The sequence below is a fragment of the Polistes fuscatus genome, unplaced genomic scaffold (assembly GCF_010416935.1).
Source record: "Polistes fuscatus isolate 324 unplaced genomic scaffold, CU_Pfus_HIC Scaffold22, whole genome shotgun sequence".
In the NCBI taxonomy this organism is placed as follows: domain Eukaryota; kingdom Metazoa; phylum Arthropoda; class Insecta; order Hymenoptera; family Vespidae; genus Polistes; species Polistes fuscatus.
This window is the reverse complement of record NW_025113099.1, coordinates 1,776,394-1,979,269: the sequence shown is the minus strand read 5'-3', so window position 1 is coordinate 1,979,269 and position 202,876 is coordinate 1,776,394. Positions and strand designations below refer to the sequence as shown.

The 202,876-nt window shown below is 29.4% G+C and overlaps 31 protein-coding genes and 4 long non-coding RNA genes across 55 annotated transcripts in view; 18 read left to right on the top strand and 17 right to left on the bottom strand.

Annotated features, from left to right (window-relative positions):
• The first annotated feature begins 2,922 nt into the window (after positions 1-2,922).
• On the top strand, positions 2,923-8,991 carry LOC122518057 (MATH and LRR domain-containing protein PFE0570w). 2 transcript variants are annotated; one of them, XM_043636729.1, is made up of 14 exons: positions 2,923-3,021; positions 3,244-3,356; positions 3,614-3,711; positions 3,795-3,927; positions 4,104-4,239; positions 4,331-4,555; positions 4,806-5,164; positions 5,239-5,367; positions 5,602-6,713; positions 6,831-7,184; positions 7,406-7,552; positions 7,677-7,865; positions 7,940-8,085; positions 8,165-8,991. In XM_043636729.1, the coding sequence occupies exons 2-14, from the start codon at positions 3,261-3,263 to the stop codon at positions 8,293-8,295; spliced, it is 3,255 nt and encodes a 1,084-aa protein (XP_043492664.1). In that variant the 5' UTR covers positions 2,923-3,021; positions 3,244-3,260; the 3' UTR covers positions 8,296-8,991. The 2 variants fall into 2 exon arrangements, with proteins under 2 accessions (XP_043492664.1, XP_043492665.1); XM_043636730.1 differs by lacking the exon at positions 7,406-7,552.
• A 1,504-nt stretch (positions 8,992-10,495) lies between these two features.
• Positions 10,496-20,372, bottom strand: LOC122517912 (cilia- and flagella-associated protein 47-like). The gene is made up of 30 exons (XM_043636530.1): positions 20,283-20,372; positions 19,936-20,157; positions 19,567-19,844; positions 19,321-19,458; positions 19,013-19,238; positions 18,753-18,850; positions 18,529-18,677; positions 18,390-18,449; positions 18,007-18,327; positions 17,791-17,949; positions 17,539-17,693; positions 17,086-17,466; positions 16,638-17,020; positions 16,188-16,572; positions 15,842-16,127; positions 15,394-15,749; positions 14,846-15,360; positions 14,460-14,772; positions 14,093-14,379; positions 13,633-13,825; positions 13,458-13,557; positions 13,062-13,267; positions 12,760-12,983; positions 12,330-12,681; positions 12,100-12,239; positions 11,779-11,897; positions 11,504-11,700; positions 11,182-11,407; positions 10,930-11,094; positions 10,496-10,834 (listed from the first exon to the last, which is right to left on the bottom strand). Exons 1-30 carry the CDS (start codon positions 20,370-20,372, stop codon positions 10,686-10,688), a joined length of 6,873 nt encoding a protein of 2,290 aa, XP_043492465.1. The 3' UTR covers positions 10,496-10,685.
• A 290-nt stretch (positions 20,373-20,662) lies between these two features.
• Positions 20,663-23,351, bottom strand: LOC122517911 (modular serine protease-like). Its single transcript, XM_043636528.1, has 9 exons — positions 23,269-23,351; positions 22,957-23,153; positions 22,664-22,883; positions 22,474-22,593; positions 22,065-22,393; positions 21,742-22,002; positions 21,238-21,669; positions 20,849-21,150; positions 20,663-20,767 (listed from the first exon to the last, which is right to left on the bottom strand). The coding sequence occupies exons 2-9, from the start codon at positions 23,138-23,140 to the stop codon at positions 20,663-20,665; spliced, it is 1,953 nt and encodes a 650-aa protein (XP_043492463.1). The 5' UTR covers positions 23,141-23,153; positions 23,269-23,351.
• Positions 23,352-24,050: 699 nt separating this feature from the next.
• LOC122517910 (transferrin-like) lies at positions 24,051-27,968 on the top strand. Its single transcript, XM_043636527.1, has 10 exons — positions 24,051-24,069; positions 24,272-24,445; positions 25,176-25,409; positions 25,516-25,803; positions 25,885-26,045; positions 26,169-26,284; positions 26,384-26,788; positions 26,876-27,351; positions 27,451-27,572; positions 27,651-27,968. Exons 1-10 carry the CDS (start codon positions 24,051-24,053, stop codon positions 27,966-27,968), a joined length of 2,313 nt encoding a protein of 770 aa, XP_043492462.1.
• LOC122518056 (dihydroorotate dehydrogenase (quinone), mitochondrial) lies at positions 27,461-29,820 on the bottom strand. The gene is made up of 3 exons (XM_043636728.1): positions 29,716-29,820; positions 29,169-29,634; positions 27,461-29,075 (listed from the first exon to the last, which is right to left on the bottom strand). The coding sequence occupies exons 2-3, from the start codon at positions 29,518-29,520 to the stop codon at positions 28,252-28,254; spliced, it is 1,176 nt and encodes a 391-aa protein (XP_043492663.1). The 5' UTR covers positions 29,521-29,634; positions 29,716-29,820; the 3' UTR covers positions 27,461-28,251.
• A 253-nt stretch (positions 29,821-30,073) lies between these two features.
• Positions 30,074-39,030, top strand: LOC122518055 (anaphase-promoting complex subunit 1). Of its 2 annotated transcripts, XM_043636726.1 has the most exons (21): positions 30,074-30,316; positions 30,796-30,939; positions 31,159-31,476; positions 31,561-31,640; positions 31,716-31,828; positions 32,056-32,325; positions 32,406-32,811; positions 32,999-33,188; positions 33,295-33,697; positions 33,766-34,749; positions 34,844-35,097; positions 35,178-35,436; positions 35,517-36,020; positions 36,098-36,302; positions 36,398-36,718; positions 36,804-37,032; positions 37,122-37,327; positions 37,411-37,750; positions 37,828-38,476; positions 38,584-38,712; positions 38,797-39,030. In XM_043636726.1, the coding sequence occupies exons 1-21, from the start codon at positions 30,293-30,295 to the stop codon at positions 38,880-38,882; spliced, it is 6,114 nt and encodes a 2,037-aa protein (XP_043492661.1). In that variant the 5' UTR covers positions 30,074-30,292; the 3' UTR covers positions 38,883-39,030. The 2 variants fall into 2 exon arrangements, with proteins under 2 accessions (XP_043492661.1, XP_043492662.1); XM_043636727.1 differs by lacking the exons at positions 30,074-30,316; positions 30,796-30,939; positions 31,159-31,476 and having other exon boundaries at positions 31,568-31,640; positions 31,730-31,828.
• Positions 39,031-39,876: 846 nt separating this feature from the next.
• Positions 39,877-44,192, top strand: LOC122517970 (regulator of nonsense transcripts 3B). Of its 4 annotated transcripts, none has more exons than XM_043636605.1 (8): positions 39,877-40,398; positions 40,625-41,039; positions 41,137-41,288; positions 41,538-42,089; positions 42,594-42,963; positions 43,057-43,245; positions 43,342-43,631; positions 43,703-44,192. In XM_043636605.1, the coding sequence occupies exons 1-8, from the start codon at positions 40,282-40,284 to the stop codon at positions 43,913-43,915; spliced, it is 2,298 nt and encodes a 765-aa protein (XP_043492540.1). In that variant the 5' UTR covers positions 39,877-40,281; the 3' UTR covers positions 43,916-44,192. The 4 variants fall into 4 exon arrangements, 3 of the variants coding, with proteins under 3 accessions (XP_043492540.1, XP_043492539.1, XP_043492541.1); XR_006303949.1 differs by having other exon boundaries at positions 39,878-40,398; positions 42,594-43,245; positions 43,703-44,008; positions 44,121-44,192; XM_043636604.1 differs by having other exon boundaries at positions 39,878-40,398; positions 42,594-43,245.
• A 533-nt stretch (positions 44,193-44,725) lies between these two features.
• Positions 44,726-45,093, bottom strand: LOC122517969. The gene is made up of 2 exons (XR_006303948.1): positions 45,005-45,093; positions 44,726-44,902 (listed from the first exon to the last, which is right to left on the bottom strand). It is a non-coding gene; the product is annotated as an uncharacterized LOC122517969 (long non-coding RNA).
• A 115-nt stretch (positions 45,094-45,208) lies between these two features.
• LOC122517952 (condensin complex subunit 1) lies at positions 45,209-51,419 on the bottom strand. Of its 3 annotated transcripts, XM_043636587.1 has the most exons (21): positions 51,221-51,419; positions 51,003-51,137; positions 50,754-50,929; positions 50,456-50,595; positions 50,299-50,380; positions 50,162-50,224; positions 49,859-50,092; positions 49,433-49,765; positions 49,115-49,325; positions 48,721-49,025; positions 48,250-48,642; positions 47,939-48,183; positions 47,733-47,853; positions 47,309-47,650; positions 47,104-47,228; positions 46,741-46,995; positions 46,381-46,653; positions 46,130-46,272; positions 45,800-46,051; positions 45,568-45,669; positions 45,209-45,503 (listed from the first exon to the last, which is right to left on the bottom strand). In XM_043636587.1, exons 1-21 carry the CDS (start codon positions 51,333-51,335, stop codon positions 45,256-45,258), a joined length of 4,293 nt encoding a protein of 1,430 aa, XP_043492522.1. In that variant the 5' UTR covers positions 51,336-51,419; the 3' UTR covers positions 45,209-45,255. The 3 variants fall into 3 exon arrangements, with proteins under 3 accessions (XP_043492522.1, XP_043492523.1, XP_043492524.1); XM_043636588.1 differs by lacking the exon at positions 51,003-51,137; XM_043636589.1 differs by lacking the exons at positions 50,299-50,380; positions 50,456-50,595; positions 50,754-50,929; positions 51,003-51,137; positions 51,221-51,419 and having other exon boundaries at positions 49,859-50,088; positions 50,162-50,183.
• Positions 51,420-51,576: 157 nt separating this feature from the next.
• On the top strand, positions 51,577-56,342 carry LOC122517955 (WD repeat-containing protein WRAP73-like). 2 transcript variants are annotated; one of them, XM_043636591.1, is made up of 7 exons: positions 51,577-51,858; positions 51,935-52,117; positions 52,250-52,429; positions 55,257-55,526; positions 55,618-55,774; positions 55,840-56,049; positions 56,127-56,342. In XM_043636591.1, exons 1-7 carry the CDS (start codon positions 51,694-51,696, stop codon positions 56,330-56,332), a joined length of 1,371 nt encoding a protein of 456 aa, XP_043492526.1. In that variant the 5' UTR covers positions 51,577-51,693; the 3' UTR covers positions 56,333-56,342. The 2 variants fall into 2 exon arrangements, with proteins under 2 accessions (XP_043492526.1, XP_043492527.1); XM_043636592.1 differs by having other exon boundaries at positions 51,730-51,858; positions 52,044-52,117.
• Positions 52,447-55,116, bottom strand: LOC122517954 (probable elongator complex protein 2). The gene is made up of 2 exons (XM_043636590.1): positions 53,696-55,116; positions 52,447-53,602 (listed from the first exon to the last, which is right to left on the bottom strand). Exons 1-2 carry the CDS (start codon positions 54,883-54,885, stop codon positions 52,450-52,452), a joined length of 2,343 nt encoding a protein of 780 aa, XP_043492525.1. The 5' UTR covers positions 54,886-55,116; the 3' UTR covers positions 52,447-52,449.
• A 41-nt stretch (positions 56,343-56,383) lies between the features above and the next one.
• LOC122517956 (general transcription factor IIF subunit 2) lies at positions 56,384-58,615 on the top strand. The gene is made up of 6 exons (XM_043636594.1): positions 56,384-57,175; positions 57,267-57,418; positions 57,580-57,669; positions 57,756-57,880; positions 57,951-58,094; positions 58,191-58,615. The coding sequence occupies exons 1-6, from the start codon at positions 57,027-57,029 to the stop codon at positions 58,350-58,352; spliced, it is 822 nt and encodes a 273-aa protein (XP_043492529.1). The 5' UTR covers positions 56,384-57,026; the 3' UTR covers positions 58,353-58,615.
• A 33-nt stretch (positions 58,616-58,648) lies between these two features.
• LOC122517951 (major facilitator superfamily domain-containing protein 8) lies at positions 58,649-62,527 on the top strand. Of its 2 annotated transcripts, none has more exons than XM_043636585.1 (9): positions 58,649-59,216; positions 59,695-59,845; positions 59,932-60,175; positions 60,400-60,488; positions 60,597-60,816; positions 60,908-61,007; positions 61,119-61,253; positions 61,323-61,432; positions 61,538-62,527. In XM_043636585.1, exons 1-9 carry the CDS (start codon positions 59,167-59,169, stop codon positions 62,047-62,049), a joined length of 1,611 nt encoding a protein of 536 aa, XP_043492520.1. In that variant the 5' UTR covers positions 58,649-59,166; the 3' UTR covers positions 62,050-62,527. The 2 variants fall into 2 exon arrangements, with proteins under 2 accessions (XP_043492520.1, XP_043492521.1); XM_043636586.1 differs by lacking the exon at positions 58,649-59,216 and adding an exon at positions 59,568-59,601.
• Positions 62,528-63,420: 893 nt separating this feature from the next.
• LOC122517931 (zinc finger C4H2 domain-containing protein) lies at positions 63,421-65,160 on the bottom strand. 3 transcript variants are annotated; one of them, XM_043636554.1, is made up of 5 exons: positions 64,796-65,160; positions 64,458-64,629; positions 64,159-64,340; positions 63,795-64,019; positions 63,421-63,681 (listed from the first exon to the last, which is right to left on the bottom strand). In XM_043636554.1, the coding sequence occupies exons 1-5, from the start codon at positions 64,852-64,854 to the stop codon at positions 63,552-63,554; spliced, it is 768 nt and encodes a 255-aa protein (XP_043492489.1). In that variant the 5' UTR covers positions 64,855-65,160; the 3' UTR covers positions 63,421-63,551. The 3 variants fall into 3 exon arrangements, with proteins under 3 accessions (XP_043492489.1, XP_043492491.1, XP_043492490.1); XM_043636556.1 differs by having other exon boundaries at positions 63,795-64,004; XM_043636555.1 differs by having other exon boundaries at positions 63,431-63,681; positions 63,804-64,019; positions 64,796-65,152.
• Positions 65,161-65,645: 485 nt separating this feature from the next.
• Positions 65,646-66,793, top strand: LOC122517930 (NADH dehydrogenase [ubiquinone] 1 alpha subcomplex subunit 8). Its single transcript, XM_043636553.1, has 3 exons — positions 65,646-66,011; positions 66,237-66,412; positions 66,482-66,793. Exons 1-3 carry the CDS (start codon positions 65,883-65,885, stop codon positions 66,696-66,698), a joined length of 522 nt encoding a protein of 173 aa, XP_043492488.1. The 5' UTR covers positions 65,646-65,882; the 3' UTR covers positions 66,699-66,793.
• A 432-nt stretch (positions 66,794-67,225) lies between these two features.
• LOC122517929 (alpha-1,3-mannosyl-glycoprotein 2-beta-N-acetylglucosaminyltransferase) lies at positions 67,226-70,900 on the bottom strand. Its single transcript, XM_043636552.1, has 11 exons — positions 70,526-70,900; positions 70,175-70,304; positions 69,834-69,936; positions 69,606-69,751; positions 69,265-69,489; positions 69,018-69,156; positions 68,703-68,931; positions 68,364-68,468; positions 68,174-68,264; positions 67,890-68,060; positions 67,226-67,818 (listed from the first exon to the last, which is right to left on the bottom strand). The coding sequence occupies exons 2-11, from the start codon at positions 70,277-70,279 to the stop codon at positions 67,705-67,707; spliced, it is 1,428 nt and encodes a 475-aa protein (XP_043492487.1). The 5' UTR covers positions 70,280-70,304; positions 70,526-70,900; the 3' UTR covers positions 67,226-67,704.
• A 138-nt stretch (positions 70,901-71,038) lies between these two features.
• On the top strand, positions 71,039-75,828 carry LOC122517925 (WD repeat-containing protein 6). Its single transcript, XM_043636547.1, has 13 exons — positions 71,039-71,265; positions 71,358-71,535; positions 71,609-71,782; positions 71,854-72,001; positions 72,120-72,353; positions 72,421-72,832; positions 72,934-73,086; positions 73,161-73,567; positions 73,636-73,824; positions 73,889-74,403; positions 74,496-74,935; positions 75,015-75,177; positions 75,511-75,828. The coding sequence occupies exons 1-13, from the start codon at positions 71,199-71,201 to the stop codon at positions 75,515-75,517; spliced, it is 3,087 nt and encodes a 1,028-aa protein (XP_043492482.1). The 5' UTR covers positions 71,039-71,198; the 3' UTR covers positions 75,518-75,828.
• LOC122517927 (trafficking protein particle complex subunit 5) lies at positions 75,754-76,678 on the top strand. Its single transcript, XM_043636550.1, has 3 exons — positions 75,754-75,929; positions 76,002-76,311; positions 76,388-76,678. The coding sequence occupies exons 1-3, from the start codon at positions 75,763-75,765 to the stop codon at positions 76,484-76,486; spliced, it is 576 nt and encodes a 191-aa protein (XP_043492485.1). The 5' UTR covers positions 75,754-75,762; the 3' UTR covers positions 76,487-76,678.
• LOC122517928 (NADH dehydrogenase [ubiquinone] 1 beta subcomplex subunit 4) lies at positions 76,496-77,443 on the bottom strand. Its single transcript, XM_043636551.1, has 3 exons — positions 77,251-77,443; positions 76,797-76,940; positions 76,496-76,732 (listed from the first exon to the last, which is right to left on the bottom strand). The coding sequence occupies exons 1-3, from the start codon at positions 77,380-77,382 to the stop codon at positions 76,664-76,666; spliced, it is 345 nt and encodes a 114-aa protein (XP_043492486.1). The 5' UTR covers positions 77,383-77,443; the 3' UTR covers positions 76,496-76,663.
• Positions 77,444-78,261: 818 nt separating this feature from the next.
• On the top strand, positions 78,262-80,788 carry LOC122517926 (cathepsin L). The gene is made up of 7 exons (XM_043636549.1): positions 78,262-78,483; positions 79,238-79,351; positions 79,431-79,583; positions 79,665-79,868; positions 79,969-80,174; positions 80,252-80,403; positions 80,487-80,788. The coding sequence occupies exons 2-7, from the start codon at positions 79,256-79,258 to the stop codon at positions 80,693-80,695; spliced, it is 1,020 nt and encodes a 339-aa protein (XP_043492484.1). The 5' UTR covers positions 78,262-78,483; positions 79,238-79,255; the 3' UTR covers positions 80,696-80,788.
• Positions 80,789-81,056: 268 nt separating this feature from the next.
• Positions 81,057-85,451, top strand: LOC122518007 (codanin-1). Of its 3 annotated transcripts, none has more exons than XM_043636653.1 (10): positions 81,057-81,995; positions 82,066-82,198; positions 82,265-82,336; positions 82,451-82,611; positions 82,684-83,283; positions 83,339-83,578; positions 83,673-84,035; positions 84,122-84,287; positions 84,359-84,627; positions 84,707-85,451. In XM_043636653.1, exons 1-10 carry the CDS (start codon positions 81,714-81,716, stop codon positions 84,851-84,853), a joined length of 2,433 nt encoding a protein of 810 aa, XP_043492588.1. In that variant the 5' UTR covers positions 81,057-81,713; the 3' UTR covers positions 84,854-85,451. The 3 variants fall into 3 exon arrangements, with proteins under 3 accessions (XP_043492588.1, XP_043492589.1, XP_043492587.1); XM_043636654.1 differs by having other exon boundaries at positions 82,066-82,336; positions 82,684-82,808; positions 82,887-83,283; XM_043636652.1 differs by having other exon boundaries at positions 82,066-82,336.
• Positions 85,452-85,766: 315 nt separating this feature from the next.
• Positions 85,767-145,109, top strand: LOC122517949 (cadherin EGF LAG seven-pass G-type receptor 1-like). The gene is made up of 9 exons (XM_043636583.1): positions 85,767-85,811; positions 86,084-86,272; positions 91,335-91,546; positions 117,708-117,813; positions 138,092-138,351; positions 141,150-141,251; positions 141,354-141,540; positions 143,551-143,634; positions 144,909-145,109. Exons 3-9 carry the CDS (start codon positions 91,362-91,364, stop codon positions 144,963-144,965), a joined length of 981 nt encoding a protein of 326 aa, XP_043492518.1. The 5' UTR covers positions 85,767-85,811; positions 86,084-86,272; positions 91,335-91,361; the 3' UTR covers positions 144,966-145,109.
• Positions 145,110-155,257: 10,148 nt separating this feature from the next.
• LOC122518032 lies at positions 155,258-155,524 on the bottom strand. Its single transcript, XR_006303964.1, has 2 exons — positions 155,491-155,524; positions 155,258-155,315 (listed from the first exon to the last, which is right to left on the bottom strand). It is a non-coding gene; the product is annotated as an uncharacterized LOC122518032 (long non-coding RNA).
• An 11,722-nt stretch (positions 155,525-167,246) lies between these two features.
• On the bottom strand, positions 167,247-169,882 carry LOC122518029 (serine/arginine-rich splicing factor 11-like). 3 transcript variants are annotated; one of them, XM_043636679.1, is made up of 4 exons: positions 169,695-169,882; positions 168,774-168,881; positions 167,690-168,296; positions 167,247-167,413 (listed from the first exon to the last, which is right to left on the bottom strand). In XM_043636679.1, exons 1-3 carry the CDS (start codon positions 169,749-169,751, stop codon positions 167,721-167,723), a joined length of 741 nt encoding a protein of 246 aa, XP_043492614.1. In that variant the 5' UTR covers positions 169,752-169,882; the 3' UTR covers positions 167,247-167,413; positions 167,690-167,720. The 3 variants fall into 3 exon arrangements, with proteins under 3 accessions (XP_043492614.1, XP_043492612.1, XP_043492613.1); XM_043636677.1 differs by lacking the exon at positions 169,695-169,882 and adding an exon at positions 169,145-169,297; XM_043636678.1 differs by lacking the exon at positions 169,695-169,882 and adding an exon at positions 169,145-169,297 and having other exon boundaries at positions 167,247-167,410.
• A 98-nt stretch (positions 169,883-169,980) lies between these two features.
• On the bottom strand, positions 169,981-172,387 carry LOC122518028 (cleavage stimulation factor subunit 1). The gene is made up of 4 exons (XM_043636676.1): positions 172,254-172,387; positions 171,131-172,034; positions 170,940-171,033; positions 169,981-170,811 (listed from the first exon to the last, which is right to left on the bottom strand). Exons 1-4 carry the CDS (start codon positions 172,322-172,324, stop codon positions 170,567-170,569), a joined length of 1,314 nt encoding a protein of 437 aa, XP_043492611.1. The 5' UTR covers positions 172,325-172,387; the 3' UTR covers positions 169,981-170,566.
• Positions 172,388-172,489: 102 nt separating this feature from the next.
• LOC122518031 (ribonuclease P protein subunit p20) lies at positions 172,490-173,338 on the top strand. The gene is made up of 3 exons (XM_043636680.1): positions 172,490-172,768; positions 172,954-173,122; positions 173,200-173,338. The coding sequence occupies exons 1-3, from the start codon at positions 172,598-172,600 to the stop codon at positions 173,325-173,327; spliced, it is 468 nt and encodes a 155-aa protein (XP_043492615.1). The 5' UTR covers positions 172,490-172,597; the 3' UTR covers positions 173,328-173,338.
• A 38-nt stretch (positions 173,339-173,376) lies between these two features.
• On the top strand, positions 173,377-173,930 carry LOC122518027 (transmembrane protein 203). The gene has a single exon (XM_043636675.1). It carries the CDS (start codon positions 173,435-173,437, stop codon positions 173,846-173,848), a length of 414 nt encoding a protein of 137 aa, XP_043492610.1. The 5' UTR covers positions 173,377-173,434; the 3' UTR covers positions 173,849-173,930.
• Positions 173,931-174,228: 298 nt separating this feature from the next.
• On the bottom strand, positions 174,229-174,763 carry LOC122518026. Its single transcript, XR_006303963.1, has 2 exons — positions 174,495-174,763; positions 174,229-174,316 (listed from the first exon to the last, which is right to left on the bottom strand). It is a non-coding gene; the product is annotated as an uncharacterized LOC122518026 (long non-coding RNA).
• On the top strand, positions 174,688-180,030 carry LOC122518025. Of its 2 annotated transcripts, none has more exons than XM_043636674.1 (9): positions 174,688-175,024; positions 175,377-175,590; positions 175,689-175,899; positions 176,016-176,280; positions 176,342-176,497; positions 176,594-177,142; positions 177,211-177,626; positions 177,698-177,905; positions 177,983-180,030. In XM_043636674.1, the coding sequence occupies exons 1-9, from the start codon at positions 174,997-174,999 to the stop codon at positions 178,210-178,212; spliced, it is 2,277 nt and encodes a 758-aa protein (XP_043492609.1). In that variant the 5' UTR covers positions 174,688-174,996; the 3' UTR covers positions 178,213-180,030. The 2 variants fall into 2 exon arrangements, with proteins under 2 accessions (XP_043492609.1, XP_043492608.1); XM_043636673.1 differs by having other exon boundaries at positions 176,567-177,142.
• Positions 180,031-181,999: 1,969 nt separating this feature from the next.
• Positions 182,000-187,153, bottom strand: LOC122518023 (protein shuttle craft). Of its 3 annotated transcripts, none has more exons than XM_043636668.1 (11): positions 187,031-187,153; positions 185,743-186,512; positions 185,125-185,667; positions 184,866-185,039; positions 184,390-184,779; positions 184,016-184,297; positions 183,636-183,926; positions 183,069-183,532; positions 182,451-182,981; positions 182,254-182,360; positions 182,000-182,165 (listed from the first exon to the last, which is right to left on the bottom strand). In XM_043636668.1, the coding sequence occupies exons 2-11, from the start codon at positions 186,482-186,484 to the stop codon at positions 182,048-182,050; spliced, it is 3,642 nt and encodes a 1,213-aa protein (XP_043492603.1). In that variant the 5' UTR covers positions 186,485-186,512; positions 187,031-187,153; the 3' UTR covers positions 182,000-182,047. The 3 variants fall into 3 exon arrangements, with proteins under 3 accessions (XP_043492603.1, XP_043492605.1, XP_043492604.1); XM_043636670.1 differs by having other exon boundaries at positions 185,743-186,347; XM_043636669.1 differs by lacking the exon at positions 187,031-187,153 and having other exon boundaries at positions 185,743-186,069; positions 186,175-187,024.
• Positions 187,154-187,286: 133 nt separating this feature from the next.
• Positions 187,287-188,375, top strand: LOC122518024 (V-type proton ATPase subunit F). Its single transcript, XM_043636672.1, has 5 exons — positions 187,287-187,451; positions 187,567-187,648; positions 187,770-187,852; positions 187,957-188,079; positions 188,158-188,375. The coding sequence occupies exons 1-5, from the start codon at positions 187,398-187,400 to the stop codon at positions 188,185-188,187; spliced, it is 372 nt and encodes a 123-aa protein (XP_043492607.1). The 5' UTR covers positions 187,287-187,397; the 3' UTR covers positions 188,188-188,375.
• Positions 188,376-189,065: 690 nt separating this feature from the next.
• On the bottom strand, positions 189,066-190,099 carry LOC122518021 (protein THEM6-like). The gene is made up of 3 exons (XM_043636667.1): positions 189,816-190,099; positions 189,449-189,663; positions 189,066-189,357 (listed from the first exon to the last, which is right to left on the bottom strand). Exons 1-3 carry the CDS (start codon positions 189,952-189,954, stop codon positions 189,121-189,123), a joined length of 591 nt encoding a protein of 196 aa, XP_043492602.1. The 5' UTR covers positions 189,955-190,099; the 3' UTR covers positions 189,066-189,120.
• On the top strand, positions 189,856-190,263 carry LOC122518022. Its single transcript, XR_006303962.1, has 2 exons — positions 189,856-189,945; positions 190,035-190,263. It is a non-coding gene; the product is annotated as an uncharacterized LOC122518022 (long non-coding RNA).
• A 3,008-nt stretch (positions 190,264-193,271) lies between these two features.
• On the bottom strand, positions 193,272-196,315 carry LOC122517909 (protein THEM6-like). The gene is made up of 4 exons (XM_043636526.1): positions 196,159-196,315; positions 195,077-195,291; positions 194,207-194,392; positions 193,272-193,439 (listed from the first exon to the last, which is right to left on the bottom strand). Exons 1-4 carry the CDS (start codon positions 196,313-196,315, stop codon positions 193,272-193,274), a joined length of 726 nt encoding a protein of 241 aa, XP_043492461.1.
• A 270-nt stretch (positions 196,316-196,585) lies between these two features.
• Positions 196,586-202,876, bottom strand: part of LOC122518020 (probable tyrosyl-DNA phosphodiesterase) — a 6,866-nt gene continuing 575 nt past the window's right edge. The window contains exons 3-7 of one of the 3 annotated variants that reach the window (XM_043636664.1): positions 201,524-202,583; positions 200,889-201,431; positions 200,615-200,816; positions 200,369-200,529; positions 196,586-196,782 (exon numbers count right to left, since the gene is read on the bottom strand). In XM_043636664.1, coding sequence (XP_043492599.1) covers positions 200,398-200,529; positions 200,615-200,816; positions 200,889-201,431; positions 201,524-202,583 — 1,937 coding nt within the window. In that variant the 3' untranslated portion in view covers positions 196,586-196,782; positions 200,369-200,397. Of the gene's footprint in view, positions 196,783-199,601; positions 200,032-200,062; positions 200,530-200,614; positions 200,817-200,888; positions 201,432-201,523; positions 202,584-202,876 lie in introns of those variants that run through there. The other 2 variants (XM_043636665.1, XM_043636666.1) reach the window with 2 other exon arrangements.

Here is a 202,876-nt window from a genome sequence, read left to right as displayed (position 1 = left end):
TAAAAGGAAAATATTTCGGATTTTGTAAGAAAAAAATTAACAATAAGATCATAAATTAAATGGACAAAACCTAATTTATCCTATAAAATTTTCTAGGGAAATACAATTCATATAAAGATATAAAAGAATGGCAATTCTTTGAGAAAAAGGAGAAAGAAAAAGAAAAACTGATTGAAAACAGATGCTACGGATGTTATAAAGAAATCAAAATTCTTTTTCTTTAAACATGATTTTATTCATTGAATAGAAGTAAAAAGAAATATAATAAATCCGATTCTTTCCTCTTCGTTACCTTCTTTTCTATGAAAAAGGCTACATAGCAAGAAACAAAAATCTATGGAATAAAATCGTCGTTATTGTTTTTCAAAAAAAGGAAAGAATGCTAAAGTAAACACCGTAAAGAAAAATACTTTTTTGTTGAAAATAATGAATGGTGAAAGTTAAGAAACGGAAACAGAAGTATCTTGTAGAAAATAAATGCAAAGATATTATTTTTTTTATAATTTTTCACGTGTCCACAATGACAGAAAAAATAAAATAAATTATTGGTAAAAAAATAAGTTCTAATATTCAACAACAAATACGTATTTAATGATAAAATAAAAAATAGGAGGAATGGTGGGGGTTAAGAAACGGAAACGGAAGTATCTTGTAGAAAATAAATGCAAAGATATTATTTTTTTTATAATTTTTCACGTGTTAACAATGGCAGAAAAAATTAAATAAATTATTGGTGAAAAAATAATTTCTAACATTCAACAACAAATACGTATTTAATGATAAAATAAAAAATAGGAGGAATGGTGGGGGTTAAGAAACGGAAACGGAAGTACTTGTAGAAAATAAATGCAAAGATATTATTTTTTTAATAATTTTTCACGTGTCAACAATGGCAGAAAAAATTAAATAAATTATTGGTGAAAAAATAATTTCTAATATTTAACAACAAATACGTATTTAATGATAAAATAAAAAATAGGAGGAATGGTGGGGGTTAAGAAACTGAAACGGAAACGGAAGTACTTGTAGAAAATAAATGCAAAGATATTATTTTTTTATAATTTTTCACGTGTCCACAATGACAGAAAAAATAAAATAAATTATTGGTGAAAAAATAATTTCTAATATTCAACAACAAATACGTATTTAATGATAAAATAAAAAATAAAAGGAATTGTGGGGGTTAAGAAACTGAAACGGAAACGAAAGTTCTTGTAGAAAATAAATGCAAAGATATTATTTTTTTTATAATTTTTCACGTGTCCACAATGACAGAAAAAATTAAATAAATTATTGGTGAAAAAATAATTTCTAATATTCAACAACAAATACGTATTTAATGATAAAATAAAAAATAAGAGGAATGGTGGGGGTTCAGAAACTGAAACGGAAACGAAAGTTCTTGTAGAAAATAAATGCAAAGATATTATTTTTTTTATAATTTTTCACGTGTCCACAATGACAGAAAAAATTAAATAAATTATTGGTGAAAAAATAATTTCTAATATTCAACAATTAATAGACTTTTAACGATAAAATAAAAAAAAAGTGGGGGAAGCTTGGAACATGCACAGTGAAGTTCTAACTTCGTGAATTGTTGGAGGGGAATGTATGGGATTTGAAATTAAAAAAAGTGGGGATAAATGGTTATAAATTCTAATGGACAAACCCGCGGACTTTCAGTCTAGAAGCTCAGTTCAGGTGTGAAAGACATAGTCGCTCATTAGCTCTACAAGTATAATAAGCAGTATACATTCAGTTAAGATAGAAGAAGAAAAGTTAGTTGGAAAAAGTTTAGAATTGTTAAAGTCAAAGTTATAGTGAAACTTATAAAACCTATATTAGTAACGTGCATTCTATATCATTCTAAACTTTGTAATTAATCTTGAAGGCGCGAAAGCATAGCGCATGCGCAGTAAAGAAAAGAATAGTGTTGAATTTTAAAGAACAATTTATCAGAATTAGTTAAAGTCGGGATAAAACTTATAAAATCGTGTTTTAAAGATTCGAAACAGTTTATATAACAGTTTACAACTCAGTGAACAGTGAATCATACAGTTCGAATCATATAATACAACAATAATTCTACACTTCAAAGGGTAAGTTATATCATACTTCTTGAATCAAAGTTTTTGTTCTTAAATGCGGTGTGTGTTAAACGGGTTGTCGTTACGTGAACACGTTTTATTTATACCGAGAATTCCAGGCTAAATATGTAGGCGCTAAGCTTAAATGCGGGTGAACAGTGTCTGTTGGCAAACATCGGTGCTTTTCGTATTCTCTCTTCGGCACATGCCGCGCTTCTTAATTTTCTATATTTTTCTGTATTATTGATATAACAACTTGTCTATTAATCAAATCATCGTTCGTTACTTATTTCTACGCTAAAAAAAGTTCATTCTTAACTTCATTAGTTCTTACATTTAAAATATATTACAAGATATAGAAAAAGTACAGAGATGTGACGCGCGTATTTTAAATTACAGGAAAAATACTTTCATTTTTACATATATATATTTTTTCGTTCGGTTAACGCTAAAATGAATTATTTTTTTCTCTTATCTATAAAGCACATGGCATATACACACATAGATTCAAACGTTATTTAGTATACAATCATAAAGTATTCCCTCCATTAATAAATCCACGTGTATATGTGTGTGTATGTGTGTGTGCGTCTGATGAGTGAAAGAGAGAGAGAGAGAGAGAGAGAGAGATAGCAAATTAAAATCTTACGCGGTCATTCATTTACAAATGTTTGTTTATATGCATAGGATGCATCTGTCATTAGTTACTCGCAAATGCGTTGTCAAATTGTTTAAATAATAAAATGTTTCGTTTCCCTCGTTAATACAAGCATGTGTCAATAGCCTCACGAAACGTGCGCGAAGATGCACGATTCCACGCGGAATTAGCCGGAAGGGTACGGTACCGCGTGTCCAGTCGACGTGCGGCATTCGTCATGATTTTAATAGTTTCTACCGCGAAAATGGATATCATAATAAGATCGTATAATTATCGGTAAATTGATGTTTGCATGCAACTTTTTGTTAAACACATATCTCGAGAGTTTAAAGAGATTTTTTGTGGTGGCCGTGCGCGCATTACTCGTGTATGGCGCGTTGCATCGGAATTGTGACATAACCTCAAAATGAGCGCGTGGTCAGCCAGTAATAGCGCGCACGGCCTTTTTACATTACTATGTCAAATACTCGTGTCAATACTTTGTGTTTATTATTTTAGATTGTGATTACGGTTTTATGACTAAACGCCCTTTCTCTTGCATCATGGAAAATAATTGCATTGATCAAGAAGATTTTAATCTATTCTCAAGCTTGGAAATACCTACCGAACAGGTAATAATTACAACTATTTCTTCGCAATGTTTTTTTTTCATTATTTTCATTAATAAAGAATATGACATGTGAATTAAATAATACTCTCTGATATATTGGTCAGTAAAGAATTGTTTTCCTGATAAATCAAATCATTGATAATATTTAATGTTTATATTTATATATACGATGTTTACATATGTTAATATTTTTCACGTGTTCTATTCCTTTATTAATAATGATAATGCTTAAGCTTTAACATTATTATTGTATTGCAGGATGATGTAACTGAAGATTTTTTTTCTAATATCATCAGTAATAATTCTGAAATCCCGTCCCAACTTATTTCCAATGATATGTGGAATCTATTTGAAGAGTAAGTTGTAATAATATCTCTGTGCTTATTATTAACTCGATTGTTTCAAAGAAATATTTTCAATGTGATATTTTTTTTTATAGCTCTCCATTAAATGATTTATATGTAACAGATAACATTATGCCAAATAATGAGTTAAACTCTAATGAAATTAGTAATAAAGAAGATTATATCAAAACGATTAACGATTGGGATGAACACCTTGAATCATTGACCGTAAGTATTTTACTAAGAATTCTTTTGAACTAATTCATTGATACGCTAACTAATTATACTTTAATCTTATCGATTGGAAATATTCTAAAATTTACTACATTTCACAATTTTTTTCTGTTAAATATATTATTGAATTCTTTGTATATTAATTTGTTAATATAAAATTATTTTGAAAGGATATGGATTATGATATGAACAACATAGCCAAACATACTACTCTACTAAACACGAGTAGTTCTACTAATTTGAATTGTCCGGAAGAAACTAATGTTGAACTCATATCAAATATGAAAATCAAAATCAAAGGTGCAGGTATGTCTTCGCTGTTAATTTTTGTATTTCCTAGCATAAATATATTTAAAATATCTTTTTTCTATAATTAATATAATTAATGTTTAAACAGGCATCGCTGATTATAAAACTAACTGCTTAAAGAATAGTAATAGTACAAATTCTCAAGAGGATTTTAATACGGAAAAGAAAATCCGAAAAAGGAATAAGACTACCAAAACTATTACCACAAAGCAGAGAAAAATAAAAAGGATAGCAGAAATTATGCACGAAGAAAAACAAAAAGAAGAGACTGAGCCTTGCATTGATATTGTAACAGTGCCTGAAGAAACACCAAGTATGATAATCTACAATAATTATTAAATTTACCATAATCGATGACAATGACTAAATTTAAATATAAAATTCAAATTCTTCGTTTAAAGTTATTGACTGTTTATTATCGGTTCTATTTATTATCTTCAATTATACAAAATATCAATTTTGTTAAACGTTAGTCATTTGTCTATGTGTTATGGTATAAATCTTAACTGTAATAAATAAATTTCAAATTTAATATAATAATATGTTTACTTTTCAATTTATAGTGTTAGAAGCTGGCGATGTCAACAGTTTATTTGAACAATTTGAAGCATCTGAAATTTTATCTGTGAACACGTTGAGTCACAATAAAATTTCTGCGCAATCTAATCAAATTATAAAAGCTCAACCGTTCGCAGTAAGACCATCTACAGAACCAATTTCACCGGTCCTTTCAAGGCACCCAAATTTGTCTGTGTTTAAGAGAAGGAAGAATTCACCTATTCAACCCAAGAACACAAACTCGCCAGTCCCTTCAGGAAACGTAAATTCACCTGTTCACCAAAAGAAACAAAATTTATTATCATCGAATTTAATAAAAGACATCAATGATCCAGCATCTAAAGAAGTGATTGACAGGATAAAGGTAATTATAAGACTTATATAAGTATTTAGTAGTTGTTAGCTACAATATACTTAGTCTTATTTACTTTACTAAAGGCCCTCAACAAAGAAACAAAAAAAGGAATATCTGTGATACCTGCGATGCCAAACATTCGTAAAGGACGAAGTAACGGCAGTCGCACGCAAGGTGCTAATGGAGCCCTATCAAAGAACAAATCTGTTAAGGTAATTAGAAATTTATTTGAACACGTTCTGTACCATATATATCATTAGTAGTACAAAAAGCATATTTATTTATTGCTTCTAAGTAAATAGTTTGATACAAGACGTGTTATAATAATAAAGCTCTTAACAAAAATCACATAAACAAATGACATTCAGAAAAAATAAACAATCTTTATGTTAATATGAATTCAAAAATATTTACATTATATGTAATTTAAACACAAATTTGTTTAGGTGACAAATAAGATTAAAAATAAAACAGTCGACGGTGGATCAGTACAATTGGACCATGATTATTGCAGTAATTCCAATTCCACCATTAATGATTCGGACAATAGTGTTAATGAAAAGAAGGCTAGTGATAACAGTGACAAAACTCTTAGTGCGAACAATAAATCTAAGAAATTAAATCGTTCTTCTACAGTGAAAAATAGGACATCAGTTACACAAGCTAAAAGCTTTACTGACAGTGAAAAAGTTAATGTACATAAAAACTCTATCAAGGACAATAGCTTAGAATCAGCTAAAAACATTAATAATAGTGACAAACCCTCATCATGCAATAGCAATAGTATTAATACAGTTGGAAACCAAGTGAGTAAGCAGACACAAGAGCTCCCCAAAAATCCTCCACCAATCACCGAGATGAAAATCCAATCCGCAATAGTTGCCAAAATTCTGAGATCAAAAAATAAAGGATTAAACAACACAAAATCAATACAAGATAATAAACAAATGATCTCAGTATTAAAAAAACCACCGACAGTACAACCAACAATACAACCAATCACCACTAATAATAATGAAAGCATAGTCACAACCACCAATAGTTCAAATAATATCATACAAAATATCATCATTGAAAATACTCCAGAGATCCCGAAAAAGGTAGAAACCAAACAGCCTCCTCGCCGAAAATTAAATTTAGCTGAATACAGAAATAGAAGAGGAAATACAACCATCACCACAAAATTGCCCGTTGAACCACTAACAATAGTAAATATATATACAGCATCCACATCCACAGAACCATTTGCAGACCAGTTAGGAAATGAACTTTGGTGCGAAAGAGAATGTTTACCAAAGAAGACACCAGAAACAGATTTAAATAGACCAAAACCACCCACCAGAGACATGCAGACACAGACATATGAAACTGTATTTAATTATGCTAAAAAATGTTTCATAGATTTTGATAAAGAAAATGATTTTCATATTGAATCTTTGGTGGGTGTTGATAACAAAAACAAAACTCCTACCACATCTCCAATAGTTATCGACGTGGAAACTGATGTCCCTACCAAATCATTGGTAGATGTTAATAAGAAAAATGAAGAAAGACCAAGGTAAATATCAAATAAAAAATAAATATTTAAAACAATCAATTATACTAATTGCATTATTGAGTAACAATTAAAATATTTAACACTATTGTAAATTGATAAAATTTTAATGATTTACAGCAGAAAACGCACACTAGCAATAGAAGAACAACTAGCCAAGAAAACACGCAAGGTTGATTCAGGTTCAAGTTCATCTAGAAGCCGGTCCCACAGTAGAAGCAGAAGTAACAGCCATAGTTGCAGTCCAAACCATAACAAACATCAAAGAGACAGAAGCAAAAACAGATCAACCAGACATATCTGCAATAAGAGAAATAATCACCGCCCTAGTTCAATCAGTTCAAACGTCAGCTGCACATCACAATCCCTTTCGGACATCAGATCCAATTCTAGATCGAGACAATCATTTTCACGGTCCGAATCATCAAGATCAAGATCCACCTCGATGTCCGATCACTATTCACCTTGCTCAAGGTAAATGAATTTTAATAACGTAAAAAAAAACATATATTTGATCAATAAAATCGATGAACTATTTGGTTTTCGGGTACTCTACATTTTTAAGTTTTTTGTTTTTTTAAAGTAAAACAACAATATCGTGCATTAAAAAAAATTCCGAATTTATATGTAAAGTAATAATAGAATTTTTGGCCTAAATTCATATAAAATTCATTAACGAATCGAAAATATTGTAGATTATCCCCTAATTCAAGTGACGGAAACAGGGAATGGCCCCATGAACATCGGTCCCTAAAAAGAAACTTCACCAAAGTCAGTAGAAACGATGATAGATATAAGGGACCTCCGTCAAAAAATTCTCACAAAAATAAATATTGGAGAAGGTAATTTTTTTTTACATATTTTGTACATAGTAGCATAATGCATCGAATTTATCAATCTATATATATAAATAAAAATCCCTGATAAAATATATGTTATATTTATTTTTTATTAAATTATTTCTAGATCGTCATCAGATAACTATCAAAGATCTCATAGCCGGTATTCCGAAGAAAAGTCCAATGAATATCGGGAAAATGTCATTTATGCTGGGTGGTTGGAAAGTGGGGTAACAAGAACAAGTCTATATCAAAGATTTAGACGCTTTGGCCCCATTACAAGGATAACGATACATGTCCGTGAGCATCCACCATGGTAAATAATTTTACATTCATTTTTACTTCAAATATAAATGCAAATGAATTCCATTAAAATGAAATCATTTACAGGGATCATTATGGTTTTATAACATTCGAATATAAACATCATGCATTCGAAGCTCTGGAGCATGCAAACGATGATCCCAATTTACCCAGATATGATTTAAATTTCGGCCATAGAAGGGACTTTTGCGAAATTCCATATGAAGATCTTGGTAAGAACACATATACAAATGTAATAATTAATATGCAACTGTTTCATATGAGTATGATTAACACAAACGTTATTTACAGATCACTACCACGACGATGACGAAAATAAGGAAGAAAAAAAATTAAATATGTCAAAATATAAAGAAGAAGAAGAAACATTTGATAGCCTTCTGAAAGAAGCACAAGCTATCATAGGAAAAAGAAAAGCTTGACATATGTACTTCCGGTTAGTTATAATTTTTAATTTATAAGAATAGAATAAGAAAATAAATATAGTAAATTTCCGTATAATGCGAATTCATACAACACGTAACATTTTAACTAAATTATACGGAAATTTACTGTACTGTAAATAATATTAGTAACACATAACGAGACTACAATCTTCTAAAGCAAAACGTATTTTGCACAAGTTCAAATCTATTGGTTTGAGTAAAAAATTCATTCACATTTTCTCACAATAATATTAAGTTTTATTATTTTAATATCGGATTTACCTAAACAATGGTATATTAGAGGATTACTGAAAAGTTTTGTCCGCTTTTCCAAGCCAAATATCCGAAGTTTTTTCTATTTTCTGCATTCTCCGACGTTGACAGAAAAAAGTCTTACTATATAATGGTCCTAATAACGTCAACGATCAGAGATACGCGATACAAATCGAGACGGCATTATCGCACAAAACTTTCCAATAAACCTAATATATATCATTTTATTATATAAATTATAATGAGAGAATGCGAGCGAAATTTTTACTCAACCTGATCAAACGAATTGTATATAAATGTTTAATTGAAAAAAAATATTTCCGATTGTGGTCAAAACTGATGATAAATAGTGAAATAATTATTTATCTTAAATTCATTTGTATATTAGATTCTTTTGTATATTAAATTGTATTTTATAGTTTTTTTGACGACAAATAACAAAAATAATTTATTGATTATATATTATTAAGATAATTGACTACGAAGATATGAAATATTTAAAATACACGAACTATTTGTAAAGTCATACATTGACTACATTAACTGGCAGCTTATGAAGCCCCCACTTGTAGATTAATATGTTAATAGAATTGTGAAAATAAGCCCGTTGCATATACCGCGTGATAATCTTCTAATATTTGTATATTCTATAATGGGAAGTTGTAGTTCCTATTTTTCTTGACTTCCTCAGCGTGGTTATAATTTATGAAATTTTTTGAAAGCCAGTTAAATAATTAAACGAAAAAAATAAATCATTAATTATGCGTTAAAAATAAATGCCAAATAATAATTGTAAGATAAGAAACAACTGGATTTTTGTTCATTTTAGTAATAACACTTTGTAATATATATTTATGATATTTTGGCATTTATCTCTAACGCATTAATTTATTAGTTAGGCTTTTCCAACGACCAATGATGCGCAATAGATATTTAAAAACAAAAGGTCGTAAAGAAACTTATCATGTTTCGCGAGATTTTTTATAGTATTTATCATTGTATATACATTAACGACGTATACAAAGTTTTATAACGAACTTTGTTTGAAATAATAATATTAGATATATAAGAAATCGATAATTATTCGATAATTTGAATTCTTTTCGATAACAATTACGTAAAATGTGATATTACGAAGATTAAACGATTTGTCTGAATATTGTTATCGATATCTTTTACCACCGTGTTAATCTTATGAAACAATTGTATACATTTTGATGTTCGTGTTCATAAGCATTTTATTATCTTTTCTTACTCGACTCAAATTTGAAGAATATTGCACGGCATGTTCACGTGCGAAAAGAAAAAAGAAATAAAGACGAAATTTTATACTGATAGTGGTCCCTTTTCTAATTATTAAGATTCTACAGACTGTAATTATTTAAAAGTATATTATCGGAAGAGAAAATAGGTTCATTTTCTGATAATATTGCGAATACGATGCGCATACGTTGCGCAAACGTTAGACAAAAATTTAGACTAATACTGTGTATAGGAAGAAATAAAATTTAGGACAATTAAATCAATTGTAATAATCGTGTGACGTCGAGATCGATACTCCGTCAATGAGATTTTAAAAAACAGAAAAATATCTGATGTTCCAACGTTAGAACATCAATATTAATGAGCATCCTAATTGTTGCATACAAAAGGCTAATGTTTGTTCGCAAATGAATATTATTATATAATTTGAAGAGCTCTCTCTCTCTAAAATTGCGTGAAAGATTTTTTTTCTTTATACTTGAATAATTCTTTTATGAAAAATAGTATGATGATATATTTTTTATTTTCTCTTCTTTCAATCTATTTGTTTTTTTTTCGTATTTTAGCCAATTCATATAAATTATAAACATGTAAATATACATTTTAATAACGAAAATTTATATGTTGTATTATATGTAACAATAATTTTTTATGCGGACAAACATACATACATTAAAAAAAATCATCATCAAAATGACATGTCGTTAATTCATTCCTGTCTCCTTGCATTCGTAATAATGTTAAAGTAAAGATACTTCACTGATTTCTTTTACGAAAAGATTTTTAGCGATAAAATCAATTGATATATAATCAATAACTAACAATATTAATTGTATTTATATATAATGTACTCACTCATCAACATGCAAAAAACTGACTGCATAAAGTCGCAATTCTTGACCATCTTCAGAAGTCAAAGATAAAGTAGTCTCATATACTTGTGAATCAGTTGGTAAAAGATGAACGGTCATTGGAACGTATTGATTTGCTAATCTAACATCTGCGTGCATGAAAAATCAATCCCTTAACATTTACAATATTTAAAATAAATAAAAAAAAAGGAGAAACAGTATAAGATTAAGCGAGTATACTTGCCATTTATAGTAAATGTCTTTGGTAGTGTCAGAAGAAAATCACTTTGTTCAGGTGCAGAAACAGAATACGTAACTTTTGCATTAAATATATGCACGAATTCTAAATCCGTGTTATCAACGTTATGACCCATGAGCCAGTGTATTAATCTCAATCCAATATACGTATCTAATAATTAATATTTCATTTATCTTAGTCATAATATAATATTTTCATTGAATTAATGAAAATTAGAACTTTAGTTTTGTTGTTTACTTAAATATCGAGACCAGAACACACGTTCTTTATCGTCTAATGTTTTTTGAAACATATGACTTATGCAGTTCCAAAGTTCATTATTCCGAGATGGTATAAGAATTTCAACATTACAAGGACAATCCTCATTCGATCCTAAACCATCGGTGCAAGTACACTCTTTGTTTTCGTTATTCCATCGTACCACAATACTATCGATAAACGTTGATTGATATCGTGAATTTATCTACATTATTATATTATAATAATAATACATTAATAAATTGTTATAAGTATGCTACATATAATTAAGATATTTTTAAATAATAATTTAAATATTAACTTGAATAATAAAATCACCCGTTTTCGATTGGCAAAGAAGCCAAAATTTTGTCGAAGTAGGTGTCATGCACGCAACGGTGATTCCTAAATTTGCCTCAGTTACGTCTTCGTCAACCGTGATACTTTTTTGATTCAAAAATAATCTTCTTGGTACTTTCCTTGTTCGTAATTCTGACCATTTAATCATTTTTAAATTCGCTAAATGAACAAAATTCATTCATTTAGTTTCAGGTTGAGATATTTTTTGGTGTATACAATTTGTATGCATTTTATTACATGGCTTGTTTGGTTTTTCTTCGATCATCCATATTTCGTATTCAGCTGCATTTGTATAGGGTATTTTAATAGTTAAAATAGTATTGAAAATTTGATACAGTTTACTACGTATAAATAAGCTAAAAATTGACAACAATGCTATTAAATAAATTGAATATTATTTATATATATATATCATCACGTGTATATACCTTTGGTGTTTTGTATTTTTTTACCATGAAAACATATTTTCACTTGTACACCGTCGTGTGCATTAATACGAATACGCGATTGTGTTTGCACTAACGAGAAGAAATTATTTTTGTTGGCATTTGGTAATACGAAGGCAAATTTTCGAACAAATGAGTGACTAACATTAACATTTGCACACTGTTAGGATGAACAATTTGAGATGGGGTGATCACAAAGCCAAGCCTAATTGTTGTCCAACTGGTTACCAAACAAGTTGCATTGTGAAATGCCTTTTTATTTTTATAGATAAAAAATGAATGATTAATAATCGTAAAAAAGAATTTTGATGTGTTGTTTATAATTTGAATTATGGTTTTTACCTCTTCGATATTTTTCGGATTGATGTATAAATTAGAAAAACATTCCTCGATTAGAAAGGCACAATAAGCACCGGTAACTGCGATTAATATTATACCATCGGACAAAATGATATCAAAATTATCGATATTTCTTTCCTGCAAAATATTATTTTCCTTTGACGAATTTAAAGTAATTTTCTTATCAGTCAACCAATCCTGAATCCTTTGTTCTTCGTAATGATGATACAACCAAGATAACAATAATACTTCTTCATCCGAACGATCACTAATTACTTTTCTACGTTCTTGCATCAAATTTATAACGTTTTCGATCAATTTCAACGGATCGTGTAAATTTGTCACTCTTCGAAAACTAAAAAGAAAAGAAAAAAAAGAACATAAAAAAATTCATAATAAACATTTAATTTAGAAAAATTCTTTCTGTCCAAACCTCCCATTGGATGAAACGGATTCTCGATGAATTGTTGATCGTCTCGAAGATGTTTCTGAGTATAACGTTAATTTTCTTATCAATTCGTCCTTGTTATGGTGATTTAATTTCAAACATTTGTACGTTTGCAAAATTAAATCCAACCAACACTGTTTACTTCTCGATTCGAATAACGACTTTGATAATTTTTTTAATTCATAACAACCCATTTTATTTTTCCTTAACTATTTTTATACACGTATGAAATATATATTTAATTTAATTTAATTATTAAAATGCTTTTATATGAATTATGAACTTACAGAAAATTGCGTGGAATCGATGAAAGTAACATAATCGTTATAATTCAAAAGAAAATACGGTGACACGTGAGCCAAGCATGCACCTTGTTCGAGTAAAAAATTGAGTATTCCTTCATATTGTCGAAGAATAAAATCAATTCTTAAAATATCATCCTGGGGTAATGATGATCTAATTTCATTGAAAGGATACATTTTTTTCATTGATATTTAATATATTATAACGATGAAAAATAAATGAGATAATTAGCTTACAATTTTTCAATATAATTATAAATAGTTGATCCTGTTAAAAGTTCTAACACATCAACGAATGATTTACCCTATGAACGACTCTCCTTTTTAATATTATTACGTGTTATTTTTGTTTGATTAATAATCGAAAAGTTGCTGTTATACCATCGGTAATATCGCATAAAGTTATATTTAAAAATATTTGTGTACAACCATTGTTCAGCTGATTGTAACACTGTATTGCATATGTTCCTTCATAATTACACTGTAATTAAACATTAATATTACATTACATATGTAGATAATTATAAATAGTTGATCCTGTTAAAAGTTCTAACACATCAACGAATGATTTACCGTATGAACGACTCTCCTTTTTAATATTATTACGTGTTATTTTTGTTTGATTAATAATCGAAACAGTTGCTGTTATACCATCGGTAATATTCGCATAAAAGTTATATTTAAAAATATTTGTGTACAACCATTGTTCAGCTGATTGTAACACTGTATGCATATGTTCTTCATAATTACTGTAATTAAACATTTAATATTACAATTACATATGTATATATATTATATATATTTAATATAAATAAAATATTTATATTAATATTAAATTAAATAAATTAAAATATTAAATTAAATAAATATTTAACATGGATGAAAATATCGGAATAAACGAGTAATATCAACTAACATTTTGAAAAATCTAAATATAAATATGATAAATACATTTGTATTTGTGATATTAAATAACATTTAATCATAATATAAATAATATTAATATTGTTACTTGCCTCATCGTTCCATTATCCATTGGAAAATAAGGATACATAATTCTACTGGAAATTCTACGATCATTGGTAGATACATCGATAGAAAAATCAGATAAATCTAACTGAGATCGAATTTGTTTATCGTTCTGAATATTTTCATTATCATCTGCATCATCTATCTCATTATTATCATGTATTCTTTCACTAACTTTCGATATCCTTGGTTTTAAAATGGATTTTAATTTATTTTTTATTTCCGATGATTCTTGATAAGAAATTCTTCGTGATTTAACGATAGAATCTTTTTCCTGATATATCGAAATAAAGAAAATAATGAGAATTTCAATGAAAAGAATTTAAATATAAAATTATTTCAAAATTATTATACTTGTCTTTGAGAATACAAAGCTTGCTGATTATTATTATTATTAGAATCATCTTCTTCCGTTTCATTTTCAATAATCGAAAATCTTATCTCCGTGAAAGGCACTGATATCTCATTTTCATAAATCATTTTTTTATTACAATAATCGAATGATGTTCGCAAATAAGCATGAGTAGTCAACAAATGATTATCCGCAGCAGCGTAAACAATGACAGAACATACAACGAGACTTTCTTTAGTATGAAATTCGATCTTTGAACAAAATGATACCAGTGTACTACTTTTAAAAGAAACTATGACATCCAATTCGATGTATCTTCAAATTGAAAATCATTATTATTGTTTTATCGTATAAAAATACGTTGTATATGAATTATAATAATACTCACGATGTTGCAGGAATAATATTACCGTTTGGGAATTTAATATTTAACATATCATTTTTAAAATGACCAGTGCATTTGTCGGGTGGTAATATTTTGCACAAAATATTCGTCGTATTTTCGAAATATTGTGCTTTTAATCGAAAACTTTCTTCGATTGGAGTATTGAAAGGTACAGGTAAAAGATAAATTTCAGATACATCAGGTTCTATAAATTCTTTTGCGTTTACACCATTAATGTTAATTGTATTAAACAATAAATCTTCCGAATCTCTTCGTATAAAAATAAAAGTTTCGAGTTTAAAAGTTCCACGACAAATCGGTTTAAATTCGATTGAGAAAACAGTTTGTTCTCGTGGAAGTAGCAAACATGTGATTGATGTTGACGTTATCGTTGGTTTGATGCCACGAGACCAATTTATACGAAAAGGACAATCTTCTACGATAAAATTATCAGTTTTAATAATCACTGTAACTTCTTTCAACTTGTCAGGATTGTCGATTTTAAGTTCGTCTATCACCTGTGAAAATAATTTCGATAATAGAAACTAAACAATTTGAATTGACAATTGTTTATTCAAACTCACGTTATCGGTGGCAACATCAAAAACAAATTGAAATTTATTGAAAGATACGGCACGTCCAGCGACCGTGAAATCAATCGAAATTACAGGTAATTTTAATGGTAATTCGAGGAACTTTATTTCTTTAACATTCTTGTAAAATTCTTTTTGCGATTCCATGTATTCCGATGGTGCGAAAGTTTTCGGATCTGTTTCTAAAACTGGCCCAAGTAAATCGTTTATAACAATTGGAAGATAAATAACGTAACTTGCCTTATCCAATGGTTGAAAATATAAATAAAAATTAACAGTTGATCTCGGTGGTATTAAAACGCTCGTATTTTCTTCTACTAATATCCAAAAAATATAATCAAATATTAAATCAGATATACATATGGCAAAGAATTTGTTTAAACGAGAAAAAATAATTTATACGCACTTGTGATATCGTTCTTCTTGTTTGGAATGAAAATAACGTTAAATTGAGGATACTCTTGCAAAGCAAATTGCAATTTTAAAATAGTTGTACCAATATTACTGACCGTTATCAGATGACTCTGAAATGAATCTACGATTACGCGACGTTGTTCTATGAAATTTGGTGTAAATTTTAATCGTGGAAATGGCACTCGTCCTATAACTTTCCATTGCAATTTCAAACGTTTTTCAACGATTACAGAAATTGTGACGGTAAAATCAATGCATACGTCGAACTTCAAAGTTGCCTGTAAAATATTTTATTAAATGTAATATAAATTATTTTTCTTTTTTAAATGTATATAAACCTCTAATATTGCAATTCCACGTGGTGGTATAATTCCATTCAATCGATCAATTTCGCAACCACGTATTAAAGATGTACAATCGATTTCATAAAATACTTCTGTAAATTCTAAATTGTGAAGAATACCGTGCACTTTAGTTGGCAAATTCAAAGATAAATCCCCTAAATTCGTACGGTCGTTTACAAAAGTAACTTTTGGAATTGGGGATAAGAAATTGCATCGCAATCTTGAGAAAGTTCCACTTTCGCATTTTATAATCATCTCGGCAGAGGATGATTTTAATGGGTCAGCTTTGTAAGAAATAAATGTATTTAAAATACTGTTACCCCGTATGGTACCATACTTTGGTTCTATAGAAAAACAAGAAACTTCTGGTATTTTCCATCTGTAGGAAAACAACAAATTCTATTATTTAATCATATTTTGTAATTATGTTAACAGAATACTGACTTGTAACGCGTCGAAGCATCCAATTTATTTTTAATTTGAATAATTGACCACTGTGGTCGATACGATTCATCGTTCAAATAATTTGTACCGATCAAAACGTCTCGTTTGTCGATTAACAAATTTTTATGTACGATTTCAGCGATCACGTTGATTTCGAACGAATGATTGTCGTTGATATTGTAATTAATAAAGTTATTAAATTTTCCCATAGGATTGCCGTAAAATTCAACGATCTTCGTCGTAATCTTATCGGGTTGTAAAATAATTGTATCCCCATCGGGAAATCGAATATTTTTCGACATACTTTGAAATTGAATTTTGATAGAAAATTCGTTTCTATTGGAAGCAATTAATTGTCGATAACTAAACGTTTTCCATGCAACCTAAAACAATAGACACGCATTTAACAATATTTATATTTTATTGAAAATCTTATTCATTTAATTACCAATCCAAAATTGATCGTTGCAGGGTGAACATAAACATTGTATATTTGTAATGGCGACAATTTTATGAAAATTTCGTTACGTATTTCTGAATTCAACTTCTTATCGTAGAATTCTTTGCAATGTAATAACAATGGTAATTCTTGATATTTTTTAGGAACTCGCGTTAGTTGAGATATGATGTCATTTTCGTTATCTTCATCGGAAAACAATTCCGCCACCGATGTTTCTAGCATTTTCTTGCGTGATAATTGAGACATGTGAAGATAATCAGCCCAATTTAAACGATGTTTGTTTATGGTATTTGCTTGTTTGGCAGTGAAAGTTTCAGAATGAATAGGATCAATCGAATAACGTGGTTTACCAGTAAATATAGTTTTTACCTATATTAGAAAAATCGTAGAAAATATTTGATTGTTTAAATAAAATTAATGTGTAATAATAATTGGACATACAGGTGATCCTCTGTAAGGTCTCAAAGATTTTTGCGTGTCATTCGGATAAGCATTTTCAACGAATAACATTTCCTGTCGTGGTTTCTTTACATCCGAGCCGAAAGTAGCACGATTCGTCATAAATTCAACTTCGTGAGTTATCATTGGAGTTATCCCTGTGAAAAACAAGAAAAAAAGAAAAAAGAATATCTCTTCTCTAAATATCACTAAACAGAAAATATGGTTCAACGACAATTGTTGGTAAAAGATTACCTGTAACGAACTGAGTCATCGGTGTTCTACTCTTGAAAATAACATTCAAGTTACATATCACGTGAAAAATACCTATTTTTACTTTCGTCGGATAGTTCGATAAGATAGAATCTTCGGAATCCACGGTGGCATTGATCGAAATTACGAATGTTGGTCCGACTATCGAATTTGAAGAAAAATTAATAAAAATAATTAATTATGCTAATACAGATCTACCATTTTCTCGAGCTTGAACCTTAACAAGCACTTCGATGGAACCTTCAGGTTTCAATTTAGCAGATTTTGGAATATATTTAACTGCAGGCATTGGCTGACATTCAAACGATACTGATTCAATTTTAGATGAATTTGAGATGCGAATAACACGTTGAGATATTTCGCCAACGTACAAATCACCGAAATACAAACTGTCCGGTTGTAAATTAAGTTTAATTACTTCCATTTTCCCATAAAGACAAATTCTGACAAAATTATCGATTGGTCTAATTGTTGAATTACTGGAGCTTAAGGACGATGATTGATCCCAAAATGTTTCTTCTAAAATAAAATGTTTTATCATGAATAACGATAAAATAAATTTAAATCTAAATAAATCTTACGCATATGAACTTTTCCAGATGTGGATTCATCGATCATAGTTTTCTTTATGGGATCAATGACTGAAAAAAAAAATCAATGACTCGATACTAAACGTTTTTTCATTTAATTCGAAATATTTGACGAGAATAAAAAGTTCACCGGAAATATTGATGGCTTCCGTATGGATTTTGATTATTCTAATTAAAGCCATAAAATCATTATATTGATTTTCAAATTGTTGATATCCCAGATTTGATTGTCTGTGTAACATTTCTTGAATTTTAATTAATCTCATCGTTGGGCAGAAACTAAATATTCACACACACGATTAAATATTAATATCGAGTGTCAAATTTCATTTGAAAATATCCTACGACACTCACCCAATTTCAAAAATGATGCTTTCGAATGAATCCATACGTCCCTCGTATGGATTTATTTCGAAAGCACCATAAACTGGAAACTTCTTGTGATCGATTTTCTAAATAAATGAATGAATTAATTAATTTATCAAAAAAGAAAAAAAGAGAAAAAAAAACAGAAAATAACTCGTGACTTTTTTTAAAGGATCCCTTGACAACATTTTTCCACGAAACATTGTATTACATTATACTTAATTACCCGAATATTATTCTCCAATTACCCGAATTGGCTTCAATTCGTTATTAACTTCGCCAAGAACAACGTAATTGCAGGCACGAGATGAGATATTCCTTAAAACAAACGTATTGTACTTGCGTGTTTTTTCTGCCGTAGGTGGAAAATCTATAATAGTGAAATCTTCAGTTGTATTTCTATGATAAATCATTAAACGATGAACTATAACATCGGCCTTCAATGATACTCGAATGTTCGGAGTTGATTTAATCCTAAGATTCAAATAATCAATACACATTAATACGTTTGAAAATAATCGTGGAAATCCCATAAGATATTTTGTTCAATATTTACCAAAATTCGTTACAAAATGTACCCTCCTTTAATCCTGTTATACTAACTTCCAAATTGACTGTTCTATTAGGACGAATTATACCCCTAAATGGTTTTACTGTTATGTCAAGATTATTTTGACCTAAATCTATGGAAAACCTATGTGTGTATGAGTATTTAATTAAATAATTAAATATATTTTTTTTACTTCTTTTTTTTATCTTTCTTTCATAATCGTTGTATTTCATATTTTTAAGAATAAATCACCTGGTGGTTTTCCCACCTTCGTTAAAAATCGTTATAATTTTTGGTTCAGAAGTATAACCCACATCGATGATACCAAAATCAATTGACATCGGTTTAATACTAATACGTTCTGTTTTCAATGAACAAATGACACAATAATCAAGAACTTTGTCATTAATTTCAATTGGAATTATTGCACGTAATAACGCTGGTCTTTTAAATGAATATATTACAGAACTTGTAAAACTTAATCCAGGACTCAACATTATTCCTGTTCTTTTTGTCTTTACTTGAAAAGCCTATAGACAACAAAAAAATAAAATAAATTAATGAGATAGGATTTTAAATATTACTTTCAAATAAATAATAATAAAATTGATTGTTAAACACCATAGAATTTGGTTCCCGTATTCTAATAAATGCTGGTCTAGTTCCACAATTTCTAATAACAATTTTTTTAACAAATGGAAGTCCTTCCCTAGCATCGTTAAATTCGATAAAATTTGGGCTAATGTGAACGTCATCGTACTGACTAATCGGTATCACCTCCACTATTGTTGGAATTGATCTAATTTCTGCATTTTCTGGCATCAAGACAACCGAACTTCGCATCTGTAATATTACATTATACATTTCCCATAACATCATTTGATCTATTATTAAATACAATATTTTTCATTGATATTTAAATATTATATAGAACATTATTTTGTTAAATTTGTAAGAAAATATATTACAACGTGACTTCGTCTAACATTCATAGTACTTTCTTCGCGTTTATTATTATCGTTACCATTCTCGCCAAGATTTATAAAATTAGACGCCATACTGATCAATCCTATTTCATAAATAAAATAATAAAAATGTATAATAAAAGGTGATTAAAAAAATCGTGTCTGATAATCATAACCGAGATATTCCTAAACTGTCAAGATTTTCATTTTTTTACATAAACGTACAGATAATAAACACGTGAGCGTTATAAATTGCCATGTAATATGAATATATAATATAAATATATTCCATGAATAATATATTTTTCATAATATGTTCGATACTTGAGATAAAATATAATGCAAAAATATAATTAGCCAATAGATCTACTAATTATTATCTATTAAATAATAATATCATCTTGATTAGGTTGTCGATTGATATCAGGTGACCCAGTAATCGGAATTTTGTCGATAATATTACGAATCCAATCTCCATAAAGTGATACCTAAAATATAATGAGAAAAAATATAAATTAGATGAAAAATGAAATAAAATATATTAATATAATTGATAGAAATAAAATGACTTTGGTAAAAATGGTATAAGAATGTGGATCGCAAAAACTAGTTCCCAATCGTCGAGGACTTATCGAAACGACACCATGCACTTCCCAAATCATGGTATTGGGTCGACGCAATATAAAACCTCCACCACTGTCACCGTTACATACACCTGTTCCATTTGCCCAACCAGCACAAAAGGAAGTATACGTAACATATTTTTTAAAATCCCTGTGATGAGATTCGCGACACTTTTCATTGGAAATAACTTTCATCGAAGTCATCCTTAAAGTTGAACTATAAGTATCGTTTTCCGTAATTCCCATACCTAAATAAAAGAAAATTAAATATAAAACGATTGAAATTATTTCATTTTAAAATATTTAAAAATATTTATCAATGAAATATTTCTTACCAGCGACAAATCCACTTTCACCATTTTTCCAAGCCTCAACGAGAGTTACATCGGATTGAAAATCAACGCAAACTGGTCTAACAACGTTGTTTATCTTAACTGGCATTTTTAAGATGAGAAGTGCAATGTCAGAAGCATAATTTCCTTCGTGATCTTGATACGAATTTTGAATCTCGATTTTATCGATGTCGAATATTTGAACGTTTTCTTCCAACGTTTCGTTCAACGTATTTGAAAGTATTCCAAAAGCAACTCGTATAGTTTCGGGAAATGTTTTCCACACGCAATGGCCGGCAGTTAATACGACACGTTCGCTGATCAAAGTACCACCGCAAAAAAATTTCCATTGACCGTTTTCGTACGAAAAAAGTGTGGCATGCCAAGGTACATATTCCTCGCTTTTCACTTCCCAACCGTTTACTATAAGTGTTGCTGTAAACAAGAAATACAATTAATCTTTTTTAAATAATTAGAATTAACGTATACCCACAACAATTGACCAACTTAAAGATTCGCGTATTCCACAAACGGGAACACAACTTAATGCTGCTTGGCTCCAAGTACCATCGTGAAGACAAATTATTCTCGTTGATCCTGTTAGACGTTCGTAAAACATAGGACACTCGAAAAAAGCGTTTGTTCCTATAGGCATGGGTTTTTCGCAAGAAACCCAACCCTTGCGCGATCCCCATTTAGATTCGCATCTTTTTATGGCTCCATTGGCTTCGAAAATCGGTGGGCAAGTTATACCCAACGTATTGTTACCTTTAAATATCATGAAACATTGAATGTAACGCGTAATCAAATCAATTTCATGTCATACTTACTAACAGAACAAATTGGAATCGAGGGTAACCAACGATTATTTTGACAATAGACGCTAGTGGAACCTTCCAACCATTCGCCAACGTCACAGGTGTAATCCAAACGAGTAAATTCGGGAACAACCTCGCCAGGTCGACATCGTGAACAACCTCTTATCTTATAATGAATACCTGGCTTTGCGCCAGGAAGTCGACATGCACCTAAGGGCAAAACTCTACCGCAAACTTCTTCATCCTCGTCGCTCCAATCATGGCAATCTGGTCGCAAATTGCAAGTGAATTTGATGGGAATGCAAGCGCCATAAGAACAACGATAACTATCCTCGCCACATCTAAATACATTTGGAGAGATAGATTTATTTATTAATCTTTTATTTAACGAATATTCCAATAAAAATCATTTTTCTCGTACTCCTGTTTCATGCACATTTCAGGATTTTCATCGGAAGCATCTCTGCAATTGCGAATACCGTCACAGATTTTATTTATCGGCACGCATTGTCTCTCGTTATCGCATGCAAATTCATTTTGTCTGAAAAAATATATTCAATTAATATAATATACGAGTAATTTATATTATAGATTATTTAAAAATGATCTACCTGCATTCATCACGTCGAAAACATTCAATCCCAGTGCAATTAATCGAACTGCACATCGACGTATCTTCGTCGCTACCGTCAAAACAATCTTTTATACCATCGCAAAGAACTTCTTGATAAACGCAACCCCCATAAGAACATCGATACGTATAATCAGGACAAGAATATTCTCGACACATAGAAATGTCCTCGTCACTTTTATCCGAACAATCAACGTGTCCTGTTTCCAAAGAATTGAATTCAATTATTATGAAATTTTTCTGAACGATTAATTTTATTCGAGCTTTATTTACCATTACAAATATCTGCAATGGGAATGCATTCTAAACGAGGGCTTGAACATTGGTATTCTCTGTCGGAACATGTTTCATTCGACAAATAATTGCAACGAATTTCGTCACTTCCGTCGATGCAATTTTGTATTCCATTGCATCGAGACGTACGATTTATGCAAGCTCCATAAGCGCATCTAAACATGTTCGAAGGACAACTACGAAAATATATTTTAATATTAAATATACAATTTATTTTTATATTAAAATATATTTTTTAATTCAATTAAAAAAGTTATTTTACGAAGTATAAAATAAATACAAATATTTTACAGTGTGTGTCGACACAATTTGTTCGTTTCATCGGAAGAATCTGGACACTGAATTGAACCATCGCAAACATTGATCAAAGGTATTTGACTACCATCGGTACAAATGAACGTACTTCTTGTTGAATTTAATGAAATTTCTTCGCTCAAAACGAAATTATTCATTTTTCCTAGAATGAAAATTATTTATAAAAATGATAAGAAAATAATCGAGTATTAAACTTACCCCATAAGAGGATGGCTAATATTAATGCTACGAACATAATTTTATCCAACAACTTATCGTTGTACAAATATTGTATCAAGATGCATCTCGTTCTTTATATAATCTTTGCGTCAAAGAATCGATTATATTCAAACAATAGTTAGTTGATAATATTCAGATTTGTAAAAGGGAAAAAATTATTCTTTTTCAATCTCAGAATCTTAAGAATACCTCATGAATATTATCTGAATATACTCTATTATGTTCAATTTTTAAGCATAGGTACAATGCGAATAACGTTTATTATTTCCTGAGAAGATATTAAAAAAAAAAAAAAGAAAACCATTTGTATTATTGAGTTTTAAAAGATAACAAATATATAAAAGCCATAAAACCGCTTACGATTACAACGCGTGAATTTAAGGAAAATTGACGTAATTTAAAGGAAAGATTTATATTTCACTTAAAAAATCTAAAAATATTAAATCAACCAAAGAAACGTTTGTCTCTTTCAACGAAAATCCGCGTCATCCGATAAGATGTATATTTACTTCATCGATTCACCATACAAATATTTCAAAATGTCTTCAACGTTAGATCGTATTAGCACAAAATTAATAGTTAAGCAACATTTGAAAATATCGGATTAAATGAAATAAATAAAATATAACGCGAAATGTAGCATCGTTATTTAGATTTCTTTTTGATTTACACATTTTGTCCTGTGTGGTAAAAGTTGAACGAACCAGAACGAAGAAACCGTATAACAAACCGCAAATTTTGGTCATGTTCATATGTTCAGGGCGTGAGAGTGGTCGTTATCAGGGCTTCGTTATCAAGGCTTGGTTTGAAGAACCAAGAAGAGGTGCGCCTAGTTACGTTGCCTATCGTAAAAACGATACGATTTTCGCAGTTTACATTCAACTGTCGTCCTGTACTTCGAACATTCACGATGAAGTCGGCTTACCTGTTCCTCGTGATTAGTTTCGTTACGTGTACCAACGCAAAATGTAAGTTCATTTATTCTATAATAAAATACCTAAACGTCAAATTTATATATATTTCATATTTAAATACAAATTACAGGAAAAGAACTAATTTCAAAAAAAAACAAATATTCATTTTAAAAACGTGATAATATTAATTGTATCATTATAATCTTCGTTTTATAATTACGATTTATTTCTACTTTTTAAAAGATCGGTAATTTGACGATAACAAGCAAGACCAAAAGAAATTGTAATTTGTTAATTAAAATGATCAAAAGAATCTATAAATGAATATCATTGAAATTGAAAAAGTAATATATATTATTAACAGATTATATAAGCTAAATGAAATATGATAAATAATCCTAACTACTTTATAACTATTGATCACGAAGGTACATTCGTCATATCTCACGTAAGATAAATAGATCAAGAGAAATCGGGGCGAAGCTTATCTCAATGCCATTGCGATAAAGTTCTACGAATCAATGACGATACACATAGACCATCGAAATTCAATTTTTTCTACTTTTTTTTTTCTATAAATCATTCTATAATCTTATTATATCGAGGTTTATTTATACTATTATTAAGAATCGTTGTAAAAATATTATCAGATCATAGGAAAGAAGTATAATCAAGTAGAAGAATCGTTTGAAAAATTTCTGTGTATGTGATAACACTGATAAATTTAATATTATTCTATTTTTTCGTTAGATAAATTGTGTACGACAACACAATCAATCAGCGAATCTTGTCAAAGCATAGAAAGAGGTGATAGTGAAGTTGAATGCCTTCACGTAAGTGACAGTGCCGAATGTGCAATACGTTTAGCAAACGGCCAAGCAGATTTCGGTTTGTTCGATACCGATGCGTTATTATTGTCCTGTCAATTCTATTGCGATGAAATTGTACCGATCTTTGAATTGAGACACAAAGACAAAACTCAGCGTAAGTAGTTCACCTCTAACAATAATAATCAAAAACAAAAAATCAACTGATACAAACTACGACAAATTTTTATTTCTAATCTACTTTGTTTTTTTTCTTTTTTTAGAGTCGTTTAAATTTAAATCCGTGGCCGTAGTACCTTCGAACTTTTCCATTGAATCTGGAAAACGTTTTGAAAATTTAAAGAACGGAGGTCTTTGTCATCCTGGTTTCACTGAAAATCAATTGTGGAACGATTTCATTTTGAAATATTTTGAAAGAAACACGTATGTACCTGAGTGCCGAGAAAATTTAACTTCGATAGAAAATGAATTACAAGATATTAGGTCGTTCTTTGGTAAAGCCTGCAGACCGGGTAATTGGGTGGCTGATCCTAACATTAGCGATACTCTCAGTAAGTTGAAAAATACATTCGATTGTTTTCTTTCTGTTAAATATTAAATTGTACATTCATTTTTGTAATTCTATTCTACAGAGAAAAAATATCCTGAACTTTGCGAGTTATGCGACGATAAAATTGCCTGCAACTATAAAAATGTAGATAAACATGGTCACATTGGTGCTTTGGATTGTTTAACATCGGGACAAGGAAAAGTAGCATACGTAGCACTAGAATACGTTCATCAATACTTCAAGGTCTATTATTAATATTAAATATATTTTTTAACTTGTGCTGATAAGTACGAAGAAATGTAAATATTATTTAACAACGTCAGGGCTATTAGAATTACAAAATAATGAATGATATGTGTGTTACAGGAAAATCAAAAGAGTCAGTACCAATTTCTATGTCCCGATGGATCACTTCAAAATTTAAATAACAGTAATCCTTGTGCGTGGATCAAACAACCATGGGGTGCAATTGTTACTAGAAAGTATGTATGATAATTGATGCCGTAATAATAATCATAAATCATAATGATTAGATATAATATAGATATAATTTTATTGAAATAATAATTTATCGATTGCAGAGAACTAGTAAATGATCTTACAAACAAATTAAAGAAATGGTTAAATCCAGTCACATATGCTGCTGAAAACTGGTCGCAATCTTTAAAAAGAATTATAGAAGAAGACAGTACAGTCACGAATCTTACAAAGCCTATATCCTTATACAATTACTTAGCTGAAGGAAGAAAAGAAGTGGATCTTTCGAAAGTACCAACTTGTGAAGAATTTACTATTCGTTGGTGCACCATAGACCCTCTTGAGAAAACAAAATGTGAATGGATTGCGAAACAAGCGATAGCTCTTGGTATCGAGCCGAGAATTGTTTGTTTGCAAGCCAACTCAACGTTCCAATGTATGCGTGACATTGCTAATAAAAAAGCCGATATTACTACTATAGACTCAAATTATGGTTACCTAGCACGACAGTAAGTTATTTGAAAAACCTATTAAAAAAACAAGTTATTAATAAAGATAATAATAGTCTAATATATGAAATTCTTTTACTTTACTAGATTATACAATTTAGGACCAATCCTTTATGCTGAAACCAACACACTGATCAGGAAGGATAGTATGATTATGGCTGTTCTTCGGAAATCCGAAGATGGCAACTACCCCATAAAGAATTTTAATCAATTAAAGGGTCATAGAGCTTGTTTCCCTGAATATGGCGGAATTGCTTGGTTGAGTTTAATTAAAGTTGCTCGAGTGAATCATATTATTTCGTCAGTCTCTTGCAAATATTCTGGTCTTCTCAGTAATTTACTCGCGGGCGCTTGTACGCCTGGTATAAACGACGATAATCACGGATCCAATGCCGTCTCCAAAAATATTGAAAATAAGCTTTGTTCCATTTGTCCGAAAACAAACGGCACTATTGACTGCACGGCGAGTAATGAAAATCGTTATTATGGTGATAAAGGTGCTCTAACGTGTTTAACGGAAGAATTCGGTGACATAGCTTTCGTTGAAATCGGAAATATAAAACGTAAGTGTGGTATACACTTTTCAATTTAATCTTAATTAACTATTTAAATAACATTATTTTTTTTCTTTTCTTTCATACGTGATATTTATGGAACTGAAGAAGAGGAAAGTGATGTCGACAAATATCAAATTTTATGTAGAAATGGTAGTTTGGCTACAAAACCAGGATTAAATTTGGATAAACCAGAGCTTTGTGCTTTATCAGCAACCATCAATAGCGGGGTAAATAATTCGTTTTCTTTTACAATATCGAAAACAAAAACGCATTGAATTATATAAAAATCTGTTTTGTTTTCTTAGGTAATCGCTCGAAGAAACGATACAGAGATACAACGATTAAATGCTGTTTTAGCCTTATTAAAACTTGAAGATCGGTTGAAATATCGCCCTTCTTCCTGGAGAGTACTCCATATTTATGGAAAATTTAATAACACCGATGATCTTCTCTTTAAAAGCTCAACTTTTGGTTTAGTACATACGACATCAACGCTCGAATCAATATTATCTTATAAAGAACTTTTTGATCACGTCGATGAATGTTCATCAGCTGGATTACTAATGTTTTCAAATGTTACTCTATTTTCATTAGTTTTAATATCCATTTATTCGATGATATAAGGCTAAGAATATTAAATTATAAATTATAAGTACACATAATTTAAACGTGTATGGTTTGATACACGTTCTATATTTTTTTTATAACAATTATAAAAGTGACAATAAATAGTACCTATCAATTTTTATTTCCACGATACTGTAGATTTGCATAATTAACAATAACAATTTACAAATTAATTATAATAATCTGTACAAATCAGTTTATCCATCTTGTACAATCAATGTATGAAACATATTTTTAAACTTATCAAATTAATACATTCATTACAAATTGTCTTTATAATTAGCTAATCTTTATATCTTTACCAACTGCTTCATTTATAGAAGAAAAACCATCTTTTTTAAGTATATCATTTAATTCTTGTTTTATTTTACTAACTATCGATGGACCATTATATATATACGACGTATATAACTGAATCAAAGATGCTCCAGCTCTTATTTTATGGTATGCATCTTCCCCAGTGAAAACTCCTCCTACTCCAATAATTGGAATTTTACCACGAGTACGTTGATACATTTCTGATATCATTTTGGTAGAAATGTCCGTTAGAGGTGCACCACTGAGTCCACCGCTTTCTTTTTTATTTTCATTTATTAAATAATTACGCGAAATTGTCGTATTACATAAAATCAAACCATCGACTTTGCTTTTATTAAGCAAAACAATATCTGCTATATCTTGTCGTTCTGTTTCCGACAAATCCGGTGCTAATTTCAAAAGTAACGGTTGCTTGCTACCTATTCTCTGTCTCGTTTCATTAATCTTAATAAGTAAATTTTCTAATTTTTCTTTACTTTGCAACGATCTAAGTCCTGGCGTATTAGGACTGGATATATTAATAACAAAGTAATCAGCAACATCTGCAAATTTCTTAATACCATCTATATAATCTTGCTCTGCACTTTCAGAATCCTTATTTTTGCCTAAATTAATACCGATGATGCCAACAAAATCATTGTCTTCTCTAAGCTTTTTAATACGCTCCCATACTTTGTCATGGCCATCGCTATTGAAACCATAACGATTAATAATTGCATTATCCTCTAATAATCTGAATACTCTAGGTTTAGGATTCCCTGATTGTGGCACAGGTGTTATAGATCCTTCAATAAATAATAAAATAAAAAATATAAAAATGATTACAATGCATAATACATATAATAATATTATAATAATATTATTAATCATTTTCTTACCTATTTCTACAAAACTAAAACCTATTTTATGCAATCCTTCGATGGCTTCTCCTTGCTTATCAAAACCAGCAGCCATACCAATAGGATTTTTAAATACTATATCCCAAATACATGTTCTAAGGGAAACAGGATCATTGAATTTTTCTTTACGAACAAATCCCCATTTTAATGTTTTTATTGCTATATTATGAGCAATTTCAGGATCTATTCGTTGAACCAAAGGAATCGCTATTTCTTTATAAAATTTTTCATTCCCTTGATAAATACTTATTCCACTAAACAAAGCTGCAGCCGAACTTGTGATAAATATAAGAGATTTTACTTTGGCCTTGCTATTCAATCTTTGTGCCATATTTAATTTTACACTCTTTTAGGTTAGGCTCTGTAGCTTAAATGATTGTAAATATATATAGTGATATTTTTGTGCTCATAACCTTTCTGTACTTTTTGCACCCTCGAGATTCCCCTAAACACCGAAGAAAAATAGTTACAATGATACCATCTTTGCAATATCAAAATAATAACCTATAACATCATTTCAAATTACAGTTTTAAATAGTCCCGATCAATGTAGATTAATCATATTTAATTACACCCTTATAAACAAGATAATGTTATTTATACTATTATACCGAGTAATTTGTTATCTAAAATTAAAATATATTATAACATTTCATACAATAACATAATTTATCAATTAAAGTTCTATGCAAGAAAATGCATTATTTGTTCCTTCTTTAAGAGTTTAATTTTAAAAACTTATTTTATACTAATATTTAGTAAGATATTATATTAATTTATGTGAGCATTGAAATTAATTTTATATAAAAATAATAGTAATATTTAAAATAATTAATAATTAAAAATTCACTATTTTTTAACACAAAATGCACTTAATCAAAAGAAGACAATGTCGATATTAGCGCACCTATGAATACAAGATGTAACTAAAATCTTTATTTCTTTTTTTTATAAAAATTTGGCGTCCCTGCTTCGAATTGTCGAAAGATTCTATATTCAACATTATTTACATTATTTTGAAACGTTTGTAAAGAAAACCGTTACTTGTGTTTATTTTCCTTCTTCATATATATTTAGCAAATCTGGATGAAAGCAGGGAAACAATGATTGCCGCCTCAGATCCGGTGGTATGTAATTCTTTTTTGTATTTATTATATAATACAATTATTATGATTTATAGGGGTACTTTGTTTGCTCTAAAATAAAGTAATAATAATCAAAAGATTTAATGTAATAATAGTAATATATATCTTTATTCACTTTCACTGCAACTTAATTTACAATCTCCTAATAGCAATTTTCAACTGTTTTAATCTGTCATTCTTTTCATTCTCCCACATACTAATAAAAAACTACAATAGTTTTAAAAATGTTATGTTTATGTGATAAAAATTGTAGGCAAGCATATGCCACTTTCCCACCTTCTTTTCAAGGCTGAAAGGCAAGGAAATAAAGATATATAGTACATTCATTAATAACAATTTCTTTAAAATGAAAGCATTTACTATATTTTTATATTATTATATTTTATATAAGTTCATTCGCATAAATTTTATATACATGCATTAAAAATCACATGTTTAATATATGTTTCTTTATTTTTTAGGAATATATTCCTGGTGGACGTCAAATTTATTCAAAACATCCTGGGTCAGTAATAAATCAACAGTTATTGAATAATTCGACTTCACCAGGAGAAAGTATTTTATTAGAGAAACTCAGTCAAGTTAATATATCAGAAAAAAATTTTGTAAGTTATCGTTGTTGTATACGGTATCTGAGGTTTGTCCAGCCGAATAGTGTCAACATATTCCAAGCACAAAAGTAAGAAAAAAATGTTATAAATAAGTCATTTAAGTTATTAAAATATGCTGACACTATTTGACCAGAAAAATCTTAGACACTCTATATTATTTTTATCAATTTTGTATATAAATATATGTTAACTTAATAAAGTATAAATATATAGAAAGAGTTCTGGTCAATACGTAATAATGATACATGTGGCGAAGAAGAATTATATTGCTCTGGGAAAGTTGCAATTCATTGCAAGGGTGATCAATCCACTCGCGTTCTTGAGACTTCATATACTTGTGAAACTGACATAAAGCATGCACTATGGTGTACTTTTTGTACAAGTATATCAGATCATTTATCGAAAGGAAAAGATCAAAATAATGAAGAACAGTTAGGCGAAACAATAAGATGCATTTGTTTACTTGATTCCTATACTCTAAAAGTTTTTACTGAAAGTGGTGAAAATTATGTGTCCAGTTTACAATTTCAGGTAGAATCCTTATTTTTAACATTATAGTTCATGTTTTTAAATACTAGTATTATTATTAATAATATATAAATTTGAATGGTTTAGGTTTCTGCTGTTTGGCCAACAAAGTATGGTATTTTACTTGAAAAAGCACAAATTTCTAAACCAAATATTTCTGAATTAAGGTATTTAATGATTTGTGTGAAATTAATATTTATACAATATTACAATAGCAGAATTTTTCTTTTTATACTTTTTAGGTGTACGTCATTAGAGGCATGTAAATATCCAATGCAATTTGATGCTAATTTACCAGTAGCATTTTCGCTCATGCATCCTTTAGATGAAATTTGTCCATTAATTATTAAGCATGGTAAGATTATCTTTATTATCATATTTTATAATGTGAACTTTAACTCATTGGCTTATTCATTGAAATATTAATTTTGAGCATGAATTTAAATAAACAGGTTTTTACAAAAGAATTAATAAATCTATATCTAAAATAAAAATATAAAGATATTATTATACGCCAATGGGTTAACGAAGAATACTTAAATAAATAATTATTTTGAAACATATTTATTGAAATACTCACAGGAAATATAACATATATGTCTGAATCAAATCAGCAGATTGTTTTTACTAGTTCTGAACCATCATTGGCTGTAATTTATGATGAAAAAACTGGATTACATTCTGTGTATAAAATACGAAAAGCTTTAATAGAAGAGTGTCAGATGGTTTGTAAAAACAATGAAACAACACAAAGTATATTTAATCTTTCAATGAGTGCATCGCCATTAAATTTTGGTAGCAATGTGTCAGCTACTAAAAGTTTTTCTAATAAAAGTCATATAAATATGTTTGGTAAGTTATTTTCAATATATTTCCTTTCATTTCATTTTTATATATCTGATAAAAAAATACAATACAGTTTAATTGTTTAGGTATAGTTAATCCACATTTAAGTAATGTTGGAGGTGGATATGGTTTACCAAATAGTCCTTTTGGATCTCGTTGTACATCTTATACAACAACAGGTTCTTGTGGTCAATCACCTTCGCAAGTACAGCAACAACACTCACGTTCTCAAAGTCCAATGGCTACCATTTCACGTTGTCAATCTCCAACGCATTCAGGATTCTCTCCGTTATTTGGAATACCTAATACAATTATAAATCATCATTCACGATTACATCAAATGGTTATGGGATCAACTCTAAATCTTTCACAACGAAGTCCTGTTTGTAATGGCAGCAATATTCAGCTTCAAGATGCTATTACTACGAGCAAACCATTATATCCCGAAATTTGTCTTGATCATGTGTGGACAGAAAATGTGGGAGTTCCAAAGTAAGCAGAAATTATTATAGTTTCCTATTATATATTCCTCTCTCTATCCTCTCTAGTTTCCATTCCTTATTCCAGACTTTTTTTGTGTCTTCAATTTCTTTGGGTTTTTTCCAGAAAGTAAGTTATATTAAAATATACATTTATCGATTATTATAATATTTTAACGTATTACAATTTTATTTTAAAGGGATATACAACCAGGACGAGCATCCAAAGTTCTTTTAACATCTGATTTCGTTGGTCAAAGTTATTTGGGATATTTAGTACCTACCAGATCGCAATTCTTTTTAGTTCGTTTAGAAAAAACTAACAAACAACAACAAGTCATTTTTGGAATGGTTACAAGTATAATAGCAAAAGATGCAGTTAGTTTGCCTGTTAGTTCCTCCCGTATATTTTTGTAATTATTGTTATTAAAATGCTATGAGAGAGAGAGAGAGAAAGAGAGAAGCATGTAATAATATTTTATAATTTTATTTCCAGAGTTTACATATGATAGCAATTATTGATATGTCCAACAGTATAGTATTGTATTCAGGTACAACATGTGTTGGAAAGTTACATGTATCAAGTATTCTTCCGAATCTTACATGTAAATATTTCGTCTCAAATATTAATCACAAACTCAGTTCTCCATTTCCACGAAGAAGTTCTTTGATTTCACAAAATTGTGGAAATTCTCATGAAATCAGATTCGAAGAAGCTGTACATCTTTTAAGTCCAGTCGGTGGAACCTGCGCACAACCACCAATTTTGTTGGAAAATTCTGTACTAGATTTAAATCTTGTTGGTTTGAAAGATGCAGTGAGCAACAAAATTACTTTAGAGTATGGTAATAAAAGTTATTTTCGAATAACTCTACCAACTTGTAGTACATCTCCGTTAGGTTAGTATATTTTTATTAAATATTGTATAGTAATTAACAAACAAATAATATATTAAATTTATTTACAGTTACCAAATGTTTAAAAACATTACGTAGCGTATTACAAAAGGACCTTGCAATGCAATTATTAGTAAAATGGTATGGAGCTCGGAATGCTCCAGGTCCGCAAGATTTTTCTCCGGTCCAAGAGTGGCATCTTTTTTTAGTAGTTTTATTTACTTTATTGGGATACGACGTAGATAAATTACAATTAATACAAAACAATGAAAAAGAACAATTTACCGAACGAAACAGTCCAATGGTTGTTCCAAAAAAGCAAAAGACCAGTGATAGTGGATCTAACGATGATTGGGCATACGTAATAAATTCTATTAAATCAAAAAATTCACAAAACTTTATTTCTGACGTACTGGGGCTGACAAAATTTTCTAATACGCATGACGCTTTATCTTCCAAAAATAGTGAACTGAAGATCTCAGGAAGGATTAATTATCAAGCAATTTTATTTCCATATCTTCCTCTTATTTTGTTCTCATTGCACTTATTATACGAAGAATTAAAATTAGATTGTGTGATGTCAGAAAGTTTACCATTACTTGCTCAGTTATTGTATCAACTAAGCACAGACTTAAAATTCGATACTTATGCTCATCATTACTTTCTTGATTTTCCAAAGTTGCATTACTTAAAGAAAACAGTATCTCAAATCAGTGATATAGATTTACAGAAAATAACAACACCAAATTATATCAGCTTAAAACCACCGGATATATTCAAAACGTTAAATAATTTATTAATTGGTACAAATATAGAACCATTTCCATATTTATATCATGTAAATCCTCGAGCAAAAAATATAGTATATTTAACTACGCTGATAGCAAATGAAAACAAAAATGACAAACTAGAAATAGATAAACTCGTGAAATTGATAATACCAGCTGGAAGTCGTATAGATTTTCAAGAGAGCAAAAATAAATTTGACAGAGATATACCACAAAAATTACAACCATCGACAATAGAAAACATTGTGCTATTATATCATGAAATGGGTATGCTATTATCAATGCATATTTTTTTTATTTTGTAGTTATGTATATTATTAATGAATAATATATTTAATAAAACAATATAAAATTATCTTAGGTATGAAAAAAGAGGATCTCGAAATTTTACCACCAGGAGTATCTTTAATATTAAAAGATGTTATGCACAGATGTAGAGAACGTCCACCGTCTAATTGGCCAGCAAAGGTCTATGAATTAGTAGATCGTCAAGATTTGGCTGCATTAGGTACACATTTAAATTCATTACATATGAACGATTCTAATGATAACAATGGAAAGAACTATCTTACTAAAGATGTGGATCAAGATGATGGAATGGAATTTGATGACAATGTAATAAATATACATATGTCATTTATTTTTACAATAACATTTTACTACTAACGAATGTCTAATAAAATTCATGCTTCTAGATATTGAAACTAAGATTTAATAAGGATCACAGAGTGGCTGAAGTACGACGATTGCTTAATTCGTCGAAACCCGTGAGAATAGCAATAATACAACGACCAGATGTGAGTGATCACGAATTTATAGAAGAACAAGAAAGACATTTGCATGCTCTATGCACAAGAACAATGGCCCTTCCTGTGGCTAGAGGCATGTTTACGCTCAGGACTTCAACTCCTATAATTACTGAGCAATTGCCAATTCCTCGGCTTTGTTTAACAGGTATAAAGTAAAATCATCATCTCAAAAGCATCTTATATTTGTAGATATATACAGTATTAATATATTTTTTGTATAAATAGGTAAAGCACCACCTCGTGGAACTACGGTAGAATTGGCTCACATAGATGTGCCACCAAACATGAATTTGTGGCCTTTGTTTCATAATGGTGTGGCTGCTGGTCTTCGTATTCACCCTAATGCATCAAATATTGATTCGACTTGGATCGTATACAATAAACAACAACAAGGTGAATTTGGTATCGAACATTCAGGATTTTTAATGGCACTTGGTTTGAATGGTCATTTAAAAAACCTAGCACCGTTTAGTATGTACGAATATCTTGTTGAATGTCACGAAGCTACTAGTGTTGGACTTTTACTTGGATTATCTGCAACCTATCGAGCTACAATGGACGTGTCCATGACAAAATTATTATCGTTACATGTTGAAACGTTACTACCACCAACGAGCATAGAATTGAATGTTCCACAAAATGTTCAAGTAGCAGCATTAATGGGAGTTGGTTTAGTATATCAAGGAACTGCTCACAGACATATATCGCACGCATTATTATCAGAAATCGGTAATTATATTAACACCTTGAACGAGTAAATAACATTGATAAAAATGCAACGATATTCATTATTTTACTTTAATTAGGAAGACCACCTGGTCCAGAAATGAAAAATTGTGTCGATCGAGAATCATATTCATTAACAGCAGGATTGGCATTAGGATTAGTTGTACTTGGGTGTGGTGGTGCAGCCGATCTTGCTAGTATACCTGATACTTTACATTATTACATGGTTGGTGGGCACGTACGACCTTTTACTGGAGCACAAAAGGATAAATACAAATCGCCTAGGTGTTTAGAATTCTTATTAATATAGAATTTAATTACAAAGTTACATTTTATTTGTGATATTTTTAACTAAAAATTGTTATTTATAACATTTGTAGTTATCAAATACGTGAAGGAGATTCTATCAATATTGATGTAACAAGCCCTGGTGCAACATTAGCTTTAGGTCTTATGTACTTCAATACAGGAAATCGAGCAGTAGCTGAATGGATGCAAGCACCAGATACACAATACTTACTTGATTTTGTGAGGCCAGATTTTTTGCTATTAAGAATATTGGCTAAATCATTAATTTTGTGGAACGAAATTCAACCAACTAAAACATGGATTTCTAGTCATGTTCCTAATATTGTTTATAAATATAGATTACAAAAGCCTACGCCGGGGATTACTCAAAATGTGGACTTAGAAACTATGAAGTTAGTTATCTCAATTTTGTATAAAATAAATTTAATAATATTTGTAAATAATGTTTTATTAAATTAATTTCTAATTTATTTTCAGTCAAGCGTATTGTAACATTATAGCAGGAGCTTGTATGGCTTTAGGACTAAAATATGCAGGAACTGCAAACAAAAATGCATTTAGAACTTTATATAATTATGCTCAAATGTTTACAGCATTGTCTCACAAAACAATAGCTGAATTAGCAGGAAAATCTACCATAGAGACATGTTTAAACGTCATTTTACTTTCAACTGCTGTTGTCATGGCAGGAACAGGTGATTTAGAGGTCAATTTAAAAATCTTTTTAAGTAAATAAATTTGAGGTCTTGGATATGTTTATAATGAAATTATTGATGCATTTTAATGATATTACAGATTATGAGAATATGTAGACACGTGAGAACACGAGTAGGACCTACTAGTAGTGTTGTTACGTATGGTTCTCATTTGGCAACACATATGGCTCTTGGTCTTCTTTTCCTTGGTGGTGGTAGATATACTCTTTCAAATAATCCTAGTGCTATAGCTGCTCTTGTGATCTCTCTTTTTCCAAAATTTCCAACACATAGTAATGATAACAGGTTAATATCATAATTTATTATTAAATTAACATATATATATTTGTGTGTATCATAGATAAAACTTTTATATTTCTTTATTACAGATATCATTTGCAAGCTTTGCGACATTTATATGTTCTAGCTGTTGAACCACGTATAATTTTACCAAGAGACATAGACAGTGGACAATACTGTTATGCTACGGTACAATTAACATTTATTAATGATTGTGAAGCTCAAGGATACGAAGTAGTTCTTCAAGCTCCATGTTTGCTCCCACAGTTGAGTAGTTTACAAAAAATTGAATTAAAAGACACCCGATACTGGGAAATCGTATTTGAAAAAAATTATAATTGGCAACAACTTGAAGATATGTTGAAGAGAAGTGATTCTTTAAGTGTTAAGCAACGAGCTGGATGTTTATCGTATATAGAAGATCCCCATGTAAATATATTTTAAATGAAAAATTAATAACTTATTATTTGTTTATGTTACTTCATTTTGATATTTATCAATTGCAGGGTTTCAGAAGTTTAATAGCACAAACGTTAACAACAGAAAAAGTTTTTGCCTGGACTATACGACCGGAATATATAACATCATTTACGAACGATAAAACAGTATTAAATATAGTGAAATATTTTATGCAAGTATTTAAAAAAGAAAAAAGAAATTACGAAGGAAACGCGAAAGTTATATTAAGTGGAAATACAAGTAAAGGAAAACGCGATTATTTTTCTAAAAGTGTAAATAATATTAATTCAACAATAAGCAGTAATTGGACAGATCAATCAGAACATTCCCAAGAAGGGATGGAAATCACAGAAATATCATCTCTATTAAAAGATATTAATTATGTTCCCGAAACTGAAGAAACTTCTTACGGAATTACACAATTTGAACAATACTTTTTACAAGCATTTGCGGTAATCGTTTACGAATGTGTTATTAAAGATAAAGTTGGACTTTTACCGTCATGGGTAAGCATGGTTAAGAACATGGAGATTTTAGAAAAACAACCAAACAGTTTCTCTATATGGCAAATAAAACTTTTATCATCATTAATGTTACACAAATTGGCCTCAAAAGAATCAAATCCACTTCTTAGCTCGGAGACTATATTTTCTATTAAACAAAAAGTATCGCTTATTTTAGATGGATGGGAAAATGGTAATATTTGTAATCATTATGAATTTACTTTGATTACGATATTTCGTAACGATTATTATATTTTATTTATAAAATTTTTAACTATTATACTTTTTATATAATTGCAGAATTAATACCCGTAATAAAACATTATTTAACGACGGGAGTCATCGAATGTGATCTAAAAACATTATCAAAAATGAGCACGTATTTTATCTTTTATGATGTACCTTATTATACGGATAAGAAAATATTTCGTGAGTGCATAATACTTTATTACACGTATGCATAATTTATCTTTTATTTATATTAATATGATTAAATTATATAACTTCTTTCAGAGAGACTATTTCAACAAGAAGAAATAATGTCTGCAATATCAAGCGTAACATTGTACAAGTTGTATAAAATCTTTAAAGCTAATTAATATTAGTTTTATTAAAAAAATATATTAACAATTGTTATAACGTATTACTTATATCAAAGTACAAGTAGTATTTTGATATGTACGCGCGTGTGTATGTGTATACGTTAAAGTAAAACTAAGAAAGACAAATTAAATAAGTAAATCTATATTTATAGAATTTTATATTTATAAAAAAAGATTCATTTAGTTATATCTTACTATTATTATTATTTTTATTTTCAATTTTTTCATAATTAGATAAGCGTTCTCACACACGCACACATCTATTGTCGTTATACATACGTGTATGTAATATTTTATTATTAATCATCTAATTTATCACACAAATAAAGTATCATTGATATATTATTATACTATTTCTTTTTCTTCCTCTTTTTATTAGGACTTTGTCCTGTTATAATAACTTTTTTTAATGCTATTTCTTGAATCGATTTATTGTTTTTATCAAGTCACCCTCATTATACTATTTAATTTTATAAATGTATAAGCTTGGAAAAGATTCCTTAATGATTAGATTATAATTTTTCTTAAAAATATATTGTACATACATAAACTTTAACATTTCACTTAAATATGAATGACTATGAAGACGATTATTTAATTCAAACGGTGAGCAAGTAAGCTACTCGACTGAGCCACTATAGTGGCTCATGGACCTGGAAAAAATAATCGCAAAAGCCACTTTAGTGGCAGGCCGGCTAAGGGCGATATCGGTAATTGCAGTGCTCTACCTTTATCTTACCCACCGTCGGTAACGGTAAATATCGACAGTCGGTAATTGCAGTTTTCTACTTTTACAGCATCGACCCTCGGTAATAATAGTTTTCTACTTTGAAAATATCGACCATCAGTAATTGCAGTTTCTACTTTAATAATATTGACTATCGGTAACCCTAATATAAAGTATTACCGACGTAGAGTAAAATAAATTAAAAATCACATTGTTCACCTCATTCACTTAATTATTTGAACATGCTATAATTCAATTAATAATTCATTGATATTTGAATACTTATAAAGTTGTGTTAAATAAATTTCTATACAAGGGAATATATTAAGCATAAACTATGTCTTATATAGATCATCGCGTTTTTAATCTACCCCTAACAACTACAACCACTATTTTGCCTCCCCTTCTTATCGTTTGATATTTTTCATTGTTTCTCTCGATCCAATAGCAGGAAATACTTCCGAACTCTTTAATCCACTCGGTCGTAGTTTTCAAAGTTTATGGTGGTACTAAAGAAGCAAGATGGCTGTGAAAGAATTGTAAACTGTATCGTGTATTTTAAATGTTTCAAAGAAAATTTTATATTCGGGATATATTATAGATTAAAGTAACACGAATAATTATTAATAATACTTGATCTTTCACAAATTTGATAAATATCGAAGCAAAATGACTGAAGAAACGCAGCAACCTGAAACACCCGTGCAAAACGAAGCACAGGCTAGTTCTCCGGATGTTGGTAAACTTAGAGATAACAAGAAAGAAAAATGCCGACCTATGACTAAGGTATTCATTAAAAACTACTATTATCTATAAATAATTAATCTTTGTTAGTTTAATGATTTAAAGTTTAATGTTCACATGTAAAAATTGTTTATTATAATTCATTTCTATTCTTGAATTTGTCTTTTAAGTAAAGTTATAAACATCACATTTTTTATTGCTTTTAAATGCTTATTTATAATTTGTAATATTATCACTTAATATTGCAAAATACAATTTTATTATTTAGGTGATTCTACGTCGACTTCCACCAACAATGACTTCAGATCAGTTAATGGAACAAATTTCTCCGTTAGCTGAACATGATTATTTTCATTTTGTCAAAGCCGATATGTCGCTTGGTCAATATGCATTTTCCCGTGCTTATATTAATTTCATGGATCAACAAGATATATTTACCTTCAAAGAAAAGTTTGATAATTATGTATTCGTCGACTCAAAAGGTGCAGAGTATCCAGCCGTAGTAGAATTTTCACCATTTCAAAGATTACCAAAGAAAAGAGTTGGGAAAAAAAAAGATTTGAAATGTGGTACCATAGAATCAGATTCATATTATATAAGTTTCTTAGAAAGTCGTAAAAATCAGGAAGCTGATTCAACTAACGCTCAACCAAAAACAGAATATTCTTATCAACCAGCGGACAGTGAGTTAAAGACTCGATTATAGTTTAATTAAATGGATTAGTTTTTTTAAATCATGAATCTTTCGTTTGATTTATTTTTTCATTATTTTTTTTGTAGATACATTAAAAAAAGTTACAACGACACCTCTTCTGGAGTACTTAAAACAACGTAAACAAGAAAAACAACGTCTCAGAGATGAGAAACGTGAAGAAAGAAGAAGACGGGAATTGGAAAGACGGAGAATTAAAGACGATCCAATTATATCTAAGGTGAATTTAGATTTTCTCTTTCTTCTTATATTATAAACTTGCAAAATTATGTACTATTGTTGGTTAATCGAAGACAAATACAGTATAGAATATTATGTACTTGATTGCATAATATTTTAATTAAAAATAGTCATGATATTATTACATTAAATATTATTTTATATCATAAATTTTCCATATTTTGTTACAATTATTTATTAATTCTATATCCTTTACTGTATTTGCTGATTTTAACCTTCCCCTTCGCAGCCTGTATATAATGTTGAAGATGTCTGCTCCAAGTATTGCTTCATCGCAACTGTATCGTGTACAAACTTAGAAGCCATTCATTTTGAAAACCAAATTATAAATGAAAACAAAGTATTTTCAATGGAAGAAAACAGTAATGACCCAATTTTAAACGGTAGATTGAAAATCGATAATAAATTGCATGCTTACAAAGAATTGAATTGCTGCAATAAATTTGCTAATTCATATATCAAATCTAATAAAAATAATTTATCGCTTGTAAAGAAATATATAAGAAATAATACTAAACACAACAAATTCAACAACACTTACGATTTGCGTAAAGAAAATTATGCGCAAAATAATTCTGAATTGAATAAAGAGAAGCGCATTTATCATTGGTGCAACACTAAAAATAATTTCATAGATAACAAGCATAAATTTAAAACCGGTCAATGTATTGGAAGAAATGAATATTTTTCAATGTTTTCGGAAACACAATTTAGAAACATCCATAATATGTGGAAATTGCATACAACTAATGATACATTCAATTCGAGGAATCATAATGCGGTACATAATTATGATAAATCTTATAATTATAAAACTTGTAGAATAAGTTTACCTGGATCACGAAAAAATTCATGAATTTATATAAACTACAAATGAACGGTTAAGAAGAATATAATTGTATCACCATATAATCGTACCCCTTACATAAAGCATCCATTTATGGAGAGTAAATTTTCTTTCTTGTAAGACAGTTTTAATTTGTGATCTTTTGTAAGCTTATAGACTGTGCTTTTAATGTGACAAATTTATATTTTAATTATAAATGATTTATTGTTATTTCATTTTTATATAATAAATTTTTCTAACAAATTCATATTTTCAAGATTTTTGAGATTTGTGTTGTTTTATTCTTATATTAATCATAATTAATAATTATAATATAACTGACCTTATAATTAAAATTAGCAATACAATATAGATGAATATAATCTTACATTATTAAAATTCAAGATAATCTTTTATATATATATATATATATGTATATATATATACAATTTATTTTAGGTACTTAAGAATCCTGACTTGGACAAAGACACGAACAAGGATAATAAAGAAAATAAGGATGATAGGGATAAAGTATCACCAAAGGATTTAAAAAATCGCAATAAAAGGGATGAAAAATTGCGTGAAAAAATACCGCGTGATAGAGATCTGAAACCTTTAACAAAAGGATATAGAGAAAGAATGGACGATCGAAATAAAGATAGAGATATAAAACATCAAAGACGACATGACGATAAAAAACTTTATGGAAGACGAGATGACAGAGACTTATTCAAAGAAGACAAAAAAAATGATATTCGAGATAATAAAAATTATGAAATTAGAGAGGATTTCAAAGAATCTAAAGAACGAAGGATTGAAGAAAAAAAAGGTAAAAGTTATGAAAAAATGAGACTTGAAAAAAAAAGATTAGCCGAAAATAAACGAAATAATACGGATCCTAATACCGATAATGTCATAACAGTTACATGCATAATGAAAGAAAACCAGAATATAACTCAAGAATCTACCGAAGAGGGATTAATTTCTTCTACTTCCAAAGGTGTAATGGAATTTGTAAATGAAAAAAATGATGGAAAAAATAATGAAAATATAAAATTAATTGAAAATGAACAGGATATTGAATTTGTATCTGATCAAACTAAGGATACTGGTATTTATAATTATTTTTTTTAAATTTTCATAACTATTATTAAAAATGATTACTCTTATTTAATATTTAATCTTAATGATATTAAATAATCTATAGAAACTAGTATTCGGACTGAAAAAGATGCAACTGAAAAGTCAAGATCTATTGAACACATTAACCGAGAAACTGGTATTGATACTGAATCTGAAGAAATAAAAGAATCTAAGGTTGTGAAAAGACGTAGTTCTTTAGAAAGTGGTGGTGAAGGAGGTACCGGAGACAATAATTGCTTGAGACGCCATAAATCATTAGATGGCGATGGACAAAGTAATTTACAAAAATCCGAAATTGAAGATAAGGAAAAAGATAAAAAGGATCCACGATTAGAACGTAGAATTCGAAATAAGGTATTTTCTATGTATTATAATCAGAAAACCTCTTTGTTGAGGTTGTTTGATTATAGATTTTACTATTTTAGGATCGCCCTGCTATGGAAATTTATAGACCAGGTATGGGGAAATTTAGTAAACAACGCTTAGAACGGGAAAAATCAAATAATGACGATCGAGCTTCCCTTTCACAAAGTCCAACTCCAAATACTACAACTTCCACTGTTTCTAAAACTGCTAAATCTGGATCAGAAGTTCGTTCTATGACATTTAAGCGTAGTGTTAGCCGTGATATTTCATAACGTGTACTGATGAGTCATATTTACCAATATGTACGATCTATATTGTAAACAAAAAAATAGCATATATTTTACAAATACTAGCCCCACATTAAGGTAATATCATGTTTCTTAATTCCATACATTATTTTCCTTCATCTTATTACATTGTTTCATACTTGTATATTATATTTCATGATATCAAATGCAAAAATTATTTATTTCACAGGTTGCTTTTAATATTGTTTCTCAGGAATTTTAAGTCATTTAATAATGTAGATCTCTAATTTAAGTCGTGTAATACAGGGTATTCAAAGTTTATTCATCCCATACGCTAATGGAATTCTATTTCAAAGTTATATCGTTTTCTCTTTTGTTTCGTTAACTTTACAAATATTATTAAAAAGTAATCAGTAAATGCTATATTTACAATTATAAGAAAAAATTTCAATAAAGACAAAATAAGCTAAAGTTAAATCGTTAAAAAATATTTACATTTGTTTTTCTTGACAAATTCAATTGAATACTTATATTGTATGTATTACCAAAAAATATAGAAGTATACACAAGTTAAGAAGTCTCCTTTTGTATCTACCCAGTTCCATTTTTGTTATTATTGGAACCACTAGTGGGCGATAGTAGGTACTTAAAATAATGACGGAAGAATGCAGTATTCTTTGATAGTATATATAATATAGTGTTATATTGTAATAGAATTTTAAATAAAATTATATTTAATTTTTAGTGGATAAACATGTGTGTCCCTTCAAAAATGCATTTAAAAATATATTTTAAAAAGTAGTCATTTAAGGCGTTCGAATAAAATCTCAAAGGTTTGTTGTTAAATCTAACGATTTAAAATACCCGTGTATGTGTAAGAAGACTGCATTCATAAAATGCAGGGTATGTCGAAAACAATTATATTTCGTGTGTATGTACGATAAATATCTTCATTTTTATGCAATTATTTTAACGCTCCTGAGTAGTGATGACTTCGTGGATAAAATTCTCCTGTAACGTAAAAAGAGTGCATTAGTGCATTATAATAATTGTTAATTAATCAATGCAAGTGTCTATTGTTGTTTAAAAGATCGGAGTATATGTTCTATGTACCTTCTCCTTCGAAATCCATCGTTGAAATGAGACTTTGTCATCTATAAAAGTACTTTTATTAAATGTTGTTTACATAAATTTCCGAACGTTGCGCATGTGTATAAAGGAAATTATTTTAAATATATAAATAAAATTTAAGTATTACTTTTTATTATGTCTGTATCTATATACATATAGAAAATTAATGTTATATAGTATTTTTTATTTTTAATATAATATTTATTCCTATTTTTTATGATGTATTTGTATCATCATTTACGTAAACGTAATGATCGGGTTGAAGAACCTTGTACTGTCATTTGTGAAGGTGTTCTCGCTGGTGTTCTTACTGGTGTTTTTGCTGGTGTTTTTGCTGGTGTTTTTGCTGATGTTTTTGCTGGTGTTTTTGCTGGTGTTTTAGCTGACATTTCTGTTTTACTATTTTTATTTCTTTTTGGTAATGGAGGTGACAATGAATCCGAGTCCATAACTTTTTGATTACTTCTTACTCTCGTATTACCTAATGACAGAGAAATATTAGAAAATAATAGTATTCAATAATTTAATGAAATTATTAAACTTACGTTTATTTGGCGTAGGTTTTGACTGGACATCTTCATCATCCGATTCTGAACTGGTATCCGAATTATCTTCGGAGAAATGAGTTTTCTTCTTAATAGATCTTGCTGCAATGTACACAATTTATTTAAATATATTGCACAAAATGTTTAATATTATATACTATAATACTATTCTTTTTTCTAATAGGTGATAAATCTAAATCAGTATCAGAATAATTTTTTTCCTCGTCGTTACCTTTTAGTTTTCCTTTATGAGAATTTCGTTTCGTTGATGTTGTCGGTGGTGGCATCAAAAAATTATCACTTGATGCAATGTTCTCAGACCCCTCTATTAGCTCTTTTATTTTATTTTCTAATTCCGCACTTGCAGCTTTGGTATCAGATTTCTTTTTCGTTTGATCTATTATACCTTGAAGTGTTTTCAACACCGGTTTGTGATGAATTTTGTCTTTTAAAAGAGGTAAACTTTCAATCAAACTTTGTAAACCTGAAATAAATACAGAAACATATTATACATATAATGCTGTTTTTTTAAATATTACTGTAAACATATATATACAATTACCTTTTACACTAAATTGTAAGACTGAAAGGCAGTAAGACAGATCACGCCATTGTCTTTCCGTAATAGCAAGTTTGAATCTGGCACAAATTTTGTCTACTATTGTATCAATTTGTTTTTTATGCTGTACTAAACCCAGAATATAACTGTAATTTAAGGAGAAACAAAAAATAGAGTTTAAATTTATATATTTAAATAGAGTTTTTATCCAGAATATTTTCTTAGATACCCTGTATATAAATTACGATACTTACCCAAGAATTTCTTGAAAACGATCTTCGCTAAGATTTATTTGTGGATCAGATAATCGCGATAATATGTCAGGAATCGCATTATAAAGAGCATAATCCCTTTGTGAAAGCTCTTTGAAAAATGTTTTAGTATCTTGTTGAATTTGAAGATCTTCATCTATAATACAAAGGGCTAATTGTGATACTTGACCCTTAACACGTACCATCTGTTTCATTATGAGATTAGATAGTACTTGAACACAAATACTACGTACATGTCTATTTCCATCTTGAAGTCTATAAATAAATAATTATTTTCACTTGCACTTTAACTGACGAATAGAACTAATTTGACAAAATTCAATTATAAATTAGAAGAATTACCTGGCGTATATGTGTTTCGTCCATGGTTCTACTTGATTGGGAAATCTAATTGTAAGATCACTTAAGCCAATAAGAACATTAGCTCGGATTCCTGGATAAGGTGAACGTTCCAATATCGTAACCAATAATTGAAGATACGTTTCACAAAACACTGAACTAACTGTCATCATTTTGCACAAAGCTAAAGTACCCGCTGCTTGTAAGTTTTCATTACGATATTTTTCAGGGTGTTGACATACGTCTAATACAATGGGCCTATAAACAAATCATTGTTATATTATTAACAATTTGTGTTATTATTATAAAATGTATGTACATATTGATAATTATATCCAAGTATAACATAAGAACAAGCATACATACACAAATTTAGTAAGTAATCCATTACCAGTTACTATTTCAGATTCTAAAGCAGCATTTATAAATTCAGCATCTGCATCATCTGCCGCACCTTCCAAAGCATCTTCTCCGTTATCCTCTCGTAAATTCTAAGAAATATTTTTTCTTATTCAATGAAAATATAATTAAAAGAGAATATAAGTATTCATAGGAAGTAAATGTATCAAACCTCTTTATTACGCAAACCTCTACTGCTGTTGCTACTACTAAGTACAGATGTAACACTTTCGTACATTAATTCGTGTGTGTGTGTGCGGCATTTAGAATTGCTTTTATTTAAATTATTATTTCTTTTTAAATCTCTAAGATTATTTCTTCGTTTTAATTCTTTGTATATTTCTGTATCTAAGTGCACCATTTCTCTGATAGCTATATGTCCAACTATATGCAACAAATTTGATAATGCAATGGAAGATAGAACTATTGAGTTATCATCTGCTGCATTAAATTGTTCAGCTTTTAAAATATCCAATAGAAAATTCTTTATCAAATGATGAGGTTGATTTGCCAACTTAAATCATAAAATATATTTTTAACAATCTAATCTAAATAACAAAGAAATAATTATGCAAATATAAAAAATAGATACTTACTTTATATATCACATTAATTGCATCGGTGGCAAAAGAAATATAGCCTGTTTTCTTCGGATTAAAAATATTCTCTCTCAATAATGTAATAATCACTGTGAACATTTCGTGATTATTTTGATACCTGAGCGTGAAATGAATTTTAATTATAAAAAGATCTTATTTTAAATACTGCATTTATAAAAGAAATATTTGATGATTTTTTTTACCTAGCAGGAATAGTCTCAATATTTGCATTCTCCTGTTTGATTTTATTTAAAGTTCTACAAGTATCTCGAGCCAAAAGAAGATCACCCTCTTCCCTAGGTCTTAATCCAATTTTAACTAATACATCTAAATTTTCAACTATAACTTTACTCTCGATCTCACCTATCATCATTATTAATATTAAAGCAGCTCTGCTCTCTATCAAAGTTGTATCAGGGAACTTCATAGAAAATATTTCCCATAATACCTATTTAATAAACAGCACATAAATACAAAAGCTATCTTCTTAAAAATCTTCTTTTATATGACGTACCTGCAATGTTTCTTCATTTATTTCTTCATCAATATACCATATTTTAATCAATTCTTCCAACGCTGTACCCTGTCCAGGTTGAAGTTTTGTCACTAAATTAATTAAAGACTTTACACGAGTAATAGCTATTTGTCTAGATGATTTTTGAGGTTCACTGTTATGAAGATATACTTTTTTATAAACTGAAGCTAAATTGAGGCGTACTGATTGATCATTGTGAAATACTTGGAACAATGCTTTACACATTGTAGCTGAAGCTCCTGTTACTCCAAATTGACAAGCTGTGCCAAATAATGCGCATGCTTCAATAGCATCGCTAGATGTTGTAGAAAAAAGTAATACTTCTACTGCAGGTAATGCATCTTTTAATTTTCTTGCAAATTCTAAAGAATCCTTTAACAGACAATTATATAATAATTAATCTCGCTAATTATTATTTTAGCAATAATGATAAAGATTCTAATTTCTTACCTCTAAATAATTTACAAGACGTTTTTGCGTTTTAATCTCTTCCCTTAGTTTCTTTTGTTTTTGTGACATGTTGTCCTCATTTTTCTTATCTTCCGATTCCATGAAAATTTTTAATAAAAAAGCAAATAAACATTCTTCCTTTGCCTCGAAAGAAAGTTTTTCTATTTCAGGAGTATCTTGCAATTTGTTACAAATTGTCCATAAATACGAAACAGCGTCAGAAACTTGTTCGTTTAACATTAATTTTCTTATTTTTTCAAACGCTAAGTTTGAATCAATATCATCGTTTGTTTTTTCTTCTTTGTCTGCAAGATAATACATACAATTCTTAAATTCTATAATCTATAATTAAGATCAAATATATATTTGAATAAGATATATGTAAAATATTTACCATCATTATTTTCATCATTATCTTTATCATTATCATTATTATGGCTTTCTATAATTTTCTTTATAGATTTCTTTATATCTGGAAGTAAAGTGTTCCATAGTTCTAGTCTTGCACTGTCCCCACGTTCGCTATCATTGGCAAATAGTACCTGCAATTCTTTTAATTTTATTTTTTCTTTTTCCGCCGATGTAAACAATTTTTGTTCCTCTAACTGTAATATAAAAATATTTCAAATAAATCCATTCAGTTGTACATGTACTATTATCTATATTGTATTCTAATAAAATAATTTAAATTATAGATCTACATATAACTGACCTTAGCAGCAAAGGGATTTCCTTCAAGTAATGTTCTTAATAATTGTAATGCGTGTTTACGAACGTTAGCACTTTTATCTTTTAATCGTGATATACAAGCACTCAATAGTTTTCCTTGTATTGCTAAAGGTATAGCTCCTTCTTTACTTAAATTTTGCCAAACATTGAGTACTTTAGATCTTACGTACGCATTGCAATCCAATAAATGCTCAAATAAGCAATGAAGACATTCATCTCGTTGTTCTTTTTGTTTTTGATCAAGATCATCATTTGTCAATACTTTTAAGACCACCGTACCTATGATTCCAATGGCACAATTCCTCATAACATAATACTATAAATTATAATTAAATTTCAACAATTAATAAACAATATCAATTAAAGATATTATATTTGAAACTAATTTGCTATTTATTCAAAATATTACCTCATTTGCAAGATATTCTAATATATCATCCATGACTGGTAACATGATATCAGGTTTCGAATTAGTAATATTTTCCAAAAATGTAGATACATTGCGACATTCTACTTCTGCTGGTTCAGATTGATTAATCTCTTTTATTACTTGTTTTATAAGACCATTACATCCACACTTAACATCCATATGTACAACACCATTGGCCATAAAAGCTGGCAGTGTATCGCACAATTTGACTAACTATCATATTTATTTATTATTTAGATATCTAATCAATTATTTAAATTAATAAATAAAAAATATACGTACTTGAACAATTCTTGCGATACAAATTATACCATGGTTGTACTTTTTAACAAGAGTTCCCAAAATCTGTTTAAAAATAACAAGATATCAGCTTCTATAATCATGTACATATGTAATAACATAAAATATGAAAATCATACCTCAAAAATAGTTTCTCTGATATATTTTTGTTTAGCATCCTTATAATGTTCTAATACATTGTAACATATTTGTGATATTACTCTAAAAATATATATATAGAAAATTACTTTTTTGCGATAACTTGTTATTTATTCTGATGGTTCTTCTTAAACTTACGTTACAAATGAATCTTCAACAATTGAATGGTTCCAAATTTTTTGTAATGGCAATTGAACCCATCGATATATAAACTCTAATATTTTGTCTTGATCATCATTCCACTTATCCTCTTCATCAGTTTTTGTATTCTTTTTACGCTATATGAATAAAACAGAACATGATAATGTTGCTTTGATTTTCCTATTATAAATTGAAAAAAGCGCTATTGTACTGCTTGGGTCTTTACGACAAGATTTTTTCAAGAAGCCAAAGGACTTAAACAATTAATATATGCATGGATAAATAAAATCCTTACGTGAGTTTGCACATTTTGTGAATTTTTAATCAATCGTTCATTAATCTGACAAATTAATTGGGAAACTAAATAAGCAAACATTTTATTGATGCATAAAAGCTTTAGTCTTTCCTCTTTCTCTATTTCTTCATCTTTATCGAAAATTGTTTCCATATCCACTACCAATAATTGTATTCCTATTAAAATAAAATGTATATATGTATATTATAAATAAAAATGAACATTATTTCGAAATACACGATTGCAAACCTTTGAAGATTCTTTTGAAAGAAAGTAAAAGTAATTGCACTTCTATTTTAGAGCCATGAACCAAAACAGCAAAAAATGTATCAAAACAATTTAAAATAAAACTTGCTCCATCTTTTTGCAAAGCAACTCTACTCTCTAAAAAGATAACAAAATATATTTATTAAATCTATTCAATTTGTTAATCAAATTTATAATATATTTTATAAACAATGAATTACCTTCCACAGCTTTAATTACCATACCAGGTGGAAGTATTTTCTTAACATAATATTGTTGAGCTTGTGATATTAATAGTTCATCCTTGTTTAAAGGAATTATAAAATCTTTAATCATATTTACATTTATTTGATTACTTAAATAGTTTGTAATAAACAGTGAGAATATAACTAAGACAAAAATCACTAATAATATTCTTTCAAACTACAGTTAGAATTTTAGTTTGCTATTTATAACAGTCACTTTTTAAATTCACTGCTGACAATACACGAAAACAAAACAATTATATTTTATGTCATATAATATTAACCTATAAATGATTCAATATCTAAATGTACCATATTTATTAATAGGAATTATTTATTATAGTAAATATTATTTAATCGTATTTAATTAACATTAATAAAAAGTATATTTTTATTAAAACGTTGGTCTAACTGAGTCACCATTGACCGCATCAAATGAAAATAACGCGATGTCATTTAAAACGGAAGACAAAATATTACGTGTTAATAATCAATTATGTTATTTTTCAATGAATGGAAAATATTTAGCTATTGCATTTCAAGTTAATTTAATTATAAAAGACGTTAAAACATGGAATGTTTTTCGGTCATTCGTTTTCTCAGATATAATAGAGGTTAGTTTGAATAAACGAATTGTTGGAAATGTTTTTTTCTCTTATTTTAAATGTACGTTATTTTTTTTAATTTTAGTACATAGAATGGGCTCCAAATAGTGAATATATTTTATGTGCTAATATAACAAAAGCTGCTGTTCAAGTTTATTCATTGAATTATCCACAATGGAAATTTAAATTTACAGAAGGCAGTGCTGGCTTAGAAAGCATTACTTGGTCACCAAATAGTAAGCATCTTCTCACCTTATCAGAATTCAATGTATGTCTGATGCTTCTTTTAATTTTTACTATTTTTTATAATATATCGAGCTTTAAATTTTTAATTGCTTTGTGTTATATTATATATACTTCATTGTATTATCATATGTCAAGTACTTATTCTTTGGTTTAGATTCAGATATCTATATGGTCGTTAGAAGATAACAGCGTATTACATATTCCAAATTTGAAATCATCTGTATTTAATAAATTAATGTTCAGTCCGAATAATGATCGATTAGCCGTAATAGTAACAGACAATGGTCATGAAACAGTAGACATTTATAAAACTTCTCATTGGAAGATAAGCAGGGTGAGTAAAGAATTATATTTTTAATAGAACTGTAAATCTTTATTTTGTAAAATATCAATATTGTAAATTTTAACTGTATTATCAGATCCACAACTTGCCAATTGTAATTTATTATTCTGTGTATTATCTTGAGGCCTAAATGCAAGTTTTCTCACAGTTAAATGATGAGCTTGTGCAAGATTGTACATCATACATTTCTCATACAGAACATGTTCTGCATTTAATATAAACTTATAGATGTCAATTTGACCTGCTTCAAAGCCAACAGCTAGGATGTAATATTCTCCTATTTTTGATGGAGCAAAAGAAAGTGCTGTAATTGATTGACTGAGTATAACAGAACTCAATGGTACAATAGGTTTATTTTCTTTTACGGTCTCGTCCCATATACCAATCTTACCATCTCGTGATCCAGTTGAAAAATATAGAGAATCATGTGACCACGCGCAACACCAAATAATACGAGAATGAAGATTATCTCGTTTCGAACTACACGCAACTAGATTATATAAATTGTCATTGCATTCAAATAACGACCATCTTCTATCTCGGGATACAGACAACAAATATTTACCATTTGGTGAAAACGAAAGCTGTGTAACGGTCAATTGATGAGCTGATAGTTTTTGAATTTGCGACCACTCTTTTGTGTCCCATAATATTATACTGGAATGTTCGAGTGAAGTTGATCTACATGCTGTAGCTAACAATAATCCGTCATATCTAGCAGCCATGGCAAATATTTCATATCCATGTCCATATAATTTCTGTAATTCTGGCCAAAGTGTCTCTTGCATTAATTCTTCCTCTGTTAATGGATTGTAATCTTCGTTCTTCAAACAGTCTTCATTTCTTTTAACTTCTGTATCAAATATTGCTTTATTTGTTAATCCAAGTGCTGGTACGTTAGCACCTTCGGCTACCATATTTTGAAAGTCATCTGTATCTGCAATCTGTGCCAAACATTTTTTGAAATTTGACGGTGCCATAAAAATGCGTACCACTTTTTCTTCTGCACCTGAAGCAAATGTATAAGGTTTTAATATTGCTAAACATGCCATATTATATCCATGCACTTGTGGACGACCAATCTCATGCCACAGTTCTGTTGAACCATCTTTATATGGTGCATGGATTCGTGTTGTTTGATCTGTACTAGTACTGATGAGAAACCTGTAACATCGATAAAGATATTTTTATATCTTACATTATAAAAATTACGAAGATTTTTTCATATTACATGAAGACATTTTCTATAGTACAAACCTTCCTTTTGGGTCCCAAGAAAGGTCTACCACTTCTCCAAAATGTCCATTAGGTGCATATCTTGGAATCCAATTTTCTGCCTCGGCAGAATATTGCCATATATGAAAGGATCCATGAAAACTATGTGCCAATATATTTAATCCATCTGGACTAAACTTGCACGTATAAAAACCCAAAGAATTTCCACCGACTTCGCCAACTCTTACAGTTTCACACCATATTCCAGTAGTAGGATCTGGTTCCCATATAATCATTGATTTGTCCAAAGAACATGATAACAATTTAGCTGAATTATGATTGACATTATCTTTCTTTATCACCGAATACCAATGTACATCATATATCCAGCCTTCATGACCACTAAGAACAGATTCCAAAGTAGTATTATATTTAATTCCATTAACTTCAAATAATTGTTTTTTTTGCTCAAGTATATCTTTGCTTGATTTTTCTTCCTTGTCTACAGAAATTTTCCATAAACGTATAGTGGCATCTTGTGAACCAGTTGCTATTAAAAGATTTCCTTCTATGTCATCTATAATATCTATACATCTAATCCAATCTTCGTGTCCGAGTAAAATTTGAGCCTTTTCAAAATTCAAATCTGTCGTTCTTAAATTTGGAGTAAATAATTGAATTGAAAAATCTTCTAAAGCTACCATCAGTAGAGGATAATTATTATGTGGTAAAAATGACATGGAAGATTCTATAGGTAATTTTCTTCCAAATGTTAATGTTTGGAAACATGTGGTATTGTTGTCACCGTCCCTTAGCCATAATTTCAAGTCTCCCGTACTTGAACCGGTACAAATCAATAATTTATTATAATTTATATCACTGGATGCATCATCAAGGTATAAATAATTACAAAAAGTAACAATTTCACCCACATTTAAAATAGAAGTAGATATAAAAGAACATTCTATTTTACTCCAAATAATTGCAGTACCATCAGATGAACATGATAATATTTCTGTTTCTGGATCTCCGTTTCTAAATTTAATCCATTTCACTGTATTAACTCGATTTTTGTGACCATAAAGTGTTTGCAAGACTATACCAATTTTTAATATTCCTGGATTATATATTGCCACTGCATTGCATGCTGCATAACAAATTAATTTATTTCTTCCCCAATCAACTGAATGTGGAACACGATTGCAAGCGCAAGATATATAGCAGGTTGTCATTGTTTATAAATATTTGGAAGGGATAAACATGAAAATATTTACTGCTATTATAATTAATAAATTGTATATAAACTTTAGTAGAAATAATTTAAGGTTATGAGACCAAGTTTAAAAGTCAATAGGAACAATATTGTAGATAAATTATTCCCTTGGAAATATATCCCTAGGAAACTTATGAAACTTTTAGATTGGGTGAAATAATGATTTTTCACTAGCATTTAAATTTAAATATATGATAGATTTCTATTTATTTTCTTTAGTATTATTATTATGAATACTATTATTATAAGATTGCATAAGTTAATATATATTTAATTTATTAATTAAAAATAAATATAATATTGATAAAAAGATGTGAAATATATTTTTAGAAACTTATATGTGAACGTTTGAACAGTATCAGTGGCATTAGTTGGTCTCCAAACAATGATCTATTATGTATTTGGTGTTCATTAAGCGATGAATCAAAGTTAATTATATATTCTACTCTTAAAGAAAAAAATATTGGTATTTTTTTTCCATTAAAAAATAAAAATATTTCTGATATAGTAAACGACAAAGTAAGAGAATTGAAAGGAATTGAAAATGTAAAGTGGAGTACTAGTGGTCAATTATTAGCAGTTATTGGATTTAATGAAATGGTAATATATATATAATAAATTTTATACTATCTTTGGATTAAACATTTCTTATAAAAATTGTATTCACAATATAATTTTGCTTGGTAAATAGATTGTTGTTCTCAATCATGTAACATGGGATCCAATTTTACAATTATATTTGGAGCCCGTCATTTCTGAAAATAATTACTTAAATAAGGTTTATAAAGAATGTATCATTCATTCTAAACATTCTGTTAAACCTTCAGTCTTATGTAGTAAACATACATGTAAGTAATTTATACTTTGTATATTATATTTTCTAAAAAATTGAAGTTAATAAGTATTCTTTTAGTGGAAGAAGAAAATGACCGACCATTGAATATTAAAATTGGTAAAATTCATAATAGTAATCAAATTTCAATTGCCAAAATTGATATTTTAGAATATAGCTCATGTGGTAGATATTTAGCTATAAAACATCAATTATATCCCAGTACATTATGGATATGGGATTTAACTGCAGATTATATTGATTATTTATTACTTCAAAATAATATTACAGGTATGAAATTATTAAAACTATTTTAATCAGTGATGAAAATTTTGAATGATCAAGAATATTATGTCTCATATTTGTAGCCATAAAGTGGAATCCAGTACATACTCATTTATTAGTTTTCTGTGAGTGTGCATATATATTTGAATGGACACCAGATAAAGCAACATGTTCACCCACACCAAACAGTATAACAGCGTTAAATGCTCATTGGCATTATAATGGCAAACAATTTATATTATATGGATATAATAAAGTAGCTATTTGTCAAATGGAAAATAAAGTTTAATATATATATATATATATATGTATGTACAATTATTCTTGTTATATAATAATGTTTATACAATTTGTTAAAATATTTATTTTATATGATAAAACTACTTATTAAAATTAATTTTTAATTATATCCAAATTCAAATTAGGCGCCACTACAGCTACGACGAAATATTTGACAGATGACGCTGTTGTTGCATTACGAATTTATAATTGTGTATTATGTTTCTACCATATGTTTCTACCATATGGTTCTGTATACGAATACACAAATTTGCTTCCCCTGTCATTTACTGTGTAATAAATTGTGAAGGTGAAAAAGCATAGATGCTACAAATGCAAGTTTATTTTTTAAAATTTAATTGTTAAACTGAAATACTTTTTGTTAATTTTTTATCACAGTTATACTACGCAATTTTATCTTTAGTAAAATTATATATTAAAGTATTATTTACAAAAAGAAAATAAATAGGTATATGTACAAGTTAAGGTGTATGAAACTCTCCTTAATCTTTTACAATATTATAAATTTTGTATTATAATTTTACTTGCATTTTAATATCACACCTCCACAATTGTAAGATTATTGTGAGATATCTGTAAAAAGTTAAACAGATTTCTTGTTTTTTATAAAGAGATATACATTTCTTAATACTTTTGTATTATACAATTATTTATTACGTTTTAAAAAAGTATCCAAAGAAATCATGTCTGCTAATAGTCCACATACAGAAAAAGAATTAGATTTGAGTAATGCAGGACGAGGTGTGTGGCTTGTTAAAGTTCCAAAATATATAGCAAATAAATGGGAAAAAGCACCCGGTAACATAGAAGTTGGAAAACTAAAAATAACCAAGTAAGATTATATAAGATTAATTCAAATAATACACGTTATTTTATATATTTTTTTAAATGATTAATTAATAAACTTATATTTTATATATTAGGAATCCTGGTCAAAAAGCAGAAGTGTCTCTTCGATTATCAGAAGCTGTCTTAGCTTTAAAAGAACCAGGTGAAGAAGATATCCCAAAACAACATAGACTTGATGTTACAACAGTAACTCGACAAATGTTAGGAGTTTTTTCTCATGTTACACGTAAGTATTTTAAATATAATATTATTTTGATCAACTTTATACCACAGATCAATATAGCAAGGTTTTAAATCAAAAGTTTAATATAAATGTAAATAATTTCCGAATAACTCGGTAACTTTGATGAAGACATTTTAATATAATTTATTTTGTTTATACCATAGCATCGGTTACATCAGACACTATTGTTCCTGAAAGTGAAAAACTTTATATGGAAGGAAGGATAGTGCAAAAATTAGAATGTCGTCCATATGGTATGTTTTATATATACAGAATAGTAATAAATAATAAGTATATATGTGTTATATCGTTTATTTAATTTATTTGTATTATTTTTCAGCCGACAATTGTTATATGAAATTAAAATTAGAAAGTATAAAGAAGGCATCCGTACCACAAAGGCAAGTTCAACAATTAGATAGGGTAGTGCAAAATTTCAAACCTGTCTCCGATCACAAACATAATGTAAGTATTATTTATTTATTGGAGTTTTAATTATGTATAGTATTGTGGCAAAATATGATTTATTTTATAGATTCAATATGCTGAAAAGAAGAAAGCGGAAGGAAAGAAAATGCGAGATAATAAAGATGCAGTCCTTGATATGCTCTTTGCAGCATTCGAAAAACACCAGTATTATAATATTAGAGATCTTGTTAAAATTACAAACCAACCAATTGTAAGTTATAAGATCAGTCGATAATTCTACAAATCTAAAAGATCGTAATGTAATTAACATATTATATTTGATCGTTTTGTTTTATATGAATTGCAGGTATATTTAAAAGAAATTCTTAATGAAGTATGCAACTATAACTTAAAAAATCCTCATAGAAACATGTGGGAATTAAAACCAGAATATCGACATTATAAAGAAGAAGAAGAGAAGTCAGCTGAAAATGATGCTAAAAAAGCTAATGAATCTGATGACGATTGAGAATAATAGTACCTGTATATATGCATGAATATAATATTATTTTTAAAACATTATTATTACTAGGATTTCAAATATAATAAAATATTTATTTTTTTAAATAAATTGAGGCGTTAACAAAGACTGATAAATTAAGATTCAATCATCCTTCGTCTTTGATTAGCACGTTTAATACAAACTAAATAATTGGCAGTCGATTTCTAAAATTCCAAATTGTTATTTTTGTGATAATAATAAATACAATAATGTTATATCATATTACGAAATAAATTGTTAATAAAATGTAAAATATATCAATTTACTACAAAAATGAATATAAAGTATTACAGTAATTATAAAAGAAAAACAAAAAACGATATAATGAATGGACATTTTGACAAAATAATATAATTGCAAAATCTTTTTAATATTGCATTTTTATCAAATGGTGTTAATTATATTTCATGATTTCTTATCTAAATAAACCTTTATATTTACTATTATAATGAAGGAATTCATTATGATTGAAATGTATATTATTTATATGTAAATATGAGTTCCCTAGTTTTTCACTATACACATAACTTCGACAAGTTAAGACAATTTTAAGTAGATACTACAATTTATTATCAATGCATTTTCATGACCTTCCTCCGATAAGTGCATAAGACAATAATGCGTTCAAATTTTTTTTCATGACATTTAATTTATTAATATTCATGTTCATCGACGTACGATCAAATTAAATATTTGATAAGAAAATTTTTGATAAACAAAAAACAATTGTGCAATGTGTGTGCAAGTAAATATGTCAACTTAACCTCTGAAACTTTTTTTAATGAAATTTAATCGAAGGTTTACAAATTCTATTTATACAACAGCACAAAAGTAAGATTAAACAATCTATTATAAAGCTTTAATACATATATTAAGTTAAATGATCTCCATTTTGTTCAAATTTATAAATATAAACTGATATAAATAGCTAAAACAGTGCTACATCTCACGATTACCTTTGTTTGATCATGTTATCTTATTTGGAATTGTGTTCAAAGATACAATTTTTTTGTTATTCGCATAGTAACATCTAATCTATTTGTACGTTATGCAAGTTTTCCTTTTATCAGTTAACTAATATAATAATTAATACAGTTGTTAGAATTAAACTTGATTTACCTCTAATATTTTGTTTTTTAGGAAATCACAAATACTTTTTTAAAGAAATATTTACATATTTTTTAATGGACTGGCTCAAGAAAATATATACCAAAAAGTATTATTTCAATTAACAATATAAAAATATATCTAAGTTTGTTAATATATTAACCTTAATTTTTTAATACAAATATTTGATTCATTTTTTCAGACAACCCATTAATACTATTAGAGATGACTTAGAAACAATCAAGGAACAGAAAGAACGATGGAGAAGTATTCACGTAATTTATTTCACTATGTTTCTTATGTCTCTTGGATTTAGTATAATTCTAACCGGAGTCTGGCCATATTTAGATAAGGTATATTTAATAAAATATGATACAATGATAAAAAATGATACAATTAAACATAAATCTATATTGATTACTTTAAACTTTTATTACAGTTAGATAGTACAGCAGGAAAAGAATATATGGGATATGTAGTAGCGGCTAATCCCTTAGGTCAAATGTTATTTTCCCCGTTACTTGGTTGGTGGGGTAACAAAAGAGGATCTGTAAGACTGCCACTGTTAGTTACATTACTCCTTTTTATCTATGCATCTGTAATGTACAGTGTCCTAGAAATTTTACCAGGTGATAGAAAGGCTCTTATGGCTAGTGCAAGATTCCTCGTTGGAGTTAGTTCTGGTTAATGAATTTTCAACTATTTAATTATCAATTATCTATCTATTTTGTGTCATATATTAATACACTTGAATTAAAATATGTAATGAACAACGAAAGAATAGGATTGCAATGTATTAAAATTCTGTTTGTATATATTACTTTCATTATTTTAATTCAAGTCGTAGCAACAAGTACAAACGTTAATAGGTTTTTAATTAATTTTGTTTTTTTTATGTTATTTTCAGCTAATATCGCGGTAGCTAGATCATATTTATCAGCAGCTACAAAACTCGCTGAAAGAACTAAGGCGGTTTCAATGATTACACTTGCACAGGTGATATTCTTGTATAGCACACAAGCGCACGCATGCTAAATAATTCTTTTTATTTCTAAGTATAATAATATTTATGCAATGGAGACTTATTATCTATTAAAATTTTAGGTTTTAGGATTTATAGTAGGACCTGGCTTACAAGCTGCTGTTACTCCTCTTGGTGATAAAACTATGTATTTTGTAGGTTTACCTTTAAATATGTATACAATGACTGGTTGGATAAACGTTATTATGGGAATTATTAATTTCATTTTATTTTTACCATGGAATTTTAAAGAGCATAAAATTGCTATCAGAGAAGCTATGCGCAATGGTGGAAAAACTACTGGTACTAAAAACAGTATTAATTCTTTACTTTTTTCAAATTTTTATTTGCCTGTTTATTCATTCTTATTATTAAATATTATTTTATATTGCAGAAAAAGAAACATGGAAAGCAATAAAGCCTGATTATTTAGCAGCTTGGACATTAATTTGTGCTTTTTTTGTTTTGGTTTTTAATTTTGTCCTCTTAGAAACGTAAGAAAATATTTATGATCTTCGCAGATATATATTTAATTATTTAAATCTTTATTATTTATATATATTTATATTTATATCTATATTTATATTTATATTTGTATTATTCAGATTAGGTACTCCTCTTACGATGGATCAATTTGCTTGGTCTAAAACTGAATCTTTATATTATTTGGGATTGTTAATGAGTATTGGTGGTGTAATAGCATGTATTACATTTGCAATGATTGGACCTATTTGTAAAAAGTAAATTAATATTTTACAATATAAAATATACATAAATTTATTTCTAATATAAACTACTTTTTTTTGCAGAATTTCTGAAAGAAAATTAATGTTATGGGGTGGTTTTCTATTCATGGTTATTGGAAGATTATTTTGTATTCCATGGGGACCTGACCCTCCAAAAATAGCTGACTTTGGAGGTAATTTTTAATTAAATATATTAATTATTATTATTATTATTATTAATAATAATTTCAAATTATATCTTATATAACTTCTAAAAATTATTTAATATTTTTTTTTAGTCTTTAACAATATTACTATGGATGAAAACGGTACAGAAATATTAGGATGCCATAATACTCAAGAATGGTGCAAATATACTCCGCAATTAACTATAACCCAATTTATTATCGGATATAGTTTCACTAGTGTAGGCTATCCTATAGGAGTTACATTAATACAAACAATATTTAGTAAAATTCTTGGTCCACGACCACAAGGTGTTTGGATGGGATTAATGACAGGTGCCGGCTGTGCTTCTAGGGTTTTAGGACCAGTATTTGTTAGTGTGATTTACACACGTTTTGGAACATATCATACTTTTGGTGTTACTGGACTAATGTTAATAGCTTCGATGGTATGGTTACAGATAGTTAATAAACGTTTAATACCACCAATTATAATTAATAAAAATAACGTAGGAGAAGAACAAAAACAAGATATTATAATACCTTTAGTTCAAGTTAAATCTGATAACGAGGAAATAAATCAAATAAATAAATCTAATACTGGTATAAATTATGACAAAACGTAAATATTCTTATGAGAAAGTTGGAATTTAACTTTTGATATCATATTATTATACATAATAATAATATATGAATACTATTCATTTTATTTATATTTACTTTCTCATTTAAAAAAAAACATTAGAAAATAAAATTGATATTCGAGTCTTCGATAGCATCAACAAACATTTTACTTGCATTCTATTATATGAATGAAAATTCAACTATCGTCACAAATTACAAGTAAATAATGATATTACTATAAATGATATTACTATAACGTAAACGATGCAATAAATTTTGATGCCTATTTACATTTTTTTATTACATGATAGAGTTTATAGAAAAAAAAATATATATATATATATATATACATATATAATAAATATGAAAGACTATCTGTATATAACCATAGATATAATTTTTCAAAGCTTATGAACTAATCTCTCTTTGTATACTTTGTCTCTCATTTTAGAAATATTTAAATCGAGCATTATTACCAAATTATCTAATTATATTATAGTATTCTATAACTGATGATACAAGCGAGCAGGGAATGATTTTACATGAAAAACTAAGTCGAAAACGTAGAATGAAATTTGTTTATATAAAACTTTGTTTTTAAGAAAAATCATTTTGAAATATTGTTGAGTATATTCTTGCCAAAAAATTAAATTTTAATGTACTTATATTAACTCTAATGTGATACGTGAATATACAATTCAATTTTGATAAAAACTAGAAAAAGATATAACTTTATATATATATACAAATTATAATAATTAATATTATTTTTAATGGCAATGCACAATTTATACGAAAAATAATTTGTTATATATATATATTACAAGATAATATTGTTGATGTTGAAATATATTATTTACATGGGACATATTGCATTATTATAAGATATATACCGTGTACAAATTTTTATTGTGAAAAAAATAATTTTTACATGAATAATATTTTTAGAAAAATTCGTTTATATTATATATAAAAATTATTCATTAAAGAGAATAAAACTTGTTATATATATATATAGAGACATATATATAAAAGTAATACATTATTTTAAATAAAAAAAATGATTGAACAAAATGAAAACGTGATTAGTTACTCCTATTTTTTCTATTGTGTGCAATAGTGTTTATATTAATGTAATGTTTCAAATACAAAAAGTATATTTTTGTTACATTTTATTACATTTAGAGATTCCTTCCAAAATGAAAAACTTTATAAATTAATATATATATAAATAATTAAATAATACTTTTTTAATTCCTTCATTATTTAATTTATATAATTATAAGATTTTATATATCTATTGGTTTTTTAACAATATTATAAAATGAACATTAGAATATTATCAAATATTTTCAAACAAATTTCGATATCAATGACAATTGATTTCGAGATCAAATAAAATTATATTAATCATATCAGATTTCTGACACTTTCTAATCCATTTATTTATAAAGTAAAAAATTAAAGCACACATGCATTTTATAAATAAAATATACAACTATAATTAATCTTTCTTCTTTGGTTTTTTCGGATTACGTGATCGAGATTTAGCTTTACAAAGAGGACAGATCGGTGCATTTCTATGAATTTGTTGATGACATGAAAGACATGACTTCATTGGTGGTGGTTGTTGCCTAAAATAAAGTCGCAGTAAATATAATGATTAAAAATTAAATTAATTACACTGTGTAAATGTAAACGTGTGTATATATATGTAAATATATTATAGATTAAATTGGAGATATACCAGTGGTACCTGAATGTTGGAGCAGGTGGGCCAGGAGCAGGGGGCAATGGTCTAGGCTCTGGCTTACTAGGTCCTTGAAGAGGCTGAGGAGCAAGAAAGGAAGCTGAACCACCTGGATGCCCAGGATGATGTAAACTGTGTGGAGGTAATAAATCTTCGCCGCGAACTTCTACTCTCCATTCTGCTTTTTGCATCGGTCTTTCAAAGTAACTGGAAATAAACCGTCTGCACGATAAAAAATTTAATTTATCTAATTGACTCCGGACAACACAAATGTTTAAAAATTGATTAATATTACCTATATATGTGCGAACACATATCAATTATTATTCTTATCATCGATAAATAACAAAACTATACTTACTCAGGAGAAATAAGATCCGACTCTGTTTCATATAATTCTGGTAATCTTTCTAAACCTAATACTTCTCTACGCATTCTATCGATATCATGTTTTAATGGTTGATAATTACTATTATGTATAAGTTTGGCAGTTTCCCGTGATCTGTTTCTTGCTTTTTCTGCTTGGTGTATCACTGATTCCATCTACGATAATATGATATATATTTGATGGTTTAGAATGTATTATAAAAATATTTATCTTTTATAAAAGATTAGTTACAATTTTTCAAGAACTTCTACAATAATTCTTTTTTTTTTTACCACATTAATGTCTGCGTGTATTTGGCGCAATTCTTCAACATGTGCCATTTTTTCTTGCATAAGTAAATCCATTTCTTGTTTATATTCTAATAAACATTTTTCTTCGTGCTCTGTTTGTTCGACTTCTTGCAAGATTCTTTGCTTTAGTTTTTCTAGTTGTACAGTTTTAGCTCTAAGAGTTTAAACAATTTATATATATATATATATGTATATATATAAATAATTAAGTAATACAGAAATTTATATATCAAAGCATATTCTATTTGCATTTTCTTGTTTGTTGATTATCACATAGTTAAAAAGAAATAAGAAATATATAAATATAGAAAAGTTCAAACCTGATTTCTTTAAGAGCCTCCAGTTTAGCAAAAATAACAGTGGTATCAGAAACTGACATTGTAAAAGTTAACAATAAGTTCTTATTTGTTATAATGGGCGTACACGAATTTACACTAATGCCTCCCCTTTGTCACAAATAACATATATGGCAGGAGATTGTAAAAAAAAAAAAAGGAATTTTATTCAAGACAAACAATAGTATTTCGATTTAATAATAAATTATATTAGGCCATTTAAAAACTATATATTAATTCTAAATTAACATAATTATATAGACATATATATATATATATATATAGAACAATAATACAAATTAAAAAGAATTCTTTAAAGGAAGGATCGGTTTCATGTTGTTTATAGCTTATTACAGTTTACTAGAGATTTAAACGTTCAGATGGCACTGTAGTACAAAATAACGCTTATTATGCTAAAATTATTCAGAAAAAACAAGGAGTACCAATCACGTATATGTATTTTCACATATTCAGGAAAAAAATTAATTCTTTTTGATATGCAGTTTTGTTAAGATTTTAAAATATAATAATAATTCTATATATAAATTTTTACCCATATTCTTAATATTATTCTTTGGATTATTTAACTTTTACTATCTTTTTATTACTATATATTAAACTTAAATAATATTTCCTTCCTATGTCTTTATTCTATTCTTTTTTAAAACTTATTATTTAATACCAAAATGAGATATTAATATTTTGTCCATGTCACACATATATAATATATATATATATATAATGTTTTCTTTTATTGTAATTATTAATAAAAATGATTTTGTTATCAACAATCATATTTACAGAAAGTTAAATACATTGAATGAGTTAGATGTACTTTCAACTCTCAATTAATATGTTTTTGGTTCATAAGGAATAGACTTCAATGCATGTAGTAGTAAAGTTATTAAGTATATATTATATGTTGAAACTAAGAAGTGACATTAAATTTCAAAAGCTAGGAAGCATACATTTGCTTCTCAACACTTTGACAATAATTTATTAAAGATCGTATACACGTAAAATATTATCAACACGGAATCGTTGATAAAGAAACGAAAATTATTAATAAAAGATGGTTGTTACAGAAAAAGTTAAATTACCCGATGATTCTGAGTTGACTACTCAAGAATTAAATGTCCCATATCCTGTCTTACAAGCAGCTGCTTTTTACGTGGGTAAAAAGTGTGAATGGGAAAGAAATGTAAGTGATTTTTTAATTATTGTTCGTATTATACTTATAATGTTAAAAGTTATGTAACATTTTTTACCTTTGATAACCTCAAAAAATTATTTTTCCTTTGAACTAAATCAACATGGAAGGAAAAATATTGAAATTAAAAATATCATTTTTATTTAAAAAATGATTTGAAGAAAGATTTTGTAAAATTTTATCCCTGTTAACAATAATTTTTGGTTTCTTGTTTAGGAATTTATGTTATGCAAAGAAGAAGAAAAAGATGCAAGAGTTTGTTTAAAAGAAGGTAAAGCTTTAACGGCTTGTGGTATGGACTTTTTTAAAAAACTCAAGAAACATTGCAGAGAAGATTTTGAACAATATGTTACTTGTTTAGAAAGATCATCAGGAACGATGGAGTTTTCTGAGTAAGAAGTTTGTTAAATTATAAGCATAAAAAAAGTTATACGTGATTAAAAATAACTGTTCTATCATAGGTGTCGAAAAACTCAAGCAGTTGTCGATAAATGCATACTGGATAATCTCAATATTGAACGACCTTCTTTTGGATACTTTTGCGAAACTAAAATACATGATTCTCAAAGACCGAAACCAATATACAAGCCTACTGAATTTCCAAATGCACTACCACCATTGCCGGAAGGAAAACCTGAATATCCTGCTAAATTTGGTAACAGGTCCTACTTTTCTTAAATTATTTATTATTCAGTAAAGTCAACATTTTAGAAGTTGTATTAATCCTATTTAACATTACATAGCATTACAATAATATACAATTGTTATTTGTACATTGTTGTATTATTATATGAAAACTTTAGTAGACGAATAAATTTCATTAAATGAAGAAATTTTATTCATTTAATATATATAAAAGAAAACAATAAAAGCATATATTATTTGTAAAGTTTATTTTTCAAATAATATATAGTAAAATTAAACTTCGACTAGACATTAACATAATAATTAACAAAAAATTATTTTATACATTATACTTTTTATTATATATATATATATAATAAAAAATTAAATATTATATATAATAAAAAATTAAATTATATATATATATATATTATTATTATTATATATATATATAAAGTTATAACCCTCTTGTAAAGATTTTGAATATATTAACACCAATAATAGAAATTTGAATCAATATAAATTACCCTTCTTTCTATTTTATCTTTCGACGTCCTAAGTAATATAAGCATAAGAAGTTATAAAGAAAAAACAACACCTGTATTTTATTGTAAATAGAAATTAAATTATGTCGGCCTGTACACATGGCATAAATGCATAAAACTTGTTGCCGATAAAAGAAATATCCACATAATTGATATTTAAGATACAATACAATTGTATTTACAATGTACATATAGTTAGAGTTAATTAATTTATATATGTACATATAAACGCGGTGGGTATGACGTTTGAGGCACTCAGCATTTCTCTTTCTCTAAATTTAACTAGTTTTTTTCATCATAAAGCATCATGAAATGAACAGTAGTTTCAGACTTCATAAGAGAAACGATGTGCACGTAATGGAAGCTCTGCTCTTGCTGTTTATTTAATAAGTATTTGGTATTATAGACTTATTTTTAATCCCTTGTTACTCATATGTTCATTCAGTCTATTAAATGATAAGGATAGATCCTTATGATATTTGTAGAATCTACAAATCATAATGATCTATTATGTGTTAGCTCCATGTAATATCATAACCACTCCAATTTGTAGCTGGTGCCAAATGAACTCTTCTACCATTGTAGAAAAATGTAACAACACCTCGATATCCAGTTCTTGGTACACCACTCTGAAATATTCAGAGTAAATTAAAACGTAATTCTCAACAGTAATTCATCATATAACTTTTTTTCTTATTACCTTAAAATCATCCATTAAACCAAGCATTTTTGCGGTATTTTTATACGAGAGTCGTGTGTAATACAATATTCTAACAGGACTTGGTGTTGTTGCGTGTCCACTTTTTAATTCTGAATAAGTAATTACCTTAGAGTGGTGTACTTCATTCATAAAAGATACATCATAATTATCCTAGAAAAGATAATAATTTTATAAAATTTTATAAACTTAATCCTTACTCCAATGTATTATTCATTGTTTATCGAAGGAAAAAATAAGTCTGTTTATAATAAATTATTTCTTACTTTCAGCAAGTAGGTTAAATTCATCTTCGTAAAAGGCACAGGTTTTTCGTTCAGCTTGATAAATTTCAAATGTTTTTCAAAGAATAATCCACTATAAAATTAAAACATTTGAAAATATGAATACGTAGAAAATTATTATAAAATAATAATTGCTATTTCTTGAATGTAAGGAGAAAAATAATTAACGTACTTGCTAACTCCAATTTTTCCAAAAGTTCTTGTTCTTGATATTTCAGGCCGAATGCAAGCTCTATTTTTCCGTTGTTCTGGTTGTCTTATCCAGTCATCCCAATACCTGTAATATAAATGAAATGTAGTTTACAAAAATAATTCTGACATTTACATGCTAATGAACATATCTCTAATCTAATCGAATATTTTTTCTATTTCGAAATTTGTTCTAATTTGTTCTATGTACGTTATGTATTTAGAAAAAAGATCTTATTTTCTATTTACTTATATATAAACAGTTTGGAAGAAAAAGTTGATCGATAACGAGGAGTACTATCAACAAGCATATTTTGCTTACGATTTGGGCCATTTAGGTGCAAGCTCTTGCCATAACTGGCGAGTTAACATCCAGCCTAAACCAGGAAAAAAATCTGTCCTATATAGTAAGTGTGGTGCATGCTCATCCACCAGACCAGATTTACCATTATCGTTCCATGCCGAGACACACCATAAGGAACGATCAGATACTAGCAGAGGATAAGTACCCAAAAAGTACTCAAAAAAATCAGGAGCTATGTCCAAATCATCTAAACATTTGTTAATGTAGATTAAGACACCCTATACACACATTTTTTATTTATATTTATATATAAATATTAAACGGAAAGTGTACCTTCTACCACAATTGCCGTTTCATATCCGAGCTCAAAAAATACTTGATTTAACGCCCATCCATAATGGCGTGCAATTTTAAAATATCCTTTGAATTTCTTCTCTTTAGGAGGAATGTCTATATCTGATTGGTCAGGTTGCTGAAAAAAAAGAAAGAATTAAAAATTATATACCAGTTATACAGTATTTTCATAATAATAAAATATTTTTGTATATAACTATGATATAAAAATTATAAAAAACTGTACCCGAATGTGCAGTATTTTATCACCATATTTAGCAATAACTTCTGCGGTTTGCTCGTGTTCGCAATCTTGTGACACGACAATTGGAAATTGCAGTGCACTAGGTCTTAATCTTATCAATTGATCCAAACATCTTTGAACTGTAATGCGATTGCATGAAAAGACTAGTACAGCTATTATTGGATCTCCGTTAGGCAAAGATTTTTTTGATTTCATTATTTCTTCTGTCTGTAAGACAAAAATACAATTAAGTTAATATAAGAAGATTAAATATTATTTAAAAAACAAATAAAACTTAATTATCAGACGTAAGGATAAGGATCTATCACATGTTGTACAAAGACCTTTGTAGAATGTTGAAAATCCTTAGAATCTGTCCGTTTCTCTGTATCAACATTTTTTTCAAAGACTTTAACATTGATTTCATGTAATTGATTAATATTTGGAATGGTTATTTCTGGACGAACGATAGACAATTTTTCTTTTAACTCTGAAAAAAGAAAAAGAAATAAATTATATCCAAATATTAAGAATTAAATGTTAACGTAAGTTAGATTGTTCTATGTACTTACTTTTACGACTTTCCTCAAGATTTTGAAAAAATTCATTGTTTATTGCAATTTGATGTTTTAGTCTTTCTTCTAATTTGGTAATTTGTTTTGAAACTTTATATTGCTATTAACAAATAATATTATTATTAATTTCATACATAAAAATCCAATGTTTTACATTTTTATATCAATTGAATCATTTCTCTTATGAATAAGAGTTGTAAATGTAAATTTATATCAATTAATCTATTGCTATTAATTTTTCTTTATAATAGTTCTTATTACATCAAATTATTCATTATTATAAAATACATAAATGATCGAATTACAAAAAGAGATACAACAATAAATAAATAAATTACCTTTCCTTGATCCTTGCCTGATGGTTGATCAAGAAATAAGAAATATGTAATCACACCCCATAAGACAAGAGATCCAAAAATAATACCAACTGACCTGTTCCGCATGGCAGAACTAGAAATGTCACCTCAACTGCAATAAATATTTTTGATAAAGTAAACAATTACTAATTAAAATAAGAAAATTAAGATAATATGACATTATTTTTTTTGGTCATTATTGTAACTCCAATAAATTTATCAATCGCATATGATAACTCCATATTTTTCTAATATTTCATTTAATAGTAAGCAATAAATTAATTTTTAAAAAATGCATATAAAACATATTAAATATAATTATAGGTTACTTACCATTCTTTTACCGAAGGACCTTTCTACGATCCCTTAAATAATCATGTATTAATTGAATTGAAGTAATGTAATCATATTCGGTGTGGTGCATTGATACAATTTTTAATTTAATTTAATTATTTTATATAACTATGACAAATCTTCCAGGAGTAATGTACAAAATTTAGTTAGATAAACTTGACACGACTGTCAACGCAACGTCACGCGTACCGATAATCTTATATGCAATAGCAAAAAAAAAGATTTGTTTAGTGCGATTATCGATTGATTACGTTAAAATCGATTTCAGTCATTTCGAGTTTGCAATGTTTATCTATTGATATATATCGATTTACTAATCGACTTTTTAAATGTCGAAAATTCGCGTGTGTTTAGATGCTTCATTTATATATACATTTTTCGGAATATTTTTTGATATGTTTATTAAATTGTTAGTTATAAAAATAATGTGTATTTAAAGTACAATTTTCATTTGAAGAATTATTAATTCTTTTTACTAAATAATACATTTAATGTGTTAATGGTAGTTGATTATTATCTTGACGTTAAAGTTCTGATTGTAATTAAATATACAGTTTTAAATTATTTTTTAAATAATTTGAATAATTGTTAAGAAATTATAAAAACATAAATTACTATACCTTTAAGGAAATGATATCATTTTCTCTTTAAAATGATTTCAAAATTGTTATCTACCGATGTACTTGCTATACATTCTATGGACGATTATATATTTGTAGGTTAGTTAACATCAAACATCAATTTTTTTTAAACTTCTTTTTTTAGATTTTTTTAAAAAGATACACGAATTTCATTAGAATATTATTTACAGGTATAGGATGTATTTTACATATTTTCAAAAAACGTGATGTTTATGAATTAGAGTATAAGTTGAATTTTCATTCAAATAATATACATGGCATTGTTAAAGCATCTAATAATTGTATAATTTTATTTGGTGCCAAATGTTTGTGTATCTATGATATTGATAAAGTTAAAAATACAATATTGTAAGTATTTATACATTGTTTTTATATTTTTACATTTTTTATGTTTTCAAAATTATGATGATTTATTTTCCAGGATGAAGCAAAATGTTGAAACAATTTGGTTTAATGATTGGATAATAGCTGTTAAATGCTTGACTATTAATACACGAATATTATTAATTATTTTATTTGCACATAATAACGTATACGTATATGATATTTCTAATAAACAATATCAGCAGACATGGTGTGAGGAAAAATGTATACTGTATCCTTAATATTACCTATTAAATTTAACTACGAAGCAGTTCGAAACATTTTTTCTTAATTTATGCATAGCTACGGTGGATCTATATCAGGTGAAACGATTAAGGATTTGATTATATTTAGTGGAACTGTATTTCAGGAGATATTAATATGGAAATTAGACTATGCAACTGATCATAATAAAAATGCAAAAGTGTTGCATCGTTTAATTGGACACAAAGTTAGTATACGAATATATTAATATTCATATAAATGTATTATATAAATTATATCAAGATTTATATATTTATAATAACGATCAATATTTTTCTTATAATAATCCTTAGTAAATTTTTCAGGGAGTAATTTTTTCTGTTATTTATGATCCCAGCACATCTTTTATCTGCTCTACGTCTGATGACAGAACAGTTAGATTATGGAAAGTTATAGAAAACATATCAAATTCTTTGGCTTGTAAAAATGATATCGATTGGAAAAATGTTGAAGTCAAATTAGTAAAAACAATGTATGGTCATGCTGCCAGAGTTTGGAGAGCAATTATCAGAAATGGCATTCTTTTTACTATAGGTGAGGTAAGTGCGTTCATTTAAATGATACAAGGAAAAATATAAATATTAATATGATTATTATATATTGTAGGATTCGTTGATATGTATTTGGTCATTAAATGGCCAATTATTAAATAAATTATTTGCGCATCATGGAGCACCGATATGGAGTATTAATATTTCAGAAGATAATAAAACTATATTTACGGGTGGTGCTGATGGAGCAGTACACATGTGGCCATTTATAAGTGCTCCGAACAATAATTTACAAATAATATCATCATTTAAAACATCTCACATTCCTAAATATGTATCTTATTTAAACAGTGGAACTTTATTAATATTTCACGAAGGAGGCATGTTAGCATGTTATGACGACGCATTGCATCTTAGAGAATCTTTGTATTTAGAAAGATATAGTTCTTATTGCATAATGCAAGTTTCCTCGTGTAGATGCTATATTAGCTTTGCATCAAAGAATGGATATATAACAATATACACAGGTACATGTTTGTATTTATATTTGTCTAACAACAATATAAATTAAATTTTATTATTATTCACATATGTTCATACTTTTATATTATTATTATATTTGTTTTAGAAATAGACAAGGAAAACAAAAAATACTTGCATCAGATATTAGAAGAAAAAGTAATGGAATCAAAAATATTCTCTTTGCAATGGTTGAAGAATGATAGAATGCTAGTTTGTGGAGAAAATGGTTCTTTACGAATACTTGCCATTACACCTAACAGTACGTATACTAAATAAATATTGGTTTATGTAAAAACTATTATAGTTTATGTTAAATACAATTTTGTTTAACAGATGAACTATATATTCATAGTGAATATACACTACCTCATTCTCGAGAATGTTGGATAACAGCAGCCATAATTTATCAAAATTTACTTGTTTGTGGAGATAGAGCAGGAAGTCTTCATATTTTTGAAATGTACGATCAGTCTTTAAACAAAACAAATTTAAACAAAAATATCAGTGAACCAATACAAACTATTTATAAAGTTCACGGAAAAATAGGTGTTCAACTATGTGCTGTATTGAAAAAAAAATTGATAACAGCAGGACGAAATGGCGTAATAAGATTTTATGATATTTTTATGATCGACAATAAAAGCTTCTTACGTACTTTGTATTGCATAAAAATGCCAATGGATTGGATTAGTAATATATTAAATATTGGTGATGATGTTCTTATAACTGGATTTAAAGAAGTATATAATTATGTCTAATTTTATATAAAAAAAGAATACGTACAATAAATTAAAAGAAATTTTTGCAGGTTGAATTTATAATATACAGTTTGCATCATCAAAGAATAGCAGTAAAATATTCTTGTGGAGGTGGACACAGATCTGTGGATTGTCTGGTATTAAATGAAAATATTAAATTTGCATATATTAGAAATAAGCAAATTTATTTATCCAGTCATCATTTAAATTCTCTCTTTTTATCTACACCTACTATACTGGTATGTATTAAAAATACAGTATAAGAATCATAATTTATATTACAACACTTTTGTATTATTTCAGAATGGTTCTCATGTCAAAGAAATTTACAATGTACAACCAATAATGAACTTGATCGATCAGAAACTTTATATATCTGGAGGTGAAGATTGCAAACTTCGTCTTACACATATTTATAAACCAGAATTAAAAAAAGAAGACTATACATTTCAAACATTAAGTATCATGGATGGACATATTTCAAGTATAAAATCTATAGCTATTTTCAATTTAGAAAAGACAGAATTGACTAGCACATATTTAATTTTCTCATGCGGTGGCAGAGCTCAAATAAAATGTTGGCAAATGGATATTAGATGGGATGATGATGTGTTATCCAACGAAAGTGTTTCTTGCGTTGATCTAAATTCTCACATGTTATTTGGCCAAGATCAGAACCGTAGAAAACAATGGCAAAAAACAAAACAATCTTTTGCTATTGAACCTGAAACCCGTTATATGGATATTAAAGTTTATTATCCTTCTTTGAAATCCAATTACATATTTTTACTTATAGCCTGTGCTGATGGATATTTAAGGTGACGTATACATAACGATAAAAATGTTCTATTTTATTACATAATACATTTATGATTATTTTATTTACTAATTTCTATTTTTATTTTTGTAGGATATTCATTTATAACATTTCTACAAAAGATATCCATCCTATATTATATACTAAATGTACCACTCGTTGCATTTTAAAAGTTCATGTCTTAGAATTTAAAAATATTATAATTATAATGACAATGTCAACTGATGGTATTGTACGTTATTTTAATTTTACTGACATTTTTTTGGAAGCATTTAAAAATATGATCTCAGGTAATTCTAATCTACAAAACATTGACATAATACCTTTCGCAATAATGCAGTTACATCAATCAGGAATAAATAGTTATGATTTGCAAACTATAACTGAAGATGAGTATCTTCTAGTTACCGGAGGTGATGACAATCTCCTCTGTCTTGTTTTATTTCAAATTTGTATTTTAAAAGACGCAACTGTTTCTGTAGAAATACTGTCGAAACACAACATTTCGTCTGTACATTACGCACAAATTACAGGTCTGTAAAATGCAATTAGTATAATATTGCATTACATAAAAATATAGTACAATAGTATCATAATTTACTTTATTTACAGGTGTTAAGTTAGCAAATAACAAAATATTCAGTGTTGGTATAGATCAACAAGTTGTTATACATACTTACTCCTATAATAATAATAAAATATTAGCCGAATTATTGTCTACTGAATTTACATCTGTATCAGATGTACAAGGAATGGTATTATCAACTTCTATAAAGTAAGATTTATATTTTAAAAAATTTTTTATAAGTATTTCTAACAAAATTATAATTTAGTTTTAAAATAACAATATTATTTCAGGTCTAACGATATATTTTTATGTATATATGGAAATGGCTTTGAATTTTTATCTGTTTAAAATGATTCAAAATTTATATACATTTTGCAATATACATATACCCTAAAAAAATGTACAATTGTAATATAATATAAATATAAAATTTATTTTTAAATATATAAATTAACTTTTGTACATTCAAATATAATGTTACAAAAATTTCTAAAGAAATATTATAATTATTTATAATTATTGAATGTATGTTTTTTACAGGTTTTAATTAAAAAATATTTAGCAATTGTCAAAAATAGAAAGAATTCTTTTTTTGTATGTAAATTTTTGGTATTTCATATGAGGTATATACATGAGCGCTTACTTGACATCAAACGTAAGGTTTATGAACTAGCCTTAATGAATTGTTTTGGAACTACTGTCAGATCGTTAATAATTGCAAGATAATTGTCATATATTCATAAGAATATATTTATGACTAAGTAAATTTTGGAAAAGTAAAATTTAATAAGAATGTCAAGTATTACAATTTCTGCAGTCCGGCCACGAACAAGTATTCTTGATAGATCATTGAGCAAAGGAAAAGGAGAGGTTAGCTTAAGTTGCTTTGCTCTTTTATTTTCAGAACTTGTACAATATTGTCAAAATCGAGTTTATACTGTACCAGAATTACAAAATAAGTAAGTTATCATTGTATGATTTTTATTTTCTAAGTAAACGTACAATTGAATTATTTGAATTTAAACAATTAGGTTAGCTGAAATAGGTGCAGAGATTGGACACAGAGTTACTGATCTTCTTGTTGTAAGAGAAAAAGGTGGGAAACGTGAAATTAAACTTTTAAATATATTATTGTTTATTAAAAGTACATTGTGGAAGTCATTATTTGGTCGTGAAGCTGATAAGTTAGAACATGCTAACGATGATGAACGGACATATTATATTATTGAAAAAGAAGCTTTGGTAAATAAATTTATATCTGTTCCAAAAGATAAAGGAAGCTTAAATTGTGCATCTTTTATAGCTGGAATAGTAGAAGCTGTTCTTTGTGATTGTGGTTTTGTAAGTATAATATTAACAAGTATATTTTTTAAAATGATATACATAAATAAAGATACTTATTTTTTTTTCATTGCAGCCAGCAAAAGTTACTGCTCATTGGCATAAGGGAACAACTTACATGGTAAAATTTGATGATGCAGTTATAGCGCGTGATAAACAACTTGAAGATCGATAATAAGATAGATTATTTATACGATTCATTTTATTTTAATGTAATATGATATAATAATTACAGTAAACAGGTAAACATGTAAACATTATAGTTTCAATTATTTTATACGTACAATATTACATTTTTATTTTTATTGTAATATTGTTCTACTGAACTGTATTACCTAAAAAGGCATTTTCTTTATTGGAATTTAAACATTCTATCTTGGTACGATATTTGACCTGTACGATAAATGTTTTCCTTAGAAGCCTAGAAATAATAAGTCAAGTTGTGTAAAAAGAAGAAATATGGATTAATAACATTTAATACGTACCCTAGATGTTTTTAAAATCATTGCAGTACCCCATATCAAACCTCCTGTCGTAACAAACATTAGCAAGGTATTAAAAAGAGTTGGTTTAAAAATATATTCTAGTTGTACTCTTGTAGCATAAAATCTTTGCCATCCTCTATCTAACTGTAATTAAATATATTTATTCCATAATATTAATCATAAATATAGGTACATTTCATTAAATAAATAATTATTTAATTTTTGTTCTAGGAAATTATACTGAATAATCATTATAGAATATTATATAATACTTTTAATATGTTTAAGTAATAATAATAATAATAATAATGCAAGTATGAAATGAAAATAAAATGATGCTATATATATGTATCTTTTAAAATCATCTATCGTAACTAAACGTTTTAATAATTATTTAAATACTTTTAAAAGTTAAATATTTTATAGGTTAGGTTAACCCATTGGAATTACGTACAATCGGATCAACTCGTCGAGGATCTTGCAATTCTCTTAAATATTCGTTTCTTAATTCTAAACGTCTGGCATGTCTCCATTCTTTAATTTCACGTTCTTCTGGAGAAATGTCGAACACTTTGTTTCCAGACATGACCTTCTCCCGTGTACTTTTTTTTCGAGGATATATTCAAGTAAAACTTATATATAGTATGGTAACGATATATCCAGGGTTAATGGAGTTAAGATAGATTCGACTGATTGTGAAATATCATTTGTTTTCAAAACATTAAATTCACTAAGTTAAATACAATTATAAATAAAATAGTCAAAAAGTATAGATTATTGTTTATACACATATTTATTATTTTTATAAAACATTATCTATTTGTAAATTTTATTTATCTTCTATGATTGTGTTTAAATACAAATATAATAAGTTAATATCTTTACGAATAAATAATAAAAATATGAAAAAGAAAAACAATAGATGAGTGCATACGTCAGTTGGTTTCAATCATGTGATTTAATTGCGTCAATTTCTAGATGAATATAAAGATTTAAAAGATGAATGTAATTTTTATTCTTATTGATAGTTATTCCCTCATCAATATTACGTCATACAAAAGTACTTATAATGTTTATTGGAATTTTTGTCGATTATTAATATAATTGAAACACAACAAACTATAAAAAAATAAACAATAGCATATATATATATATATGTATATATTCATATAGATAAATATTTGACAAATCAAATAAATAATGTAAATTAATTAACAAGATATACAAAATGATTTTAGTTACTTTTTTGTTTCATTTAATAGGGATTATGAATCATACATATGTGTATAAAATAAATAATAATTTTAAAGAAATCTGCTCTCTAACATCAAATTGACATTTGAAATATAGAGAATTATATATATATATATATATATAATATATGTTATTTAATGTTTCAGTATTATCTAAGTCACATGAGGAAAAGCAATGGTAAAAAGAATTCTCGAGCGTATATTTCAACAGATATCGTGTAATATGATGCGTAAAATATTTCTAAGCAAAAGATAAAATCATCACATGTACTGTTGAACAAAGTAACATGAGGACAAAAAGCAAATGAATCACGTGACGTAGGGGAGGGTTCGATATAATAACAACGTTGCGCCTTTCTTTTTCTTCATAAGCATTGAAATATTCAACGAGAACGTATCGTTTTAAATTCTTAGTGATTCTTTGTGTCATTGTGGTAAGTTATTTTAATTATGTATTGTATAGATATATGATATGTGTATAATCGTACACGGTCATCGTTCAAATGTGAATCATACTAAGTGTTCAATTTGACTATATCGTATGACTCATTAATATATTTTATGCAAGATAACAAATTCCAATATTTTGTGTTTACGTTATTACTAATTTTATATTTTAATAGTGGCTTTCTTTTCTTATATTGAGATCTGTTGCTTCTCAAATTGTTTCCTTTTTCTTTTTTGTTTTGTTTGGAGTTACATGTAATTGTCCGTTAATTTTTGTTTTCTTTGTTTTATCGTATCAAATTAATATCGTATTGACGCATATAATTAATGTTTAATAATTAAACATGATTTTTTATAATTAATCGCATTATTATATAATTATTAGAGTTTATATTTTTGTGTACTAATCTATTAAAGAAACAAAACAAAATGGATGACGCAAAACTTTCATATCTTGAATGATTTGCGATGTGTTTTGTTTTCTGGGTCTTCTTTTACTTTTTTTTTTTAACTTTAACTCGATAATTCTTACTTAGTTAATTTTCTTCGTAAATCGAGTTGATTATTTTAATTTGAAGAATTTTATTTATTTCGTTATATAAGTTTAGGAAATAGATGGAAGAATTATGAATAAATCGTTTCTTCGTATGATTTAATGACTACAAGCATAATTTTACCATTGAACAAGTCAATTATTTTTATAACATTAATTATAATTAATTTTACATTTTGTATTTTCAGTTGAATTAATATACAAGCATGAAGATATTACTGATTTTCCTAATTTCGACAGTATTTACTGTTCAAGCTATCTCATTTTTTGATCTTATCTTAGAAGAATGGACAACGTTTAAGGTAATTATAAACAAATTGAAGTTTATCTTTTTATTGTCTTTATTAAAAATGTTTTAACATGAAATTTGATCTTCGATAGCTTGAACACAAAAAAAATTATGAAACTAATTCTGAGGAAAAAGTCAGAATGAAGATATTCATGGATAACAAACATAAGATTGCGTTACACAATCGTAAATTTGAATTAGGTGAAGTTTCTTACAAATTAAAAATAAATAAGTTTGGTGATATGGTGAGTAATGAAAATTATTCAATTAAAGCATAAATTGTGTGATGTATTACATTTTTAATATTTAATATTTTTATTTTATAGCTTCATTTCGAGTACATAGAATTATTGAATGGTTTTAACAAATCAATAAATCATCAATTAAGAGCACAAAGAAAACCTCTTGGTGCTACATACATTGAACCAGCTAATGTTGAATTACCTCATTTTGTTGATTGGAGAGAAAAAGGTGCAGTTACTCCTGTTAAAGATCAAAAAGCTTGTGGTTCATGTTGGGCATTTTCATCGGTATTTATTTATGTTTTAAACAAATTAATTAATATTTGAAGTAATATTTTTATAATAAAAAGATCACTTCAGATATTAATTAATAATACAATTCTTATAGACAGGAGCATTAGAAGGACAAAATTTTAGAAAAACTGGTAATTTGGTGTCCTTAAGTGAACAGAACTTGATCGATTGTTCTGGAAAATATGGTAATAATGGATGCAGAGGTGGTCTTATGGATCAAGCATTCCAATATATTAAAGATAATCATGGCATTGATACAGAACAAAGTTATCCTTATGAAGCAGAAAATGATAAGTGCAGGTAAGTAATATATTTTTTGTTATGAATGGAACAAATTTTTAGATTAGAATATATATGTATTATTTTGATTTTTATAGGTACAGTCCACGTAACAGTGGTGCCGTTGATGTTGGATTTATTGATATTCCAGAAGGAGACGAACAGAAGTTAAAATCTGCCGTTGCAACTATTGGACCAATATCCATCGCTATTGACGCTTCTCACCAATCCTTCCAATTTTATTCTGAAGGTTTAGCATGTTTTTATATTTTCCTATATTTTCTTAGATCATTTACTTTTATGATTTAATTTTTTTTGGCTTATTAAATTTAGGAGTTTATTACGAACCTGATTGTTCCGATACACAGTTGGATCATGGAGTACTTATAGTAGGATATGGAACTGATGATAATGGAGGAGATTATTGGTTAGTGAAAAATAGTTGGGACACAACTTGGGGTGATAAAGGATACATTAAAATGGCAAGAAATAAGAATAATCATTGCGGTGTGGCTTCAAGTGCCAGTTATCCGCTTGTTTAAAAACAAAAAGTACATTATGAAGTTAGTGTTGCTGGGAATCAAGTCTTCATGACAAATGTAAATAATTAAAAACAAAAACTATTGAAACTAAAATATAATTTTAGTGTTTAATGTACGTTTGTATTTGGAATTTGCATATTATTACTATTGTTTTTAATTTATATTTGAGTTATCTTTTTTTTTATATACATGCGAATAAAAGAATGTATACTTGAAATTTAATTTTGAAAGGGTTATATAATATTAAGAAGGTTATACTTGGAATTGAAAATTCTAATAAATTATGCATACATATATGCTTACATAAATAATTATTTTTATTGAATTAAAATATGTGTAAACTATATATTTTATATTAATGTATATATGCGTATATGTGTGTTTATTTGTAATAAACATGTAAGCATGTAATGCAATAGAAATAATATTTAGAATAACCGTTTGAAGTTTTGAGATGTTTTTATGTAGCTTATTTTTTTTTTAGCGTATATTTATTTGTTTAAAAGTACAGTTTTGAAATTCGTATCGGTTCCATTATTGTTTTTAATTGCATCTTATTGTCATCAGATGGTGCTAGTGTCGCTCGTTTTTATGTCATAGGTCAATTCTTTCATTCTCGTTGTAAACAAGAAACTAAATGTCTGACGATACACGTTGAAATTTGACAAAGAATCAATATGTCATGTTTATATCGATAAAAATGAATATGAATGATCAAGACAGTAAATATAATAATATATAATCTATGTTACACTCTATGATATATATTTAAATGTATTTACATTTTATTTTATACATGAAATTGTACCATATGTTTAGTGAATATAACCTATAAAAGGTGGGAGAAAAATATAGGAGAGAGAATAAATAAATATGTTTATAAATGTGTTAACTTAAATTAAAGAGTGAAGAATATAATCGTGTAATTATTGTAAAATGTTTCTTTGTGTAGACGTAGGAAATGTTATATACAGTTGAAAGGATTTGTTTATGATTATTTTTGTAAACATTCAACGCAATGGGAGAAGTGAATGTATGCTTTCAAATAGACACTGACAATCGTGAACATTTTTCATCTGCAATTGCATTTCAAACTTTTCGAAAGCAAAGAGACACGTTTTATGAAATTTTGAGGATATGGGAACAAAATCATTTGGTACCAGGATGGGCTTTTCAGGTAGCTTTGGCAGGAAAGATTCGATCTGTGCTCACACTGCATAGTGATGCTACGAATTATTCTCACTTTGCAAGATTATTTAAATCTCAACTTCTCATCTCTTGTATACAAAAAGGCCAACAAGTAAGTTAATTATATATTTCAAATTATTATAATTTATGTATATTGTAAACAACAAACTTTTTGTTTTCAGGATGAAATTCTTGACGACGATAATATTCTGAAAACATTAAAACACATTGATCCACAAAAATTGACACAGCTTAGAAAAAGATTGATTACTCCTTTATCATCTCAGAATGATGTTCGCGTTCCATCTTTTCCTGGTACTCAAGAATTTTTTAGAGATTTCATACTGTACGCATTTAATCCAATATTTTATACACATTTAGAAAATTGTTTAGTACATGAAATTATAGAGTTGAACAAGACTCAGTTTACTAGCAGCGAAATAGAAGATTCAGGTATTTTTTATATGCATAAATTAATATAAATAAATTCGATAACTTTTAAAAATAAATTTATTATTTTATTTATGGCACCGAATTAATTTCTATACCTTTTTATTTGTATTTTAGAAACTATAGTGGATGAGCAAACGAAACGTACTTTCATAACTTGTCTAGCAAGTTTAAGACTACTTGCTAAAATGTTAGGATTACTCATATCTTTACCTTATAAATTAGAATCGTGCACTAATAAAGAAATAATAACAGCACAAATTGAAATAAGAAATAATGTAAGTAATAAATTTAATATTAATTAATTATAAGTATAAATATGAAATATTACAATAACTTAATATCCGTAGGTTGTACCATCGTTAAATTTACAATCTTGCCTTCAGAATGCAATTATGGAAGGAAAAATGTCTTTGAGTATTCCTTGGATAGTAAAGTACCTAGCAATGATGGATATAGTGTCTCTTCGATTAACGTATTACAAACCAGTCTTAGAATTACTGTATTATATCTATAGGAGCGTCAATACTTATGATTTTGCTTCTTCCGACAGTGTTATGTCTCAAAAAACAGCAATTTTACTTAAATCTACGTTGAAATGGTTTTTCGAGTTACCAAATTTTCCTAAAGATTTTTGCTTTACTTGGCAAGAAATATATGAAACGAAAGAATTAAAAACACAACGGCGATTTGATAAAATATTAGCACAAGCGTATGAAATATTGTCTGTGGAATCTGTTGATTCTATTACACCTGATAAATATTGTTTAGATAAATTAGATATAATAGATGATGGAGTTCTTGGTAAATGTTGTCCTATAATTGACTTAAAACTACAAACTGTGTCAAAGAAAAATGTAAAACATAATACGCGAGGTCCAAACAAACATATAACACCAATATCTAGTCAACTTCATAAATTTGGGGCCAATAGTAGGAGACATTTAGAGGTAATTCAGATTAAATATTCTAACTTGAGTATTATTATTACAATTTTTAATATAGTTGCAGTTAGAAGAAGCTTTCTTTCATGGTCAACCAGCTTCAACTCGGAAAACAGTTGATTTTGTCTTCGAAAGAGTTGCGTCAACTTGTGTTAAACATATTTGTAATACTTTACTGGCATCCGCGAGAGAAACGAATTTAGATGTTTTTAGAGAAATTATGAAAAAAAAGTACAAAGGAAAACATAAAGAAACGCATCCTATAACAAACGGTAATAATACAGAGATTAACGAATTAAAGGTGAATTTTTTTTTGTTTTCTTTACTTCGCATGATTTAAATCGTATTGTTACATAATTTTTTATTTTAAATCATTTTTCTACTCTCTATTTTAGTCGTTATTGACAAAGGAAATGTCTATGTTGGCTAGTACTGCTTCAAAAGATTTGAAAATACAGTGTGATAGAAGTATTCCACAATTCTGCGAAAGTCGAATTGTGAAATCTATTGAATCACTTTTAGCAGAAGATTCTTTAGTGCCTGTTAAAGAAATGTGTATAAAAATAGCTTACAGAGTGGCAATGGAACGTATAAATCAATGGATACAGTCTCACATTGTTGGTGGTTCATTGTTTCATAAAGACATGGATTTAGAAATTAATAGGTTTATTAGAAATAATAATACTTTCACTATAACCCAAGAGAAAGTCCATAATTCAGCTGCACCCAATCCGAGCGATGTTATACATGAACTTAGAGTATGTTTTGTTTATATTTTTTTTTCATTTTTTAATAATTTAATATGCAAAGTAGTAGATTAACAATGTTTTATTTCTTTTTTTAGTTACAAATATGGGACATTATGGATAATAATAGGAAAAATGTAACTCTAACTTCTGTGACAACAATATTGAATAAATTGTATCAAATTTTGAACGAAAGAGCTGATCTGGTTCTAGGACCGGAAAAAATCTTGTATTTATTGAGCGTTGATTTTTCCTTGTTTTTAAGTAAGATTAAAATGATTAATAATGTTAAAAGTATAATATAATGTTCTTTAATATGTTATGTTTATTTTTAGTTGCACATAGAATGGATCTATTTACACAGGATATTCAAGACCTGATAATTAAGATATGGACTATAGATAATTTTAAGATATTTGAAGCGGATACTCCTATGTTAAGATTGTTGAGCCCAAGGAACGTTATGTTACTTGCACAACCTGAAACTGATGGAACATGGTTGATATGTGGACAATTTTTAAGAAGATTATTGGAGGAAAGTGTCCTTGATATTGAATTTCTGAGCGATCAGTACGTGGCATTATTTAGGCACGATTGGCCTGTAGTAAGTTTACAAATTTTCTATATGAATTTTATTTAAAATTCTTCCTATTTAATTATATAATATCATGTGTTCGTTACAGCCTATATTAAAACATTTATCAAAGTGCCTTTACGAAAGTATTGCGGGTTATAAGTCGACTGATGAGAAAACAGAAAAAATTAGATATTTGCTTGGGTGGATAGCAGAGACCTGTCGTGAAATAGAAATTGGAGATGATTTCTTATAGATTAATTTTTTTTCAATATATATTCTATTGATATATTTTAAATTCTTAGCCTGTTAAGAAATTCTGTAAATTATAGGAATTTTATAAATGTATATTGTTTATTGTCATGACAACAGGAAGAAATTTATGTTTCTACTGTTTATTCTTATTTTCATGAGAGGAATACTTCTCATTTTGTATCTACACTTGTAAACAAATTTACGAAGTATGTTGTAAATCAATTTATTCGGAAATTCATTCTATTTAAAATGGGGCTGTATATTATTGCACCATTATCTATTTTATGAGAAAAACTGTGCTACGTATTTTAAAATAAAAATGTTATATTTTTCTTTTACATCTTCTATTTTATTCTATTATAAATTTGCACGAGTTGGCAAATAATAAGACTGATGACAAAATCGAAAATATTATGAAAATAGTATTGTTAGTAAATTGTGACAATTTTTTGAGAAATAATAGGAAAAAAATAATAGGAATTCACTAATATATTTCATAATTTTGGCGGGATGATGAAAACTAGATACAGACTGTAGATAGCGCCACTATCGCGGAGGTCCCGCTCGAATTAAAAAATATAAATAAAACTTCTAAAATAGATATTTTTTTTCAAATGAATTTTATTATTTTATCATAACTTCAATCATAAAAATTCATTTATAAATATTTTAAAACTATCATGCGCATTTTAAAGAGCAAAAGGGACTGCATCACAACTGCCGCCTGGTGGATATAAATAAACTACAATCATCATTTTTTTCAGTATGCCAAACATCAGAAACCATTCCTATTCCGATCCCGGGGTGTATTATTGGCGGTAACCGGCTTGAACGTGATTGGTTGGAACATGCACGCCATGTCAGTACGGTGAGCAAAGTAGGAACGAAAAGTGGCGGTCAGTCGTGAACCGCGCGTCGTACGGATCGGAAGTAGACAGTTAACTCTTAATTAATTTACTGTAATGTATCATCTTTTCGATTGATAATATAAAATATCATTGACATATTAGATCAAAATAAACAACGATATTTGATAACGATACGGGACTCGTATACGATAAATAAAATAAAATAATTTATAAAAATGACATTTATCAAGACATTTTGTGACAAATAGAATAACAGTAGAATTTAAATGAGTTTGATAGAAACAATTGAATTAGGGTGCATTTTGATTACTTTTCATTTACGAAAGGGTGATTATTCGTAATATTTTTTTTCTTTTCACAAGAGGGATAGATATACGCGTTTGAAGGTTCCAATATGATGTGCGCGCAATAAACTCAAGCGGTTCAACAACACGTGCTCGCACGTACACGTGGACTTATCGAAATGTGAGAGAAAAGAGGAGAGGATAAGAGGAAGTCGATTGTTGTTGGGTGCTGTCGATGCAACGTCAAACATTTGTGATCATCGTTAGGTATGCGAGAGAAAGAGAAATGACTAAACATAAAACGAGACGAAAGTCCAAGTCTATGTATTCCCTTTAATTGGAAATAGTGGGATAGTAAAAAAAAAAAAAAAAAACAAGCTAGAACAAAAATCAATCCGATGCTTTTCATATCGAAATAACATGGCAGTACTTTCGTATCGATTTATATTTATATTTTTTTTTTTTAATTATTCTTTGCACTCGAACAGGGGGGGTGGGTTTTTGTTATTTAAATAATACGATTACATAGACAATTGTTTCTTAGTTAAATTTAATTTGCAATTTTTGAGAAAGATAAATAAATTTATCAACAATTTCTTTCGATTATTATAATATTTTTGACGAATTTGACTAATTATTCGTATTTAAATAAAAATGGCGGCGTGTTATTAAAGCCCTAAAACTTGTAGATAAATTTCAAATAGCCTAACTACGGAGACAGGAAACACTTCTGCAAAAGTTTTAACATCGTTTGACATTACGTACAAAATATAAATTTGAAGTTTTATTATATTTTGCATTGACGAATGTTTCGTTAATATTTATTGGAGGAAAGTATTTCGTAGGGAAGTTTTAAGATTTAAGCGAGTACATATTTACTTACTTAAGTAAGTAAGTAAGTAAGTTTATACTAAGTAAACTGGTTGATGATATAATTTAATGTAACTTCCTTGAATGAGATGTTCGGAGGAAGCTTTTTATTTCCTTTCAAACAAGCGCCAGGCGAGTTTAACGAGCTTGAAAAAAAGAAAACAACGCAAACAATTTTCAAATCGATTTTAATGTTTGTCGATTGATCGAAGTTTTGCATTAGGTGAATGAAAGGGAAAAATAAAAAAAAAAAAAAAAAAAGGAAAGAGAGAAAGAGAGAGAGAGAGAGAGAAAAAGAAAAGAAGGGGGTAGAAAAGGCGGGAAAAGGAAAAAGGAAGAGTGCATCGTTCCGAACTGCGCGTTCTCGTGAATTGAACTGGAAGCCAAACACTGTTAGGGTTACAAAAGTGTAAACGATTATCGAATTGGTGTGTGACGACAAAAAAAAATGTTAAAGCGAGTTAGGGTTACGTATACACATACACACCCCCATACATACACACATACACGTATGTATTTAAGTATGTAAATAGAAGTGTAAATGTGCTGAACGAAACGACGCTTATCTTTCAAATACCTTTTTCCCCCCTCCCTTTTGCAGATTCTCGAAGTTGCTTATCTAGGATATCGTTGATTTACCACATCTTATCCTTTAATAACATTTATCTTATCTTAAAAGTACAAAAATAATACAAATTTTTAATTACATTTGGGAGGCAACAAAATATATATTTTTGGTGGTCTGAAAATCGCAAAGAAAAATTGGTGCTTGTAGTTTAAAAAAGTTTTCTTTTTTTTTTTCTTTTTTTTTGAGAATATAAAAATGTCTCTCGTGTCTCGTAAATATGTTTTTCTCTTCTTACTTTGTTTTATATATATTAGTTGTTGGTCCTTCGATGATTCTTTGTTAAAATTACAACAGAAAGGCATAATATGTTTTTCATCCATTTTTCTATCCAACTTTTATTTTTTTTTTCACCCCGAAGATATAATTTCCCTTTAACGGACCAGTTTTCTTTAGTGGAATTTTATTGCAAGGGGGGAGAGAGAAAGAGAGAGAGAGAGAGCCATTCAATTTTAGATTTCGTTTGTACGCATTGGATTTTTTGGCATCGAACCAACTTATTTCTTAGCGAACAATTTCTAAGGGAATGTTTATTTCGAAAATTGCAATCAAATCTCTACTTTCCGTACCTCGTTTGACGTTGTTTCTTTTGTATTTTTTCGCGTGTTTTCACATTTACGACAGTAAGTAGTTTGAAAATAAGTTTCTCGTACGGTTTCGTTAGTTTCACGTGACATTATTTGTCTCACGTATTTAGTTAGCATCACGTATAAGATCGAGAAAGTTATCTGCCACGGTTTTTATTCTCCACATTATTGACGAAAAAAAGGAAAAAATATCTTTTCAAGATAATCAAATAGAAAGATAGCTACAAAATGATAATATTTTTTTCCACGAAATATCAACTTTCACGAAGAATCGTGAAATATATGCAGTATGATTCCTGATGGAAAACTTCTTCTACCCCAACGCAAACCATATCTCAAGTTTTAAACAGCTTTTGCAACATTTTCTCAATGGTTCGGTGCAACCAATTTTGAATTTTTCTTTTCAACGCGTATATATAAATATCATTACGATAATAATTCCAACGAGTTATGCCACTTTACAAACTTATCGTTTTACTCCTATGACAATATAAACTTGACAAGAGTTAACAATCCTATTTTACAACATTTCCAAATAATACAAAATAATCTTTGACGATGTATTTTCATGTTTCCTTTTAAACTACTTAAATACACGTTGAATACATTTCTATGCAATTGTGTAACAATCGCGTAAATGAGCGTCAACAAAACGTAAGATTTGATTGTTAAAATGAACGAATACCTTCCGAGCCAATGTATTAATGTTAATTACTCTTTTATAATTATTTAATTAAACTTTCCCATTTCTGAGAATGGCCTCTTACCGAGCTAAAGATTAAAGTACATTTCATTAAATTATATTCTTATCCGACACGAGTACTTGCTTGCTTCCTTGCTTTTACTTTTTTTTATGCTCAGTCTCTCACCTTTCCTTCCACCCCCACCCCTGTCACCTTGAAACAAAATGAAAACGCGTGGTTCTTTTTATTTCTTTTTTTTTTTTTCTTATCATCAAATATATTTAAAATAAGAACAAATGATTATTGTCGCGAATCAAGCACGTGGAATGTAAATTTAACACGTGAATTATTATTATGGGACAAAAATCCCCAAAGAAATTGCTTTTCGTTATTCGATCTGTGGTTTCTTTGGAAAATAAGGCTAATCCAAGCATTGTCATATTCAATTACTCGTTTTCTTAACCTACATTTCGCAAATATTACCGGTTGACCCCCCCCCCCACCACAACCCCCTCCTCTATTCTTAGTTTTTTCTTTTTCTTTTTTTCTTTTTTTTAACGAAAAGAGGTCAAAACTCTTCCCTTTGGATTTATTTCCATTGGATAGTCAAGCGCAAATTTACATTGAAACGTATTCTTCGAAAGAATAATGTTTAGTTTTTATTTCCCTATCGTAATTAAGTTTCAAAGTTGTAATAGAAGAATAATTGATACTAAGTAAATAACTTACGATAAGTCTTTTAATTTTTTTCTCAACTATTTTATTACAACGTTTCAAATCTAAGAGATTGAATGATATAAGATATAAATAATTAATAATATTATTTATATAATTTATATTTTTAATAATAATAATTATTTATAATATAATATATTTTTATTTAATTATTTTATAAGAGTACATGTGAAGAAAAAAGAAGACAACTTCACGCCGTATACTTGAAATCGCTTTGCCGCGCGTCGTAAATACCGACAAACTTCATGGTGTCGTTTTTTCGTGTCGCTCGGAACAAAATCACTCCCCATTACATTTTCCCCAATGCGCCAAAGAAGTATAACTTCAAAAGTATTACATTTCCTATCTAAGAAACACAAGTAAATATTTTCACTATTCCTCCGTTTCACTGTTTTTCTCTGTTTTTCTCTGTTTTTGTCTGTATGTTTAAGTAACCGATATGTATCAGTTAGTAGGTAGCGTTAGAAAAGCATAGAATATGGTTCTGGAAAAGCAATAACGTAAAAGAGAAATGTTAGTCCGCGTACTTTAGTTTCTAACAGAAGTTTAGCAAGCTCGCTTGTTGATGCTCGTAAATTTCGATTAGCGGTAAAAGCAATTAGGTCGGTACCATCTTCCTTGGTACACGATGATGTCTATATAAATGCACCGCAGTATTCGCTATTTTCTCATATTTTCAGCTACGTCAGCGTACGCTGTGGATTCCTCCTAGAAAATGGAACTAAAGGAAGCGTTATATCGATTTCCTTCCTTCCTTTTTCAAATACATGTCTATATGTATATGGTATACCTATACTTATATACTTATTTCTAATGTCTACAAGTTAAAGTATACGTATATCGAACATATCAATTTTTTTTAATCGAATAACTAGTTAGCAACGAACATATGGGACCCATAATTATGAAAGTGGTCTAAGTGAAAATTACAAAAAAAAAAAATCAGTTTATTAATTATCTCACAGCACGTTAGTTTTAAATTATCAATTTTTTTTTTAATCGAATAATTAGTTAGCAACGAACATATGGGACCCATAATTATGAAAGTAGTCTAAGTGAAAATTACAAAAAAAAATCAGTTTATTAGTTTTTTTCAGCACGTTAGTTTTAAATTATTCATTTTTTTTTAATCGAATAACTAGCTAGCAACGAACATATGTGATCCATAATTATGAAAGTGGTCTAAGTGAAAATTACAAAAAAAAAAGAAATCAGTTTATTAGTTTTTTTCAGCACGTTAGTTTTAAATTATCAATTTTTAAGTTATCGATTTTTTTTGTAATCGAATAATTAGCTAGCAACGAACATATGTGACCCATAATTATGAAAGTGGTCTAAGTGAAAATTACAAAAAAAAAAATCAGTTTATTAATTATTTCACAGCACGTTAGTTTTAAATTATCAATTTTTTTTTTAATCGAATAATTAGTTAGCAACGAACATATGTGACCCATAATTATGAAAGTGGTCTAAGTGAAAATTACAAAAAAAAAAATCAGTTTATTAGTTTTTTTCAGCACGTTAGTTTTAAATTATCAATTTTAAGTTATCGATTTTTTTTTAATCGAATAATTAGTTAGCAACGAACATATGTGACCCATAATTATGAAAGTGGTCTAAGTGAAAATTAAAAAAAAAAATCAGTTTATTAATTATTTCACAGCACGTTAGTTTTAAATTATCAATTTTTTTAATGGAATATCATTTTCATACATTGCACGCATTATACGTTTGAAATTATTAAGTATGAAAATAATGAAAATATGATTAATGATAAACGTGGAACAGTTTTTTCAATGAGATATTTTTCTTTTTTTTTTTCTTTTCAGGGATACAAAAACAAACACCGATACAAAATGGAGAATCTTTACACCGGTGCAATTCATGGATTTCATCAACCCAACGGTGGTGGCATGATAGCGAATGGTTTTTCCACGGGAATTGCAAGTTCCTTCGATCAGGATGGTGTCTTGAGTCTAATCGTCGTTCTAGGAGGAAGTCTTTCTTTGGTTGCACTCGTTTTTGCATTCATAACTTACAGGTAAGCGTTTGAACACTATCATTCCATTACTATTACTATGTAAATGAATCTCTTATAAAAATCGTGAAACTAAACTAACAATTAACGAATTAATTGCTTTGTTTATTTACTCAACTTTATATTCTACATTAGTTTTTATCTTTAAATCATATATCTCGAACAATTATAATTAATTCTTAGAAATTTCTCATAAAACATTTGGATTCTACGATTAAAATGATTGATGAATAAGACGAAGAAGATTTTCCAGAATAAAAAATGAATTTTTATTAATGTTATTCTTCAATTTTCAAATAAAACGACAGGATTTTTGTATGTACGCGTGTGTGTGTGTGTTTTAAATCTTATTTTATCTTCCTAAAGGGTAAACATTATCGATGAAGTAAACTTCATTTCATTTCATTTCATTTCCTTTCTTATTTTCTTTTAACTTTTTATTTTTTTCTATCTTATTCGAAATTGAATTTAGTTCACATTGGCTTTGTGGTGGTTGCTCGCTTTAGCACCTCGTCGTCGTCGTCGTCGACTGCGTTAAACAGCAAAAGAAGTAACGTCGAGTGCAAACCAGCTTCATGATCGAGTACCTATTGCGGAAATTGGTGGAAATAGAGAACCGCACCCTCTGTTCTTTTCCGATCGATCATCATCACTTTCAGTACAACGCGTTTCTCTTCTCTTTCGAATGAGAAATAAAAATTGAACGACCAATTTCTTTTTCCAAATGTGCCGAGTGCAACCGGCAGGATGCACCCTCTTCCACCCCCCTCCCTCCCTGCCTGTTGTTGATTTTTTTCAATACAAACAATTCGCATATCATTATTTTATATATATTATTATATTATTATTATTTTATATCAAATTATTATTATTATTTATATCAAATAATAATAATAATTATTATTATTATTATTTATTATCAAATTATTATTTTATATATCAAATAATTATTATTATTATTATTATTATTTATTATCAAATTATTATTTATATATATCAAATAATTATTATTATTATTATTATTATTATTATTTATTATCAAATTATTATTTTATATATCAAATATATATTATTATTATTATTATTATTTATTATCAAATTATTTTATATATAATAATATTATTATTATTTATTATCAAATTATTATTTATATATCAAATAAATATTACAAATGTAAATCCTGTATACGTGTGTATGCTTGAAGTATAACGAAATTATAGTTTTTTAAATAAGATAACATAAATCGCGATAATAATCATCGTTCGATGGTGACACGTTTTTAATTCGAACGATATTCAATTTTCGATTAAAACATTTTCTAAGATTGTATATTAGTTTTGCGTGCATGAATATATCTAATTGTTATTTATTTAATTATATATTATTACATTAACGTGTAATCATTTATTTAATTATTATTTTAATATTAACAAATATTAAATATTTAACAATTATTTTAATTGTTTAATCACACTTATCGTTAATATTTTCAATCGATGATATTTAAACTCGCGAATGTTTTTTCATCATCATCATCATCATCATTATTATTATTATTATTATTATTTTTCTGGTCTTTAAAAAAAAAAACGTGATAGTAGTTGCAAATATCACGTTAACGTTTTAACAAAAAGTTCGAAGTAGGTGAATGGTATTGTCGAATAATACCAGTCTTGATTTTGCACCGAATTTCTAAACGAGGTCGCACATAATTCATAACAGTAAGTTGTCCCATACACTTTCTTGACCTCACTGAGAAGATAAGCCCGAAAATTAATGCATTCATCGTACATTTGCCATTCGTATATAATATTCCTATATAATATTCGTACATTTGCATTGGTTTTATTATCTTGATTGTTGCGTTAATTAATTCGTCATATTATTAAACATTAGTAGAATTATTTATATTCCTAGCTTTAAACAGAAATTAAATGACTCTACACTTTACATAATCATAATAATAATATTAATTATAATAATAATAATAATAATAATAATAATTAATTGAATGTAGGTTACGATTACGCGTGTATTTTGGCACGTGCAGAATAAACCTATTGGAATAAATAAATATGTATGCAATATTTTAATTTCATTAGGGTATTATTTTTAATTAGTTTAAAATCGTTTTGCGAAATTTTTATCGTTAATATCAGCGTGTCGTTTGCACATATTTACATCTGCACATTTTTCCAGCATCATTTTTTCAATAATACAATACTTCGCATTATTATAATAAATATACAATGTCGTATAAATTAATGATTTAATTAATAATCAGCATGTTATTGAAATATATATCTCTGAGACAATGATAAGTTAATTAATTCTCGTATCATTAAGTTAAATTAATTAGTATTAACGTAGAACATACGATTCCAGTAATCTCGAATTCAGAATATTTAACGAATGTTAAATGAAAATTGTGTAAATTGAAATCATTGTTTAAATAATATAATCGTATTTTCAATGAACCAATCGTCAAGAGTGAAAATTATGATTTAATTGGACAATTAACGAGATTTCATTTAATTATTCGTTTGTTTTTTCTTTCAAAAATGATTGCTTTAGAAATAATGAAAAATATTATGGGAAATTTACTTATATGGTGCACGTTACACGAAACACTTTCCAACGCGTTTCGTTAATATGAAAAAGGGTGAAAGTGCAACAACGTGCATGTCGATAGTATTATGTGTGCAAGGCTTGCATAGCACCACCTCCCCCCCCCCATCCAAGTGCAACGACATTTTGGCAGTTAATTGCATTACAGCCACCACTGTCACTTAAATGTAGTAGTAATTCATGGGGGTAGTGCAATTGCATCTTGATTCTCTTTCATAATAACTCATAGTTGAATCACTCTATTGTATCGATCTAATATATTGGCAAATTTATTAGCCTAATTAATAATCTATTCGAAACGTTGGAAGCATCTGCTTCTTCTTCTGTTCTCTCATTTTCGTGTCCCTCATTTTTCTTTTATAAAAATAAACTTTTTATATACGTTGAAATATTACCTTGGAAAAGTTTCTTGAAATTTTTTTTTTTATTTTTTTAATACATTTTATACAAACAATTATTTTTGTTATATACGACGTAGAGAAATTTTCAGGCAATCGATTAATAAAAATCACTACGACTCAATTAATTAATCCTGTTAACTAATTCTTATAATCGATCGGTCAAATTAATGAAGAGAATTAAAAAGAAAAAATAAATTCATTTATTATCAGAAAAGGACAGAACGGAATTCAATGAAATCAAATTAAAAATGTTATTAATTTTATGTGAAAATATAAAAAAAAGAAAAAAACTTTGGTTGAAAATATTATAATTATTATTCTTAAAATTACGAATAACTTTTTGCTCAATTTGATGATGATTATGAGCATGAATATGCATGATGAATACGTAACACACACACACACACATATTTCTGTTCAAAATCAACACGTACTTTTCGTACAATTCGATAGTTTTGGAAGGAAACAATCTCTAGAACGTTGAGAATACTAATTATATGTATTATTCGCAAACATTGTTCACTCTTAGTCAGATTCCATATTATATTCGATCAATACTTCGTTGATACTGTTGTCAGAAATACGATTAAATTAATTGATCATTCGTGTAACGCAGTTAATCCGGGCTCGTGATCGAACTTACCAATTATTTCATTGAATTCTACCTAAACTCTCGATTTGAATTTTGCTTTAATTATAGTTAATGTTATATTTAAATCTGTCTATCGATTTATATATATGAAACGTCAAATTGGTGTAACGTAAACTAAACCAAATGTGCTTAATTTATTTTCTTCGAGTCAATTCAATCCCCTCAAATTACCAAATAATATTTGACGAATTTTTGTATTAACACGATCATTTATTTTTATTTTTTTTTTTTGTTCAATTTTCGTCTACGTAATTTTTGACTCATTTTGCAGCAAAGTATTCATTTCTTTTTATTCGATGTGTTTTTTTGTTCTTTTTCTTTTGCACTTAACGCGCTTCTCGTAGTAAAAACCACGAAAAGCGATGGAGAGTAATGGCTTTAAAAACCCCCATGGGTGTGAGTTGGGGAGGATGTTGAGGAAGAAGAGGACTGGTAAAGGATATGGGGGTTGTCTTTTTCGAAAGGAAAATAATTCAGAAAGAAAAGAACCGAGGAAAAGGATTTCCGTCATTCGTAAGCAGCTTATAGGAGTGATGGTGCTGCGTCGACATTTTGATGGCTTTTAAAGTACACGAGACATTGCAAACGACCGATAAACGTTTCGAGATACATCGAATAAAAGTATATTTATTATTTCAAAATGTTAACTGAATAAAATGATAGACGGGGAAATTTTGACGCGTCCAATACTTAAGATTAATCAACTTCGTAAATTTCTACTTCTACTTCTTCTTCTTCTACTTCTACTTTCTTTTCATTTTATTTGATTTTATTTGATTTTATTTTCATCCCTTTTCTTTTTTATTTTTACAAGAGAAAGTCATTAGATCCGAGCTCTTACCTTTTCCACGGTTTCTTTCGACGAAGAATAGCGACTTTTTAAAAGTAAAGAGTACTGTTGCACTACTACTCTATTCTTTTAATCTACTTTATTTCAGTTAGATAAAAACATAGCTTTTTATTTACTAAATTTCGATATCAAAATTTATCGTTTTATTTCATTATAATTTATATTATAGTGTATCACATTTGTCTAGTATACAACGAATATTTTAACGATGATATGAAAAACGTATCTTTGTTTATTATTTGGAAAATAATTATTTTATAATAAATATCGAAACAAATCGAATAGGAATGAATAATCAGGGATATAATTATGATCGATCGGTTAATTTAGTTTAATTCAGTTAAATAAAAACATACCTTTATTTACTAAATTTCGATATAAAAATCTATCGTTTTATTTAATTATAATTTATATTATAGTGTATCACACATTTTTCTAGTATACAACGAATATTTTAACGATGATATAAAAAACGTTATAATATTATTTATACGTATTATTTAAATATTATTAAAATATATATTAATAATAATTAAATATTATTAATAATATATATATATATTAATTAAATATTATTTATTTGTAAAATAAATATTTTCTAATAAATATCGATGAGAAGAAAATTATATTCGTTATATCGAAACAAATCGAATAGGAATGAATAATCAAGGGATATAATTATGATCGATCGGTCAACTTTAAAGAAGAACAAAAAGTTATAGCTATATAGTAGAATCTCGTTAGAAAATTATATATCCATCACGTATAATCAATGCGTATCAACGATAAGCGTATTGGGTCATCCCATGATTCCAACGAACCAACCAATTGGGAGTTGCAAGATTAATGTACGAGATGGATGTATTCAATCATACCCGCGCATGTCTTTTGCAAGATACTCTTCTCGTTTATAGCTTCATAACGTAAATTTAACTGGATATCTAATAATTTCTTACAAACAAAAATCTAACGATAAGAACTACGAATTCAATCAAATTTTTTATAATTTGTACTTTATTTTATAGGATTATAAATTTAATTTTTAAATTATAATTTCTTATAAATAAAAATCTAACGATAAGAACAACGAAATAAATCAAATTTTTATTAAAAATATAATAAATATTATTTGTAAAAATATATAAATATTTATTATATATATATATATATATAGAAATTATTATATTATTTTAAATAATATAATAAATTATTATTTGTACTTTATTTTATAGGATTATAACGTAAATTTAACTGGATATCAAATAATTTCTTACAAATAAAAATCTAACGATAAGAACAACGAAATAAATCAAATTTTTATTAAAAATATATAAATATTTATTATATATATATATAAAAAGTATTATATTATTTTAAATAATATAATAAATTATTATTTGTACTTTATTTTATAGGATTATAACGTAAATTTAACTGAATATCAAATAATTTCTTACAAATAAAAATCTAACGATAAGAACAACGAAATAAATCAAATTTTTAATAATTTGTAGGTTAGAAATGGTCGAGTAGGAATAACAACAACAACAACAACAAGAGAATTGTTTTTATCGAAAATTGATTAACGGAAAATCACGTTATTCCGACGTGGCCGATTTTCTTATCCTCTATTTCTATCCTCTTCTGATATACTACGTGAAAGGATCTAATCTGCGCGACAGACAAGGCTTACTTCCAGACCTGGTGAGAGTAATTTCAAGAGGCTTTACTTGATCTCCGTGGTCACGTCGTCTGAGCCAAGTGTATCGGTTCATTTTATTTCAACCGTATTTTCTCTATTATCTTGTCATATTCTTTTTAATTAGATGACACAGAACAATTAGAAAGGTATTAAAGTTGTAACACGAGTATACCTGTACTGCAATCTACGTATAAAAATCGGCCAAAACTTTCCAATCAATAATATGTAAATTATCCTAAAGAAAACCACACAGAATGCTAATAGTCTCGAGGATAGTTTTTTACGAGAGTTTTTTTTCTCCTCTTCAAATTGCACTTTTCATAATATATTCCGTGTTATCCTTATTAATGAATTTTTTTCGAGTGTTTATAATTGAATATTTTCCGATACTTCTTGCAAAGAGATTATAATCAAATAGTCATTTCCAAACTTCGCGTTCGTGGTTGGGTAAGTTTATAGAAAATATTTCATATTTAATATTATACAAAAAAATATTAGATTAGCATGGAAGTTAGTGTCGATAAAAAAAAATTCAATATTTTTAATTGGACACGTACTAATAATTATTTAGGCAATCCAATATACAGACACACGAATACGTCAGATATCTTTGAGCGTGTTAAAGAGGAATCATGAGAGAGATGGGAAACGTGGAGGGGGTGGGGGTAGGTGAGGGGGTGTGAGTTTAACAGAGAGGGTGTTGGCAGCCTAGGTTATAGGACGAGATTGCTATACCATCGCACGTATCTAAGCCGCTTATAAACCCTTCGTGCTTTCTGACCGTTCTCGAAAGGAAACGTTCGTCCTGGGTTATTTCGTGTCGTCGCAAGTGGCCTCGTTAAAATGTATCGCCATAACGCTTTTAGAGTTGCCACGGAAATATTATATGATGTTTGGATATCGCAGTAACCATCAACCACAAGATTTCGTCAAACGAAACTTTCCCCTCGTCATCTGATTTCTCGTCTAATAATTTCGGTTGATGTATACCCATAAACGAATGACGATCATCATGGGGGAAGAAAAAAATATCTTTCTGGATTATATCGCGAAGAATTTCATATTTTTTTTTCATTTATTTTTGTACCTTTCTTTGTAATTGTTAGAAAAAAAGAAAGTGTCGTAAAAGTCAGTAAGAAGTGTACAACCAAATGGAATAGAAGAGAACTTTCCCGAGAGAGATACGAAAGAAGGAGAGGAAATGGAGAGAACCCCACGTGCAATCTTTTCTGCAGAAAAACTAATACATTCTTTCATGGTTTTTGCTAGGTTGTATATATGCATGTAGGTATATTTAAGTATGTGTATTTACGTGGATGACATAGTTAGTAATTTCTCGAGGGAGGAGGAAGATGAGGAGGAGAAAAAGGATACATACGAGTGTTATCACTGTTTTATCATTTTTCTTTTACGATTTTTGTCTTGGATTCTTTGGAATCATCTGGTAGCAAAGTTTAAGGACAGTGGTTTGGGTGATTGAACAGACGTTAAAGGAAGTCCGACAAGGAAGGAATTGGCGAGAGCAGAGTGAGCGTTTAAGAGGATCTTTAAGACTTCCTCTTCTGCCTTTGATTTCCCAAAGGGGTCTATCGATGGTACACCGATTCAACGTTCTCCGAGATCGATACCTCTCGCATTTCGGTAGTATGTGACACACTCTATGAAGACGTCCAACTACGATGCACCGTTGGGAGCACTTTGTGCGAGCCATAAAGCGACGCCCGATTGAATTAGCTTCTCCGTGTCTAGGCTTTAGAAAGATCACTTGGTTGCTACTCTCAACCCTTCATTCCTTCCTTCCTTCCTTCATTCCTCTCTCTCTATCTCTTTTTCTCTCGTGTCTACCTTGACGACGATTTTTGATTTCGTCAAACTTTGAAAATTGATGACACAAATTCTAGCCTATTTTATTTCTAAATGTACAACGTTATATATTTGTTATATTTTTTTTTTTCTAAATTACACGCTTGATCTTTTCTTTCATCGACGATTTTGGATCCCATCGAACTTTCCTAAATGCTATATTTATTTTATTATCAAACTCATGTATGTAGGATTCGAGAAAAAATTGGGTCGTTGGAACTGACTGCACCGGGACTCGAACCCGGATTTTTTGCTTTCGACTGCTTCTTTAATCATTGAGCGGCTGCCTTTAACCACTGAGCTATCCAGGGCCCACCGTCCAATCTCCTCACAAACGCCTATTTAAATTTAGCTTGGAGATGCTCGCATCCCACATGTATTATTATTTATTTTGTCAATTATTTCATAATTCGGATATTCTTCCAAATTTTGATATTTTTTCTTTTTTCCTCCCGGGGGAATAAAAAGGGGATGATTATTTTTCAACGATCGATTATGATTTATTATATTCATTTATTTCTTACGTCTTTTTCTTTATTTTCCAAATAACACGTTAGCATTCATATTTTCATATTACGCTTATATTCATGGAGTATTCCATTATGGATACGAGATGTCACGACTCAGAAACGTGGATTTAATATCTAGAGAAGTTCTTGGATACTATCATTCATATATATATGCATTTCTGTGCATGTATATGCAGCTACCGGGACGTTTATGGACAATGGACTTTGGCACTATGCCGTGAAAATTGAGTGTAGATTGTAGACGAGACGAAATGCGAATCGCATATTGCTGCACTTCGCGAACTTTGTAACCAAGCATGCACTTTTTTTATTTTCTCTTTCTCTCCTTCATTGTCAGTTATTTTGAAAACGAGTACAAAGTCAAATAAACTTTTATGAGCTTTTATTGGCTGACTTTTTCGATGGGTTAAACAATACGCGTTAGTAAATTTAACGTGCACCGCGTAATTGCATGCACTCAAAAATGCATCGACTGTTGTAATGAACATTTTACGAACGTTTACATTTGCTCAATGGATTCGGATTGATGAATGTACATTTAAAAATGAGTCGCAAAGAAAAAAAATGGTAAAATTTTTACGTTTTTCTTTTGAATGTTGTTCTTATATTCCGTTGTTGAGAAAATCGTGTCGAAAATTCTATGAAATACGCGAACATTGAATCATCTTCGTAATAACTTATCGATTATAAACATTTTCTTTTCATTATTTCTTTCGTATAGTTTGTTTTTATGAGTTTCCGTTCAAGAATGCAACATCAGCAACCGAGTATTATAGACAACGATTTATAAATCATCGCTGAGATTATTTTAGTTTGATTCCTTCTATAATTATCATCAATCTAGTGGTAGTAGAAGGTATTTAAATTTAGCATTTTCAACAGATGATTTTCTTGAAAATAGGACTCACAAATTTAGATATTTTCGCATGATTTTGTTCGATTTATTTTTACGTGCAGAATCAATCAAAATTTAACAAAAAGAATACGTTCTGTGAGAGATATTAATACTACTATAATCAAATCTATTGAAATTAAATCAAATAATTTGTTGAAATTATTTTTATTACGAAGAAACAATTCCTAAGGAAAAAAAAAAAAAATTCAAACAGATATATTACGATATATTTTACAATATAAATAATTGTAATAGAAAAAATATATTTTGTTGAATTATGTGCACACATATATGCATTTATGGGTGTGTATTAAAAGAAAAGGTATTAGAATGATGATGATGATGATGTTGTTGTTCTAACAGCACTTGATATCCCTTTCTTTTTCTTTCTCATTTCGAATCAATAGGTTTAGCTCTATAAAACAAATCGATGTCGTAAAAATGGTGGCAGCATTCGTGCCAGTTCCCATTGTTTTAAAACAAACAAAAGGAATGAACCGGACTGACCTGATTTAATCGGAATTTGACGAGCTTCATCGGCTCGTTAAAATACTTTTCTAATGCAATTGATATATGCATGAAAGAGAGGATCACGATAAAAAGGAACATACATCGAGTAGGAACATCATGCATATTCTTTCAAGAGGGTTCAAATCTTCAAGATATTCGATATCGTTCTAGATATGTAATACATCCAACAAGAAGAAGAAGAAGAAGAAGAAGGAAAAGAAAAATAATAAGAAATGTGTTACCTTTCAAGCATCTCGATGCAGTAGACTTCATTTTAAATTCGGTGATATGAACGTACTAGAAATAGGAAAGTACTATCTAGCTTTTATTCGAAACTTCGTGGAAGATAGTGTGGGATGCGAGCACCTCCAAGCCAAACATTTAAGTAGGCGTTCGTGAGGAGATTGGACGGTGGGCCCTGGATAGCTCAATTGGTTAAAGAGCAGCAGTCGCCCCGGAAAGCGGAAGACCCGGGTTCGAGTCCCGGTCCAGTCTGTCCAACGGCCCAATTTTTTCACCAATCCTACATTTTGGGGGCTCAGCCGGGATGGAGGTTTGCTTCGTGTCACACTTCTACGGCCGGCCAATAATTAGGGAAAAATAATTAATTGAACATCTATCAAAGAGAGGTTAGGCCGACATCTTACGTATAGTGGCGACGTGAACGGTTGGCTGGGGAACTAGGCAAGACGGCCTTTGGACAGCAATGCGTTCAGGACTAGAGACGTAAGACGTGTAGTAAGAGGTCTACGACGAAGAAGGATAGATGGTTCAGGGAAGAGGTTTTCCAATGACGAACATTCGGGGTCGAATGTAGTTGCGGGGGGGTAGAATGTGGGATGCGAGCACCTCCAAGCCAAACACTTAAGTAGGCGTTCGTGAGGAGATTGGACGGTGGGTCCTGGATAGCTCAATTGGTTAAAGAGCAATCAATCTCTCTGAAATTGAAAGATCCGGGTTCGAATCCCGGTCCTCCAGTCAGTCCAACGGCCCAATTTTTTCACCAATCCTACAATAGTGTTACAGACACATCGATAATTTTACAAATATCGTTGAACACGTATATACCAGAATCATGTCTGATCCACATAACAACTCCTCCTCCTCCTCCTTCTCATAGTTGTTCAACTGGTAACTTCTTGTCAGTAACTTAGTTCTCATAATAATTACTACATCATCCTAGGAAGTTTCCCCCATACACAATGAGACAGGGAATGAATAAATCTAACTTCTCTCTTGTTGTAGGATTGCTTAACAGATTTAAGTAATCGTTGCATTTACGTACTCAATTTTGTCAAATTTCCTAGCGATATATTCGTTCGTGAAAAGTGTTTTAAATATGCATCTCATTGTCGTAGAATATTTTGTTAATTCAATACCAATGCAAATCCTTTCTCCACGAGTTCAAGTGTTCGACTGTTCAATTTCATTTTCGTAATAATTATTACATCATTTTGAGTAGTTTCTCGTACGATGCGACAGGGAAGGAATAGATTTATCTTTCTTATTGTTTTAGGTATTCCTTAAATGATTCGAATAATTTGGATAATCATACGTGCAGAAAATTTCTTGTCTCAAAATATTTGTTTCGTGAAAAATATGTAAAATAAATCATCTTAAAAAATGTGTTGCAAAATTATCTTTTGTTTTTACGAATATTTTTTCGTGAAAAATATCAAACGCGATTAGTTGCGAATAAACCTATTGCAAAAATCCCTAATGTTCGTTCGTATTTTCGCGTGTCCCTTTCGCGAAATGAATATCGTGCGAGTAAAACTAATCTTATTCGTTATCTATGTACTTGTACGGTTAAATCGATGAAAGGCCAAGGACGAATGATATCACGTTGTCCCCTTGAAACTACTCTGCTGTGTTCTTTAAATCTGCAATTAACATTCCCATTGTCGTGTTACATCGTTGTCCTAAATCCTCATCGCGCACAATACAAATGTTTTATCGTATCGACTAATCGACATAGTTACGTTTAAATCGTAAGATTTATCGAGTTGATGATGATCGAACAAGGATCCCGTAATAGCAAACGATAAGACAACATTAGCGTAGAATTGATAACATTGAAATATGGTTGAAATGATTCGAAATGTTTGCATAAGACTTACAACGTCGAAAAGAAATATTTTCGAAATGGTTCTCGTTGATTATAATGATCGTTATCGTGAACGCGTGTATCACGCGTCAAATCAAAATCCTTAAATGGAAAAGAAAAAAAAAAGAAAAAAAAAAAAACTGGGTCATCGTTTTACGTCGTTCATAATTTTAGTCAAACTTTTACCTTTCCTAATGCTTGCTTGCTTTTTTTTTGATATATAAATTTAAAAAAAATTAATAAATTAATAAAATTAAATTTTTATCAATAAATTAATAAAAAATTAAAGATTGATAGATTAAACAATCATCCAGGAAGATGATTCGCGAGATAAACACGTTTATTATTGAGCTTATTTAACACGGATAAAATAAAACGTGAGAAATATAAGAAAATTACGAGTGGATAAAGATAATCGTGTATTCACGATCGATCCCTTTCATCTACCGTACGTGTTCTGCATTATGCTGACTTAGGGGCTGCAGTAGTCTTTTACTATGCAAATGTTGAAAGACCTGGTCCGAGTTAGCGAAGACGGGGATTCATTTCCGAATCTCTTAAAAGGAATGTTCGAAATGTTCAAATCAACAAAACCTTTCATTTCGTACATCCCCTTCCCTCCCCCCCTCCCTCCCACTTCTTCCTACCAGCATCTATATTTACTTTGAAGAACGTTTATAAGAAATTTTATTCGAACGTGCAAATGTGGAATTAGAGATTTGAAATAAAATGTAAAAAGGAATAAAAAGAGAGAGAAAACTTTGAACACATTTGTTTACAATGTAAAAATCTTAAAAAGTATTAAAGGATAACACCATTTATATATATGTGAACACATATATATATATACACCATAAGTTTGATTTTAAGATATACTTTTATAATGGATTTATAAAATCGATTTGGAACGTTTGTCGTATAATTTTCTTTCTTTCCATCGTGAATTTGGAACACAGGGAGTTTGTCAGTTTTCTTTTGTGTGTCTCTGTGTATATATGTATGTGTGTGTGTGTGCCATCATATTGAACGAGGTCGTCTTGAAAGGTTCGCATCGTATTTTCCGAATCTCCTCTTCGGTTTAAAACGGCTACGAAGTTTTGATGAAAGGAAAGCTCGATAGGAAAGTTACATGGTCGGTAGTAGGACGATGGTTTTATGCAGATCGTAATCCTTACTTGAGAGAAAATCGATCAGGAATATACTACTTTCGTCTATAATAATCAAGATGGTATACCCCGTGAAAAGTCTTACGAGCTATAATGGTTTTTTTTTCTTAAAACAAATAACAAACTAAAATATGTGTGTTCTGTGGGTACATTTTGTTAGAAAGTTTTGATTTTTCTTCCCCAATGGTAACGTGTAATTAATTTTCAATAAAAAAGAAAAAAAAGGATAAGAGAATATTGAATGTGAATTTGTGTGTGAATTTGTTTGTTTGTTTGTTCAAACATTGACAGGAATTATGGATTGTTACATAACCAGAATAAATATTCAAAGATAAAGATAATATAAATATAATATTGATATAAATGTGTGAAAAATAATATAAATATATAAATAAATTAATTAATTAAAATATAAAAAGGATGCGTAATAATAAAGATATAAATATAAATAAAATAAAAAAGAATATGCATACAAATAAATATAAATAAAAAGACTATAATTGAGCCGTTTATTTTGAAAGTGGCCTAACTCCATTCTTGGTAAGAAAACGCATATTATTCACTTAATAATTGCCATTATTTTAATAGGAACTGTAAATTGAACACCTTTAGATACACTTAAGTCAACATAACTCATTGTTATTCTTTACGTTATATATTTTGAATTGCATTGAAACGCAAACCTTTAAATATCTCAATTTAAGGTTATATGGAGTTAGGCCACTTTCAAAATAAACGGCTCAATTATATAAATAAATGAAGATTTTTATATTATATTATAATATTCATTCATTATTTTATTATTTTATTATTTTATTATTATTATATTATATTAATAAAATGAATGAAGATTTTTAAGATTAAATCAAAGTACATTTCTTCTTCCGTTTTCTATATCGTTGACCAATAGATTACAATTATTCAACGATACATCATGTGTATATACATTTCTAAGTGACTTGTTTTCTCGATCGATCTAAACTTCTACTAAGATTTCAACTGGCATGCACTTGAAATGAACCAATTCGATATCTCGTTCCGTTCGACTGAAATGTTAAGCTGACTAATTCCTGACCTAATTAATCGCGGATCCACGAATCCATTGTAAAGTTCTACAATAACATTATCGAACATTTACACTAACATTTCAAAAATGTTTATCGTTGACTTCGAATACTTACACACACACACACACATACACACATATACACACGATACACACTTAAGAAACAACTTTGATTTCGTATTATTTTTGTTATTTTCGAGAAATATACAAAAATAAAATAAAATTATTTTCCGTTCCACATAAAGTGTAGACTAATGCGGTTGGGGGGGGAGGAGGAGGAGGAGGAGGAGGAGGGGAAAAAAGTAAAGATGAGAAATCTCGAAAAGCAACTAAATCGTATCCACTTTCATTGTCTCAGATTTAGAAGAATTTCATTTCTGGAGATCCACGAGATTGAATCTAGGAACGAGGAGGAGGAGGAGGAGGGGGAGGGGGAGGAGGAGTGGCCAATAAACAACAAATGGGATTAAGTACTCGAGCTAGGATTGAAAAGCAAAAAAAAAGTAAACAAGAGTGAAAGATGGAAAAAAATAAGGAATAAAACTTGCCGTGTCAACGAGAGAGAGAGAGAGAGAGAGAGAGAATAATCATATCGTTTAATTAGATTCTTTATGACGTAGACGACCACCTCAAGGAAAATGAAATAATTGTCAATAAAAAAAGCTCGTGATTTCTTCGTTGCGTACTTGAAAAATTCGTGATAAGAATAAGTCAAAAATACGAACCTTTGCTGCGTTAGTGTGTGGAAAGATTAATCGAATCAAAAAAACTTCTTCAACTTCTTTCTTTTTTACTTTTACTACTTGAAATAAAAAATTGCGAATCGATATTCAATGGGTTCTCGTAAATCAGCAAGGAGTTGAGTGAGTATGGGTGAACAGATAAAGTTTAATATCGTGAGTTCACTTACTTATTACATTAGTGAGGTCACTCGTACTGGGAATTGCAAAATAATATTTCAACATATGTATGCATTTCTCGTACATATATATATAGTTATGTATAATATAATACATTAAACAAGAGGCGAATACGAGAAGAGAATTTCGCGTTGATGTTAAATATTCTCCGTTAATGTTTAAAGTCTTTATCATCTCTCTCTCTCTCTCTCTCTCTCTCTCTCAACGAAAATTTTCCCCATCTGACTGGTGTTCCAACACTTCGTACGGTAGCCTTTAACGTTAATTCTATGCAAATATTATCTGCTTCGCGAAGTGTTGCCAAGAGAGAGAATCTAGAGTAACAACTTTCCAAATGGTACAAAGAAACATGTTAATATCTAAAACGAGGACAAATTTCGGTGTTGGTTAAAGACAAATTATATTTATAAAGAAAATTCTATTAAACGTTTATACTTAATTCTTTTTACGTTCTAAGGTAAGATAAAAATTAAGTGGAATATGAACAAATGAATAATTACATGTCCAATGAAAAATCTTATTTTTTTACGTATATAAACGTATAGGATGTTTCTAAATACGTAGACCTAACTTCAGAGATGGTTTTCGTATGCCAAAATAAGAAATACAAATCTTTTTTTTTAATTTTAATTATTTTTCTATTATACGCGTATTTTGTTATTTGATTTTAATAGATATTTAATTGTATATTTAAAAAATATAAGAAATAATTATTATAAAGAAATGATTAATAATATTTTTGCATTTTGATATGTTCATTTTCTACATTTATGCACGCAATTCGTACAAATTGGTGTTCATTATATTCTCAACATAGAACTCACATCGTTTAATTACCGTTTTACATCTGGCGAAACACAAACGAGGGGTTGATGTTCAAGTTCTGGAGTAACTGTTCTATCAACTCTGTTATATTACAACTGTTACAAATCTTGTGGTTTCTATGTAAAAGGTTACTGCGGAAAGGAACTTTAATTTCACCCTGTATATACTCGAAATATCACGCTTGGCTCGTGTCGAGTCTTTCAACAATTCGAAAGAAAAGAAATGAACGAGTGAAATTAATACGCTTCCTGTACGTAATTACCTGTAGTATATATACACATATACACACACACACACACACATAAATATATATATTTATTTTTTTACGGATGCATTAACACTGTGAATTTTATTTTATTTTATTTTATTTTGTTCAGCATTTCGTTTTTCGCGTCGCAAAACAAAAACGTTCATAAAACTTGCCCCCTAGCAAGTTTATTTCGATCGTAACACTTAACGTCACAATACACGATTTGGAACTTGATAAATTTAAAGAGGCTTGCGAATGTGTAGGTATATTCATACTTATGCACTTGTGTAAGTGTACGTGCACGCGAGTACGATATTTAAATAATAATTTCATCGATGTACGTGTACATGTGTAACGTACAATTATTATTCGCCATTATATTAAACTTGACGAACCAGATTGTATATTCGTTCGATAATAATAATAAATAATAAATAATAAATAATGATAATGAGAGATAATAATAATAATGATGATGATAATGATGATGATTTTTATTATTTGTAAAATTCGACTGATATGAGAGAATATTGCACAATGATTTTTAATAAGTGAATCAAACAAGATTAATTAAATATATATGTGTGTGTGTATGTATATATAGGTGTGGATAAATACTACGTTGATCATTTAATCGTTATTTTGATGAATAAATGTGAAATTTTTAACAATCGTTCGTTTATATAACGTGTGTCACGAATTAAACGCGATTGAATGAAGTAAAAGTCAGAGATTATTACAATTAACGCTCGTTAGATTTGATTCAATCGTAACACGGTCATCGAACACGACTGAAGTTGTAATTTTCGATGAAGAAATAACAGGTAAAACATAGTTTCACAAATTTCATGGTAAATATAATACATTCTCAAAATATTCTTGTGTCAATACTCGCCAAGTTTTATCTTCGTTTCGTTTCCGATCCGAGTCTCGTCTTCGTAATCGTGGTTGTAAAGCAAACGGTGAAAAAAAGAAAAAAAAAAAACAGAAAATTAACATGAATTGAATCGGTGAATCGTTAAATTTCGTGGTCTCATATTCGTGGTCCTTATTTTTATTCCTCGACGTGGAAATATTCAATTCGCCGACGTTAACTTTAACTCACTTTCGTTTATTTTTACTTTCCTATTTTTGTTAAAAAAAGAAAAAACAGAAAAAGAAAAAAAAGAAATCGTTTGCTCTTGGGAAAAATCTGGGAAGTCGAACTTCGACGATAAAATACGAAGAGTTTCGTCTCGCATGTTAGCCGGCAAGTCGCGATAAGGGTTGAAAATTCTTCTTGCAACGGAGAAGAAGATAACGAGAAATGTTTTTTTCATCGAATAAAATTCGATATCTATTTGTTTTTTTTTCTTACTTTTTTCCTCAACATTTTTTAATTTCTTTTACGGAAATTACTGATGAGAGAGAGAGAGATAGAGAGTACACATACACGCGTACGTGCATACACGTATACGTGTACGGAAAACAGCATTAAGTGGAATTCGAACTAACGATTTCAGGGGGTGGGAATGGGTGGGAATTAGCAGGAACCCGTGCTAATTTGCCACCGAGAGTGGAATTTATTTCCGCCTGACCTCTTTCCTTCTTTATAGAATTTTTTTTTCCTTTTTTTTTCTTTTTTTATTTTCCGATTAATTCACTCTCTTGAGCGTAACGTATCGCTCGGTCGAATTAGTTTTTTTCTTTTTATTTTATATTTTTATTTCATTTTATATTTTATATTTTATTTTCTTCAATTTCAATCTTATCTCTAATTAAATTTATCACCTCTTGCATTGAAAGAACGTAAACGATTTCGTAATCCAGAGAGAGAGAGATAGAAACGGAGTTGGATATTTTTATTACTTATTACAAAATTTCAATTTTAATTTTCGATCTTACGTAAATGAAAATAAGAAAAATAAGTTTGTATTTTTTTTTTTGTTTAATCAAATACTCTTTCAAGATACAATTGATTTATTCGCGCATCAAGAGTAACTAGGTCCGTTTCGTGTAATCATTTATCTTCCATTCAATTCCACGAGTGATTCGATCGTTTATTCATAGCATTTACGAAAAGTGATTTCCATTGACTGGCTAGATAATTAACGAGCTATATGATTCATCAGATAAATAAATACTGATATATATTTACAAAAGAGTAAAACATTAAATAAATACGTCATTTAATTACGAACATGTTGCAAAAGTACATTCAACCCTCTCGTATTTCGATACTCGATGCAAAACACGGTCCAAAAAAGAAAAGATTGCGAGAATTTAACAAAAGGTTTTTCGTAAAATAGAAAATGGTATTTTTTCAATTTTAATTATTTCGATGTTTCGTCGAAACAACAACAGGAAACTAATTAACCAAAAATTTATAGAAGAGTTGAGGGAACGTACTCGTACAAACATATCGCGTGAAAGTTCATTTGGTTTGAGAAAAAAATGTTTTTCGAATAAAATCCCAATCCAATATTTGTTAACAAACCCTTCCATCTCGTCATTGAAAAGTTTCAGGATTTCATTGTTGATTGTCAAACAAAAGATAGAAAGAGCTTCTTCGATCTTATGTTCTTTTTGTATTATTGTCGCACTTTCATCGTAGGAAACCACTTGTGGCTCGGTGTTCGTATTACGCACAACCCTTTTTTGATTTATTACAGGACGAGTAACAAAATGTTGAGGTTCCTCTTTTCTTTTTATTTTTTATATTCCTCATTATTATTTTTATTCTCGCGTACTTCCATTTTCTTATTCCACGTATTCTACTTTTGAAAAAAATATATTTTCTCGCGAGAGTATTACGCGTGCGAATAAAACAATTGAGCCGTTTATTTTGAAAGTGGCCTAACTCCATATAACCTTAAATTGAGATATTTAAAGGTTTGCGTTTCAATGCAATTCAAAATATACGTAAAGAATAACAATGAGTTATATTGACTTAAGTGTATCTAAAGGTGTTCAATTTACAGTTCCTATTAAAATAATGGCAATTATTAAGTGAATAATATGCGTTTTCTTAACAAGAATGGAGTTAGGCCACTTTCAAAATTAACAACCAGATTCGTTATAAAATTTGAAGGAACCGAAGTCCATTCAACATAATTTAAGATGCTTCAAATTGCGAAAAACAATACTTATTTTATTTTACATATCTTTATAACACTTTAAAAACATAAATTATGCGATTCAAAATATTTTTTACAAACATAAATTACAAAACAATTTTCTACTCATCTACATTTTGTGTATGTGAAAGGGATTTAAAGAAATCATGATGTTACGGTGGTATATTTCGTAATAAGTCAATTATGTCCTTGAATTTTGCGGTTGTAATTTGTCTTATATTTTTATACAGTGGTGTCAATACAATATTTTCGAACTTTCTTGGTCTACCCCGACGTGCTATTAAATTCAGGACTTTCAAATTTTCGTTCTCATTCGTTGATGTCTTATAGAAAATCTTATTCATTTTTGACAAAACGCATCCAACATATTTTTAACCAGTTTATTGGTTCTCCGTTAGAATTCTTGACCCTTTTAAAAATTGCGTCTTCTAATAATTTTGTTCATACAAAATCTTCTTGTCTCATTTCATGTACAATAAAGTTATTACCTTTCCGACACTTTTTGATAATATTGTAATACTCTCGGGGGACAAACAGTAAATTATTTTTTTTTAATGCCATTTCTACCACACCAAAATCTCTACTCCTAATGGAGTTAGGCCACTTTCAAAATAAACGGTTCAGTGATTCAACTAACTCTGAAAACTTATGTGTCCAGAATGACCGTATTTACTCGGAATATAAAAAATCTTAAATGCTTTATTGATAGATAATTAGAAGCTGTACATGTTACCGTGGGTAGCCGGAAAAAAATGAAAAATGGAGTTAGGCCACTTTCAAAATAAACGGCTCAATTATTATTATTATCATCAAATATATTTCCATGGATAGAATTATAAACGACGAGTCATTATCGTCGTAATAAAAGTTTCACGTAAGATCGTTTGAAATAGTTCAGTACCAGCGTTAATTAATAAATCGTAATAGTTAGAACTAAGCCCGGGAGTTGCGGTCGAAGCCTAACAAAGTTGCACTGGAAAGCGGAAAGATTAATTTGAAAAGCCGCTATAGTGTGTACAGTAGTATTATACTAACTTGTACGTAGTATTGTACATACGCCGAGGCCATTACTCATACTCAAACGTTTCTACGAGAATGAATAATTCAGAAGGGGAATGAAAATCACACGGTCGAATTTTAGATGGTTTCTTGACGCTCGTTATTCTCGCTATTGCAACTTCGTTCCTTCCTTCCTATCTTTTCTTTCTATTTTTTTTTTATCACTTCTCTTTGATAAGTCAAATCTCATTGATTGTCGAATAAAACTTGGGGACAAAGAATCGAAACAGGAAGACATTGTTAAAAGATATCGACGTATTTCTCATTAATTTGTAAAATAATTCACCTGCCCCCCCCTCCCCCGATCAAATCTAATTGTAAGTAGTTCAATTTCGAAGAAAGCTACGGTGAAGAGGAGGAGGGGGTGGGGGTGGGAGGGAGGGAGGTTGAAAATGAAGAAGCATCAATTACACGTAAAACCTTCTTCGACTTCTGTTCCAGCCCATAAAACATTGTATAAATCTAAAAAGCTTTTGAAATTCAAGTCCTCAAAGTAACATACTTTTTTATCATCCATTCCTGCTATACAATGTTGTAACTTTATGAAGCGGACATCCTTTACCTATCACTTTTCTTTCCTTTTTCTTTTGCTTCCTTTCCTTTTTTCCCCTTCTTTGATTCCTTTGAAAAAGGTAATTTCGTCGAACTATTCGTAAAGAGTGTGGGTGGATGGTGGGGGAGAGAGGAGAAATTTATACGTTGCTTCGTGATAAAGTTTCTTTTGGAGAGATAATTATTTGATTAATATCTTTACAAAAAAAAAGAAAAAAAAAATGCTATAAGAGAATAATTTAATTATATAAATTTATGCACAGCGCATTCAGTAATCTTTTTTTTAATTTGCGATCGATAAATCATGAAGACGAAATTTAATGAATATCATAAATAACAAATTCGAGATTAATTAATCAGTATCTCTGTATTATCGAACTCGTAATATCCCGCATTAAACTCGTCCGATAACAATTATACAGTTGGCTTTCTTCAAATGATAATGAAATCAAAACCCTGGGATTAAAAAAGCTTTCTCTTTCCATCCAACCATTTTCTCTCTCTCTCTCTTTTTCTATCTTTTTCTCTCTGTATAGATTTCTTTTTTCATTACTCATATTTGCAATGCAAATGTCAATTTTATTAAAAAAAAAAGAAAAAAAACATTTGATTGTAAAACTGTACTACGATCGACCTACGGTTTATTTTAACGTGAACGTCTCGATGCACATTAATTTTAATGGTACTCGTAACAATTTTACAAAGAATCGAAATAATTCTTATAATATATAATATATAATAATTAATATAATATTATATATAATATTATATTAAATATTATAATAATATAATAATTAATATAATATTAATATATAATATATAATAATTAATATAAACATGTGGGATGCGAGCACCTCCAGGCCAAACACTTAAGTAGGCGTTCGTGAGGAGATTGGACGGTGGGCCCTGGATAGCTCAATTGGTTAAAGAGCAATCAATCTCTCTGAAATTGAAAGATCCGGGTTCGAATCCCGGTCCTCCAGTCAGTCCAACGGCCCAATTTTTTTCACGAATCCTACAAATATATAATATATAATAATTTATATATTATTATATAATAATATATAATATATAAATATATATAATATATAATAATTCGACTGAGTGATCATTTAAATAATAATAATAATAATAATAATAATAATGATACGAGGTTGTGTGTCGTTTAGTTGTCTGCACATTTCACCTATGCAGAAATTTGCAATCACTTTTCGGAAAAGCTTTTTTCAGGGGAAGTGAACAAAAAATCGATTCGGTGATATAAATTTATGGGACACGTTTGAAACGTAACTTTTCAATATGCGTGTGTGGTTTTTGATAAAAAAAGGAAGAGAAAAAGAGAGACACAAAAAGAGAGAGAGAAAGAACACATTGATCTTAACGTTACTAAAAAAAGATCGTTAAAGAAACTAATGACAAGAATCAAACTATTTTTACGATGATGGGAGTAACAGCTTTTCAGACGTTAAAGGAAATTTATGGTGATGTCAATCTTCTATTTGCGAGAATGGGAGGGACTGAGGGAAGAAACGAGGAATACAGAGGAAAAGAAATCGAAATAAAAGTCGAGAAAGCGTTGAACTGAAAAACTTTTGATATTCTAGGAGGATTTGAAAACGTCACCTGCGTTGTTTTTGATACTTCTGCCACTTAATTTTAGATTTTCATTCGATTAGAATATCAAGATTTCCGATAAGAAAATGACTTTTCTTATCTGCAGTCTGTTCTTTTCATGTTTCTTACATTTTTATTTTTCTTTCTTAGTGTTTAAATATCGCAGAAATGTAGGTACTACTGGTTGTGTAACACGCTCGAGATATGACTCTCGGAAATTTTCTACAGGCTGTAAAAAGGAAAAAGGAAACAGAAAAAAAGAAGAAAAAATAAAAGGAAAGAGTGTTACGTAAACGTGCTTTTTAGAATGAAAATGAACGAGTAGTTACGTTGAAAAGTAATTGTACGTAATGTGTGATGTTATAATTTGTTTCTTTTTCTTTTTTTTCTGTTTTTTTTTTTCATGATTTATTAAACGTTATCTCAAAGTACGAATAGATAAATTAAATTGCAATATTTCCTTTGGTAACAGCAGCTGCAGGAATAGAAACCAGCAGTAAGGTTTTAACGTTATCTAAAATACCCAGTTACATCTAACTAATTACACTTTTCGACCGAAGTAAAAGGTAATATCGTAAATTTCGAAGGCCGCTCGTTTTACCACGAAGCAAACGAAACACGATATTAGTTATGCTATTAGAAATACATAGTTTTTTCTATTTTAATTTTTTTTTTACATCTGTATTCGTGACACAAATTTATCAACTGAAGATGATTAATTTTCTTTATTGTTTCTTTTTTTTTTTTTGTTGGAATTCTCGTAGTTACTTCGAACGAATAACTTCGCGTTTAAAAATTCGACGTGTTTTCGTTTCGTGTTGCTTTCGTAGACTATTGGAAAATGAAATGAAACGAAATGAAATGAAATAAAACAAAATATCAAACTTTTCATCCGAATGGAAAGAATAACAGTTACGATACTATCGGCCAAATTTCGTTTAACTCGAGTACTTACTTTTTCCCTTCTTTGACCTTTCCTTCCTCCCTCCCTCCCTCCCTCCTCTTTATCTCCCTTCTATCATTGAATGTATTTTTTTACCGAATGAATTATTCACCAGCTAAACGGAATGAAAAGTCATGGCTACTACTTCGTTGAGGGTCAATCTTTCGGAAAAGAGGGAATTAAAGTTTTTCCTTTTTTTTTTACTTGCCGAACGAAAAAAAATTATTTACGATTCTAGATATTATAATTGTTCTTCCATATAATACCTTGTTAATTATAATCATTCGAATATTTCGTAGAATATTTCATTGATATAAAAAAAAGAAAAAAGAAAAAACGAGCGCAATTATTTTACCATGCAATTTGAATTACGTTTGAAAGAAAAATTCGCAAAATAATAAAATATATTACACTTCGTTTATTTAATTGAGATCTCTATTATTTGCGTATAATTTTATTTAAAAGCATATAATGATAATAATAATAATAATTAAAATGAATCTACGAAATTACATATCCACGATCCTACCCCATTCTCATTTATATTCGATTCGCGAATTTTTTTCTCCGGGTAAATAAAAGAATTTCATTAAATGAGAGAAAAAAAAAATTAATATATAAAAAGGAAAAAGAAAAAAAAGAAAAGGAACGGAATATACGATCGATTATGAAATACCACAAATACGTGAAAAAACGAGCACGATACTGAATATGAATTCTCGATCGATATCGTCACACAACATTCTGACACGTCGGATAATGCGAAAATTCGTAATTAAAGATTCACAGAAGGGAAAAATACTACGCGGGGTTAGTTATGCGAATGCGTAATGGAATATTTCTTATGGTTTGGAAGTTTTACGATATTCTTCGATAGTCGAAATAATAATAAAAATAATGTAGGATTGGTGAAAAAATTGGGCCGTTGAAACTGACTGCACCGGGACTCGAACCCGGATTTTTTGCTTTTGACTGCTTCTTTAACCATTGAGCGACTGCCTTTAACCATTGAGCTATCCAGGGCCCACCGTCCAATCTCCTCACGAACGCCTACTTAAGTGTTTGGCTTCGAGGTGCTCTCATCCCACAATAATAATAATAATAATAATAATGCGATAAAGAATTTTCAACTCGTAGAAAAATATCATGGGATATCGAAGGAAAAAGAATTTCTATTCTCCGAAAGTACCATCGATTGCATTATAATGCAATGCGTTCAGAATTGTGTAACACGTTGTGCGTTTCTGTTGCATAAGTGTGTTTAAAAATCTTACAAAGAAAGTATGGAAGTTTTTCTTTTCCCTTTCTCTTTCTCTTTGTCTATTTTTTCTGATTTTCCTTGTTTACAAGCTGTTCTTTTTTTTTCCTTTTAAAGATAGAAAGAAAGAAAGAAAGAAAGAAAGAAAGAGAGAAAGAGAGTTAAGTGATTTAGTCCCGTTCCTTTTCTTTTCTTCCTGCATCTCGAAGGACTTATTCGTCCTCAAGTTTTCTACGAGTCTGCTAACTACTAGGACTCCTATACTTTTACGAGCGTCTATCTACTACCACGTCTGTTAGAGGTAAATTTAAACTCGAACCGTTTTCCTTTAAAACCAACGTTACTTCTTTCAAATCTAATCCCACAACACGCAAAAACTATACTGCTCTTTCAATTTTCAAGTCAGATACAACAACAAATTTTCGTCTCTTTTCGTTTGAACTTTGTCTTTTTTTCTTCTTTTATCATGTATCTGTAAATCATCAATCCTTCCTATCATTTTTATTTCTCTTTTTTTAATTCATTCGTTCGTTTCGTTCGTTCAGTTCGTACGCGAACGTATGTCGGTTTTATTTTTCTTTTTTCTTTTTTTTGGTAAATATGCAAACCTAGCGTAACATCGATATCGGCTAGAATTACATTTGGTTGTTTTGCACGCTAACAAAACGCTTGTATACTTTTTCGAACGATTAAAAATTAAAACGTTTGAAAGGGATCTTTTTATTTTTATTTATTTATTTATTTATTTATTTTCTCCTCTTCCTCTTCTTTTTTTTCTTTCATTTCAACAACCACATATATAAATCGTCAGTTCGTCGTATTTACCGTCAAACCTTTGACGAAATAAAAGTGTAAATCAAATTATTCGAAGGTATCGATATACATCGATATATGTTCAATCGAAATAGAGAAATAAATAGAAAAAAAAAGAGATAGTAAGAAAAAAAAATACTGCACGAGATATGCGGCAGGGATTTAATAAAATATAAATCTTCTTCGTTATGGGGGAGAAGGGGGTAGAAATTTACGTGTCCCAACGATGACAATCGATTTATATTCGTACGAACATTCTCTCTCTCTCTCACTCTCTCTTTCTATTCAGAATTGAGTGCACAATCTCCATTTCGTATTTTTTTTCTCTCCTTCTCTCTTTCTTTTTTTTTTTTTTTATGGTAACATCGTCGATATTGAGAAAATAAATGTTCAAAGGAACACAGGAACACATTTTTCATTATCCTTGTATTCTTCTTGTTTCAGTCTGTTCTCCGATCTGAGAAGTTTGGCAGGTACCACTCTCATGAATCTCTTAGCAGCCCTTTTCATGGTTCAACTCCTCTTCATCGTTGGCGTTGGGGGTGTTCAGGTAAGATTCTACATCGACCGGTACTTGTTTTCTACCAATAAAAATAGAAGAACCCTCTTCATCTGTTAGATGAACCACTTCCTTCTCTATCTGCCATCTCTCTCTCTCTCTCTTATTTTTTTTTGTACCCTTTGCGATCAACGGTACTTGGAACCAATCGAAGACAAGAAATATATTTGATCGATCGTTCAAACCAGACCATCAACATTCAACCCTCACACAGTTTCACACACACACACACACACACTTCCTTATCTATTTCCTCTTGATTCGTATTTCTCGTAAATTAAAATTCTCTTTTTCCAATCCTTTTTAAATATAGGAGTGCGTACAAATTGCAGGTAAATTGATGCGTTACACGACAACTCGATGCATTTTTAAATGATTTCAATATACGAAACATTGTTTAATTATTTAAAATTTATAATTTGAAGGACGACTAATTTTCATGGAATCGTTCAATTGTTTAGCTCTTAATTGTACGAGTCGATTAAGGATGATTTGTCGGTACAATCGGAAACAAAAGTTAATGACATTTTCATCAAATCCATATCTCTTAATACCGTAAATTCACGGTACAGTCACAAACAAAAGTTATTTTACAATTTTCACTTAAATTGAGATTTTTATCTTAATATTATTAAAATGATCACTAAATTTCATTCTTTTAGAAACTTTATATCAAAATTTCAATTATAACAAGAAAAAATAGTTGGTTTAAATCATCTATTTCAACAGATATTAAGAGATATGGATTTGATGAAAATGTCATTAACTTTTGTTTCCGATTGTATCGACAAATCATCCTTAATCATTATTCCAAATTACGCGATCATATTTTATTTCTTGATTTTAATAACTGTAAAAGAAGACAAGAAAAATTAAGTTTCTCGTTGATCAAATTAAACGATTATAACAAATCATATAATCAAATTCATGAATTCAATGAAAAAAAAAAGAATAAAATATGAAATTTGACGATTATAATTGTCACAAGTATCGGAAACGGTTTATAATTCATTTTAACTTTGATCTTTGGTACATCGTTTGAATCTTTTGAGGGAATAGTCAAGTGTCGAATATATTACCTTACATTTATTTGAGTAAAAAATAAAAAAAAAAAAGAGAGAAAACAAAAGGGAAAGAAAGAAGATAAAAAACAGAAAGAGAGAGAGAGAGAGATGCTACATCGTTGACATTCGTTGTAAACCGCGAAAAGAGCAGGAAATGTTTTCCCAATCCCTTTGAGATGATGCTCTCCGACGGACGTTGAAAGCAGGAAGGGAGTAAAGAAAAGCAATGAGAAAAAACGTAGAATGGAAAAGTGGTTGGAAATACGAGACCGTTGCTACGTGCTCGTTCGTGAAAAGTTCCGTACAGAGAATCTAGTATATATATGCGTGTATACCTACAAGCACGTAGAAAGCTAGAAAAATGGAAGGTGAGAGGGGGTGGGAGGGGGTGGGGGAGGAAGGGGATTGTCATAAGCTTTAAATAGTATTACGTCGCGAATTCGAAATGTTGTAACTTATTTTTTCCCGCAAAATACCTTTTGCAATTTCAATCAACAACTCTCCGAAGCAACATTCATTCTCCTCCTATTATTCATTCTAAAAAACAATTAATTAAAAAAAAATTCACCCCCCCAAAACGAAGAATGTCTTCTCTTACGTTAGAATACATAAATGAATTCGTAAAATAAAATCTATCATGTCACCTTTCGTTAAATATTGAATAATATTTGATGGTTTGCAAAAAGGTTACTTCGAAGTGAATAGTAACAATGGTACAATGTATAACATGGTTTCCTTTTTCCTATTATTTGAACACGTATATGTACTTTAAGTGACTCGTGACATTATTTCTCAACGAAAGCAAGAAGAAGGGTGGATTCGTTAAATAATTCAGAAGATCAACGACACCTAGGGGGGTTGTTTTCTTTTTGCGAATTTAAACCATCGCCGACATTTTATGTTAATATATGATTATTATTATAATATCGAGTCAAGTAAAAAAATGTTTATTTTATTAAATGCATCTCGAGTACTACTGGCCGTATTTTTCTCGTCTCTTTTAACTCGTATTTATCGCTGTAATATTTAAAAGAAATAATCTTTTTCAGTAGTAATGGAATATTCATTGAACTTACATAACAAATCCAGTATTTCTTATTACCACACTTCCGAAATGACTACGAGACTCGTACAGTACGTTCCATTTGTGTCTCTCATTTGGATTAGCAGCAGCAGCGTCGAGGACTCGACACTTAATTAACGCTGCAAACGTATTCCGTGAAAATAGCTGAAGAAGATTTCAAAGAAAAGAAATATTATTCCTCGAGAGAGAGAGAGAGAGAAAGAAGAAAAGGAAAATAGAGAAACTATTCTTTGGAATTTGGTAGAAAATTAAACCACCATCACCGTCACTGCCATTGCTAAACCCCCCTCCCGCCCCTTCATATCTATTCCTTTCTTTTCTTTTTTTCTTCACATCGTGGAACGCAAGGAACGTGAACGAACATTCCTGAGATCGTCGAGACTACCAGAGACGCGTTAGAAATATGTTAGGAAATCGAGAAGGCGACGATAGAAAGTTTTTTTCCAAATCGAAATGAACGTGCGGAACGAGTCGGTGGTGGGTGGTGTACGTTCCGCTTCGTATATTTTTAAAAGAACACAATTTTTATCTGAGAAAAATAAAATCAAAAATAAAATCAAGAAAATATGTTGGAAAGATATCAAAAAGAATAATATGAAGAAGAAGAAGAAGAAAAGCAACGAACTTCAGCCAGGTAAAATGAACTTTGAACAAAACCTTTGTAAAGTATAAAAGGAATAATAGTACGCGTTGCATAACTGCAATGAATTCAACGTCATATGCATGCACGTATTCTTTTTGACGACGACGACGACGACGACGACGAGGATGATGATGAAAACAAAAAAGAATATTTACATCATTAGTAAAACCAGTACGGTGTTCTTCGGGATGGAGGTGTTGTACTTGAAACGGATGTCACCTGCTTCCGACTTATCCTCTCTCTCTCTCTCTCTCTGTCTCTCTTGGTTTCACTCTGAACACCTAGCAGTGTAATTAAGGCACTGTTTCGTATGTTGTAAGGAAGGTTCTACTCGCGTGTATGCACGGTGACACGTTGAAGAGCACTTAACACATCCACATCCAGGATTTCATGATTTCGTGTTGTAAACGTGACGTACGACCTTTAAAGGGATTCCACTGCATGGAAAACGAACTTTCCGTTTGCTCGATTTTTTGTGTATTCCCTTGTTGAAGTTATACTTCTTTTGGCGCGTTGGGGAAAATGTAATGGGGAGTGATTTTGTTCCGAGCGACACGAAAAATCGACACCGTGAAGTTTGTCGGTATTTACGACGCGCGGCAAAACGATTTCAAGTATACGGCGTGAAGTTGTCTTCTCTTCTTCTTCCCCCCTTTTTTTCTCAAGCAGGTCGCCCAATCAAATATTAATCGTACGCAGCGCCGCTTTACTTAAATGATCGAAGCGAGAACTAATGCTGTAACCGCGCCATGACAGTTGACGCATAAAATAATTCGATATATCTCTGTATATTTAGTGTGGACTGATATCTATATTATGATATTTTATTATTCTTTCTAATATATAATACATCGATAATAAATTTAAATTAATAATAATAATAATAAATTATTTTTTGTTAAGTTATTTTTGAGGTTATTGAGGTTATGTTCGTTTTGGTACAGCAAAGAAGTATAACTTCTTACGTGCGTACATAAGTACACACGCCAGTTTTTTTTTCGTATTCTCTTGTTTTTATTTTTTTAACAAAAAACCACCCCACGCGTTTGTTTCGCAACTCTCCCCCGTCGCGTTATTATTGCGAGTCTTGCGTGTGGTTTTTTTTTTTCTCTTTCATTCTACATTTCTCTCTTTTACTTTCATTCGTTCTCTTTACCTCGTGTTTTTCTCAAACACGATCAAAACGTCGCGAGTATAATAAAACCGTTCCGAAAGGACGGAATAATTACTGTGTGCGAAATGTCGAGAAGAAAATGAAAAGTAAATGAAAAAAGAAGAAATGAAACGTTGGATAAGCATACGTACGAAAGAATAGGGGCAAGGTCAAAGAAATGTTTACGATAATAAGTTAATTAATATATAACAATTGTAACAATAATTTTTTTCTCCCCACTCCCCTTGAAAAATTTGACCACCTTTTAAAATTAATCACGTGTTTATTATACGAGAGAGAATAAAAGAAATAAAAATAAGAAATTAAAGAAATGATTTCAGACGATATGAAAATAATACATTTGTCCATTAAACAAGAACGTTTATATATACAGTGATCCAATTGTTTCGGAAAAATTTGTCTCCTGTTTTAAAATCAACCATACGTGTGCTACATACAATCAAGTAAAACGTTTCCAACAAGGGCTTGCGTTTTGTACAATGGTGAATCAGATAAAAAGCTCGAGAGATCACCGTCGGTGGCACGTTTATTGTCCAGGTAACACATTCATCGTATAAAGTGATACATTTCTCGCATGGTACAACAAAACGAATGAACGAATGAACGAATAAAATAGAGAAATAGAGAGAGAGAAAGAGAGAGAGAGAAAGAGAGACAGAGATATTTATTATGAGTGTTGCAGTGTATGAAACAATAGAAACCTGGTAGTCGTCGAGTAAATCTTTTAACCGAAAACGTCGAAAGTGTCTACCGGCCGGTAACTTTGACTCCGTTCTTACTACTTCGCAGTGATACCATTATTTTCTACGAAAGAAACACTGAAATGAAAAGATAGGAGGGGATAGGTATGGATAAGGATGGGTGGAAAAGAGAGAAAATAAATTTAACTCGGCAAAACTTTTCGTATTTTCCTAGCGTAGATTTCTTTCCAACACCCTGTGCACACCATCGAGTTTCTTTTTCAGAGAGATAGTAGAGAAACTCTAGAAAAGAAGAGTAACAGAGAGAGAGACAGGGAGAGGGAGTAAAAAAAAAGGTAAAAGAAATGTGGTGAAAAGTAAAGAAAGAAAAGAAGAATGAAGGATAACGCCTACGTTCGATTCCTCGCGAATACGAAAAATCTTCGAGAACAAAGGATATTTGCGAACTTTGCAAAAGAATATTTTTGTCATTGTCGTCCCACATGGAAAATGTGTCGTTAAAAAGACTAAACGTTTATCGAGAAAATCTACTTTTGATCTTACGTTAGTTCAATAATTCATAGTTAAAATATTTCTTTTGTTACAGACCCGTTTTTCGCGATAAAGATATTCAAAATTAAATATATATTATAATAATAATTGTTTTTTGAAGTTATACTTCTTTCGGCGCGTTGGGGAAAATGTAATGGGGAGTGATTTTGTTCCGAGCGACACGAAAAATCGACACCATGAAGTTTGTCGGTATTTACGACGCGCGGCAAAGCGATTTCAAGTATACGGCATGAAGTTGTCTTCTTTTCTTCTTCCCCCCTTTTTTTCTCGAGCGGGTCACCCATCCAAATACTAATCGTACTGAGCGCTGCTTTACTTAAGGATGATTTGTCGGTACAATCGGAAACAAAAGTTAATGACATTTTCATCAAATCCATATCTCTTAATATCTGTTGAAATAGATGATTTAAACCAACTATTTTTTTGTTTATAATTGAAATTTTGATATAAAGTTTCTAAAAGAATGAAATTTAGTGATCATTTTAATAATATTAACATAAAATCTCAATTTAAGTGAAAATTGTAAAATAACTTTGTTTGTGACTGTACCGTGAATTTAACTTTAAAAAATAAAAACTTTAATTTTTTTGTTACTGATCATCGACACAAATTTTTCCAAAAATTAAAGTAAAAAATTAGGAGACAAATAAAAAAAAATTAAATAGAAAATAAATTTTCTATTTAATTGAATTTTATTCAATTAATAAAATAAATGTTCTCAATACGCAACTATTAATTTTATATAATATATAATATATAAAATAATAATTTAAAATAATTATTCATTATGCATACGTATGTAAGCCGCCCTTTGAAACCGAAAAGAATTGAAACAATGGGGAAAAAATGTAAATGAAAATTCGTCGAAATAATGAAAGGATTAAACGGAACAATTTGGATTTGACGATTAACGAAATTGTCGAACTGTCAAGGTTTCTCTTTGTGGGTTCGTATGTTTGGCTGACGTGCGCATACGTGTTTGTATTAATTGCAAGTCCCTTTCTAGTCCCTTTCTCCCTTTCGAATACGCCAATAGGAGACTCACTGAGTATACACCGTATGTCTCAAATTCAGCGTATACTTCAGATCAAATACCACGTGAGCTTTGGAATGTGATATATTACGGTTGGCATTAAGCTCAACGCGTTTCACGTCCTTGTATTATGGTTTACTGAGGTGGAACGGGCCGAGTAATGGGCAAGTACTTCGTCGTGAAGCGATGTGGAAAACGTTTCCCGTTACTCCAAACCGCGAAAATACTTATCGAGGATTCAGCCGCGACTGATTTACGATTGAGATTATTCTCTTTCGATTATGAACGCTTCTACGATTTTATTTATTCGGACGTGCATCATCCAATACGAATAAATAGTGCGTGAGAACAACAACAACAACAACAAACCATATATTTTCCAAATATAATTTCATATCGATATTATATTTCAAATATAAAATGCGAAAGATGAATTTCGTTCGAATAGAAACGTTGGATATTGTAATTTCCCAAAAAAGATGCCTGAATACTCCCCACCAGCCCATATATTTCTGGTTTAATTAACTTCATTCACGAAATATGAACAAAATTTGTTTGACTTTTCGCATTTAAAATAAGAAGAAACTTTATTCTAGACTCGTAGTTAAATTTCATCATAGAGAAAAGTTTTCTTGTTAAATTTGACACGCATGATATCATTGATTTTGTATTATTTTACTGAATACTGAATTTATTCCGTATTAGTAACGTTTTCGTATATTACTCTGATTGTCAGTAAAATCATTGTCATAAAGTTAAAACAAATTAATCGTTCCCGTGAAATTGATTAAATAAGAAAATAAAATAAACTTTAGTACGAATCGTATTCCGATGAAATTTATATTTCTATAAATCTGTAGTAGTGTCTTACTGTATATACAATTATCACGATCTTTGACAATCACGCTAGTATATATCACTCGTCCGTCAAAGTCTTCTCGATTGATGGAACGCGTACGTTTGCGTCCTGGAACGTGAGATATTTGGTACGAAATGTAATACACGGAATTTAATTGGTTTGCTTGAAATACGATGGACAATACTACGACCAACGTGTATTGTATTGTACACAACGTTGAACAAAATTAACTGCTGTCAAGAAATTTTATCATCCAAGTTGGGTTGGGTAATGTAATATATTATACAGGTGATCGGTATAATATGCGATAAAATATAATAAAAAATTAAAAAGAAGAACAAAAAAAAGGGGACGAACTAAAAAGAAAGATTCACTCTCGATAAATCCTTTTTTTTGTGGATTCAAAGTTACGAGTTATTTTCCGCATCCGAGTATGAACGAACGAACGAAAGGAATGAAAGATATCGTGAATATTTGTAAACTTTCATTATCTTCACTTTTTGTTTAAAAACGATGTCATCATTCTTTACGATTTAAGCGACGTAAATCTCACGATATGGAAATGGATTCTTTGTCATTCGAAGAAAAATCCTAACAACCCTGGGCTGATGTTGTCGTCTTATCATTCCAACAATCGGATGATCCTTGAACGAAGTAAGAAAAGAAAGAAGAAGAAAGAAAAAAGTTGAGAGAAAATGGTGCGAAGGCATCGATCAGCACGAGTAGATAAAGTTGAACTTTGGTACGTGTGTTTGTCGGTGACACACCAAAAGCAAGAATCTCGATGGAACTTTTGCTGAAAACGGGTTGCAGAAAAAAAAAAAAGAAACTGAGAGAAAAAAGAAAGTAGACAAATCTAAGAAGAAACGGGTTTATAAAAATGAAATCAAAATAATGCTCGTCCGAGAGATTTGTCTAAACGTTAAAAAATAAATACTGGAAGAATAGGAAAGGAATAAAACGATGAAATCGATAAATGAGATCGATTTAATCGTCTTACGAGACCAAAGCATCAAAAGTTTCCTAAGATGATCGCGAACTTACGTACACAAATCATCTTCGTATTTTCTTTCGAGATAAAATTCGAGAAAATAAGAAAACAAATTACACATTACAACTTGATCTTTATAACGATCTTCTTCGATGGTATAATTTTGATCACGAAAACAGTATAAATATACTATACCACCAACGAGTAATTCAATTTGCAACATTCCCAAAGAGATTTACCACGAATATAAAAGTTATTTTAAACAACTAATTATTATTTTCTTGAACTATAGTCCTAGGAAAACTTTCAAACATTCCAAATGTATCGATAAATGGTTGGGAAAAAAAAATCAGAATAAAAGTAGCAAAGAAAGGAGCAAAATAACGTTTCGTTTTATTTCGTTTAGTTTTGTTTGATTTTGTTATGTTTTGTTTTTCTTTAAAATAACGAGAATATCGAACAAAATTATATTTTAACAACCCTTGTAACTTTTATCATCGGCATATACGAAATCAAAGCGAGTTTCACATTGATATTGCGCACGCGTGTGTGCGCACATCACATGTATAACTTCGATAGGATGTATATGTGATGCAGAAAAGAGAAACAGAGATGCATATACGCCGCAAAAAGAGAGAAAGAGTGGGATAGAGTGGGGGGAGGGGGGTAGAGGTAGAGGTGGAGGTAGAGGTAGAAGTTAGTGGGAGGGACAGAGTGTAATACAGGAAAATGCATCTTCCCGGTATTGCAGCGAGCTGGACGTATAGCCTTGTTATTCGAACCACGCTCTCTTTATCGATCACATTCCACTTTGTTGGCAGGATTTTTAACAATAAAGGCTCACCTATAGTGCCGCAATTTCATGATTAATGCAACGATGGCTTCTTGCGAAATATTTATTCTACGTAGGAGACCATTTTGATACGTATACCTCGATACAATATGATTATTTATTAATAAATTATTATTAAAAAATATAATTTTGCTTCTTTTTTTTTTTTATTCAACGATGTATATTGTTGGTCTCTTAGTTTTCATTGATATAATGTTTTTTTTTTTTAAATATAAATATCTCGGTTTAATGATTTGTCCTCGTTAGGATAAAACGTTTGGATATATCGTATAATTAAAATAAGGAAAAAAAAATTGAAAATCGTTTTACCTAGAAAGAAGAAAAAATAAAAAAAAAAAAAATACGATAAGTGGGTACGCCGCATTGCAGTATAGTTCTCAAAGTCAACAAGCTCGCGGCTTAAAATTCGCATCTCGAATGCCTAAACTCGTGCTTTTTCTATCGTTGTTCAGCAAACGGACGCGAACGGTGACCGAAACAGGTAGTGATACGTGCCGCAAACAGATCTTTTCATGCTGTGTTCGAATTCGTCCAGTACGTTTAATCTTTCTCTCTTTCTATCTTTTATTTTTTTTTTCTCTTTTTTTTTTTTTTTCATCCAATCTTCATGTATAAAAGATCCAAGCAGGATTTAAGAAATTTTGCAAAGTCACGTAGAGACCACACATAGAAGATTTATCTCTTTCGTTATCTTTATTCGAGCGAATCGCGTGACTTTTAAAACTGAAACGAGTAATCCCGAGGAATTATCTAATCTTATAAAAAAAAACAATATTTAAACGAAAAATTGAAATAAAATTGATGAAAATAGGGAACGAAAATGTAAAGAAAAATATCATCGATATTAGCGTTATATTTCATCCACGTTACGTTAATAGGAAGAATAGAAAATAAAAAAGCCAAAAAGAAAAAAAAACTGAATTATTAGGAAGATCATTATAGTTTCTAGAACGACTTTCGATAGTATTCATTTTACGACTACGTTAACAGGATTTTCGTTAACGGGAAAGATCAGAGAAATTCTCTCCTACCGGCCGATAATCGCATAACGAAGTTTAATTAACGCTTATATCCCATTTGCATCGTTTCATATCCTATACTCGATCATTATTTTAATATATGCGTACGTGTCACGATCCTAATAACGTTCCTTCGGAACACATTTTTAATCATTTCAAAGTTACACTTCTTTATTTTTGTATCTTTCTGTTAACCGATCTATCCGATCTTCTTTCTTTCTCTTTTTTATTCCGTTTTATCGCATCCTTCTTCAATGTCTTTCCTTTTTTTTTTTTCTTTCAATCCTTTTCCTATTTCTTCCTTTCTTATCTTATTATCCCTTCATTCCCTCAATTTCTTTATAGGTTTCAATTTTTTTTCTATCTCTCTCTCTCCTTTCTTCTATCATTTTTCTTTTTGAAGTTACACTTCTTTTGGCGCGTTTGGGAAAATGTAATGGGGAGTGATTTTGTTCCGAGCGACACGAAAAAACGACACCGTGAAGTTTGTCGGTATTTACGACGCGCGGCAAAACGATTTCAAGTTTACTGCATGAAGTTGTCTCTTCTTCTTTTTTTTTTTAAGCGGGTCACCCATCCGAATACTAATCGTACTCAACGCTGCTTGACTTAAATGATCGAGCGGGAACCAATGCTATCACAGCGCCATGACTGTTGACGTATAAAATAATTCGACATATCTCCTTTATATTTAGTGTGGACTGATATCTATATTATGATATTTTATTATTCTTTCTAATATATATAATATATCGATAATAAATTTAAATTAATAATAATAATAATAAATTTTTTGTTGTTAAGTTATTTTTGAGGTTATTGAGGTTATGTTCGTTTTGATACGGCAAAGAAGTATAACTTCTTACGTGTGTACATAATTTTTATTTTGTATTCTTTCTTATATATGTAATATATCGATCGATTGAAAATATGTTTCCTTTCTTTTTTGTTAAAGTTATTTTTGAGGTTATTGAGGTTATGTTTGTTTTGATACGGCAAAGAAGTATAACTTCTTACGTGCGTACATATTTTTTATTTTGTATTCTTTCTTATATATGTAATATATCGATCGATTGAAAATATGTTTCCTTTCTTTTTTTTTGTAAAGTTATTTTTGAGGTTATTGAGGTTATGTTCGTTTTGGTGCGCAAAAGAAGTATAACTTCTTACTTGCGTACATAAGTACACACACCAGTTTTTTTATGTCTTTCCTATACTTAAATACTGACTACTTACGTGATCGACCTGCTTCAGATCGTGCGAACAACGTGTTCCTCGATAATCGACCGATAATGCAGATTAATTAATACGTGCATACCGTAACTCGAGTGCACATCATCGCACACGCACATTGCTTTTAACACTCGAGTTAATTATACTACGTTGGAAGAGCTCTCTTTATGAAACAATATTTGAAATGAACGTGTTAAAATAGTAAAGTTACGTATCGATTGTCTTATTCGTTCTACTATGTAAATTTCTACAACAATTGTTTTCAATGGAGGTGTATTCTTCGTTCGTTCACGTGGAAATATAATAAAATCAAAAAAAGTATTCTACCATATTCGTTCTCCTCGATCTTCATTGAATTTTGATAACATTTTTTTGAAAGAAAAAGAAAAAAAAAACAGCCTCACTCTACCACCTTCCACTCCCATACTATATTTAGGATTTTGTGTTGGTTCGAAAAGTTAAAAAAAAAAAAAAAAGAACTACATCAATATTCCAATGGAAATGTTTGAAGTTACAAGCGGAGATCTTGAGAATTTCAAATTTCCTACTAAATCGAGATAAAATAAAGTAATTTCATGTCTGCATAAAATTGCTACCCTCGTATTAAACTTTATAGTATATTATATACATGTATATATATATATACATGTATATATATACATATATATATGTATATATGTATGTATTTACGATTTCAACACGAAGAATCACAACCCCTTCTGTTCGATTTATGCACATATGTATATGTGTGTATGTGTATATGTGTTCTAGAATTTCTTTCCGAGTTTTTCCTTATTGCTAGGCGAGTTGTGCATGAAATATATTCGCGTGTCGAATCACATAACTCGTGTAATATAAAAACGATCTAGAAAAATCATTTTCAGATCAAGATATTTTTCACGAATAAAGACAAAATTGTAAATCAAAAGTCTCGAGTTTTTTTATAAACGAATATCATATTATTTTAAAATACTTGAAAATATTTATACCATAAAATGAGAGTCACGAAAGTATTCTTCGAAATGTTCTTAATAAGATTAAAATCGATTAAAAAAAGTTTAATAATTCTAAAAAATAACTTTCGCGATTTCTCATCAGAAGAAAATGATTTTAATAAATGTTGCATTCGAAAAGGAAATAACAATTAATTCTAATTAACAGTGGGGCTGTACAATACATATATATACATCGTGTTTATGGCAAATATTTATTAACGTATCTGAAAATAATATTCTTAGAACTGTGTAAAGAGAAATAAGAGGAAACTAGCACTATCTGAACGTCATATCGGTATTCATTAAAATCGGTTGAGAGAGCTTTTCACGATAATTGCTTTTAAGAACGATCAGTTAAAATAGAATCACCTGTTGTAGGTGGTTAGTTATAGATTTTATATATATATATATACATTGAAAGTAAATGTGTGCTATATGTAAACTTCAACTGATGCACATGATGCACCTATGTATATAGAAATATGACGACCAAATAGATTTCCACATATTGCAGTTCAATTACGAGGTAGAAGATGTGGTCAATTCATTTCCCGAACTAAAACAAACTCGAATGACATGAATAAGATAATCTTACGAATTGAACTACCTTTATATCTTTCGTAAAAAGCTAGATTGAAAGTGGATGTAATCAAGAAACTGAAGAAGAGAGACGTCCCATCGACAAGAGAAGTGAGATCGACCCCTTCTATGTATGTGTGAACGTTCTTCTTCTTCTTCTTCTTCATCTTCATCTTTTTTTTTGCTTTCTCTCTCTCTCTCTTTCATTTATATCTTTTCTCTTACTTGAAAGCAGTTCGAGCAAGTAGAAAATTTCTATCACCCAGGCAGTCCTTGTTCCGAAAACAAAAGGGGATTAGACTTTTGTCTTGGTAGAAAATGAAGCTCCTTTATTTTCAAAAACGAGAGAAATATAGAGAGAAGACATCCTTGATATAGGTTCGGATATTATTTATGACTTTTGGTCGATTGTAATAACCAGTCTAAGACAAAAGAAAATAAATCACAGTGCAAACTTTCAATAGGAATCTCGGAATAGATGAAAAGGTTCGTTTCTCAATTAATGTTCTCTTACAGGTTTGGATAATGAAGGAACTTTCAAATCACTTTGTAAATTATCTTACAAAGTAAGCTATTGAATACCACTGATATCTCACCCATTCCTCCACTCCCCTCCTCCTCTTCCTTATTTGATTATTCTTTCAGCGCAATGTGACGAAAAAACATTTATTATAAAGATTTATCCTTGAGTTAATCTTTGAAAGAGGATGCTAAGCAATTATTATTTATTAAAGTTGAGAGACATTAGTGAAGTTTACTCGTGCAAAGGAGAGAAAGGATTCGAGTGGATGGAATACTTGAAAAATATAAGTCACGAGTAATCTAGTACTTTCTTTTTTTTTTCTCTCTCTCTCTCTCTCTCTATTTCTCTTTGTCTCTCTGTTCTACATGCAAAAGTCATTCGATAAAGTGCTGGAAAGTACTCGAAAGCGAGCTCGGTACTTCGATAAATCAAGACTTTAGCGTCGTTGTTGAAGTTTCATGGATTTAAGTCTATACTACTTACACGATAAAAGAAAGAAAGAAAGAGGAAGAGAGAAAGGAAGAAAACGCGAAGCATTAAAGAGAATTTTTAAGATAAATTGATCCATTGCAATTTTGTTCGCGTGCATTCACGATAAATAAAGTAAACGTACACAGAAGTGTATCTGAGTATGTATATTAACTGTAAAATTTGGAAACGATACAAAGCCGTCTGAAATATTGTTTGCTCTTTCTCCTGACTCTTGCATTATTATTATTATTATTATTAAAATTCGTAAAATATTGGAGTACTTATATTATTAAACGGAATTTTTAATATAAGTTAATCCATTGCAATTTCATTCTATATATACACACACAGAGAAAATATAACAATAAAGTTTCGTTTTCGTAATACAATGCTGTGCTATTCGCGATATTATTTTCTTTCTTTCTCTTTCTATCTTGCGCACACATTTTTTATATTATCTGCACGATATTTATCGGAAGAACAGGAAGAGAGTCGAGAATTATAAAATTGAAATTAGAGGTTAGCTCGTGATCGGTAATTCGATTTATTCCTTTTATATTTCACGTAATATCCGGTCATATATACTCATAGCGAGTGTAATATCTGGAAGAAGGTAATATGGTTCAACCAAACCGATGCCAGATAATCCAACGAGATTATCCAGCGTTGAAAAGTCTATCGAAGATATAACTGAAAGAAGGTGATCCCTATTTCTGTATTACTTTTCTTCTATCTTCTGAAAGAGGGAAAGGGCCACGTTAGTTTCGATAGAAAGGCGGACCACGTACGTTTCTCTTCTCGTACTTTTCACTACGATTTCAACGAGATCGTACTGAAGTATCTCAAAAGGAAAGTTTAACTCCGAACTACCCATCATCCTGTTCTACCAAATGGATTAATCCGAGAAACGAAATTTCTATGTCGAAACTGTAAAATGTCCTCCATCGACGATTAAACAAACTTTCCAATGGGAATCATTATAATGGATAGCGAAGTATGAGAAAAATGTGATAAAGAGTTCACAGTGGTTTAGTATGTAACCCGTGAGAATACGAATTACGAGAGTTATTTTCTCGAATCGATAGTAAGAGAGAGAGAGAGAGAGAGAGAAGTCACGTAGGAAAAAAGGATTCAAGGTTTTTGCCATCTTCAAACTTACTTTCCCCCTTTGCTTTTCAAATGTGAAAGCATTAAAGCAGGTTTGAACTTTTGGGGTCTCCTTCTAGTAGCAGTATGATTCTCACAGAATTCACAGAATTCGGCATCTACTTACAAGCTTATCGAACATTTTCTACATACTTACTCGCATAGCATGTAAATAACTTTCCACGATATACGACTATCCTTCACTGAGGAAATCAAATCGAGATCACTGTCTCTTTGGAATTTATTAAACTGCACGTATGAGGACTGGCAAAGTTATTATTTTATTCTTTATAGGATTAACACCATCTTGCAACTCGGAAAAGCTTGCATGAAGAGAAAATTTGTTATTTAACGCTACTTGAATGTTGGATCAAACGATACATTTTCTTTTTTATGCTAGCTAGCTAGCTTTTCCGAGTTGCAAGCTGGTGCAATGCAACCAACCTTTCAAGAGAAATTCCCGGAGCCAAGTGCACTCGCAATTCTATTTCGCAATTCTATTTCACTCGATCAATTAGTAACCGCATGCGTGTCATTACGACGCTTTATTAATTGAAGTTGCGTGGGTAGAGTACGCTCCTTTAAATCATTCTCGTTTTCCATCTCGACAACACATACGTCACCCTTCTATTATATATGAGCAAAAGACACGCATTTGTAATAAAAAGGGGTTGCCAACTTTTGAGAAAACTAACGAAAAGGTACGAACTGAAGTTTTGAAACGCAAAATAGATCTTTCGAATCGTTGAATTATTCGCATTTCAATTACGTTCTCGTTAATACACGAGTATAATTTAATTATTCAATTAAATTAAATAAAAATACCCGTTTTGCTAAATCATATATATTATATATACCTATTCTTTTATTTTACAAAAATATTCCAGCTAAAAAACGCCAAAATTCCGAATTTATTTTCATACGATGGATCCGACGACGAAAAGTTTCTTGCTACTGGTCCATACAGATAAGGATGTAAACTCGTCGCGAAGAAGAAAAAAAAGAAAAAGAAATAAAAAAGACTGTTTTATATTCCTTTGAAACGACACGGACGATTAAACGAGCCTGCCACACAGAAAAATGACACTTCGATTCAGCCACGCGAATTTTTACGACGTGGGCGAGAAAACGTCTTGTTAGATTTTATGTCTCGCTGCTTTTTTTTTTTTTCTTTTTTTGTCTCGGAATAAAAAAAAAAAAAAAAAGGAAAAAGCTCTACGCGAAATGGATCGTCGTTCTGAAGCTTTAAGAACAAAAAATGTAAACCAGCATCCCTTTTCTGATTCATTCTCTTCCTTTTCCTCTCTCTCTTTCTCTTACTCTTCATCTCTCTGACATTCTCATCTTTATTACAGCCTCGTAATTGCATCTCGGTGAAGTTTATAGCCCGACTAGAAGGCACTTTCCTCTTCGCAAAAAAATAGACGAAGATGCTACGACCCTGAAAGCTACAGCCCTTCAGTTCCCACGAGTTAGTCGCGAGAATATCTGCCATATGCTTTTTTCTTTCTTTCTTTTCTTTTTCTTCTTTTTTATTTATAAACGTAAAATCTAAATTGTAATAATTTTGAAAATTGACGTCTGCCATTGGATACGATAATTTATGATAGATTTTTATATTATAAAACGTAAAATCTAAATTGTAATAATTTTGAAAATTGACGCTTGCGATTGGATACGATAATTTATAATAGATTTTTATATTTACAACTGTTATTCTATTTTCGTACGTAATTATTCCCTCCTCGAGACTGAGGAAAAAATATTGTACATCGCACTACCCTCCCTTTTTTAGGATAATTCTCATTTTCTCAAATTAAAATTGGTCCTGGTTGATAATGTTATCGTCGAGAAAATAGCTACGATTAATAAGACGAACACTCGAAAAGCCTTTGCTATTCGGTAAGTTCTAAAACGTGTGACGTAAACTATTTCGAGAATGAGCGTCTTGTGCTCGTAAATCATCCTCCTCAATATAACCGTAACTCCTCAGACCTTGCTTCCTTATCCTTCTTTGCTATATCTTATATACCATAATCGTATCTTTCTGATGTTTCAAATGTTTTAAAAAGAAGCTTTATTAAAGCTTGGAAATATAATAAACAATTGTTTTCACGTATCATTTGTATATACCCCGGTATACGGCTTTCAAATGGGCAGTTTATATTTTTATTTGAAAATATTTCATGATATTAATTGTACGAGAAATTTTCTATCAAAAAATAAGAATTTTATAATATGATTTTACATTATTTTACCGTAAATGTATAAAGAAAAGAAAAAAGAAACATATAAGTGAGTTTTTCATTCGTTTAGATTTAGAATTTAAATCACTTTTGTAATTATCGAAGGAAGCTTATATAAATTTGATGAATAATCGATAACAATCACGCGTCCTTGATATTTATGATGTAACCTGACGGAACATATTGAAACGTTAATGTTAGGGAAGTAATAATTACGTCAATTATATACTACGGTATAGAATCGTTATTATCGTCGAAGTACTTCATGATTGAAGTAACAAGCATATATTCTGTGTGAAGTTTAGGATCGTTATATCCTTCATTGATGTTTCGTCCTTCGATTCGTTGAACATTGAATATACATTCTCTAACTAAATTGTCAACGACTAACAAAGACCACGTCGTTATTACTATTTTTCATTATTTTTTAAATAATTGTACAATAAATTGAGAAACAGAGAGATAAACAGAGATAACAAGTTTTTCGTATTAATACGAATTATACATGACAACGTTCATCATATTCACAGAAATAATTCAGTGCTTATCGATCGAATTCCCTGTATTAAGCTGTACATCAATTAATAGCTTCAAACAATAGCTCTTCGATTCGCCCGAATTATCTCAAGTATAATACCATCCCTTATAAATGGAAATCCATTATTATTTTTCAAAACAATATTATCGATATAATGATCTATTTAATTTTCTTGTTTTTTGAGGTTATACTTCTTTTGGCGCGTTTGGGAAAATGTAATGGGCAGTGATTTTGTTCCGAGCGACACGAAAAATCGACACCATGAAGTTGTCGTCTTTTCTCTTCTTCTTCCCCTTTTTTTTCACAAGCGGGTCACCCATCCAAGTACTAATCGTACTCAGCGCTGCTTTACTTAAATATTTGAGCGGGAATTAGTGCTATCACAGCGCCATGACAGTTGACGCGTGAAGTAATTCAATATATCTCTCTTATATTTAATCTGGACTGATATCTATATTTTGATATTTTCTTTTTCTTTTTTTTATTCTTTCTTATATATATATATATATAATAATAATAATTATTTTTTTAAAGTTATTTTTTTTCTTTGAAGTTTTTTTTGAAGTTATTTTTGAGGTTATTGAGGTTATGTTCATTTTGTTACGGCAAAGAAGTATAACTTCTTACGTGCGTACATAAGTACGCACACCAGCTTTTTTTCTTTGCGTTTGTCTTTTAAATCGATCAGATTATAAACAACGTGAAAGAAGGATTGAATACACAAAAGTTTTCAAGCTCATTTCAAATGTAATATCATCGAAATCGAAAATGAATGGGGGAACGTTGTTCTCCTCTTCCGTTAAATGTATTGTGGTCAATAACGTTTCCTCATAAAAATCGAAAAAGAATGAGAGAGAGAAAGAGAAGAAAGAGAAGGATGAAAAGAAAAGAATTCTATGAGAATCGTCGTCTATCCTTTTTAAAAATTTAATTAGCGAAACTTGGTTGAAATTTTCGAGTACCTTTATGATATATAACGAGAGTAAAAAAGTAAATAAAGAGATAGGATCTTTTATGTGTTATATATGATCAATTATATGAATTAGTCGGAAAAATCTTCAAGATTTAACCCACCCACTTTATCTTTCATCTTGGAAAAATTTAATTGACGAAAGTTAGTCTTTGATAAAAGTAAGATTTCAAGTATAACTTTATATGCACGTGTTCATCTTCCTTTGATTTTCTTTCTCTCTCTTTTTTCTTTCATTGTCACATTTCATTGTCACTTTAAACGAAAATTACAAGCGTATCTGCGAAATACTTACGCGTCTTTTTTAATTATTTTTTATACGAAGGAAGAAAGAAAGACAAACATTGCACGGTTTAGAGTCTTAATCAACCTTGATACACGATTCTTCAGAGTTTAAATAAATTCTCGTAACCGCTTATCTCGTTCATTGTAAATTTCTTACGAATACATACACGCATACACACCTACACGCATAAATTTACATTTACACGCAAATAAACGTAGCTTGTAAGTATATAAGGAATTTTAATTAATCTCAAGCCTTTACGAATTTCACCTTACGAAACGAACGAAGAAGTTAATAAATCCAACGTTATTACTTTCCAAATATAAATGGAGAGAAAAAGAATAGAAAAGTTTCTTCATTAAAAATAAAATCAAATGAAAAAAAGAAGTAATAATACAACTACGATATTTTATATATATATTAAGTACCATAGAAATTATTATAAAAATTCGATGAAACAGGTGTTCTTACTTTTTTTTAATATAATAATAAAATTATTTGAAAATATATTTTCTATACAAAAAAAAACAAAGAAAAATAAAACTATCGTGGATTTAAATCGGTAATAAAATGAGAAGAGTTTTTAAAGAGAAAACAATTACATCATCGGGTGGGAGGGAAACGCAAAGAAAGAGACCGGAACAGAAATATGGAGCTCGTAAGAGAGAAATAAAACGGGCGAGAAACACAGCAGTAACCGGGCCGAATAAATAGTTAATCATAAATCACATGCTTTCGTATCACGTACCAGATGGGCCTTGATACATTTTTCGAAGCACGAGCGCGTCGTTAGGATGAGTTCTTAGATGGGGTTGAAACGAAGGAACGAAGAAGGAGGGATGTACGCAATACTACGAGGGATGCGAAAGTAGCATCACTTTGTACGGTCCCAAGGATTCTCTCTCGTCGTTTCGAGTTCGTGTAAAGAAAAAAAAAGAAAAAGAAAGAAAAATCTAAAAGATTTTTATCTCTCACCCTCTCCCTTTTTTCCCCCTTTTATATTTTTTTTTTATGGACGACGAATTTTCTCCGATAACGAATACACAAAAAGTTTAGGACAAAAATAAAATAGGATAAAAGAGAGGAATAAACCGTTGTACGCGAATATCGACTCGTTGATCACGTTTGTTAAATCTATTTCGACAAAAACAAAACAAAAAAATATGAAATAAAAAAAAAGAAACAAAATACGTAGAAAAAATCTTTTTGGAAAAGGGATAGCAGAGAGAGAGAGAGAGAGAGAGAGATAGAAAAATAGAAAAAGAAACGATTAAAAGTAAATCGATGCGACACTTTAATCGGCTTTTAGGATTCGGAGCTTTGCATTTCTCTGGGATTGAGCCTTCAATATCTGAGGGTATCGGTGGTTTGTTGGTTAGCTGCGATGTGCCATCATCTGTATGCCACAGTGGCCTCAATACCTCGCCGTGACGATCCACCAACCTATCTCAAATATAGCGTCTTCGCCTGGGGCGCACCCCTCATCACTCTTGCCGTGGCTACCCTTGTGCAGAGTCGAGAAAGCAACGATTTCTGGAACGTCGTAGATCTTACGCCGTTCAACTGCTGGTAAGAAAAACTACTTCTCCCTTTCTCTTTCCTTTTGCTACCTTAAGGGGTTATACGCAGTTAGGATTTTCAAAAAATCGATTATTTTTTTTTTTTTGCATTTTCGGAATGTTCATATATTTAAGTATATTCTCTGAAAATTTCAAATCGATCCGACAAATATTCTTCACTTCGTGTAAGCTGCAAACAACAATTTTTAACTATGTGTAAACGTCTCTTTGAAACTTTAAACGCGTTTTTCTCAAAACGGTATTTTCAAAGTCGGTGATCTCGATTTTTCAAAAACGGTTTAACCGATCGGTTTCGAATTTTTACACAATCTTCTTAGATATATTCCTCGGGTATTAAGTATAAGGAATAATTTCTAAAAAAATTTATTACTATTTTTTTGTAACAATTTAGAGCGAAAATTTTAGTCAAAGACAACAACTTTTTTTTCAAATAGACGCCATTTTGTCAAAAATCAAAATTTTTATTATTCCTTGGTTTTAATACCTGCACTAATCTATCCTTTAAAAGAATCCACCATATTTTTTAATTTCTATAATCCAAACCGCCAAAATGGAGATCACCGCCAAACGTCTTTTTTTAGAGGACGTTCAAGAAATCATCTACAGGAGCGGTGCAGATTAATATTTTTACATAATCGACGCGCTATTGTATTCTCAAAAGTTGCCTCTATTTGAATTACCATCACTTTTGTTTGAGAAATAAAAACTGTTTCTAGAAAAAATTCCTGAAAATACGTCTTTTTCGAGCCTCGCAACTGCGTATAACCCCTTCATAAATTTCCCGATCAAATCTAAAGATAATTTTATATCCTTGTCTTGCTTCGTTTCGTTTCGTTTCGTTTTATGGTGTAACACACGAATAAAAGCGAGAAAAATCATTGAAGTATTTACCCGAGGTTTTCTTATTCTTTCCTCCCCCCTCCCCCCTCCCCCTCCCCCCTCTCCCACGAGACCATTCTTTTCATTCTTTCATTCGTCTTTTCATCAACGAGACCGGAGCTCCATAAAGACCTTTAGATCATTTTACCACTTCCTCTTCCACAAGCACTCAACGTTCCTTCTTTCTTTCTTTCTTTCTTCTTGAATCGCGGAGATGGAAGACACGAAAGGGCGATAAGGGTTGATTTCAGAGTACCCAAGGGCTGACCGACAAAAAAAAAGAAAAGGAGGAGTATTACACGAAAGTCCTTTCTTTTTTGAGGGAAGAAAAACATTAGAGTGAGATTCGATACATCGTATTTTCGTATCATATTCAGTGAATTAAGTTACGGTAAAAAGAAAAAGAAAAAGAAATTCGTTAAAATCTTTTTTCGAAAGAAAAGGAGAACAAAATACTGCTGGTCTGACCAATTTAATTCGTTTCTACTACATGGATTGAGGATACGTGTATAAATAAGTAGTAGTAGTAGTAGTAGTAGAGGAAAAAAACAGGTCAGACCCAAGTAGGGGACAAGCAAACTGAAAACACGAACAGACCACAATCTTATTTAACTTCAACCACTGCAAAAAGTTAGACGTCATCCTTGTCTTTGTTTTCTTCTTCTTCTTCTTCTTTTTCGTATCATTTTATTCCTTCTATTTTATTTTCCGTCTTCTTTCATAAACGTAAATAATTTATGCGACGAATAAGATAATATACAGCTTTCACTAAGGAAAAAATTTACTTTATAATTATCTCATTCTATTCACGCACACATCTTTCAATAATACTTTAATACTAATATATTTTCTATACATTTTTGAATTTTCTAATCTCAATTAAACTTATTGATTACTTGTCTAATAACTGCACACAGAATCCTACTTTTTTATCTAACTTAAGTAGTACGAGTCAAGCTCTCATATATGGTCAGACATTTGTAAGTAGTACGAACAAGACCCTTATATGATCAAACATTTTTAAATAATAGAAACACAGGTATCCTTAGATGGTCAAGTTTTAAATAATTAAAGTTAGATCCGGCACATATGGTCGGATATTTTTACTAGCCGACTGCACACAGAATCCTACTATTTTCCCTAACTTAAGTAGTACGAGTCAAGCTCTCATATATGGTCAGACATTTGTAAGTAGTACGAACAAGATCCTTATATGATCAAACACTTTTAAATAATAGAAACACAGGTATCCTTAGATGGTCAAGTTTTAAATAATTAAAGTTAGATCCGGCACATATGGTCGGATATTTTTACTAGCCGACTGCACACAGAATCCTACTATTTTCCCTAACTTAAGTAGTACGAGTCAAGCTTTCATATATGGTCAGACATTTGTAAGTAGTACGAACAAGACCCTTATATGATCAAACATTTTTAAATAATAGAAACACAGGTATCCTTAGATGGTCAAGTTTTAAATAATTAAAGTTAGATCCGGTACATATGGTCAGATATTTTTACTAGCCGACTGCACACAGAATCCTACTATTTTCCCTAACTTAAGTAGTACGAGTCAAGCTCTCATATATGGTCAGACATTTGTAAGTAGTACGAACAAGACCCTTATATGATCAAACATTTTTAAATAATAGAATCACAAGTATCCTTAGATGGTCAAGTTTTAAATAATTAAAGTTAGATCCGGCACATATGGTCAGATATTTTTACTAGCCGATTCTTTTCAAGCGAACTTACTTTTATTTATAAAAAAAAAAAAAAGTATATAGAAAAGTTTCTTTTTTGTTGAGATTAACGTTAGAATTAATTTATACAAAAGCTTTAGTTCTCTCTCTCTCTCTATTTCTTTCTCTCTTTTTTGTTTTGATATAATTTATATTCAATATTCAGGTTTCTTGGAACTAACGCAACGGTCTACGCCTACGGATTACCAATCGTCCTGCTTCTCCTGGTCTCCGGATATTACCTCGTGAAAGCCGCGATCGTATCGAGGTATTGAAAGCTTCGTGAGTGAGCAAGCGAGAGCCTGTGTAACTCGCTTACTACTCATTGAATAGAACAGGATCAATATTAATCGATATCGAACTTGCGCAGGTACACGTGTAGCATGCAATTGGAAATCAAGCAACGCGAGAAAATGAAGAGGAGGCGCACGTTGCAACTGATGCTATTCCTAAAGGTTTGCCTGATAGTTGGTCTTGTGGCAGCTTGTGGTGTGGCTTCCAGAGTTTGGAAAATGCCATTTTTGTGGGCCATCTTTTGCACCGGTCATTCGCTTCAAGTAAAACTTTCGTTCGAATATTAATACGTATTATTTAATATTATATTTTAATATTATTTCTACCAAGCGTTGTCAAAAGATATTTTTCAAAATTGAACTTCATATTATTCACTTAAGTTTCATTATTTCTCCGTGATTAATTTTTTGACCTTTTTTTTGTACAATAGTTGTTAAATTAATTCAACGATATCATTTTTCTTCAACTACTTTTGAATCTAAAAAGACACCTCTTGGTCGAAATAGTGTTAAAATAATCACTTGATTTTCTTTACTTTATTTATTATCCTTTTCCTTTTCTATTCACCTATCCTTTCTTTCGATTCGTTTTCCATCTTTTTGTTCATTTTTTCTTTTCCTTCTTATCCGAAATCTGTCTCGAAATTTTATTCTTATCTCGCATCTACGCGTTACGAAAAATTCTTCGTCATTTATTGAAACGAAAAGAATAGAAAGTAGAACGTATCGCTCGCGGTTATATTTTTGCATGCAAACGAACCCACTTTATACGATCCCTTTTTTAAAGGGACTTTAACAAAAGTTAGAACGATGTTAGTATCTGAGAACGATTTCACGATACAATTATTTATTTATTTTGTTGTTGTTTCTTTATCGTATTCTTATTAAATCGATTAAATTTCTTATTCGAGTTTTTTCTGCATTCGTAAAAAAAAAAAAATCGATTATATTTTGCAAATTTTTCAAGAAAAATTCAATCGTACGGTGTTATAGCATTTGAAAAAGTACAGCAAGCACGATTCCCTATCCGTCAAAAGATAAATTGAAACTCGGCCATAAGAGAAAATTCAGAATTCTTCTTCTTCTTCTTCCTTCGTTTCTTTTTTCTTTCTTTTTCTCGTAAACTTTTCTCGTACTCGGAGTACGTTTTTTATTCGTTGACGTTCGATAATCTCGCGACCGAATCGCGAATAACTCTCGTGAACGTCGGATTTCTTTATTCCCGAAGAAAAAGAAAAGAAAAAAGACAAAAGACAAAAAGAAAAGATAGAAAGAAGAAAACTTAGTCCTAGTTAATTCGATCGAACGGGCAATAATCGTCATAGTTAAAGAAATTTACGATTTAAGGGGTTATACGCAGTTGCGAGGCTCGAAAAAGACGTATTTTCATGAATTTTTTCTAGAAACAATTTTTATTTCTCAAACAAGAGTGATGGTAATTCAAATAGAGCCAACTTTTGAGAATACAATAGCGCGTCGATTATGTAAAAATATTAATCTGCACCGCACCTGTAGATGATTTCCTGAACGTCCTCTAAAAAAAGACGTTTGGCGGTGATCTTCATTTTGGCGGTTTGGATTATTGAAATTAAAAAATATGGTGGATTATTTTAAAGGATAGATTAATGCAGGTATTAAAACCAAGGAATAATAAAAATTTTGATTTTTGACAAAATGGCGTCTATTTGAAAAAAAGTTGTTGTTTTTGACTAAAATTTTCGCTCTAAATTGTTACAAAAAAATAGTAATAAATTTTTTTAAAAATTATTCCTTATACTTAATACCTGATGAATATATCTAAGAAGATTGTGTAAAAATTCGAAACCGATCGGTTAAGCCGTTTTTGAAAAATCGAGATCACCGGCTTTGAAAATACCGTTTTGAGAAAAACGCGTTTAAAGTTTCAAAGAGACGTTTACACATAGTTAAAAATTGTTGTTTGCAGCTAACATGAAGTGAAGAATATTTGTCGGATCGATTTGAAATTTTCAGAGAATATACTTAAATATATGTACATTCCGAAAATGAAAAAAAAAAAAATCGATTTTTTTTTAAATTCTAACTGCGTATAACCCCTTAATGAAAATACGATGACGATATAATCAAATCTATAGAATTGACGCGAGTAAAATTCTTTCCACGTATTATTTCCTAAATATCGAATATTTTCCACGTTTTCGTTTTCTCCCTCCCCCCGTTTATTTTTATTTATATTTTTATTTATTTGACGAAATACATTTTTATCTCGTCGCTCTTCTAATTCGTACTTTTCAGGGTCTCTCCGTGGCACTGTCGGTCGCATGCAATTGCAGAGTGCTCAAAGTCTACGCGAGAAAATCGCATCCTCAACCGCAGCAGGTAAAATGGGGACAAAAAAAAACAAAAAAAAAAAACAAAAAAAAAAAAAAAAGAACCGACAACAACAACAAAAATAAATAACACGACTCTTTTACTTCGTCGATGAATATTCTTCGTTGTTTCTGCTAACGATGGGAATGTGTCAGGTCGAATCGATCGAATGCGTTGTTTTTTTTTTTTTTTCGTTTGAACGAGAAAAAAGGAACAAAAACGTATGACGATATTTTTTGTTGTTGTCAAAGACGAAAATGAAAAGGGTAAAGGGGTGGGTGGGTGGGGGGGGTGTTATGTAAAAAAGATGTGACAATTATTTTCGTTATCCTACGAGGAAAAATCATTTCGATAATAAGGTAAAAGCCCCCTCGGTTGGCCAGGCCCCCTCTATTGGCCACTTTATGCCACAACAGTGATTATAAATTATATGCTGATGTGCACATGGTGACAGTTTTTTAAAAAAAAAATTCTAATTTTAAATATCATTGAAAGTAATTCGGATTATTTTAAAAATATATTTAAAAACGAAAAAAAATAAAGTTGTGCAAGACTTCTGTTTTTGGATGGTTTCTTGTTAAGTAAGGTAAGGATACTGTGATTTTTATTAACCTATATTTCATTTTTGACAATAGCAACCAAAATATTTTTTTTTTCTGCAATTAACATAGCTTAAAATTATTATAGAAATTGAAAATTAAGTGATTTTTAATTATTCTCCATTAAAATATGGTGGCCAAGCATGGAGACAGTATTATTGCCTCTGTTTTTATCATTAGCCAACTTATGGCTATTCGCTTTGAGGTTATATATATTTGTACATAAAGTATTCAACTAGTTTTTTTAATACTAATGAGTAATTAATTTCTTTGTACACGAGTTTTGAATTATTCAATTTTGATTTATTTAATAAATTAGTTATTAATTAATTATTTATATTTTAAATAGGAAACATGGCCAAATGAGGGGACATGCGTGGCCAAAAGAGGGAGAAAGTTGGCTAAAAATAGGGATATTGCAAATCTATGTTTTTTTTAATTTATTATTAAAATATTTATGAATAATTTGTCTTTTCTTTATTTTTATTCAAAGCTGAAAGCTCAAGCTTACAGGTTAAACCATTAGTTTAGATGTAAGTTATTTTATTGAATGAATATCATTTTTCTAAAAAGGAAAACGGCTTAACTGGCCAACCGAGGGGGCTTTTACCTTATTACGTGTATGTGTACGAGAAATAATGTTTCTTGTTCGGCCAGCTGACTAAAGAATCTTTAAATTTACAGATCACCAAATCGAGTAGTAGCATGCAGCTGCTAGCACCTGCACCTGATCCGGTCTAGATAGAATTCTACTAGTAGGTTCCAATCTAGACTGTCTCATTTTAACAACGGATGGAAGAAAAAGAAAGAAGAAGAAGAAGAAGAAGAGAGAGAGAGTGAGAGAGTGTGAGAGATAGTATCAAGTGAAGAACATACTTTACAAAAGGAGGAAGGAGAAAAGGAAGTTACGAAGATAGATCGTGTCGTCCACGCATCGTTGCTATTTTTACATGAAAGATTAGTTCACGGTTCACTTACGAGTTCGTTACCCTGACCTTCCACGTATCGATGATTTAACTAACATAAAAAGGGTGACGAAGAATTATTATATAGGCCAGAATATCGACAATTGTTTATAACTCGGTCAAATCTTTCCAAATGACTGCTTCATTCTTTCTTTCTATCTATCTCTCTCTCTCTCTCTCTGATTTTTTTTCAGATCGCAACATCTAGTCGAAGATAACGAAACGATCTCGCGTTTCTTATACCAAAGTATTTTCAAAAAGTGGACGATTGGAAGGAAAATAAAAATAAATAAATAGATGAATTCTTAATGTTTCCAATAAAATAACGAATTTTTCGTACGATTGTAAAGAGCGGGAACGACAAGTATTAGAAATCTCGATCCTTCAGGCTGAACAACATATCATCCTTTAAATATCATAAGTTAAAATATTTGATTTAATTATTTATTTGTATTTGTTATTATACGATTTGTTCTAAACCAAAGAATCGCTTGAATATCGTGGGTTTTACCGAGGAAAAGAAATCTGTATCGAATACCGATATCGATTGGAATCGAAGGGTACAAGTATCGAGTTATGCATCGAACGTTCTAAACAGACTGATATCCAGCGATTCCTTGGTGATTGGTCTTGCGGTCGACGTTCTGTTTGCGGGAGATGCAATTAACACTCTCTCTGTAACGAGAAATCTACGCGAGATCGCATTAATGCGTTGTAACAACAACAACTACAATAATAATAATAATTAAAAATAATAATAATATTAATAATAATAATAATAATCACGCACCAGCGTAGTCTTATAATCGCATATATAATCAATAATATATACAAACATAAATATATGAAATAAATATTTTGAAATCTTTTTAATGTACCGAGATTATTCAAAAATTAATCCGTTTCGATCGACCAATAGGAGTTGTTCACCCGTTCAATTAAAAAATTCATGCAAATAAGGTAAAGGATAATAATAATAAAAAAAGAAAAGAAAAAAGAAGATACGAAAAACTCGCATCGGCTAAGAGACGACTACACGTTCTCTTCCTAACAATAAAAAGAAGAAAAGTGGCGATGATGGTAGAAGAGGTCGAAGGCTTAGTGCCTTTCGAACGAGTCGACTATCCGTGTCATTTCCCTTCGTCCCGTGACCATCCCTGACGTTTAATTATCGGAAACGAGCACCGCGCAACGACGAGGCGACGCAACCAAGTGCATCCATTTCATTTGGTCCACTTTGTTGCACCGCCAACTCGCGGTAGTTCGACGGTATACCCCTTCCCTTCCCTTCCCTTTCTTTAACAAATTATTCCCCCTTTTTCTACTTTCACATTCATATCTATTATATTGTCTACGAATTCTATGAGAATTTCTTTTTAAAATAAAGAAAAACAAAATTGTTATATTAAATATAAATATAGGTTATTAGATCAAATTATTTATAATTGACCGCAAGTGTTATTTAATTAGATATCATTTAATCTTTGGTTGCAATGTTAAATCCAACAACGAAAGCAAGTAAGTCCGACCTTCGGTTAGTCGATGCCAGGATGTCTGGAGCCACCAAACCTCGACCCATCTTTCTGACATATAAAACAATTTTATTTTTCCTTAACAACCTATAACGACAAAAATAAAATGCATATTTACCTAGATGATGAATGATTATGATTGATTTTAGATATTAATTTTGTTTTTTTTTTGTCGTCTTTATGTATTCCTCCTACGATTGAAAATATATCGATTTTCATACAGCATTATATTTTACGATTACCAGCCCTTTTATAAACGCAGATATAACTGAAACTAGCGTACGTGACAGCACATTCGAAAACTTCTCGCGTCACTTTCAGAGCTTATTAATAACACGGCTGATCTCGCACCAGGGGTGAAAATCACTTCGTCAGCTTGACTTAGTGAGAGATTAAATTCGAACGTATATATGTACGTACGTAGGAACGTCGTTAAAGCTTGAATTAAAACCTATTTACCGCATGTTTATAAGGGCTGATAACGTAGCATAGAACGCTTAAACGGAAACGCCAGGGAATATGATTGAAATCGTGTTTGTGTACGTTAAACATGTCTGCTACGAAACGAGAACGGAAAAACGATAAATACCTCATATTTCTACAGATCATTTGTTGAACAAATACAATAGTATATATCAAACGAAACTAAAATTTATAGAAACGTAATTATATTCTAAAAGAAAATCTTACGATTTATTTAAATTTCAATGCGATTCATTTCGTTGCTTAATTATCGGACATTTTAATATACCATTGATAAATCGTGTACATTGATTTTGTTATTTTTATTTAAATATTTTACTCCATTCGACACAGGTAAGTCCTGCAAATATTTTACTAATTTTACTTATCGTTTGATTTTCTTTTTGAATAATTTATAAATCATTTTTTTTTCATTTTCTTATTATTAAAAAACATGAGGTATAACGTACATTCAACACTATCGAAAAAGGATCTTGTAATTTCATTAACTAGGTGTTAAGGTTCAAAACTAATTTTTTTAATATACTAGGTTTTTATGTAAACATCGAAAATTATAGCGAGTACAGTACGAAAATATTTGTTCAGTTTCCGTGACTAAAATTCATCATTGAGTTCAAGCTCAAGAGAGAGAGAGAAAGAGAGAGAAATGTGTTGAACCTCAGAAAAATATAGGTCATTGTTTTCCAAAACTCCTACAACGACGATTTTTGTTTTTTTATATACTTTTTCATTTCGAAAACAACGCATATATAATAGTTAAAATAACCTAACTTCGATCCTCTATCAGTTATAATTATCAACTACTTACTAATAAATAGTTTTCGTTCAAAAAATAATAAAAATAAAATACATACTATGCAAAATATTTAATATTTCTTAGTAGGAAAGAATAAAATAGAAATTTACTATTACCGACCGTAAGTCAGCAAAATAGAATTCTACTATTATGCCCACAGTAGATACGAAAAATAGAAATCTATTATCAAAGAATACAGAAAAGTACATAGAAGCTAACAAGTCCCCTTTTTTACCCACCTAGTTTCATTTTTGTTACTATTGGGACCACCAGTGGTCCCTGCAGACCTAAAACAGATAAGATAAGCATTAAATATATTATGAAAAAAAATCTTTATAATCTTTGGTACATTCCAGAAATATTAAAAATTACGGTATTTTTGTTTGAATAATATTAATAATCATATTTCATTTTTTTGTGCTTATGTAAGTGCCTTCAGAAATGCATGAATACATATATTTTTAAGAAAAGTCTTTTAAGGCGTGCTATATTCCATAGATGATCAATCCAACGATGACCTGTAACAAAAAGAAAACTATATTAATGATACAATCAAGTAATACAATAGCCTAACATATAAATCGTCTCATTCGCAGATGCATTTTTCAATTGAATTCTTTATTTATTTTTACCAAAAATTTCTATTACCCGTTGCAATAAAATTAAATTTAAACGCGTGATTTTACATTTACATAAAATATATACAAAAAAAAAAAAAAAGAGAGAAAAGTACAAATATCAAGTTACTAAAAAAAATAGTATCTAATAATTATTATGAAATACTTATAGAAAAGAAAACTTTTGCAAATTCAATAAAAAACGATCACAGTCAAAAATCTTAAAGACGAAACAAGAAAAGAAAAATTACTGTAATATTTACCGAACATTATTTAAGCTTTAAAATTGATTAATACAAAAATTTTAATATTTCTGACTCTAACTAAACACATATGCATCTTTTAGACGATATAGACACAAATTTGGTGTCCCAAGGAGATGGAATGGTCCATCATCTCCAATTACAACTACAAATTAATGACGAGCAAGAATGTAATATAATAAAATATAAAATATGACTATAGAGCTATTCTCGAAAAGTTCGAACTTGCTGTTTGAACCCATGAAAATAACTACAAAAGTCTATGTAGTTGCCCTCTTCAGCCACAATTAAGTGGGGGCCTCTTCGGCATAAGCCTCTTCGGCATTTAGCCTCTTCTTTCTTCATTTCCTGAAAACTGCATTGGACATTTTCTACGATAAGATCTTTCATACTACTTCTGTAAATTAACTCATATTATGTTACAATTCTAATTCTCAATTATTAAAAAATTAATTTACATTTTCTGTTCAATAGTAAAGCTCGTGAACTATCAATGAGCTTAGAGTTCAATGACATATACACGAGCATAATTAAACGAATGTCCAAGCAGACAATTATCGATGACCTAATAACACGTCGCACTTTTAATGTCAAAAAATAAAATAGAATTGAAATAAATAAAGCAATAAATGTTATGCATTTTCTTGCAATATTTCATTTCATTCATTCGTTATATTGAATTATACCAAATATTTTAATTGAGAAAATCGCGACTGTGCGAAGTGCTTCATAATACTTAAAACTAAGTATCAAATGGATCAAAGTATTTGCGAATTTGTTCGACTCTATCTCGTTCGAAATAGAATCGAAATAGAAATAAATCTTTCAATCGTTGCAAATTCCTTTGAATCTCATGATACATAATAAAGATACAGAAGAGTTACAAAAATAAAATTTACAAATATGATGAATGAAAAATGAATGAAAAAAAAAGAAATTTTTGTAACAATTCTGTATAAGCCAGGAGGCGAAATTTCCACTCCGGAGTGGAAGCAAACCTCATGCCTTTCCTGGATCCTACCTACTTAAAATTAAAGTTTTCACATTCGCTCAAAGAAGTATGCTACCTGCCTGCCAATTACCCATATTTAAAAAGAGCAAATACACATACGTAACCCACCCTCTCACTCCACGATTCTCTCACATACCACCAGGGTGCAAAAGCCTAAACTAGAGAGCATGCCCCGGGGCACCTCCGACACCCTAGTTCAAACGCGTTTTTTCTAAACTACGGGAGTACGTACCAATGCTGTAATCGACTGTCAAGGCTAATGATTATTGCAAATATGACTAATGCAAAAATACAAGTATACACTAGTATATTGCATACTAGTTATATACGAGTATATCATAGTTTCCACAAATAAATGCGGTAACTCTACTATTCAAAACGATTTTATTATGAAAAAAAATTAGAAAAATTTAATATAAATATAAAAATACAGATATACACGCGTATTTGTCATATCACACGTGATATGTAGAAGTAGTGCTCTCAGTATTAAATGATGTAATAATTAAAAAATATCGCGAAACGATGTACAGTACACACTACCTAATACGCACACACAGGTGTAAAGTACATCGTGCAACCACTAGCACAATAACAGCCGCCAATAGGGGAAAAACTTAAAACTAAACCACACTAACTGTTTCTCACCCATACGTGTAACACCTGGGCACACGCATAGATGAGAACGCAGAAAGTATGGGGGGAGAAACGGGAGATTAGTATATTAGAAGCTGAAAATCCTGATCTAAAAAATATGATTAAAAACACATATACATATACATAAGACATAAATACATTTTTATAAAAATTCATCTAAGCGGCTAAGGACTCTACAATTTATTTGATAAATAAAAACTTTTATTAAATTTTAATATAACTTTTAATATCTTTTAATTAATATATAAAAAGAAACCTCGGACGACTCCTTTCATTAAGTTGGCTGTTCTAATAAAGAACTGGGCTTCGAGCCACCACTTAACTGCTAGAATCTATCCGTCGCGAATGAGTTTGTCTTCTTGCTCATTTATTTATAATATCGAAGTATCGATATATCAAAATTAATCGCGATTAGATAAACTAAGTACGAAGCAATGCATGTAAGACATTTATTACATGCTTTTCTGGACGAAAACGAGTAAATAAATGCTCGATTTCACCACTACTAACCACGAACAAAACACGTAATAAAAAGAAAGTGCATTTATTAATTGCATTATTAATTAAATGAATTTAACCGGTGAGACAAGAAAACCTATCCTGAACTAATATAAAATATACAATACAATATACAATACAATATATAATTTTCATGAGTAACTCCTAGAAAGGAATTACTCATGTGCTCGTCACTAATTTATTGGAATAATTACAACCAGTAACTCGTGCCGATTAGGACCTTTCATCCTCGACATGATTGAGCACCGGAGGGACTTTAAATTTTAACTCACGGCATAAGAAGTTCTACGATGGCTCCAAAACACTCCTACTTCGCAGCAAGTATTGTAAATGCGAGTATCGAAGATCCATCGAAGATCCATCGAAGATCCATCGAAGATCCATCGATGATCCATCGATGATCCATCGAAGAATTCATCCCACATCTTTGATAAGGTAGAAAGACCGTCGTCATATCTGTAAAATAAATAGAACAAAATGATAAGTTATCTGCAATATAATCCAAAATCATATAAAATAAAATCGAATAAAATGTAAATAAAAATAGATACTTACAATGCATTCCAATGGGATGAAATTCAATTGCACCATGGCGATGCACCTCGCGTGAATCTAAACGCGGTATAAACGAAAATAAGAAACTATAGATGAGTTTCTTATCGCGAAACCGAAATTTTATTATACGGCGAACAACACTGATTCTAATTCGCGTTTGATTTTAATTTGTTTTACGCCCGATCACTGATTCTAAAAAACTAATTCAAAGACTGCTTTGCACACAGTCAATTCAAATAGAAAAATCTTCATTGATGCACTGATTCTAATACGCGAACAGTCTGTGCGACTGTTTAAAGATAAAAATACAACTTTACTCGAACAAACTCTAATGCAATTACTGCCTTGGTCGCAGTTAATTTAATATATATATTTCAATAATAGTTCGCGAACGCGACGGAATTGAAATTAACGAACGAACGTGCTTCTAATCCGTGATTTTAATTTTATTTAAACGATACAACACTCCCGTATATTGCTTCGCGCACGATTGCAATGAACGAACACTTGAAACACTTTACAAACACAATTCACAAACACTTCCAACACTGCAATATTCCCATGACGATCTAAAACAGAAATAAAAACAAAATTATGAATATCATTGTTGTAAGAAAAAATTATTATAATTATTGAGAAAGTGTTTAATATAAAAATTGACTTACGTTTATTCTTCATTGATGAATGCACGATGGGTATCCTACCCTTAGGATGACGATGAGCACACGTTTAAACCGAATAAAAGAAACTTACGGAGTTTCTTAACCGAGCAAACGAAACTTTTACACACGGCGAACAACACTGATTCTACTTTCCGACTTTTTTATATTTTATTTTAGCGATGCAACACACGAGTACCTCATTGCCTACGCGCTCGATTGCAATGATGTTCTGAAACAGAAAAAGAAAAAGAACAATTAATATCATCGTTATAATAAAAAACCATTAAGTTATCATAGAAACGTTTAATAGGAAAATATACTTACTTTTAGTCTTCATTGATGACTGCAGGATGGGTATCCTACCCTTAGGATGACGATGAATAAAATAAAAAATAAAACTCTGAAAAGCTGAAACATACTAAAAAGATTATAGAACAATATATCCTGTGAATCATTCCTGAAGGCATTGCACACTTTTAAAGATATTTTATCATAAAGAATCAATATAAATTCAAGCAATATTAATTGCCTTTATCTCACTACTTGTATAAAATTACATATAAAGTATTTAATATCAGTAAAAATTGTTAATAAAAATCGATAACGTTATATATATAATAGTTTAATACGTCACGTCGTTAGATCTTATTGTTAGCTCGTTGAAGGAACGATCTGGAATGAACTCGTAACCGCGTCCTTCATGTCGAACGTTCGGCTGTCTTCGTTTTTTTCGTCTGTCTTCGTTTCTTCTGTTCTCACTTCGAGAAATTCCTGGAATATACGTACACATTCGTTATTGCCTGTGATAGAATCTTTTGTTTTCTTATTTTCTCTCTCTCTCTCTCTCTCACTTTCGTTCTCACTCTTTGTATACATTTCTGTATGGTTTAAAAAAAAGAATAACGCTTACCTCGATGATATGATGATAAAAAAGAGTAAACACAATTGTTAGACTGAGTATATGTATTCCTGCTGGACTCTCCTAATGCTCGGTACCTAAAAAAGGAAAAAAAAAGATTACATTAGTATAACATAAAGAAAATCAAATATATGAGTGTATGTGTACGAGCTACCTATACTTATGCATAAATGCCTGTATGTGTGTGTATGTGACAGGAATCGAATTTAATACGAAATACGATCTTTGAATACATAATTATGAAAAATAATTAATTAGAGCATCATTAGAGGTGGTAGTAAGTATCGATACCATGAAAAAAGGTGGAAATTAGAAGAAATATTGTTAAGTAACATTGTTGAGATTTGGCGGCACATCGAGATATATCGATGTTACATTCTCACTGATATCTATCGAACTTTTCAATATTTCGTTTTGAAAACACTCATGTATGAAAATCTTGTATTTAGCTATCGTTTGATATATAACAGGAAGGTGTGAACTATTTTTTAATTACCTGGATTAAACGGAATGACGCAGTACGTTGGAACATATACAGCTGACAGAAAATGGCGTTTCCTCTACCTTTCCCCTGCGCCCCCTGCCGTTGCCACTGCGTTGCCTCTGCTGCGCATCTGCTGCGCGCGGTAGTATGCGCGGTAGTCCACTTTCAAAAAAAGTAGCGAAATCCGTTGACCAATGGCTACTTGAGATTTTGCATTTTTTCAATCTATTATAGAAAAATATCGAATATTTAAAAATAGGATGTAGGAACATAACAATTGTCGAAATATATACTTTATTAATCCAAACAATCAAAATTAATCATTATAAGTCGATATCGATAGTGTTCGAGTCGATAGAAATGATATCGTAAAACAAGATATATATATAATTGCGTAGAAAAATGCATACCAATGTACATGGAATCTTTTTCTACACAAATATTCTTTATCCTCGACATTATCGTAATCTTTCGATTATATCATTTGGAAGTCATTTGCTAGAAGAATCTATTAGTATATAGGAAGATTATTTACGTTAGAAAATACTTTTTAATTACCTGAGATTAACGGGACGACGTAGCATCCGTCCGATCTCCAGCACCGACGCCGCGAAAAGAAAGAGGAATGATCAGCAAAGAGCCCTGATTGGCTGATAATTATTGCAAAGAAAAAGATGACCAATCAGAAATTCCCAATTACCATATAGAAATGTATTTTACGCACACGTACGTAACTCGCCTTTCTTCATGACCACTCTAGTCAAGCTTGATATGATAATTTATTTATTAAATAAATAAAAATTTATGCTATTATTCTATTTAATGTACACGTATCTCGTTAATATTTAAAAAATAACGAAAAGAATAAAGACAATATGCACTATAATCCTTATCACACGGAAAGAAAAACATACATAATTTATTTATTACAATAATTAAATATCAATTTTATGAATTATTATAATTATCTAATTTCTAATCTTATTAATAATTATTGTTATCTAATTTATTTTTCTATTAGGTTTATACGTTCCTTGGTAATATTAAAAAAATAACGAGTAAAATAAAGACAATATACACTAAAAACTTTATCACATGGCAACGTTCTGATTTAAACATTCTTTCAATTTTTATGTACTTGTTTAAACTAATATACATTTGTTTTAACGTCCCTGTGCAATGATGACTTTGGATAATAAAATTTTTCTTCAGAAAAATATCACATTAAAATTATTTTATATTCAAAGTATGTTAATAAGTATGTAATGTTTAAACCAGTACATATGTATTTAAACAATCTGAAATATAAGTAGAGTATATCAGAATATTTAAAAAATTGTTAAATAATCGATAGGAATGTCTATTGTTGTCTAAAAGATCGGAATATATGACGTATGTACCGTCCCCTTCGAAATCCACCGTTGAAATGAGACGTTGTCCTCTATGAAAGTACTTTTATTAAATGTTGTTTATCTGACTTTCCTAACGTTGCGCATGTGTATAAAGGGTGTCATACATCTAATACATAATATTTAAGATTGTAACGTTCTTATTTTAGTATTCTTTTAATTTTTGTGTAATTATTTTAGTGCTCCTGCGCATTGTGGACTTCGAGGGTCAAATTTGGCTGCAATATAAGAAAAGTGCATTAGTGCATTAAAATAATTGTTAATTAATACGTAATGTACACGTATATGGAAATGAAAAAAGAAAGTACATTTCTCTAAACAATTATACAACCAATCTATTCAAACAATTAATAAACAATATATTAATGGAAAATGTGAATTATTAAAGTTTACCATTATGATAGAAGAAAGCTGAGGTGTTTGCTCGTTTAAGTACCATTAAAAATAGCCAGGATTCATTTTAATATCCTGTAAACTCTTCCTTTATGTACGTAGTCGATATATAAAACGATGAGAAAGCCTAATAGATGCTGTGCTTTTCCAAATCTTCAAATATTTGCAAATCTGAAAATCATAAGATTGTTTTAATAAAGTATCAAGTTATCCTTGTTAATATTTAAAAACAAATGTGTGCAATAAAGACAATATGCACTAAAAACTTTATCACACTACACAGAAAAACACACAAAATTTATTTATTTAATAAATCAAAAATAATTTTATTTTCCTATATATATATATATTAGGTGTACACGTTCTTTTATTATATTTAAAAAATAAGGAATAAAATAAAGAGGTTATACACTAAAAACCGCACAGAAAAACACAATCGTATAGAAAAGAAACCTCGTTGCAGATATTTTAAAAACAATTGACATAAAGCATTATAGCCATCCTTCAAGAATTAAAATAACAAGAGTTTTTCCATATCAAAACAGAGTATGGGAATTTATACTTTCATGGTTGGCATGAGAGATGTCAATTGTTTTGTTTCAATTTATTTTAATTCTTTAAGGATGGCTAAAGTGCTTTATGTCATTTGTTTTAAAGATTTCTATAACGTGGTTTCTTATCTATACGATTGTGTTTTTCTGTGAAGTGTGAGAAAGTTTTTAGTGTATATTGTCTTTATTCTATACATTATTTTTTAAATATTAACAAGGAATGTGTTACACGTATAATAAACACTTATATATTTAATTTTCTTTATATTATACCAATGCTAAATTATTTTATACTTTTTTTTAGGTTTCCAAACATTTGGAAGAATACAACATGAATACGTATACTCCTTGTCAATCTAATTGTTTTTACTTTTTTATATTGATATCATTTATGAGAAATTATTCTCTTTTCTTTTATAATTCAAAGAAAAGTAATATAAAAAGTATGATATTTTTGTATTTCGTATTTTATATTTATACTTTATACTTTATATTTATATTTTGTATTTCGTATTTTATATTTATACTTTATACTTTATATTTTCTTTACTAATACAATCTTATGATTTTCAGGTTTGCAAGTATTTGAAGATTTGGAAAAGCACAGCATCTATTAGGCTTTCATATTGTTTTGTGTATCAAGTACATATATAAAAGAAGAATTTGGAAGATTTTAAAATGAATCCAAGCAATTTTTTTATGATACTTAAACGAGCGAACACCTCAGCTTTCTTCTATCATAACGGTAAACTTCAATAATTCACATTTTCCATTAGTATATTGTTTATTAATTGTTTTAATATATTGGTTGTATAACTGTTTAGAAAAATGTACTTTCTTTTTTCATTTCCATATACGTTAATAAATGTGAGAAAAAGGAATTCAATTCTTACATGTTACTTTATTAGTTAGTATTCATTCAATATTTACAATTATATAACTGTAATTTATGTATTGTAATAATTACATCTTTATAGTGTATTTTATTTAAAGTATTGCATAAAAATTGCATAGACACTAGCATCGATTAATTAACAATTATTATAATGCACTAATGCACTTTTCTTATATTGCAGCCAAATTTGACCCTCGAAGTCCACAATGCGCAGGAGCACTAAAATAATTACACAAAAATTAAAAGAATACTAAAATAAGAACGTTACAATCTTAAATATTATGTATTAGATGTATGACACCCTTTATACACATGCGCAACGTTAGGAAAGTCAGATAAACAACATTTAATAAAAGTACTTTCATAGAGGACAACGTCTCATTTCAACGGTGGATTTCGAAGGGGACGGTACATAGATCGTATATTCCTAGCTTTTAGACAACAATAGACATTCCTATCGATTATTTAACAATTTTTTAAATATTCTGATATACTCTACTTATATTTCAGATTGTTTAAATACATATGTACTGGTTTAAACATTACATACTTATTAACATACTTTGAATATAAAATAATTTTAATGTGATATTTTTCTGAAGAAAAATTTTATTATCCAAAGTCATCATTGCACAGGGACGTTAAAACAAATGTATATTAGTTTAAACAAGTACATAAAAATTGAAAGAATGTTTAAATCAGAACGTTGCCATGTGATAAAGTTTTTAGTGTATATTGTCTTTATTTTACTCGTTATTTTTTTAATATTACCAAGGAACGTATAAACCTAATAGAAAAATAAATTAGATAACAATAATTATTAATAAGATTAGAAATTAGATAATTATAATAATTCATAAAATTGATATTTAATTATTGTAATAAATAAATTATGTATGTTTTTCTGTTCCGTGTGATAAGGATTATAGTGCATATTGTCTTTATTCTTTTCGTTATTTTTTAAATATTAACGAGATACGTGTACATTAAATAGAATAATAGCATAAATTTTTATTTATTTAATAAATAAATTATCATATCAAGCTTGACTAGAGTGGTCATGAAGAAAGGCGAGTTACGTACGTGTGCGTAAAATACATTTCTATATGGTAATTGGGAATTTCTGATTGGTCATCTTTTCTTTTGCAATAATTATCAGCCAATCAGGGCTCTTTGCTGATCATTCCTCTTTCTTTTCGCGGCGTCGGTGCTGGAGATCGGACGGATGCTACGTCGTCCCGTTAATCTCAGGTAATTAAAAAGTATTTTCTAACGTAAATAATCTTCCTATATACTAATAGATTCTTCTAGCAAATGACTTCCAAATGAATAATCGAAAGATTACGATAATGTCGAGGATAAAGAAATTTGTGTAGAAAAGATTCCATACATTGGTATGCATTTTCTACGCAATTATATATATATCTTGTTTTACGATATCACTATCGATATCGACTTATAATGATTAATTTTTGATTGTTTGGATTAATAAAGTATATATTCGACAATTGTTATGTTCCTACATCCTATTTTTAAATATTCGATATTTTCTATAATAGATTGAAAAAATGCAAAATCTCAAGTAGCCATTGGTCAACGGATTTCGCTACTTTTTTGAAAGTGGACTACCGCGCATACTACCGCGCGCAGCAGATGCGCAGCAGAGGCAACGCAGTGGCAACGGCAGGGGGCGCAGGGGAAAGGTAGAGGAAACGCCATTTTCTGTCAGCTGTATATGTTCCAACGTACTGCGTCATTCCGTTTAATCCAGGTAATTAAAAAATAGTTCACACCTTCCTGTTATATATCAAACGATAGCTAAATACAAGATTTCATACATGAGTGTTTTCAAAACGAAATATTGAAAAGTTCGATAGATATCAGTGAGAATGTAACATCGATATATCTCGATGTGCCGCCAAATCTCACCAATGTTTACTTAACAAATTTCTTCTAATTTCCACCTTTTTTCATGGTATCGATACTTACTACCACTCTAATGATGCTCTAATTAATTATTTTTCATAATTATGTATTCAAAGATCGTATTTCGTATTAAATTCGATTCCTGTCACATACACACACATACAGGCATTTATGCATAAGTATAGGTAGCTCGTACACATACACTCATATATTTGATTTTCTTTATGTTACTAATGTAATCTTTTTTTTTCCTTTTTTAGGTACCGAGCATTAGGAGAGTCCAGCAGGAATACATATACTCAGTCTAACAATTGTGTTTACTCTTTTTTATCATCATATCATCGAGGTAAGCGTTATTCTTTTTTTTAAACCATACAGAAATGTATACAAAGAGTGAGAACGAAAGTGAGAGAGAGAGAGAGAGAGAAATAAGAAAACAAAAGATTCGATCACAGGCAATAACGAATGTGTACGTATATTCCAGGAATTTCTCGAAGTGAGAACAGAAGAAACGAAGACAGACGAAAACAAAACGAAGACAGCCGAACGTTCGACATGAAGGACGCGGTTACGAGTTCATTCCAGATCGTTCCTTCAACGAGCTAACAATAAGATCTAACGACGTGACGTATTAAACTATTATAATATATAACGTTATCGATTTTATTAACAATTTTTACTGATATTAAATACTTTATATGTAATTTTATACAAGTAGTGAGATAAAGGCAAAATAATTGCTTGAATTTATATTGATTCTTTATGATAAATATCTTTAAAAGTGTGCAATGCCTTCAGGAATGATTCACAGGATATATTGTTCTATAATCTTTTTAGTATGTTTCAGCTTTTCAGAGTTTTTATTTGATTTTATGTTTATTCATCGTCATCCTAAGGGTAGGATACCCATCCTGCAGTCATCAATGAAGACTAAAAGTAAGTATATTTTCCTATTAAACGTTCTATGATAACTTTAATGGTTTATTATAACGATGATATTAATTGTTCTTTTTCTTTTTCTGTTTCAGAACATCATTGCAATCGAGCGCGTAGGCAATGAGGTACTCGTGTGTTGCATCGCTAAAATAAAATATAAAAAATCGGAAAGTAGAATCAGTGTTGTTCGCCGTGTGTAAAAGTTTCGTTTGCTCGGTTAAGAAACTCCGTAAGTTTCTTTATTCGGTTAAACGTGTGCTCATCGTCATCCTAAGGGTAGGATACCCATCGTGCCATTCATCAATGAAGAATAAACGTAAGTCAATTTTTATATTAAACACTTTCTCAATATTAAATAATTTTTTTACTTACAACAATGATATTCATAATTTTGTTTTTATTTCTGTTTTAGATCGTCATGGGAATATGCAGTGTTGGAAGTGTTTGTGAATTGTGTTTGTAAAGTGTTTCAAGTGTTCGTGCATTGCAATCGTGCGCGAAGCAATATACGGGAGTGTTGTATCGTTAAATAAATTAAAATCACGGATTAGAAGCACGTTCGTTCGTTAATTCAATTCCGTCGCGTTCGCGAACTATTTGAAATATATATATTAAATTAACTGCGACCAAGGCAGTAAGCATTAGAGTTTGTTCGAGTAAAGTTGTATTTTTATCTTTAAACAGTCGCACAGACTGTTCGCGTATTAGAATCAGTGCATCAATGAAGATTTTCATTGAATTGACTGTGTGCAAAGCAGTCTTTGAATTAGTTGTTAGAATCAGTGATCGGGCGTAAAACAAATTAAAATCAAACGCGAATTAGAATCAGTGTTGTTCGCGTATAATAAAATTTCGGTTTCGCGATAAGAAACTCATCTATAGTTTCTTATTTCGTTTAACCGCGTTTTTAGATTCACGCGAGGTGCATCGCCATGGTGCAATGAATTTCATCCCATTGGAATGCATTGTAAGTATCTATTTTTATTTACATTTTATTCGATTTTATTTTATATGATTTGGATTATATTGCAATAACTTATCGTTTTGTTCTATTTTATTTTACAGATATGACGACGGACTTTCTACCTTATCAAAGATGTGGGATGGATTCTTCGATGGATCTTTGATGGATCTTCGATGGATCTCGATGGATCTCGATGGATCTTCGATGGATCTTCGATGGATCTTCGATGGATCTTCGATGGATCTTCGATACTCGCATTTTACAATACTTGCTGCGAAGTAGGAGTGTTTTGGAGCCATCGTAGAACTTCTTATGCGTAGTGAGTAAAAATTTAAAGTCCCTCCGGTGCTCAATCATGTCGAGGATGAAAGGTCCTAATCGGCACGAGTTACTGGTTGTAAATTATTAAATAAATTAGTGACGAGCACATGAGTAATTCCTTTCTAGGAGTTACTCATGAAAATTGATATTGTATTGTATATTGTATTGTATATTTTATATTAGTTCAGGATAGGTTTTCTTGTCTCACCGGTTAAATTCATTTAATTAATAATGCAATTAAAATGCACTTTCTTTTTCTATTACGTGTTTTGTTCGTGGTTAGTAGTGGTGAAATCGAGCATTTATTTACTCGTTTTCGTCCAGAAAAGCATGTAATAAATGTCTTACATGCATTGCTTCGTACTTAGTTTATCTAATCGCGATTAATTTTGATATATCGATACTTCGATATTATAAATAAATGAGCAAGAAGACAAACTCATTCGCGACGGATAGATTCTAGCAGTTAAGTGGTGGCTCGAAGCCCAGTTCTTTTATTAGAACAGCCAACTTAATGAAAGGAGTCGTCCGAGGTTTCTTTTTATATATTAATTAAAAGATATTAAAAGTTATATTAAAATTTAATAAAAGTTTTTATTATCAAATAAATTGTAGAGTCCTTAGCCGCTTAGATGAATTTTATAAAAATGTATTTATGTCTTATGTATGTGTATATGTGTTTTAATCATATTTTTTAGATCAGGATTTTCAGCTTCTATATACTAATCTCCCGTTCTCCCCCCCATACTTCTGCGTTCTCATCTATGCGTGGGCCAGGTGTTACACGTATGGGTGAGAAACAGTTAGTGTGGGTTTAGTTTTAAGTTTTTCCCCTATTGGGCGGCTGTCATTGTGCTAGTGATTGCACGATGTACTTTACACCTGTGTGTGCGTATTAGGACGTGTAGCTGTACAGAAGTCGTTTCGCGATATTTTTTAATTATTACATCATTTAATACTGAGAGCACTACTTCTACATACACGTGTGATATGACAAATACGCGGTATATCTGTATTTTATATTTATATTAAAGATTTTTCCTAATTTTTTTTTGCATAATAAAATCGTTTTGAAATAGTAAGAGTTACCGGCATTTATTTGTGGAAACTATGATATACTCGTATATAACTAGTAAAGGCATAATAGCTAGTGTAACTTGTATTTTTGCATTAGTCATATTTGCAATAATCATTAGCCTGACAGCACCCTGGTGGTATGTGTGAGAATCGTGGAGTGGGTGGGTGGGTATGCATGTAGTTTGATCTTTTTATTCTTTTTATATATTGCCAATATATGGGCAGGTAGCATACTTAGGTTTGAATGTTTATTTAATTTGTAAGTAGGTAGAGACCGGAGAAGTCGCGCGATTGTAATTTCCACTCAGGAGTGGACAATTTCTTCTCCGGATATTATACAAGTTTCAGCAACCTTTAGATTCATTTATTTATTTAAATATTTCTTGTATTTTTTTCATATATTGCTGATACTCTGTACCGCGAGATCTAAATTAGTATCGAACGATTCAAAAGTCTTTGCGTTTTCTTAAAAATTAATTTTTTTTCAAAAATGTGAAGATAACTGAATACGTTGGATACTTACTTAATATTAAGTATATTAACGCTTTGCTCTTTAATAATTCCTATTGAATTCTTCTCATTTGTTATATACGTATAGTAAATACAAAGTAGAGTAAAGATAAAAGATAAAAGTAGTCAAGTAAAAAATTAAGACCATAAGATGTATGACAAAGTTTCTGCTTTTGTTTGATATTATTTATTTTTTAAATGCAAAGTGTTAATAATAGGTTCATCGATTAGATCAAATATCTGTTGAGGCATTCGAGTAAATGTAATCGTACGATTTGTACGATTTCTTTATGCTGCGAATGTTTAGGAAACGTATTGTAAAATGCGCTTAGATAAAGCCTCACAGCAGTGTTTAGGGCATGAAGAAAGAAGAGGCTAAATGCTGAAGAGGCTTATGCCGAAGAGGCCCCCACTTAATTGTGGCTGAAGAGGGCAACTACATAGACTATTTTAGTTATTTTCAAAGTTCAACAGCAGTTAGAACTTTCGAGAATAGCTCTTTATAGTAATTTTTCTTTTCTTGTTTCGTCTTTAAGATTTTTGACTGTGATCGTTTTTATTAAATTTGCAAAAGTTTTCTTTTCTAAGTATTTCATATAATTATTAGATACTATTTTTTTTAGTAACTTGATATTTGTACTTTTCTCTCTTTTTTTTTTTTTGTATATATTTTATGTAAATGTAAAATCACGCGTTTAAATTTAATTTTATTGCAACGGGTAATAGAAATTTTTGGTAAAAATAAATAAAGAATTCAATTGAAAAATGCATCTGCGAATGGGACGATTTATATGTTAGGCTATTGTATTACTTGATTGTATCATTAATATAGTTTTCTTTTTGTTACAGGTCATCGTTGGATTGATCATCTGTGGAATATAGCACGCCTTAAAAGACTTTTCTTAAAAATATATGTATTCATGCATTTCTGAAGGTACTTACATAAGCACAAAAAAATGAAATATAATAATTAATATTATTCAAACAAAAATACCGTAATTTTTAATATTTTTGGAATGTACCAAAGATTATAAAGATTTTGTTTCATAATATATTTAATGCTTATCTTATCTGTTGTAGGTCTGCAGGGACCACTGGTGGTCCCAATAGTAACAAAAATGAAACTAGGTGGGTAAAAAAGGGGATTTGTTAGTTTCTATGTACTTCTTTATTCTTTGCTATTATTACCGGTAAGGGTACAACAATCTACTATTACCGAGAGGTGATAAAAGATAGAAATCCGCTATTTCTTCTCAAAAAACAAACCTAATAATAATAAGACGGCGAGATTTGTGTGAGGCCCCATATAAAACATACAAAGAACTTTTATTTAGTTGAACTTTACTTTTTATTTAGTTGAAAAATTATTAATACATGAATAAGGATTGATATGTAAGTAGGGTGTTAGTTTTTACTTATTGTTAGTTGAAAAATTTAGTAAAGGTATATACTAGTATGGATCTTAGGTTTTTTAAGGAAATAAGTGCTTTGATTATTTGATTATTACAAAACATATTTTGTTGTTTCAAAGACATAAGAAAAAAGTTCCTTTGTTTTTGTTTGTATAAATAGCACTACAATCTTACAACCTCTGTAGCTGAGCGTTAAAATCTACTTCATATTCTATTGCAATGTCCCATATACTCTGAACAGAGAGAAGTAATAATGAAGATGCTTTGTAAACATAATTGAATGCTTCCCATATAACATTTTTATATTCATCATTATCTCATAGATCTGTTTTACAAATTTATGCACTTATTTTCTTTATTTCGTAATGCTTCAATCTAAATAAGTAATTTAATAAATTATTAATTATTTCTTTTTATCACTGATAATAAATTTCTTAACTACAGTATCAGAACTAATCATTAGTGTAGTATATTAATGTTCTTTTCTTTTAATTCAAATACATTTTCAAAAACAAATCGTATTATCAAGTGTATTTATCATACAGATTTTTATTGATTTTATTGATAGAAGCAGTTTTGTTACAAAAGTCGATCAAATCTCCGCTTATGATAACCATAATCATTTGCATTTTGAGGTCTTATTACAATAGAAGTAGCAATACAATAATAGATTATATGAGCACGTTAGGTAGACAACACACTCTCTTTAATGTTTTATATATACCTATGAAGAATTATATGAACAATTGCGTGTGATTGCATAAGCTATGTAATAATAAATTCAAATTCGCTATAAAATTTGACCCGAACCAAGATGGAATACACACAGTATAAAAACTATTGCCTGTCTTACATTCACAATTTAATTATTAATAATTTATATTACCTTCGCTATCATTTTAATATGATAAAATGCTTATTTTTTTTTCTTCATATATCTTGTATTGCTTGCCTTAAAAAAGATATATATCTACCAGACGACAAGCTCGTAAATCCACTGCTTTTAGTGTATCAATTATTTATCTAATGTATTTATATTTATGTATACATATATGTATATATACATATATATATATACAAATATATATATTCTATATAATAACTCTAAGCCGCACTCAACGAGACACTAAAAACTTACCCTTTGATATTATATTTGTGACATGTTCTTAAATCTTACACGACAATATTTTTAAGTCCTTATATAAAGTTTTGAACTCGTTTCCATTATTTCTATACGAATTCGTTAGATGTTCATATTTTATATAACATCTAAGAGATATTAAGCATCTGAATAATATGAATTATTTTATAATTTTAAAATAAATTATCCGTCGAACAATACAATAATAAATTTGGAAAGGATATGATATATCCATTGAGTGTAGCTATTAAAAATAAAAAAGGAACATATGTTTTCTACGCTGAGCAATTTTATAAACGCAAAATATGATTTGTCAGAATCTGTGGGTAAAGTAATTAAATTTATGAAAATTAAAAAAGAAAATAAAAGAATATTAATATGTAATTGTGTCAATCTCAAAAAAACATTTATCTTCTCAAATGTTAATTTTCCTTTTCAAAGTATTACTTATATTATATTAATCTTTTGTTTTATCGTATTGTAAAAAAGTCTTAATATCAAACCACTGTGCACGTCACACATTCTACTTTTTAAATTACTTATTATTCTATACTATGTTTAAAAAACATATTTACGTGTCTCGCTACTATATAATCCGTTTTGATTTAGTTCAATAAAACATTAATCTACGCTCTCATACTATACAATGGAGTACTTATGCAACTGTGGCTTCATAAGACAGTAAATATAAAAGTCAATTGTCTCGCACAGCTATATCAATTATTTACACATGCGTGACATTTAACTCTTTTAAAAGTATTTTGTTCCAACTCAAGAAATTTTCTCTTCTAACGCATGTAATATTTTTTATAATGGAAGAAAAAAGCAAATGAAAGAAAAACGAAAGAAAAAAAAAGAAGAAAGAGAGATAAGGAAACATGGAATGGCAAAGTTTATCCACAGTACTTAAAGGTACACAATTTAAATAAATTCTTTTTACAACACCACTACAATATTTTTGCAAAAGTAGTAGACAAACTTACAGAGATTTGCGAGTCTTGCAATATAAAATAACAGTATTTGATTCTAATTGTAAGACTCCACCACTGTACGATCTAGAGATGCTTTTAAACTTAAATATTCTTCCCATTGCACATGATTATATACTTTACAATGTTTGTTGTTTTACTTTGTATCTTTTTTTTCGTTCGTTTAAATTTATATATTATTGGTGTCTCATCAAGTGTGGATTTTCTAAATATAGTGTATTAATCATATAATCTATCTGTACATTCACAACCGTTCAAATACACACACAATAATATTAACATATTTAATAATGGACCAGTAGAAGTAAAAATTATATATACTTGTGTTAGATCTTTTTATAAACATGACACTTATTGTACAATTTTAGCAAAAATTACATTTTTCAGATAAAGAGAAATTTTAAGTTATATAAATTTACACTTTCTTCGAAAACAAATATTACAATATATTGCGGTAAAATACAATGTTTCATAAAAGAAGTATTAGTTACATTAAAAAAGAAAAAACAGAAGAAAAAGTAAAAGAATAATTAACATTAGTAACATTACAAAAGAAAGGACACATAATGGATTTACGTTCCCACACATTTCTCATAAGGTTTATTTCTGCATTTCATGCAAAAAAGAAATCAGTTCACCATATTTCTCATATATTCCTTATCATTCAGTCATCATTTATATAAGTAAGATATTACAGTAATTTGCTATGTACGAATTAATTTCAGTTATTTCCATATCAGATCCGAATATGGAAGACTGCTTTTCAAAAACTTCCGCTTCAGTTCTGATTTGAAATCAACTTCTCTCTATATAAGTCCATATTAAATATATTTTACAATAATATTATCATTGTACATGAACATATGCTCCCACCTTCACTCACAATCACCATTTCCAATCAACGCTTAGGTATTTTTTACCTATATATAACAAATAAAATCTAATTTAAAAAAAATACATGCAACGAAAAATGCATGTAAATAAAGAATTTTGTTTTCATTGTCATTATTATTATTGTTTTCTTTTTTTTAATGTTGTTATGAATAATTCAAACAAAAATGTTTGAATGTCAAAAATCATCATATTAACTAATAAAAAAATGCGCTGATTAGAATAACGATTGGCAACAGGTGTCAATTAGTTAGAATAGACCTGGGGCGTGGATTTGTATACCCCAATGTGTGCGCCGCCTTCGTACCTGCTAGAGTAAAAGAAAAAGTTTTACAATTTTGTTGTAATTTCTAAATATCGTTTTTTTACAAGTTTATTTAACAAACAGTATTTAATATAATCGCTACTGAATCATTATAAATCGAATAATAATGAAGAAGTTTTAAATAAATCATTAAACTTTAGATATTGTTACTATTTGATCATAAATCAAAGATATTAAATTTACCAAAAAAATTCTGTTTTCTTTTTTTGATAAATTATGCATAAATTGAAATTTACGAAATAATTAAAAAACAAAACTTACATGAGAATGTAATAAAATAGGCGGAAGAAGGTTATTCCTTATTTTCATCAGAGGGAGTGACATTAGAAGGATTTTGGGATTCCGATGAAGACGGTGGTACTTCTGCCGTTGAATCTGTCGCATCTTGACTCGAGTCTGAACTATCCTTGATATCCTCGTCTTTCTTTTCTTCACTGACACCAGTGCTTTTAGATTCTTCTGCAGAATTTTCTGATTCTTCCGTTCCTTTATTTTCCTTGGAATTTGTTTCAGGCAATTTATCAGTCGCATCTTTACTTTCAACTTCTTCTACAGCTTTATCTTCGTTCTCCAATACTTCTGTGTCTTTATTGTCTTTACTTTCTTTACTTTCCTCAACTTCCATTTTCGAAGATTCTTCCTCAGAATGCTTTTCATTTTTATTATTTGGAGCTTCCTCGTCCGTATTGTTTTCGTTATTTTTCTCTTGTCTTTTGGGGCGTCCACGACCACGTCCTGTACCTCTTGGAGTTGCTGGCTCTCTTTTTTCTTTCTTTGGTGGTGAAGGTATTGGCAATGACGCTGTCAAGCCACGAGCTGAACTACGAGTACGTCTCCTTCCTTCCATTTCCCCACTTGGATTTAAATTCTATTAAATGAAAGAAAATGCATTAATTTTCTTCTATCATTAAAAAATATCATTTCATACAAGTGTTATTAATAATATTGAAATATAAGAACTAATATATAGAATATAAGTGATTTAACAAACACCTTATACATAATTTATTAATAATATAACAATGAAAATACAAAACAAATGTTAAAAAAGTAAAAAAAATAAAAAGTAGACAACTTATTTAAATTTGGCGCCTGTATTCTAATTGGTAGAATTATCCCCGCTATTCGCACTCCCCTTCCCTTCCTAATCTTTATCAGCGCTTATTACCCCCACTCCTTCGCTTTTCTTTGCTCACGTAAGCACACACAGCTAAAAGGAAAACTAAATGGAGGGAAACAAGCAAAGAACAAATAGAATTGAATGCTTACTGATTTTAATAAAGAAAGAGAAAGAAATAATAAAGAGATATATATTCCTTCTTTAAATAAAAAATAAATTATGTACCTTTGTAATTTCTTTACTTTCTTGTGCTGCTCTCTCAAATGTTGATAGTCTTTTCGTACCACCGCGTCTGTTTTTAGTTGGTGTTGATTTCTCCTCTGTCGACTGATCCTAAAAAAAAAGAAGAAAGAAAAAAAAGATAGGACATTCATATCATAAATCCGCCATATATTGCATGATTCATTTAAAAAAAAAAAATAAAATAAAAAGGAATAAAAAGAATAAAAGAATAAAAAAAATAAGCACACGCACTTGCCCCATACATATTTCGCAACATAAAATGATGAAAAATGAATAATGTACAAAGTAAAAGTACGATATTTCAGAGGGTAATAACATTAATTGACGAAATGAAAAATGTCTACGATAATTACGCGAACGATAAGATTATCAAGGACCGTTGAACCGATCGGGATTTGCAGAATTTTGTTTGAGTTTCCCGCCATTTTGGCGTACATCAGCACATTCAGAGTTCTTCGGCATCAGGATCTCGTTCATGTCGTGTTGAAAAGGATGGAATTCCATAACGTTAAAGAGCGCGTGGCAAGTGTAATCATCTGTCGGTCCGACCATTTCCCGCCTTTTTCACACTTACTCGCCGGCATGCGAGCAGCGCGACTCTCCTCGTCACGAGAATCACAAATAAAAAACATCCACCATCTTTACCAATGAAGGACAAACGGCGCAGCTTTGAAAAATCACTGAATCTTTGGCCATACGCAAGAAAGATCGTGTTTCGAGCCATCTATACGTTATCGTATGTCGTTTAATCGCGTTGAAAGTAGAGTTGATAACGCGCAACACACGGCACGCTTAGAATTTTCGAGAGATACAGCGTCATACCGTATTTCAGAGGGACCGCACGCCGCCTTGGCATGAAAACTCGACTTGACGAAGGTCTTTCATATATTTTCGATCTCTTACCTTTGGTACATCTTCGATGCTATTATCATTCTTGCTCTCTGCCTTGATATCAGACATTTCTTCGTACTAGGATCACTTAAGAACACAAGAAAACTATGATTTCTCAACAAGAATTCGCGCTGAGCCCGGTCGCACTGTTTATACGATAAGCAAAGATGGCGGTTAGCGTGGGTCACGTGATATCGTTAAACTCAGAGCGGGAGTTAATAGCGCCTCCTCGTGATTAAATATTCAATCTTATGCGTAGCGACGTAAGATAGGCCCGGAAGGTTTAAATATAACATTCTTTTAAGTGACGTCGTATCTAATTTAATTTACAAAAGAACAAAATATATACGCTTACTTATTTACCACTTACCTCTCGTTGCAAATACTTTATGCTATTTGTATTCTTTTTCTTTTTCTTTTAAACATATGCTCTAATTATAAATTTTCTATGTTCACATTATTTACTTAAATAAATATTTTCAATTTTTGTCACGTTTTAAGTATACTCGTTAAATTTATAAATTAATGGAATACGATCGTTTCATTTCGATACGGTATTAAATAAATATGTAAGAACGTTAGAATACCAAATGCACAATTTACAATAATTTGAAATTCGATTGTTTCATTTTAACTCTTCTTAGAAAAACTAGCAAATTATAAACGATTTACACGCGTATATAAAAATTTGCTAATATATAGTAGAGCCTCGTATAACGTAGCACTGGTCAAATACAATAAATGCATTACAATAACTTCCGTATAATCATGTTTTATAATTAACAACGTATTTCCACATCTTCTTTGAATAATAATCTTACATAAAAAATACGGAATGTATCTATTATATTATACGAGGTTTACTATAAATACTTTAAAGGCATTTAATGAGTGGGTATTCTTCTGAACCAGAATCTTGCTCTAAAATCATCACTACACGTCAAAAACGCGGGTGCATTCGGCGAATGAACGATTAATCTTACAGGTCCATTATGACCTAACGATAATAACTGTTTTCTTGATGCATTTCGAGAATTCCAGGCACATAATGATGTAGTAGCTTCGTCAGGAAACATTACATAATCTTCTGTGTGATTAAAAATGGCCTGCGCTTTATGTTCTTGTTTACCTGCAGAATATAATTTCTCATGATGATGATGATGTGTGATGATGATGATGTTTGTTTATTTAACATTTTTATCTGCTTCTATATTTATAAATATTAAAAAATAAAAAGAATTATTATCATATTTTTACCTGTTGTACCAGCTCCAGTATATGCTATTAAGCACCTACTTGTTGATAATTCCCATAACTTTATCAAAGAATCTTTTCCAGAAGATAATAAATACTGAAAATTATAGTTGCAATATTATATTGTAGTTGGATATTATTGAAACATTGTGGATTAATTTAATAGGGCACAAATAATAATTGAAAAAAATTACCTTTCCATTTCTTGTAAATGTCACAGAACATACTTCATAACCATCGTGTGCTTTAACAAAAGTATTTATACAACGATTTGAAACACCATCCCATAATTTAATACTTCCATCTTTACCAGCCGATGCATATGTTTTCGCATCAGGGGAATACTTTATACTAGTTATTCCAGCTGTATGTTGATGACTAGGTATACTGCACACAAAACACTGAGCCGTGTTAACATCGTATAACCTTACGACTGGATGATTAGTTCCTACTACCAAAAAATCACCAGTCGGATGAAATGATAAGCATCGTATTTGATCAGCATCTGTAATTGTTCGAAATGCTTTCTTGACACTTGCCTTACTAAAGTCAAATAGTTTTACAGAAAAATCACGACTGCCAGAAACAAGTATGGGTTCACGTGGATGGAATTCTAAACATGTTACTTCTTCCAAGTGATCGTATAATGTTCTTATTACTGGATGACCTCCAGTTTGATCACCAGGTGCCATTTCATCCGGTGCAGATTTTGCCAACATTCTATCAACATCTAAAACTTTAATAGATGCATCCACCGATCCAGTTGCTATTAATTGTCCATCATTAGAAAAAGCTCCTGCTCTACAATTTCCTTTATGAGAAGTAACATAAGCTGTTTCATATTGCGCTGGTTCTGGTGCTTGCGTTAGAGCTTCTGTTTCAAATTCTAAATCCAAACCAGGACCCAATGTATTGTCAAAACTTGAAGCAAACGTAGATGATGTATTATTAGTTTCCTTTTTAGTACGATCTGGTTCATTAGCGATACCAAGTAACATAAGATGAAATAAACGATCCGATGGTGGACATGGAGCTTCTGTTTGAAGCATACTGGACAATTGTACAGCGACTGTTTGATGACCATCGTAGAATAATTGACTGCAATTAATATTACACATTTTGTTTGTATGAAATGTATGTGTGAGTTGTTAATATTTATATATAAATACTTAGACACATTAATGAGATATTATAAAAAACTAAATTACGTATTTAAAAAAATCTCGATCATAAAATTTAATAATTGTGAAAATTAGTGAAAAATATATCGTGAAAATTGTTGTTAATGAAAAGTTAAAGATTAAAAAATGTATTAACCTGATCATAAGTCTGTACAATAATTCTCTACTTTTTATTATAGTTTTTTGATCCATCTCCGGTTCCTTCATATTGTTTTGGGTATCTTTATTTCCCGTTGGCGACTCAATGTTGATAGCTTCTTTAAAATTCTTCGAAAAAAACGCCCATCAATAAACCTTTGCAACCCGAGGTTATGTCCGCTTGTTATGATTCTTCTTACGGTCACGTTTTCCAACTACTTTCTGCGCGGTAATTTAATTGGACGATTTATTCTTCTTCCCAACTTCTACCAATCAAATTGATTTATATCTAGTAGAAATAATTGGAAACAATAATACTCGTATCTCTACATTTAATACAAAATGGCCGAAAAACATGAACAACAATCTATAAATAAAAATAAATCGAAAAATATTAATGCTATGAAAACGGTATTTGCGAATAATAATTTCGTTGTTAGAAAACGCCAACCTACTAGATTAGGTTATCAAACAAAGCTACACGTATGTGTGACAAAAAAAACATCTTTTAAGGTAATTTTTCTCAAAACTTGATATTAATTTTATTTTTGTGAAAGTAATGTTATTTGATTAAGAAACATATTATATCATAAAGTGATATGGCGTGTGTGTATGTGTATGGTTTGTGAAGTGTAAAAAATAACTATATGTGATTTAATTATAATTATATTTATTATAAAAAATTGTTGTTTTTAAAGGCTCAATTAGAAAGGTGTAAAAAATTGTTTAATACTGGTTCATCTGAAATCGTAATTCATGGTCTTGGTGCTGCTGTAGAAAGAACATGTAATTTGGCACTTCAATTAAAAGAAATTTATCATAATATCTTAGAACTAGATGTTAAAACTACTACTGTTGAACTTACGGGTATATACTTTATAAAGTTACAGCTTATATATATATATTATAAATATATAATGAAAACTAATTCCTTTTCTTTACAGATGACATTAAACCGCATAATGATGATCATGATGGTGAAATGAACCTTAGGCGTAATTCTGCCATACATATACGTATATTTAGGAAGGAACCCATTGGAATAATATCAAAAAAAAAAAACAAAATATGATCTATAAATTATCAAAGCAAGCAATATTTGTATATTTGTATTGAATATATTAAGCAGAAGTTATTTTTCAAGTTAGTTAATTATTTGTTTATTTTTATTGCGGCGCAATGATTTTTTCTTTACATGAATTAGTACACTGGTTAGGTTTAACTATTTTTGAAATATGGGTTAATTTAGTATCATTAACAATATTTTCTATTCTATTAGCTTTAAAATTAGATGATGATTGTTTTTTGGAACATACAGGATGGTGGATTGTTTTCTCGCCATTGTTTATAGCTGACGGTTTTAATACATATTTTTGCGCTATTATATTCATACGTATGCATATGGAAGGAATGATTCAGGTTGCTATATTAAGAGCATTATGGAGTTTAATTTCATTATTGCTAATATTTGTATTTAAATATCTGTTGTGTAAAAAGCTTTCTGGTCAAAGTACTTTAGAGTACTCTGAAGTATTAAGTCCTGTTTTTATTCTTTTACAACTAATCGCTGTTAGAGCGTGTCAACTTCACTGACTTAAAGAAAAGAAAGAAGTATTCATGATTTTACAATAGAGTATATCAATCATTTACAATATACGATATTGCATATAATGTATTTGTTTATAATGTTTAATTTTATATGGACTTGAAATATAAATATAGTTGTAGATTTCAAATATAATTTTTGGACTTTCAAATATTTTTATGCTATTAATAGAATAATTCAATCTTTAATATTAATTTGTTATTGAAATTTTTAATAAAATTGTTTATATATATTTTCATGATAATTAATTATGTCTTTCACATATACATTTTTGCTAAACAAATACTCTACAATACTTCTATTGTATTATTAGTTACACAAACCAAGTTCCTTATGTATAATATATAGAGTAATAATTTTAAAAATGTTTTTGAATTCAATAACGTATATTATTTATAATCCTGTTTTATTCAGCAGCGGCTATACAATTTCTTTTGTAGATTTGTCTTGGCAACCTGTTGATATTTATAGCAACTTTACAGTTACATTTACAAGAAATAATACAAATATTTTATATAGATGGAAGGAAAAGTAAAGATAGTAATGGTATCTTATCATCATTACATTCTAAGAAAGTAATGATTAAAGAATTTTTATTAAAAGTACTGTAAATATGACTAAAATACTAATTACGTTTACTAATCATTTAACCACGGGTCTGTATCAATACATGTTTAAAACTTGGTGGTTGTAAGTATTGTTGATATATAAACATTGTTATATTTTTAAATTAATGAATATGTATTATATACAATATCTATATGCATTTGCATCAACGCATTGTGGAGATGTATGCGTATATGTGCGCGTGCAAAAATCGATAAATTTTACAGTATAATAGTCCTATCTAATATATAAACAATTGATAGGCCTATAACGTGAACAGTCCTGAATACCCCTTCCAACCCTCTTCAAGCAAGATCAATATTTCTAGCTGAAGAGAGACAGAGCATCACCGTTTTAAGGGAGGGGGTGTGAATAAACTCACTCTATAGAGCAAAGCCTGTTGCTAGTATCACATTTAAACATTTGCCTTTTATCTGTGTACTTCTTTCAAATTTAGTGATTATTTCTGTAATGTTTAATTAAAAGATTTGATGAAATTTAGTGATGTGCTGTGGTCAGCAGTCAAGGGATGGACAAGCTAACTAATTTTACTCGTGGTCAGTTTTTACTTGTTATTGTATATATATCTGTGATGTAAAAATAGTTATAGTGAACACTATTTTTACTTATATTATATGTATCCATTGAAAATTATTGATAATAACGTCAATACAAGTATTCTCTCTTTCTTTCTATATATATACCATTATTTATTTATATATATATATATATTACCTATTAATTAAATATTATTTATTATAATATTATATAATTAATATTATCTTTTTATATTAAATATATTTGGAGATTATGTTAGTATAAATCTCTAATGAGTGGTAGTGAAAAGTGAATGAAATAACATTAAGTATTTATATTTATGCGTTTAAATTATTGTTGTTCTATAATTAGGTATCAACACTACAACAACATCTTCGATATCAGCGCAGAATTGTGCTTCAAACTCATCAAGTTCAGCATTTCTTGATAGATTGTTGATTACTTCTCCATCCTGGATTTCTGTAAATCAAGATTTGAGATGGATTTTTCTTCTGCATACTTATGGATTTGCATGCCTTTTCTTTGTACTTGGATTTTACACTTTTTTCTCCATTTTAAATTTAAGGTATTGATATTAATAATATATACAATCGTAGATTTAATGTGAAATTATTGAACAAAATTTATTATTAAATTTATTTAAAAAATATATTAATTTTACAGGTCCCTTATATCAAGCCGTCCTTTTATGTCAACGATTAATATATTTTTATGTTTATTGGGTGCATCAAGGGCTGCATGTTTATTTATAGATCCTTACAATCTTAAAGAAATAATGCCAAAGATTATAGGATCTACTTTGTGGGATATTGGATTTCCTTGTATTACTTCTGCGTTCTGCCTTATACAATTGACCTTCTTGCAATTAACACAAGTATATTTAAAAGATTACAAATATTCTCTCTTTCTATTTATTTCTTTATTTTTTATATTAATTAATAATTATTTTTTATATTATTACGTGTCAACGATGTGTTGTATAATTTCCAGCTTAAGTTTGGACCAGAAAAAATACAAAAGGAATCATGTCTTAGCCTTATTATAACAGGACATTTTTTTTTTGTAATTGTAAGCGACATTGCTTTAACATCACATAATTGTTATATGGCAAAATATGTGGTGCAAACAGTATTCCTGATATGGAGTATTCTTTTATATTTAACGTTTCTTCATGCAGGCTATAAAGTCATGCATTTACTGAGAACAATGCCAAGTAGTATGTTAACAAGAGACAATTCTAATGCTCATCACAAAGGTGTGTTTCTAGAATTTATTTGTAATAATCATTCTATAATAATATTGTTCAAATATCTTAGGTATTATGCAACTTGCTATGCTAGCACCATATAGCAATCTTGCAACATCAGTAGCAGCTGCTGCATTGGTGCCTACTTTACTTGGTCCTAAAATCAAAGATTTAGAAAAGAATGAAAATGCCAACGTTGAAGGAGATTCAGAATATAATAATAAAAGTAAATCGTATTATGAAATATATTAGAAAAATTAAAGAGAATAATAATTAGAAGAGTATTCAATTTTAGGTTCTTTTAAAATATCTAAAAAACAAGAACCAGAACAAATGGAAGTGTCTCGTAATATTCCATCAGTTATGCGTGAAGAGACTCCTATTCAACCAGTATCTACCGTACCTGAAGTTTATGTTAGGCCACCGACACCTACTCCATCAACTGCAAATTTGCCAATAATAACAGTCTCCAGTCCAAGTCGAAGAAGCTCTTTAGCGAGTAGACGTGGGAGTGATGCATCTCATCATTCATCACGTAGAAATTCAGAATGTAGTGTTAAATTTATAAATGAAGAAGATCTACCAATTAATGACTTTAAATATAGCGCTGAATTCAGCCCTAAACATTCTCCTAGTATTGATAGATGTCAATCACCGGAACGAATAACACGACGGCATTCTGAGAATATTACACCAACTGGTAGCACTAAAGAATTAAGAAGGAGCTCTGATTTTTCTCATGAAAAAAATCGTAGCTCTCAGTTCGCCACTAAATTGAGAAGAAATAGTGATTTTGGTAATAGAACGCCGAGAAGAATGTTACCACCAGTTGAACAGAGATTGCCAAGAGTTTTAGATCTCAGTCCTGCAGGTAATTGCAATAAAACGATTAAATATATTCGAACCATATTACTTAAATATATTTAACATAATTTATAGGTTCACGACGTAATTCCGACATTGGTACTTTTATATCTCCTAAACATGAGTCACGAAGAAATTCTGACATATCTTACAGACGGAATTCCGAATTGGCTCAAATCAAACCGTTAGTTATAAATCGTCGTAAAAGCGATATAAGTATTAGAACATTGGATAAAAGTCCTACTCATTATCAATGTATAGTTCCTCAAAAAATAGAAATACAAGAGAAATCTGAATCTGATTCAGATCAACCGGATTGTAATGAAAAAGCTGCATTGATGAATGAAAAAATGAAAAATAAAGGAGAAGATACAAAAATTCGAAAGAAGAGCTTATCTTGGAAAACCGATAAAAATAAAGACGAATCGGAAGAAATAACAGCAGAAACTAATTTGCTTCCTGAAAATTCTGGAATGGAGAATAAAATTACGGTACATTTAAACGTATACTTAATGAATGCATACTATATACAAAAAGATAATAATTTAATTATTTTTGTTAGGGTACTGATTTTACATTGCATTCAATACTAAATCACATAGCATACGTGAATAGAACTAAATCTGATATGCCGTTGCATATACCAGAAGCCACTACTGCAGCTATTAGAAGATCTCAAATTCGGAGAGTATTAAATGTCACTTATGCTACTGCAATTTTAGGAATCATATTATGTATCACAGATCTTGTTCGTATTTTTGGACCTTATGGTAATATTAACGTATTATATTTATTTATTCAGAAATGAGATTAATATTATTATTATGTTAATAAATGATATATTTAGGACTCTTAGCAGAGGCAGTAGCATACGATACGCAGCCATTGCTTACTCAGTTCCCAAAGCCATGGCCTTGGTTATTGTATCAAACATTATGTAGAGCCGTAGAGCTCATAATGGGTTGTGCAATGGCAAGTATAACAAAACAACCGTCGGTAAGCCCACGCCATCAATATTTAAATAATTATCCCAATTATAGCACACGTGTGAAACGGGGTAACAATCTTTATATATAAAGCAATACTCATGTCAGTCGTAATATATTAGACTGAAGAACCAAGATGCCAAATTGGATATTTCCATAATCTTCTTATATACCATCTATCTATCTTTTTTCATTAAAACATTTACAGATTATTCTTGTATGACCATCTTCTACTAAAGTATAATCTTTACTACAAATAACATTATATTCAGAAGAAATTGTGTGTCTGTAGACGGAACAGTCAAGTAACAACCTATTTCTATTCAATTGTTTCCCTGTTTCATACTTAAATAAATCTAAGTTATTTCTATTTTACAGTAACAATAACAAAAATCTTCAAGATATATTTTATTTTGATATGACTATATTTTTAATGCTAACTGGGTGTGAAACTCAAAAGAAAAGAAAAGAAAAAAATATAAAAAAATGTATTAATATTATAGACTGGTAGAAAGATCAGAAATCTGATCAAATACTATAGTAGAATTGCAGCAATAGATCAGTGCAACATTCTAAAAAAAGTGTGTTCTGATAAGATAACGTTTAACTTTATAATACAAGTTTACATACAACTTAATAAATAAAATTTTCATTTCGTTACATATATATATACATACATATATATATATTATTCGAAGTAAATATATATATATATATATATCTATTTTTTTAATTAAAAAATATATAACACAATTTTACACTGCTACTTTTTATGTTACTATTATTATCTTATTGAGTAAATTATTCTATTGAATATGGTATCAATAGGTATTTCAACCTAATAAATTTGTTCTACGATATTTATACTCAAATATATTTTGCACGTAAATTTATTTTAAATTATTAGAAAGTATTTAAATAAAACTCTCTGCAAAAGAAAAAAAAACAAGTATTAATATAACGAATGAGGCACTGATTAAAAAAAAAAAACAACAAAGTGATAACTTTTTACCAAGTATTCACTGCAACAAAGATTATATTTAAACAATTTGTTCCCAAATTTGAAGTGCCCTATTATTAAATGTTTGAGAAAATTACTTAGTATTAATAATACTTGTCTTGTAATCGTATATTTTTCTATAAGCGTTACGCTTCATATGCAACGGTTACTTCTAGAATAATTAGAACGCTCGATTAACATGAAATGTTAGAGACTTTCAATATAATGTTTGGCATAATGTTATTTAATTTTTTTGTCAAGTGCCGTTGATTAAAAAGTCTAGAAAAAATATACGGTTACAGTATAAATAATTTGTCGGTAATGAAAAATTGTAACAGTGTTGTGATTCTAAATGTGATAAAAGTTCATGTATTTAGTATGTAGGAGACCGTTTTATGCTTATGCAAGTTTTGCATAATATCTTATTCCGTGAGATGAAAGACTGGTTAATGTGACAAATTTTTATGTTGTTTTTATATTTTTTTTATTTTTTTATCTATTTGATATATTTTACTCTATATTATATGTAATTTTATGAAATAATTAGAAATTATTTTTAAGAGTATTCAAATTGTCAAGAAAGGAGACATAGTTAACATGTATTCATTTGTAAATTTTTTAAGGTGTTACGAAGAAAAAGGGTCTTTTTTCTCAATATAACTAATTACGAGCAATTATTATATAATATATATATAAATATATGAGAGAAAAGTTACTTAATAAAAGCATAAAAGGTCTCGGTATTCGTCTATGTAGAATTTATGACAGATTTTAGTAGTTTAAAATATCATTGATGTTCAATGTGCCAAATACTCATGTTATCTAATTAAAATGTCTACAAAAATGTAAGATTTAACTCAACGCGAGTACTCCTATAAATATAAATAACAAACAACTATTTATATACAATTGGATGTACAATAAATAAAACAGATATATCTTTGCAATTAAACTTAAAATAAAAAAAAAAATACAGTTGTATGAAAATATAGCACATAAAAACTATTTTTATGGATGCAAAAATAATTAATTGTGAATATTGGAAATTTCCTTATTAAAGTAAAATCTATGTATATTGTAATGTTAAAACATTGGAACATATGAATATCTTTACAAACATAATTATTTAATTATAAATGAATTACAAAACAATTTCTGAAATGTAATAGATATTTATATAATACATAAGATTAATCACATAACTATCGTACAGTATTGATGAACAGAATCAAATATATATATATGTACACACACTTACATACATACACGTGCATTTTATTGCAGTACAATTTCAAATTTCACGCATTTATGCACTTTTTTCTTTTAGTAATCGTATTATTTTAACAAGCAATATATAAACATAAAAAGTATTAAAAGAATAATATGTGTAGTGGAGTATTCAAAAGTTTAATATTTTTATGTGACAGTATATAATAAAAATTCGTAGAAAAAGAATCAAACATTTGTTTTGAAAAGGAAATATATTAACTCGGTAACATTTTAACTAAGAAACAATCAACTAATGCACACGATTATGATTTATATATAGAAAACAGTTCACTAAGCCATAATAAGTTGAATCTTGAAAACAATGATTGATCATCATTCAGATACTTCATAGATACACATTGTATCCTATTGTGTATTGATGTTACCTATACGTTGATTTGTGGAACGAATCGACTACTAAGAAACTTTAATAATTAACGTTACTGATAAATCACAACAATTATATTATGAAAGACAATTGCAAAAAATAAAAGAAATAATTAGAAATGACTTGTGCTTTTTACACATCGTTGCGAGATAAAATAAATGATTATCGAAAAGTACAAGAATTTAGTACGAATGAATTCCATAGAAGTATATAATACTTTCCAAACAAATATTTAAAACATTATTATTAATTGCAATTACAAAATCATACACAGAAAAAAAAAATATATATATATATATTCGATCTCTTAATTCACCAAGATTTATTGTCTCGCTTTAATACATTTTTTTACGATTTTTTTGTTTGTTAAGAGAAAACAGTAATGTGAAATTCTACAAGGATATTTATTGGAATGATGAATAAACTCGTACAAGTCTTTTGTCAAGCATATCACACTACAATTATTTTTATTCATATAACTTTGTTTTTTTGTTTTGTATTATTTTTATATTTTTTTCCTTACTTTCACTCAATTTATTGGAAAGTAGAAATACATACTTTCTACTTTCAAATACACAGTATAGAAATTTTATATGACAAGCATAGAGCTACATGTAAAACAGAAATATTATTCTTTTAAAAAAAAATTACTTATTATACTAAACAGATTTTTTTTATGCATTTTTATCTGTGCATTCACTATATAATTCATTTATTTAATTTGACTATATCGTAATGAATAATTTTATTTTATGCATAAATGTACTACTATAAGAAAATTTGTTTGATTATATATATATATGTACTAATTATGTTTTAAGATTTCTACGATTTCTGTTTAACTTATATATATATATACCCATTAAACGTATTCTTGTAAAACATTGTTAATTTTTATGATACTTATTTGATTGTATTAACGTTTGTCCAATTAAAAGAAATTTCTAAATTCAATCCTCTATTCAAAAAAAGAGACATATTTTTAAAAAGTATGATTCTAAATTGAATGAATAACAAACTGTACAATCAAACAATTCTTCGCAGTATTTTGATCAATTAATTTTCAAAAAATGCATTTTTATAGATATATATATATATAATATGAAATTAATAAATCCATTATTAATTCTTCTTAAAAATAATTAGTTTGAATTCACAAACATATTACTATATTTAATTTTTTTGTTTGTTTGTTTTAAATTATAGAAAAAATACGTAAAAATGAACTATGTATTGAATATATAAATAGTACCTGTTTGTTAATAATTTTTAATAACCTTTATAATAGAAATAATCTATTTCTGGTTCTGGTTCTGGTGATCTTGAAGAAGTCGATGGAGTTGGTACAGTTTGTTGATTTCTTTTTACAGGTAATGCTAAGATTGTCCTAAAATATCAATGGATTATTATAATTAAATATTAGCGCAATAATTATACTTTATTTTATAAAATAAAATATAAATATGCGAACTTACTTTATCGAACTGTTGGCTTTTGTAGTATTCAATATCGGGCCTGGAACTTTTCTTTGTCCATTGTTTCTTTGCACAATTTCTAATAAACTATAACTTGGTAGCCAACACTAAAGTATAATCCAGAAATAAACAAAAATATATATATATATATATAGTTTATTATAACAATAACGAAAGAGAAAGGAAGGGAATATTACCTTATCTTTTACAGCAGTAGCAACAACATTTCTTTTCGGCTCCAGATCATATGCTTGGCTTTCGCAACCAAAATGTTCGCAAGATTCATGAATGAAACGACGCTTATCTCTGTTCATACTATCAAACGAATAACTTCTTGATTTCTGTTTCGAAGTCTTTGCAAGCTGCACTAATTCTGTTAATTTGTCATGAACCATTTGACAAAAATGAGGATCTTTTTTTGCCCATTGTTTCATATAATCAGTATATCTCGGCATTAATTTTCCACTTAAATCCGGATTAACAATTTGAAGTCCTAATGCTAATCTTCTATTACGTTCTATTAATTTACATTCATCGCTACATTCGAGAATTTTCAATTGATTTTGTTTCTTTGCTCCTGGTCCAAAAAGTTCTTCTAAATCAACAGAATGACCTAGTTGCATGTCAGCCATTTTACTAGCTAAAATGTTGCTGGTTATTCTTTGATATTCTCGCGAATTTTCTTCGCATACTCTGGTCGTACTTCTATGTCCACATTGACACGTTACCTAAAAATATAATTTTATTATATATAATTTTTATTATTTTATTTTTTTTTTAATTATATTAAATATAATTTTTATTATTTTACGTACTTTAACCATTTCTTTACAAGGTATATCAGGACATTTTCCCTCGTGACATGGAGCTGCACATATATGCCCGCATAATTCTCTTAATGTATTACATGGTTGAACACATTGCTGTCCTGGCTTTTCACATGATCCAGGATGGCATATAGTTATACATTTATGTCTTCCACAGGACAAAGGCTTATTGCACATTAAGCCACATGAAATTTCATTAAAATAACATGGAACAGCTTTTCTAAGTTCGTGCTTGCCATAACACCATTTTTCAGTAAGATAAGTACATGGAGGACATGACGATTCACTGTGACAATTATGAAATACTTCATGACCACAAGAATGATCACGTGAACAAGGTCTATCACAAATGGGTCTTCTAGTTCCACAGGGTACAGGTGGATATATTACAGCTGTACCACATTCACAATATAATTCATCAAAACTACTACGCCAGCAAGGTTGGCACCTACCTAAATTAAAACATTTTTCATTAAAAAATCTTGACAATTCTTAATAAATGTTTAATTTAATATAGGATTATTTGATTTTAAACATTTGCAAAAATATTTGTACCTTTATGGCAGGTTTGTTCACATTTATGTCTACCGCAACTTAATGTTTTAGAACAAGGTAAAGGACAAATATGTTCAAGATCAATGCAACACATTTGATTACACTTATGTTTTCCGCAAGATCTCTTTTTAATACATTTCTTTTCACAACGTGCATCATCCGCCTTGGTCGTTAAATCTTTACATTGTATTTCTCTATCCATATTACCGCAACGGCATTTAACGTCCGTTGTTAAATCGCATTCAGGACAATCTCCTTGATGACACTTTACCTTGCATGTGTGTGGGTTACCTTTAATAAAAAATAGAATATGAATTATTGTTATATATCTTAGAAAGTATATAGGGAGTGAGAAATAATAAAATGATTACAATACTTACTGGGCTGACCACAATTAAGACGTTTAGAACATATTTCATCGCAAGTTGGAATTGGATCTAAACAAGATTTTCTTTCATCTGACAATGGTGTTCGTCCACAGCAGCATGTAGTAATTTTATCAGGTGTAAATGCACAAGGCTCGCATGAGTTCGAATGACAAGGTTTTTTGCATTTATGATTTCCACAATCTAATACCTTATTACAAGTATTTTCACAGGAATATGTTGAAGATACGTCAGATTGACAAGTTACATCTCTTTTACTGTTTCCACAATAACATTCTATAATAAAGAATTCGCGAAAATATAAGCACATATATATACATATATAATTTTTCAATATATATTATTATTATTAAATAATGTTAAATTACCTTGCTGTATAATTTTATCACAAGGTTCGCATTCCCCATGATGACATTTTTTTTCACACGTATGTTCTCCGCAATTCAATATTTTACCACAAATAGAATCGCAGAGTAACAGTGTTAATGTACAGCATTGTATCGTTTGTGATGTTTTACCACAACCACAATTTTTTGTTACCATTGCTATACATGATGGACAAGATCCTGGATGACACAGCAAAGTACATTTATGAGGGCAGTTGTTTTTGACTCGAGATCTCCCACAAACTTCACCACAAGAATGAGCCATATCTCTGCGATTCCATTCAGGCATTTTTGTTTTTCCACAGAAACAAAAATATTCTTCAGGAATCATGGTGCTCACATTTTGGCACGCGGGACATCTCCATCCGTTTTCTGCAAAAAAAGAAACGAAAAAAGTTAAATAACTTATTAATATTGTTTGCAATTGAAATTATTTGTATAAAAAAAAAAGAGAGTACCTGCTTGGGAAGATTTTGCCCATTTTTTTATACACTTTAAATGTAAAACATGATAACAATTGGAACAAGACCAAATGTAATCATTTTGCTTTATATATTCGCAGCATACTAAACATTCTAATTGTCCTCTATTTAACTGATCTGTTAATCTTTCTCTCTGACTTGCATCATCATCTGTAAAAAAATTAGTTACTATTCGATTAGTAAATTGATAAAAGTAGGAAATAATTTTTTTAATTGAGAAATAATGTATCGTTACCTTCGTGTTTTTTATTCGGCTTTCGTTTAGGAATATTACTTTTATCACTGTTTTCTCCCTTTTGTCTCCAATTAACAACTTCTACCTCTTTAGTTTCTTGATTTATATCTTTGTTTTTATATTTATCCTTATTAGTATCTACTTTATTTTCTTCATGTCTCTCCTTGTAATTATTATATTCCTGATAATTACTTTTCCTCTCACGATAATTATTTTCATATCTACCAATTTTGCGATCATTTGAAACTTTTCTACCATATTTAGCAGGAATACGTTGTGTTCCAAAATTAGTATTATGGCGTTGATAATTACTTCTACTCAATTGTTCATAATTTTGACTTGTAGTTCCACTAGCATCTGTATTTTCTTTATCAGCTTTCACTTGATCACCAGTTTCATGTTCTTCTTCGATATTAGATATATTAGTTTTATTGGCATTGACATTTGCATCAACATTCATAAATTTGTCATTCTTCTGAGTTTCATCGGTGGTTGCATTATTTCTAGGATTATAAAACATACCTCCTCCTGCCTCTTCAGAAGCTAAAATAAAATTTTTAAGTTATTTATATTATTTGTTTCGTCATTATACATGTGTATATAAGCATCACCACTTACTATTTGGATATTTTCTATAATTTCTGCCGTGTTGAGTTTTATAGGAATTTTGAAATGAATTTCTTTGTCTAAAGTTATAATCCTGCGTTTCTTTGTATTTGTATGAATTATTTTTCTTCGCATTATATTTCTTATTCTTATATTTGCTCGCATTATCAGAAGCATAAGTTTCTTGCGGTAAATTAGCTTTAGAATCTTCCGAATTAGAAACATGTAGACTTGCATTAGTTTGATTTGTGTAATTTTTAATTCCATGCGGTACAAATTCATTTGCAGTAGGATGCAAATTGGAATGTTCGACAATGCTACTATTGTTGCGAGTAGCATCTTTAGAAAATTCATATTTATTGTTATCTCTATAATTCTTAACACGTTTCCCTTGTCGATTGCTTTGATAATAATGAGCTGGCATATTCTGTGACCTACTGTTACCTTGACAGTCTTGTGCGCTGCCTGTCGCATTTAAGTAATCTGGGCAAGCGTCTCTTAAAGGCATTGAATTTAATGAACTCGATGAAAAATTAGGATCCGCTTGACACGAAGCAATATGCTGTTCACTTTGTCCCAACATCATTGAAGTATTTTGCGAATATGGTGCATGAGTACTATGGAAAAAAACGTTGCTCCCATTACTGGGATAAAAAGTCCAACTTTCTAGATTATGTATGGCACTATTTTGACCCGAATAAAAAAAATAATTTGAATCTTCAGGTTCGTGACATGAGCCATCCCAAGTGGCCATACTGTTTGAAGGAATCGAATATCGCCTCCTTTTAAGAATAAACGGAATTTAATTTTATATGTATATATATATATATGTTATTTTCAACTTTTCAAATCCTTTATTTATCAACAAAATTGCAGACAATTAATTGGCAGTGATTAAAACAGACCTGACTCCTAATCGACGTGTCGAACACTTTAATACTACCTTTTTTTTTTTTTCTTTCTTTACAACTAATATTTTTATCTCTATACGTTGTTACGAAAAATTGTGCAACGCGAAACTAACTCTAATACTTCCTACTTTATTTAACTGTACTCCGAATAACCAGGAAAGATAAAGGAGATTTCGATGCTTCGTATAAGTCAAACTTTCTAGTGAAGTTATGTAGTAATAAAGACGAAGGTAAAGAGACCAATTGTATTTATCCCCTATCCTACTTAACAATTTTTTTTTTCTTCCTCAATTGATTCGGTCGAACTACAGGATAGGATTATTATTGCTTATATTATATTAATGGCTAAATTACGTCTACAAAATAATTTAACATTACTTAAAACTTACCTTACGATCTATTGGATAAATTGAACTTTTGTATTAATTAATTACCTAATACTAGAAATGTCGAAGATATTAGATTCATTCTACGGTTAAAGAGATTGGTTTAAGGTGATATAGAATGAAAGACAAACGTACAAATAGATATTTGCAAATGCGCCATTTCATTCAATTGCACATGTGGATCAGCTTTATATCAACAATCGATCCCATTGGACGAATTATTGCACGTGACTTTTGATACATTTAACATCTAAACGAAATAGGTGTGATACTGTCAGCTGACTTTACAGTACTCGATCACATTTATCATCGATTTTATTATTATTCTTATTTTTATTCTCCAAATATTTTCTAATTTATTTTAACAACAATGACACTTCATTCAGCTGGTAAGGGTAAACTTCTAGCAGTGATAGGAGATGAGGTAAATTATTGATCTTTTTCTTACGGTTCAATTTTATTTACAACACGTATGACATGCTGTAAATTTTTAACATTTTATTGCAATTATTTATCATTTATCATATTCATTTTTTCAGGATACTTGTGTAGGATTCTTACTGGGTGGTGTTGGTGAAATTAATAAACATCGTCAACCCAATTTCATGGTTGTCGATAAAAGTATATAGTATTTTTTATAATTGTAACTTTTGTTTTTATCGTTATACGTAACAGAGTAATTAATTACCTTCTATGAGATATATTGCTGTATACCTACTGAGAAAGAAAATATATTTTGTAGATACACCGGAGAGCGAAATAGAGGATACTTTTAAGCGTTTTATCAAAAGAGATGACATTGACATTATTCTCATTAATCAAAATGTGAGTAATTTAAGTGTTATCTTATGACACGAAGACAAATAATACATTACTTATTTGTTCTTATTTCTTTCGACAAAGCATTGTTATTAACTAATACATTTTAGGTCGCCGAAATGATTAGACATGTTATCGACAGTCATACTCAGCCTATACCTTCTGTATTAGAAATTCCTAGTAAAGATCATCCTTACGATGCTAGTAAAGATTCTATTCTAAGACGTGCTAAGGTATGATCGGTTAATATCTCATCACTAAATATTAAAACAAATTTATATATCGATAACATATTTTCTTTTCTTTCTCAGGGAATGTTCAATCCAGAAGATATACATTAGAACTATATCAGGTTTAAATAAAAGAAAAGATATAAATCAATTAAATATTCGAATTGTATAATATGAGAATTCTACAAATGTTATCATCATTTCTGTTTTAATAATAAGAATAGAAATGTATATATACAGCATTCCACGATTTATGTTGTATTTAGAAGAAAAAATTATAATAGTATACTGAAATCTAATCAATCATATTTATTTCTAATTACTGGAATCTTAAAATGTAATTATGTTCTATAGTAAATATTAATTCACGTTTAATTATCATGTTATGAATCAAATAAAAAAGGTATATTATTAAAAAATTAAAATTTTAGCAAATTACAGAACTTAATATTTTCCGGTAGTTTTTTACTTTAAAAATATCGACAGTCGGTAATTGCAGTTTTCTACATTTACAACACCGACTGTCGGTAATAGTAGATTTCTAATTAATTTTACTCTACGTCGGTAATGCTTTAATTAAGGTTACCGACGATTAGTATTATTAAAGTAGAAATTTTCATTAACAACGATCGATGTTTTTAAAATAGGAACCTACTATTACTGACGGTCGATATTTACCGTTACCGACGGTGAGTATGATAAATGTAGAGCACTGCAATTACCGATATGGTGCTTAGCCGGCCTGCCATTACAGTGGCTTTTGCGATTATTATTTTCAGGTCGATGAGCCACTATAGTGGCTCACTATTATTTACAGTGGAAACTTCGTAAGTTTCTTTTATTTGTTTGTATCGAAAGAAACGTTATAAGTATAAAATTAATATAAATGTATTTAATAAAATATAAGTACATATAAAATAATATAAATATATATAATATAATATATAATAATGATTATAGCAAAAAATATAATCAACATATAACTTCCCAAAATTTAGTGAACATTTTCATAGAATAAAATTTAAAAAAAAAAAGAAAGTATTTCTAATCCTTCTTTCTAAGTAACTTAGAAGAATGTTCCATCGATTCTATCCACGATTGAAAATCTTTCGTCAGTTCTGGTAAATGTATTTCAGGTTCAACTTTTTTTATGAATTCTGATAACGGTACTTTAATTCCGATCGGTGTAGCTTTAATGAAAATGACTGTGTGAATGAAGTTATTTCGTGGATTTACGAACTTGTGTTCATAATATAAATGTTTCTCGTCAAAATGAACCAACTGTAATAAAATATCGTATCGTTTTATCATGAAAATCTGATGATATATAAATTTACATTTAATATTTATAAAAATTTGTCGATTATTTTACCTTTGTTACAATTTTATATACCATGAGAAACGGTACCGGCCGTCGATACCTTGTGCATGAACCACTTAGGACTGCATTGATTTTTTCTTTTCTCATCGTATCGAACAAATTAGTTTGGATGTAGTTATCAAAACGAGCAAAATCTATTTCACGCAGATATCTTGCATTATTCATATGTGAACACACTGCATCCAAGTCTTGTGTAGTACAAATACCTGTACACAATCATATCAAAATATTTAAATCAAATGATTATTCATTTTATTCTATCAATGCCACGTCAATGATTACGTAAATAAATATACACATGAATTTCGTAAAAGTAAATGATTCTTAAGAAAATTTGTATAATTAAATAAATGCTTACCATAAATGGACGTTTCTTCTGTAAGTTTAACTTTATTTTTAAAACATTTAGCCCAAATGAACGTGAATATTAGTCTGAAGAAATAATTCAAATCGAACGTAAAATAAATAACAAAAAGAAACGTTACGAGGTAAAACATTTTATTATAGAATTTTTCGAAAAATATTCGGATAATAGAGGAAACACTTAATTACAGAAGAAATAATATTTTATTTATAGAAGAAATTACGAAAAACAAAGCATGACTTTCACGTGCCGTTGATGGAACTATACTGATTGTTTCGAATATAGGCTTACAAACAACCAACCAAATGATTCATTATGTTAACATATTCAAAAAAAAATGTGGCATTGCGTATTAGGCTATTGCCTAACGATGGGTTTTTGTATCTTTTCGTTTATATCTTTTATGATGTTTAGGTGATAAATGTTAATGGGAATAACTAATTATTTTTGCTTGTTTATTATTATTATTATACTTGGTATTTTAACAAAGAATTTTAATATATATATAATATTATATATAATATAATATATAATAATATATTAATATTTATTTATATTATATTTTCCACGTCGAATTGGTATAATAAATTTTTCCCATAGCAAACCTGTAAAAGGAAGGAAGAGTAATAAAGAATAATTAATATTTCATTAAAAAAATGTATATTTATAAATATTGCATATTTAGTTAAATAAATTAAATACATATATATATATTTTTATTAAAAAAAAGATGATGTCCAAATATTTTATGCGAATAGACGAACCGTCCGATGATCGATAACAAAATTAATTGATTTAAAAAGAGAAAAAAAAAAGAAATAAACGAATAACATTTGTTGAAAAAATGGATATTAATTTTTTGTAAATTCTTTATTTTCTATGATTTTCTGGACGACAACATCGAGAATATATTCACAACGTAATAATAATTTTCTTACAGAACGGTCTAGATATACAATAACAAAGCGTGTTTCGCTATTCGCTATTATTATTATTATTCATTTTCTATAATTCATTATTTTTTTCTCCCATTAATTATTTCTCTAAACGAACTATGGATTTCGTCGATTGTGCTTAATATTGAAATTCATTCTATCGAGTATAAATAAACGATAGATTAAAAAACTAAATTCGCCAGATTTTCTTGTTCTTTTTTTTATGTTCAACGGGTGCGATTTAGCAGAATTAAAATATATATATATATATAAAGAAAACAGTGAATAAAAAGCGAAAAGGTTTTTTGTAAACATTAACTTCGATTTATTGTTAAAAATATCTTTTATATTTTCGACTATTCGGGATCTCGAAAAATATCTTTTCTTATCTTTTCTTCATCGTTATATTATTCAAATAGTTTTTCACAGAAATTTATTTGTTATCTCGCACGAAAAAAGAACAATTATTTTCTTTTTTAAATAAATTAATGTATAATGGTTTTTATATAAGTGATTATTATTAACCCATTAATTACCAAATTTGTTGTTTTTCAAATTGTTGGCCGGATAAGTTGCATAAATATACACAAAAGATACACGCCAAGTTGTGTACGTAAAATTCCATAATCCCCAAATGGGGATCGTGGCAATTCTAATGGGTTAAGGTATATGTTTTAAAGATAAGAAAAGAACATCTATTACATTTGTGTGTCCTTGCGAAAATTGACCTTTAATCTTTTCGCTCCTGGCACCTTTTTTTTTTTCGAAATGATACGTAACGAAGATTAATCATTGAAATATTTTTTCAAAGAGAAATATTGTACATACTTTTTAAAATGATTAATAGTGATTCTAAATTATATATAGTATTTACGATCAATTTTGAAGATAAAATCATATTTCTAAATTGAACTTTCCTATATTATAAATTCTATAATACTATAAGCGTAAAACTCACGATAATCAATGCTTTGGTTTGATTAGTTTTTTTTTTTCTTTTCTTTTTTTTTCTTTTCAGTAGATCAGCTGTTTGTGAATTATTATTATAATATAGACGATGTTTCCGGTATAAAGATTAAAGTTCGTTTTAAATAAGAAAGGAAAAAAGAGATTGGAAAAAAAAAAATCTTACATACAATTGATAAAGAGCTCGTAGATATTACATAAATATATTTAAATTGATGCGTAAGTAATTTCATATCAATCCAATTAAATCCGTGAATAATAATAACATGTTATGATGAAAATGTATGTAAATATTACACCTTTTTCTCAGTCACAAATAACCCCCAACGAATCAAATATATATATATATGAATAATAATTATGAAAATGATCAAATTCGAAACATGAAATCAACTTGTAGATAAATATGTAAATAACTTAGGCCATTCTCGCGTAATCACACGTAATTATCGGTTCATATATAGATTTTCCTTTTTTTTTTTCCAAACATTTTTTCCAATACATTTACGTATAAGAGCGTTTTCAAAGTATGCGGATGTAACTTCAAGATCATATTGGGCATATGATTTGTATGAACTTTTTTTTTGTTCTTATTTTAGCGTACTGAAAGTACAATTGAAGTTACGTCTACATATTTTGAAATACTCCGAGTATACAGGATAAATAATCTTGAATTCTTGAAATCAACCATTGAAGGTATTTCGAGTGATCAATTAAGTCAAGTTTAAATATCCCATATATAATCACATGAGCAATACATAAAAGTAATTATTTTATGCCTCAAAGTTTCTAGGAAACATAGCGCATACATATTTATATACATACATATGTATTATTATATTATATATTATTTATAATACATATGTATACATATGTATTATAATATATTGCACATATCGGTGCTTGTTCGTTCATTCGTGTGTCATAAAACGATTGATAATTTTCGTTGAAAATAATTCACATCGCCACGAAGCATAATTTCATAATTCAAAAATGTGTCTTTTTTTTGTTTGCTCGTATAATATTCGGAACTCGAAGCAACAATAAGTATGTCTAAACATATCTTATATTTTAAATGTCTATTTGTAAATATTTGTTCCTTTTTTTTTTCGGTTGTCAAACAATAGCCCTGAGCAGAGTCGATTTAAAGCACCGTGTTATTATTTTCATTTATTTTTCCTTTTTTTTTCTTCTTTTTTCTTTTTTTTTTTTTTTTTACATATATACATAAATCGTATATATACACAATATATTTATGATTAATTGTAAAAGTGAGTAAACCAAAAAAAGATCGTAGAAAGACAAAATATGTTGAATTAAATTATTTCTTTTTATAAATATAGGAAGAATCTCATAAGTAAGATGAATTATCGGACGAATGAAGGAAGATTATTAATTCACTTGTTGACGTTGTTTTAAAAGAATGTAGATAACATATTACATACGCATTAGCACGGTGCTTTTTTTTTTAGTCACGTAATTTTGATTAAACAGTAGTCGTTACGTAGATAGTCGTTTCTGCGACACCAGTGGTCGCATTATCATTTTGTCAGCAAATCGACGGTGCCGTAGTCGTCGTCGTCGTCGTAGTCGTCATTGTTGTTGTTATGGTGTTTACCGTAGGTGTATTAGATTGTCGAAGAATCGCCGAAGATATTTCATTGCTTTCCAACCATCTTGCTACATCTGGGGGTATTTCTGGCCTCACATGAGTTACCTACAAAATTTTTATAGTATTTATAATTCAATATTTTATGACAATTGTGATATTTATGTAATAATGTTAATATAATATTAGTAAATAAATATCACAGGAAAGTTGTGGAAAGAAAAAATCAAAACATGATGATGTTCTGATTTTTGTTACCTTGTCCCCCCCTCCCTCCAACTTTCCTGTCATATCTATTTATCATTAATAATTTTTCATTTGAATGTGATAAACAATTAATTGACTTATAAATTATTATAATATTAATATAATATTTAGAAGGGATTATTAATTACGCAGAGGTATGGGTTGAAAAGTTTCGAGCCTAACGTAGAAACATTTTTTCGCTCAAACTTATTTTTATGAGAACAACAATTTCTTGCAACCCATTCTCGTATACAGAACGTATCTCTTAATATTATTTTTATAACAGAATATCCTTTAAACACAAAATGTTTCAACAAGTTACAAAAAACTGATTATCTTAATTGTAATTGGAATACAAATTGATGTATTTATTATGATTCTGATATTAAATATAATTAATTATATAAAATTAGTTATATGGTACTCTAAAGATTATACTTTAACAGAATAAACTTAATTTATTTCATCGATTAATTATTATATCACATATAAATGAAAAAAAGACATTGACACGTTGTTTATTATCGTTCGAGAAGAAATTGATTAAAAATCAATGATTTATAATCCAATGACGAATAACAAATTATACATTTATATAATATTGATTTTTTTGAAATTGGAAATATTACCTGTGTAACACCTGACTCGACGTTACCATTTTGTTTAACTCCTCGATCTACGAGAGTACCCATAACCGTTTCTGCACTGCAGTCTAAAAGTCTTTGCCTGCAGATAGCTATAGCTCGAATAAATCCATCATTTGGTGTGACAAAACGATGTTCCATAAAAATCGTTCTCTCGTCCCAATAGATGATCTAAAATTTAATCAGTTAAATTATTAAACAAGAAAAAAAAAACAACAATCACACCGCATTTTTGTGCAGAATTACATAATAATTCTAAAAAAATTCTGTTTGTTTTAATTAAAATCCCATTGCATAAACGATTTTGTTAAAAAAAAATATTTTAATTTTATAAATATCCGACACTTTGAAATCAATAATAAATAAATGTAGATTTTTGTATTATAATATCATTCCGTTTAAAGATATAAATTACAAACGAATTTCATTTCGGTATTTTATACGAGATTATTTGAGGGGGATTTTTTTTTTTAAATTTGTAGATATAAGTTTAGCATAAAAGACCGAAAATATTTGGGTTTATTATTATATATAAATATACTTCGTTTGTTCGATCAATATCATCGATATCATAGTTGAGATTCTTTTAAGTGGCTTTTTAAAAAAAAAAAAAAAAAGAAAAAGAGACAATATTTATTCAGAATTAAAGAGGAAGATTATTAAAGAGAGAACCGAGAATGAGAGAAATAAATGATGAAAAGAATATAAAAAGTAAAAACGAGAAGAAAAAAAAACAGAACAAAAAATAGCCATAATTTATATTTGCCCAACAGGTTCAAGAGAACTTTGAGGAGTTGAAAAATTGAAGAAAAGAAAAGAAAAAAAAAAGCAAATCGTGTCTGCATACATTCTCACCTTTGAAGTTATTTTATAAATTGTAAGAGGTTTGAGGAACCGACGATAACGTATCGTTGCAGCTCCTTGCACAACACCTGATCCTTGAGAGCAAATTTCACGATAGAGACCCGTCCGTTCGTAAAAGTCAGCCCGAGCAAAGTCCAGTTCTCGTAGGTATCTCGCATTGTTCATGTGATAAAGTAAAGTATCGACGTCAGTCGTAGTGCAAATACCTGAAAAAAGAAGAAAATAAAATGAACAAAATGTAATTCAAATAAAATGAGGAAAAATCGTATTTTTATTTTGACCCAGAAAAAATCTGAAAAATGAATGAAGATATGTTTTCATTCTTATCAATTATATTTTATATTATCGATACCCACAGCTGATTCTTTCTATAGGTCAAGGTTTTTATTACACGAGAAACATATGCAAGGCCGACAACACAAGCAATCGTAAGGATTCTCCTGGCTTGCTTGCTTGCTGCATTTTGCTTGTCTCTTCTTCCTGATCGATCGATGTTGCGAAATTAATATATTTCCAGTTGGATGTTTTTTCTTCTTTTTTTTTTCTCATCTCAAAAATAATAATAATAAAATAATCTCTTAATTAATAGAACACGTGTTATTTGTTCTTTGCATAATAAATTATTACATATTCATTTTGATCAATTGAATTGAGTTGTAAATAAAATGATAGTCGTCCTCGTGAATATTTTATCAAATCAGATTATCGTCAAGATTATTAGCCGACACAGTTTAATATGTTAAATATATTGTTTATTTGTTAAATAATTTGTTATAATTATATAATGAATTTGTTTTGTTTATAAATTCTAGGAAAATGTTATTTTTCTGCTTGAAAAGGAAAAAAATATTCTGACAATCGATCGATCGGAAAAATTGACAAATTTTAATGATTCTTTAATAAAAACAATAATAAAAAACAAAACGAAAGGAAACATTCTCGTAAATATTTTTGTTAATATTTCCTCGCGAGATTATGAGTGAAAAGAGAATAGATGAATAGAGTGAGAGAGAAAAAGAAAAAGAAAAAGAAATACTCGTTACTGGTTATTACTAGTAATCAAAAGTACATACCGTATACCGATGCTTCGTCAAGTATATGAATTTTCTTTTTACAGAATCTTGCTAGGAAGACTGTGAAGAACATACGAAGAAAATAATGAACTTCTACGAGTAAATGAAGGAGTACAACGGCACCGAGGACACCGGCTAAAACCCAACAAGTTATCATCCTAATAATTGTCGTCCTTGCTTCAAAAATTGTCTGTTGTCCTGCTGCTGTAGCTGCTGTAACTGCTGTGACTGCTGCTGTTTAGGATGACAATGGTCAATGATTTGTGGTAATAGAAGTCAGACTTTGGAAGTTTTCAGGTGGCGGGAAGCCGTGTTGCTATCGATTCCAACTCGAGACAATTTTGTCGATACAAACTTTTGATATCTTTTTATCATGTTAAAGAAAACTTTTCTTTTCTCGTCAATATGTCCTTTTTAACTTTTTTTATTCTTCTTCACTGTTCCATCATCATTCTTACGAACATTTCACAATTCCCTTTAGGAAGATCGTTTTCGTATTAATCGAATTGTTGAACGGCCGAAGAACTTTCTTATTATTTATTTATTTATTTATTTAAAAGATATTTTCCAGCCTCTTCGCGCCAGACTCGGAAGACTTCGATACTGCAACTGAAGGTTCTCGCACTGTGAATCAATGTACAAATAGCTCAAGCATTTTCATGGACAAAGGTCGCGACAGTGTTAAATTATTTAACAAATAAATGACAAATTTGCATAAGTTGCAATGTATTTTGATGTCAAACGCGTTATAAATTGATGTATTACAAGCTTAATGATTCAATTGTAATTAATTTGAATATGTTTATTATATATATATATATATATATGCATATATGCATATATGTATGCATATATGAATAAATGTTTATTTCACCTCGAAGTTTGAAAACTAGGAAGAATCATCGATGACGCGTATCACTTTATTTGAATGCAAATGAAAAAAAACTATATACAACAAATTCGTACTATGACAAACGGCGGGAGATGCAATTAAAAAATAATACACTTATTATATTTTCCATGCACTTTTCTCAAACGTTTTTCCGCAATCCTAATTCGTTCGAGATTAAAATTAACATTTGCAATATTTTTCTTTTCTAATTATCTACGCTTAGTTATTGATTATACCGCGTCAAAAGGGGTGGCTAAATTCCGTGAAAATATTAACGAGAGAAAAAGAAAAAAAAAGAAAAAATAAAAACAAAAAAATGCATAATATAACAACTTGCAATAATTCTACTTTTATATATATACGTATTTATGTATTATACTTATACAAAACTCTGATACAAACATCGGAATATAAATATTATTATTATTATAATGAATTTTTCATTATAGATTACCTAATGTGGTTATTATAATTATCGAACGAATATTACTCAAAAAATTGTTTGTAACTTATAAAAAAAAAAAAAAAGAAAAACAGGAAAATGCATAATATAACAACTTGCAATAATTCTATTTTGATATATATACGTATTTATGTATTATACTTATACAAAACTCTGATACAAACATTGGAATATAAATATTCATGAATTTCTTATTATAAAAATAAAAATAAAAATATGGAACGAATAAAGATCAGATAACGAATATATTCTAATTATATGTCGATGGTTAGTTTGCATTTCGAATCAAACCTACTTTCGATGCGCGAGCGAGCTCACTTTCAATGAGATTTATCAGGCAAGGCACGTATATCGGAACGCGGAGCAACCCTAAAAATTCCAGCGTTTTCACTAAAAAATAATCTCCCGTTCGTTCGCTGAGATATGTGTTTTTGTTTTCTTTTCTTTTTTTTTCCCACGAAAAGACCCACAAAGGTTCCCGAAAAAACGCGAAAGATAAAAAAATAAACTGCACACTGGATGCAAATTTAGAAGAAGAAGAAGAATAAGAAGAAGAAAAATGAAGAAAAAACATCATGAATATTCATCGAGGAAACTTTTTTTTTTTTTTCGTCTCACACGGTGTCTCAGATAATTTTTTCTATTATTTTAAAAACAATAATAAACCATCAATGGTAAAATGTGACAGCAATGCACAATTAGAACAAAACGAATGCACATTGACGTACAATAAATGTACAACATTTACATTGACACACACACAGACACACGCACACCTGTACAACATTCACACGCACACACACCTGTACAAAGACCTAAGAGGAAGACCGTTCGTATTGACGACATATCAACAACTGATGATAGTTCTTTAGCTTGCTATACTCAACACCATCAACGTCAAAACGTCGTCGTGGTGGTCGGCGTCGTCCTCGTCGTAGTCGTCGTCGTCGTCGTCGTCGTCGTCGTCGTTGTCGTCGTCATCATGACGGCCGTATTCGTTTCTTTCCGAGTTTCTCGCATCTGCGCCTAGAACGTCCTCCCCTTACGGGGGAGGATTGTGGACTTCCCACAGAAGTGGGAGGAGTAACCAGAGTTTCGCAGAAACCCTGGCCACTTACTCATTTTTCAACGAAACTTTATTGAAGACACATCTATTTTTACTAACTATATTATACTCTCTCTCTCTCTCTCTTTAAAGTTCTCTCTCTCTCTTTTTTTTTATGTCGAATAAAGTAAAAAATTTTATCTCTTGCAATTCCTAACTTCTGCATCTTTTTTTAGATATTGAAAAACAATTTTTTCTTCACATTAAATTAATCTCAATCAATTCGACAAAATGTACAAATTTATGGTTTAAAAAAGATTAAAGAGAGGGAGAGAGAGGGAGAGAGAAAGTGCGAACTTATCTCGTTTATGTTAATATTACATAAAACAGATATTATCAACTTTGAGATTAGGAGACGTTAAATCTTATCGATGAAAATTGTCGATTTTTTGTTAGCTGATACACATGCAAGTAAAAATAAGCAAAAGAAAAAAAAAGAAAAAAGAAAGAGCCGGTAATGTATAGATAGAATGTGTGTGCGTGTAACGATTTTTGCGCAAACTGTTGTTAAAAGGATAAAATGAGGATATGTGTATGTGTGTATAGAATACAGATGATACATGGAGGAATAGAGATTGACATGGTCCTGATTAAATTTTAAATTAAATTACTATCAAAATTGATCTCTCGAGAGATAATTACTGCTATTGATTAATTTTCTTTTTTATGTGCGAAATTCATTATAATAATTAGAGGGGTATCCTTGAAAGTAACGTGAGAGCTATGACGAAGCAAGCCATCGTCCTCCATGTATATCCGTATCTATACTAGATATATAAGATATATATACACACATACTATATATATATGTTACTTGTATTATGGTAGTAGTACTAATGTATTTATTTCCTAATATCTTTTTCCTTTTTTTCTCTGCCATATATGGGTACGTAATACATATATTGTATGTAAAGATGTAAGTATATAGCGGAACTCGAGATATTTGTTTTTTCAAGGCTGCTTAAGATATCCATAGGCGGGGATCGATCAATGATTTTTATTGCAATATGTTTGAATACTTCGTACAATTATCTTGTGTAGACTGAACAAAAAGGAATGAGAGAGAAAGAGATAGAGAGATAGACAAAGAAAGAGAAAGACAGAGAATAAAAGTAAGAAAGAGGTGGAACGAACGACTGGTTAAACGTTGTTCGAAGTCTGAGCATGCACAAACGAGTCAATATCACTTGGAGGTGGTGGATTGTGTCTCCGCCTCTCATCAGGAAGCGCTTTCTTGCTGATGTTTTATGGAAAACGCGTACCCGTCGAGGTAACTGACTCGAATTCACGAATTCGAGCGATACTAACAATAAGAGTATTTGTCGTAGTTCTCTCGTCGTCTAACGTACCGAATCCAAAAATTTTGCAACAGTCGATTCACTTTTATAAAAATTTTCTCTTTACGTGACGAACCTGAAAACGAGTATTGTTGTGTGTTGGCTGCTTTATATTTTTCATTTATTTCTTCCTTTTTTTTTCTTTTTGAAATATCTTCATTTTCGCGCAACCGCGACGTTATAGTAATGGAATATCCGAAATTTAATTTTTCAATGGAAATAAATGAATTTTTTATTAGAAAATATTTGTACACATATCGTTCAATAATAAATTACATAGCTATAAAAACAAATCATTATATACATGTATAGTGTTATTAAATATAATAGGAATAATGATAGTAAAGGAGGAGGATAGAAGGAGCGCGCCATTAATATCACATATCGTCCATTGTAACGTAAATTTAACGTACCCGTGTAATCATTTATGGAAAATCTTCTTTCACTCTCGGAAAAATTCCGTCACAAATGGTCGATCGCCCGATTCGTAAGGAGTTAATGGTAGATCGTATGGAATAGGAAATGGTGGAAATTTCGAGTCATTACCTTCTAACGAGAACATCTTTTCTCCGGTCTATCAGAACAAACAAAAATGTATCGTTTAAATCAGATCTAAGCAATAGTTGAGATATTATTCTATCTTAATCTTTGATACTCACGACAAATTCAGGAAGAAATAATACACCAGCTTCGTAACTCATTATGGAATAGTTCGTACCACATTTTCCCCATGCAGCTTTGCTTAAATTCGCGCTTGTTAGCATGAACCAAGCCATCTTTTTCAAATCAGGTGATAATCTTGCATAAGTTTTAATGTGTGGCATTGCTTTGGTTCTGTGCATCTTCGATGCTTTCCATTGACTATAAAATATTATAACCTTTAAAGAGATCTATTTGGAAAGCAATAAAAAAAATATGCGAATTTAGATTTACTGTAAATAAGACTGGAACCATTCTTGTTTTGAATGCGTCAGCAAATTATAACATAAACAGCAAGAAAGTGTCCGACAGTCATAACTTTCTCTGTAATTTTTAATACTAGGAAAGATAAAATAAAAAGTCGGAGAACTCTTCAATGCTTTATCAGTTTCCTTTGACATGGACTGTACGATATCTTTCCCTAACCAACTGCTATATTGCGGTCCCAGGCTTCCTAAACTGGAACTTTGTGCAATTATTGGCCAATCTGGTGCATCTGCTGGTAAAGTAACATGATTGGAAAGAACATGACCCAATTTTTTATGGCCCCATGAATCTATATTTTTTAATGAGTGTGTGCCAGGTGCTGAGGCAATGAAGAAAACATTAATGGCTGAACAATCCGCCATTCGTACCGTAAAAATCCAATTGACTAAAGCTGAATTTTGGTAGTTATTCAAATACTGTATGAGGTCTTTTTTGAAACCTGTTTTAGATTCTCCACTGGCCGTGTCAATAGATCCCTTTATTGGAGGTAGATAAGGAGAAATCCAAAGCCTGTAGAAAATTATAATAAAATAAGTTTCAATTTTTTGTAGAAATTACTACTAAAAACAAATATTATCTAATCAGAGGATATGTCTATCTACCCTTGAGTTCTATTTTCCCAATCATCCTCATATAAATTTGCAGTAGACACTACAATTCTGATTCCACCATCCTGATATTTCAGGATCATCATCTTTGTATGGTGACAACCAAATCTTGATGGTGCAGAAACACGTACTAAGGTAATATTATCGCCTAACTTTTCATTGTCCATTCTATCTTGATATACAATCGTTATATTGGCTTTTTGTGCTGCTAATAAATATTGTAAGCAAAGCCATCCAACGTCAACCATGAAATTAATTTGTAGACTGGATTTTATTTCTCCAAGACTGATATCTAATATTTCAGGAAAGGTTACGGTAAGCAATTCATTACTCGTTTGAGTTGATTTCCTTATTCTTGTAAAAAATATATTATAAGGACTGGCACGCTTATATTTATGAATAAATTGTCCAGGCGTCACTTCATATATTTGAAAACCCTCCCGTTTCATCATTTTTATCGCTTTATTTCGCATTTGTTCTCTCTCTTTGCAATCTTTACTCGACAAATACATATCCATTATAGAAGTATTATCAGTTGAGCTACTCGCTATACTTTCCAGACTTCTAGCATCCGAATTGCATTCTCTAGAACTACTTGCTTTAACAACACTATCAATAATATTATTATTTCCTTTAATTTTTTTTGTCATTTCTTCGCTTTGAATATTTCTTTTTTCACCCTTCGCAAAATCTTCTAACTTTTCCTTAACCATCGAAGTTAACGTTTCAGATTCTTTTTTATTATTTTCATTCGCAGTCTCTGAAAGTTTTTTTAATTTATTATTCATTTCCATTTTCTGTTCATTTGTTCTTCTGTTGGTCATAACGTCTTTAGTCTTTGAACTTTCTGAGGTAGAAGAGCTTTTCGTAGTAACTGTTGAAAATAAGTTTATCTTTAATTGTAAGAAACTATCTACGTCTCTGTCCTTTTCTCTTCTCAATATAACTTGCATCACCTTTAATTGCTGCAACAGTTGAGTGCGATCGCACTCAAAATCTAGATTATTTGGTATTTTGATTGTTTCGTCCAATTGATCGATTACTAATCTTTCCACTAGAAATGAATCATACATTTCCATTTAGTTTTTATTTCTATTATTCTAATATATATACAGGATATCTTATAATTGATGATACAAACAGGTAGGAGTTGATTCTACATAATAAACTAAGTTGAAAATTTGTTCATATAAAATTTTGTTTCTGAGAAAGATGATAAATTAGAACATTTGTAAGGTATGCGTGCACTTGACTAAATTGAACTTGACCTGGAAATTAAAATTCTTCTACGATAAGCATAAGAGAAAAAACTGAAACAATAGAATCATTATACTATTTTTAGTTTAT

Excerpts from the sequence above, each read along its gene's own strand:
- LOC122517955 (XM_043636591.1), top strand. The coding sequence starts at position 51,694 with ATGTCATTTAAAACGGAAGACAAAATATTACGTGTTAATAATCAATTA. Across the intron at positions 52,118-52,249 it reads TCACCTTATCAGAATTCAAT|ATTCAGATATCTATATGGTC; the intron begins GTATGTCTGATG and ends TCTTTGGTTTAG. Across the intron at positions 52,430-55,256 it reads CTCATTGGAAGATAAGCAGG|AAACTTATATGTGAACGTTT; the intron begins GTGAGTAAAGAA and ends ATATATTTTTAG.
- LOC122517951 (XM_043636585.1), top strand. The coding sequence starts at position 59,167 with ATGAAATTTAATCGAAGGTTTACAAATTCTATTTATACAACAGCACAA. Across the intron at positions 59,846-59,931 it reads TCTGGCCATATTTAGATAAG|TTAGATAGTACAGCAGGAAA; the intron begins GTATATTTAATA and ends CTTTTATTACAG. Across the intron at positions 61,008-61,118 it reads AATTTTGTCCTCTTAGAAAC|ATTAGGTACTCCTCTTACGA; the intron begins GTAAGAAAATAT and ends TGTATTATTCAG.
- LOC122518031 (XM_043636680.1), top strand. The coding sequence starts at position 172,598 with ATGGCCGAAAAACATGAACAACAATCTATAAATAAAAATAAATCGAAA. Across the intron at positions 172,769-172,953 it reads CAAAAAAAACATCTTTTAAG|GCTCAATTAGAAAGGTGTAA; the intron begins GTAATTTTTCTC and ends TTGTTTTTAAAG. Across the intron at positions 173,123-173,199 it reads TACTACTGTTGAACTTACGG|ATGACATTAAACCGCATAAT; the intron begins GTATATACTTTA and ends TTTTCTTTACAG.
- LOC122517911 (XM_043636528.1), bottom strand. The coding sequence starts at position 23,140 with ATGTTTAGATGCGCTTATGGAGCTTGCATAAATCGTACGTCTCGATGC. Across the intron at positions 21,670-21,741 it reads TGGAATACGCGAATCTTTAA|CAACACTTATAGTAAACGGT; the intron begins GTTGGTCAATTG and ends TCTTGTTTACAG. Across the intron at positions 21,151-21,237 it reads TGAAAGTGGATTTGTCGCTG|GTATGGGAATTACGGAAAAC; the intron begins GTAAGAAATATT and ends TCTTTTATTTAG.
- LOC122517949 (XM_043636583.1), top strand. The coding sequence starts at position 91,362 with ATGGAGAATCTTTACACCGGTGCAATTCATGGATTTCATCAACCCAAC. Across the intron at positions 117,814-138,091 it reads TTGGCGTTGGGGGTGTTCAG|GATTCGGAGCTTTGCATTTC; the intron begins GTAAGATTCTAC and ends ATCGGCTTTTAG. Across the intron at positions 141,252-141,353 it reads AAAGCCGCGATCGTATCGAG|GTACACGTGTAGCATGCAAT; the intron begins GTATTGAAAGCT and ends GAACTTGCGCAG.
- LOC122518056 (XM_043636728.1), bottom strand. The coding sequence starts at position 29,520 with ATGGCACAAAGATTGAATAGCAAGGCCAAAGTAAAATCTCTTATATTT. Across the intron at positions 29,076-29,168 it reads TTTTAGTTTTGTAGAAATAG|GATCTATAACACCTGTGCCA; the intron begins GTAAGAAAATGA and ends TATTTATTGAAG.
- LOC122518028 (XM_043636676.1), bottom strand. The coding sequence starts at position 172,324 with ATGAAGGAACCGGAGATGGATCAAAAAACTATAATAAAAAGTAGAGAA. Across the intron at positions 172,035-172,253 it reads TTGTACAGACTTATGATCAG|TCAATTATTCTACGATGGTC; the intron begins GTTAATACATTT and ends TATTAATTGCAG. Across the intron at positions 171,034-171,130 it reads CATTTACAAGAAATGGAAAG|TATTTATTATCTTCTGGAAA; the intron begins GTAATTTTTTTC and ends TATAATTTTCAG.
- LOC122517930 (XM_043636553.1), top strand. The coding sequence starts at position 65,883 with ATGGTTGTTACAGAAAAAGTTAAATTACCCGATGATTCTGAGTTGACT. Across the intron at positions 66,012-66,236 it reads AGTGTGAATGGGAAAGAAAT|GAATTTATGTTATGCAAAGA; the intron begins GTAAGTGATTTT and ends TTTCTTGTTTAG. Across the intron at positions 66,413-66,481 it reads GGAACGATGGAGTTTTCTGA|GTGTCGAAAAACTCAAGCAG; the intron begins GTAAGAAGTTTG and ends GTTCTATCATAG.
- LOC122517929 (XM_043636552.1), bottom strand. The coding sequence starts at position 70,279 with ATGCGGAACAGGTCAGTTGGTATTATTTTTGGATCTCTTGTCTTATGG. Across the intron at positions 68,469-68,702 it reads GCACCTAAATGGCCCAAATC|GTATTGGGATGACTGGATAA; the intron begins GTAAGCAAAATA and ends TTTATATTACAG. Across the intron at positions 67,819-67,889 it reads GTTTAATGGATGATTTTAAG|AGTGGTGTACCAAGAACTGG; the intron begins GTAATAAGAAAA and ends TGAATATTTCAG.
- LOC122517927 (XM_043636550.1), top strand. The coding sequence starts at position 75,763 with ATGTCAAGTATTACAATTTCTGCAGTCCGGCCACGAACAAGTATTCTT. Across the intron at positions 75,930-76,001 it reads GTACCAGAATTACAAAATAA|GTTAGCTGAAATAGGTGCAG; the intron begins GTAAGTTATCAT and ends TTAAACAATTAG. Across the intron at positions 76,312-76,387 it reads TTCTTTGTGATTGTGGTTTT|CCAGCAAAAGTTACTGCTCA; the intron begins GTAAGTATAATA and ends TTTTCATTGCAG.
- LOC122517912 (XM_043636530.1), bottom strand. The coding sequence starts at position 20,372 with ATGGCGTCTAATTTTATAAATCTTGGCGAGAATGGTAACGATAATAAT. Across the intron at positions 12,240-12,329 it reads ATCCGAAAAATATCGAAGAG|GCATTTCACAATGCAACTTG; the intron begins GTAAAAACCATA and ends AAAAATAAAAAG. Across the intron at positions 11,408-11,503 it reads CGGGTGATTTTATTATTCAA|ATAAATTCACGATATCAATC; the intron begins GTTAATATTTAA and ends ATAATAATGTAG.
- LOC122517956 (XM_043636594.1), top strand. The coding sequence starts at position 57,027 with ATGTCTGCTAATAGTCCACATACAGAAAAAGAATTAGATTTGAGTAAT. Across the intron at positions 57,419-57,579 it reads AGTTTTTTCTCATGTTACAC|CATCGGTTACATCAGACACT; the intron begins GTAAGTATTTTA and ends TTTATACCATAG. Across the intron at positions 57,881-57,950 it reads TCTCCGATCACAAACATAAT|ATTCAATATGCTGAAAAGAA; the intron begins GTAAGTATTATT and ends TTTATTTTATAG.
- LOC122517931 (XM_043636554.1), bottom strand. The coding sequence starts at position 64,854 with ATGTCAGTTTCTGATACCACTGTTATTTTTGCTAAACTGGAGGCTCTT. Across the intron at positions 64,630-64,795 it reads GAGGCTCTTAAAGAAATCAG|AGCTAAAACTGTACAACTAG; the intron begins GTTTGAACTTTT and ends TTAAACTCTTAG. Across the intron at positions 64,341-64,457 it reads TACACGCAGACATTAATGTG|ATGGAATCAGTGATACACCA; the intron begins GTAAAAAAAAAA and ends ATATTATCGTAG.
- LOC122518057 (XM_043636729.1), top strand. The coding sequence starts at position 3,261 with ATGACTAAACGCCCTTTCTCTTGCATCATGGAAAATAATTGCATTGAT. Across the intron at positions 5,165-5,238 it reads AAGTGATTGACAGGATAAAG|GCCCTCAACAAAGAAACAAA; the intron begins GTAATTATAAGA and ends ACTTTACTAAAG. Across the intron at positions 7,866-7,939 it reads GTCCGTGAGCATCCACCATG|GGATCATTATGGTTTTATAA; the intron begins GTAAATAATTTT and ends AATCATTTACAG.
- LOC122518055 (XM_043636726.1), top strand. The coding sequence starts at position 30,293 with ATGATTGCCGCCTCAGATCCGGTG. Across the intron at positions 30,940-31,158 it reads ATATATCAGAAAAAAATTTT|AAAGAGTTCTGGTCAATACG; the intron begins GTAAGTTATCGT and ends ATAAATATATAG. Across the intron at positions 32,326-32,405 it reads AAGTCATATAAATATGTTTG|GTATAGTTAATCCACATTTA; the intron begins GTAAGTTATTTT and ends TTAATTGTTTAG.
- LOC122518025 (XM_043636673.1), top strand. The coding sequence starts at position 174,997 with ATGGACAAGCTAACTAATTTTACTCGTG. Across the intron at positions 176,281-176,341 it reads TTCTAATGCTCATCACAAAG|GTATTATGCAACTTGCTATG; the intron begins GTGTGTTTCTAG and ends CAAATATCTTAG. Across the intron at positions 177,906-177,982 it reads TCGTATTTTTGGACCTTATG|GACTCTTAGCAGAGGCAGTA; the intron begins GTAATATTAACG and ends TGATATATTTAG.
- LOC122518023 (XM_043636668.1), bottom strand. The coding sequence starts at position 186,484 with ATGGCCACTTGGGATGGCTCATGTCACGAACCTGAAGATTCAAATTAT. Across the intron at positions 185,040-185,124 it reads GCCGAATAAAAAACACGAAG|ATGATGATGCAAGTCAGAGA; the intron begins GTAACGATACAT and ends ATTTTTTTACAG. Across the intron at positions 182,166-182,253 it reads AAAGCCAACAGTTCGATAAA|GACAATCTTAGCATTACCTG; the intron begins GTAAGTTCGCAT and ends TTGATATTTTAG.
- LOC122518027 (XM_043636675.1), top strand. The coding sequence starts at position 173,435 with ATGATTTTTTCTTTACATGAATTAGTACACTGGTTAGGTTTAACTATT.
- LOC122517926 (XM_043636549.1), top strand. The coding sequence starts at position 79,256 with ATGAAGATATTACTGATTTTCCTAATTTCGACAGTATTTACTGTTCAA. Across the intron at positions 79,352-79,430 it reads AAGAATGGACAACGTTTAAG|CTTGAACACAAAAAAAATTA; the intron begins GTAATTATAAAC and ends GATCTTCGATAG. Across the intron at positions 80,404-80,486 it reads CTTCCAATTTTATTCTGAAG|GAGTTTATTACGAACCTGAT; the intron begins GTTTAGCATGTT and ends TATTAAATTTAG.
- LOC122517909 (XM_043636526.1), bottom strand. The coding sequence starts at position 196,315 with ATGATAACTTGTTGGGTTTTAGCCGGTGTCCTCGGTGCCGTTGTACTC. Across the intron at positions 195,292-196,158 it reads TGACGAAGCATCGGTATACG|GTATTTGCACTACGACTGAC; the intron begins GTATGTACTTTT and ends TTCTTTTTTCAG. Across the intron at positions 193,440-194,206 it reads TCGAGTCAGGTGTTACACAG|GTAACTCATGTGAGGCCAGA; the intron begins GTAATATTTCCA and ends AAAATTTTGTAG.
- LOC122518007 (XM_043636652.1), top strand. The coding sequence starts at position 81,714 with ATGGGAGAAGTGAATGTATGCTTTCAAATAGACACTGACAATCGTGAA. Across the intron at positions 82,612-82,683 it reads AAATTGAAATAAGAAATAAT|GTTGTACCATCGTTAAATTT; the intron begins GTAAGTAATAAA and ends TAATATCCGTAG. Across the intron at positions 83,284-83,338 it reads ATAGTAGGAGACATTTAGAG|TTGCAGTTAGAAGAAGCTTT; the intron begins GTAATTCAGATT and ends TTTTTAATATAG.
- LOC122518024 (XM_043636672.1), top strand. The coding sequence starts at position 187,398 with ATGACACTTCATTCAGCTGGTAAGGGTAAACTTCTAGCAGTGATAGGA. Across the intron at positions 187,649-187,769 it reads TTTCATGGTTGTCGATAAAA|ATACACCGGAGAGCGAAATA; the intron begins GTATATAGTATT and ends TATATTTTGTAG. Across the intron at positions 187,853-187,956 it reads TTATTCTCATTAATCAAAAT|GTCGCCGAAATGATTAGACA; the intron begins GTGAGTAATTTA and ends AATACATTTTAG.
- LOC122518029 (XM_043636677.1), bottom strand. The coding sequence starts at position 169,228 with ATGTACGCCAAAATGGCGGGAAACTCAAACAAAATTCTGCAAATCCCG. Across the intron at positions 168,882-169,144 it reads TTGATAATCTTATCGTTCGC|GATCAGTCGACAGAGGAGAA; the intron begins GTAATTATCGTA and ends CTTTTTTTTTAG. Across the intron at positions 168,297-168,773 it reads AAAGTAAAGAAATTACAAAG|AATTTAAATCCAAGTGGGGA; the intron begins GTACATAATTTA and ends TTCATTTAATAG.
- LOC122517910 (XM_043636527.1), top strand. Across the intron at positions 24,446-25,175 it reads AGTCGGCTTACCTGTTCCTC|ATAAATTGTGTACGACAACA; the intron begins GTGATTAGTTTC and ends TTTTTTCGTTAG. Across the intron at positions 27,573-27,650 it reads CAGCAACCATCAATAGCGGG|GTAATCGCTCGAAGAAACGA; the intron begins GTAAATAATTCG and ends TTGTTTTCTTAG.
- LOC122517925 (XM_043636547.1), top strand. The coding sequence starts at position 71,199 with ATGATTTCAAAATTGTTATCTACCGATGTACTTGCTATACATTCTATG. Across the intron at positions 72,354-72,420 it reads TTCTTTTTACTATAGGTGAG|GATTCGTTGATATGTATTTG; the intron begins GTAAGTGCGTTC and ends TATATATTGTAG. Across the intron at positions 73,825-73,888 it reads TATCTACACCTACTATACTG|AATGGTTCTCATGTCAAAGA; the intron begins GTATGTATTAAA and ends GTATTATTTCAG.
- LOC122517928 (XM_043636551.1), bottom strand. The coding sequence starts at position 77,382 with ATGTCTGGAAACAAAGTGTTCGACATTTCTCCAGAAGAACGTGAAATT. Across the intron at positions 76,941-77,250 it reads CTCGACGAGTTGATCCGATT|TTAGATAGAGGATGGCAAAG; the intron begins GTACGTAATTCC and ends ATTTAATTACAG. Across the intron at positions 76,733-76,796 it reads TGATTTTAAAAACATCTAGG|GCTTCTAAGGAAAACATTTA; the intron begins GTACGTATTAAA and ends TATTATTTCTAG.
- LOC122517952 (XM_043636587.1), bottom strand. The coding sequence starts at position 51,335 with ATGATTAAAGATTTTATAATTCCTTTAAACAAGGATGAACTATTAATA. Across the intron at positions 50,381-50,455 it reads GTTGAAGATTCATTTGTAAC|AGTAATATCACAAATATGTT; the intron begins GTAAGTTTAAGA and ends ATATATTTTTAG. Across the intron at positions 46,996-47,103 it reads GGATTACTTACTAAATTTGT|GCCCATTGTATTAGACGTAT; the intron begins GTATGTATGCTT and ends ATTTGTTTATAG.
- LOC122517970 (XM_043636604.1), top strand. The coding sequence starts at position 40,282 with ATGACTGAAGAAACGCAGCAACCTGAAACACCCGTGCAAAACGAAGCA. Across the intron at positions 41,040-41,136 it reads TTCTTATCAACCAGCGGACA|ATACATTAAAAAAAGTTACA; the intron begins GTGAGTTAAAGA and ends TTTTTTTTGTAG. Across the intron at positions 43,632-43,702 it reads AACGTAGAATTCGAAATAAG|GATCGCCCTGCTATGGAAAT; the intron begins GTATTTTCTATG and ends TTACTATTTTAG.
- LOC122517954 (XM_043636590.1), bottom strand. The coding sequence starts at position 54,885 with ATGACAACCTGCTATATATCTTGCGCTTGCAATCGTGTTCCACATTCA. Across the intron at positions 53,603-53,695 it reads TCTTGGGACCCAAAAGGAAG|GTTTCTCATCAGTACTAGTA; the intron begins GTTTGTACTATA and ends TCGATGTTACAG.
- LOC122518021 (XM_043636667.1), bottom strand. The coding sequence starts at position 189,954 with ATGTTTTACCTCGTAACGTTTCTTTTTGTTATTTATTTTACGTTCGAT. Across the intron at positions 189,664-189,815 it reads AGAAGAAACGTCCATTTATG|GTATTTGTACTACACAAGAC; the intron begins GTAAGCATTTAT and ends GATTGTGTACAG. Across the intron at positions 189,358-189,448 it reads TATATAAAATTGTAACAAAG|TTGGTTCATTTTGACGAGAA; the intron begins GTAAAATAATCG and ends ATTTTATTACAG.